General features: G+C 29.8%; 3 protein-coding genes across 9 annotated transcripts; all 3 read left to right on the forward strand.

The window, feature by feature from the left end:
* Positions 1-1,693: 1,693 nt before the first annotated feature.
* Positions 1,694-68,590, forward strand: LOC142327275 (uncharacterized). 7 transcript variants are annotated; one of them, XM_075370172.1, is made up of 6 exons: positions 1,694-1,853; positions 48,423-48,689; positions 51,806-51,898; positions 54,471-54,534; positions 59,420-59,575; positions 68,544-68,590. In XM_075370172.1, the coding sequence occupies exons 2-6, from the start codon at positions 48,486-48,488 to the stop codon at positions 68,573-68,575; spliced, it is 549 nt and encodes a 182-aa protein (XP_075226287.1). In that variant the 5' UTR covers positions 1,694-1,853; positions 48,423-48,485; the 3' UTR covers positions 68,576-68,590. The 7 variants fall into 7 exon arrangements, with proteins under 7 accessions (XP_075226287.1, XP_075226288.1, XP_075226286.1 ...); XM_075370173.1 differs by lacking the exon at positions 68,544-68,590 and adding an exon at positions 63,674-63,699; XM_075370171.1 differs by lacking the exon at positions 68,544-68,590 and adding an exon at positions 61,672-63,659.
* Positions 26,812-191,729, forward strand: LOC142327273 (uncharacterized). The gene is made up of 24 exons (XM_075370165.1): positions 26,812-27,215; positions 107,481-107,600; positions 121,614-121,757; positions 124,329-124,497; positions 127,790-127,903; positions 129,045-129,293; positions 135,396-135,515; positions 136,089-136,228; positions 137,855-138,074; positions 141,178-141,255; positions 143,176-143,280; positions 147,035-147,164; positions 152,972-153,105; positions 153,306-153,391; positions 153,802-153,958; positions 156,678-156,848; positions 159,599-159,725; positions 161,106-161,188; positions 163,002-163,127; positions 169,160-169,247; positions 174,711-174,886; positions 177,999-178,349; positions 185,780-185,932; positions 191,209-191,729. Exons 1-24 carry the CDS (start codon positions 27,049-27,051, stop codon positions 191,563-191,565), a joined length of 3,765 nt encoding a protein of 1,254 aa, XP_075226280.1. The 5' UTR covers positions 26,812-27,048; the 3' UTR covers positions 191,566-191,729.
* Positions 69,652-87,507, forward strand: LOC142328084 (uncharacterized). Its single transcript, XM_075371569.1, has 4 exons — positions 69,652-70,053; positions 73,486-73,572; positions 75,557-75,617; positions 87,147-87,507. The coding sequence occupies exons 1-4, from the start codon at positions 69,853-69,855 to the stop codon at positions 87,386-87,388; spliced, it is 591 nt and encodes a 196-aa protein (XP_075227684.1). The 5' UTR covers positions 69,652-69,852; the 3' UTR covers positions 87,389-87,507.
* Positions 191,730-214,669: the final 22,940 nt, after the last annotated feature.

The following is a 214,669-nucleotide window of genomic DNA, read 5'->3' on the forward strand; positions in this document are numbered from 1 at the left end:
TCTCTCGTGAAGCTGATGTGGGTTTCTTTCTGCCCAATACCGGCAATTCTGTTTGTTGACGAAGCCATTCAGATGAAAATGGGCTTCGTCACTCATTAACGATAACAAAATTTCATTTTCTTCAAAAATGGTAAGCATTTGTCGACAAAATTGTAATCGCTGCGTGAAATCTCGCTCGTTTAACTGCTGCACGACGGCTATCTAGTAAGGATGGAAATGCAGGTCTGTATGCAGAATTCTTCTTACAGTACTTGTGCTCATTTGAAGCGCTGCTGAATGCCTCTGAATAGAGCGGCGTGGGCTTCTGACAACGGCTTCCCTTACTCGTTCGATGTTCTCCGGAGTGCTAGCAGTTCGTCGGGGACCCGGTGGTTTTTTCTTCAATATTGAACCACTTGTTCGAAGGTTGTTTACCCATCGCAATATTGTGTTACGAGAAGGGACACTTGCATTACGATGGATATTAAACTGACGGCGGAAATCTCGCTGAACAGCAGCTACGCATTCGTCATTTCGCACAAAACTGTAATACGCGTACAGCCGTTGGTCTAGCGTCCACGGCTCCATCTCAATGACTAAAATGTAAATGCTATGAGCAAAGGAAACGTCAGACACCAGCCACGTTTCCCTCCCACCACGAACGTCCGAGTACAACCCACTTCAAGAACATCCGGTTCTCGTGAATGACCCCGATAATTGAGAATTATTAGTAATTGCTGAGTTATCGGTGGTATTATTCTGTGATATCATCGATGCTTTGATACAGCTCAAACCGTTTCGCAGAATTTTTAAATACATCCCCTGGATTTTGGGAAGCTATTATATAAATGGGATTTTATATACGTTTTCGTTACCAAAGACTGTAGATCTGTATATATATATAAGACTCTAGATATATATGTATACACACACATATATATATATATATATATATATTTTTTTTTTTTTTTTGATTTATTCCAAACAAGTGATCTAAATTGTTTCGATTAGGTGATCTAATGTCCATGGTCTGTATTTTCATTTTCAATATGATGTAAAAATGATTCACTAACATATTACTAGAATTTTCTTTCAATTTAATTTTAGATTTCATTGTAATCCTTTTTTTGAATTTGACAAATAATTATTATTACTACATGTTTTTGTGTATTTATCTGTAAGACAGAAAATAAATAAACAAGTTTGATTAAATTAGTACTTTAAATCTTTCCATGAGGTAAAACCCGTATGATTAGTCCATTAGTAATCGATTTCATCGGCTTTAACTTTACTCTCCTGTGCTTTTATCAATTTCATCCAATTCTGCTTAAAAACAGAATGCTTTTCTATATTTATTTGTGAAGAAAACTTCACTCAGCCAATCTGAACGGATGTCTTTGCCCAATTGCAGTGTTTTTTTTTTATTTATTTTTGTGAGCTCACTCTATATTTCTACTTTACCAATGTGTTTTTTTGATAGTTTTATTCTTTTCTAGGATAGTAATAGTTTATATAGGATAGTTCTAGTTTAGTAATAGTTTAGATATTAAATAATTTAAAAGGAACATTAAAAAATCTTACAGATTAAGATTTAAGAGTATTGAGAAAATTTTCCGTTTGTAGTTTTTAATTATGACTAATAAATATTTACCCAGCAGTCTCTGAATGTGGTTTTATGTATACAACATATGTTGTAAGTATAAATTATTTGATATTGTATTAAATATCATTAACGTATGTTAGCTGGTTGATCCAGTTACTGAGTAAGACTATTTATTCTATTTTCAAAAAATATATATATATATTTATACATATCAGACAGTAAAGAAGACCTGCAAAAACTATTAGTAAATCTTCAGATACGTAAGAATTGTGTAAGTTTCATTTTATTTTTATTTCTAGTCTATTATTTGGAGTAATTAGAATTTATTAAAATTAGGAATTTTTTTAACTCTATTACAGAAAAGCCAAGTGCACTATTCACTGTTTACAAAATGCAGTGAGCCGATTTGAACGGTTCTGATTTTATTCGTTTTATCAGTTTTCATTAAATATTTATTTTCACATTATTTCACTATGCCTTCACGAAATTATTTAAATTTATTTGTAATCTATTAAATTTTTATAGGTATTTCTAAAATGGTGTGCTGGCTATACTTTTTCGGATTCTACTTGTAAAACTAAACAAATATCTTTAGGAAAAATGGTAATTTCTCCTTTGTTCTCCCCCTATCCGCCATTTTGTTATTTTTATAAAAAAATGTATATCTCAAGTTTGAATAGAGGGGAATCACATTATTTGGTAAACGTCATTGTAATAAAGTTTTAAAATAAGCGAAAGATCACAATTTTAATTGTCCAGAATTATTAATTGTTTTTATTTATTGTTAATTTTAGTATTTTAAATTAGTATCAAATTAAGTAATAATTTTCTCACAATAAAATTTAATATTATATAACAATAAAACGGTTAATATATAATTTTTCACTTTTGAATAATTTTACACAGCGACTACTATTGTAGATCATGTTAACAATGAAAAATGAAGCTTCTTTCAACAGGAATGGTGTTCAAAATTATCATAACCAGCGTATCTGGAGCGACTAGAATCCTCATAGTATCTTCCAAAGTAGCCATCAACAAAGATTTTCCCTGAACATATGGGCAGGTATTTTTAATGACTATCTTTTGGGTCCTGTCATTCTACCAAATCACTTAAATGGAGAAAATTATCTTCCTCATTTGACTGAAAATCTTCCACATTTTTTGGAAGACCTATCTCTACAATTAAGAGGAAATATGTGGTTTCACCACGTGGAGCTCCGGCACATTTCAGTCAGTTGGCATCAGATTTCCTGCATAAAAACTTTCCATGAAAAATGGATAGGCTGCGGAGGACCAGTGTCCTGGTCTGCCCGATCACTTGACTAAAACCTCTTGAGTTCTACCTGTGGCGCCATTTGAAACATATTATCTATTAACTACAATACTCAACATTGAGGATCTTCAACAAAGGTTCTAAAATGGATTTCAAGAAATTAGGAATACTCCCAAAATCTTGAACGTTTAAGACAATCTCTCAGAAAAAGACTGATTGCATGTATAATTTGTAATGGTGGACAATTTGAACATCTTTTATAACTTTTAACAACAGTTAACTGTTTATTAAAAAAAAAGTATACCTAATGTTCTACAACAATTAACGTAAGATTATCACACTGTAGTTTTTTTTTTATTATTAGGTCTATTACAGTGAGAAGATTATTACTTAATGATACTAATTTACAAAACTAGAATTAACAGTAAATAAAAAGAATATTTTATCGAATTGAACGTAAAGTGGAGGACATGAAAACTGACCCAAAATTAACATTATCAATTCTCTACCATTAGTCGGCTGTTTGCTAACCGATTTAAAAGAATAAAAATAAAATTTCATTTTGTTTGAAATAAAAGGCTTAATATTTTATCAAATAACATATAGTTTAATAAAACTTATATTTATCGAAATATAACGGATTAAAAAATAAACATGGCCGCGATTTTGTAATTTGTGAAGTTATTTAAGTCCTGATTTTTTGCTAATTTTAAAACTTTATTACCAAGACGCTTATCACATATTAACGTGATTCCTCTATCCGCACTTGAGATATAAATTTTTATATAAAAATAACAAAATGACTGACAAACATTTGTGAATTATTCAAAATTGATCCTATGCAGCATAATAATAATTATAAAACATTGAAATTTTATAATCAGACACGATACCCAATAATATACACAAGAATTTTGGTTAATAAATAAGCATAAACTGATGACACACATAAGGTTACACTTTAAACATCTTTTCAGCTTAAGTAATTGAAAAATCTGTTTGCTGATTTCCATACCACCCTCGAGGTACAGCAAGTGGCGCGTTTTTTTAATAGTGCTATCACCTGTAGGCCTAGTGCACTGTTTTTTGTTTGTACAAAAATTAATAATATAACAATTACATCAATAATTCTTATGTATAGTATACAACTTATCTATAACACAAAAAATACATCAGTATTTTCTAACTTAATAAAAGTTCATGTTTTGATAACCAATTTTCTGTTTTTAAGAAAAAAAGTAAAAATAAAAAATATTAAATGACACATATTATTAAAAAAATACCACTCATTGTCCAATTAAAATATCTGTTTTCCTTGATCACTAAATTCATTCTTGAAAAATAAGTTTATCAAAGTATTTTTATTCTTGCATTTTTCACTTATGACTCTGATGATCATTTAATGAAAATTTTTATACCTCGACATATGCAGTTTCTAACACAAATTTCATGGCTTCGCATATTATTGATAACAAAATTGTACTTTTACCATCCATATTTAAATAATTTCTTTTAAAGAAAGAATTAAATACTTTGTTTTCTCTTTTCATTAGATAAAATGAAAAAATCATGATTATTTTGTGTCAAAAATGCTGTTTTGTATGACGTTGAACTACCATGATGCAACGGTAGTATCTTTTTAAGTTACGGCTCTTTCCTTTACCTTCCTCCTCTTTCCTTATAGCGATAACTTTCCCAAACTTGGAGAGCAGAATAACCAAACTTGCGACCTATCAGGAAACCTGAACTTCCTGATACACTGAAAATTAAATAGTATAAATGTCAATGTAAAAAAATTGTAATTAATTTGTGTTCTAATAGTTCTAATTGCTTATTTCAAGGAAATTCACATATATAATATAATATTTTTAAAATATTATAGTATAATATTGTATTATATAAAATATAATTTTTTTTTAAATAAATTAAAAAATATTATATTTAAATAAAATGAAATTTTTTAAATTTAGTTAATTTAAAATTAAACAAAACAAATTAAACAGCTAAATTTTAGTAAATTTAGCTATGCTCAGAAATATCCGTATTGACAGATTTTATAAAATTCTTATTACTTTGGATGATATTCAAAGAGAAACATAAAAGGGATTTTAAGCTCAAAATGTTTATAGCTTGCTATTAGTATTAGCAAACCTGGAATCAAAGACTTGATTGTGTTTCTAAAATAGTGAGTTGGCTATACTTTTTCATATTCTACTTGTAAACCTAAACAAAAAATATCGTTAGGATAATGGCAATTTCTCCTTCGTTTTCCCGCTGTCCGCCATTTTGTTATTTTTATATAAAAATTTACATCTCAAGTTCGGTTAGAGGAATAACATTTATAAGCGTCTTGGTAATAAAATTTTAAAATTAGCAAAAAATCAAGACTTATATACCTTCGCAAATTACAAAATGGCAGCCAAGTTTATTTTTTTATCTGTTATATCTTCATAAGTATTAGTTTTATCAAAATGTATCTATTACTAAAATATTAAGCAGTTCATTTTAAACAAAATTACAATTTACTTTTTAAAATCGGTTAAGCCGACTTTTGGCAGAAAGTTTATGTAATTTTATGTCTGTTTTCATGTCCATCACTTTGTGTAGGAGTATTCCTAATTTCTTGAAATCCATTTGGTATCCTTTGTTGAAGATTCTCAGTGTTGGGTATTGGAGTTGAATAAACAATTTGTTTCAAATGGCCCCACAGGTAGAAGTCAAGTTGATTTATGTCAGGTGATCGGACAAGTCTGGGCACGGCGTCTGGGCGCGGCGTATCCATTTTTCATTGAAAGTTTCATGCACGAAATTTGATACGAACTGACTGAAATGTGCTGGAGCTTCATCGTGGTGAAACCACATATTTTCTCTTAATTGTAGAGGTAGGTCTTCCAACAAATGTGGAAGATTTTCAGTCAAATGAGCATGATAGTTTTCTCCATTTAAACGATTTGGTAGAATGACAGGACCCAAAAGATAGTTATTAAAAATATCTGCACGTATATTCGGGGAAAATCTTTTTTAATGACTACTTTGGAAGATACAATGAGGATTCTCGTCGCTCCAGATATGCTGGTTTGATAGTTTTGAACACCATTCCTGTGAAAGAAGCTTCATCTGTGAACAGAATCCATGCCGAAAATAAATAAAATAGGTTTTCAATTAATGTTCTTTGAAACCAGTTACAGAATGCCATTCTACGCGGAAAATCATCGGAAAACTAATTTACAATACTATAATTAACAATAAATATTTAATCGAATTGAACGTAAAGTGGAGGATAAGACACAAAATTACAGCATTAATTTTCTGCTATAACTCGGCTATTTGATAACTGATTTTTAAAAATAAAATTTCACTTTCTTCAAAATAAAAGGCTTAATATTTTAGCTATTACAACTTTGATAAAACTAATATTTATGGAGATATAACGGATTGAAAAATAAACATGGCCGCCATTTTGTAATTTGCGAAGGTATTAAAGTCCCGATTTTTTGCTAATTTTAAAATTTTATTACCAAGACGCTTACCAAATATAAATGTGATTCCTCTATCCAAACTTGAGATATAAATTTTTACATAAAAATAAAAAATATGGCGGACAGGGGGAGAACGAAAGAGAAATTGCCATTTTTTTCCTAAGGATGCATTTTGTTTAGTTTTACAAGTAGAATACGAAAAAGCCAGCCACCATTTCAGAAACATTCTGTATATATATATATATATATATATATTTATTTATAGATACTACAGAACAGTATATTTGTCGAATAATTTGCCGCCTTGGTCTAATACTTGAGTTGGATTTAAGTTATTCTAAATATTTTTTGTTTGCTGTTTCGTACAAATAAATAAAAGTCTTAAGTTGGTTTATTATGTAAATCGTTTTTATTATAATCTTGAATTTGTAAGTTACATTTATTTAACATTATTATATTAATTACTTATACATACATAACAAACACAAGTTAAGTCTCTGGATGAAGCAACTAAACTTAAATATTCTAGTGTGGAGCCAACTTTTATAGAATGGATGGAGCCGAGTGAACTGTCAAGAGCTGTGTGAGCCGTACGGAGCCGAGTGAGTGGCCAGGAGCTGGGCGAGTAGTACGGAACCGAGTGCAGCGGTCCGAAGGACGTTTTTAAAAAATTAAAAGTCCTTTAAATAAAATTTAAAGTTCCTCATTTAAAAAATGAGTCACAAAAAGTGAACGTTTGAGAGGGATGCCAACCTGAGTTAACGAGTAACAAAAAAAGTGAGAATTTAGCAGAGATGACCTTCATTTAAAAATTAAATAACTCAGTTAAATAATCTTGCATCTTAACATTAGTTAATACTTTATATTAAAGAATTGTATTAGAATAAGTGAAATTTTTTTTAAATATGCAGTTTTTTAATGATGATTTAATTTTTTTAAATAGAATTCATTGGTTTTTATGAAATTAAAGTAAGACATTCATGAATAAAAAACAATTACTGTTTACGTTATTCAACAAGAAATATTAAAAAATATCACGTAATGTATCACAGTATGAACTTCAAGTCTGTAACAGCCGTGTTAAACTTTTTATGAAGAATCATATCAAAATCATGATTATAAGGGGTTCATATCCTTTCTTGACAAACTCATTAAATATAAACAAGATATTCTAGAGAATTAATTCAGTGCTACATCAAACAAAAATGGAACAATGTATTATTATACATTGAAAGAATGTATAATAAAAGAATGCTTTATTAAGCATTCTTTTCAGGTATTGAGGAGCAACCCCAAAAACCACTGGGCCAAGGTCATGAGCCTGTTTCAGAGGGATATCAAAACCCCTTAAAATATAATTGGTTTTTTTTAATTTCATGTAATCCTAAATTCTAAATAATCCATGAAGTAAAGAATTAATTAAAAAAAATGAATATTCCATTTATTTATGTTCTTGGCAAATATACGAGTAGCTAGAATAGGAGAAAGTATCGTCACCACGTCAAAAATGGAGTATCGGTTTTTTAAAATCTTTACGTTTTGGGATCCAGCTAGTTCATCTAGATTAAAAATACATATGAGTGTACATACGTAATTGTATTGCATTGCTTTTGCCTTAAATATTAGGTTGACCTAACCGTTTGTTTTCAAATATCTGTATATATGGACATTGATCACATTATTTTTTTTGCATAATTCATTTACAGGATGAGAGGATGTCCCGAAAAAATCAATTCCGATTTTCAGAGGCATTTTAGAGAAAACATTATCAAAACAAATTTGTTACCAACAATGCATGTATAAATAAGCCAAAAAGTCAACTTCTTAAAATTGATATAATGTTTTTTTTTTTAATTTTCTTTAGCTCTACTTCAATTCGGTTTAAATATTTTTCAAAAATGTTTGAATGTAAATATATATATTTCTTCTGTGCGTGTGTATGTCATTGAATTCCTCCTAAACGGCTGGACTGATTTTGATGAAATTTTGTGTGTGTGATTAAGTTGATTCGAGAATGGTTTAAATTTACAATTTGATCCGATAGAAAATGATTTTTTAATTTATTTATTTATTTATGTGTTGTTGTTGATCTTGCGATGGTTAAGGTTCACAATTAAATCCGGTAGGCAGCGCTGCGATCGCGTTTTAGAATTTTTTTTTAATTTTTGGTATATCAGTCAGAACCGGTAGTTGGTGGTGCGATCGGATTATAGGAATTTTTTTTATTTTGTTCCTTTTTCGCATATCGGTTACTTGCGTCGTAGCTTAATGTTGTTATTACATTAAAATTCGTATTTTTAACAGTCTACTGTGTTTAGAGAGTAATTTGAATTAAATCCGATAGGTAGTGCTGTTCTGACAATTGGATTTATTTACGTTCTGACTTTTATAAAGTGAAAGGTTACATTTTATGAAGTTCCGTAATGTTTTGTAAGTTTCTTAATGTTGAGTATTAATTGTAATTAATACTCAATGGTTGCAGCCACAACCCTTTTCGTTAAAAAATTATTTTCTACCGAATACAGTGATTAGAGAGTGGTGTGAATTAAATCCGATAGAGAGTGCTGTTGTTTTGCCATTTGGATTTATTTACCTTCTGACTTTTATAAAGTGAAAGGTTAAATTTTGTGAAGTTCCTAATGATCATTGTTTTTAAGGTTTTATGAAACTTTCAACTGTGTTCATTTAATTTGTATGTATACTCAAATCTAGTAATAGCGAAGCATTGCCGAGTCTGCTAGAATTGCGCGCTTATTGAGAATATTATTTATTTAAATAACGTTTTAAATGGTATTTAAAGAATATACATTGTGCAAATTTGTAAGATGCAGTATTGACGTGACTATTTTACATGATTTTTCATGAATTCTAATGATGTATACACCTGCATTCAGTAACAATCAACTTAGCCTACAAATTTAAATTGTCACTGCTCATTTGATTCTATGCAAGTTATGAAGTATTGAACGGTTCTTGAAAATAAAAATGTCATTTTGTAAAATAAATTACAACATTTATAAAATAAAAATATAATTTACGTATAATAATTATAGTTTAAAATATATTTAAAAAATTTAAATTATAATTTTTGTAGCTGATTAATTTTATAAAAAAATTTCTAAATTGTTTTTAATTTACAATTATCTAAAATTTTGTAAAATAGATGTTAAAATAAAGAATGAGAAAAATGATAAAAATTTCTACAAACATTTTAACAACGTTGCTTTTTTTACAGTGCTTTAATTTTTTATTAATTGATTAATTAAGCTATCGCATGGTTATGAAACTTCAAAATTATTAAATTAAAAAAAAATGCAGGAGGTACTTTTTTAAAATGATCTTAAGTGAAAATTAGAAGTAACGTGGATGAAAATTTAGGCACTTACGTATTAACGCCACCGCAGCTACAGCTTTATTTAAAAACAAAGTAGTCAATCGGATTTCGGTGGAAAATGAACAGTCTCTTTATTAATTTTAATAAATGGTTATTTATATTTATTTATTTTATAAATATAATTTAACCAAACTTAACCTACGCTCGCTAACCTTGACTAATTAATACCGTAATTTTTTGAGTATTTATTTAATAAATTCAGTAATTATTGCAATATTTATTATTTAAATAATCAAAACACTCCTGTTAATTAGTCAAGGTTAGCGAGCGTAGGTTAAGTTGGGTTAAATTATATTTATAAAATAAATAAATATAAATAACCATTATTAAAATTAATAAAGAGACTGTTTTGAATTTATGTTAAACTCTTTATCGGCCCATTTTCCACCGAAATCTGGTCGACTTTGTTTTTAAAGCTGTAGCTGCGGTGGCTTTAATACGTAAGTACCAAATTTATTAATTACACAAATTATTAATTTTACGACGTTTCGATTTTTGTCAGATATCTCAGTATTTAGTGAAAATAAATATTAACCATACTACACATAATTAATCAATAAACCCATTACAATAATATAACAATCACAAACTGATAATAGTCATACTAATAGTCATATTAATGAAATTTCGTCCATATTCCTGCTAATTTTAACTTAAATAAGTTACTTATATTTATGTGTTGTGCATTTATTACAGAACAATGCCACGTCAGGACAACGTCTGTCGGGTTCGCTAGTATATATATATATATATATATATATAGACATATTTAGACTGTAGACATATTTCTTGATAGCAGTATATATATACTGCTATCAAGAAATATGTCTACAGTCTTTTTAAATTACAGACCCCGGACCTAAAAAGTAGAAAAAAATTTGGAAAATTTTATTTCTCTTACTTTAACTTCTATTAATCGTGTTAAATATAGAGAAAACTTTACTTAAGCAAATTTATTAGCTTAATCTACATATGTATATTTTCAGAAAAGTTCTTTATCAAATTCATTACCGCCTCTAAAAAATATATATTCTTTTTTTATGTTTTGGGTCTAACTATGTTAACTTTTATTATTCATTTTTTATCTATTTTTCTTCATCTCTTAAAAATTATTAATATTATAGTAGATTTGACACGTAAATTATATTCTGGTCCCAAAATGAGAATCATTGAAATTGTAATTAAAATGTTTTTTTTCTGCTAAGATCGTCATAATTTTTGTATTGAGTACATTTATCTACCTTTCTTAGCTTCGTCATTATAAAATCATCTGTTGATAAGTTTCGGATACATTCCATTTTCAAAACTCTCTGTAATGTGCTACTACTAATGTAAGTGATTACAGCGAGTTTTGAAAATGGAATGTATCCGAAACTTATCAACAGATGATTTAATGACGAAGCTAAGAAAGGTGATAATTGTCAAGAAGTTCGTTAGAACTTCACCGTTAAGAGTCCACAGAACTGGACGGCACGGCGAAGTCAATGAACTAAGTTTACATTTCTAAAAATGACCTAACCTAAAAGTGAAATGAAAACGGGAGGAAAAAATTCAAAAATCAGCATGAAAACTGTTACTCAGAGACGTCCGACGGCTGAAACGAACCAATGTACTCGACTTAGGGTCTGCGTAACAGTTTGGAATCTAATACCGTCAAGTTTAGTGGTGTCGTATCTAATTTCTTATTACTTCTCTTTCTTTTTTATTTGTTATTAAAGTTTGTTTTGTGGACTATATGGTGCTGAAATTGTTGGTTTGTGATTTATAACTGAGCTTGAAATTTCATATTTGACTTTAAGTTTGCTTGCAACTGTTTATTGTGTTTTATTTATTATGGGGATTCCTTAAGGACCTTCTTATCATGTGCTTTTGTCATGAATCTTACTTATGGCTCCGCAGAAGAGCCGATTGTAATTATAATTGTTATTGAGCAAAAAAAAAATTATATTTGAAATAAAGAATACTTTCAAAAAGTACCTCGAATTTTGTTAGCCAACGTTTTGTTTTCCATTTGATGAGCCGCGGGACTCGAATATGTCACTTTTCTTCAAAAAGGTGGGTTTACAAATCGCCCCGCTAGGTAGCAGTACTTGATAGTACTAGATAGCGTATAAAACCTTGATAATGTACTTGAAATAATAAAATTTAAAAGAAAATATACTACAGCTTGTTTTAATAGTAAATGCTATTATGTAAATGAAAGTACTAAAGATGAACCTTTTTTAATTCCCTTACCTTCATTAAAAAAAAAATAAATGTATTAGTTTACAAGAGATTATAGCTGCTAATAAAACACAAAAAATACGAACAGCAGAAAAGTGTTGTATATGTGGCAACAAAGATTTGTAACATAAAACAGAAATAAATTCGATTCGTAAAATTTTTATCATACAATTAGAACTATTTGAACTAATTTGATGGTGAAATAAAAAAAGTTAATTTAATAGTAATATAAAAAGTGTGTCCACGGATAAAAATGGAGGGTTACACTTATAAATTAATAATACATACAATATTACATCACGGATCTTCGTTTCGTGAAGGTCATTATAATAGTTTTATTTTAAAAAATCTGATGTGGGACCACGTGACTTTGTTGTACGCCTATTAAATGATATATACGCATTTTCTTTTAAATGCAAAGTACTTAAAATTTTATTTCATTAATAACTACTGATATTTTTTCATAATTTTTTTTTTTTATTGTTATTATTGAATTATTATATATCATAAAAGTTTTTTTTTTCAATTAGAGATTAATAATTATTAAGAAATCAATATATTTAAATTAAAAATAAAGTTAAAAAAATGAGATGAAGTCTGATTCGAACCAATGTGCCTTCACTAAGATCCAAATATTTCATTAATTAAAAATTTTTATTTGGCTATAACTGGAACCAATGAAAATAAGTACCACTTATGATACATCGTTAAAAATCTCTCAATGAGGGCTTATTACCGCAGTTAATAAAAAATCAAAAATCTAATTTTTTTGGATTTTGGGCTTTTTTGGACACTTTTGGTTCAGTCTATTGCAATCAAAAAGGAAGGTACACAACTAAACGTTAAATCCAAATCCAAAATTTCAACATGCTGCGGTTAATCGGTTTTGAATTATGTGAGATACATACGTACGTACAAACGTCACGTCGAAACTGATGTATTGCTACATCTTCATTTTTTATTTTGTTCTACTTAATTTCCCGGATGTTATATTTAATCCACTTATAACGAGCGGGAGGTAATAGTATTTGTCTTAAATAATATCTCAGTGCATTTTTTGTTTTATTTTTTTATATTTCTTTCTTTTTTTAAGTTTTAAATCCTCTAGACTATAAAAAGCATACAAAATAATTTCTCATAAATCCGTGTAAAATTTTGAATTAATAAGAATGTTTTATATGTAAGTGAAGTATGTTACGTTAGTACGTAGTATGATGCTTTAGCTAATGTATTAGAATGATTCATTTCAATAATGTTATTTTTATTTTTTTGGAAAAGACTGGAAGAATATTAATATAAAAGAAGTATTATACCTCAAAAGGGGTTGGATTTATGGGCTTAAATTAATATTACCAGTGTGTGTTTGTGTGTGTGTGTGTGTGTGTGTGTGTGTGTGTGTGTGGGGGGTGGGTGGGTGTGTGCGTGCGCGCGCGCGCGCGCGTGTGTGTGTGTTATACAAATTAGCACAATTGAAACTAAAATATTTTTAATGAACCAAAAAATCTGATTTATACTTTTTTTTATAAATTTCAATTAACGTAGAATATTTTTGCAAATTAAATTTATTTACACCTAAGTAGATGCGTTTAAATGGTAGCGATTCATTACGCAAAACAACATTCCTGATTGCCTCTCTCATATTTTTTATTTACGGTAAAATATACCTTTTATATTTTTAATTATTTTATGTTTCAACCTATCAATTTGAAACTTTATTTTTGTTGTTTTTTTTTATTTAGATGTTTCCTGGGTGAAAATATTTTATTCATTTTTTTCAGCTTTTATTATAAGAGTATGATTAAATTGATGTTTTCTCCAAATTGTTCCGAAAATTATAATATGAAGTGTCTTTAAATTAATTTTTTATTTATATTAGAGTAGGTTTGAATACATTCTCATTTTCATAATTTTTTACTGATTTAACTAACCAAGAGAGAACATTTTTAATTTTAAATAGTTGCTTTACACTCCTTCAAGTTAAAATAAAAAATATTTTTCTCAATTTTCTTTTGAATAGTGTTTGTATACTGCTTATACAAAAATTCAAAATCAGTTTTATTATTTATTTATGAGTCTATGAAGTCAACTTAACCAATCTACAGATTCATCATGGTTCATACGTTCATAGAGAATTGTATTTGATTATAAAAATGCAGTACGCTATTGCTATTTTTATCAAGTAATTTCATATCAACGTGATACGAATACCCAATATCATTTTATCAACGTATACGTAGAAAATGATTAATTAATAATATTCTCTCTTTTATTGTATAATCAAAACCTTATTTTTTACTCTAATTGAATGACATAAATCTGTAATAGAATATTTCAGTCTACCCTATCATAGAATACAACAAAAATATAAAAATATTAATTTAAATTTAGAATTATAAGCAATTAATTCTGATTAAGAATTCTTTTATTTAAGATTTTAGCGGGACTGTTTTGTTTCTGTACTGTTTTAAATTTTTAAAAGGTCTTTTATATTATATTTTGCATTTTATATTATAAATAATTGTAAGATCTGTTTAACCTAAAGCTTTTTATTCTTAACTATCAAATATTACTAAACATTTCCAAAATTGTATATTTTGTATGAATAATGTTGAGAACTACACGAAATATTTTTATTTACATTAACTGTAAAATTTAACGGACAATTTTTGTATACATCAACACTTTCTTCCATTATTTTAATTTAGAGAATAATTTCGTTAACTATATTATAAAACAGTCAAAAACACTTCAGTATTAAAAAATTATTTTAATTTTAATTTTATTAACCTTATACTTACTGAGATAGAAAATATTTGAAAATGACTAATTATTAAAATTTTAACCAATTAGCATTTATCAAACAGTATTACTGATGCTTACTATAAATGTCTTCTGTCATATGATCTCTTCCTTCTGCTTCTACAGACAAGACCTGTAGTTCACGCTGCGTTCCACATCGATGGAGTGAATTCATATTGCACGATGGATCGCCTGGAATAGGGAATAGGATGACTACATCGGGGAAGGGTTTGGGCTTGTGCGTAGCTAACAGTGAGCTTCAAATCAGGTACGCCTATTAAACAGTCCGTCCCTTTACACATCGATCCCCTCCTGAAGCAGTCGAAGTTGATTAATCCCTTTCTCAGGTGAGTATGCCTTGTGCACTGTTCTTAGACTGGCAGTTGGGAATGTCAGCGTTTGAAATAAGGCTATATCTTGTTATCCCCATCCACGGAATCGTTTGATTTAGTAGGAAGATAATTGATAATCTGCCAATACGACAGTTGATTCTGCATACTTTCATATTGTCGTAGTGTACGAGTTATTGCAGTTAAAATCAGGCAGATGATTACGATATAAAAATTAAGATACCAGTTAACACGATAAAACCCTTTACAGCTAGGTGCGAAATTTTTGTAGTTCGTTTCTGATATTGTCATTTCATGAAAGCTTGTAATTGTGTACATTATTTTCAATTACACCGGCCGTTATTGCAGAGTTATTCCGCTCAAACTGTCCTTCACGGCTTTCATACCTAGTTAGGCTCCTCGATCAATTTTTGGTGAGCTTTCTAATAATACGGATTTAAACGACTAAGGACAAGAAATATGGAATGATGTGTTTTATTAAAAGATTAATGATCTTTATCAAAACAAGAATAACAATGGTTACTTCATTACGCTGAAACCAAAGCTTTTTAAGAGTGATAGAAATGTTTAGGAGGATCCATATCGCGTACCTCATTAGTGACGTGTTTTTCCGGATGATATTTCATGTATCCTGTAATTTATTTTTAACGAAATACTGATAGAAAACTTTCTATCACAAATTTAATTAGTGTGGAATAATGTATTATTAACAAGCAATGAAATTAGCTAAGGAAATTAAATAATAAATTTTATTTAGTGCTGCAGTTCCTGAGCAGATTTTTTTTATCAACTGTAGGATATTTTTTACAAGATTTTGAAAAAATTACTAACGATTCTTCAAATTTGTCTTGAAATTTGTTTACGAAAATTGACGTTCAACGTACGCAGTATTTAAGCAAACTGTGTGTTCAGTCCTCAAGGAATAATCAAAGCTTACGCTGTTAACCTTGTATGTTAAACGAAAAATAGATACCCTGTTTTCATTTATTTATTAGAATATGATTGCATCTACCATTATTTCGGGAAAAGATGGGTTATCCAGAGAGAACTTTTTTTTTTTAAATTTATATTTATAATTCCATTGCTGTTAAATTAGTATTATTTGTTTTACTTTGATTTCAATATTGGTAATATTTTACTAATAAACAACTCGCAAATTTGTAGTTTGTTATTTATATTATAACGGGTTATCAGGGTTGGTCGTCATTCTTTACCTTTTACAGACGTTATCTGTTGAATTGAGCTATGCCTTTATACAAACTGTACATTGTGTAGTTGTATTTGAACGACGACATCGGTCGTGTAATGTAGAGAAACCGTTTCTATGGTAACGCAGTTAGCTACCGCTTTTTGTTGAGAGCTGTTTTTGTCCCGATGACCATACCAAAACGGCCATTAACGGACCAGAATCGGTAGCTGATTGAGACCGATCCGGGTGTGGTTATACTAGTGTGTTACTTGTAACGGAACTGTTCCTTTGCCTCCAGATAAGATGAAAGAATGATGAAGTTTATAAAGTAGAGGGGGCAACTTGTATTTTCTTTTACGGAAGAAAATTCTAAGCCTTGTTGTTTTGTTATTATAATCTATTGTACTTTACTTTCAAAGTATTACTTATACTGTCTTCATACTTAAAACAGGTATATTAGTGTTAATTCTGCTGTTTTGATAAAAAAATATATATATATATATATATATATATATATATATATATATATATATTATAGGATTCATTTTTTTTACCGGGTAATAAATAACATTTTATGTTCCTAAAATTTTGTTTTATTAGGAAATATTAGAATAAAACAATTAGGTATCAATTCCTTCATATTTATCTTTATTAAGATCATTTTCTGTAAATTAATATATTTTGAGAATTTTAAGTAATTAAGCAATTACACATTGCATGGATTATTAGAAGAATACTTGTGTGTTTCTTTTCCAAGGATAATTTTAAAAAAAAACTATCGCAGAATATGCTTGGAGTATCATTTTAAGGTATAAAAAAGAGATGATAAACTATTTTACAATCATAATAAAATGCAAAATTAATAAATAAAAGACAGAAAATGATTATAGTCTGAGTATTATCATGAAGATAATACCAAATTATGACTATTCAAATAATGATAATGAATTAATAAAATCAGTATAAAACAAAATTATTCTACGGCATTAATTTATCGATATTTGAGTACTTCAGTTACTCGTGAAATGATGAAGTTACAGAACTGCAGACTGACAATATTCCGGATGAAATAAGAAATCTAATCTTCTTAATAAATTATTGAAAAACAAATTTACATCTCTAAAAAATAATTTGCTTTAAAGAAAAAATTCTATCACTCTGTTAAGCAAATTTATATATGATGCAAATGAAACACTGGATTAACGCTGTTTTTTATCCTATAAGTAATTATTTTGCTGTTATCTTTCTTTTATAATTAGTACTTTCTTCGCATCATTTTCTTACAACTTAAAAAGAAAACTAATGTTGACAAAAAAATTGCATCAAATTTCCTTGACTAGAATTTAGCGTTAATTGTGCGTTATTAGACATATTTTTTTTACATGTAACTTATTACATTACATAACCCAGAGAACAGTAAGGAAGCTTCATTTAAATATCTTTATTTCTTGAGTATATATAAGTGGTGAAAGGAGATTAGTTGAATGGCATAACGACAACAGTTTTATATATTTCAAAGCTTTTACTGTAAAGCTTTACCATATTCTACTTTTTTGGTTTGTTCTTTCGGAGCACAGACAAATAAATTAATTGGCGTGCCGATTATTGACCAAGCTAAGTATAATTGGCCGTGCGAAAAATATGGATTTTCCGAGTTGATGCCTGCCATATAAAGTGATTACCCTTATGCCTTGTTGTTACTCATAGAAAACGGCAAGCCAGATGGGAAACTGCAATAGTTTGAATTCAAAAGGCATATTTTTATCACTGGGTATCAACGGAATCCGAGGAATAAATACATCTCTTGCGGCATTCCGCAATGATAATTGTGGCCTCTTTTACGTTGGGCAACAGATTATATACTATGAGTCTTGTTTCGTTGCACACTTTTGGTGGGTTCGACGTTAAGTAATAGAATGATAGGGATCCTCTTTTTAAAGTCAACCTGTGTGGTTAGATTCCCGGGATCAGGCTTCTGCTGTAGATGAAGCTCCTGTTGCCTTTAGGTGTTTGCGATGCACGGATGGCTTTTTTATTTTGGCTGCAGACGTTTTCTGGCCAATACGTTTTCTTTTTTTCGGTTGAAATTCAATAGATTTGAAGGGTACGGAGTCAAAAGTTCAAATCTAAAAGTTCCAGTACAATATTTTCAAGATAATTATTTCCCCAATATTTTATTTTTTCACTTTTAATTGTCCTACTATTCGAAATAATTTTTTTTTTCAGTAATCATCAATTTCCATAGTAATGACTTCATTTACTTACTATATTTTTGTAAACTTAATTGCAAAATTTGAGGTTGGTTACAGGCTATAGTGAGCGAGTGAAAAGGGGTGTAGGTAGTTTTTTCAAAATTAAATAAATGATGATAATAATTTTTCTCTTGTTAGCAACTGTTCTATGCAAAATTTCATCACGATCGGAATAAAACTGTAGATATGTATAAAAGACAAACAGACACACGAACATTCTTCTTTATGTATATAGAAAAGATAATTTATTTTAACATGAATATTTGAAACTAAAAATAAAACTCATAAAATTTAAACTATTGTTATTTAAGATTTGTTCATTTTTAACTTTAGGAGATATCTCTGTTTCTTCTTTTTCTTAATGAAAAACAGAATTTCGATATTTTTTTTTGTTTAGAATTCCTTTTAATAAAATCTCTTTGACATTGACATAACTGCTACGATGTTTGATTTGATACTACATAGAAATTAGTAATACAAATTTTATCACTTCAAGAAACATATATATGCTAGGCTTTAAGGAGGAAAGAGAAATTTTGAAATCAACTAGCATCAATATGTTTCGTTGTTTATTTCATTACACTGTAGCATATTAACTGCCAAGTCCTTTCGAATGTTGATGTTATTAAGCCATGAAATTGCAGTGCCACTATTTTCACCAAAGGTGCTAGCTGTATAGTAAATATCACCCTCGTATTTTACGTATTATGTTATTTTATACTGAGTGATATTAAAGTTTGGAAACGGCTTCATAATTCAAAACTGAGGGGTAACAGGAGGTATTTCAAAACTGCGGATCTACAGAGTTACAAAATTACTACGTTATGATGTGTTTGAAATTTTTTTCCGCCATCTTTGATTCATCCAACATGGCAGATCCATTATTTTAACTTAATCCATCAAGTTACTTTTTGCAGCCAACTTCAATGATTTGTTTGATTCAAAATCCTTGAAGCAGAAATAACTGAAAGCATTTATAATGTTAAAATGTAAATTTTGAAAAAGTTACATTAAATAAATTTGGTTTGGTTTTGTCATTATTTAAAAAAATAAATAACTACAAAATTTTCATTGCCGATTGACATGGCTACTAAATTCGTTAATATACAACAATATATTGTACTCCTATTATATTTATATTTTCTTGAAAAATAATTATATATATACACACACACAGAGAGAGAGAGAGAGAGAGAGAGAGAGAGAGAGAGAGAGTGAGAGAGAGAGAGAAATTTTTAAGGAGGTAAAATGCCCCTTAGTAACTTTTTTATATCGTATTATGTTCAGTATTACATTCAGTACCAAATTTTAAACGTTAATATTCAAATTAATATCATAAACTCTAATAATAACTGTCTTCACAATAGTAAATAATAATAATACACAATAACTAATAACTTGCTACGCTACTACAAATTAAATACGCTAGGTCAGTTGATATTATTGATCTATAGCACATATACATTTAAAATGTATTATCACATTTCCATAGAAGCAATATTTAATTATTAATACTGTAATTTTCTGTTTTTGCAACTGTGATTGCTTATAACTTAAAATGCCTTTAGTTTATCGAGAAACTATTTTCCAGTGGCGGCTCGCGTATAGACACTGTGGAACTGCAGCAGCCCTATTTCCACTTGATATTATCGATAACATTTAATATAATGAATCCTTTTATCTTCAATTTTTTCCTTAAGGAACCTAACGAAACTAAGGAACTTAAACCTTATTCCTTATAGTATAAGGAATTCTTTCCTTATAGAGTATTATACTAGGTACAAAATATAATCTCAAATTTAATGTTAGCATCCTCCAGTTTATGAAAAAGATACAAAAATCTTTGTGTGGAACTGTGCGCTTTAAGTTCCAGCGGCGTGGTGTTTGGCTGTTGTGCGCATGCGCACATAGGAAGCTGCAAGGGAGAAAGAGCACTGACGCTTCTGCAGTGCCGACCCAGGTGTGCTTGTCCAAGGTAGTTTTTTTTACTTCACGTGTGTATGGAATGTTCCTTGTTCGTTCCCTTTTTTAGTTTAGTCGATGGAAGGAATATGAAAGTGGTTTAGTTGGGTTTTCAGAAGTGACGAGAAGATGGCGGAAAAGAAGGACTTTTTGATTGCCAAATTTGTCCAAAAACACGCTGGTAGGGCGAAAGAGGAGATAATTCGTAAAAACTAATTGTGTATTTGTTTCTGTGTACATAGAAATTTAAATAAGTACCATTGAACAATAGTGTTTTTAAGCGGACATTTTATTAAGTTATCTAATATTACTAAAAAAAATATTCTGTGTAATGGCATTTTATTATTTATTCGGTTAAACCGAATACGGTTTTTAAGCACATTGTGCTTAAAAACCATATTCTTGAATGTGATAAGTGTAGAATTAGATTATTATCCTGCTTCCAGCTATTCTATTTGATTCTTTTTTTTTCGGTCCTTTTATTTTACAGAAAACTTTAACCATGGGTTTGAAAAAATCCAGAAAACATTTTCTAGAGCATCGTCCCCACTAATTTTAGCTACGAGCCGCCACTGCTGTTTTCATCATCGTTTTCTCGTAAAAATTTACTTTAAAATCTTGTATCGTATGTCCACCTTCCTATTTAAAAAAAACACTGTTGTGGCTGATCCAAAATGGCAGACAAAAATTTCAAACACACCATAAAGTAGTAATTTTGTAATTATGTAAATTGTCGCATCTTTCTCCCTGCTAATATTCCTCAATTTTGAAATATGAAGCCGTTTCTATACTTTATATCACCCTGTACATTATTTTATTCATTATTTAAACATTATTTGTATTATTTATTATATATATATATATATTATTGTATCTGTATTTATTACATATATTATTTATTATTTTATTTATTTTACTTAAGGGTGTGTATTTATGGTTAGTATAAACAATTTAAAAAACTATTCTTAAAATTTTAAATTTATGTTTCGTTTTGTATTTGTTTTACAACTTTAAGTAAAGTCTATTTTCTCCAATAAATCCGACGTTATTTCTATGAAATATGTCTCCGTATTTTCTGTTGTCTGTACAACATTGCTTATTACATAATTTCATCCACAATCATTGCTTATCCTCGCAAATTTACTGTAACCTTGATTATGTTTTCACTCATTTTTCTTTCTTAAAGCTCTGCTTGCATCATCTGTGTCCACAAGTATTCTTTCTTAATACTCTGCAGTACCAAGGAAATATTTCTATTTTTTTCGGTTTAGAAAAGTAATAATACATATAGAAAAGTATTATTTTACCTCAGTATTTATTTCTCAACAGTAATATTATCACTAATTCATTTTATTGTTTATCAAGTATTAAATTTAATTAAAATTATTACAAATAGAATTTGAAAAATCAAATAATTGTAAATAGTATGTAATTATTTTAATTTGTTATGACTGAAGGGAAGTTTTATAGATTTAATAATTTTTATTTCTGTCAAAAACATTTTATTGAATGATAATAGGAGTGCAGAATTTTCATATATAAATAAAAATGTGTGAATGTTAATGTATATATGTGTGTGTGTGTGTGTGTGTGTGTGTGTGTGTGTGTGTGTGTGTGTGTGTGTGTGTGTGTGTGTGTGTGTGTGTGTGTGTGTGTGTGTGTGTGTGTGTGTGTGTGTGTGTGTGTGTGAGTGAGTGTGTGCGTGTGTGTGTACTTGCACGTGCGTTAATTTGCGCAGAAGAGACCTGTTCGTGGTTGGTAGGTGTGTAACCTATTGAATCTTTTTTCCAATATTATCATTAATGAAAAAAAATTGATGTACGACAGCTTTTTAGGTTAGAGTTTTTTTTACTGAATCGTACATCGTTAGTCAATTTCATCATATTTCATCAGGGAAAACAATTCATTGAATTGGCAGCATCTACCTACCTACCATTCTACCTTGTTCAGTCAAAAGAATTAGTTTCAACCTAGTCCTCCCTCTTCAATAGATTTCAGTGTGAATTCAATGTCCTTTTTAATGTCCTTTTTTCTCTCATGTAGTTTAAAACCAAAATAAAGATAATAATAGTAATAAAATTGTTAATTAATTAAATCATTGTGTTTTTTAATGATACAAACATTATCTTTCCTTACTCCTCTTCGTCACTCCAATAATTTACAACTCTCTTTGCCCCTTTCTCTTGGATTTCTTAAAATAGTAAAATTTTATACTAAAATCATTTCTTAAATTAGAAGACATAACATTTTTTAAAGTCAACTTTAAATATATCAAAAAGTTAATTCCTCATTCGCTATGATTGTTGATGTACGTGCCCAAGTGCAATCTTTCCTCATGTTTATAGAAGTAAGGACCAAGCCCCGACCGCACGGGCGGTGCTGCTGGGAACCGTATAGCCTGGTGTAGCCGCCTGGGTAGTTAAGAGGCAATGGCACCCTCCCCAGGGCTGTATAATGCTTAAATTCGGGTCCAGCCTTGGGTGGCAGGGTGAAAAAAAATATATATATGTGTTCATAGAGTACAATTGAACTTTCATTTTGTACCCCTTTTTTATTTATTGAATTAATGAAAAATCGAATCAAATTTATTTAATTATGAAAAACCCACTTTATAACCTTTCAAGTTACTTTTTGCAGCCATCTTCAATGAAATTTCTGATTCAGAATTCCTGCAGCAAAAATGATTGACAACGTTATGATATTTCTAATGTAAAATTTGAAAAAGTAAATTTAAATAAATTTGCTTTGGGTTTGTCATTAAAAAAATAAATAACTGTACAAAATTTTCATTGCCGATTGACAAGACTAAACAATTTATTAATATAAAAATATATGTTGTATACATTTATATTTTCTTGCAAATAATAATAAGTGTTCTGCCCAAAGGTAGGTTTTCACATGGCCTCCCTCCATTCTGCTCGATTCTGTGCCATCTGTTTTATAGTAACTTTCTTCCTTTTTTATACTATCTACCAGCTTCATTCGTTTCCGACCTTTGGTTTTCCTCCCCATTACAAATCAATCCAACGCCGTTACCATCTGGCAGTCACGTCTCAGCCAGTGTCCCAACCAACTGCATTTTCTTTTTATTATTTCGATAATCACACTCTCTTCTCCCCCCTCTACGAAGCACCTCCTCAATCCGAACTCTCTCCATCCAGCTGATCTTTTCCATCCTCCTCCAAACCCACACTTCAAAGGCCTCCAATCTTCTCTTCTCACCCTTCCTAACAGTCCATGTCTCTGCCTCATAAAGGGCCACACAATACATTTAACAAGTTTTTCTTTAGTCGTATTTCTAGTTTGCTAGATAGCACTCTCCTCATTTCGCTGAATGCTTCCTTTGCCCTAGCAATTGGTACTTTAACTTCCTGATCACACTTCATATCTTAATGATGCACCCCAGGTACTTGAAGGATACCCACCGGGTTGGTCTAGTGGTGAACGCGTCTTCCCAAATCAGCTGATTTGGAAGTCGAGAGTTCCAGCGTTCAACTCCTAGTAAAGCCAGCTATTTTTACACGGACTTCAATACTAGATCGTTGATACCGGTGTTCTTTGGTGGTTGAGTTTCGATTAACCACACATCGCAGGTATGGTCAAACTGAGAATGTACAAGACTACACTTCATTCACACTCATACATATCATCCTCATTCATCCTCCGAAGTATTATCTAAACCTTAGTTACCGGAGGCTAAACAGGAAAAAGAAAGAAAGAAAGGTACTTGAAGGAAGTGAAGTGAAGTTTGAGTTGAAGCAAGTTGAAGTTGAGTTTTCTGAATCAGAATTGATGTCCTTTTGGTTGATTTGCTAATTATCTTGCTTCTTCTCTTCTTTATGTTTATCTTCATCTCATACTTCTCGCAGGTTTGATTTATTCTTCTCAACATTTGATTCATCATGTACTCACTCTCTGCCAACACTGCCATGTTATCAGCGAACCTAATTCACTCTATCCTCCCTCCTCCAGTAGTTACACCCTTATTACCACTTGGACTCTTTTCAATTATCAATTCCAGGTAACAGTTGAATAGAGTCGGTGACATGCAACATCCCTGCCGCACCTCTCTCCCAAATCTGCTTTCCTCTGATAACTCATTCCCAATCTTTATTTTTACCTTCCGTGACAAGATTTCTTATTAATCTCCTTTCCTTCCAAGTGATTCCTTTTTCCTTTAAGATTCTCAGCAATTTATCCCATTCCACCTTGTCAAATTCCTTCTCCAGATTTATGAAGATTTATGTCTTTGCTTTCCAAAATATCTTTCTCCGATCACTCCTATTTCATCCCTTCTTGCAAAAAAATTGTATGTACATATATATCATACTTGTGTTTCGTTTCTAGGTTTGCTTACTTTTTAATATGTTACTATTTTTTTAATTTACTTTTTGAATTATTTAAACTTTCAGTATACACTGAATCGTTTATTCTTAGATAGCCAGTCTTAACCATTATCAACTAAAGGTCAGTAATATTAATTGACTACTTTCTATACGGTTATATTTATTAAATTACAAAAATGTAATTTGATATCTTTACACAATTACTCTACAATTTTTTTTTTCATCAAAAAGGCAAATTCCTGACTTTATGCAAATGTTTAATTTAACAGGCCCTTAGTTATAATGGGTGAAAAAAGAAATAATAATTAAGATCTCTTTTTAGTTAAGCTTTTCTAAAATTTTATTTCAAAATTATATATATATATATATATATGTTAAGAAAAATATATTCTACGTTATGTACCATATCGTTAGTAAGTTTCACAACGTAAATCAAAAGTCATTTTCTAAAACAGCATTATTCCAAACAATAATCAGCATCCGATTCCAGGCTTAGTGGGGAGACTAAAAATAATTTTCCAGTGCATTCTTCATTGAGCTAATATGTATACTGCATATTAGCATATTGTTCACTCTAAGAACTAGTTATATATTGGATATTATATCATTCCTGTCAAGAAAAAACTGACTGGTGCCTCTTGTTTCCATGGCGTTGCAAACGTTGCAATTTTAAAACCATGAAATAGGTGCAGGGAATAACATTACATAGAGAGAAAGAGAAAGAGAGAGATATTTCAAGATTTACTGGTAGAGGATAATCTCTAATAAGAATCTAGCTGAAATTTTTATTTATGAAGCAAATAATTACATCTGCCGTACAGTTAGATATATGGGAAATTCATTTAAAATATAATTCCATTTTCAAATGATTACTTCAGAGGAAAAGCAATTTTTGTTGAAAGATTATATTAGTTGGTTAACGCAAAAATCGTATATTACTAACGTGTTGTTCCATCTGTGTAAAAATTTCCAATCTCCCGAGGGATTATTGCCAATATTGGTGCATATTACCTTGAGTTATCATCAGGATAAATTTTTTAGTCTTGCTCTGTTGTTATTTAGTGGGTAGATCTTCCTTTCTTAACTCATCACTTTACCGTGATCAATTATTCTCCATTTTAGGTCCTGTGGGTATAGATTGGACCAGTTAAATCCAGAATGAGGATGCCAGGTCTATATAGATCCTGACCGCGGACTATTTGGTGAACTACCTGTACTCTTAGATCTACCTGAAAGGTAGATTACAATATTCGTAATAGCTGAAATGTCTATTTATTAAAGTTAGGCCTTCTAATTCATGATAAAATACCAGGTAAGGAAACAGTATAGTAAAAAGGTCATGTATTTTTAATTTTAAATATACGTATTTTTGTAACAATAAGAACTTTTAAAAGTATTTTTTAGCGAAGCTTCGTTTCCCATTAATGGAAAGATTTTTTCTCATTTATCACTGGAGGTCATACGTTAAAAACAAGAACAAATTTCGTGTTTCTTAAAAGAAATCTTCTTTCAAAATTTTGATCAGTAAAAGCTTTCTTTCGAGAGATTCATCTAATTTTATAATACAATATACACGTATTATTTGTAGGTTTTTAATCGGAATTTTACGCTAGTTGTACTTAATGTTCTGCACATATATAATATTGCATCAGTAGTGAATGTAGGTTGTCTTTATGGTCAGTAAACCATGTACCGACTGCATGTTACATACAAAATACACAAACACATTTACACACGTGCGCTTGCACTTACTCGCACATGCGTGCAATATTGTGTGGGAAAGAATCGGTTTGTTTAAAACATCATGATGAAACACGTCACTAGTGGCTTTCTTGAAAGAATCGACTGTGCGAGTGAGATGGTTAATCTGTTTGTACGCACGTGTGTTTGTGTGTGTAAAAGACAGGTATTCAACGACAATCCATTTGTAGTATTCTTGATACTTGTGACATCGGGCATTGCGCTGTATTCTAGTCGACTGTTGTTCTTTGTGTCCAGTCGGTTTAGATTTGTGGACACATACTATCATGCATTTAACTAAACGTACTTGTATTAGTAGATTGACAATATAAACTTTCTTTTATGTATTTACATAAACCTTTTTTGTGGAACATGTGTTTGTGTTAATGTTCGGTAATTTGTTTTTATATTGATTTTTTCTTAACTAAATTTTAAATGTGATGGTGGTGCTACGAAATGAACCACGTGCCCCAACTTGATAGCATTTCTTCTTCTTCTTCGTCTTCATCAACATCCTCTGATTCTTCTGATACTAGTGTTTCTACTGTTTACACTAACACTAACGTATCAAATTCTGGTTCTTACCTGTTTAATAGATTTGGTGTCGATTCTTCTTCAAAAAGGTAAAAATTTCTGTTATTTGATATATAAAAAATATGTATATACCTAACATTTTAGTTGTTTCATACTCATATTGTATCGTGATAAATTTTTCAACAAAACTTATTTATTTTTCTTTTAAAATTATACAAATTTATACCATAAGGTAACGAACTATTCCAATTATATTCTATTAGTCGGTATTCTCCTGTTTATAGCCGATAAAACCGATGTAGTACCGTTAATTTAGTCCCTAACAAATTCATTAGTGAGAAGATTAGAAATCCTAAACTGGATTTGGTTCAAAGTTCTGCGACATCACAAAATAAGTAACAGCTGACTGGCAAAGGTTCTAAGTACTTTCAATCGAAGTATGCAAAAATTTCTTTAATAATAATTTTGAAATCATTTACCAGTTGATTTAGTTGAATGTTAGGTAATTTATAAGTAATTTTTCGAGCTATTGCTTATTAATTTAAAAAAAAGCTAGAACAAAATTATTTTAAATACATATTAAATCTTCTATAACTTTGGAGTCCGTAAATAGGAAAATACAAATAAATATTCCGTCACAGAATAGTGATCTCTAGCGCACAAATTCGCACCATTTCAACGATTGTGTGTTGATGTTTTCGCCAACTGTTTTAATTAATAAGCAGCTAGTTAATATATTCTTTGCTTCCATTTAATTGATCATCATGTTATAAAGCTGGCAATAATGTTGTTGAAAAAATCTAGGTTTATTATTGCCCTTCATTTTTAAACAGCTTCTTAAACTTTTTCGGGAAGCATTACCGGTTGGGTTCCCATTTTTCTACTCAGAAGATTGATTGTCTATTAATAATATATATTAGTTATATTAATTAAATTATACATTATATAGATAGTATAATTAAAAGTAAATTGACTGTTTATATTTAAATATCCAGTATAATCAATATTACCATACAATTGGTGTACGGGTCAGCATTTTAGCCATAAAAAATCAGGTAATTTTAAAAAAATTGTTTTAAAACTACCTTTTTTTAATTTAACTACTTGATTTAATTTGAAAAATGAATCTTCATTAGAGTAAGCAAATTTTGCAGAGTGATTCAAGAGGAAGGGGAAATAATTTAACAACTGATTCTAGAACTTAAAATTAGGAAAACTTTCACATAGACAATTGTCTGAAAAATCTTTGTCATCCAGTTACGGCTAGCGAAATATTTCGCCCGGATTTCAGTTCCCCTGGTGAAATGAAGACATACTGAAATTTTTAAGGCGTTACATAAGGGATAAACTTATCATTTCTTTTGGTTTTTGACCTGAAGAATCGAACAAAACTAATCCTAGAACTGTATCTCATGTAGTTTTTGTGATATCCAACGTAGAACAGAAACATTTGATGACGAAAAACCTGTTTATTTTTTTAGGTTTGAAGTACTTCAGTAACTTTGTTAAATGATTAATAAATTCGTAAATGTTATTATAAAAACTTGCCGAGAATTTAATTATGAGGAAATTGATATAATAAAGTCTATGAAAAATAATAATCAGTTTTTTTTTATTATTACAAACAAAACTTAACAGTGTTATGAAAAGTGTTAAGAATTTCTAAAAACCAAAAACAATACAATAAATTAGTTTTACAATAACAGTTTTTAACACAATAAATTTACACTTTTGAAAAATTAGGTTGGCAACACTAACCGTATGCTTCGAAATTCATTTGAATACTATTCATTGTTGTCATAAAATTATACTTAAATGTTAACAATAAACGTTAGGCGGTTTATTTGATTTTGATTGTGTTTAATTATGTTTAAAAATCAAGTTATACAATGTTTTTGTGTTTTTTTTTTACTTTAAATTATACCTGCGATTTTCCAATCAGTTTGAATTTAAAAAAATGAAACCCCGTTCTGAAGTCTTTATTTTGAAAAATGTAGCGTCTCTTCACTCGTGCAGAATATGTTGATATGATTTTTATGTACGACTTTTGCGATATAAGTGCTCCAGCTGCGGAGGAAGAATATCTACGTAGGTATCCCAGACGAGCAGTTCCTTAAAGTATTTTGTAAAATTTTTAATAATTTTTGTGAAAATGATACACTTCCTAGCGCTCATGTTTCATTTGAACGTCAACCGGTACGTATTGATGAAAGAGAAAACATTCTTCAGATGTTACAGATTATTCCTGCAATGAACACGTGAAGAATTTCTACACAGCTCAACATTCCACAAAGTACAGTATGGAGGACATTATATGCTCACAAACTGCGTCCTTATATTCAGAAAATTCAACACTTCAACTTGGTTCCCAAGCCAGACGACTACAGTTTTGACAATGAGTTAACACTAATTCCCACTTTATACCGTTCATGCTATATTCGGATGAAGCTACTTTTACCTTTAATGACATAAACAACACACGGAATACACAACGATGGTCGGAAGAAAACCCACACGCTGTAGTTGAATCAAATTTGATACAGATCTTCAATGCCTGAAAATTTCTCATTGGCGAAACGAATTGAAATGTATTATCAGCTTAATGGAGCACCAACACATTTCACGAATAAGGTCAGATAATTCTTAGATACGTAGAAAATTGGCCACCTAAAACACAGGACATTACTCCCTTAGATCTCTGTTTATGGGAATGGATGAAATGCGAGGTATATAAACAAAATGTAGATATACGTGGTGAATTGATCGCTCACATTTTCAATGCTGCTGCCCTCATCAAGGAACGCGAAGATATTAGGTTGGCGATAGAAAATATAAGGAAAGAAGTTTCAGTGTGCATCGAGTCAGTGGTGGAATTTTCGAACATTATTGTAAATTAATACAGTACCCCACATTGAGTAATTATTTAAGTAAATTAAAATCATTTTAATTTTTCAAAATCTAAATTACTAAAATCAGCTGCTTTTAATTTTTACTAATTCATAATAGTGATGTTAAATTTTGTTTTTAATAATAAAAGTTGATTAAATTTTTGGTTTTTCATATACTACTATATAAATTTTCTCATAATTAAATCCTCTAAAAGTTTTTATATTAAAAATTACGCATTTATTAGTAATTTCACAAAGTTATTGTACTTCAAACCTAAAAAACGTGTTTTTTGTTAACGAATCTTTCTGTTTTACGTTGGATATCATGAAATCTACGAAACATGCAGTTATAGGACATATTTTATTCGATTTTTCAAATAAAAAACCATAAGAAATTATCAAGTTTGCCCTTATATATTACCTTAAAAATTTCAGTGTGACCTCGTTTCACCAGAACTAAAATCCGGACAGAATGTTTTGCAAGCCTTAACAGATAACAAAACCTTTTTGTACATACGTTTGTATGAATTTTTTTCTTATTTCAAGCACTAGAATCAGTTTCCAAATTATTTTTCCTTCTTGATTAATTAATTTTAACAGGATAGAAGTTATAAAATAAAAATTTTGATTAAATCATAAAATTAAACATTTAAAAACAATGATTATTTTCAATAATTTATAAATGTATATTTAAGCATTTCTAAATTTTTATACATAACCCACCGGGTTGGTCTAGTGGTGAACGCGTCTTCGCAAATCAGCTGATTTCGAAGTCGAGAGTTGCAACGTTCAAATCCTAGTAAAAGCAGTTACTTTTATACGGATTTGAATACTAGATCGCAGATACCGGTGTTCTTTGCTGGTTGAGTTTAAATTAACCACATATCTCAGACCTGGGACTGTTTAAGATTACAACTACACTCATACATATCATCCTAAACAGGAAAAAAAATTATTTTAAATAATAATATAAATTATTTCCAAAACATGGTAGACTTCCTTTTAATAAGTTTGAAAATTTGGGAAAAATCTTGAACCTGCATTGATAATAGTTTATTTCATAAACTGTTTTTTTCTATAAATCCGATTAAACAACAAAAGTCCACTCTAGATGACATTATCATCTAGTATAATTCTTGCCAAGGGTCATACAAATTAATATAAATAAAATATTACAGTTATTAAAATTATCTTGTGAAGGTTGTTTTATTATTTTAAATTATTATTATTATTATTTATTCAATTTTTTAACAGAAATTCAATTTGCTAGTTTTTATACATTAAGAATGATTTTTTTTTTATGTTGCCATTCTAAAGCGTGCTTATGTTCTGCTTTTTTATGATAACTTATAATTTATGTCATTGACAACAACAGCTTTTATTTACTAATCTGCTCGTACTGCGCAGTTATACACAGTTGAAGAATGTTTTCTTATTTCAGTTTTATTAATATTTAATGAGAAAAAACTTAAAAATTGATAATTAACCTATTGTATTTTATATATAATATTTCTTAATATCTACTTATTATTATTATTATTATTATTATTATTATTATTATTACCTTCGCATAACACCTATAAATAGTTAAATGGTTTTTAATTTTATTAACATAATTATAATTTACATAGTATTTTAAATGGTTTTTAATTTTATTAACATAATTATAATTTACATAGTATTTTACACAAGAATATCATATGTATATATATATTTATAATTAATTGACTCTTGTTACGTAATATATAAAGGACAAAAAAAATTAAGTAAAATATTACTACATTAGTTATAATATTATTATCCAGTTAAACTAGAATTTTTTATATCTTCGTATTTATGCAACAAAGGATTTTTATACTTTCGTGCTAAATGCTGAGAGTAAACAGAGTATGTTAAAACTTTCCGAGATTCAATAAATACTAGTCAGAGTTACTTTCTGAAATAATAATTAATGATTTTCACTTTACAGCCTTGTGGTAAACATAGTGAATTTGTCATTTCTAACAATGAGAAACAATTTCACAGCTTACTTTCCTTACAAATCTGGTTAAAAATGGTTATTACTTAATAATGGTTATGCCACCGAATGATTTTTTTCTTGTAAAGTCACCTATAATTGTTAACGAGTGTAGAGATTAAAGAGATTTTTCAGCATTTTTTATCGGATCGAAAAGAGCTTACACAAAAACAACTAGCTGTAAGTTAATGTACATAAATAAGTAATTATTTAATAATATTTATCTTTAAAACAACGTAAATGGAGAAACCTATGTGATATAAATAAGAATTCTAAAGCGGATAAATTAAGTAACGAGAAGAAACATAATAAAAATAAAAAAATCAAACGAACAATCAAAATGATTTTTGTAGACAAAAACCGTAGGATTGTAGTCTAAATTTTTTCGATCATGTGGAGCATAGGATGTTGATCACAACATTTGGAAGTAGCGGGAAAAAGAAAGAAAGAGGAAAAGTCAAGAAGCTAAAAAGGAAAGATAAGTTAGCAAAAGACCTACTGAAAAGGTTTGAACAAGTAATAAAACTATTAGGAAAGAATTTTGTAAAAGGAATTAACGATGATTAACACCGAATTCATATAACTTGGGATGAGAAAAAGACATTTATAAAAAAGTTTCCTCTGATATAAAATATATTTCATCTTAGGAGACTGATATATGAAACTCTCTTTGTTTGATTCTATTATTACAACAATAATAGAACCTAAAACTCATAAATAGATTTTGCGTTGATAAATGAAAACTAACTTTCCTTTGGCAATCAAAATTAAATAATTTTTCACGCAGTATCCAGTTTGAAAGTTAGAAGTAAACAATTGAAGGTGCATAAACAAGCGTAAATTGATTTATATCAATAAAGAAAAATGTTTCAGTCTCCCCCTTGTAATGTATACGAGTTTTACAAATACATATACATATACGTTTATATAGTTTATACATAAGTTTATATAGTTATACATATACGTTTACATTACTTTTTGTACATATATATCAATGTTAGGAAAATTCAAATTTTCATGATAATAATTTTATCAAACATGGCCCGTTGGTATGATTATACAATAATTAATTAAAATATAAAACAGACTTACCAACAAATCTTTTTATGTGTTCAAGCGCTTTCGGGAACGAATTCTATCTTCAGGAACGTAACGTTTTTTATATTATTCTTAAAAAAACTAAAACTTTGTCGTGATAAATAGAATTATTATATAAAGTGTGTAAAATTTATATTAGTGGTCGTCATTTGTTTAAAATTGTGTCGACTTAACGTCCTGTCATGAGGAATGTCTCCACCGTTATACATAACGGTGGATTTTATTGTTTTAAAGTCAATTAATCTAAAATAATTATTAATCTAGATTAATAATCTAAAACTATTAAGTAAAATAGACAGACGTCATCACGTATACAGTGGTTACATACCACTCGTATCTGTAGGAACAATTTCTTTTTCTTTTTTTTTTTGAAAGTGAGATACGATCCTCCAATTCTTTAATAAAGTGGCCAGTTACGCAATTGCTTAAATATTAGTTTTTATTAACACCAAATACATATACAATTATTAATTCAACAATCTTACATGAAATATTAGGATAGAGTAAAAGGCCCTTTATTACTCGTATTACAAAATCAGTATTATTCATATCTTCGTGAGTTGCTGATTAACGAACGTTTTAGATTTCTTGTGTGTCGTATAAATAAAGGTTAGTAGTACTTAAACTATTCTGTTTAGTAAACTCATGTACACTGATTACAAATGTTAATTTCGACCTTATGGTGTAAAATATTCAGTTTTTATTACTGGGATTATTCGGTGAATAATGAAAAATGAAAAAGAAACAATCATACAGGAAGAAGAAAGATAACGTGAAGAAATATATCTCAAAAAACGACAAGAAGATGAATATGAAGGGGAAGAAAATGTTAAGAACAAGGGAAGAATAAAAAATAAAAAGATATGATGATAAATATAAAGAGAAAGAAAATGTTAAAATCAAAGAAAGAATAAAAAGATTATGAGAAGATAATAAATATAAAGAGGAAGAAAAAATATTTTTAAACAAAATTTTAGTAGATACTTTTATTATCTCTCAGGACGCAAAATCATATATATATAAAAATTTGGAGGTAATTTCAAGTATGCAACAAATTTTTAGGAAAATTTTCCTAGCTCCCTTTTAACATGATTATTAACATAATTTTTTCTTTAGGAAGAATTTTCCGTAACAATTTTTTTCTCCGATTTCTCTTAATTCTTTTACCTTTAATTTTTTTTCTTTATCAATTTATGTAATATGTGAAAAAGTTTGATACTTTATTAAAATTATTGTTTGGATACTTAAAACCGCATATATTTTATACGTAACTTTTATGCTAAGAAATCATTTTGGATGAATGGGATTACATCTATACCCTTAATGATCATTACGTACTAAAATTTTCAATTACCTTTATTAAATGGCCTAAAAATCATAATTGAAATTTAAGTAAATGAAAAATAAAGACTAAATGAATGTAATGTAATTATAAATTTTTATTTTTTCTCTAATTAATTATAAAGTTCAATGATTTTCTAACAACTATTTCAATATTAGAATTAATATTTTTGTTTTTTTTTTCTTCATTTGAGAGAAGAAAAATTGTTTAGGAAGATAAATAGAAAATGAACGGTATAGTTGTACTGTACGACCGTAAAAGTCATGACTGTAGAAGACCTGTCAGGTAGACGCGGACGAACTACTTTTATATTCTTCTTCGTAGTCCAATCCTTTTTGGTAACTTGTACCTCGGCTCGGCCTCTAGACACTCCGTGACCAGGAACTTCCTCAAGAACGGGAATCTTATTATATGATTATCACTGGGAAATAACCGCATTCTTTTAGTACCGGCCTTCCATACGGAATTTTAGCGTGTTACTGACCAGTTAAATATTGTATTGTAGTATCTGCTGATAATTATTTTTATTATAACATTTATACTTATCAAAGTAGAACAGTTTTTATTTAATAATTAAAAATTTGAAACCGTTATTAATTTTAAGAAACTGTTAATCGCTTTTTTGAACGTTATCATCATCTGAAACAGACTGCTTGCAAATTACTTTTTCATAAAATTTATAAACATCTTAATTTTATCTGGTATGTTAGGCTTTTTTTCTAATATAAAATTAATTTTTTCGTGAATAAGTTCTTATCATCATATGTAAGTGTAAAAAAGAGCTAATAAATAAATTACGTTAGAGAACATTGATGAAGGGAGTATATGCATTTTTTTGTTTGTTTTATGCGTATCTTCGTTACTACCCTCCAGTATAACGAGTAGTGGACTCATATTTGTGATAGAAGTTTGTTCCTAAAATAAGCAGTTACAGACTGACAACTTGAACCCCGTTAAAAATGAAAAATCACACTTATCAGTTACCCAATTACAGGCCGACGAATCCTAGAAATAATATCGGTAATCAAAATCAATCGATTAAATAAAACCAACAAATAATTAAGCTTTACAATCCATCCTAAGGTAAGATTTTTACGAATGCTAGACTGTGGATACCGGGTTTCTTTGGTGGTTGGGCTTCAATTAACCATACGTCTCTAGAGTGGTCGGCTTGAGTCTGTTCAAAAATACACTTTTACCGGTACATTTACAATTACACGCCAGACTGCGCACAGATACCTTGGTATCCCTGCATAGTACAGTTGACATCATATCGCTGTACTGTTACTGTGTAACCTGGTATACATTAATAAGATATATGGGTTTTTTTAAATCCATATATGTATATTGACTTAATATTTTTGGAGGGAATTCTTAAATGTTGAAATATCTTTGTACTTTATTTAATATTTATCAAGTAACGGAATCACCCCCAAATTTTATTCCTTAAGGTTGGGTAAGTTTATTGCTGAATTTTAATTTGGTTTTCTGTTTATTTTGAAGTATTTTTTTTTTTGCAAATACTGTATTTGCAAATAAAAATAGTTACAAAATGTTGTAGATATAAATAACCTATTGTAAAATTTAGACGTGTTTTTCCATTCAGTGAGATTTTATTAGACATTTTTTATATTTTCAAATTTGTGAAAATTTTTAAATATAAAATTATTTTATATTTAATTTTGTTGATTAAAATTTAGGTCGGCCAAAAACCTCCGTTGCTTTGGTAAAAATATTTAATTTAAGGATATCTTATGTAGTAAAAGATAAGAATTTTAAAATCTTATATAATCTTACACGGATAAAGCGTAATAATATGTGAAATTTTATCTTACTGAACGACTTTTTGAACTTTCTTTTCTTAATTACTTAAAAATTGATTTTAAAATAAAATAAATTTAATGAAGAAAATGTTTCATTTATTTTAGATTTTTAATTACTTTTAATTTACCACGACTGCTTATTTAGCGGTAAGCATTCCCACAGTATATAAGGAATGCTTGAGCGAGTTAAATTTTAGCTAAGCTTTTATCTCTTTTATTTTTATATTTACAAGAATTTTAGCTGTCTGATTATTCTTATTGATAGCGATTGAAACATTGCTGATATACAAATTTTAATGATCTCTGATGCACAAATTACAAAAACCAAACCGAAAATTGCAATACACTCAATGTTTTATTTGATGCGAGAAAAATTGTTTGAGCTTCTGTGATTTCCTTTTAAAATATATTCAACAAATTTACGCGATTCAGTCAACTACCTGAGATTAATGAAAAAGTATATTTAAAAGACAATAGATTAAATATTTTTTTCGAAAAAATATAAGCTTTTAACATAAGATAACAGGAGAAAATATCAAAATAGTGCCAGAATCTTGAAAAGAGACGAACTGGGCTAGTGGCCATATAACACAAAGTTAGCATACAAAGATTTATAGAGAGTAAAAATGCTAAAAACAAAACAAAAATTGGAATCTATAAAACAATTATTAAGGATTTAGCATTCAGTAAACATTTTCACAAAAGAGTAAGGAATGGAGAATTGCATCTCAGTCAAAAAAAATTATTCAAATGCCAGTAAAAAGAACAATAAAAAAAAAAAAAAAAAAAAAAATAGTGCGTGAAGTATTTTTTCAAATTTCAAATATAACCCTGATTCATTCATCTCAAAAAATGTTATTTGCTCTAGCAGCATTATTTTACGTAACTTTTGTAGGAAACCTTGATTACATCACGAAAAATTTCGGTTTTCAAATTTCAACGGAAATATTCATTTTGCCTATCCCTGAATCCATTTTTACTAGTTTCCGCGTGACGTCTGTACGTGCGTACGTATGTATCTCGCATAACTCACAAACGATTAGCCGTAGAATGTTGAAATTTTGGATTTAGGACTCTTGTAACATCTAGTTGTGCACCACCCTATTTGATTGCAATCTACTGGACCAAAAGCGTCCAAAAGAGCCCAAAATCCAAAAAATTTGGCTTTTCAACTTTTTCTTAACTGCAGTAACAAGTCCTCATTGGGAGCTTTTCAATGATATATCATAAGTGGTAAATACTTTCATTGATTTCAGAGTTATAGCCGAATAAATACAAGGGGAAGGTACATCGGTTCGAATCCGACTTCATTTCCTTTCTTTTTTTAACCTTTTTTTAATTTAAATATATTAATTAATAATTATGAACCTCCGATTGAAAAAAATTTACAATAAATAATAATTCAATAATAACAAAAAAATGAAAATAAAAAATAAATATATAAAAAAATATATGTAATTTAATAGGCGTACAAGGAAGTCATGTAGTGTCCACATCAGATTTTTTGGGGAAAGTTTCCCGGGAATTCTGGTCACGGTAACATAAGGAAATATTAATTTACGGTTATTTAAATATTTTTTTTTGTAATTTCAATTTTTTTCTTTTTCCTTTTTATAACAGTTTTTATTATCTACGAATTTTTCATTAATCTAATTAAAAATAAGTCCATATATTTCAGAGTTAAAGAAATATACCTTAGTTAAATGTTTTCCGTATTTCAGTTTAATGTGTAAAATGTAATTTTCTAAAACTGCAGTTCACTAATCATCTACCATAAAATATATTTTGACTTGAAATAAAAAAAAAATAAAGATCAGAGAAATAAAATCCAATTTAAAACCTTGTACTACTATTAGTGGATGTCTTATATATAAGGAATAAGAATGTTGCGAATGATTTATTTCAATCGGATCACTTTCTAATTCAGTATCGAAACTTTTGCAGAAACAATGCTGCTATATTTGCTGTGTCCATTTGACCAAGATATCGTATCCTGGATAAGATGTCCTTCATTTGATCTGTGTTCTAGTTACAGAATTTTAAACGTGTCTTCATTATCGTTTTATCCGATTATTTTACGATTTTAATCAGAATTGTATGTTTTTTTTCTTACGTACAGTTTCTATATAATTGATGTAAACGTAAAAAATTGGTGTTTAAAAAATTATTCAGGCAAAATTATGCATGATTTTTATTTATATTGCATAATCTGTTTGTAAAAGAATATCTGATAAATACTTCGTACTACTCTAATTGCTTTAAACGTTTATTCAATTTTAATTGTATTAAACGTTTTTACTTCCAATGCATAGAAAAAAATATATTTATATTTTATAAAATATACAGATTTTGGTCATTTAACATTAAGATTTTATCACAACACAAAATGAAAAGTAATTTTCAAGAACAACAAGAAACTATGACCGATGTAATAGTGAGATTGAGGGTTGAAATTGCTTTTTGTTTTCTCCTTCCACTGAAGGAGGCTCGCTGGATTTGGAGGCAGTTATCAGTATACCAAACCTACCGAAATGCAAACGGTATTCAGCCCTACTTTCTTTTCTTTTTCCTGTTTATTCTCCGGTAATAACCTTTCAGATAATACTTCAGAGGATGATATGTATGAGTGTAAATGAAGTGTAGTTCTTGAACAGTCTCAGTTCGACCATTCCTGAGATGTGTCGTTAATTGAAACCCAACCACCAAAGAACACCGGTATTCACGATAAAGTAGTCAAATCCATGTAAAAATAACTGACCTTAGTAAGACTTGAACGCTGGAACTCTCGACTACCAAATTAGCTGATTTGGGAAGATGCGTTCACCACTAGACCAAGCCGGTGGGTATTTAGCCCTACTAATAATACCTAACCTTGTTTACCACCGGTACTAGCTGCGTGTGTTATAAGAAAGCATATTAGCTGTGTCATTATCAATAGCAGTTCACGGGGTAAGTAGCAGCGAAAATACCTGCTTAATCGCCAAAATAAAATCGAATAAAAAGTTGCGCTTAGTTACACTATGTTATTTTTACTGTTGTATCTATTACTTTGAGTTTTTATTCACTTAAAAATATCAGTAATAATTTTATAATTACTTGATACATGATAATTATCTGAACGGATATTGGAATGATTTCTCGCTCCGTCCAGGGAAGAAAGAAGATGATTTTTACTGATATTTACAGGGCAAATGCTACAAACAAACTTCATTTACGGTTAAAGACTGAAGGTACCAATCGAAAGAAAAATGAAGAATTTCTGGACGGAATCGTAAATCCTCGAAACAGATGGTAGAACAGAGAAGAGACATGCTCGCGTAATCCTAACGTTAACTCACTACTGCTGTGTTACGTAATATACATGTTCGGTCTGCATCCATCCGATAACCAACATCCACAATCCATTTAATTCTAATTACATTAACAGTTTTCATATATTTTAATTGCAACTCCTTAATTTGCGCTATTACGCCCATTATTCTCATAAAAAAATTCCTTTAAAAGGGAGCAGTAGTATTTCTTCATACAGAGAGTAGCTCAATGGTGGTAAACAATCCTTTTAGGACACGCATTTTTTTATATTAAAGAGAAACCTGCTTTCTGACTCCAGCCCACCAACCTTAATCCATTTTTAGTTGATATTCGGTCAAATTTGTGCTATTACAGATACCGTTTGTATCTCCTTATCGGGAGATCAGGGGGTCGAAACAACGTCTGAGATTCAGGAAGAATGTTATGACTTCAGTTCATCTACCTTAATCCATTCTGGAAGGATGGACAAGCTATATGACAATATAACAGTCAGAATATTGATAAGTTTGTCACCAGGGTTTTGACGGGTATTTTATACATGAAATAATATCTTTGGGATAGACTAAAGGGAATTCTGCCAAGGTATTAACTCAGTAACTTCTTATGCCACCTTTCTTCAGAAATCTCTATCAACAGACCTCTGTTACAGAGCTAGCAAATGTTTTTTTCAGTGAGTCACAATTGCATTCCTTTAAATAAACTTTATAATGTCAATTCCCAAAGGAGTCCGAAGATGTAAAAGATATAAATTGGTCAGTAGTTTCTTATTTGGCATGTCTTTTTGTATAAATATTATTTCGGCAACTTTTATGACAATTATATCCCCTACATCATCGCGTGGCCAAACAGAACGACGTCGTTTTAAATATTCATAAAAGGAATCCTTTTTTTATTACTTGGCATATCAGTTGGTTTATTCGAATTAATTTTTTTCTCCACTGGGAACCAGACTTGAAAATTATTGGGTTTTTAACATTCTAAATGCTTATAACTTATAAAAAGTAGAACATCTTGAAATTTGAATAGATCATAATTGTTTTGCTCATGTTGGTTGACCTCAAGCTTAGTTTAATCAACTCAAAGAAAGTTTAATTCAACATTCACTGCTGAAATATATCGTTGCGTACAAATTGTATTAATTTATTTTAATTTTTCAAAATGAGTATACGCGACCATCAATGGCAACGTAATTATTCTCCTATATTATAGATGTCAAAGTCACAAAAACTGCAAGATAACTGCTGTGAAGGTGTTGATGATCTGGGTTTATAAAATTTATATAAAATAATGACGACGACCTTTGGTGACGAAAAATTCATAACATTTCTATTGCCACCGTGACAGAAATATAATAATAAAGTAAAAGGATTAATCTTTTTTTTTCTTTAATGTACGTATATCTTTAATTCACAACTTTAGCAGAATTGATGTTAACGCTATAAAATCAATAAAATATTTGACCCTTTTTTTATCTGAAATATTTATTTCATTTCGGCTGAGCAGAAATATTATTTAAAAATTGTGAATAGTTTAAATGAGGCAATTTTACACCGGTTTAGCAGTATTGCGAATTAACCCACCGGGCTGGTCTAGTGGTGAACGCGTCTTCCCAAATCAGCTGATTTGGAAATCGAGAGTTCCAGCGTTCAAGACCTAGTAAAGGCGTTCCAGCGTTCAAGTCCTAGTTACTTTTATACGGATTTGAATACTAGATCGTGGATACCGGTGTTCTTTGGTGGTTGAGTTTCAATTAACCACACATCTCAGGAATGGTCGAACTGGGTCTGTACAAGACTACATTTCATTTAAACTCATACATATCATCCTCATTATGAAGGCTAAACAGGAAAAAGAAGAAGTATTGTGAATTAGTGAGGTACAGCACTGTCTTGCCGAGAGTGGTCTTTGAATGTGATAAAGTGAATGTCTCGCGGGACTTTGTGATGGAGCCGAGTGGGAGCAGGAGTGGGTGTGGGAGCAGGGGTGGGATCTGTCCTTGACTCTCTGGTGGACCAGACCTGAGTCCGTAGTAGTTGCAATAAATTTATAGGATTTAAACTTGATCATTTGCAATCAACTAAGGGAATTAGGTAAAAATTACTGTTGCTGCGATGAACACATTCTGTGATATGCTTTAGTGCTGATTTAAACTCATTCAATTCCGAAGTGAGTCATTTACAGTCACTTATAGTCAGATAAAATGTGAACTAGGCGCGGAATTCGTGCTTCCGCGAACTATTAGCTAGTTCTCTGTCTGATTATTCTTATTGATAGCGATTGAAACATTGCTGATATACAAATTTTAATGATCTCTGATGCACAAATTACAAAAACCAAACCGAAAATTGCAATACACTCAATGTTTTATTTGATGCGAGAAAAATTGTTTGAGCTTCTGTGATTTCCTTTTAAAATATATTCAACAAATTTACGCGATTCAGTCAACTACCTGAGATTAATGAAAAAGTATATTTAAAAGACAATAGATTAAATATTTTTTTCGAAAAAATATAAGCTTTTAACATAAGATAACAGGAGAAAATATCAAAATAGTGCCAGAATCTTGAAAAGAGACGAACTGGGCTAGTGGCCATATAACACAAAGTTAGCATACAAAGATTTATAGAGAGTAAAAATGCTAAAAACAAAACAAAAATTGGAATCTATAAAACAATTATTAAGGATTTAGCATTCAGTAAACATTTTCACAAAAGAGTAAGGAATGGAGAATTGCATCTCAGTCAAAAAAAATTATTCAAATGCCAGTAAAAAGAACAATAAAAAAAAAAAAAAAAAAAAAAATAGTGCGTGAAGTATTTTTTCAAATTTCAAATATAACCCTGATTCATTCATCTCAAAAAATGTTATTTGCTCTAGCAGCATTATTTTACGTAACTTTTGTAGGAAACCTTGATTACATCACGAAAAATTTCGGTTTTCAAATTTCAACGGAAATATTCATTTTGCCTATCCCTGAATCCATTTTTACTAGTTTCCGCGTGACGTCTGTACGTGCGTACGTATGTATCTCGCATAACTCACAAACGATTAGCCGTAGAATGTTGAAATTTTGGATTTAGGACTCTTGTAACATCTAGTTGTGCACCACCCTATTTGATTGCAATCTACTGGACCAAAAGCGTCCAAAAGAGCCCAAAATCCAAAAAATTTGGCTTTTCAACTTTTTCTTAACTGCAGTAACAAGTCCTCATTGGGAGCTTTTCAATGATATATCATAAGTGGTAAATACTTTCATTGATTTCAGAGTTATAGCCGAATAAATACAAGGGGAAGGTACATCGGTTCGAATCCGACTTCATTTCCTTTCTTTTTTTAACCTTTTTTTAATTTAAATATATTAATTAATAATTATGAACCTCCGATTGAAAAAAATTTACAATAAATAATAATTCAATAATAACAAAAAAATGAAAATAAAAAATAAATATATAAAAAAATATATGTAATTTAATAGGCGTACAAGGAAGTCATGTAGTGTCCACATCAGATTTTTTGGGGAAAGTTTCCCGGGAATTCTGGTCACGGTAACATAAGGAAATATTAATTTACGGTTATTTAAATATTTTTTTTTGTAATTTCAATTTTTTTCTTTTTCCTTTTTATAACAGTTTTTATTATCTACGAATTTTTCATTAATCTAATTAAAAATAAGTCCATATATTTCAGAGTTAAAGAAATATACCTTAGTTAAATGTTTTCCGTATTTCAGTTTAATGTGTAAAATGTAATTTTCTAAAACTGCAGTTCACTAATCATCTACCATAAAATATATTTTGACTTGAAATAAAAAAAAAATAAAGATCAGAGAAATAAAATCCAATTTAAAACCTTGTACTACTATTAGTGGATGTCTTATATATAAGGAATAAGAATGTTGCGAATGATTTATTTCAATCGGATCACTTTCTAATTCAGTATCGAAACTTTTGCAGAAACAATGCTGCTATATTTGCTGTGTCCATTTGACCAAGATATCGTATCCTGGATAAGATGTCCTTCATTTGATCTGTGTTCTAGTTACAGAATTTTAAACGTGTCTTCATTATCGTTTTATCCGATTATTTTACGATTTTAATCAGAATTGTATGTTTTTTTTCTTACGTACAGTTTCTATATAATTGATGTAAACGTAAAAAATTGGTGTTTAAAAAATTATTCAGGCAAAATTATGCATGATTTTTATTTATATTGCATAATCTGTTTGTAAAAGAATATCTGATAAATACTTCGTACTACTCTAATTGCTTTAAACGTTTATTCAATTTTAATTGTATTAAACGTTTTTACTTCCAATGCATAGAAAAAAATATATTTATATTTTATAAAATATACAGATTTTGGTCATTTAACATTAAGATTTTATCACAACACAAAATGAAAAGTAATTTTCAAGAACAACAAGAAACTATGACCGATGTAATAGTGAGATTGAGGGTTGAAATTGCTTTTTGTTTTCTCCTTCCACTGAAGGAGGCTCGCTGGATTTGGAGGCAGTTATCAGTATACCAAACCTACCGAAATGCAAACGGTATTCAGCCCTACTTTCTTTTCTTTTTCCTGTTTATTCTCCGGTAATAACCTTTCAGATAATACTTCAGAGGATGATATGTATGAGTGTAAATGAAGTGTAGTTCTTGAACAGTCTCAGTTCGACCATTCCTGAGATGTGTCGTTAATTGAAACCCAACCACCAAAGAACACCGGTATTCACGATAAAGTAGTCAAATCCATGTAAAAATAACTGACCTTAGTAAGACTTGAACGCTGGAACTCTCGACTACCAAATTAGCTGATTTGGGAAGATGCGTTCACCACTAGACCAAGCCGGTGGGTATTTAGCCCTACTAATAATACCTAACCTTGTTTACCACCGGTACTAGCTGCGTGTGTTATAAGAAAGCATATTAGCTGTGTCATTATCAATAGCAGTTCACGGGGTAAGTAGCAGCGAAAATACCTGCTTAATCGCCAAAATAAAATCGAATAAAAAGTTGCGCTTAGTTACACTATGTTATTTTTACTGTTGTATCTATTACTTTGAGTTTTTATTCACTTAAAAATATCAGTAATAATTTTATAATTACTTGATACATGATAATTATCTGAACGGATATTGGAATGATTTCTCGCTCCGTCCAGGGAAGAAAGAAGATGATTTTTACTGATATTTACAGGGCAAATGCTACAAACAAACTTCATTTACGGTTAAAGACTGAAGGTACCAATCGAAAGAAAAATGAAGAATTTCTGGACGGAATCGTAAATCCTCGAAACAGATGGTAGAACAGAGAAGAGACATGCTCGCGTAATCCTAACGTTAACTCACTACTGCTGTGTTACGTAATATACATGTTCGGTCTGCATCCATCCGATAACCAACATCCACAATCCATTTAATTCTAATTACATTAACAGTTTTCATATATTTTAATTGCAACTCCTTAATTTGCGCTATTACGCCCATTATTCTCATAAAAAAATTCCTTTAAAAGGGAGCAGTAGTATTTCTTCATACAGAGAGTAGCTCAATGGTGGTAAACAATCCTTTTAGGACACGCATTTTTTTATATTAAAGAGAAACCTGCTTTCTGACTCCAGCCCACCAACCTTAATCCATTTTTAGTTGATATTCGGTCAAATTTGTGCTATTACAGATACCGTTTGTATCTCCTTATCGGGAGATCAGGGGGTCGAAACAACGTCTGAGATTCAGGAAGAATGTTATGACTTCAGTTCATCTACCTTAATCCATTCTGGAAGGATGGACAAGCTATATGACAATATAACAGTCAGAATATTGATAAGTTTGTCACCAGGGTTTTGACGGGTATTTTATACATGAAATAATATCTTTGGGATAGACTAAAGGGAATTCTGCCAAGGTATTAACTCAGTAACTTCTTATGCCACCTTTCTTCAGAAATCTCTATCAACAGACCTCTGTTACAGAGCTAGCAAATGTTTTTTTCAGTGAGTCACAATTGCATTCCTTTAAATAAACTTTATAATGTCAATTCCCAAAGGAGTCCGAAGATGTAAAAGATATAAATTGGTCAGTAGTTTCTTATTTGGCATGTCTTTTTGTATAAATATTATTTCGGCAACTTTTATGACAATTATATCCCCTACATCATCGCGTGGCCAAACAGAACGACGTCGTTTTAAATATTCATAAAAGGAATCCTTTTTTTATTACTTGGCATATCAGTTGGTTTATTCGAATTAATTTTTTTCTCCACTGGGAACCAGACTTGAAAATTATTGGGTTTTTAACATTCTAAATGCTTATAACTTATAAAAAGTAGAACATCTTGAAATTTGAATAGATCATAATTGTTTTGCTCATGTTGGTTGACCTCAAGCTTAGTTTAATCAACTCAAAGAAAGTTTAATTCAACATTCACTGCTGAAATATATCGTTGCGTACAAATTGTATTAATTTATTTTAATTTTTCAAAATGAGTATACGCGACCATCAATGGCAACGTAATTATTCTCCTATATTATAGATGTCAAAGTCACAAAAACTGCAAGATAACTGCTGTGAAGGTGTTGATGATCTGGGTTTATAAAATTTATATAAAATAATGACGACGACCTTTGGTGACGAAAAATTCATAACATTTCTATTGCCACCGTGACAGAAATATAATAATAAAGTAAAAGGATTAATCTTTTTTTTTCTTTAATGTACGTATATCTTTAATTCACAACTTTAGCAGAATTGATGTTAACGCTATAAAATCAATAAAATATTTGACCCTTTTTTTATCTGAAATATTTATTTCATTTCGGCTGAGCAGAAATATTATTTAAAAATTGTGAATAGTTTAAATGAGGCAATTTTACACCGGTTTAGCAGTATTGCGAATTAACCCACCGGGCTGGTCTAGTGGTGAACGCGTCTTCCCAAATCAGCTGATTTGGAAATCGAGAGTTCCAGCGTTCAAGACCTAGTAAAGGCGTTCCAGCGTTCAAGTCCTAGTTACTTTTATACGGATTTGAATACTAGATCGTGGATACCGGTGTTCTTTGGTGGTTGAGTTTCAATTAACCACACATCTCAGGAATGGTCGAACTGGGTCTGTACAAGACTACATTTCATTTAAACTCATACATATCATCCTCATTATGAAGGCTAAACAGGAAAAAGAAGAAGTATTGTGAATTAGTGAGGTACAGCACTGTCTTGCCGAGAGTGGTCTTTGAATGTGATAAAGTGAATGTCTCGCGGGACTTTGTGATGGAGCCGAGTGGGAGCAGGAGTGGGTGTGGGAGCAGGGGTGGGATCTGTCCTTGACTCTCTGGTGGACCAGACCTGAGTCCGTAGTAGTTGCAATAAATTTATAGGATTTAAACTTGATCATTTGCAATCAACTAAGGGAATTAGGTAAAAATTACTGTTGCTGCGATGAACACATTCTGTGATATGCTTTAGTGCTGATTTAAACTCATTCAATTCCGAAGTGAGTCATTTACAGTCACTTATAGTCAGATAAAATGTGAACTAGGCGCGGAATTCGTGCTTCCGCGAACTATTAGCTAGTTCAGAGGGAAACCATATTGAACAGAAGAGAGAAGACATCCAAAAGAAGCCTACAGTGAAGGCAAAGGCAGAGTTAAAAATTCACTGATGTAAATGTCTACCGAGGCATTTACATCGGTGGCATCCCAACTGAGGTCTGACTGATGACTGTAAGATGTAATCAGTTAGAGGGTCAAAACGACAACCTCTGTTAAAGTCCATCAGGGCTATGAACGGTGCGGAGTGGTGTGGCGACCGGAATCGTCACAAGGTGGGTGTCTTCTCCTTCGGACGTTGGGAGTATTGCGAACTGACACAGAACAATGGTACTGGTTAGGACACATTAATCCTCCAAAATCTTTGATATCAAATACTTCTGCTATTAGAATAATATTTCTTTTATATAAGATTTTATATGAATGTATTTATAAAATTTTGATCAGTATGGACTAAAATTCCGCAGTATCTCTGTACCAAATTTACAGTTTATTTCCCCGCTGTCTTTGTCGTTAAAGGCTACTTAAGGAAGAACGGATGATCTGTAATGGACTTTAATTACATATCGTGTACATCAATATGGTTCTGCACGCCATTCTTTTTGATATGTTCAAGAGTATTTCTGATGAAATACTCAGTACTGATAACTGTACAATATACCTCTTTTTTCACTGTATATCTATGAACTTGGGTAAACTGGATTCCCAAGTGGTATTCACTTTCTGAGTCCTCTCTTTTCGAGTCCTTGAATACCTGAGTGATAAACAGTCTTACCAATCTTTGATTTATCTATTTCTTCCGTTTCCGGTATAAGAGTTACAAAGTAATTAATTATTAGCAGCTGTTGGCAAAGCTTCTCCATTTCTAACGTGCAATAAATAAACTCCAAATTTTATTGGTATTGAGTGACCACGGACATAGTATATTCCTGCAGTTTATGGCATGCGCTAAACAAAACTAAACTTACGTTTATGTAGGTAAGTTTAGGTTTTATTAAATTTATTGAATCAGATAAGGATGCATAAAAAATGTATTATTCGTAAAGTGTGAATATCAGAAATTTCGTCTACCATACAATAATTACATCCCTTGTAAATTTGGACTTTATAATTAAAGACTTAATAAACATAAATTTGGATTGTAATTAATTAACTGGGTATGAAATTATAATTCAGTAAGAGGTTGTTCATTACATTTATAATTTGGTAACTCTTATAAATTAAAATATGCATATTTAAACGGATTGATATTTAAAATATCTTCTTTTTTTTAGATGTCTTGATAAAAACTATTTAATTAAAAACAATACGGAGTTGTCGCCAAAATATTAAGAGACATGTTAAAATTTTCAATAGTTATTTTTATTTGTTGCCTTACTACTACCTTATCGCTGAGTACAACGACGTTCATTCGTAAAAAAACTGGAATTACTCTTACTTTTAAATCAAAGACGTATGGTAAAGGTACAGAAACTATTTCTTATACAACTGCAGTTGAACATTTTGAAACTTTAATTGTCTCTGACGAAAAGATACGCCAGGTAATGTATGTTTTACCTTATTATTATTCTTTCGATCAGATCGTTTTAGATTTTGCATTTTCTTACTTCTTTTCCTTTTCTTTCCGTTTTGTTTTCAATATTTTTTTTTCTCATTTTTATTGAGAGTGCATGATTTTTTCTCTTCTGTAAATTTTCTGGAGCTGTGTTTCGGTTTTTCCATTTCATCTGGTTTCTCTGATCTAGAAAATATATTATTTAATCAATAGATTATGTAACATCGTAAATTTTATCATTCTCAATCGATAAAATTGTATAAATTCAATTTATTAGTTAATATGTATAACCATTAACAAAACAATGGTATATCTGGTAAACAGATCACCGACTTTATATCTTAATCGAATTTTGTAATGTTCACTATTCACTACGCAGAAAATCGAAGTCTTTCGGAATCACATTTAACCCATAACAATTAATCCCAAAATCTCATTTTAAATCATTTTTGCCCAAAATCTTCTTATTAACTGTCTTCTATTGCTATAGGTTTACGTTTACACATTGACTGAATACAATTTCTTTCATCCTACACCACTGATGATTAACAATTTAGATACAGTGATGTTGACGATATAGAATATCCTCTTCCAGTCCGTCTACCAGAAAAATACTACTCTCATGTTTCACGAGCTTGAAGAGTGCACTACACTGAACATATATTTAGTATGTTTCCCGCATTTTCAATTCAGATATTTTCAATTTTATATTTCCCATATTCTGCACAATTAACGTTCATGTTTTTAGAAGATATGATCTATGATTATTTCTTAAAATTCGCTACGTCTTTAAAATAATTTGGGTCAATTATTCGGTTTCCATTCGTCCATACCATGTATTAATTTCCAGAAATTTTGGCGAAATTATTCTAGAAAACGGAATATCATACAAGTGTCCTAAGGAAGTGCCCTGTTATGTGTTCGTTATTTGTAGCTAATTTTATCAATTTAGGTTCCTTGTACAACTATAACTACTGTCGGAAGGCCGCTCCCAAACATAACCCGTTTAGAATCGTAGTGTAAAACGACTGGGTTCACGTTTTTCTGGAGAAAACGAAATGCATTTACTTTTCACGCTTGAAGAAACATGTTGACTCTCAACTGTTTTTACACGGTCAACCAGTTGAACCGTGTACGCTGGTTAGATTTTTGAAATTGTGGTTTGACCATCGACTAACGAAGATAACACGTTTAAAGGAGCTGAAAGTAAAATGTCTAAAACTGCTAGACGTGTTGAGAGTTCTATCTAATACTCGTTGGGTAGCTGATCGAGTGAGTATGTTGCACTTCTACCTATCTCTGGTCCGTTCCCGCTTAGACCATGGCTCCGTAGCTTATTCGTCCGCACAGGCTAGCGCTCTAAAGATGCTCAATACAGTCCATCATTCGTTTATCTGTCTGGTTACAGGTACGTTTCGCTTAAGACCCATGGTAAGTCTACTGTGGACAGTGGTGAGCCATCTCTTTGGAATAGACGAAACCAAATAATTTTCTTCCTATGCCGCTCGCATTAAAGTGCAACTGAATCATCCTATCTTTGATTCGTTGTTCTCTAACCCATACGTTAATCGATATCAGGAACAGCCAATATCTGCTACTCCGCTAGACATCAGAGCTTAGCACCTTTCTTAGCGCTGAATATTCAGTTATCTCCGGTTCTTACTGTTATTCAGTGTCATTAACCACCTTGACGGCCTTCTCCCAAATGCATGAATCCAGACTTGCAAGAAAAATGTTATAATATCATAAATTGCATAATACTGATGCAGTAGTTTACACTGACGGCTCTAAACATTTTACTTTTCTTAGTTGTGCTTTAATGGTTGGCAGTAGAATATACATGTTTGGCCTTCCCAGCATCGTCAGTAATTTTGTCGCTGAGCCGTATGTTGTTAATAAGGCCTTAAATATAATTAGCCTAACATATCGACATGTACTTGTCTGATCACATTCCATGAGTGCCTTGCAGGCGATTAACATGTACTCCTGCCGTTTGTGAAATTCACTCTACCATTTCTGATATGACACAGCGTAACACAAGTGTGAGCTTCTGCTGGATCCCCAGCCATATTGGAACTTCGGGCAATGAGTGCTCTTATCGTAAGATAAAAAAGCCTTTTTTGCTTCCTCCTTTCACTAATCGCGTTGTTTCTGGTGATCTTATCTGTTTTCTTAACAGACTGGTCCGTGACGAGTGGCAAAGTGAATCGAATGCTACCATCGTCAACAAAATTCGTCCAGTTAAGAACATTATGTTACCGTGGAGCTTCTCATGCAGGACTAACCGTCGACAGATATTATTCGCTGCTTGCGAATAGGACACTTACTCCTGGAAAATTCATTAATCAGACCAATGCAACCTGTCTGTGTTCGCTGCGACTCCCAACTAATAGTACACCGCATTCTTGTGGACTTACTCTGTTACGCGGCATTGCGTCGGAAGTTTAAACTAGAGGCTAACATACAAAATAACTTGGGTAACAGTGTATCGATGTTATCGAATGTCTTACTACTTCTTAAGGCCGTTCATCCGGATTCAAAAATTTAATTATTCATTTTTTTCATCTATTTAGACATTTGGCGAATTTTTAATTGTTGTTTTTAATATTTATTTGTTTAATATATAAATATCGTGTCAGGGCGCTGATGATGACATTTCGTTGTGGGCCTAGGTAAAAGGGAAAAAATATTTAAAAAAACGACCTAATTTCAAATTTAACAAATTTTATTCCATTATAAATGTAGAAAAGAATTTAATAGTTATTAAGTGCTTTCTTCAAATCTACAGACGTCAGTTAGATACCTTTATTCGTTTTTGGCTAAAAGATAGTCTTATCTTCAAAAATTAATCTGAGGGCCTGAACGGTCTCCCTTATAACCGTGATTTTTCTAAAAACCAAACTACTCTTCAACTTATTGATTGACTGGCCACTAGAATAAAAAGTGTAGACTATTTTTTTTGATGCTCATGAAAATATTTGTTCAAATCATCTGTTCATCAAATAGAACTAAACATTAAAAAATTGTAAAGTTCAAAAAAATGTAATACAAGAAATAATTACAAATTAATTAGATAATGATTTTTTTTTCATTAACTTGTAGGATGATGCTGATTTCTTTTTAGTCCATATATGGATAAACACAAAGTCGTCATCTTTAAGAACTTATTTAATTTGTTCTTTAATAAACCTGACTGTAAGTATTTCAGTTTAAATTGTACATATATAAAAGTATTTTCTCTGTATTATTAAGTAAAATTATATTTTGTTATTTTTAATAATTCGATTTTAAATTTGACCATTTACGTTTTCAATCCGATAACTTTTTGAGAAAGTGCAAGTTAATACCATTTTTCTCAGTTTTCAACATTAATATGTACGTATGAACGTATTCTACCTCCTTTGAAATATAATTTAGAGATATTTAGTATAAACACGTACTTGAAAACCAATTATTAAAACAAATGTGTATACCTGCTTTTAAATGAATATTAATTATATATTCCCGATATAACAAGTTTTACATGTTTTTTTTTGTTTTTTAACAATATTCATTTCCTTAAAATAAAGATTACGTTTTATAAAGTGAACCGCATAAAGTCTGTGAAGTGTCATAAAAAAAAACCAAGTTTTTGGGCATAATTAATTAATAAATTAATTTAAATGTCAGGAAAAGATTTTTGAAAGTATATGTTTGGAGTGTCACTTTATATGGAAGTGAAACTTGGACAATCGGAGTATCTGAGAAGAAAAGATTAGAAACTTTTGAAATGCGGTGCTATAGGAGAATGTTAAACATCAGATGGGTGGATAAAGTGACAAATGAAGAGGTATTGCGGCAAATAGATGAAGAAAGAAGCATTTGGAAAAATATAGTTAAAAGAAGAGACAGACTTATAGGCCACATACTAAGGCATCCTGGAATAGTCGCTTTAATATTGGAAGGACAGGTAGAAGGGAAAATTGTGTAGGCAGCCACGTTAGGAATATGTAAAACAAATTGTTAGGGATGTAGGATGTAGAGGGTATATTGAAATGAAACGACTAGCACTAGATAGGGAATCTTGGAGAGCTGCATCAAACCAGTCAAATGACTGAAGACAAAAAAAAAATTGGGCATAAAACGTAAAAAAACCAGGTTAGTAATTTATTTTTTCGTTTAGATTTAACAAAATATTTTTTTTAAAAAAAACTTCGTACATAGATGTGGAAAAATTGATCTCTGGAACTAAACTTTAATTTTACCAATTTTTTTAAGAAAGGTACGGTAATCATTTCGGTCACATGGAGGGAGTGGAGGGTGAAAATGAATTTTCTTTACGTTTTGAGATATGAGGAATACGAAAATACCATTCACTTAAATTGGGGTTTCCTTATATATTTATAAGCCTATGTATAAAATTTTGTGCCTCAAAAATCGTCAAAACTACTAAACCAATTTCATTGAAATTTAAATATGTTGTAGTACTTTATTTGAGGCTGTGCATGTACAAATTTGATGAAAATTGATTGAGTCGTTGTTGAGTTACACTCAATTTAAGGTCGAAAAAATTTGAGCGGGGTAAGTTGGAAGCGTGGTTCGTTATGATGTTGCAAATTAGAATGTTGACTATTTTTATCTGCGGTATCTGTTAGCAATATTTTTATTTTATTTATTTATTTTTTATTATAGTGCGTTACTTTTTTAACGTATAACTATTTTTTTAGAATGAGAACAGTCATTAGAATGAGTTCATACTTTTTCAAAAGGAAACAAAATAAAATAATTAATATTCAGTTAATATGACCTAAATAATAAACCTTTTATTTTAGTTTTATTTTTAAAATTTTATTTTTTTTATTATTTAATGAATGAGATATCCAGAAGATGATTTAGTAACAAACACTAAGACTCGATATATAAAGAATAAAAAATAAAAAATTCATACACAGTTCTGCGTAAGAACTGTGTATGAATTGATTTTATGTATCTAATTTTTTGCCTCTAATTAGAGAATTATTATTATTATCTTTAATCTTTCTAAAAAAGAATTCTTTTATCATAAGATTTAGATAAATTTTGGCTTGCTTGTTGAAGTGAATATGTAAATTTAGTCACAGAAACCTTGAAAATATTATTCCTTTTTGCCACGTCTTACCTCTGTGAAAAGGGTTTTACGTCTACAGTTGTGCAAAAAACTAAATTTGGGGATAGTCTTTTGTCTTTTATCATTTGAAAACAATTTGCTTTTGTGTGTTTCTAAAATAGATCCACGAATGGAGAAACTGTTAAATAAAGAATAAGCCAACCATCTCATTATCTTCTTTACATGTGCACATATGGATATAAGTAAAGTGTTTACAATAAGTAATTTTTTTCTCATAAAATGATTTCATTATTGTTTACGTATAAAGTTGTAGGAAAATTTCGCAACCCCGTTTTATATTACTGTGACCCCCAGCTTGAGAAATGCTGGGTTAGTGGTGAATCACAAATGTTTTTCACTTGTTTCTTCCCTCATTGGCTTTGATGTCGCTTTAAACGATTTTCTGGACTAAATAAATTTATTTAAAATTTCTTCTGGACATTTTTTCTTATTTTGGCCGTGGCTAATTTAACCTAGAAATCTATAACATTTGTTATGTTTTTAACATTTTTACTTCCCTATTTTTTTGTATCAAAAAAAAACGCTATAACTTTTGACATAATTTTTCATTTTATTAAATTGTATTTTTTAATATTTCATAACGTTATTATTAGTTTTTTACTTGAGTTATTTATTTTTCAGGCAAAAACATTGAAAGCAGGATTTTCTTATGATGATCCTAAAATGAAAGACAATATATTTATAAGTAAGTTTGTTGCCAACAATTATTTTTTCCCATTAATATTTCATCCCAATGCACATCGTTATGGTTTTAATTATTGATATTAAGATTAGATTTAACACACTTATATCAGAAAAATTATGTAATCAGCTGATGTATATCACAAAATAAATTCTCTATCAATTAACAGATTTGAAATAACACGTATTCATTATACTAAATGTCTTAGTAAAAAATCGAGTGAAAAGATTCATAATATTACAAAGTACAGAAATTCTGAAATTTCCAATATTTTAGAATTATTTTCAAACCTTAACCCTTCAGTTTAGAAAGTAATAAATTACGAAAGAGATCGCTAATTCACGAAGGTTCAGGGAAATAACGATTGTCAAAAGTTACAAGGTATTGCTAAAATAATGATGAAAAGAAATTACAAAAACTTTAGAAAGTATATTTTCAGGCTACAACAGTTAACATCAGCAAAATAAGGATTTAATGTACAAACAATGTAAACTATTAGAAAGTTATTTTTCCACAATATTTTGGAATAATAATAATACAAAAAATCGAAAATGTAATCGTAGATAAACAAAAAAAAAAACAGATAAAGAAATCTTGTATTATGTCAAAATAAATTATGCTACCTTAAGCTAATGAATATAAACCTCATTTAGACAATTTAGTAACTTGAATTATGAAGAACTACCTAAATTCGAAAAGGTAAAATCTACAAAAATGCTAACGCTTTAGAGGATGAGAACCAGGAACCGGCACGTTGAAGAACTACTTGTGTTTATAAACATGAAATCTAATTACTGTGAAATTAATACTTTTTGTATAATAGTTGATAAATTCAGTCTAAGAAAAAATCTAAATAAATCGCATCTGAGCTAAGTAAAACTTATTTTGTGACTGTTTAATTTCTTCTACAAAATTGGAAAAATCTATGGTATAACTAACTAATAAATATATAATATATATATATATATATATATATATATATATATAAAACCTACTGAAGGAAAAAAAAGTGTGGCTACAGTCAAAGCTAGAGATGTAATTACACTGACATGTAAAATGTTATTAAAAAAAGTTAACTAAAATAAAAAAAAAGAAGAAAACTGCCATCGTAACAATATTTTTTTCTTATTGAAATATGTTATCATTGTCCCCATTCATTTATATAAATTAAAAACAATCTTCGTTTTATGTGCCCTAAATAGAGTTCAATAGTGCCCTAAATGTGCCTCATGAGCCCTAATATCTGAAAAACTACTTAACCAATTTCGTTGAAAATGTCACAGTTTATTATTATTATTTAAAAATTAGACGTCGCAAACATGTTTTTTTTTACTCAATAATTGAACATCGAATCTTCAGATGTAAGCTCGACTGAATTAGTATTCAATATAAACATTAATGAACACGTATTATTCAGTCACTGTACTTTGTTTTAAAAAATTACTCGGCAAAATATCCGTAGTAATGGCGTTTACTTCACCGTACCGCGGGACGTTAACTTGACACTTTCCTCCAATTGCGTTTTATATTTTGGGTGTGTGCTCCAGTGAACAGACCCAGGAAGCTGTATTAGTGGTTAACAATCAGATGGTGGTAACTTTCGTAATGGCAGCAGTAAGAAATCTTCTTGCAATCCCTTTGTTTCGTAGTATCAGGAAGAATGTACTTCCTTACAACGGAAAGAAACGTTTCATATCCTCTGGTCAGAACAGGGACAATAAACACTTATTTTATACCTGTCTGGATAGCACAAAATAGCCAGTAGTTACTTCAATTATATGGCCCCCGTTGTATTTCTTTAGTTACTTACTTAAACAAATCCTCTTTTACTTAGTGGGTGTCGAGGAGCGGTGTAGTTCTCCATTTCCATCTATCATTCGCCTGTTTTTTATCTTATTAAAATTTCTACCTCTTACCTGAACCAATGTGCGCAATCTATCCGTCCACGAACTTCTCGGTCTTACTGTGGGCCTTCGTCCATCAATCCTGGCCTTCCATACCAGCTTAGGAAATTTATCTTCATCCATTCTTATTAAATATTCCAACCACCTAAAGTGTCGCGATTTCACGTTCTCGATAGCGGACTCCACCTTCAGCAGCACATTCCTTGTATGAAGTTCTTCCTAAAAATCTCATTTTCTGTGCTTGTATCCTGACTTTGTGCTTCTCCAGTTGTATTTTTAAAGCCCAATTTTAGTCTTGTCGATATCTACAACTTTACATATTCCTCGATAGGCTGAGAATATTTGAAAAAAATTCTTTTTGCAGATATATCTCTTAAATAATTGCTCCAATCGACTACAATATTAGGAGGCAGACTTAATTCAGTTTCCAGAATACTTTTCCCGTTGTTGTTGCAATTGAGACCCTAAAACTACTAACTGAAGCACCATCAGCATCTGTCATTTGGTTTTGCCAAATCATATACCACGAAATTGTCTACGCTGCAAACTTACTTTTTTCTTATGTATCGATTTACATGAGATAAAAACGTAATGTAACACTCTTTTCTTTTACCGCGATAGGTGTTTTTTTTTTAATATATATATATATATATATATATATATATATATATATATATATATATCAACCTCACATTTTAGAATTATTCTATTTTTTGATAGAACATTGTGTTCATTTTGTAAATTTCCCTCAGATTACGAAAAATTTGGTAAAAGATGTATAGTAAATTTACAACTGATATGTACCCACCAGGAATTGTTGCATGCATCGTTACACTCGGCTATTACAGAAACATTTAAAGGGCAGATAACGCGCGGTTTCTTACCATTCTCCACATTGCTTAGTAATATTATATATTGCCTAATATATATATATATATATATATATATTTTGCTTAATATTATATATTATATCTTGCTTAGTAATACTCGCTTACTTTCAACTCCCAGGAGGTAGATTGGACTTTGAGGCTTATAACTGGTGGTTAACTTCATCAATTTTGACGTCAACAATAAATATATTTGAATAGAAAAAATGCAGTGGTGAGGCAGTTGTACTGTAGTTAAAAGAAATTTTAATTTAGTAAAAACAATAATAGGGCCTTACTTTGAAAGCCGATACTTTCCTTAATTTTCATTTTCAGAATTACTAATATCTTTATATAAATCATTTATCGATTAAGTAATAATATACATTAAATTTCTGTTTATTTTATCTGTCGTAGCAGTTATATTTTAACCTGTCCTATCATAATTATATCACTGATTGTGTACTAGTCTGTCCATTCAATTATTTTAATCGTGCCCGCTGTGCTTGTCAATAATCGTTATTTTCATGCGATATGAATTTGATTGACTTCATTCATGAGGTGCAAGATACAAAATGCTGTTCGTTTTTAATATGCCAAAGAGATTTTATATGATCCTAAGTTATAAAATATCTCTTTCGTTAAGCGACAGGGAAGATAAATGGTGTTGGGCAAAAGTGAATTATCCCAATTCTACTCGTTTAAGAAGCAGTACGTGGCGTAATCCAAAAAACTGAAATTGGAAGTTGTAGTATTTATTAAACGCATGGAGATGGGAATATACCAGTTATAAATTCTGTAATGAAGAATTTTGTATGGGTAGTGCCGCTCCAATTGATTGGAACAATTTTTTAACGGATGCATTAATCCATAACTTAATAATAAAAAATAGGCGGGAATGAGCGTGAACTTGAAAATAGACGAATTTATTTCTTTCAAGATGAAACTACAGTGTGGGGACGGTTTACTCTCAGCGGTGAGTGTTTTCAGAAAAACAAAGGAATGTTTAATATACGCGATTCCCGACCGATCGACACCGTTACTAAACGTTATAAAAGAGCATTTTAGACCTGGGAAGAACATAATTCCTGATTGTTGGCGAAGTTCCTATGATATACCTTTTATACAAGATTAAAATTTTACATATAGCACTGTTAGTTATGCGGTTATCTTTCAAGATAGGAGCGCCAAAAATCACAGTAGAGAGTTTATGGGCTGCAGAGAAAGACGGAATAATGAGTGTAATACAACGAGATCTACACTGGATTTCCTATTTATCTGAATCATGTGACGCCAACGTAACATCGAAAGTAACCTGTTTGATCAAATTTTGCGCTTGTTTTCGCTTTCACAACAGTGAATGTAAGACTTATATTTTACTATTACAATAATAATAATTTTAAAAATGTGTCCGCTTTCGAAATAAGACCCCAATAATATACACAGAAAGTAAAAAATAAAACACAAAAACGTAAACATTTTCCCGAGTCATATAATTGTACTTTGATAATAAATTTAACCGATATTTTAATCTACTAATTATTGAAATCATTTTGCAAAATTTTTCAATCAAAACATAAGAATGTTAACTTTTATATCCTTTCTTAAATTTTATTCATGAGCAGGGATATTTCTTTAGTTAAAGGTGGTATTTATTTAGTATAAGGTTCTACCTATCCTATAAACGAAGCTAGATTAATTTGTATCAAGATTGTCTGAACTGGAGGTATTTAAACCATTTATGGTTTAGATGTTTTTATGTTGAAGTTAATCTAAAATTACAAATTCTAATTTTAGAGTTATATTTAGTTATTTTTTCTTCTTTTTAATTTTATCCCTCTATTCTTACTTTAATATCCTGGTTAAATTTACTTGTTTTAACATTTTTCAATACTACTTATTTGTCACTTAAAACTATTATTCATAAGTTTCTAAGGAAGTTAAAAAAAATCATTTTATTTTGGTACTTTCATTAATTTTTTACATATACAATTTTGTTTGTCTAAAATTAGGTAAAGAATACTAATATTTATCTATTAATGTACTTAATTATTGTTATTATTTTTATATATAAGTATATAAATAAAATATTACATAATTTTCCATCTTAATTTTCAGATTATAAAATGATAGATTTTGAAGAAATTCGAGTTATTAAACCAAACATTTATATAACAATCTATCGTCAGAAGAATGAAATTACATTAAGTTCTAAAACTGATTGTGAAATTTACAGAAAAATAACAGATTTGAATTCGATAAAAAAATTTCCAGGTATAGAAAATGAAATTAATCAAGAAAAGGAGTTAGAAAATTCTATTGAATTACATATTCAAAACTCAGATAGTGATAATTGTTAATTAGACTAATGTTTGATTATAGATTTATTTTAACAAATTTTTACTGTCTTTTTCTTTAAAGATTTACTAAAACATAATTAGAAGATATATTTTTAAAGAATAAATAATATAAATGTACTTATATATACTTTTTAATAACTTTTAAAAGATTAATAATCTTTTAGAAGTCGTTCAGCGCAGCACGAAGCATTTTATTTGAATGAAATTTTATTTTTCTTTAATAAAACAGCATTTGTTTTAATAAAACATAAGAACAGCAAAGAAGGCCACAGACTAAGATCAAATAAAGAGATATACGATAAAATTGGAGACCTGGAAGTAACAATAAGAAAACGACGTCTAAAATTCTTTGGACACATGGTCCGAATAAAACAAAGTTAAACAAACATATTTTCAATAAACTCTGGAAGTATGAAGGTCAAGATGGGTATGATAAACAGATTAAAGAAGAGTTCAAAATGTTCAACATTACAGAAAATGACTGTCTAGATCGAAAAGAACGCAGAAAGAGAATTTTTGAATTAAAGGTTCTTGCAGGTGAAAAGAAAAAATCAACAGAGGAGAATGGACTGAAGAAAGGAGAGATAAACAGTCCAAATTAATAGAGAACTTCTAAAAGAAAAAGAAAGAAACTACATGAAATGTGATTTGCGTGGTCCTCGAAAGCCTATCCGCAGAGAAACAAAAAATAGAATTGTGTTTATTTTTTACTTGTTTTTCATTCATTTGGATAATTCATGAATACTTATTATTTTTTAGCATAGTTGTGAATCTACCTACGGTTCGCTTTCTTTGTTAATTGTCTTCTAGAATACTATATGATTCCTATTCACACGATTCATGTGTATCAAGTTTTTTTTTTCTTTTCGAATAGCCCATTTAGAGGGCACGCTTAATCAACTCTTTAGCCCATGCTTCTTTCATTTTTCTAGAGTGGTGTTCTTTGTCTTCTTGAGTCCATTTTCTCTCTCTTTTGCAAGTAAGTTTATTCCTCTCCTGAAATTCTAATTCCTGTATTGTTTTTCTGAATGTTGTTCTGTCTTTTATTTATTTTAATTACACTGAAAATCAAACGAAGACAGTATATCATTGAATATGTTACAATCCACCCTGTTAGAAACCTTAGATCCGTGAAGATATACTGTTGATCTAAACCCTGGATACGATACTAACAAATTTCATTAACCTTCCCGTTGCCAAGCTTTTCGACACCTTTATTTTACCAAGCGGAATATCTCGACTACCTCAGTACAATTTTGTGATATACTGTAATATTTATTTTTAGATTCTGTAATTTTCAATGAATATCTTTATTTAATATTGAAATACAGTTTTTCAGATTACTAAAATTATTTAAACTTAATATAGATGCAAAGTGTACAATAAATTTTATATCATTCACAAGAATGATATAAATATTGAACACCTGTAAAATTAAAAATGTATACATTTTGGCTATCATTGTAGTAAACTAGTACTTGACCTCAAAATAACAAATAAGATTTTTTAACTGTTCATTCAGGTACATTTTTGCACAACATGCACTTCACAATAACAGTGTCTTCTCTCTGTATATTACAAACAGGTTTCTTGCACATTACACAACAGAATCTTGTTTTACAATCATCGTTTTTCTTGCAATCTTGACATCGCTCTGGTTTGGGTAAGTTGAAACACTGAGGTTGGATCATTGCTGTCGGAATTTCACATGCTTTCAGTGAATTCTGTTTGCAACAAAATCATTCTAAAGTAACTGCTGGAGATAGAAGTGCGTTGGAGTAATATTTTAACATAATTTTTGCAATGCAGCTCGTAGCTAAAATTCGATTTAAACGAATAAATAATAAAATGTAAATACAGATAATATTTTTAGTATTATTATATAATAACTTAATAACATGTCCGCTGAAAAACACTATAATCCAGTGGTGCTTAATTTAGATTTCTATGTACACAGAAAAAAAATGCATAATTAGTTTTTACTAATTACCTTCTCTTTCGCCCTTCCAGCGTGTTTTTGGACAGATTTGGCAATGAAAGAGCCCTTGCTTTTCGCCATCTTCTGATCACTACTGAAAAAACCAGTTTCATATTCCTTCCATCGAATAAACTAGAAAAGGGTACGAACAAGGAAAGTTCCATACACACGTGGAATAAAGAAAATCTACCTTGCACCAGCACGCCAAGGTCAGCACTGCGAGAGCAACAGTCCTCTCTCTCCTTCGCAGCCTCGCATGCAGCTTCCTATGTGCGCATGCGCACAACAGCCAAACACCACACCGCTGGAACTGTGAAACGCACAGTTCCATACAAAGATTTAAGTATCTTTTTTCATAGAGTGGGGGATGGCTACTGATATTAAGTTTAAGGATTATATATTGTACAAGTATAAAGAAAGAATTAAGGAAAAAATAACTCTTTAATGTTATCGATAATATCAAGTGGAAATAGGAAATGTTACACTTCCACAGTGCCTATACGCGAGCCGCTACTGAATTTTTGTAACACTTTTTTTTCACTGCTGTTAGTAATACAAGGTGCCAGTTAATAATTCACTCGACAATTACTGTATATTTCCCGCTCTGGTGAGAAAAATTTAATCACATTTTTATTAAAAAAATTCTTTATTCCGCCATACATACATTACTATTTATTGTTTTCTTACACAACTCAACAAAACAAGACATTAAATAAAAACTAAAAACTTTTTTAAATAAAAACTAAAATTCCTAATTGAAATAGCTATTCCTAGAAAATTTGCCGATAAATGAAAAACGGTGGTTCAAAAACAGATTGCTTACTTTATTTTTAACAGAATTACTTCAGTTTCTTCGGTTTATTGAACCAACATGATTGAGAAGTAAAAAAAAAGAATCTCCTTTTGAATTATTACCAAAAGTAAATTATTGAGATATCTCATTAGTAAAGATATAGCACCCAAAATATAGATTACACTCCATTGTGATTATCATTCTGTAGTTGTTGCACAGCTGAAAATCAGTTTTAAAGTGTTCAATCTTGCAACAAGTTTTAGCAAACTCTGTCTCGGTTTGCTAAAACTACGATGACTCTGTAGACAGAGTTCATCGAGGGTTTTCCAAATGTGCTAATTACTGCAAAATGATCTTGAAACATTAGTTTAAAGAACAAATTTTTTTTTATTTGTATGATATTCTGGAAGGTGTTTGGAGATGTAGTGTAACAATGTCGATTCATCTCAGTGTTCTTACAGGTAACTGAGGACATATATTTAGTATATTTAAAATAATAACATCTGTAGATCGCCAGGCTAGAATTTATAGTTAATCAAATCACAATGTGGTGACAAAAAAAAACAAATATATCATCTATTTTCCGTTTTAATAATATGGAAAACTGAAACAGTAAAACTCACTTATTAATTTTACCCGCATATACATTAATATACTCTTGACAATTTTATATGCTGTTATAAATAAATAACAAATATTTGTATGCTTAATTCACCAGCGAACCGATCGATCACCGTTTTGAGAGATAAATTTTGAAAAATGTGTGTAAGAGTACGGTATCAAAAGTTTGTTGCATATGATAGAGATTCGAACCCAAGGTCTTTCAAACTTAAAATTGAAACGCTATCACTCTGCTACGAATAATAATAAATTATATTGTTAAGTCTTTAGAGCTAGGATGGACTGCATTAATTATTGATGAAAGAATGAGACAATGTTCTTCTAGGTAACTGAATTTAATTCGTAAAAATATTAAATAATATAAGTTACATAAGACGACGAAATACATAACCGCGCCAGACGGGATTCTTAACTCGAATGAATGTATGAACTGGATTGCAGGCTAGCGCTAATAGATACTAGAGAGCAGCAATAGCTGGCTCAAACTAGGAACGGAACATATATCATTGTAACAGTAATCGCAATGGAAAATTGTTTTAAATAAACACATAAAAAGTTAATTTAAAAATGTATTTACGAAGAAACATTAATAATATTATCTCTACTGTTTTTTCTTATAGTTCGTCACTGAAGTAATGTTATCCTTTGTACGAACGTTGTCTAAGAAAAACTATGACATTTTTGGTGTTAAAACAATAAAAAATAATATTTAAAACATAATTATCCTTAATCAGTACACTTAGGTATTGTATTTTGTAATATAAAATACTATACTTAGCTTTAAACTCTTTTGTTATTAAAGTAGCTTTGAAATAAATTTTAATATGCAAACAGAATAATGGTAAATAATTTATTTTTTATAAAGTTTGTTAATATTTCCTTCACAATAATTTAAATAAAACAATAGAGCGTTACTTAAAAAAAGCCGACTATTGGAAATCGAATAATCGTAATAAATATTTGCTTAAAAGAATAAAAAATAAAATAAATAATTTTTCACGTTAATATCATATATATATGTTCATGTTACCCTACAAAATTTTTTAAGCTGAATTCAAATACGTAATTAGACTTTGTTCATCACACTCCGTTTTTATTTTTTTTAAACGTAGATAAACTTTAAAAAAAAATGTAAGAATATTTATCCGTTGCCTTAACAAAGTTTTTTGAAAAACCTCATTTTATATGGAGCGAATGTAGAGTTATGGTCATGATTACGTACATTCATGACAGAATAAATATTGTTACAGTACCGTAAACTAATTCTTTCAGAATATAAACTTTGAAACTCTTCCTGATAATTACCAAATAAACACACTTTAGTATAAGTATGGAGAATATTTCTTCTTTTCAGCCTAGATCTCAAAAGCTCCGCTTGTTCTTCAACAACTTAAAATCTCAAAGCCGTTTAATTCAGCTGAGTTATCAGATAAGATTTACAGGTAAATGATGGAGGATGCGGTACAGGTAAATCCTTACTTTGGAGACTGACTTTATAGAAAAATTCGAGAACTGTATAATTATGTACTCTTTTTGTCTTAGCAATACAGAAATAACAGTCTGACAAATGGGTTCACGCCATACTATCGATACGGCAAAACTCATCTTCCGATTACTCCTACCACAGTCAGTAGACCTTTAACAGGTCGAACAGCAGATGGGCGGGGCCCATTTCTTATCTTTATCCCCAGCTTTAAAGCCAAAATATAGTTCATTACATTTTTTGTTATGAATAATTTTCAAACGTGACAATAATCAATTAACTCTTAAATACACAGTCTGGGTCTAACACCCGGATTGTTTTTTAACCTAATTTATTTTCAATTTTTGCTGTGGGAAAAAAGTTTTGAATCCCAACTGAACGTTTTTCATTAAATACAGTCATTTTGTTCGTTCAAACCATTCTAAAACTTCAGCAAAGATATAGAAAACCTAAAAAATATAACTAAAAATTCTGTTTTTTAAAATATAGCCTTCCAGTTTTCTGATTATCGTAAAATTCGTCTTTCCTTTTACAAAACACCATGTTTCATTTTTCACCCGCAGTGCACTGAAATTCCGAAATTGGGAAGAGCGTTTTTCAATTCATACTTTTGAGTGATTTCATTACAGAATTGTCAACTTTTATCAACAGTCTATGGTAAATGTCAATAATTACCAAAACTATTTGGTAAAAGTCCGAAATAAATGTATTTTCTTTACGTTTTTAGATGTGACTCATCAGTCACATCTGTACGTCATTTTAAACGATAAAATGTTGCATTGCAGTAGGAGAAATAAGTCATAGTAATCGACATGTCACTACAATCGATGTCATTATAAACAATGTACACAACAACATGTACAAACAATGTGCTTGTCTCTTACATACTTAATATGTAAGAGAATTCTGTATGATGTGTAAATGAATGTCAATTGTCACCTGAGGAAGCTTAGAGAATTCTAAGTGAAACGTAGTGAATTTAATTTATAAGTTTATATAGTTGATTGGTTAACGCAAGAGATTAGTTAAGATAATACGTTTAAGTAAAATATGCCTTGTTATTATATTTAATTTCATCCAATCAAGAGGAAAATAAACTTAAATAAATTATTTTTTTAAGTTAATATTCATATGTATTAATATTCCATGTAAACGAATTATATATATATATATATATATATATATATATATAATAAAATCCATAAAATCCGTTTATATGATTAGTTTTAACCTGATTGTTTTTACATATAGTCGCGTGTTGGGGGCTCGATCAGGATATTGAGAGATTGATAATTGAGAATATTTATATAATTACAACTTATTGGTTTAAAAACATAAGTAAAACCAGACAAATCAATAATAATCACAATAGTAATAATAATAGTACGACAATCATAAAACAAATAATAAAAAAAAGTATAGTAATCACAACCACAATAATAATCAGTATAACAATAATAACAGACAATAAAAGAAACATCCCACAATAATAATTAGAATGATGACAATAATGGCAACCGTAAACATTAATAATATTAAATGTCAATAAAATCAAATAATCATAAATCTCAATAATAATAATAAACAGTGATTATATACAAAACAGAATTTAAAGCAATTGTTAGAATTTATTCATAGGTAAATAAATAACGAAAACCAGATTTCAGTCCCATTAACAAAAGACTTAGCATGACCACTAGTGTTAACACTTTTAACCACTTGTATTAACAATAGTGCAATAGATAAGACAATTATAAAGTTCTTTAACTGCAAATACCTTTTCTGTTCACAAATAAAACTACCCTACAGTTTATAAACGAAATTTAGTACATTATCTCTTTCACTCGTAGTTTTACAGTAACTGACCGACCCACTTCTTGTTTTCGTGTACTGAAGTAACTCGTGGCGTCACCTTAGTTGCATCGAACCTGTACTCGAAATTCGCTCCTTCACTACCCCCTCGCTGAATACTCTTGCTGCTGACTGACGTCTCGCGGACTGATTCGCAAAACTCACATAGCAGACCTTATCTCGCAGACTCACATCGCAGACTTTCCTCGCGGAACAGATTTTTAAATGGTCTTCCCCGTAGTATTTATATTCCTATCTTCCTTACCTGCCGGACCAGATCCCAGTTGAGCGTAAGAACGATCGACCGAGCCCTTTCATTCCCATGCATTCCTAACCTGGGTCCGGTAACTCTTCTCACGGAGCAATATTTGTTTAGGTATGTCTCTGTGGGCAGTATTACAAAAGACGATGATTGTTTAATCGGAACTGTTATCTGCACTAAAAGGGTTTCTTATAGCCCCTTTCTGGATTCCTCCCATTATTATATTTTCTACTACTTCTTCTTAACTGGCAGGAATCCGTTAGTCAGGTCCGCTATACTGATCTTATTACAATATTTATAATACACGGTAAGCTATATGTTTTCTGATAAAATTTAAGGTTAATAACCTGCTTCGTGGTAAAAAAAAAAGTTGATTTTTTTTTTTAGTTCCCAATTACTTGACAGTTAACTTATGCAATGTCATTTCACTATTGAATTTTTCATCAATAAAATAAAGAAAAATACCACTTCTGTCTAACTTCTAACTCGACTTCACGTCACTATGAGAAGCACAAAAGAAAATTATAGTCCTAAAAACAGCTAAATTACTAATCTTTTTTTTAAATATCCTAACCCGATTTAGGCGTATTTGGTTTACGATTACCAAATAAGCATATTTTAAGGATAGTATGGAGAATACTCCTTTTCAGCCTAGATGTCAAAAGCTCGGCTTGTTTCTTCAACAAGTTCAAATTCAAAACAAGGTCGTTTAATTCACCTGGGTTATCAGATAATGTTCACGGGAATAGGATACTACTTCAAAAGTAGGTTCATCTTGCACCTCATTTCGAAGTTCATTGGCTACCTACCTCATATTCCGATTCATCTTCTGAAGTTGTTATGTTGGAGGAAACGGGACAAGTAAGCCGTTACCGTAAGGCAATGACCTTATAGACAAATAGAGTTGCTGTAATGTATGTTAGAAATTACTATTATTCCTTTTATATTAATAAAACTGAAATAAAAATCAAACAATTGGGTTCACGCTATACCATCTATACGTCAAAATTCCTTTCCGTAGGAGTAGACCTTCCCACTCAGGTCGAGCAGCAGATAGGCGAGATCCAGTTCTCATCATTATCTCCAACTTTACAGCCAAAATATAGTTGTTCATAACATTTTTTAACTAGTGGAGTCAAATTTCGTCGTTTTTCAATAAACGTCAAATTCAAATACACTTACAGAAGTTACACTTACTTGTCATATAAGTATATATCACAAAAATTTATGAAAACGCAGTATGATTCGATTTTTGAATTCAAAGTAAATAGTTACATTAGGAATACAATAAAACGTTCATGTGCTAAAAACTGTGTTTAAACGATTTCTTAAACTACTTAACGTATCAAATAAAAACTAATGAAATCAATATGAGGAATGATAAAATATGAATCATTCGAGAGTATTGTTTCTCTTCAATATTTCGTTTTTAATTTTTTTTTAACACGGAAAACCATTTAAATTCTCACGGAATAATTTTCTAGAACGGAATTTATCACTGAGCTTCACAAAAATTGAAAGTATTTATTACATCGTGATATAATACGCAGTGAGTCTCTTTGTAAGAAGTAAGTAATTTCAAATAAATAAATAATATTAAAAATATAAATAAATATTGGTATAACCATAAAAAAATTTGTATAACCAATTTGAATTCCTTCAATAAAAATTAGAGAAAATAGGTGTTGTACCTAGGAACAAAGGTGTATAACCATAACTGGTAAGGTGAAAATTATAGGAAGGGACATTATGTAGAAATAAAGCGAGCGACGGAAGGAATAATTAAAATTAATAATCATAAAATAGTTTCTAATGATAAATTTTGATTACTTCATTATTATAGAATTATAATTTTTCTTTAATTTGTTAATTATTGTATTTTTTCTAATTTCAGGTAAGTCATTTCTGGTTCCTGTCATAGAATGAGGTAACTTTTCTTTTTTATTTATCTATCTATGCATTTATTCCACAAATATTTTTAATGAACACCTAATTCAGAATACAGTAAATTTTATTTGATTGTGTAAATTGGATTTCCTTTGTAAAAATTATGCAGTTTGTTATGTTTTAACGCTTCATTTATAATTTATAAAAGTAACTTCATAACTAAATATTGTAAAAATTATTTCCAAAACTAGGCCGTTAACTGTTAAGATGAAAAGTCCGAACCGATCTACTTATCTATGGAATTCTTTGGCAGTTTTCGTTTTACAATGCAGTGATAAAAACATACAGCTGAAAAGAGGATTGCTGCGAATCCGGAAAAAAAGCTGGAGAAAAATTATTTTCACCGGCAAACGTACCACTCTAACACTCCATAGCATATGGTAATACTAGTGATATGCATATTGTAACAGTGAATTACTGACGTAAATTTATCCAAGGAATAAATATAGCAATCTTTAATAAAAAATACAGTACTCTATGAAGAAAACAGTCGATCGTATTTACGATTACAGGTGTAAATATTCTATTTTTTGGATCTAACTAAAGGTTTTAACCGTATGAGTTTTGAATTCCTTCGATAAAAATTAGAGAAAATAGGTAGAATAACGGTAGTTTATAACTTGTTAAGGTAAAAATTATAGGTAGGGAACATTATTTAGAAATAAAACGAGCGACGGAAGAAATAATTAAAATTATTATCCACAACTTGTCAGAGTATTAACTGGAGTACCTCAGAGTTCGACGTTAGGTCCGGCTGTATTTCTAATATATATCGATCGACTATCACCAGCGATTAAGAATACTCAGTTAATACTTTACATAGATTATACAAGACAGATGTAATTCAATGTTAATATTAATACATTAGATGGATAATTTCGTAGGTATATATTCAAATATTTAAAATAAAAAAAAAAATACTTTTGTTGAAAAGACGTGTTCTATTTAATATCTCATACAGTGAATGTAAATAAAATTTACATAAATTATAAGATATATATACATATATATATATATATATGTGTGTGTGTGAATATATACAGAGTATGTTTGTCGTAAAAACAGCATTAACATCTGGTTTGCCTAAGTAATCAAATCTGACGTCAAAGATACTTATTAAAAAACAAGTAAACATACGTGTACATATACATATTTACTCCCTGTTGATATCTTTTACTGAAAAATTTTTCCACACACTGTGTTAATATCAGTAAAGTGGGCAGATAAATAAAAGAGAAAAAATAAATAAATAGGAAATGTTTAAAGTATATATTTTTATTTGTTTTTTAACTTATATTTCATCTGCATTCGGCAAAGATAATCTTAGAATCCATAATGATGCTATATCTCTTTATTATAAAAATGGGAAATATAATGAGTATTACGGTACTTGTTACGCAACTGTGAATAAAACTCCATTCTGGAAAATGATTGTTCTTAGTGGTAAATTAATAGAGGTAAAGTATTCGATATTTCTCATAATTTTTACTTTAGTTTACCATTATTATTATTATTATTATTATTATTATTACTTCCGACGCGTTATCATGTTGTCTTGCGGAACCAGGCCAGGTCAGTGAGGTCTTTTAGGCAATTTGTGACGCCGGTTGGTTCCACCGTGTCTCCGATTGAGCGGTGTACCAGTGTTGCAGTGGAGTTCCAGGATAAGCTAAGCTTTTGGGAAGATGAGGCAACCTTCGTTAAAAATTTGAGAGGGTTACGTGGCGATAGATCATTGTCCTTGGTGTGATGCTCACTTTCATGATTTTAAAATTATTGTTGTTTTTTTAAGGATTATTGCTTATAACTTGGTTTATTTGGAGTGTATTAGTAATGTTGTCTTTTTGTTTTTGGATGTTTTCATCTATGTGTTTTTTTATCACTCGGTAGCTACCGTTTTTAGAGTTCTAATTATTTTTTGTATTTGACTGCATAATTGTTATTATTATTATTATTGTGTTTTGAATATTGTATTTTTAATTTATATGTGGGTGTTCTTTTGTGACTTTATGTGATATTGTGTGGTATACAAAGGTTTTGAAACTGTTCTGTTGCACAATTATTATTATTATTATTATTATTATTATTATTATTATTATTATTATTATTATTATTATTATTATATTTTTATTTAGTTCAACAAAGTTATGATAAATTACGAGTTGAAAATTTTGCTTTCCTGGCGAATATTAAACGGGAAAGTGACGTTATCATGTCAGAAACGTGGTATCTGGTTGAAATCTTTATGTTTTAAGGTCCAACTAATTCACCTAAACAAAAAAATATACGTATATGCGTACGTATGTACGAGTACTTCTGTATGTCGCACTACTTATATCTCAGGATTGACGGAACAGATTTTCTTCAAATTTCACTGAAATATTTTTACATATGAGCATTAATCATATTAATCTTTCTCCAAAATTCATTACAGGAGTGCGGGATTTCGTGAAAAACTAATTTCAATTCTATTCAGAGGCATTTTAGAGAAAACTTAAAGCAAATACATACCTACAATGCATTATATAAATAATCAAAAAAAGTTTTTCAAAAAATCAACACCCCCATCTCTTAAAATTAAATTATATATTATTTGTTCTTTTGCACTATCTTCCTTCGGTTTAAATATTTTTTTCAAAACTTTTTTAAAAGTTTACACTAATATATAGAGCTATAAAGAAATATAACAAAAATTTTAAATTATAGATCCCGAACCTAAATACAGAACAGTTTTCATATAATTTTTTTTTTGTATTTTAGTCTTTATTGAAGGGTGTTAAATTTAGAGAAAACTTTATTTAACCAAATTTATTGAACTTAACGAAAATATGAATATTTTTAGAAAATGTTCCCTTAAAATGTATTCCAAATCTCAAAAAAAAGATATTCTTGTTGTTTTTTTTTTTGGTTCTAATTCTTTTAATTTTTATTATTAATAACCAGGAAAGTCGTGAAAATACTTTGATTTGATTGTTTTTTTTTTTTTTTTTTTTTTATTCTTGAGCTTTAATAATTTCTAATTTACGTGTTTCTTTGATCATAATTTTGTACCCATTTATGATACTTCCAAAAAAAATATATAATTACACGCATTAATCTGACTGCACACATTAATTTGACTGATTTTAATTTACGATATTTATAAAATAATTATCTTAGAGTTTAACGATTTCTATTAACATCGTTATGATAATATTATCTCTTAAAACAAGAGTATAACCTTTTTTTTGTAGTTTATTTCATCTTCTGATGGACGGTTATATCAATTATGTTACTTTTAAATGTTCAGTCACAAGTATTAGATTACGTTTTACGCACCATCAAAATAGTTATTGAAATTTTTGGAAAAATTATTTTCAGAGAATCTAAAAATGATATCAGATATACGTCTATATGTTAAAAAGAAAATCTTGAAAATATTTATATGAAATGTAATGAAACATTGGCAACAGAAAAATAGAAATACAATAATACAGTCCTTTAAAAAGTAGTATTAGTATAAGGATTTGGAAATTAGGTGTGCCAATAAAATTCAAAATTAAGAAATTTTAAAATGATTAGGAATGAATTTTTATGAAGAATTTTTAAAGAGATGGACTAGGTTTGTATGTCAATGGTTAATACATTCAGATAGTTAATTTAGTCATTGAGAGACGTATATTTGATAGAAATATACAAGAAAAAGAAATATACAGAAGAGAAAGGAATGGAGATCAATGGCATCAAACCGTTCAACTGGCTAATTTTTTTCTGTTTTAAAAAAAATAACATATAAATCTTTCTATTTTTTTTTTTTACTAATACTTATTTCTGTAAAAGAGAGGGCTATGTATTCACTAACCCATAATTATATATATATAAATAATACATTAAAAAATTCAAATACACACACAAAATCAGAAATATTTCATTATTTGTTTACTTACGAAATACGTTTTTAAACAAACAAATGCTGAAACACAGATTAATCAACAATATGCATTACTATTCAAAAGTAATATTTATCAATCCTACTTCAAACAGGTGCTTGAGTATGGCATTAACCGAATGCATTAAAATTGCTACATTATTCTCATAGTGTTTCTAGAATGATCCTAAAACATTTCAATAAAATAATGCCTGTGAAAGATACCTGGAATCTTCCTAGAATGGTTTCTACATTAATTAAACAATTCATATTATTGGAGTATACATTAAAAATATACAGAAAAATACTGTATAAACATTTCTGTTAATAAAAATGATAAAATTATAGTTACATTTCTTTAAAAATAATAAATAAATTTTAAAATTCTTGAACGGTATGAAATGGTAACATATATCGTATTTTTTTTAACAAAGCATTTTCTTTTGAAATATATTTCTATGTAATATATTTATGTCAAAGTTTAAAATAAAATAATGAATCATTTGTAAAAATAGTTAACTATTAAATTATAGTTAATAAAGAAGTAATTATTTCCAAATTAATTATAAAATGCAATATTATAGTTTCGTAATTTATCATAAACCCATTGTTGCTTTTTTTTTGGTAAAAGACATGTGCATGATAAACATGAAAGTGATAAAAAGATTAACCTTAATAAAGATAAGATATTTTTGTAGTGACAGCATTTCCACCATTAATTCACAAAGTTCAGGAATGAAATACCGATGTCATATACCCACATACAACTCAGAATAGTAAGTTAATTAAATGCTTATAAATCGGGGAAATAGCAGTGACATAATTGAATGATTATAGTGTAATCTACTAATTATGATGTTTTTTTATTTATATTTATACTGATATTATGTTATGATTCAATATATTATTTGGTGTATGTAGATTAATTTTCTAATATATAATTGTATTAATAATATATAGCTTCCTTTTAATTATCTTTCAGCATGATACTACTTTATTTATGGTAAATCTTTGGGTGAGAATAAAGCATTCGAAAATTTATGTATTTTGTTCCTTAATCAATATTGAAGTAAGTAATTCAATGTTTAATATAAATTTATAAAATAATTATTCTTCTTTTATACTGTAGGCTAATTAGTTTAGAATTTTTTCAATATGTTTACGCTAATTTTTAATGATGAAGGTTAATTATGATTCTTTTAATTTTCCCTGTGGTGTCTTTTTATAAACTGAAAATGTTTTTTTTGAAGAAATTAAACTTCATCAATTAAATTCTTTGGATGATTGTTTGTGTTCATGTAATTAACCAAATGGTGTATGTTATTGCGTTTAATTTTTATAATAAAAGAATTAGCCTATATCAGTGAATAATAAATTATGGCACACGTTCAATTTCCTGCATCCATTCCATTAACATTGAAACGAAGGCTTTTTATGAGTCGGAGTATATTTTATTATATTTCAATATTAAATTGATGAAATATAATACGTGATCCATTGAAACAGTCGATTATAATTCTATTATTATATTTCTATATTATATTATATATAAATTATCTTATTATTATATTCTTTTCATATAACAATCATTTAAATCTGATGTGATTTGTGTTCCTTGTACGCCTATTAAATTACATATACACATTTTCTTTTAAATGAAAAGTACATAAAATTTTATTTCATTAATAACTTCTGATATTTTTCATATTTTTATTTTTTTTTTATTTTTATTATTGAATTATTATTTCTTGTAAATATTTTTTTACAATCAGAGGTTAATATTATTAATAAATCAATATATTTAAATTAAAAAAAAAGATATTAAGTCTCATTCGACCGATGTGCCTTCCCCTGCAAGATCTAAATATTTCATTAATTAAACTTTTATTTGGCTATAACTCTGGAACCAGTGAAAATAAGTACCACTTGATATATCGTTTAAAAGCACTCAATGATGACTTATCACTGCAGTTAAGAAAAAGGCCAAAATCAATTTTTTTTGGTTTTGGCCTTTTTTGGACACTTTTGGTTCAGTCGATAGCAATCGAAAGGCGACATGCGCAACTAGATGTTACAACAGTCCTAAATCCAAAAATTTCAACATCCTGCGGTTAATCGTTTTTGAGTTATGCGAGACACATACAGACGTCACGCCAAAACTAGTCAAAATGGATTCAGGGATGGTCAAAATGAATATTTCCGTTGAAATCTGAAAACCGAAATTTTTCGCGATCACAATACTTATTTTACTTCGTAAAAGAAGTATTTACCAGTTACATGATGGAACGTTGAATGGATGAACATCTTGCCTTTGCGATTGAAGCATTCTATAAAAATTGTGATAATTTTACAATTGCAAAACACCTGTTTCTTAGCTACTTCAGTAATTATTGGTTTGATCCACTGTCTTCAGCTCATGCCATTAAAGGCTGGGTGCAGAATTTTCAAGAAACTGGTTCAGAGTTAAATATGAAACCACATGGTAAATAAAGGAATGGTTACATACTTGAAAACATAGACTCCATAAGAGCTCCAATCCTGCGAAGCGCCAAATGGTTTGCCTGCCATTATACAGTTTCATTGCAACTTTTCTTGTGATGCTATTTGAACAAAAAGGTTCTAACTGAGCCTCACCATAAAATGTTGAAGAACTCAATCTAATATTCAGAACTCAAGATATTGTTGTGCACTTAAATTATATTAACTGCAAGTTAGTATTTTTTTTTTTTTTTAAACATATAAATTATAAGATTTTTAAAATGAAATATTTCATTGGCCTATCCAGTATTACATTGCTTTTAATTTAATATTAAAGTGGGATACATTAAAGATTAACTTCACTAACTTGTACAAAATTGGATCAATTTGGGTTTGAAAAACTTTTTTCTTGCTTTTGGCCATTTATTATGTTAAATGAGTAATTTTTAAGCAGTCTCAGGTCACATTTATCTGTATTCATACTTAATAGTTTGGTAATTAACAATATTGCGAAATACTCGTATATCATACACAAATAATATTAGTTTTACTTTATTAATAAATTTATTTTGCAGTCTGACTTGTTAAGAAATGGATTTGAATTAGATACAATACCAAAAGAAAACATATATTTACGTAAGTTTGTAACAGCTACATATTTTATCCAGTTGTAATTATTTTAATATTATTTTACCATTTCATTATTATTATATGCTTAGATCTTTATTTTATGGATAAAGAAAATCATAATGATAAACAATTAGTAACATTAACTAAAATTAATATATATATATATATATTTCAAGGAGATTTGCTTTGCTGTTATGAAGCTACAATTATAATATTGTCGCGTGGTTCGCGGCTTGATAAGGATATTGAGAGATTGACAATCTATAATGTTTATATAATTAGTTTATTGATTTAAAATGTCCATAATTACAAGCAGACAAATTAATAATAATTATAATGGTGATAAATAATAATAATAATAATAATAATAATAATAATAATAATAATAAAAATAATAATAACTGACAATTAATGAAAACAAATATTAATATATAGTATTGCAACCACAATAATAATCAGGATAATAAAAATAAACGATAATAATGTTACCTGTCAATAACAAACAAATCAATTAATTAAAACATAACATATTACAGAACATAATACATGCAAAACAATAAAACATGATGTAAAATCAGAGCATAATACAGAGTGATTCAAAGAAACGGGAAATTTAAAAAATTAAATAACGTTAATGAAAAATTTTTTTTCAGAAAATGAATTTTATTTCATGTAATTGTACAAATGTTGCCATTTTAGGATACATACATTTTAGTTTATTTTTTAAAGATGACATCTTGCAGGTGACCTCCTCTTCTACGTAAACACTCACGAAGTCTCTTCGTTAAATTGTTCATGATTTGACGTAACATCTCGACTGGAATTTCCGCAATTGCTTCTGGGATCTTTACCATCAGTTCTTCCGTTGTAGCAGGTCTACTGTGGAACACTTTGCTTTTAAGGTGACCCCGCAAAAAGTAATCGCAAGCTGAGAGATCAGGTGATCTCGGAGGCCATCTAATGTTACCATTTCGTGAAATGACACGTTGTCCAAACAATCGGCGTACAGCTGCCATCGATATTCGTGCAGTATGTGACGTTGCTCCGTCTTGTTGAAACCAGGCTGTGTTAAGAATTGGTGGAAATCTCTTTTGTTGTTCCACAACAAAGGTTTCAAGCATGGCTAGGTAACGAGCCGGCGTCACTGTAATCGCAAGACCGTTGCCATCCTCAAAAGAAATAAGGGCCTATAACACCGTAAGATGACATAGCACACCACACGGTCACTTTCTGGCTGTGCAACGGGCGCTGGTGTAGCTGCGTAGGATTTTCTTGTGCCCAGTATCTGAAATTTTGCTTGTTAACAAATCCACTGAGGTGGAAATGCGCTTCGTCTGACATCCACAGTTCGTGAACAAACTCTTCGTTATCATTTATCTTCTGAAGCATTATATTACAGAATTGTGCTCGCACAACTGCATCGTTCGGTTTCAGTTCCTGGACGATCTGCAACTTGTATGGATGGAATTGCAAGTCCTTCACTAACATTCTTCGAACACTTGAACTATGCAATTGTAAAGATGCTGAGAGACGACGGATTGACCGATGTGGACTTTGTGTGACAGCATCTTGTAAAGCTTGAACATTCCGTGGTGTACGGACGGTTCGCTCACGGCCTGGAGGTTTCTTTTTCATTGCCGAACCAGTTTCATCAAAATTAGATATCCATGTTTTAATTGCATGTGCTGATGGAACACAGTCGTGCCGTCCCAGATTAAAATGACGGCGAAATTCTCTACGCGCTCCCTCCACACTGTCATTGTTTTTGTAAAACGCTTTGATAGCAAATGCACGTTGCGCACCACTCCAAGGACCCATGACAACTAAATGGCAGGTTAGGTTAGAGAGGCTGGCGCCACTTATCAAGTGGTACCAATCGCCCAGGCTACCAACACAACTTTCAAAATTTCCCGTTTCTTTGAATCATTCTGTACATAACATCATTAACTAAGAATAACAACCATAATATTGATAAATAACATCAAATAGTGATAAATGGCAATAGTAAATAATAAATACAGATTACACACAAGACTGTTCAAAATAAATAATCGTTCAGAATTTATTCCACATAAATAAATAGACATGAATTCTGACCCATAACATATGAAACCACTAGTTTTAACCCTTTTTTACCACTAGTCTTAAATTAACAAACAGTCATATAAAGTTCACTTGCAAATATTATTGTTGTCAGCTGTTGATGCTGTGGTAATTTTTTAAAACAGAAATGGATGGCATTTTCCAAGGATACACAAAAGATCAGATCTATAATGCAGACAAAACTGGATTAAACTCTAAAATGTTACCTAAAATTTCACTTCCTTCAAGGGATAAAGAGTGCTCCTGGACACAAAATGAAACAAACAAATACTAACAATTTTGTTTTATAGTAATACTGTGGAACTCATCGACTATGGCTATGTGCAAAGGCAAATCTCAAAAAACCCAGGGCTTTGAAAGATTTTTGCAGAAAATGCTCTTCCTGTCTACGGCTGAAACCATAAAAACTCCTGGATGTCTACTAGCTTATTCGCAGAGTGGTTCAACAATGAATTTGTCCTCAGTGTTGGTTCTTTTTTAAAGTCAAAAACTCTTTCTAGAAAGATTGTTTTATTCATTGATAATGCACCAATGCAACCTCAGAATCTGTGTAACAAAGACATAATCATCAAGTTTTTACCGTCAAATGCAACAAAGTTTGATCGAGCCTTTAGATCAAGGGATGATAGAGTGCTTCAAAAGCCATCACTGGGCATTCTTTCTGACATCTCTATTGCAAGAGACAAATGACTCAAAAAGTTTACTCGAAGTCTTGAAGACAATTAACATGAATGAAGTTGTTTACTGGTGTGCTCAGTCCTGAGAGAAAATAACATCATCCACTTTGCGAAATTGTTGAAACAAACTTTTTAATGAAATATTAATTTAAATTTATGAGTTTAAAAAAGGCCAAAATCTTCAGGACTTAATTGAAAAAATACTTATGAAGAAATCAACCAAGCTGAAATAAATTAATGGCTCATTGGGAGGAATCAGAACTGTATTTCAATGATCAGACATTATTGATATGGCAACTGCTTCACAGATCAACAAAAATGACAAATACATAGCAGAGACCAGCAGCGATGACACTGCTGATGAGATCTTCAATGTCTTAGAGGTAAAAGTTTCTATTTAGTTACATTATTAAATAAGACTGCATTTTTCACACAGTATTTTATTCATATTATTCAGAGGCATTATGTTTTGTTGAAGAATCTGAAGAATCAAAGGGTTCTGATGTTCTCTTAATGAAGGGATGGCGAGATATTGCTACAAGAAAATGATGTGATAGAAAAACAACAAAAAATGATGAGTTTATCGAGAAAAAAAAAATTAGGATTAAAAAATGTTAGTAAACATTCTAGGTCTTATAAAAATAGTTTTATAATATTGTGCTTGCCCTCAGTTCTTTCACCTCCAACTTTAAAAAATTAATTCTTAGTTTTTATCTGAAATTTTGATTATCCAAAATCCCCTTTCTTTCAATTGGTCCATTATGGCCAATCCAATGTTGAGGAAGTTGTTCATGTAAGTAGTCCTAACATATAAAACCCAGTGTGGTTTGGCATCTTGTTGGAAGTAAACTTGGGTTTTCGATGTTCAATTAATAGCACTGCATACTCCTGTAACATATCTAGATAACTAGTACTAGAAACCTTTGGCTCGGCAGAGAAGAATAGTCCGAACACTTCATAAACAGTCAAAACACACACCAAATTTTTATTTTCATGCTATCACATTGTATTTGTTGAATGGCATGAGGGTTCTCACTACTCCATATCTGACAATTATTACAATTAACATGACCAGAAACTTGGAAGGTAGCCATAGAAGATTACGTTTTCTAAATACAGATTATCTTTTTTCACTTATTCAAAAATGTCCATTGCAAAATTATAATGGCAGTTTACCATCATCTTCAACTGGATGCACCAAATAAATTTTATATGCATGAAATCTCTAGGTGCTTTTATAAAACCTTCAGAATTGTCGATTGTAGTATTCCCAGTTCTAAACTTGCATGAAGAGGTGATTTACCAAGGCTTGTCTGAAAAATTTGAGGTCTGCCAGCATCTGTTTGTGTTCTACACTTCTTGTATCCTTAAACCACTGATACAAATGTTTAATAGAGCCTTGTTTAATAACAAACAAATGTTTGGCTCTATTAAACAAATGAAGGTGAGGATAATCTCACCTTCATGCATGGTAGCATGGATGGCTGCACAGCACACCCTGTTTTCACAGACAAGAATATGGTGACCCCGAGGGATTATTGCTATAAATAATCACCCTTCCATCAAATGCCAACAGCCTCTGAGAAGGGTGGATGAACGAGTAAAAGAGCTCTACCCACTCATCTGCCCTAAATACCACCTTTGCATAGAACTCTATTGTCCTGGGAGTGAGAAATTGTTCCCAGAGGAACCATACGGTAAACGGCATTGGATGCAGAAAGCAACAGGAAACTACTACATTAAAGTTCCATTGGGAATCCTTAGTAGTTCATGGCATGGTATGGAACTTACTGTAAAACTATCCATAGGTAAAGCCCTTTTAATCGAATCTCCAGGAGGGGAGGTACAATAGGGTTTCATACATATGAAGAAGTTCTGGGAAGGAAGGATAGATAAATAAAATTTGTAGAGGAAAGATAGAAAACATCAAGAAGAAAAATAAAAAACCATTAAGAATCGGAACGTGAAATGTCTTGACACTACTACAAAATGGAAAACCTGAGAATGCAAAGAAGGAGATGGCCAAAAATAAATTAATTACTAAGTATGAGTGAAATGAGATGGAAAGGAAATGGAGAGATATCAAGCAGGAATTTCCAGTTTTACTTTTCTAGCACAGAAAGGTGTGCTAGTGGAGTAGGGAGTAGAAATAAGAAATAAGAGTAGAAATAAGAAACTGGTAGGAAAAGTATTAAAGGTTGAGTATGTTGATGAAAGGTTGATGGTGATGAGTATAAAGAGAAATGATAAAGATACTGTAATAATTCAAGTGTACATGCTAACTACTCAGCACACAGATATGAAAGGATATAGGAGTTAATTGGGAGAGAAAAAGGGGACAAGTGTAGTGATACTAGGTGATTGGAATACTGCGGTTGGAAAGGGAAAGTAAAACAAGGTAGTGGAAAAATATGGTCTAGGAATTAGAAATGAAAAAGGAGAAGGACTGGTTAGATTCTGCATATAGAAAGAATTAGTTTGGAAAACACTTTGTTTGAAAATCATAAAAGAAGAATATTTACATGGGTGTCACAAATGAATAGAAAAAAATATCAAATTGATTATTTTATGACACAACGAAGATTTAGAAATTCTTTAAAGAACCCTAAGGTTTATCCAGTTGCAGATGTAAAGTCAGATCACAATCTAAGAAGTTAAGGGAACAGAAAACAATTCAGGGAACAGAAAAATTGATGCTGGAAAAATTAGAATGGGAAATAAACCAAGTAATGCAGATAAGTGGATGAAAATTAACAAGAGTTTAAAGGAAACAGCAAAAGAGACGATAGGGTTTAAAAACAGGAAAAGAATATGAAAAGAGTGCGTTACAAGTAAAATGTTAGACAAGATGAATGAAAGGAGAAAGTGGATAAATGTACAAACAGAAAAAGGTAGAAGGAAATATAGAAGAGTGAATAAATTAATGAACTAAGTAGGGAAACTACAAAAGCTAAGGAAGTGACTCGAGGAAAAGTGTATAGTGATAGAAAATTTGGAAAAAGTAGGTAGATAAGAGCTAATATTTAAAGAAGCATCACAAATAGTTTATAAAGAGAAATGGGAGAAGAGGATGTACCAGATAAAGACAAAGGATGGGGAAACACTTAATGATAAGGGGGAAATAAAAAGAAGATGGGAAGAGTACATTGCGGATTTATAAGCAATAGGAGAAAAGCCAAGAGAATTAGATATGGCAGTGGAAGAAGAGTACAAAGTTTATGAAGATCAAAACAAGTACAGTACTAAAAAATTAAATGAATTAGGCAATTAAAATGATGAGAAAAGGAAAAGATGAGGGATCTAATGAAATACCAATTGAACTGTTCAAAGCACTAATAGAAACATGAGAGTTGCTATTACGAGATCCATGCAATGGAATACATGAACGAAAGTGGCCAGAGGACTTCTGGGTTACAATAATAGTACCAATAGAAAAGAAAAGAAATGCAAAGTGTGAAGAATATAGAATGATAATAATGATACCAACAGAAAAATAAGAAACACAAAGAAGTGTGAAAAATGTAGAATGATTTGCCTAATACACACACAGCTAAGGTACTATTAAGGGTTCTGTATAAGAGGATATTCAATAAATTGGATGGCAGTATTGAAGACGAATAGTGTGGGTTTAGAAGAGATTGCCACGAGGGATGCTATAGGGCTGCTAAAAGTAATAGGTGAGATACATGGAAAGGAAAGTGGTCTCTTTCCCCTTTCCATGTATCCCCCACCTTTACTCTTGCATCAGACACTCTGTAGGTTGCATTTTTCAGCCTAGAAAAGATCTTTGACACAGTCAGATGGAATAAATTACTGCTAATTTTGGAAAAGAAGGGACTTGACTGGAAAGAGAGGCACCTAATAAAATAGCTGTACTACAACCAGAGAATAAAAGTGAGGATAGGAGACAAAATGACAGGAATAATAGGGATTGGAAGAGGTGTGAGACAGAGATGCTACATGCTGCATGTCACCAACACTGTTTAGTATATATCTGGAAGAAATAATTAAATGCTGACTGAAAGGGAAAAGAGGAATATAGATTGGAGGAAGAATAATGGAATGTATACGTTTTGCTGACAGAGAGTTCAAATAAAATAAATGCTTGATGACTTAAATGAAGCTTACAAAAATCAGAGTGTAGGGATAAACAAAAAGAAGACAAAATGTATGTTATTAGGTTGTTAAGATTCAGATAGGAAATGAAGTTTTAGAGCAGGTGAAGAAATTTCAGTACTTAGGTAGCTGGTGAACTGACTTGCGCAGTAGAAATTAAAACAAGGCAGTCATTTAATAAGAAGGGAAGACTGCTATGTGGAAAGTTAAACTTGCCTTTATGGAATAGATTAATGAAATGTTTTATCTGGAGTGTGATGTTTTATGGAGCTGGAACATGGACGATGAGAAAGGCAGACAGAAAATGAATTGAGGCTTTTCAGATATAGGTATGGTGCAGAATGATAAATGTCAGATGACAACACCATGTAACAAATGAAGAAGTATTAAGAAGAATTGATCTTCTTCTTCTTCTTCTTCTTTGGTTAATAGCCTTAGGCTGGTTGGTAGCAGCTCTCTCCACTGTTCTCGCTTATCGGTCTTCTCTTTAGCTTCCAGTAAGGATCACAGTTCATATCATCCATTATCTGTCTTATGAACCCCAACTGAGGCCTACCCCTACAATTTCTCACTTCCATCTGCCCTTCTATCACCCTCTTTTTTCTTTTTTTTTTTTTCTTTGCAATTGTACCAGGTGGAGGAGACCAAACCCACTTTTTAAGTTTAACTCAGTCCCCACCCTGCAAAAGGTCACCACCTCTGAAACAAACATGAGCAAACATGCAGGGGGATGAACAGGGATCAGTCAACCTCTACTCATCCTCGTCCACCAACCTACCATGAACAATGACCTCCACCATGGCAGCTACGGCTTTCCACGCATCCTCCGACTCAGAAGATCATCTTGGTAACCACGCTTCAACCACCAACTCTCCGAACTCCTCGACTACTGGGCGCCGTACATCACACCAGCGCCTACACAAGAACACCACGTGTTCCGGGAAGTCGATGACTGCACAATACCTACATAGGGGGAGAAGCTCTTTTCCCAATTCTATGCAGGTAAGCGCCAAAGCAACCGTGGCCACTCAGAAACTGAGTGAGTTCATACAACAGGTTTCCGGACTTCCTCCCTATCCAGGTCTTGATGTCTGGGATGAGGGATCTCGTCCATCCACCTGTCTGCGATGCCTGCCACCTCTGTTGCCACTGCCCGATAAGCCAATCACGAGCGACACTTGGCAAAGCACTCCGTTGTCTCTTCGCCCTCTTCTCCGTCATGAGACTCAGGGGCGGCACCCGGCGATGACAAACACGGCCTAGCTGGAAACCGTCCTATAGGCACATGCAATCCGCAAAGCCAGTACCCACTGCAAGCCGTGCAGCAGCTCCCTGGCTGGCCTAGTACTAAGAGCCCTAGTCCAAACCGGTACCACGTACAGGCAGACCGACCATGCCACCGAAGCAAGAAGTCTCCTTCTTCCGGCGGATGGGCCACCCCGATTCCGCATAAGCTTGGCTAGTGCATCAGCCGTTCTCCTAGCCTTGCTTACTGCTTCTCGTACATGCTCCTAAACGACTTTCGTGTCCAAGGTATATTATCTTACGTGAGGTCAGAACTTCGGTCGGACCGGTACGTAACGTGACGGGGTCAAGTTTACGTTTCCCGGCCAACAACCGTTACGTTTCATGACCACAACCTCTGTCTTCCATTCTGCGAGCTTCAGTCCTCTCGTAGAGAGCCAGTCACCCACCATACGGATCGCCGTAGTGCCCTTCTCCGCGACTTCCAGCTCTGTTTTGCCAACAACAACCAGTGCCAGATCATTAGCAAAACAGACTGCAGCGACCCCTTCCGGGTACTCGATCCTCAATACACCATCATAAGCAATATTCCAGAACAAAGGACCAAGTACCGACCCCTGTGGGACACCACACACCACCTTCTATCACCCTCTTAACCAGACCCTAGTGCATAAGAATGTGTCCCATTAGCTGAGCTCTTCTTTTTTATTATTTCAAAAAGTTTCTCTCTTCATTAACTTTCTTAAATACCTTCTTGTTTAATACTTTTTCCATCCAACTTATCTTCATCATCCTTCTGCGACACCATTCTTCAAAACGCCAAAAATCTTCTCCAATTATCCATGACTCGCTACCATACAATGCAACATTCCACACAAATTTTCTCAGTAATTGTTTTCTCAACTCAAGGCTTATATTATTTGCTATAAAAAGGTTTTTCTTTTTGTTAAAGGCGTTCTTTGCCTGGTGTATTCCAGTCACTATTTCTTTGTTGCTTCTTCCATCATCTGTTATTTTACTTCCTAAATATTTAAACTCTTCTACTTCCTGAACAATCTCACAACTCAGTTTTATTGTTGTTTTATTCATCCTGTATATAGTGCTGCATATCAATATTTTGGTTTTATGACTGTTAATACATATGTGAAATTCTTCTTTCAGTACCTTATCCATGACGTAACATAAAAATTCATTGTAATCCCTCTTCACTTTCTGCTTTCTGTAATTACAGCTATATCATCTGAAAATCTTATATATCAACTCTTTCTCCCTGAATCTTTACACCTACTTTCATTTCCTCTCTAACTCTATCGATGGCCTCTTATATATATATATATATTATATATATATATATATATATATATATATATATATATATATATATATATATTATATATATATATATATATATATATTATATTATATATATATATATATATATATATATATATATATATATATATATATATATGTATATATATATATGTAAATGCAATGTACATAGAGAATCAATGAGAACAAGAAAATGCTAAATGTAATTGAATATAGGAAAAGGATCTGGCTAGGACATTGTATGAAAAGAAGGTGCTTATTTGTGGTTGCGATAAAAGGCTTGGTGAATGAAAAGAAAGGAAGAGGGAGGAAGAGATTCCAAATGATGGATGGGATTATGGCAAAGGGAAAATATGTGGAAACAAAGAGGTTAGCAAAGGATAGATCAAGGTGGAGAGCAGCAGTCATGACAGGGCAGAACCTGACCCATGACAGGGTAGGCTTTAATGGCAGAACACTATGAATGAATTAGGAGAATCACAGCTGTACTATAAACGAAAGCTCTGCGAACAGTAATAACAGATCCATTTTCATAGAACCATAGTAAGCACAATGCTTTTTTTTATACGGTATCCATTGCTCAACTGACGATTCTCACTGTCGTTACATTGCGCCGGCGAGTTCATTCATCAGTAATTCTAGGTCTTACATAATTTCTGGTCCTATGTAATTTAATAGGTGTACAAAGAAGTTAAGTGGTGCCCTCATCAAATTTTTTATTAACCCCTAAAGTGCGCTGAAATTTTCTCTTCAGTATCAGTTCAGTGCATAATGCCATATGTGATAGGTCTTCATTTTTCCTAAGAAATATTTTTGAGTTAATGACATTCTTTTGACCAGTGATTCTCTTTTAACAATCTAAATACTTCTAAATTCTTCTTTTTTCCATTTATAAATAATTTCTCTTGTTGAAGTTTCTAGAATATTGGTAAGATTAAATGAATCCTTTTGACATAAACTATATTCAATAAAAATATCATTCTTTACTTATTACAATTACACTGTTATAATACCACCGATTATAATTTTATATGAATTAGATTTAAAACCTTAAAAATATATATGGCAGATTATATTATCTAAAAAAAAATTATTATTGTTATTATTTTATAACAGTGCAGAGATAATATTAAGATCATTAAAATCTATATGTAGTATTTAAATCAGAAGTAGGTATTGAATATGTACTATCGGTTTGATAAGAGAACACAATGCAGTTCTATCATTTATAAGTTCTGAATAGTAACTGATGAATGAAGTAATCCAGAGCACTTGGGAAAGGAAAGGAGAGCTTTCATGCAAAAATAAGTTTTCCAGTATCAGTTTACATATATGAAATAAAAAACAAGCGCTTTATGGTAGTGAACATGGGCTAACATCAGTCGTTTTTCCAGGTTTTAAAACTACCTTAATGTAAAATTTCAGCTCAATCGGTTGGATCATTTTTGCGTAAAAGGAAAGTAAAACACATCTTTGAAATACTTCTTTCTTTTTCCTGTTTAGCCTCCGGTAACTACCGTTTAGATAATACTTCAGAGGATGAATGAGGATGATATGTATGAGTGTAAATGATGTGTAGTCTTGTACATTCTCAGTTCACACCTGAGATGTGTGGTTAATTGAAACCCAACCACCAAAGAACACCGGTATCCACGATCTAGTATTCAAGTCAGTGTAAAAATAGCTGGCTTTACTAGGACTTGAACGCTGGAACTCTCGACTTCCAAATCAGCTGATTTGGGAAGACGCGTTCACCACTAGACCAACCCGGTGGGTTTAATTACGTCACTGCTGCTACAAACCATTCAATAAGTATAAGCTTTCAAGACGTACTCAACGGTATCTCACGTATCTTTGAAATACTACTGTGATGTTATAGGACGATATTAAATTTAGGTGGGGTAATAATTTACGAAATGAAGACGTCGTCCTATCTTCTTAAAACAAACTGGTAAATTGAGAAATTTGTGTCAGAATATTATAGACTGGTTAAATTAATGAAAAAGGAAATTGTAGAAAGTAAATCGAAATTTGTACGCTAATTTTTTGTTTTAATTTACAGATTATAATTTTCCAAATGTGAATGATATTGCATGGGGTCGATTTTCAAAAAAAGTGAGTATTCATATCACAATTTATCGACAGTGGCAAAAAGTTGTTGTAGATGAGCTGTCTCATGAAGATATTAATAGGGTGTTTGGATCTATAAGTTCGATTAGAACTACACGAGAAACAAACCAAAAAGTTAACTTGAAAGACATATTCCTTGAATATGCGATTCCATTATTTAAAAGTGCATCTTAAATAATAATGAATTGTAGTGAATAAATCAGTCTGTTAGATCTATTTTTAATGACAAAATGTCTTCTAACATTATTTCTGATATATTATTGAAAAATTTATTAAAATATACTTTAAAAGTAGATATTTTATTTTTTATATGAGTATATACCTGTTTTTAGACACCTTTAATGGAACTCGAATCTTTATATTCATATATAAATTTACGTTAATATTGCTATATTATTTTTTATAATAAAAAACATAAAATTAAAAAATTAGAAACTAAGTACGGTCATCTCCATGCGGTATTTGTCGCATAACGTTAAAAACCTTGCAAAATACTTCTTTACCCATACTATAGTGGGTACTACTATTTTTTAAGAACTACTGTTCTTAAAAAATTACTTAAAATTTACTGACTATTCTGAAACCCGCATAATTCAGAAACTTTCAGTCCTGTGCTGGCCAAGCTATTCCTCTGAGGAAATTACAATACAGTGATAGTTTTTATAAATTGAACAGGTTGTAATTGTTATTTATCAGTATTATTCTCAAAAGCATGAGGATAATGAACGCATGGCGGTCCAGGAAGCGGATTTCCATGGCTAGACGGAAAGGGCGAGTGAAATGAGCCTTAAGCGGCTGGTCAGTTATTATTTATCAGTAACAGAGAACGATGGACCGCAAGGCATATCCCTCTGGTCAGACCGTGGACAGAGCGGCGACATGAGTAGGTCGAATACTACGTGACCCAGTTTTTAACGGGTCACGGGTACTTCGGCACATACCATAGGGAAAGCGCCGTCCCTCGACTGCCTCTATTGCCCCGTTGTAGGGGACGACACCAAGCATACCTTTTTCAAATGTGATCGGTGGGCGGCAGATCGAGGGACACTAGAGGCAGATCTCGAAGCACTGAACCCCCACAACTTGGGGGCTCAGATGGCAGTTGGATATGACCCCCAGTCGGAGCCCGACACTCCGTGAGTAAATGCATTTCCACCTCCCTCCCACAAAAAAAATATATATATATTTTTTTTTTTAGTTATTTTAGCGATCTAACAAGAGGATCCTTCGTTAGGTTAAGTTGTGCGTACCTGAACAATTAATTCAGCCGCTTCATCGTTTTTTCTCAATAAATGGTGGTTTAACATTATTGCGTCTAATTTAGATTGCAAACAGATCTACCTTTGTAAGTAGCTAAGGAATTTCGTGTAAACGATAATGGTGAAATATCTCAGCCTAATCGATAAGTTTCCGACAGAACCCAAATCCTTGCCGCTAATGGATAGTCTAATTTTTCCCTAATCCCTAAATTTCCGACGAGATTGGCTTATAGACCATTTTTCCAAGAACGAGGCTATGAAACGTATCATTACAGTTTGATTTCATTACGTATTTTACTTAAATTTCTGCTGTTTTAAAATAATAATAATAATTTTTTTTTTTAATATTAGCAATCAATAAATAAATTTATAACTTACAGTATAATAGATGATATATTTTATAGTTTATAAGACTTAATTCCAAACAACATTAGCTGAGCATCGACCCTTAGGTTTCATTTTCACTTTCAGATTTTTAAAAGATTTTGCGCGTGACAGGGCAACGTACAATTGTTCTTGACTAAAGATGGTTCAGGAAGGTAGATTACTTCTCGGTCAGAGTTTTTCCTTTCGCCTTATTCGTAGTTGTGCAAAATCCTTACCGTAGAATGAGGAAGTGTGTATATGTTTCCTCCAAACGTTTATCTGAATTGAGTGATCGAAGTTGGTAAGGGTGCTTGACTCATTTGATGGCTTCAGTATTTCAAGACCCGGACGAACTTTATATCTTAATTGCTTAGATATCTCGATGTTAATGCCATTGAGGAAAGGCTTTGAGTATGCTAAAAGCTATGTTTCCTTAAAACTCCTCTCATAATTGAGTGAGCGTAGTTGTGCGTGCTGATTATTTATGGTCTGATGTAATTATTGTTTTAAAAACCCCTCCCTCCGCAACGAATTCTGTAACTAATTTAGTTACAGAGTAATTGCAAAAAAATAATAAATTCTTCTGTTAATCAAACTTTTTTTAATATATAAAATTTGAAATTTTACGTTACAATTACTTAAATTATTAATATTATTAAATTATTAGAATTATTAAATCATTAATATGATAATAAGGTAATAAAAATTTGATTTTTCTGTTAGCTCATTTCTAATATGACAGTTTCCATTCAAAACAAATTGTCGAAATCAGAAATTAAAAAAAAATCTATAAACAAAATGTTTTTTGTACGTTATGAAAATTGAATGCCCATAATTTAGTAACATTATAAAATATCTCTAACTGATTGCTCCGTTATAATAAAAACAAAGAAGTGTTGAATTTTAATGAAAACTTTTCGCTGGGGATGGCAAACTTTTTTTATTCTGTTTATTAAAAATATATTTTTAATCGTAAGTAAACTTTTATTATAGCTGTCATTGTAGTAAGAGCTACTAACCCGGAACGGAACAGAGTGCAAGTGTATCGGAGGATATTTTATCCTGCTATTTATTGCAGAACTTGTTCCTTACTCTTGGATCCTTCTAGTTTATTATAATTAGTGGGTATTTATTTTTATTGGCGGTTATATATTTTATTTAAGTTGTTTTTAAGGCAGACGAAGTTAGGGATTGCGTTCCAATCCTTTGTAGAACATTAGTTTGGTAAAATATTAATGGGATTATTCCTTGGGGGATTAGTAACAATTTTGCGTTCTCCCGACGCGATTCCACTTTAGTCCACCCACCTTTCTAGCTCCTCTCAATCTAGCAAGATGCGCCTTACAGGGCCCTAGTTGTTGGGGTTGGGTTAATTCATTCCCTTTGCGGAAGGAGTCGCGGATGGAGGCGGTTGCCTGCCTGTTTATATTTAACGTAAAGGAAGGAAAAGAAATCTGAATTGGTAGATATTCTTCTTCTGGAGGTTTAGAGTGTGCTATTTCTGCTTTCTTGAGACAGTCTTCTTGCTTCTTATGCCTTCCTTTCTTCTCTTTTCCTGATTCTCCTATTTATTGGTTGTAATTATTTACAATTGATAGCTTCAAAAATCCTATTAGTCCTGAGAAGGGATCACATTAGACTTCTTTTTTCTCCCCGTCGCACGGCTGCTGAATTTTTTCGATTCTTCGTTGTTATCTTCCCCGGCGGATTTCTTCTTCTTTTTGGAATAAGGAATACAGGAAAGTTTAATAATTTAATATTGAATTATGTTCTGGGCGTTCTTGGTTGATAGCGATCGCTTAATGATGTTTTTCGACCAAAAGCTAAATATTTTTTCAACATTTTCTTCTACATCTCGGTTGAAGTTTACTGCTTAATACACGTCGCTAATCAAATTTTGACTAATTTTTGTGATATAAATAATAATATTATTGCTATTCATACTCAGGTAATTAGATACTTTACCCGTCACCATCATACCGCAGATTTACTGAGCTTCAATTTTGATAATACATATATTTCTATCCAGTATCGTATCGTGTGCATCCATGTAAATTCCCATTACTTTGTCGTTCACTTGTAGTACAAAACCAATAACATGTTTTTGAAAAAGGAAAGCGATGTTTTGTACTAAGGGCACAAGTTATGTTATTAAGTATGTTTTACTTTATAAATTATGTTTAATGATATTTAATAGTTATTAAATACGAGTAAGTCAATAATATTTAACATTTTTAGAAGCATTATCTAGTGGATATTTGAATTCCAGATCTTTAATTTGACACTTTCGATTAAAATCTAACACATTTGACACATTTGATTAAAATCTAATAATGTTTTAAACAAAGATGGTACACCAATATGTAATACGAAAGGTAAAGTCGATAGATGGGTGGAATATATTGAAGAGTTATACGGAGGAAATGAATTAGAAAATGGTGTTATAGAGGAAGAAGAGGAAGTTGAGGAGGATGAAATGGGAGAAACAATACTGAGATCTGAATTTAAGAGAGCATTAAAAGATTTAAATGGCAGAAAGGCTCCTGGAATAGACGGAATACCTGTAGAATTACTGCACACTGCAGGTGAGGAAGCGATTGATAGATTATACAAGCTGGTGTGTAATATTTATGAAAAAGGGGAAGTTCCGTCAGACTTCAAAAAAAGTGTTATAGTCATGATACCAAAGAAAGCAGGGGCAGATAAATGTGAAGAATACAGAACAATTAGTTGTTCTAGTCATGCATCAAAAGTCTTAACTAGAATTCTATACAGAAGAATTGAGAAAGAGTGGAAGAAGTGTTAGGAGAAGACCAATTTGGTTTCAGGAAAAGTATTGGGACAAGGGTAGCAATTTTAGGCCTCAGATTAATAGTAGAAGAAAGATTAAAGAAAAACAAACCAACATACTTGGCGTTTATAGACCTAGAAAAGGCATTCGATAACGTAGACTGGAATAAAATGATCAGCATTTTAAAAAAATTAGGATTCAAATACAGAGATAGAAGAGCAATTGCTAACATGTACCGGAACCAAACAGCAACAGTAATAATCGAAGAACATAAGAAAGAAGCCGTAATAAGAAAGGGAGTCCGACAAGGATGTTCCCAATCCCCGTTACTTTTTAATTTTTACATGGAACTAGCAGTTAATGATGTTAAAGAACAATTTAGATTCGGAGTAACAGTACAAGGTGAAAAGATAAAGATGCTACGATTTGCTGATGATATAGTAATTCTAGCCGAGAGTAAAAAGGATTTAGAAGAAACAATGAATGGCATTGAATGGCAATGAATGGCATAGATGAAGTCCTACGCAAGAACTATCGCATGAAAATAAACAAGTACAAAACAAAAGTAATGAAATGTAGTAGAAATAATAAAGATGGACCACTGAATGTGAAAATAGGAGGAGAAAAGATTATGGAGGTAGAAGAATTTTGTTATTTGGGAAGTAGAATTACTAAAGATGGACGAAAGCAGGAGCGATATAAAATGCCCAAGAGCACAAGCGAAACGAGCCTTCAGTAAGAAATATAATTTGTTTACATCTAAAATTAATTTAAATGTCAGGAAAAAATTTTTGAAAGTATATGTTTGGAGTGTCGCTTTATATGGAAGTGAAGCTTGGACAATCGGAGTATCTGAGAAGAAAAGATTAGAAGCTTTTGAAATGTGGTGCTACAGGAGAATGTTAAACATCAGATGGGTGGATAAAGTGGCAAATGAAGAGGTATTGCGGCAAATAGATGAAGAAAGAAGCATTTTGAAAAATATAGTTAAAAGAAGAGACAGACTTATAGGCCACATACTAAGGCATCCTGGAATAGTTGCTTTAATATTGGAAGGACAGGTAGAAGGAAAACATTGTGTAGGCAGGCCACTTTGGAATATGTAAAACAAATAGTTAGGGATGTAGGATGTAGGGGGTATACTGAAATGAAACGACTAGCACTAGATAGGGAATCTTGGAGAGCTGCATCAAACCAGTCAAATGACTGAAGACAAAAAAAAATTTGACACATTGTTGAAGTGCAAGTAACTCAAACTGACTACTTGTACATTCATTTTAATAGAAAATACTAGCATTTTATATTTTTTTATTGTTTTGCAAAGCTATACAGTGTACACGACGTTCTCCCTGGACTTTCATAACTTATTCTAATCTTGAAAACAATGGAAAAAGTTTATATATACTTATGTTTTAAAATGGTATGTTTGCAAACTATGGCTAGTGAAAACTTTCACTCGGATTTCAGCTACCCCGGTGAAATGAGGTCGTACTGAAATTTTTAGGATGTTAATTAAGAGGCAAATTAGTGATTTCTTATGGTTTTGATCTAAAAAAAACTGAAATAAAAAAGGTCTCAGAACCGTATCTGCAGTAACTCTTGAGGAATCTGGGGTGAAAACCAATAAATTGCGGTAAAAATCTCAGTTTTTTACGTTTGACCTACAGTAACTTTGTTAAATGAGTAATAAACATATATAACTTTTTAACAAAACTTGAATTTTATTTAGAAACAATACATTTGCCAGAAAATTACGTATTTAATGTAAACGAAAACCAAATTTTTGTTTAGATGGTGCGAAAAATGTATAAAACAAAATTTACTCTTGAAAAATTGTTGTTAAAAAACAAAAAAACTAGAAATTACACTGGAATTTTTTGTAGAATAAAAATTACTTAGATAAATAATTATTTCATAGATGACAGAAATACAATAAATTATTTGAAAAATTATTATTTCAAAGTTGGCAATAAAGTAACTACAGCTGATCAAAAATGCTTAGTATCGTATTAGTGGTTAAATCATTCTGTAAGGTATATTAAGTATATCGGGTACTTTGAATTGTGCTGTCGTTAGCGAAGGTTTTCTGTGGATTTTAGTTTGAACGTGATCGGTTTGCCATTGAGTGACTTGCGATTATGGATAATGTAAATTTCATATTTGTATTCTTTTTTGCCGCGCTCAGGTTTTTTATTAGTATTATCTAGATTTTTATTTCCAAAATTTTTTCCCATGCCCTGACAAATAACCAACTGTAACTCAGCTTGTAACCAGCGAATTGGCATTGAGAACAAAATACCCTAAATATTTCAGTTGGAATTTATTTTCTTTATTTTTATTTCATTGTTAAAATTGCTTGAAAGTATTATTTTCGCTTTCACGAAAAGTAGAAGAAAGAGTTTCGAATTGTTTCTTATTTAAATTTAAGTAAAATGTCAAAAACGTTTCATGCTACTCAAAGTTCTGACGAGATACTATCAGTGCCAACCGTTGTATTCTAATCAGCTAAAAGTCAATCGAACACCAAATTTATAAGTATTCTCACTACTGCATAAAGTCTTTTTCGTTTGTTCACGATATCGGCAAAAACTACTGAACTAATCATTACGAAATTTTTATTGTAGCTTTCTTATGATCCCCGGAATGTTTACCGTAGTTCAAACTTCACCAATCTCACTATTGTATAAATAATAAATTAAAAAAACGAATTAAAAAATAACATATAACTTCATTTACTAAATTTAATGTCATTGTCTAAAACGGCGGGTCCGCGGGAATTCATCCTCACCCGACTTAAAGTAGCATTCTATAAAGTTTCATATCCTGAAGTAAGAAGTTGCATCAGATAAGCCATACCCATAATCGGTATAGATTCGACTTTCAATTCGCTATTAATATTTTCATAAGACCTAGGTCGGCGAAGTGACTGATAAAAAGAAACTTCTAGAGCAATTAGAATTTATGATCGTAGACAGTGGCGGCTCGTAGTTAAAATTAGTGGGGGTGCTGCTCCAGAAAATTTTGTTTCTGGTCCTTTTCAAGGCCATGGTTAAAGTTTTCTATAAAATAAAAGAACCGAAAAAGTGAATCAAATAGAATAGCTGGAAGCAGGATAATAATCTAATTCTACACTTTATCACATTCAAGAATATGGTAAAAACCATATTCGATTTAAACGAATAAATAATAAAATGTTAATACAGATAATATTTTTAGTATTATTATATAATAACTTAATAACATGTTCGCTTAAAAACTTTATAGTCCAGTGGTGCTTAATTTAGATTTCTATGTATACAGAAACAAATACATAATTAGTTTTTACGAATTAGCTTCTCTTTCGCCCTTCCACCGTGTTTTTGGGCAGATTTGTTCTCTAACAAATTTTTTATTGAAAGCATTTTTATGAAAGTACAGAATTCTTTTATGTTACAGTATGTGTTCAGTTTCAATACATAAAAAACTAATTTTTTTGAATTGACATAATCTTTCATGCTTTTTAAAAAGTAATTAAACTTCTGAAAAATGAGATTTGGTACTTACGTATTAACGCCACCGCAGCTACAGTTTTATTTAAAAACAAAGTAGTCAATCGGATTTCGGTGGAAAATGGACCGATATAGAGTTTAACATAGATTCAAAACAGTCTCTTTATTAATTTTAATAAATGGTTATTTATATTTATTTATTTTATAAATATAATTTAACCAAACTTAACCTACGCTCGCTAACCTTGACTAATTAACAGGAGTGTTTTGTTTATTTAAATAATAAATAATTGCAATAATTACTAAATTTATTAAATAAATACTCAAAAAATTACGGTGTTAATTAGTCTAGGTTAGCGAGCGTAGGTTAAGTTTGGTTAAATTAAATTTATAAAATAAATAAATATAAATAACCATTTATTAAAATTAATAAAGAGACTGTTCATTTTCCACCGAAATCCGATTGACTACTTTGTTTTTAAATAAAACTGTAGCTGCGGTGGCGTTAATACGTAAGTACCTGAGATTTTTATGTAGTGAAAATGAAATTTTTGGTAGTGATACTTGAGTGATTTATAAATATTTGTGAAAATATGATTGCGTCTTACAATCCAATGATTGGAGGTTTGATCTCTTGATGTTCACACAGCGAAAACATTTTATTTTATTTGTTCATCAGTTAGTATTTTACATGCAGTTAGTTTTTATTTTACATTTAAGTTTTTTCTTTTACAACTATAAAATGAAACCTCCGAGATTAGTAAAAATGTTTAAAAACATTTAACAAGCCATACCTACTGAGATTTTTTAATCATGTATAGATAATATATTAAACAGTTTCTAATTTTAGAGGTATGCCTAAAAAATATCGGAAGTTGCCACAAACCCTTTATAAGTTACAAATCTTGAAACTGTTATTAGCTTTTGTTAGATAAAATATTGATCACAGAGATATAGTGATTGCATTCAATACAATATGTAATTTTAAATGTTTATTAAAATATTGATTTTATAATCGGTTAATTACATTAATCTTTTTTTTTTTCTTATAATCTGAAATTACATTAGCAAATTTCTTTTTGGAGGGATATCATGCTTTTTACAATTGATAAAAATTATCAAAAATATTATTTTTTGTGAATTCATAAACCAGTTAATAAAATGTTTCGCTAAACGGCAATGATTCAATCCATTTACTCTTTTTCATGAGGAAATCATATTCATTAAAATATGATCTTTATAATAATATTATTATAGTAGTACTTAAATAACTTTATAAATCCTATCTTACTAAACGGCATTTGTATGTGTGTCTATGTGTGCGTTCCCCTAAGCTTAGCACCGGAATGTACCCATGACTCGCTAGTGATTGGTAGACATGTATTAACGAATCGGGATTTTCCGCTGAAAATCCCAATTCGTTAATATGTCAGGTGTATACTTGTTATATTATTATATATCGATATATCGTGTATATATATCGATATATATATTGAAGTTTTGGGAAAATTTAGTACTTTTTAACCGGATCCGAATTTTCGGAAGAAAATCGCAAATATCTCGAAAACGATCGGTCCTAGCGCTCTGAAAAATTTTTTCACCGAAGTTATAACACTTCCGCTTCTATTGGTACCCGTCGGATAATAATATTTTCAAATGGGCACCATTAAAAAATTAGGGAGGGGTACGATGGGGTGCCACCGTAATATCCCGGCAACCGCTCGTCCGATGTTCACTATTCAAACGGCGTATGTATCAGCAGGTAACTGTTTTAATGCATCAGGTTGATTGACCGGATCTTGGTTATCCGGAAATTAAATCGTTTAGCCCTAAGTTTTGATTGCAATCACCCACCGTAAAACATACTGATCCGATCTTTCGCTAAATACTTGTGCACTAGCAAAACTGTAAATTATAAACTTATTAAAGCTAAAAAGGAGAAAATAAAAAATATATAAAAGAAAATTTTTAAAACACTACTCTTAAATTAAACGCACTAAAAGGTAAAAAATAATTTTAGAACGTTGTCTGAGAATGGATTTGACAACAAGCTTTAATGGTAATGTGTAAGATTATATGAAAACCATAGCTTCAAATTAAAAATTTGATGTGTTTACCAATTTTTTCTTATGCGTGATGAATGGCTTAAAGAGTGGAGTGCAAACACGCAAAAGAAAAAATTGATAAAAACATCAAATTTTTGAGAACTTTCACATAATATTACATATCACCATCAAAGCTTGTTGCCAAATCCATTCTGAGATACCGTTTTAAAATTATTTTTTAACATTTAGTGCTTTTAATTTAAGAGTGATGTTTTACAGTTCTTTTTACTTATTTTTTATTTATTTATGTGATTGTTTTTCTTCATAAAATAATGAACTATAACCAAAATGTAGGCACCGGAATGTACCGTTCACTAACGGAAAAGCAGATGATGTTAAGGTCCTCGGACTAATATGTCAAAAATATAAAATGAAACATTTTTAAACCGACGATGGTAGGGAGTGGTTTAATTGGAAATTGAAATCTTTACTACTGAAACTTAATATCAATCATAGTTCAACTTATTCCGATAAAAAAGCGTCAATAGTTGAGCCGGTTGAGCGGCGCAAGCGGATAAACCTCTTTACATAACCGTAGGATTTCAAACCTCAAGAAGAGAAGAAGCGCTTTCAATTTTGATTACGTTTCGATTCAGAACATCCACATGCATCTGAATTCGATATATTATCCGTACGAAAACTTCCAAGGAGATTCACTAGTATTGTATGAAATGTTAAAGAATTTTTATCGATCTTACTATAACAGAAAGTCTGAAGCAACATTAATCGTTCTGAGCAAATACGCTTCTAAACCTCTGATCTTTATAGACTGTTTGAAACAAAACGATACTTTGAAAACCGACTTGATTTGAAAAATCGAGATCGAAACTTCCATTGTCATCCCCGCCAACACGAAAGTATATTGTTTAATGATAAGCGAATGTGTTATGCAATATATGCCTTTAACAGGAATAGTAAGAAACGTTTCCTAATCAGTCTAGTTCGATATCTATCAGCCGCAACATGGGTTCCTTTGTAGCCGAGTTTAGTTGTTTTCGCATATCCGATACCGATGAGTACGTCAAAGAATTGGCCTTCGTTTCTCTGGACGGGCGTCAATTCGAGCATCATCAATTTAAACCACCTTTCGACTACTACGATATATTGTCTCAAGCTACTAGATATAAAATACAGAACTTGCAAAAAGAAATAAGTCATAGTTGGAATTCAGGATTCCTTTCGTATTCGAGGTTGTCATTCGTCCTCCATTTCCTGAAGACTGCCAAAGACTGGATCAAAATTAAACATTTTTTGTTTTATTTATGTATTATGTATTTTGAACTTAACGTCAATCTGTTTGTATTCAGCATTAATTTCGTTGCAAGAGCAAATATGTACGTAAACTGTAACGCCGTTCCTGTTGTATTTAGTTTTAGTTTGTGAAAGTCAATCAATAAATCGTTTCTAAAAAGGAAAATAATTTTCATATTTTAAATTAAAATTCCCTTCCCCTTCCCCTTTCCTTCCCTCTAAAAAATAAGATCTTGAATTAGTTTTTAAATTAAGCGGATTAATTGAAATAATCAGTCTACAAACGAAAACAATAAAGCGATGATGGTGCTGATCGTAACGCGGCTACTGCCGTCACTGCTGTAGACATATTCGAACCCAATCAATTTCTATTCGACTATGAGTTTCTGAAAGGATAACGCGAGCCTGACCGATGAAAAAGCGATTGTAGACCCGTGAGTTTGTTTCAAGAATATTTCAAGCTTCCTGTAGACGGAAAGTTGAACAACGAGACTGAGACCTTCATGCGCGCATATAGGTGTGGTGTGGCAGATGTGATACAGTACTTGTAAAAACGAGATCTGAAATGGTACTACCAGTTGGCAACGACTACAAAAATGGAAGTGGCAAGAATGGCGTTCGCGGAATGGGCAAATTACACACCAAAGTTTACACAAGATGACTACGGGTACGACATCCTCATTTCGGACAAGTACGGCATCCACACTTGCGCCAAAAACGAAAGAATTCTGTGTTCGAGCAAACTCGACGGACCAGGCAGTATCTTGGGTCATGCATTTTTTCCCAACACATCCATAGAGATCCACATAGACGACGAAGAGGACTGCAGTTATGAAGTCGAAGGTAAAACAGAGAATGGCATTACCAATCTACTTGCTACGTTGATGCATGAGATCGGACACGCCTTAGGTATTCGCCACTCTTACAGTAAAAATGCACTCATGTACCCCTACCTAAACGGACGCGCAAACCTAAGCGAGGACGACATACTAGGGGTGCAGTCCCTTCACGACAACGGCAAAACAAGTACGACAACCTTCAGACCTGTCCGGACAACACCATTTTCGCCTCTCACTAACCTTACCTTAACTGACGTATGCACGATAAAAGAAGAAAATGGCGATAAAATCCACTATCTGCTAGTCAACAGAAAACTCTACGTCACCTACAACAAACAATTGTGGATAATAAACATTTTTGAAAACGACAAACATGAAACTAAAAGTTACCGCTGACGATGGACCGTTGACGATCACCGATCGATTGAAATATCTCTCCGGCACATGCAAGGGTGTGGACGCTATGTACAAACGACGGAATGGAGATATGGTGGTAATTGCGGATCAAAGGCTGTACGTGTTCAACCTTCATACACAACAGCTGGTCAGAGGATACCCGAAGAGTGTATTCTCATTTTAACATCACTCAGCCCTGTAAGATTAACAAGATCGTGTATACAGGAAAAACGTATCTCATCTACAACGAAGACTACGTGTCAGTGGTAGATGAATGTACTTTTAGCACAGTTAGAACAGATCTCGTTTCTAATCTGTTTCCTGGAATACCGGCAGACATAAATGGTATGTTTCAACAACGGCTGTATTTTTTCAAGAACGGAAACTACTAAGAGTAGTAGTAGGTTCTTCAAAAAAGTGACCAAATTCGAAAAAAAGACCACGAGCTTTTCAGACTATTGTATTATAACATCATACTAAAACAGTTCATCGAGTTTATCACCTAGTACTATGTATATCCTAAAAATAAAATTTAATTTTAAATCTGCTAAAGTTATTTTTTATTAATTAATTAATTATTAATTTTGTATTCTTACCAGTGTGTTTATTTATTCGCCTTCATCTTTTATACTTTTTTTTTCTTTTTCCTGTTTAGCCTCCGGTAACTACCGTTTAGATAATTCTTCAGAGGATGAATGAGGATGATATGTATGAGTGTAAATGAAGTGTAGTAGTCTTGTACATTCTCAGTTCGACTATTCCTGAGATGTATGGTTAATTGAAACCCAACCACCAAAGAACACCGGTATCCACGATCTAGTATTCAAATCCGTGTAAAAATAACTGGCTTTACTAGGACTTGAACGCTGTAACTCTCGACTCCCAAATCAGCTGATTTGGGAAGACGCGTTAACCACTAGACCAACCCGGTGGGTTATCTTTTAACTTAAAGCGAATAACCCATTCATAGTTTATTTTTTTTAGGAAAACAGTTGGAATAGGAAAAGAAAAAAAAAGTCGTTTTAACATAACTTGTATTTAATGTTACAACATTAATAATAAAAGCATATACATATTTTCAAATAATATATTATATATATATATAGTTTCAAACAATACAATATATAGCTTAAAATTTTATTCTAAAAATACATACATAATTTGCTGAAATAAGCACAAGGGGTAGGTATGCAACCCGTAACACAGGAGCAGCCCATACTTTTATTTATAAAATATAAATTTTTAATATTATCATAAGTGTTGTACAAATAGTTTTAATTATTAAAAATTAAATATATTTTCATCTTATTGACACAAGATAATTCTTTCTAAAATATATCTCTAAGTATATCTAAAAAATACCTGTATGTTTTTTCCTTAAAATAAGATTTCTTGAAATCCAAAATATAAATTTAAACGGCGGACGAATCGCCTGAGTGTAAAACCATACAAACTCATGGTATTCGTTCAGAAAAGCAGGTTCAGACCGCATTATGCTCATTTTGAGCTCTCGCAACACCATGAAAACCTTTGTAATAAAGGTATTGTTTTCTCTTCTGATTCATAACTATTACAAAATTAACATTTATGTTTATGTTTATTTAAAATACTATTAATTACCAAGAAATAGATTAAAAAGTTCTACAAAATTAGGAATCCATGAGAGAATAGGTGGCGAGTTGATGTGCTAACGTCACATTTAAAATTATTTGTAAACTACAGTATTCTTTATAAAATATTTTTTTATGCGTTTCACTTGCTAAATATTCAAATCACTCGTTTGAATTAATACTAATGAAAAATATTTTAACCGAATTTACATGTCTTCGGCTAATTAAAATGGTTATAATATTAGCAAGTATCTCAGTCGAGGACAGTTTAAATAAATAAAGTACTGTCTTCTTCATCGAATAGATGTTTTTTCATTGGATCAATGCAGATATAACCATCTGATACTATATCATTAACAGTAAAACTATTAAAATTGAAAAATGCCTTAGAAAGGAAATAGAAGCAAATACAAGGATCAGGATCCTCTCTAAATTCATACTATGTATACGCGTTCACTCTGAAACGCAATTTCCTGTGATCTATTATCGACAACAGATGTTTTATTTCATCGTCTAACAGTAATTGTCCATTTAAAATGTTCTTTACTACTGCAAAACATGAATATGCTGATAGTGATAAAGGTTTCTTGTAGCCGATAAAACGATAGTTTGATTTAAAATAAACCATAGTAAACTGAAAAGAAAAAGAAAAGAAAAGAATTCTAAGACGCTGTTCAAATTTACGTTTAATAACTTTTGTAGCATGGCACTATCAAATAGATTGCCTAATTCCAAAGACGTATCTTTATGCCCGTACGCGATCGTATTAATTTCATCGATTGCTATTCTTTTATCATCATAAATACATATCGCCAACTTATTAACCGTAACGGTATGAATAATATGTTTTCTAGACCGAAAAAGTTTCATCTTGCGATATAAAGTTGACATGGGTTCTTCTAAACAGGTTTTATAATCGGCTAAAGTAATTCGTTTTTTACAAAATTTTTCTTAACACTTTTTGCTTTTTTCTACTTTTCCATTTTCTGTCCTGAATGTGTAGAGTTTAGCCCTTAAACCGATAAATTCTACAATCTGCACGCTTTTACATTCATCCTTGAATTTACCAAGAACCTTTTTATTTGTGAGCGAATGACAAGGGCGATTTATCGGATAATCTAATGTGTCAAAATATTGAATAAAATTTTCGTTTTGCAGATCGCAATAAAAATCAAAAGTTTCTAATTTTATAAAAAAAACTGTTTGAATCCATATATAATAATTTTATGTGCAAGCTAAATTTAGTTTTCATGACGTCGTAGTGAAATTGATACTTTAGTGTTTTGCTTAAATCGAAAACGGCTAGAGCTACACAAATTGGTTTATCAAAATATATTTTCTCTAGAGCACTGAACAGCGCATAAAGTTTCATCACAAATTATCCTGTCTACGAACGTAGATTTACATATAAGTTTGGAAAGACGGCGGGGGCATGAAACCAATTCTAAATTGGTTCGTTTTCTCGTGTTTTTCATAAATTTTCCAAATATCGCATTATTCATTAATTTAAAAAAAATATTTTTCAAACTCGTTCGAAGCAGCTTGTCTGTTAGCCGTACTTAGATCGATGTAGGGTTTCAGCCATCTTGCTTGTTCGAATTGGAGAATTCTGTGAACTTTAATGGCTTTTAGAACGTTGCATATGGCTTGCTTCAGAACTTAATAATGACAGATATTTTTCTTCTTCTCTAGGTGGCTAGTAACTTACATTGCTTAGAAAAAGGAGGCGGTTTAGTTTCTGGAAGAAACGGCAACTCGTTGCAGTCTAGATGTAGACTCTCCTCTCTCTGTCTCTCTGTCTCTCTCTCTCTCCCTCTCTCTCTCTCTCTCACTCTCTCTCTCTCTCTCTCTCTCTCTCTCTCTCTCTCTCTCTCTCTCTCTCTCTCTCTCTCTCTCTCTCTCTCTCTCAGCGTCAATATAGGTAAGGTACTTCCGAGGGAAGTGAAAATCAAAGCCGTCTTTCACATAAGGATTATTTACAGAAGCATATTTTGTGACACACATCGAAATCCCGCCTCGAATACCTTTCTCTAAGAAGAGAACCATATCATGATCTGACAGCAGTTCGAGATTTATTTTCGTTTTGTACACCATAGCTTCAAACGAAAAACCTGGTGCAGTAAGGTAATGTGCATAATCCAACCCTATTCTGTAGGATACAATGACCTAAAGTTTTCAAATATGTCGGCTAGCAACAAAATACCACATTTAAGATATAGATCGCCGTTTGAAGGCGTGTGAAGACGCCGTTATGTTGAAATTTAAAACAATCCCACACAGTTTTTGCATGAGCATAATCCTTATCATCTACATTCAAACCGGTTAGACTATAAAACTGTTCTTTAGATGGCAGCTCTGTACGTGTAACAGGCCACGAGCTGGTGTATTCATAAGGATACACGCCTTTACGCGCTACTAATGGGAGTTCGTTTTCAGAAGTGTATTTCCTGAAATGATTCAATTTACATACAGGAAGGTTTGAAACTAGATCCTCAAGACTGTCCGGCATAAACCTAAACGAATCCACGAATTGAACAGACACTTTTTTTTATATTATTTAGAAAACGAGATAAATTTTTCTACTGAATTCGGTATAGCATAAATACTTTTCGTATCTTAACCTAACTGTCCTGTAATAAAATGCGAATCATAATTGGACGAATTATGGATAAATACAGGAATTTTAACGCGGTTTTGCCTTAGCAGATTACATTTGCGGCATAATGCGATACGATATTTTCCAGTAAGGTAGCAGTGGTCGCACTACGGTTGCAAGTCGTGTATAATTTCCTTTTCGCACATTTGACAATACCTAGCTGACTGAAAAGCATTCATCAAATCATCGTCCGTCATAATAAGAGGAATATTTTTATCGATCTCGTGGTCTATTTTCTCAGCCGTTTCAGTAAGACATTTCATAAAACTCTCGGCCGCATAAAGACCTCTATAAAGAATAAGCGGAACAGGGACTAAATCTAACTGCGGGCGGTACAGTTTCATCATACACAAAATACAAACAGCACTCATCGGAATGTGTAATTCGGATTGAACAGTGAACGAACATTTGGGTGACGGTAAACAAGTATGAATCGGTTTTAAAATAGATTCAAAGTCTGCATAAGCCACAATCGGAGTTGGAAATTTACGGTGATAGTTTTTAAATTATAAAATCGTCGCTAATCCATTTTCCGCCGCAGGAACTACAGTTTTAATAGGATCTGTTTTTTTACGCAATTCTAAATGAGTTGCCGTCTTACGTTCACTTTCAGAATCGTGTTTTTAATGCATAAAACACTGTTTAAAAATTACTATTTTGTGACCGTGTTTACTCAGTTGGCAAGAAACTAAACGGGAAAAATCTGATATATAACAATAGTGGCTAATGTCATTCTGCTTTAAGAAAAGCAAATCGAAATGATCTGCCGACTCGCTGTCACACGCCTTGACAGAAAAGACTTGTTTCTCATCGTCTACCGCTTATACGTTTACAAAAACATTGTTTTTATTTTTGAAACGGGTTATTTCGCGTAATAATGTAGGAAAACTCAGCTACTGAAGTCATACCGGTCTATGATTCTCCTATATCTTTCATCTACGCGTTCACGGTGCGGTCCTTCCACGTATTTACAAAGGATAGCCCATTTAAAGTAGTAGTTATCATTTTTAATATTTATAACCACCTTTCGCTTATATATTTATTTTGGTAAAGGGAGATACGAAGTGCTGAGCAACGGTTAATATTTATTAATCTTTATCAGAATACCGTCTACAATCACCAATGTCCACCCGCTCCTTTACCTTCAAAAGCGAATTCTCATAAAGAATCCGCCAAACAGCGTCATCAACAAGTTCGGCTACGCTATCTATATTGAACGCTCTACATTTTTTTTGTTTTAAAACAGATATCTTTGGTCTCATTCAGTAACTCCTTACTGTACGTACACTCTACTACCACATTAAATTTAATAAGACCTATCGCTGTTATCGCTTCCGTTAGTAATTCGATCACCTCACTTTTTAAATTTACAAAAAATTTCCAAATATCTTTCGCATTACTATTACTGTTTTTATAATAATAGGTTTGCAGATTGCATGCGAAAGCATTTTCTATCAATTGAAATCGGTCTGATCTTCTTATTTGAGCCAATCAGATACGTTTGCATCTATTTGAATTTGCCATGCCTAAAACTGAAAAGAAATTTAAATTTAACATATTATTATTATTACTATTGCTATTACTAAGTCTGCTGAAGGGAACCAGAAGCGGATCACTCTGATAACGGCTTTACTCTTACTATTTTGCGTACGACTCTTCTGGAGCCTTCATCATTTTTTTACTTTTTCGATGGCCTTTAACATCAGGCCATCGAATGTACCAAGACCCCCACTTCCTTTGTTAACGTTAACGACAAAGACGGCGTGGTTGAAAGCCTTTCCAAACCGTTCTTTCCAATCTTGGCCTCGATATCTTCAGTTTTAAATAACTTAATATTTATTAAATAATCACCAACGGTATGGGGCGTTGTTAGTTCAACCTGAGTATCTTCTAACAAAACGCGTATGTACTGTTCATACGACAGATGAACTCTTTTTCCGTTACCGTCCTCAAATAGAACTTCTTTCAACGTCCGTTTGGTTCCTCTCTGTGGTTGCATCATTGAACACAGTTTTTCTACGTCATCTTCGTCGAATTTTTTATCAGTCGCTAACGGGACATGTTTTACATTGTCCATAAGGAAGGATATTGGCAGCGTCCGGTAGCTATCATTCATAACCCCCATGTGGTTGTCTTCTAGCGTAGTCGAAATAAGCCATTTCGACTTAATTGTTTTGAAAGCCCACGTTAGCACATTAAGAAGCGATTTCATATTAATAGATAAATTTCTTTTGTCTACTCTTGAAAATGCTTCTTCTCACTCTTTTATGCAGAGCAGCCCCTTAGTGTAGAAGAACTTTATTAAAATGTCTAATAAGTTAAATTTGTTGCTTTCGTCAACAACCATCGGCCTGACCGTTAACGGAGCCTCTTAAAAAAATCTACTACGTGGAACCGCTACTGCAGGCAGAAGGCCACGACCGCCCTCGAGGTTGATGGAGCCTATCCATCATCGACGAATACTGGTCGGTGTGGTGCCTGTGCCGGCGAATTAGTGGCGGTCGCCGCAACCTCCTTATAAATGACATCATTCTTGTCAGCAAGCAATTCAAAAAGCTGTTACTGGGCCATCTGCAACAGACAGGGTTTTATTATTTCAATAATTTTTTTTTAAATTATTTTTTAGAAATAGGAATAATAAATACGTCCATAAAAATTTGTCTTGTCGTCAATTCAATATTGCAGGACTTTATTCCCGTCACTAAACACGCCGCAGCAATTGCAGTAACAGCAAACCGGTTTCTAGTTGCAACGGCATAACTACAATTTATTAATTCGTGAGCTCTATACACGATTTCCTCGAGCCTGTGAGTTATAATCTGCATCTTAGACGCAATGCGATAAACAAACTCATGCGGCTTAACGGACGCTACTCGTCAGTGTAGCGCATCGACAACTCGCACCTCATATTTGCGAATTTCTTCGAGGTAATATGCGTCCACCTAGGTCTTTTATCGTTCGTTATAGGATCAACTTCAAAATATTTAGAGGAGATCAACAAATAACTACATGCTAACAGCTGTAGCTGATCGTCTCTAACATTTTCTGTAAATCTAACACGATCAAAGCGCAATAAAATACCGAATGGTGTTGCCGTTCAAGAATACAAACTTGAAGCGTCCACCGCGCTATTAATTTACGTTTCTCGTCGTAAATCATTTCTGGTAGAACTTTGAACCCTAACTGAGCAGTCGCTAATAAAACTAACAATACCCTATCATTAGTTAAATTTCTATCCACTAGCGCCTTGGTACGTTCCATCTGTAAAAACAATATTTTTTTAATTATATACTGTTTAAACATATCTACGCAATCTTTAATAAAACTTTTTTTAATTAAATTTTAATAAGGAAAAATCTGAAAAAGTGACTTTAATTAAGCCTGAAATATATCAAAAATGTTTAATTGTTTATTTTTTATCTATTTATAAAATGTAAATCATATAATTAATTATCTTAAATTTCTTTTCCTCTTTTTTTTAATTCTTATTGTTTTATTTTTACAGCCACTTAACACAAACCAGTTCTTGGGTACCTCCTGTTGAAGCTTGGTCAAAAAATTCTGGTGGATTGCCTTACGGCTGGGAACTTGCAACAGATAGCGATGGCAAACCGTATTTTATCAAGTAAGTTAAAATTATAATTTTAATTAACGCCTTTCCGTTTATTATATTTACCTTTAACGTAAACTTTGTTTCTTTTGTTCATTTGGCGCTAGTAAACTATCACAATAACTAGGAGTATAAAATTTTATTTCTAAATAGACAGTGTTTTGTTTTTTTGTGAACAGAAATCATCAATTAATTCAGATGAACCAATAAAATTAGCTCAATTATTATCTCAAAAATAACTCATTATTTTAGTAAAACAAAACTTTTCACCTAAAAAAGTTTTCACTTTAAAGTGAAAATAAGAGAGAATATCTTCTAGTCTGTTAAAATATATTTTTCGACGGATAACTTTAAAGGAAATATGTGTATTAAAAACAGGGTGTCCCGCAAAGAAACGGAAAATTTTTCGGAACATGTTCTACTGGTGAAAATAATAAAAATATTTCACATAAATATACGTTTGGAAACGCTTGGTTTTCGAGTTACGGCTAGCGAAAGATTCTGATTGAATTTCAGCTCTTCTAATAAAAAGAAGCCCTACTATAATTTTTGGGATCCAAATTAAGGAGTAAAATTGGTGTTTTCTCTTATAATTTAAGCTGAAAAATAGGATAAAACAGGTCCCAGAACTGTAACTCCTGTAGTTTTTAAAATAACCCACGTAAAACACAATATTTGGTATCGAAAAACAAGTTTTATTTTTAGGTTTGTAGTACAGTAGCTTTGTTAATGACTAATAAATGCGGAAGATTTAGTAAAAACTTGTAGATAATTTAATTCTGAGGAAAATTAATGTAAATACAGCCAATAAAAAGTAAATAAAAACATCAAAATTTTTTTTTTATTGAAGCAAAACAGACAGAAAATCGTACCTAATATTCTGTACCTAATAATCATAATGATAATCATAATCATATTGATACAATATAATAAAAAAATAAAATACATGAAATGATAAAATAGCAACAGATTAATTAACTATAGTAATTGTTCGAAATTTCTTCCTTCTCAATGTACACAGCACTCTGCTCGACGTAGAATATTTCTGGTGGCGCGGAAGGGATAAATATTTTCTTTCCGTAGGATGCGCCACACTTTGTTTTTTGACAAACCAGTGTGACATGAAATTCGCCTTGTATTAGTGCCTGGGCCACGCTGAATTGTTGAATCGCACGATGTTCATTAACAAAATGATTTCCTTGGAGTTCAACAGAAAACGAACACGTTGGAAATGAGCTAAAATATTGTTTTTATAAATTTTATATTTCTTTTAAAATTATTTTCAGTAATTAGCGTTTTTGTTTTTAAAAAGAATGTATATTAACTACAGAAAGATTAATATGATTTTGTTTATTTTCGTCTGTTTTGCTTCAATAAAAACCAACTTTTAAGTTTTTACTTTTTATTGGCTGAATTTATAATAATTTTCTCACAATGAAATTATCTACAAGTTTTGTTACTAAATCTTCTCCCGCATTTATTAAACAAACCAAAAAAAAACTTGTTTTTAGGCAACCAATTTTGTGTTTTACGTCAAATATCTAAAAACCTACAGGAGTTACAGTTCTGAGGCCTGTTTTTCCTATTTCCCAGTTTAAATTACATAAGAAACCACCAACTTTACTCCTTATTTTGAGTGAATAATACTGGGTAATTTGGTTCCTTAATTACTGTAGGGCTTCTTTTTATTAGAAGTACTTAAATCTGAGCGAAATATTTCGCTAGCCATAACTTAGAAACAAAGCGTTCCCAAACCTATGTTGATATGAACTTCTTTCGTTACTTCATCAATAGAACATTTCCTGAAAGTTTCTCCGTTTCTTAGTGGGACATTCTGTATATATATATATATATATATATATATATATATATATATACATTTTTTATTCTTTTAATATTTGAAATTGAACGTGCCAGATGGACTTAAAAGACCTATTTCAAAAGTGATAAAATAACAGAAACATGTTTATTTTTTTACAGCTGCCAGATTTCCAAATAATTTTTAAAATGTGTTTTGTTAAATAATAAATTCAAAAAGAAGAAGCTTCAGTATAAGTTTCTGTTCACTTATTTACTCAACTTTCTTTAAAGTAATTCATAAATCGAAACCTGTTTCTCGATTTTATCTTAAATTCACTAATTGTTGGGTTTCAGTGAAGTATATATCTTTCTGTGGTATACCTAGATTATAACACGGTTTTGTGTACAATATCATTTGGATAAAGCGTACAGCTTATGAGTAAATTAAGATTTACTAGATATCCTGAAAACTTCTGGATTTTCACAAAACTGATTACATAAAATATCCTTTTTTTAATTATTATTTTAGATTTTATATTGTTATTATTTCATTTATTCTGTATTTACAATTTTATAGGGTCTAAGGATGATACAGGAAAAAATAAGAAAGATTCTAATAAATTCATTCAGCATCTTTTTTCCAGGTATAATTTATATAATATGTACATGCAGTATAAATGTTATTTAATGCTGTGTGTTGCTCTAAAATCGTTATGCCTGTTAATTTTTTGTTTAATTTTTATATCTGATTTTTATATACAACTAACCTTAATCTTTTTATTTCATTGTTTCTAAAAATTTGCTTTCTATTTATTTTTTCATAATTTTTATCTGTTAACATAATTATAACCATAATTATATACTGAATTTTGAATACGTGAATTTACATAATTATTACATATGCTGTCCAAAAAAAAACATTGAATTGTTAATTATTGGCTTTTGTGTGTGTGATTTTTTTTTGAAAGAGGGGATATCAACATATATATTAGCCCATTCGAAATAGAGTTTGAAAAGGTGCCATGCCTAACCAGGATTCAAACCTTCACACGAAATGCCGAGCGCTACCTAATCAGCCACGACATCGGCAAACGGCATGTGTGATTTTTAAATGTTAATTTTCTGGATTATTTATTTAATTTTAGCTAATCTCCTTATGAGATTTTATTAAATTTGATTTTTTTTTAAACAAATTTAATAAAATCTAAAATAAATATTTTATAAATACCTGTATATAGTTTTTTAACTTTAATAATTGTAGCATTTAAACCAAATTCCTTTCATCCTACTTACTGATAAGAAATGTTTTTTCTCTTTCTTCTTAACTGCTCATTCTCATTTTTTACAGATTGCTTTTGACATTTTTTTGTTTACTTTCTTGTTTTAAATATTAGTAAATTCCCTACTAAAGGAATTTTTTCTTATAGTAAAAAAAATCACCTTGTCTACTAGAAGAATTCGCACAAAATTTTCCCTTAAAAATTGAAGGCACATATTAAATAAATTTAATGTTATTAAATGTCATTTTAGTATTTTAACGGCTGTATGTTTGTAATTACCATTTGTAACGGTCTTAATAAAAGACCATTTGTAACGGTCTGGAATAAAAAGAGTTCAAACTCGTATTGGATGTGAAAGGGAAGAGGTTATTTTTATCGTTGATACTACTGGCTAGTGTATTTATGAATTAACTGAAATAATGTTGTACAGAAAATTTCAGAGAAATCAGATAAATCCTTCAGGAATTATCTGAAAAACTTCCTGATGATCGGGTATATATATATGCTTATTAGTTTTATATTTTTCTCGCTTTGAGTACACAAAATTAAATTAATTGTTTTCCTGTTATTACTAATGAACAATGAAATTAATAAGTTATTATAATTAAAATTTAACTAACAGAAATTCTAAAAAAGTTTTTTAAAATAATCTGTAATTACTTTAAACCTTTTAAACATGTAGCGTCATCGCTAAAAAATAAAAATATTAACAACACACGTCACTATAAAGAATACATTTACTACTTACGATGTCTAGTAGAACTAAAATCAGTTCACAGCCTCTTTCAATATTTGCTTCCAGTTCATCCTATCAACCAGACCTTTTTTCTTTCTTTTTTCTTATTTGTCCTTTCTCATTTCAACAAATTGTTTTCCACATTTTTTCTTTGCTTTCCTGTGTTATTGCTTTTACTACTATAACTACTGCTAGTTGATTCTTTCCTTATCCCTGCTTCAACCACTAAATTTATTTAATCATCCCTTCTTTCATTCTGTTTGCTAATCTATCTTATTAAAAATTTTGTTATTCTATCTTAATAAAAAGAGATTGTATTTTTTTAAATACTCCAGATTTTACAAGTATTTTATCGGAATGTTACTTACAATTACTGAACTCGACAGATAGATTAACGACATAATTCTGTCTAGAAAATTTCATCAGATTAATCGTCTGAAATTATTATTTAAACGACTGATCAGACATACATAAATTCTATAATTACTCACTTTAAAAATTCAAAAATACGAAGTGCACTTAAAAAAAACAAATGACACAGAATAATCAGTGATTACGTGAATTAAACTCGGAAAACCGTAAACCAAAAGAACATCCACAATAATGTTTGAAATACATTACTACTTGTGAAGAGAAACGGAAAATTAATTTGAAATGAAAGAAATGGTTACAAATAGAAAAGTATAGAACTGGACTGATGTCCCACATCTAACTTCAAAAATAAGTAAGTTCAATCAGAAAAAAGTAGAAGAGAAAAAGTTAATAGTTTGGTGTTTTACACGTTGCTCCGTCTTATTGGAAGAAGCCGTACTCTTTACCACAATAAATTCTTTAAATATCGGGTATGGCTTTTACAGTCCTAATGGAAGTCGAATATTTCGTTATGCGTTTGAAACCGACCCCCTTGTAGGCATTTTTTTTAACAAATTGCGTATGCTACTCTTTGTTGGAATAATGGCATTCGAAAAGTTTTCAGCTAACGTTTGACGATTTTCTTGAAAGGATCAAGAACGCACATAAGCTTCTTCTGTAATAACCCTTTACTAAATAAAACAAGGCATTTAAAAAAAAATAGAACTGCAAAGAACGAAGCTATACTGCACTGAAGTGTGAACAGTTTATAATTGATTACAATAAATGAGAGCAATAACACACACAACCAATATTGGCGCTAGTAGTAGCAGCGACAGTAATAGTGTTAAAGGTGACACTCGAATAACTGTTGTACATGCCGGTGTCGATTTTTTTTTCTTCCTGTTTAGCCTCCGAGAATCACTGTCAGGTATTACTTCAGAGGATGAATGAGGATGATATATATGAGTGTAAGTGAAGTGTAGTCTTGTACAGTCTCAGGTCGATCATTTCTGAAATGTGTGGTTAATTGAAACCCAACCACCAAAGAACACCGGTATGCACGATCTAGTATTCAAATCCGTATAAAAGTAACTGCCTTTACTAGGATTTGAACGTTGGAACTCTCGACTTCGAAATCAGCTGATTTGCGAAAACGCATTCATCATTAGACCAACCCGGTGAGTTGCCGGTGTCGATTTGGTTTTAAGTTTTCTCACCCTGTAATAGTAATAGATAAGATTACTATTATATTATTATTATACATATTATAACATTATTATACATAGAGACAGCATTTCCTTCCTTGTGTTAAGAGTGCTGTCCTCTATGAGTTGGAACGCTGCGATGTTCCCGTAGCCCTGCAGGCCATGGTACGTGACTGTCTAACCGTGCGGCTCTGTTTAAGGATGCGCACCTAGTTGTGGAAAAATCAGTTACCAGGGGAAGCCCGCAGGGTCCCGTTCTCGGTCCCCTGCTGTGGAACCTGGTATTCGACGGATTTCTGGGATTGACATTTCCAGAAGGGGTCACGGCCCAGGCTTTCGCGATGATGTCTTCTTTTAGTTCGTGGTAATTTACGACCACAGATAGAAAACCGGGCGCAGCAGACCTTGTCAACCGCAGAGGGCACGATGGACATTCAAAATTTAAAGATTTTTGTGCCCAAGACGAAGTTTATGCTTCTCAAGGGTGCAGACAAATTATCGTACAGTCGTAACCCCCATATTAAATATAAAGGCTGTGTAATCAACCGAGTTAGAGTTCATAAGTGCCTAGGTGTTTTGTTTGATGAAAAGTTGCTGTTTAGCAACCACATTAGGCAAGTAGCGGCGGACAACTTCTCAGTGATGCACAAACTTAGGAGGATTGTTTGGAAAGACTATGGGTTGTCGGGCCGTCAAATGTACATGGTGTACTGAGGTGTCTTGGAAAGCATGACTTCTTACGCGGCGGTCGTTTGGGCGCATAGGTTGGATATAAATTTTTAAAAATATCACTTTTTAAAAATATCACTTTTTAAAAATTTAAGGAGTGCCCAGCGCAGAGCCTTAATTATGCACTGGTTTTTTTAAAAGAACCTCCTACGAGGCTACCACCGTATTGGGAAAGGCTCTCCCAATCGATTTAGTGGTGAAAGTTCGGCCAGCCATGTGGAGATTGCCGGGAGGTCGAGGTATTTGGGATGCGGTTTCGAGCCAGGCCAGTAACGGAGAGGAACGGTGATCACAATGCACCGGATCTAAATTTTGTTCAGTTGCCCATCTCCCGCCTGCGGAAGAGTCTGCAGAGACTCACGATTGAAGTATGACAGTTGTAATGGGACACCACGACTGAGGGAAGATCCTTATATAAGTTTATACAAGATCTGGGGGGATGGTATGGTATGCCTTGTTATCTTTTTTAAGGGCAACAGGTGCCCAGGTACTCACCAATCACGCTAACTTGAACCAATATCTGTTTCGGTTCCTCCTGGCAGCTGATGAGCTGTGCGTCTGCGGGGAGGTTCAGTGAAATGAACACCTGATGTTTGACTACCCTGCTCTTGGGGGACCAGGGACCGGGCCACTGGAATTTAGAGGTCAAGGGGAAAATTGGCCACTCACAAGCGACGAATCAATGTGGCGAGAGCCGCATTGTCGGACCGTATGGGAGTTCCTAGATGCGCTTGCTTTGTTCAACCGGTATCCGTAGCTTGCTTAAGGGAAAAACTCTTACCGCATTGCCGCGAGAAAATAACCCTAGTATGGCTGACCACCAGCCTATTATTATGGCTCCAAGCGCTATAAAATGGTGGACAGGTACTTGCTGGCATTCAGCAACCGAAGGGTTGGCAGCGAATTGCTGCCTAGACGAAATAAATTTTATTATGGATATCATATACATTTTTAGTAGCTGACGGGGTGCGGCTTCCCATTTTAGTAAATGTATGAAAAGTGAGCAGTTGGGACACGTAAGCCGATGGTGTATGGCACCACGCTTAGTCCGTTCACGCTGTTAGGTAAGCTCTAGGAGCTATGTTAGGATACTGGTCGCTAAACTGTTAGAGGCTCAGTTGCCATTTGTGGTACAGGTCTTATGCTTTAGGGCGATCGAATGGGGTGGTGGTGGGAAAAATGCCAAGCAAACCAATTATGTTAAAAAAAAAAAATTACTATTATATTTAGCTTAACTATTAATATTTGGTGCCTTTATTTATACACAAATATATATATATATATATATATATAAATAACACCTATATACTTTTTATATGTATAAAATAGAGATTTTTCCAATGAAACATATTATTTTAGTGTGACAATTAATTTACTTCAGTTTAAAATTTTTTGCTGACGAATCTTAATAAATTGAACTTCTACCGTATAGTTTTAGATTTGAGAGAAGTAGGATGAATTTATGTTGTATGGGACTTTAAAGGTGGTTGAGAAGATGAATGAGCAAGGGATGGTGTCAATAAATTGGTCTTTGTAACAGATTGCTACAAAGTTCAGCTAAGTTACTACTTTTTATTGATTCAACGTGTTACAAAAGTTTTATTAATTTATTTTGAGAACCTTTGTTTTTAACTTTTATTTGATATTAAGTTTCTCGCAGAAATTGTAATTTTGTTTTATTTTAAAACTATCAGTAAAAGTTTTTCGTAAGTAATTGTTAATATAATTACCATTTATTAATATTTTTCAACATAGACTTTTTTAAAAGCATTAATTTTTTTTTTAAATAGAAGTTTTTTTAAACAAATTAACCGAATTTGAACATCATTCAAAATTATTGTGTCTTATTCAATTTTGTTTAATCAGTTTTTTCATTAAAAATATTCTGATTTATTTTTATGTTTGATATTTTAAAAGACCTCAACTTACAACTAAACGATATCTATAAATGAATGGTCACATTTATCTGCTGATCAATCATGACATAACTTAATTTTTTGTGCATTGACTCAGCTGAAACGGCTGATTAATATCAATAAAATTCAATTGTCTTTACATTGCAGAATTTTTTTTTCTTGATATCTTTGCAATTATTTTAAAACGGAAGCAAATTTAACTATTATCGACGACTGTATTTTTTCTGAGCATCATGCGTGAATAATTGAATTTTTGGAATGAACCTTATCTTGAAGCTATGAAATTGTAATTATTGGCGAAGTGGTAGCGTCTCAGCCTTTCATCCGGAAGTCCCGCGTTCGAATTCCGGTTGCTATAGCATTTTTCATACGCTACAAAATTCCATTTCCTTATTCCACGTACAAGCTTCAAAGCTTCTGGGTAATTTTATCAACCAAAATAGAAAAATAAAATAAAATAGAATATGTTTAAGTGAAAATACTTTCAGGGTTCAGGGATTCCTTAAATAATTTTATTAAAGGTTTATAAACCTTTATTTTTATTAAAAGTAGGTTTTTTAAACATCTTATTTAAATTTTCTGCTCCTTACCAAATTTATGAATTTAAACCAATATCAAATCAAGAACCATAATATCAAGACGGAAATGAAGTAAAATAATTTTAAAGCAGACTAACCCTAGAAAATGTATTCTTTTAGTTTCCTCTTTCGTAGGAGACTTTTGACTAAAGTCTTTCTATATATACGAGGGATATCTGTAAAGTAAAGACCGGTGGAAAATTTCTCTCCTTAAGGTTAGCGAACCTGTGTCGTTCATGGCTACGCTAGTAATGTACACACTGCATTGGTGTTTGTAAGTTGTCGCGTTGTAGTACCTTTGAATACGTGTGAGTTATTACATTATAAATTGAATAGGAAAATCGATGTTGCCGCCGACTGTGAAATACGTGGTCATATGTTTTTTAAATCATCAAAACGTTAAGCCGGCTGAAATTCATAGGCAGTTGTTTGCTGTGTACGGTGATAATGTAATGAATGAAAGAAACGTCCGAAAATTCTGTGAAAGGTTGAGAATAACAGAATTAATGTGCATGATGATGAACGTTCGGGGAGGCCCTCGATAATCACCGAGGATTTGTTGAATTGCGTCAATGATGAAATCAGAAAAGATCGTCACTCAACGTTTTCCGGCCTGGCCCTTCTTTTAACTGATGTTTTAAGAGCTGTTATCGATCGTATTCTTCATGACCATTTAGGCTTCAGAAAGGTGTGTGCACGTTGAATGCCGCACGTCCACGTGATGCTCTGTTACGAGCCCAAGTTTTTAGGTGGTTTAAAGTATTCAGTTGCAGACGATCCATGCTCTGAAAGACCGTTATCTTCAAAAACCGACGACAATGTTGAGCGAATCAAAGATTTGATACGGTACCACCGGCGATTAACTGTCAGAATGAATTCAGAACAATTGAATTTGAACTATACCACAGCCATTCAAATTTTGACAAACGAATTGGAAATGAAAAACGTTTATGCAAAATTGGTGCTAAAAAACCTCACTGTTGAACAGAAAAACAACAGGGTGGAAGTGCGCCGCGATATTTTAGGGCGAATTAAAACTGATCCTGATTTTTTAAAAAATGTTATTACTGGTGATGAATCTTGGATATTTGAGTACGACTCAGGAACAAAATGCCAGAGCAAGGAATGGCACACTTCAAACTCACCACGTCCCAAAAAGCAAAAATGAACAGATCAAAAATCAAAACCACGCTAAATTATATCTTCGATAGTAATGGCATTGTTCATAAGAAGGTTTTGCCTACAGGACAGACTGTAAATCAATATTTTTACCGAGAAATTCTTGATAAACTGCGAAAAATAGTTGCCCGCGTGAGAGCAACCATCAAACACAATCTGGATGCTTCATCATGACAATGCACCTTATCACACTGCACTTTTAATTAATGAGTTTTTGGCAAAGAAAAACATTTCTGTAGTTCCTTAACCACCTTATTCACCTGACTTGAATCCCTACGAATTTTTCCTGTTCCCGACTTTAAAAAAAACACCTCAAAGGACGCCATTTTGGAACAGTAGAAAACATTTTTCAAAATGTAACTAACCATCTGAAGGATATTCCGGTTTTTGAGTTCCAACACTGCTATGAAGAAAAAACCATTTAATGCGTTGCGTGGCTTCCCAAGGAAACTATTTCGAAGGTGATAGAGTTCATGTATAATTGGATCGTAAATAAAATGTTTTTTTCTGAACCATCCTCATTACTTTATTTGCAGAGCTCGATAAACGTTTGTTATGTTTAAAATTTCTCTCAAAAAATTATCAAATGTTTTATTCACCTTTTTCACAATTTTTCGAATTAGAATAAACTGCATTAATCATTCTTTATTGATCAGCCTCCTAAAATTTAAACACATAATTCTTACACATACTCAAAGGATTAACACTGAGTAAAACCTTGTCAAAATCAGTTTATTAACAAATTATTTACAATATTTAAAATTTTTTAATCTGCCTGATTAACAGAACCATATAAATTTTTTAATTTTAAGATGAAAAATCGTTAAAAAATTATTAGGAATAAACTTTATTTATTATGAAAAAATGTTGTTAAAAACTGAAATCATATTACGTTAACTTGTTATTTCGGTTTCGTATTTTTAATTAACTAAATATTAGTATTTTACTTCACCTACAGTAATATTGGACCAGTTGGTAATTTCAGTTTGAAGCGTGTATTTTGTTGCATTAAAATAATGGGAACGCGTTACTCTTAAGAAGCTACAAAAGATTAATAGCTTGCCAACTGACTATATATCAAGGTGAGAACGAGACGTTTCGACCTACCGCTGTAATTTAACTCATCCTTGATTAGTAATGAAGTGCTATTTCTAAATTTTGTTTCTTGATTAGTAAAAGAACTGAACAGGTATTTCCTTTCTAGAAAAATTAATATTTAATTTTGCTTTATTTTTTAATCTAATAATAACTATTATTAATATATATATATATATATATATATATATATATATATATATATATATATGACAAATACAACATTCTCCTGTAGCACCACATTTCAAAAGCTTCTAATCTTTTCTTCTCAGATACTCCGATTGTCCAAGCTTCACTTCCATATAAAGCGACACTCCAAACATATACTTTCAAAAATGTTTTCCTGACATTTAAATTAATTTTTGATGTAAACAAATTATATTTCTGACTGAAGGCTCGTTTCGCTTGTGCTCTTGGGCATTTTATATCGCTCCTGCTTCGTCCATCTTTGGTAATTTTACTTCCCAAATAACAAAATTCTTCTACCTCCATAAGCTTTTCTCCTCCTATTTTCACATTCAGTGGTCCATCTTTGTTATTTCTACTAAATTTCATTACTTTTGTTTTGTACTTGTTTATTTTCATGCGATAGTTCTTGCGTAGGACTTCATCTATGCCATTCATTGTTTCTTCTAAATCCTTTTTACTCTCGGCTAGAATTACTATATCATCAGCAAATCGTAGCATCTTTATCTTTTCACCTTGTACTGTTACTCCGAATCTAAATTGTTCTTTAACATCATTAACTGCTAGTTCCATGTAAAGATTAAAAAGTAATGGGGATGGGGAACATCCTTGTCGGACTCCCTTTCTTATTACGGCTTCTTTCTTATGTTCTTCGATTATTACTGTTACTGTTTGGTTCCTGTTCATGTTAGCAATTGTTCTTCTATCTCTGTATTTGAATCCTAATTTTTTTAAAATGCTGAACATTTTATTCCAGTCTACGTTATCGAATGCCTTTTCTAGGTCTATAAATGCCAAGTATGTTGGCGTTTTGTAGAAAACATACAAAATGAAAATGAGAGGTATTTTTAAGAAGAATTTTTTATGATATGTATCTAAAATCATGTAACTGGAGAAATATTTGTCATAAAAAGAGAATTCTATTAAACATATTATAATCTAAATAAGTAAGGATCTAATAATTTTGCATTTGATAGTAGGAATCATACTCCATTTTTATACACATATATTTATGTGTACGAGCAAGGAAGTATTTAAATGTCATAATGTTTTTGCTGAGAGATCCGGCTGTAAGTTGAACAATAGCTAATCTTTTAATATTGATAGGTAGATAATCATAACCTGAAATATTAGTTTATACGTTGTTACAGAAAACTTCAGATTGGTTACTGACTAGTTTAGCAACAGATTAATAATTCTTTCATTTTAAATTTCTGTAATTCAAGGACTGCATTTATTTAGTTTTAATTAAAACTAAGTATGTTAATGTACTAATACATTTCCTTAAGTTTAATGTGGAATGAATTAGCAAAGTTCTTTCAGAAGAGGGATTCATCGTTTGAATGGAAGTATTAGAGAGTAACATACATTATTTTTAACTACAAAATGAAACTTTTGGTAGTGTAACATGATATATGTTAAATGGATTGATGAGAGAGATGGCAGTTACAGAACAGATTGTAGAAGAACATATACTTCAATATTGATATTTTTATCTTTCACTTTGAATATGACTTATTTATGTATCTCTTTTATTATATAATTGATTCATGAAAAATGTAACAAACTTCCAGGACATGTTTTACTGCATAAAATAAAGTACATTTAAATATGGGTGGGTTTGGAAATGCTTAGAAAGATTTTACCCTAATTTCTGCACCTTCACTGATGAACAAATTTAAATATGGGATCAATCTTTGCTAAATAAATGACTAGTCTTTTGTAGTCTAACTTTTTGTAGAGAACCGTACATGGAACATAACATATGGTAAAGTAATAAGACACGATTATGTAAGGTAATTTACCTGATTAACCCTTATTATATCTATGTTTTTTATCTAAGAAAAAAAATCCCTTTCTGCACGCCGGAAAGCGGCGGTTGATTTCACCAGTAAAACTAAGTAGAGATTTACCGTATTATTATTTAACTAAGTTAAATTTCACTAAGTAGGGGATAAAAAAGATTTCCACCCTAAAGTTGAGAAAAACATCAAATTTACTAAATACAACAATGGTTGCATGTGAAAAAGAGTTTCACATTTTAGCATACAACAAGCCCCATTTTTTTTCAGTTCCAGCAACATTTTGTCATCCCTTGCCGTAAGGGTTGGTCATATCAAAAATAGTTTTATACAAACGTTTTAGGTAATGTATGGAGGACTAACAACCACTTTAAACCAATTTGATACTGTGCCTATTAAGGGAGGTGTGATTCTGTTTTGTCTTCAAAACCCTATTTTTTCAACCCCCTAGGCCAGTGGTTGGTGTTATCAAAACATTTACTTAGATAACTTTTAAAATTACGACAGTTATCATGTCCACAAGAAAGTGAAATATATATAAATGTATATATAAACTTTTGAGCTGATGGTTTTGGAGTCTGGGGGATGTGAAATGCAAAGATATGTCAAAATTTTCCAGAAGTGGTACCCATTACAATAGCTTTCTTATGAAATCTACCTAAAAAGAATTAATAATAATAAAATAGAATAATTTTTCTGAATGAAGAGAGTATCATAAAACGTTTTACAGAAATTAAATGGTTAGAAATAAAACAGTGTATCTAATTATGTGTCAGTTCATTTATTACAATTATTGTTTGTATATTTGCAAAGCTCTACTCTCAGATTTTAATTTTTTTTTCAATTTTTTAAAGTATTTTACATTCTTTACTGGTGTACGAAAATATATTATGGTAATTTCTTATGGTAAGAAAATATATTAGCAAAACCTATCCATTTAATGTTAATTAAATAGTTAGTTTCTATTATTTATTTGTTATTGAAGCTTTTGTGATAATATCTAGGAAAGTTTTCAATTTATATATTATGATTATGATGTAAGTCTTGACAGACTGTAAATCCAATTCTCATACTAACAATTTTTTGTTTGCATTTATATAAAATATTGTTTCAGACTTTATGAATTATTACTTACATTTTGTTTTCACCTACATAAATTTGTTTTCAGTCACATCAACAAAACTACAACATATGAAGATCCTCGTACAGATTGGCCTGAGGAACCACCTCAGCCGAGGCTTGTTCAACTTATCAGAGATCCTGAATTGGGATTTGGATTTGTTGCAGGCAGTGAAAAACCTGTCATTGTCCGGTAATTACTTTTTTTAATTATATTTAATATGTGTATTTTTAAGTTTTTTTCAGTGGTATATACTATTTGAATATGGATTATTAATTCAGGAAATAATTTTCAGTTCTTAAATGTTTTTTATGCGAAAAAGCCAACTTAGGACTATGCAAATATCACTTCTTTCTAGTTTCTTTTATCTTCTTCGTTTCTCTTTTTTTTCAGGATGCTTCGTTTTTATTGCTCTGCCCATAATATTCCTGTCCTTTTTTCTTCCACAAGAGCTTTTATATTGCAAATTATTCCTTGGAAGTTTTCTCTATCATAACAGTCCTCTTACTTCAAGCATATCTTTTGGAGGTCCTCTTCCATCTGTTCCAAGTAAATTGATTTGTTTTTCATGTTACGTAGCTTATTAGAAATTTTTTATTTAATCTGTTAGGGTCCATCCTGATCATATACTCCAAGAAATGTTTTACCCTTGGACCATGGGTTTTCCTTATTAGCTTCTTTCGATTTTGAGCAATTTTTAAAGTCAGTTAGATATAATGTTTCAGTGCCGTACAAGATTACTGGTCTTAATAAAGTAGCATATTGTCTTAATTTTGCAATCTTGTGGAGATCTTTATTATTATAGATGCCTCTTGATAAATCAATCATCACCAGTTTTAATATTCTGTTTTTAAATTGACTGTCTATTCTTGTTCTACTTATAATCTCTCCTAGTACTTAAAGTAGTTGGTGACATGTACCTCTCCTTATTATTTTGTCTTATTTATTTATCTTTATTATATTTTTTCATATGGTAGTAGTTTTTTTTTTAAATTGTCACTTTTTGATTGTCAGTTCTTTTAAAATTTCATTTCTTTATTATTTTTAAGTTGAATATAATTTTGTGTTGTATTGTTACTTTCTTGTTTTTATCTTCTACTCTAAGGTATAACTTTATTTAGAATAATGTTCATTTTAAAAGTTAATTTATCATTTTCAATGCCACATGTAAACCTTATAAATTTATGTAAGGTTATGAGTTAAATAGTTTTCTTTTTAGGCAATTCAATTTTTTATTGTATTTTTCATCACTAAATGGTATATATTCAAATGTTTACTTAAATTATTTGCTATATATATTAAATGAATTAATATTATTAATTTTTATTTAGTTTACTATTTTAAATTTTTAAATTAGGATTTTAATCTTTTGTTGACATATTTTATTGGATTTCTAGAGTTTTGGGATGTTTTTTCTGTAACTATAAAATTTCAATCTATTTAAAATTAAATATTGAATGAACAATAGGACATATTAATAAAAATTATACATTTATCAATTATTAACTTGCTAAATACTAATTGAAAAAAAAAAAATAGTATTTACCAGGTTATGTTTTAACTTTTAATACATTCACAAATAAACACACATATACACATATGAAACTTAAAAACAGTAACAAAGATTCACATTAAAAAAAAACAACAACAAGAAAACATGAAATCTATACATTTACATAAAATGTAAATTTTAGTATGTTAAAACTAGTTTCTTTCTTGTCTAACAAGTTGAGTTCCAAATAATTTGAAAACTGATAGCACCTATACTGGAATTTCTTACTGAATCTTGATTTTTCTTTTTTTACTCTTGAAATATTGAAATCTATATAAAGTATTGGTCGCTGATGATTCACAGGACTTTGAAGATAGCTCTAATGACCTTGGCTTAGAATTGTTCAAGAATTTGATGTTAGAACCACTGGACAATTCTCAGAGGTGAATTCAACGAAGATTAAGTTGTCTTTAACATCCATTTACAGATAATAATCTTTGAAGTAATGGATAAATCGGATTTATGACCGATCAACCAATACCTACATCTAGTTTTAATGTAATTGTAACTTCTTGTGCTTGGATTAAACATGATTTTTCCATGTAAGGAAACAATCTAGATGTAGTCCAAAATACTGAACACCTGCTCATGAGATAACTCTTGCATCAAAAAATATTTAAGGACAGCTTTATCAATGAAACATAAATGTAGCATGTGCTGACTTTCATTCTTTGATTTCTACTTTCCATATTGTCAACTATGTTATAAATGTCAACTATGTCAAAAAAAATTCTTGATGATTCTGTGAAGCATCAGTATGATCCATCCTTTATAGGTAGCAAGAATGGCAATATCATCATTATAAATATGTTCATTGAGAAAAAGTATTTTATTAACATAAACATCAGTTTTATTAACTCATTTGTATGAATATTAGACTAAACTGTAATCTGTTTTTAGAACTATTTTTAATAATTACAAAATATCTGAATAAAAAGAGATAGACTTGAGATGTTTGTAAAGATAGATGAAATTAGATTAAACAGAGTTAATAATTGAACATTTAGGCTGTAACAGATGCATTCATATTAAATGAGTCACATAGATTAGAAAGTTTTGGAAAAGCTCATCAAACCAGTTCACTGATGATACAAATATTCTTTTATGAATAATAAATAATGTAATCTTCCACTCATCATACTAAATTATACAGAAAATATAGTTTACATCTTTTATAAAAATTCACTTCATTCTTAATTATATGCATACAGGTTTGTTACTGAGGGTGGACCAAGTGAAGGGAAATTGCAGCCTGGTGATCAGATCTTGAGAATTAATGAAGAGGATGTGAGCACTGCACCGAGAGATCATGTTATACAGTTGGTGAGAGCGTGCTCTGAATCCGTCCAACTTCTTGTAACACAACCTCCTCTTGATAATGTAAGTGTTTGAAGTGATCATTAAGATTTAAAAAAAAAAAAAATCATTGAAATTATTATATTATTATTTTTTCCAAAATAGTTTTTTTTAAATTTGCATTAATGATATAGTGTTAATTATTTTGATCAATATCAATGATGTTATACTCCAATATAATGTAATAATTTTGTTATAACACAGGGTTTTTAATATTAATACTTAAATAAAAATAGCCAGACGAAGAGTAAATGATATACTGTCAGAATTATCTTGTTTAGGTAAAAGTTAGATTGAATAGATTAGGTAGATAAGTTATAGAATTTACAAATGTAGAGAAATGTCTTTAGATTTTAAATAAATGTAATTGTTGCTATAACAAAGAAACAACAACAGATAAATTTAAAAATCCCTTTCAGCCCACCGGAAGGCGAAGATAGATTTCACCAGTGATAAGTAGGGGATGAAAATGATTTCCACCTTAAAGTTAAGAAAAACTTCAAATTTACTCAATGCGACAATGGTTGCATGTGAAAAAAGATTCACATGTTTAGCATATGACAAGCCCCATCTTCTTACAATTCCAGCAACATTTTGGTCATCCCTTGCTCTAAGGGTTGGTCGTATCAAAAATTGTTACAGATAAATGTTTTTAGCTAATATTTAGAAGACTAACAACCACTTTAAACCAAGTCGATGCTGTGCCTATTAGGGAAGTATGATTTTTCTTGTCTTCAAAACCCCATTTTTTCCACCCCCCTGGGCCAATGGTTGGTGATATCAAAAGAAGTTACTTAGATAAGTTTTAGGCCCTTATCCAAAGAATAGTAGGAACCTAAAACGACTTCGATATTTTACTTAATAAAAAAGTTATAGCAATATTTTGTTTTTTTTAAAAAGCCCCCCCCCCCCCATTAATACCCCCATGGTCCAGTTATGCCCATTAATGAACTCGACTGAGATTTTGGGACGAGTTATTTTTAAGGAACAATTTGAAAGTGATTGGCGTAAAATTACGTTAGTTATTGTGTCCACAAGAAAGTGAAATATATATAAATGTATATATAAACTTTTGAACTGACGGTGGTTTTGGGGTCTGAGGAATGTGAACGAGAAGATATGTCGAAATTTTCTGGAAGTCAAATCTTGGTACCCATTAACAATAGGTAGCTTTGTTATGAAATCTACCTAAAACTACTGCATTATAGTTCTAACTTCATATTTGTACAAATATCTACTTGGAACCAATTGGTTTAGGTGTATTACATGTAGATTAGTTTTGTTTTGGAAACTGTATGGATACTTGAGATTAATCTTCACTCTTTAACTCTCTGATTAAACTTAGAATGCAAAAAGAATAAAACTGTCTACACAGCATTTGAGCTGAAGAAGGCATTTGATTATTACGTTTCGGGCATACTACAATGCCAAAATACAGCAGCGGTTCGGCTTTGTCCACATCAGAAGTGCAATTTCCAACCATTAAAAAGAAATTTTTACGAATTTCCAAATTGTTTTAAAATAAACTTTTCTGAAACTTAGGTCATACAGATTAAAGTGTATAATCAAAGTCTGAATCCGACTTTAATTTTGAACAATGGAGCCGTTTTGGACTTTTTTTTATAATTAATTTCAAGCCAACCACTGCACCGAAAAATGGCCATTAAAAAGTGACTATTTAATACTTTTACATACTTCTAAATTTTGTAAATCGAACCATTAGTATGAACAAATTACAATGCCGAAAACTAACAATGATTTGGATTTGTTCCAAAAACATGATAACTAGGTTCTTTCACTCTGGAGATTTGCGTGTGAGGTTTGTCATGGTTTATCTATTACCGCGCCGCAACTCCACGTGATAGTATGATTAAATCTCCCCTTTAGCATGAGGATCGCTTCTTTCTTTCTGTCTAGATGATTTTAAAATTATAATTTTTTTCTTTAAAGAAGTCTTCCTTTGAGCGTCTTACTTCATGAAATAAATAAAATAAGATTATCGCCGCTCCCCCCACAACACTCGCAAACGTGAAATTTTGATACAAGATTATAAGATCCAAACTTCCTTTCCCACCTCAAATAAGCGAATAGATCAAAGATGGACAGTGACGAATGAAAAAGGAAAGCCCAGCAGAGTGAAAAAGGAAACCCAACAGAAGAGTGAAGAGGCCTTCACTTTCCCCCTTGATGCTGTTTTCAGGGCCACAGGACAATTCAAGGTTTACAGTTTGTAAATTATTTACATCCGGTTAATGGAAAGGCAGGCTAAAGAAGAAAGAAAAATGAAGATCGGCCTGCTACTAAGGACCGAGATCCAACATGACCGAATTCAGCCGAGATGCAATAGTGAAGGCAGCCCGACAGAAGAAAGTTTCCTAATTTTACCTCATCAAACACCCATCATCATTTCCAAATTCTTACAATTATGTCCCAGCCAGCACATGCAACTCCCTCCGGAAAGGAGAGTGCATTGCATTCTCCAAACATTAGGGCTTTCAATAGGCGTATTCCTGCTAGGCCAGAAGGTGTTAGCACTGAAAGGACTTCAGGGGACAGACTACAGAGGAATCATGCCAGGAGAATGAAGCTCATATACACCTAGTCTCCCACAGTCAGCCCTGGTCAACAAATTATCCCCGGTCTAAAGGATTGGAACACAGCTAATAATTCCATCCATAAATAAAATGAAATAATAATAACCTGCCCAATAAATGAAAAACACAGCAGCAAGGGAAATTTGTTCAGGTTCTGCGATTGGTAGGGAGAAACAAATTCTCCTGCTACCCTTACGTTTTGTTCTGTTCCATTATTATATTTAAACATGTGAAAATAAAATGTTTAAAATTTTGAGAAAAAATGATTATACAAAATACAGAAGTAAAAGAATTTACAATTCATGAAACGAGCAGGTAGTTTTGATAAGAATAGATGGCAAATCCTTATTGAAAAAAGAATGAGGATGTTGTCTAACCATGTTGCAATCCAGCTTGAACATTCATAAAAGAATTAATACAGGAACTAAAAGAAAAAATTTAGAATGGATTAATAATCTAAGGGCAAAAAATAAGTATGTTAAAATATGTTGATGGCATCATTCTTGTAGTCAAATCTAAAAAAAATTATGAGTTTCAGGTGTAATACTAAAAATAAATTAGAAGAAATTACATTAACTGAAATTACATTAACTGACAAAAATGAAAAAAGATATCTTTATGAAAATTAGAATAGTCCTTTTCTTGTTTTTGATCCAACTCTTATAATTAGGATTTTAGTTCACTAATTATCTACAGTAGCATTTAAATGTATCTTGTTTCAGTCTACTAGAAAATCTGCTCTCCTCAGTTCTGCAAAGAAAGCAAAATTAAAATCAAATCCTTCTAGAGTACGTTTTGCTGAAGGTGTTGTTGTAAATGGGTCACCACTTTTTCCGGTACGTATTTAAGCTATGTAAAACTTATTTGTTTGTTATATATGGATTATATATTAATATATTATAATTTTTTACTAGAATTAGAAACACTAAAATGCATCTGTCTCCTCTACCAAAAACAAACTGTCTTTTACCTTTCTGTCATTATTTTCCCCACTGTTTAATTGTGTTATTATGTAAAAGGAAATAACTTTATGTTGATTAAGTAAAAGTTAGGAACAGACCTTGGCAAGTATAACTTAACACTATACCAATAGAAAGAAATTATTTTACTACTAGACAGCTTCATGAAAACTGTCAGTATTTCATATATCTGAATACATTGAGTTCTAAAGTAAATGAACATAAATGGATCAAACTAGACAAATAGGAAAGTAGAGCTAAAGTTTAATATGGTTGAATCAATTACTGATGTCAGTAGCATAACAGTTTTTACATCAAAGTATTCACTGACTGTTTCATTTAAAATATCAAATATGTTAATATTTTTCAAAATCCCATTTATTTTTAAACAAGCTAGAATTTTCATCTCTGCTTATAGTATTCAATAAAATCTCTTTGAAGTTTTTATACACTTTTCTCATGTAAGTGGAATCTATAGTTAGTTTTGAGATGTTGGTTTTTTTATTGTATAATCTCACAGTTTATATTGTATATACCACATTAAAATTTGAAAAAATTCACTCGCAAATCAAAATGAATACCACAGCAGTAAATAAATATATGTTTATTTACTTACTATAACAGTTGTTATTTATATAAAGCAGATGTTAAAAACTAATCTTGTAAATTTTACTGTAGTTTTCTCTGCTAGAAGATAAATTCTAATGTAAATTTTTGCTTCTTTCATATATGTGTTATTTTTCAGTGACATAAAATTGCAAAGAGTGATATAAACTGCCCACTAACACATATATTAACAAAGGATACATGTATTACTATTAGGAACTAGTTTCATCAGCTAGTAAATGTTACTAGTTCTCTTGCTACTACAATCTAATTTCAGGATCTAAAATGGCAACTTTTAATTTAGTCATAGATAAATAAATATTCAAGAATTCTTCCTTAATCAAAATATAAAACTTTATTTATAAATTTATAACTTGATAAAAGCATCTTTTGTTTATTTGTATTGTTTTAGGTGTCTGCATTTAGTGGAGGTGATCCTAATGTACCATTAATGCCTAATGTTTTAAAAGTTTTCTTAGAAAACGGTCAAACTAAGTCATTTAAATATGATAGCACAACACGTGTTAGAGATGTTGTACAATCTTTACAAAATAAATTATGTATAAAAGCTATTAACCATTTTTCACTTGTATTAGAACAAGTTAAAAGTTTACGAAGAAATAAATTAACGTTACTAAATCCTGATCATTCATTAGCAAGGGTATGTATTATATTATATTATTAACTTTTAGAGTACAGAGTAATAATTATTTAGAAAATCCCTTTTTTCTTTCTGATACTATAAGTGTAATTAACTTTTTAAGTAGTTATTTATTTTATAACCAAAAGTAGTTTTTAGATTAGTGTAACAGGATAAAAATTTACAAATTTTTATAGGTTATATTATTACTATTTTTTAAATACATATTTTTTTTACTGATTATATAGCTACATGGGATTTCGTCATGATAACTTAAATTGATAACTCTGGATTTCTAACATTAACTATTTCAGAGATTTTTGTGTTAATCTTACTCATGCTATAATTGTGAAATAGATCTGTGTTTTCTGATGGAAAAAAATTGTTCAATTGAATTACTTTAGTAAAGTTGGTTTTATGTATTAAAGTTTCAGAAAGTATTTATTTTATTCCCAGATCTTTATCTATATTATATTTATTATTTAAAATTAGTATAAATGATGATTACTAGTTATACAGTGAACAAGTATCTGTACTTTTAAGAAATAATCTAAAGATTTCAACAATGACTACTACATATATCTTTGATTTAAATAATGATTTAATTGTTTGTATATTAACCTACTGCAGCCTTTTTTCTTCTTTTATTTATGTAAGGATAAATTCTGAATAATCATAAAAAAATTATAGTTCTTTTCAAAGTTATGTAGAAATATGATGTCTGTATTTCTTCTCCAAAAAAAATAAAAATTATTTTCATTCCCATAAATAAATTATTTACTTTCCTTTATTATTATTATTGCAATTACTTTCATCATTTAATAATTAAATATTCCTCAGACTGTCACCATATTATTATTATTATTACAATACTCACATAGAAATACAAATACCCTTCTTAACATGGTAATTTACCAAAATTGTGATATTTTATATAACTAATGATAAATTTTATTAATTCAGAAAACAGAATTTTAATATGGTAAGATTATATCTGCAATAGTGGTAATTTAATTTAATCATTCATCTATTTGGCTCTTCTCAGCAGAACTTGTGAGGCGTGCAGTGTAAAGTAGTAGGTTGAGTAACCACTTACTCATAGATTGCCCAATGTTTGGGTCTATTCGACAACAATTAAACCTTAGTTCAGATGTGAAGTGTTTACTCAACCAGAAGAAATGCATCAAAAGACTATTGTGGTTTCTCTCTGATAGTGGGATGAAGAACCTAATTTAGTGGTTTTGCTTACGTGAGGTCCCTTACAGTATACTGTATGCGCATCCCACTATCAGAGAGTGGGATGATGAGAGTTGGATGATGGTGAGAGTTGGATTGATATTCCCATATTTATTACCCATTTATTATTCTTGTTTTAGTTTGTGTTTATTGTGTTTGGTTAATGCTAATTTATGATCATGTAGTTATATCTAAGTTACTAATGACTATTATCGTTGATGCGACTATAAATAAATGATGGAAAAAAAATTTAATCATTTCAGAAATGCATTGTAAAAATATTTAAAATTGTAAATATGTAACAGACAAACTGAATTACCAGATAGGTGCTCCTCTGAATAAAAGTTCTTATCTGTTTATAAGAACTCAATTTTTAAAAATGTTTACTTAATTTTTTCAAATTTTATTTGTTGTAATTATGTACCTTCCAAACATTTTTCAAAAGTAAATACATCCACCAGCAATTTCTTTTAAATTTCAAAAAAATTTAGTTTGCATTAAAGAAATTTAGAATTTTATTCCAGTTCTCTTCATTAATTGAACATATTCACCAAAATGCATCCACTGTTAGTAAATCATAAAAAATCCAGTAGCAAGTGAATAAGAATAGTTGTTTTAGATATATATTTTAATTGTTGAAAGTTTTTGTTATTATTCATTCTTTCCTTGCAAATTAAAAAAGAAATTTTTACAAAATGAATTTTTATTTAATTCATTTTACAATTTTTTTATTGAATAACATGTTTCTAAAGGTACTCCATCATCAGACTTCTTTTTTTTAAATAATAATGAGATTTAGGTGACTCTGATGTAGACAGACATTCGTTTAAATAAAATACCATATTGGCCTGAATATAAGATGGCCTCATATATAAGACGACCCTGAGTTTTTGAGGGGCGTTTACTAGAAAAAATTAAATAGTCATATTTAAGACTGCTTTCACATATATTTAATCAAAACACATTGAAATTTCATCTTAAATAAGTAATAAACATACCTTAAAGTAAAATTAAAAATCAACACTTCTATTTTAACATAGAATGTAATTAGGTATCATTCCCAGTCATCAACCTCCTCCTTCTCCACCTCCTCCTCCTCTTCCAGTTCACCTTAACTACTGGAACTTGATTCAGAGCTAGAGTCTTTCCACAGTTCGTCATCTTCAGTACCATCCATCTTATTAGAAACACAACACTTCTTAAACCTCTTGATGATTATTTCACATTTGATCGCACTCCAAGCTTTGGTTATTCATTTGGCCAATAGCTTAGGCTTGGTTTTTTCAACTTGCCTGTTGGAGTCAATGTATGGTCCCCGTTAAACAACCTGGCATTGTATTCCTTCCAAAGACGATTCTTAAAAGGCTTATTGACAACAACAATGTCAAGGACCTGAAATTGGGAAGTCATTCCCCCAGGGATCACAACAAGATCAGTGTTCATTTCAGCAACCTGCTTCTTTATCTTCTCTGTTGTGTGCTAACGAAATGGATCCAGAACTAGCATGCCCATCTGCCGTAGTAAAGCACCTGGTCGATATCCCCAAATCACCTTCAGCCAATCTGCCATCAGTTGTTCAGTCATCCATCCCTTCTCCTGTATTTTGAAAACAATTGCAGCTGGCAACTGTTCCCTTGGCAGTATCTTTCTCTTTAATGTGGCATAAGGTGGAAGCTTTCTTCCATCTGCAGTAACTGCTAACATGAGTATAATGCATGACTTCTCATTGCCCATATGACTAAGCAATACTGTTTTCGCAGCCTTCTTGTCTACAGTAACATTTGATGGCATATAAAAAAAACTGGGGTTTGGTTAGCATTTGCAATCTGGCCAAGAAGATAATTATGTTCTTTCCTCGGCTTAATTATATAAAGCTGATATGCAATCAACTTATCTGCGTAATATGCCGGTAAACACTAAGCAAGAATTGTACAGCCTCACAAGCACATCATATTGATGCACCATCATGATACATCATTACAGTGCAGTACGGCGCATCATTCGTTTGCACCAGCCCAAGCTTGCCTTAAATTGAGCTACTGGAATACTTAATTCACATGCCACCTCCAACACTTTCATTCGAATCACTTCGCAATTTATTGACAAGCCTTTGTTTCATCTCTCCTGCATATATAAAAAAACACACTTATCAATTACATCAAATTTCTCGTTTTTGGGAACTCTGAATGCGTTTCGTGTTGCACCAGCATTTTGAAGATTTGCTTCTTCTTTCTGACAACGTTAAATATTGCATTCAGAAACACCAAACTTTTTTGAATCTTGTACGTTATTAGTACATTATACCTCACATAAAACAGACAATTTGAAGTTCATATCCTAAGTTTTCCTCTCTCCTTTATTTATCTGTGATAGCGAAGACGCTCTCCTTTCAGTACTTTCCACCATGATAGATAACCTATAACTACCACTGTCTACCGATGCGGTAATAAACAGAGTACGAGTGCACTCTGAGTTATGAACAAATTGTGTACATCACGTGATGATGACGTTATAATAAATTAAAAAGTCACAAATCTGATAAATCCACTGCTGCAAAATTCACAGATGGTGATATGCGCATTAAAAAAGAAGAAATAATGCATGGAACTAATTCATGCTTATCTGAACGAAACTGTTAATGACGACGTTAGAAAAATGTTGGTTTAGTTTTGACCTTGAGCTCTACTGTAACTAACTAATAATAATTAGTTAATTGGTTATTAGTAAATAACTAATAATAGTCTATACAAGTTTAATTTTCAGTGACTTTAAACAACTAGCAAATCAATAAATCTAAATCATATACTTGTGTAAATGTTATTATTTTTATATTGAAATTATTTGAGTAATTTTATCTTTTCATGAAATTATTTTTAATTAAACTTATAATTAATTAATTTTTAGTAACTAAAAATATATTACCTCTTAAGGTGGTTTTCTCAGAGAATAAATTAAACAGCATTAATTTAAAATTATTATTATCATTATTATTATAATTATCAGTTTATTTTATAACTTCTACATATTTGATTGTTTAATCTACACAATATTATTATGAAATTCATTAACTTCCCTATCAGTATTAATCATAGTAGTAAATTATAAATGATTCTATCATTCCATCCAGAATATGATCTATTTTTCTCATATCTTGATCTGCTTTGTTAATAATTTTCCTGATATAATATTTCCAGTTCTGTTTGCAAACTGGCATTACTCTCTTCATTTTTAAACTGCCCACATCTGTTTTATATGACTCATTATTTCTGGCACTGAAACCTTTTATCCATTTATTTAAAGCTTTATTAGATTTATTTTACAATGGTATGATGGAATTTTTACAACTGTGACATTCTACTCCACACTTACCTCAACATAATAAATCTGTTGTAGGTATATACAATTACTGTGACTAAAAGTGGTAACTTTTCTTTTTTTCTTTGCCTTTTCTGGATATCAGCTTTTTCTTAACTGGTAATGGGAATTCAACTAATTTTCATGAATGGTAAGAGGTATTATCTGAGTAAAGAACAATGTTATTTTCCAAATTCAGCAGAATTTTTCAAACTATTTTTAAAAAATCTGCTCTTGAATATATTTTACTTTTTTTTTACAAAAAATAAAAAAATATTAGAATGTCTTCTATAAACCCATTCATTCGCAATATGAATTTGACAAAAGGTAACTCTCTATATTTACCTTTCAGATTATTCAAACCAAGAGAAAACATTTTAGAAAAAAATTTTATTTCATTTTATTAAGTATTTGCTCAAACTTTACAACACCTTTGCCAAGAATTTCTCAACAAGGCTATATAAACTTCTTTCCTTCTCTGACAATACTGCTTTAGTTGCTTAAATATCTTAAATACTGTCAAACTAAGCCATTTCTCTTATTTAAAATACTCTTAAAATTTCTTCTTAAAAAAATGTTTAAACTTGAACACTAAATTTAATGGCAACAGTCTGTATAATATTATCTGAGATAAATCTGGCAGTCGGTAGATCTTGGTTTTTTTTTTAGTTGTTCCAAAAATTTTATTCGATGTAGGAATTTCATTTGAAAGAAAAATTAGTGTTATGGTAGCTTTGGCTGTTTTGTTGATGGTCAAATTAGTTGTGTTGAATCTTTCTCGTTCATTCACTACAATATTTGATTTCTCATGGTTTTCTTTTCTTTAATTTTTTATAAACTTATCTGTCAGGTATGGTCATTGTTTCAGCAACTTTTTCCAGCAATCATTAAATTAGAAAGTTCATTTTTATAATTTTTTGAATAATTTTAGCAGGTTTATAACCATTAATTTGTCTTTAGAATTAATGAGTTGATCTTATATATTTTTTTAACTGGAAAATTCATTTGAGAAAATGGCTAAACTAAATAATGATTCTCAAAAATAACTTACAGTATAACTAATCACTTAAACATATTTTTTTTAAATCAAAGAACCAATAATTGGAAAAATTAGAACCAAATCACATAATTTATTATGTGATTTTTAATGGTCCAATCACAGTTATCCTACTTCTTTTTTGCACTAAACATGCAGTTACATGTGTTGTCTGTAAACTCAAATCTGTGTCACACAACTTGAATTGTTTCAAGTATACATACCAATGGAAGTTAAAATACAATTAAAAAGGACTCAAGTGCTGGACTGGTTATAAGTTAAACAGGAATTATAATATCTGTAAATAAGCAATAAGTATAGACCTGTTGCAAAACATGGCTATGACATCACTGAAAATTAAATTGAAATGTACATAAATATGCAAAATATCACAGTAAAATTATCTTAATTAAAGGGGGAAAAATGAGATTATTTCATTATTACAATAATTGTATAATTTTAAAAAATTGTTAATTGGTAATAATTTCTTAATATAGATAGCGTCAAGGCCTGGTTCTCACAATTTACGTTGTCTTTTTCGTGTTGCATTTGTACCAAGAGATGCTTGCGAATTAGCCCAACAAGATCTGGCAGCATTTGAATATCTTTATTTACAGGTAATAGCGTATATTTTATTATAGAATTATTATCATTACAGAAAACTTATTCTTTTAAATTAATTAACATTATTATTACCTAAATACGAAAATTAGTTTGTTACTTTTTAAATTTTGGTAAGAATCAACTAAAATGTCTAGCAGCTTAAGTATTACTTCCAGTTGCCTGCATCATGGAGAGTTTATCATTTATAGTTGTTGAAAAAGGTGATCAATTCAGAAAAAGTTGATTTTTTTACTTTTTCCAGAAACTATTTTAAAAAATCCATATTCCATGTTAAAATTTTTACTTTAGACTAATGAATGCCAGTGACATCAATAGTTTGGCACCAGTTTCAGGTAACTGAAGCAGGTGCCATGGAACTTACATTCTACTGGCAATAACAATATAATGTTAGTCGTTATTCATAACAAATTCAGAATTAATTGTATAATTAATTCAGAATATAAAATCTACAATTCTAAAAAAATGATTATCTATGCATCATTACCATCATATTATGTGTTTACATAGTATTAGTTTTAACATGTTGTATTAATTAGTGACAGCTTTTATTTTGTTTTTTTTTTCAGTGCTGTAATGATGTGGTTCAAGAAAGATATGCTCCAGAATTAAAGTATGATATAGCTTTAAGGTTGGCAGCATTACATATTCATCAACATGCAATTTCAAATAATATCCCACCCAGTAAAATTACGGTCAAGGCCATTGAGTAAGTTATGTAAAACTTAATTTATAATATGAAATTTTTATGAAAATGTTGAATTCATGTCTTCATGCAAGATAAATAGCACTAACTCATTAGTAATCATACCTCTCACACATTCAAAGCATCTGTTGATACCAGCACTGCATGTGCTATAACAATTAACAGAGTTAATTGTTATTAGTTACTAATACTAATAATAACAGTTTAAAGTAATAATTTTGACAAAGAGACTAGAAAAAAATGGATGACAGATTCTATTTAAAACATTAATTAAGGCTTATTCATATAGCCTACTGCAGTGTAGAATCATATTGCTACAGAATTCATAAAAATCTTTGAACAGCACACCATTTATTTAACTTTTCATCCCCCCATATTATTTTTGTTTTATAAACATTACTTTATATATAAAATACTCAAAACAGAAACGACAAATATGTTTAATAATTTGTAATTATACTATTTGTCAGTAGTTATATGATAATTAATATTAAGAATTTGTTTTGTTTATTAAATACCGTGAAAATGCATGAAAGTCTACCATTCAACTCAGTATAATTTAAATCATTTAACTGTGAGAAAGGATTTATGGATAATCTTTGATATTGTGTGGACGAAAGTTTGTTTATGAGTTTGTTTAATTTTAGCCATTTGCTTAACAGTAATATAACTGAAATACAAATGCAGTTATTTATAAAATTATTTCTTTATTTATTCTTGTATGAATATTCAGAAGAGTTCAGTTATCTCATACAACTTTCTGGATTTGGGGCTCTTAAACAGATCCCTTGTTTGTGACATATGAGTGAGGTTTAGTCTTGTATAGACTAACCATACAGGCTGACCATACCTGAGTCATGTGGTTAAGTGAAATCCAACCACCAAAGATCACTGGTATCCACAATCTAGTATTTAAACCTGAATAAAAGCAACTATCTTTATTAGGATTTGAATCTGAAACCTCTTGACTTAAAAATCAGATTTACAAGTCTTACCACTAGAGCAACCCAGTGAATATATAATAATGAATAATTACAAAAGTTATTGATAAAAAAAATAAATAAACATATTTCTTAAAAATATGCTATACATTATTTAGTTTTTTATTAAAATTATTTTATTAATAAAGTAATTTATTAGATTGTTTATACAGGTTTTTGTTTTACTTTCAAGATCACAACTTAAGAATTACTGAACTTAAAAATGTAGGGCATAAACAAATCTCATCCAGAATAATTAGAATTAAGTTAAACTAATTATTATCTGAGATGTTTTTTTTTTTTAGAAAACTAATTGCTGGAGTGTAAGTCACAAAAAATATAAATACTAGTTAATAAGTGAACTTTAATCAGTAAAAGATAGGTCTGCCCAACTTGAACATCTCTTAAACAACCTGTAAGGTTAAGTGTATTCTTCAGCACACAGTGTATAGCTCTAACATTAGAACTAATATATATTTTTGAGTTATTATATATATTTTGAAGTGGGATTTATTTCAAACTAAAATAAACTGTATTTCAAACTAAATTTTACTTTTCTGAGAATGATGACTGAAGATTTTATTTAATCTGTTTGTATCTGTAAATTATACAATATCATAAATTAACAAGTTTGAAAATGTTTTAACAGAAGAGAATTTGGCCTGGAGAGGTTTGTGCCAGTGTCACTGATGGAATCAATGAAGAGAAAAGAGCTAAGAAAATTGCTTAGTCATCTTTTAAAGCTCAATCAATCAATGACAGGTACAAGTCATAAGTGCCTCACCAGTCTTCAAGCGAAGCTGTATTATTTAAGCATCATATCAGAATTACCCAGCTATGGTGCCAAATGTTTTTCAACAAACATCAGGGTAAACGTTTATATTTTTTCTATTTATTTTTTGTAAGTTTAAAGATATTTGATGAACCAAAGTATTTATTAGTTAATTGATATCAAAATACTGTAATTGATTTTTCTTGCATTACATAAGAATTTTGTTACATTGCTATGGCCTCTTGTATTTTAGCACTTTCACTTAACAGTATGACTAATTTCGTAAAATTTAATAAACATATCTCCATAGATTAACAGTTTGAATATTAAACTGTATTGTCATGTTAGGGTTCTACCATGCATTATATGATAATGATGGTTGTGTTTTCATCTGCTTCTTGTTATATTAGTAATAAAACATTATTCAGTATTAACATACAATTTCAATTTCATTTAACAGTTTGAAAATTTTGAAATATATTCAAAGACATTATGATCTGCATATTGTTGAAAAGTTTTTATTTTTAAATAACTAGAAATATAACATAACTGTTGAAGTTGATTTTTAATAATTGATTATTTTGTAAATTTTTTACTATATTTGTTTATCACGATAAGTTTTTCAGCATATAAAATCAGTTTTATTTTTATAACATGGAGAGATAAAACCTCTGAGCACTTTATTTCATTTTATTTCATTTTCTTGATGGTTCATACAAAGTTTTAATAGTATTCTTTTTCATATTCCTCTTCTACTTAGATTTTTTCTCATCTGCTTGATTTATACTTAGATTAATGAATCTTCCCCAGTTTTATCAAAACATAAACTTCTCTCTTTTATTTTTTCCAAGTCATATTATTTCTTTTGGTTCCCTTTTCTCATTGGCTTATCTAGAGAAGTTACTTTATAATTTTTCTTCATTCTTTTCTTTATTACCCACGGAAGGGCAGTCTCCCTTCCGTGATTAGATCACCTTTCTTTCCATCCACCCTTTTCCTTATCGCTGTTCCCTTTTTCCCTGGTTTAGATCAGATGGGTTATGGTCAGACATTACTTAATCTGTGTTTTAGATTCACAGATCTCTGGAGCTGGTATATCCGATGGGGTTTTGCCTATCTACACAACACTTTAGAAAATGTTTTTCTTGTAGTTCTGTACAATAAACCTAATGATTGAAATGCTTATCAGATAAAGTCAGGCCTTCTATTATAACTTAATATAGGGCAATAATAAACAATAAGGAAAAGATTATTACCTGTTTTAGACCTCTTTTTGATATTGAACTTCCCTCAGCTCCTGAATCAATCTTCATGCAGCTCTCCCCTGTCTGCTCTAACCATTTTTGAATTGCATCATCATAAAATTAGTTTTATACTAATATTTTCCTCAAAATTTCTTATAGGAATGCTGTAAAATCTTTAGAAGTAATGGATTTATACCTATTCTTAAAATTAATGAAAGAAATTTAATTATTGACCAGCCTGTTGTTTATATGACAGCTAACAGAAATGTCTTATTACTTTAAGAAGTCTTATTAGGAGATAAAAAAGCAATGGCTTGATTCAGAAACTGAAGTGATTATCAGTAATTTTATTTTATATATGTTGCCATAAATTAAATAAAGACCTGTTTTGTGCCATGAGCAAAACCGAAATAATGCTAATATCAGTGTGTATAACAATAAATCTGTTTAATCAGTAACAAGGTTAAGTACGAGAGGTTAACAATAAAGTAAAGATCGTTTCATTGTAAAATAATTTATTCCGAAAACTTTATATTTTTTTTTTTATTTCTCTTAAATTACATACCTTATACTACTTCTCTATATAATTGCCACATGAATTAAGACATTTATCGCAGCAATACACCGGCTACAATATACCCTTGTTGTATTCTTCTGCCACCAGTCCATTTAGCCACTTATTAACAGGATTTTTAAGTTCATCGTCCCCTGCAAATTGCTTACCACTCAAAAATTCTTTCTATTTCGCAAATAAAGGGATATCAGAAGGAGCTAAGTCCAGACTGTGTGGTGTGTGATTGTAAATTTCCCATCCAAATATTCTAAGTAAATGAGGTGTCGGAGCCGCAACATGTGAACGTGCATTATCGTACAGCAGGATGCGCCGTCGGTCAGCCACCCACATTACTGATTTTGAATGGCGCGCCGTAACTTACGTAGATTTTTTTAGTAGGCTTCTGCATTTATAGTCGTTCCACATGGCATGAAATCAATCAGCAGTATGCCAAACCGATCCCAAAAAACTGTGGCCATCAGTTTGCATCTAAATGGCTGTGATTTGACCTTTGTCAGTCTGTTGGTCTGGATTGAGGATGAAACCATTCACTTCACTGCCATTTTCTCTCTGGCGTGCAATATGATATCCATGTTTGATTGACGGTAACGATTGAATTAAGGAACTCACCTATTTCTGTGTAGCGCATCAAAAATTCCAAAGCGGATCCCATTCAGATTTTTTTGTCACTTTCCGTTAAGACGTACAGCACCCAACATGCACAAACTTTTCTGAAGCCTAAATGGTCGTGAACAATGCGAACAATGTGAACTGATAACAGCTCTTAAAACATCAGGAAAAAGGAGGACCAGGTTGGAAATCATTGAGTGACGCTCTTTTCTGATTTCATCATCGACGCATTTCAACAAGTCCTCAGTGATTATCGAGGACCTCCTCGAATGTTCTTCATTGTACACATTAATTCTGTTATTTCTAAATCTTTCACACCATTTTCGGACATTTCTTTCATTCATTATCATTATCATCGTACACAGCAACCAACTGACTATGAATTTCAATCGGCTTAATGTTTTGATGGTTTAAAAAAAGGACAGCTCCATGTATTTCACAGTAACATCAATTCTCCTATTCATTTAATAACGTAATAACTCACAGATAATCAAAGATACTACAACACAACAACTTACAGTAGCAGTGTATACAATACTAGTGTGGCCATAAACGACACAGGTTCGCCAACCTTAAGAAGAAAAATTTCCCTGCGGTCTTTAATTTAGAGATATCCCTCATAATAAAATGTATTTTTTAATAATTAATTATATTTTTATTACAATAGGTAAACGATAAATAATTAACTTTATTTTTAATTAACTTTATTTTTACTGTTTCTTATAAAAAAAACTCTTGTAAAATTCTGGTTTGTTTTTTGTTGTGTTTTGCAGGATTGCAATATGGAGACTGTGATTTTGGTTAGTCCTAAATTGGGTATTAGTCAGATTATTGGACTGAGGAATAGTATGGTAATTTTTTCTTTAATTTTACTTTATATTTGCTGATCTTAAATAAACAATATGACTTTACAGTCTGTTAAATATATGCATACATAACACATATTGCACGATGTGTATTATCTTAAAGTAAGTCTGGGAATTAATGAAAAATATATCAAATTTATTTCAAGATGTATAAACAAAAATTATTAAAATTTATAATATATGTATATTATTTATTTTATTTTTATAAATTCTTTATAATCATCTTTTTTGAAAAGATATTTATTGAATGATTTAATTAGATAAAATATCTTAATGTTTATATAAATAAATAAAATAAATAAGCTTGATTGAATACCTTCTTTACTTTAACAAAATTGCAGTCGCTAAAATAATTAGATCAGTGTAAAAAGTGCAAATAAAATAACTGACACTCTGACTTAATCAAGATTTTTAACTACCTCAATCTGAATTTATTTATTAAAATTTTATTTTGAGATTATGCTTTAATAGTTTACACCATAATTTACTACTTATACCAAGTTTTTTTTTTTTTTTATATTTTGTGGTGTTTGATAAAAACACTGGTGAAATTCTGCAACTATGATACCTCAAAATCACCATGCTTGTCTGTGACTGCTTATTATTGTTAGTAGTATTTGTAAATAACAACCATATTTGTGGGCCATTCCACAATTTGTTGACAAATCCCTGTGTAGCTTCCAGATCAAAGAGCAAGCTGTGTACCTAAAACATACTGTTTGTTAAAATAGAAGGTAAAGAAAGTAGTTGAACCACAGATGGAAGAGATGACGTTGTTAATGTTAACAGATTTAACAGGGATTATTAACAATAGTATTGTAAGCAAGGAACTCAGCATAGCTGATGTGCTGGAACAACTGACATATTGAGAGTTCTTGGGTGATAGGCATAAAAAAGAGAACAGATAAATATTTGAACAGAAATAATGAGATCCCAGGAAGAGATAGATGGAATAGATGAGTAAGGATGGAGGATGAAAAAGGTAAATAATGACACAGGAGGGAAATGTAAAAATATAAACAAAATGGGGACTACATGCAAGACATTGACTCATCAACTGACAGATACAATGATGAAGAAGAAAACTCCTATTACACTTAGTTGTTTTAGGTAAAATACCAAGAAAATAGAAAAAGAAATCTGTATTTTTATGATTTCTCTTGCTGTTACAGTCATGACTGTATCATGACTATTTTATATTCTTTATCAGGTACAGCATTATTTTTTATAGCTCAGCTATAATCAACTTTTCTTTAAAATATAATTTTTATAAGTCTATAGTACTTATTTATGACATTTTTTGAATTTTTGTAAAAATTAAGTCTCATTAAAAATCCTTGCTTTCAGTGCGTAATTATGATTCCCATATGAGAGTTTTTTCTCTTTAAAGACAGACTGATCTTTTACATGGGAATAAAATTTCTCATTTCCTTAATTTATTCTCAATAAGATGACCATTAACAATATTAAATGAAAGTCTTTGGTAAAGAATTATCTGTAACTATTTTATTCATATAATATTAATGAACTTTTGGATGTTCAGTAGTTATATCTTTTTGATTAATTTTCTCATTGCTCAGTCTATGGTTTTTGAATAGTATACACAGTCCATAATCAAATTCTTTTTTTATTTAATGTAATTGTTTTAAAATGTAATAGTATTCAACATTAAAAGATTGTTCTCTGATGGTTTATTATTAATTATTCTTAATTAATATTATTTTCCATTAATTATATTTTGATGACTTTAATACATAATTATCACACTAAGTGATAGTATAGAGAAATCATACATAATATTAATAATAATAATAATAATAATAATAATAATAATAATAATAATAATAATAATAATAGCTTATAACATTAGTTTAATGCAAATTTTAATTTTTTTTTTTTTTGTAGCCAGTGCCTCTTGCAGATATAGAACAGTTGTCAATGGTTCAGGTACAGAGGGAAGATCAAATATCCAGTACTGTTATTCTTTATTTACCAACAGCTCTTCAAAAGGTAAGATTTTCTGTAATGTTATAAGAAGCTGTAAATATTAACATCACTTTTTAAACTATTATTTTTGACACAGAAAGTTTTCATTTTATTCATTCACAATGCATACTTCAGTTTTATACACCTATAGTTTCATCAGGCTCACAATCTAATATATAGTAAGATGCCTTTTCAATAATAATAAATTTAGTTTATGATATATATAAAACAATATTTTAGTTGTCAAACTTTTTTTGTGTATGTTAATATTTTTTACACATTTTCATTTATAAAATATAATTCTTTTATTAGTAAACTGGTGAAAATAAAAATTACACCTACATAATTAGTACAATAAAATTATATATTTTATTTATCAAAAATGTGCGCATGTGTGTGTGTGTGTGTGTGTGTGTGTGTGTGTACCTATACTAGAATTGGCTTTACCAGCTCTATATGGTTACATGCATTTCCCATTGCAGTCAGGAGATATTTATCCAGTCATGGCTTACTTTGCTCATCCTTCCCGTCTAGTCAGAGGGCTCCTTGGACCCCACTGTGTCCATTTAACTCATGTTTGTGAGAATAATAATGTGTGGTGATATCATCAAGCAAAATAAAAATTAAAGCCTGATCAAATTATAAAAACTATCAGTGTATTATAATTTATTTAGAGCAAATTTTGTCAGTACAGAACGTGAAATTTTAAGTGATCTAAGAATGTGGGGTTTCAAAGCAGTTGGCCTACATCTTAAAAATATTAGTTATAACTGGTTACATGTACTTCGCACAAGTAAAAATGTATTGTTCAGTTCTTAGCATTACCTGATAAACACCACTAACAGTACTTTGTTTTTCTTTTTTTTTTTTTCAATTTTTTAATTACTTATATTTTATGTTTTCACTCAAGTAATTGGGGACAGGTGCAGCCAGTTGCATTGCACATACAGTAACAGTGGTTGTGTTAGTTCAGCCACCGTGCCATACATTTTTGCATCCCTTAGAAAATCAAAATTCAAAAAATCTGAAAATGGTTTGCAATTACTCTGAAGACTATTTGCAAAGAAATACTCAGCACAAAAAAAGTACCTGTAAAATACAACTTACTTTATGGATACAGATTTATATATATATATATGTTATAAAATGTATATATTATACTGCAAAAGTACTTTTCATGAAAAATTTAGGTAAGATATGTCTTGCCTCAATATTTTGTAGTACAAAATATTCTCACTACTTAATACAGAATTTTGAGATAAGACATATTTTATCTTAATTTTTCATGAAAATACTTTCGCAGGATCCTGCATCTTCAGTCATGATTCATATGGTTTCCAATAACGGAAATAATTCCGTTAATGCTTAATAAAGATTTAAAAATAAAAATACTAAAATAATAATAATTGCATATTAATTTATAAAAGTGCATCTGTTGCAGTTTTTTATAAGACTGTCAACCTCAAACACTGTCTGATTGAAATTTTGTTTCTATTTATATATGTAATATTTTTCTTATATACTTAATTGTAACTCATCTTTTGTGTTAATATCAGAAATAGAATGTTTATTGTTTATTAAATGATGTGTCATATTAGATAAATCTAATTTATTATTTTTGTAATTTCTATAATGTTCAAGAAATCTACTTTTAAAGGATTTATTCGTTTTTCCTGTATAAATAGCATCCATGATTACATTTAATTGTATAAAATCCAATAAATGTTTTTAGTTTGTTATTATTTTTTTTAATATTTTATTATGTGGTTATTAAGTTAGGTGTAAGTCTAATAAAAAAAAAAAAAAATTTAAATTTAAATTTAAATTTGTAATATTTTTGTAAATAGCACAAAAATGCATTAATTTTCAAGAGAATTTAAAAATGTGTAAACATGAAGGAGGTGTAGGAGCTGTAAGTTTTCCAATCTATGAAGAAAATATTATAAAAGATAGAATTTAATAAAATATAAAAGTAGTTAAAATTCAAAATATTCAATAATGTCTGAAATACAATTAAAAGTAAATTCAAATATTTATTTTTTACTTTGATAACTCTATATAACTGATATATATTGTTTTTACTCTGATAACTGTAAGAAGATTTTAAATATAAATAATAACCACAAAGTTCAAGGAACATTTTGTAAGTAAAAAAATAATAAAAAAATAAATTATTTAGATGTTAATATTAATAATGAAAATAATCAATGTATAACTTCAGTATATAGGAAACCACATATAGGAATCACCCGTGGTCACACAAAATTAGTACTTACACAAACATGGTAAATAGAGCTATTAATTATGCAGAGTATAATGAAAATAAAAGTAACTTAAACAAAGAAATAGGTATTATAAAACAAATAGCCATATATAATGGTTATGATAATTCTTTAGTAGATGATTTATATAATAAACAAATGTCAAAAATTAAAAATAATACACATTTAATAAGATTAAACAGCATAAAAAAAGTTGACAATGTATATTTAAAATATGTGTATACTACAAAATAGTTGAACATATTACAAAGGTTTATGATAATAATAAATTTAAACCTGCATTCCAGACAAATAACCACATAATAAAATGCCTAATAAGTAATAAACATAATGATTCATCTGATCTATATAATTTCAGTGGTATTTATAAAATTGAATGTAATGTTTGTGACCATATTTGCATAGGAAAGGCTACTAGATCATTTAAGGCTAGATCCTTGAAACATTTTAGAAATTATAAAAAAGGTAAACTGGGTTTCTCTAATATATCTGATCATCTGATTAAGAATAAACTTACAGTATCTGATATTAGGACAAATTTAAAAATACTGGAATTTAAAAAATATAATATGAATACAAATAGTAAGAAATTAGACATTTTAGAAAGATACTCTAAAAATATATATTATATAAATATAAAAATAAATTTAATATGATCAATCTTCACACAGATATGAGGATGACAGTATTTTGATAGTGATGTATAATTTAATATATTTCAATCAGTACAGTAAAGTAAGTTGTTAAACGGACAACATGCATAATTACTTTACTTAAAATTATTTTGATTTGATTTTAATATGAATTTTTAATTTTAATTTTATTTTATGCCTTGATGTCATATTTTTACATATGTAGAAATTTTTACAATTTAATTTTAATTTAATTTTTAATATTAATTTAAATAATTAATTTTTCATATTTTAAATGTTGTTTTAATTTTTAATTTAACTAAATAAAAGTTTAAAATAAAAAGATTAAAGGTTTTAAATTTTTAATAAAATAAATAAATGTATGATACGTTATTATATTTTACAAAGTTTGTAATGTAATTTGAGATGAATATATGAGTATATAATACAGCTGATGATGCAAGTAAATTGTGAAAGCGCTCCTGCATATATAGGGGAATAAGATAAGTCATCCTACTTTATTTATTCTATACTTTAGTTGAGCTAATAAAATAAATATATATTTGTATATAGTACAGAGGAGTATGATTCTTAAAAGAATTGATTTAAAAAAAAAATATATATATATATATATATATTAATATATTATATTTATGTTTTCTCATAAAACTGATTTAGAACAAATTTTTTTTTTAAATATCGTAAAGGTACTTGTATTATTATAAAAACATTTTGTGTATGTTGTACTGTATATATTGACATAAATATATTATTTAAAAATACAAAACTATTGTAACAACACATTAAGCGTAAGAGATGAATGTAAGAGATCTTCGTCTTACTAGGATTTTTTTTTTTATTCAGGAAGTAACTGTTAGTATGGAAGATCGTGATGCAGAAGAATTAGTTCTTGTGTTGCAAGGATATTATAAATTATTGACTGGCCAAAATCTTCATATTCAACAGGATGTTGATATTTGGACACAGGATGCTGGTAATATATTAAAATATGTTATACTATAAAGTTATAGATGTAAGCCTAAATCTGGTTTGCTGAAGCTATAAGTATGTGCAGTGAATGTTTCTCTTCTACTTGTCCTTATTTACATTTAAAGTATAGCACAAACGTTATATTTGCTTTATAACTGTATATTTATTTATAGTAGTGAAAAAATGTTATTTAAAGTAGTATTTGTAGTATTATGAATATAACTTGTCCTTCTGGGACAAATGCAACTGCTCAAGTCCAAAGTGCAATCAACTAGCCCACAGTGAAACAAATAAAATTCATCCCCAAAGAACTGTATGAGGCTTCTGGAACAAGCACAACTGACAAGTTCAGTGCAACTAACAAAGGAACTGGAACTGCAGCACAACTAACAAAGATACAAAAAACTAAATGATTAAATTAAACTAGATTTCCAGGTAACCAAGATACGTTGATCAAGAGTGACCTGACCTGATTCATGTAACAGTTAGTCTTAACCTACTACCACATACCCTGTTTGTACGATGAAACTCTTACAAATGCATGCGGGTATTATAAGAGCACCCCATTGCATCCCCTGAAAAACAGCACCCTCGCAGCAGCCTAGTGTTACCAATTGATGTGTGGTAAGGAGACTACTGAAGATGTAACTGTGGCTCTAGCTATCATACTGAAATGACATAAAATGAAACACTGTCAGACCGACAACGATACTAAGTGGTTCAATTCAAAAGAAGCGCTGCTGAAACAATGCAGAATCAATCACCATTCCATGCACTTTGATAAAAAAAGTTTCCATTGTCAAGGTCTTTAACCAAACTGTAAAAACTAAAATGTGGAAAAACTCCAATGCCTATGCATTAAAGAAGAAGGCTGAACTTCATGGAATCTGTATTTTTAATTGAATTCACCAACAAGCTTTTGATCTCTTCCATACTTTATTAAGAAAGGTGATAAACAGATCTTTATTATCAATACAATTCTTACACTGGTATGTTTCAACATTAGATGTTTGCAAGACATCGACTGAAGAGCTGAACACTGGAGCATTGCATAGCTAATCTGTCCTGTTTCAGTGAGTTTGAATCTGAAATTCGAACATGTTTGAAATTCATAATTTTCATATCACTACAGTATCAAACCACTGCTACTTTAATAATGTTTTAAGAATTTTAAAAGCTCTAATATTGTGTGACAATAACAATGCAGATGCCAAGGTTCAATCATCATTGCTTGTGGCTGCATATTATTAAAAACTAAGAGATTTGTTGTTCATCAGATACAATCTAGATCAACCACATCTCAGTTTATCTGAAAATGTAATTTTAATTTGATTGTTTAGCTTTTTGTATCTTTGTTAGCTGCGCTGCATTTCTAGGACAAGTTTGGAGTTTGACCCCTTATTAGTTGCACCAAACTTGTCAGATGCACTTATCCCAGAGAAACATATTCATACTACCTTTAGTCACTTTACTATTTTAAATAATTCAGTGCAAAAATAATTTATAACTTAAGCAAGCCAACATAATTATATGAACATCAATCACACTAGAAGGAATTATCTGATATGACTTTTGCCATGTAGATAATAGGACCACATAGTGCCCATTTTTGAGCTTCAAAAGCAAAGTGTTAACTTACATGGAGAAATCGTGACTAATAAGAAATGACACTTAAAAAAGAGTTCTAACTTTTGCAAATGAGAGAGTAAATTTATCAGAACCAAGGTAAATTTGAGAAATAAAGAGATAACTCAAAATGTACAAATGCAATCAGCTTATATAAAATAAAGATTTATTATTAATAAATGGTACAAAAATATGCCAAAATAAAAAAAAAATGTTAACATCTTTCATTAAATTTTCTGCGTAATTAAAATGTTGGCAAAGTATTACATCACTTTCTCAGCTACCAATCAAATCATGATTAGTAAATTAAGATTTAAGCTTCAAAATTCCCAAATTTTATATAAAAAGATTTTTAATTTTAGGGGCTTCCTTACTATATGGGAAAAATTTAGGAAATAAATCTATAAAAAAGTTATTCCTATTAAAAAAATAATAATTTAAAAAAGAATTGTTTAAAAATATAACTTTTGTAAAAGTAATGAAAAAAATTGCTTTTCATTTTAGGTTCTTTTCTAAATAGGTGTCAAAGCTACTTTAATTCTAATTGCCCAAAATATTATTTTTAAAAAAATAATAATAATAATAAAAATAAAAAGAGTTAATTAAAAGAAAAAAAATACAAACAACAGGAATATGTTTTTAGAGATGGGGAATAAATTTTAATAATTTTTTTTCTAAAAATGTTTATAGTTAATGGGTTTAAGCTTAACAAATCTGCTTGAGTAAAAATCTCTTTAACTCTAACACACCTTCAATAAAGGCTAAAATAAGAAAAAGAAAATTTCAAAAAAAAATTTCTATATTTAGGTCCAGAGTTTATAATTTTTAAAAATTGTAGTCATTTTTTTGATAGCTCTATATATGTATCAATTTCAAAAAAATGTTGAAATATATTTAAACCGAAGGGAGATAGAGCAAAAGAACAAAAAATGTATATATGCACTGTAGATAAAAAAATTTGCTTTAATAAACTTTTTTCTAAATGCCACTGAAGAAAATCAAAATCGGTTTTTTTATGATATCCCATCTCCTTAATGAATTTTAGAGAAAAGTTAGTATGATCATTGCCCCATATATAGAAATATTTTATATAAATTTGAAGAAAATTGGTTTGGTCAGCCCAGAGATATAAGGCCAAGTGCAACACACATAAATACGTTTTTTTGCTACATGACTTACTCCAAAACAAGATTTGCAAAAACCCCAATACTCCTCCATCTTTGACGTGATCACTGTACTTTCCTCTTTAATATAGCTATTCTACCTATATTCGCCAGGAAATTAAAAGATTAAAAGTACAATAATATATCAAATCCAAAAATAAATGAATGGATACATTTATTGAATATTTGGTGAAGATATTTATTATTATAATGATAATGACAATAATAATTTTTTTTTTTTTTTTAGTTTGAATATTACCTTCTGCCATTCCTAGCATTGTCACTGTAACACCTACAGTTGACGCATTTCAGATACCTTCAGTTTTAAAACTACTAGGATCATCCACAAATGTTAGAATGAAAATGCTAGGAATGCCAGAAAATATCATTCAAATCAATCAGGATAATCCTAACAGAAATATAAGAAATGAAAATGTTAATTATTTATTTACTTTTTATAACAATAATAGGCTGTAACAGCTGTTAATAGATGATAACGATTTGTAGTGTAAAAAAATCTATGCTTAACCATTACTTGAACCTGGAACCTCAGTTTAAAGGCATAGTTGCAACCATTCCACCACATAGATTGACATATAATGATAATTATTTATTTATACAACAAGCTGACATCCAATAACAGTTACTGGTAGATAATAATGAATTTTGTAGTTTTTTGAAAAATGCCATGCTGACCAGGGATCAAATGCAGGGCTACCAAATTACAAGGTCTGCTCAGAAAATAACCAAACATTTTTAATTACATGCCAATGGAGATATTTAGTGATAAGCAGTTGGCAGCATTGTGTTCTGCTTAACCTACTCTGTAACCAAATGTTCTTGTATTGTTTATATCTCATTTAGTTTTTGTGTTATTGTTACTTGAGTGCAAAGTGTTTAAGTGTTAGTAGCAATGTTTGTAATATGTGATTTTTTGGAGCAATGATACAACATAAAATTGCGCATGAAACTTAAGAAATCTTTCACAGAGATGTTTCAACTTTTTTGAAACAAGCTTACACAGATGATTTTCGGGTTGTACGCAATGTTACGAATGGTTTTCACAATTTAAAAGTGGTCGTCAGTCAATTGAAGATGACCCTCGACCAGGAAGACCTTCAACTTTAACTGATGACAGTCATGTTCAGAAATCAACAATCTGGTGTGTGCAAATCATTGATTGACTGTTTGAGAACTGTTAGAGACTACAGAAGAGGTTAGCATCTCAGGTGGATCATGCCATGACATTTTGGCTGAAAAACTGAACATGCATTGAGTTGCAGTAAAGTTTGTTCCTCATTTGATGACTGAACAGCAGAAAGAACATCAAGTAGATGTTTGTCAGCAACTTCTTGAGCAAACTGATGACGATGAAACATTCATGGAAAGAATCATAATGGGAAACAAAAGCAAGGTTTAGATCTATAACATTCAGATGAAAGTTCAATCATCACCAATCATTCAGAAGTTCAATCATCATGGACTGGCAAAGGATCTCTATGCCCCAAGAAAGCACATCAGTCTTGAAACGATGCCAAAGTATGCTCTCTGTTTTTTCAATTTTAATGGAATTGTGCATTTTGAATTCTTGCCTCAAGGTGAAACAGTGAACCATGCGTACTATTAAGACATTTGACAACTGTTACATGAAAAAATCTGCAAAAAAAGACCAAAGTTTTGGTGAGACAACTTAGGTTCCTTCATCACGTGGTGTATAATGCCCCACAAAAAATAAAGTTCGGTTATTTTCTGTACAGACCTCATATATAATTAATAAATATAAACATAGAAGTTAAATATGTTTCCTTATTAGTCTACCTTGTACAATGGAGTTATGTTTATTGGATAATTTGAGCATTTGGTAATCAAAACTTGTGCATACAAGATAAATAACATAAAAATAGGTAAAATTATTTTAATAATGATATATAAAAAAACTAAATAAATATAAGTTTTAAAAAGAGATTTATTATTATCACAGCACTTTATACAAAAAAAATTATTTTTATAGTTTTTCTGTAGTCTTAATATGTGAGAAAAAGTAATAACTTGTTTGATGGTGTTTAACAGTATTTATCTTTATACTGTATTGTGGAAATAACAAACTTTATTTTATGAAAGATGAGATTTATTAATATAATATTCATTGAGAAAATAATAATATTCATAGGAAAATTTATTTATGGCAAAACATGGAAAGATTTGTTTATAAATAAATTAATTTCTTGTAAACTTTTTGTACTGTTGTAAAATTGAGTAATGTGTACTTGTCAAAAATTATCATACCTCATTACCTAAATTTAATTCAGTAACAAACTTCAGAACAAAAAAAAAATACTTTGTCGCTTAATATAGTGATCATGAAACACATTTCTGCAATAATTTGAAAGTAATCTGAATTAGAGCTGCTATTCACTCTAAAAGTCATTACTGAACAACATATTTTTTAACATTAATAACGAACATATTTTTTTTATAATCATTTATATTTTTGATGCAGTAACTGCTTTTTTGATGCACTGTAAAGTGCTTAACATGCTTAAGCACTTTAACATTAAGTGCTTTAATGTAAAGTGCTTAACATTTATCTTGATTTATTTGAATACACAAAACTTTCAATTATTTTTAAATATTTTATTTGAATAAAAAAAATGTCTGGAACATTTTTCAAAACTGTTAAAATTTAGAGTACATTGTTAGCTATAGTGAGAGGTTGTTGGTTAAAAGAATGATTTTACATAAAAATGTTTAAATTACTAGTAAAAACAATAGCTAAATAGAGATAAATCCTTAAAGGGGTTTTACTGCATTAAAATAACTAAGATAGGATGATATGCATGGGGTTTTTAAGCAGAGCTTTGTAATTTTTAAACATGAATTATATGCTACCTACAAACATTGTAGTTATGGACCTTTACAGACACCAAACAAAAACAATATATATTAAAACTAGGTACAGTAACTAATAATTACCTGCAAATTTTAATTATCATGTACTGAAAAATAATAAATTGTTTTTCAGCACCATTATATCATTCCCAGCATGCTGTCAGACCAGCACCATGGAGTTATTGTGATGTAGATGAACTAAATGATGACAGAATAGTTAATTTTACTTCTTCACCTGTGTATCATCCTTATTCCACCGTTAAAAATGTAAGTTTTCATTTATATAAATAAATAAATATACGTATATATACGGATATGTATATGTGTGTGCATGTACTAAATTATTTTTATGTTAATATTTATTGTTATACATACATACACATCCCAAAATTACTTTGTTAAAAATAAAAAAGTATTAAGTGGCTTTTTTAGCTATAATTAAGTTAAGCGTAACTATTATTTTACAGGAGCGATCTAATGGAACCCTAAGTTTGCCTCGAAGCCACGGACATGTAATACCAAGAAATTGTGTCGACAATAATATGAATAATACGTATGTATATATTTTTGATCTTTTAATTGTTTTTAAAAGATTTATTAAGAATACATTAATTAATTAATTTCTATTTTGTAATTTTATTTTTAATATGTTAAGTTTATTAAATTTCTGCATTTACTAGGCTAAGTTGTGAATACAGATTTCTGACAACACATTGCAGGCGGTATCAGCTGACCTCTTAATAAATAGTAATTTTGATTCTTTGGTTTATGTTTTATAGTGTTGTAGTGAATTCAAGTTACTTATAATTTTTTTTTTTTAAATAAAAGGCTGCAAAACCTAAATTTGCATGATTTATAATTTAATTCTAGTTATAGTTACATGTTTGGTGTTGTGTTGTTAGTATAAAAATTAATTTCTACTTCTGCTACATTTGTTTTTGTATTATTTGTTTTTATTTTCAGGATGGTAAGATTAAAAGATCAGAATGGTTTTTGTGGTAATGGATACAAAAGAAATGATACTACTGGTGAAGATAAAATCGGTATTGATATGCAGAGTGTTGTATCTATGGAAATACTGGAAAGTGACAATGCTTTTGTTGAAGCACAAAACGAAGAGGTATGCATATTCTTTATGTTTGTAAACATTTTATATTAAATAATAAAATGTAGATCTCACTTGCTTTGCAATGTACATTTCCAGTTTAACACTTTAAATTATTGAAATCTCTAAATTTGATTAACATGGTTACATCTACATTTTTTTTATACTTACCACTCAAAATAAATAAACAACTATTAAAAAGATTTTACAGTTATTTATCAGTAATAGGAGATATAGGGCACATATTAATGCAATATCATTGTGTCTTTGTATCAACCTTTGCATATTATCCAAAGAAAATATTTTAAAACATGGTTACAGCAGTGCATTCTCTTATCCTATGCAACTTTTGATAAATTTATGAGGTAAAAATGATGAAAATGTGATGGAAAGTGTATGCACAAAGTGTAATGTAAAGTGCATTATCAACTTAGTCTACCACCAAAAATTGACTAAGTTGGTGATAGATTAAGTTGATAAGATTGCTAAAAATTGAAGTATAAAAGGAAAGATCAGATTTAATGAATTTGGGGAAAGTGACTTCTTTGATTGATAATATAATTGTTAGGTTTGCAAATGAATTTTTTTTAATTCACTAATTACAATCAAGAAAGTTGCAGTTCAATCCGTCATCATCAAATAAGTCAAGATTAATGGTATTATAAGTGAAAGGAACATCTGAACAAAGTATATGACTATCTTCAAACATATGATCCTGATGAATAACAACAAAGTATATTACATAATTACAGAATAATTCTCACTATAAAGCCAAAAAAACCTGATGTAAATACATTATGACATTAATCATTTTTACTTCCTTGTATGAAGTAAAGGAAGTATTGTGAATGTGAAAAATTTCGGTTTTCAGATTTCAATGGAAATATCCATTTTGTCCATCCCTAAATCCATTTTGACTAGTTTTGGCATGATGTCTGTATCTCACTTAACTAAAAAACGATTAGCCATAGGATGTTGACATTTTGGATTTGTTGTAGCATCTAGTTGTGTACCTCCCCTTTTTAATTGCAATTGACTTAACCAAACGTTTTCAAAAAAGAAGATCAAAATCTAAAAAAAAATTGAATTTTGGACTTATTCTTAACTGCAGTAATAAGCCCTCATTGAGAGCTTTTCAATGATATCATAAGTGGTACTTATTTTCATTGGTTCCAGAGTTACAGCAAGATAAAATTTTAATTAATGAAATATTTGGATTATTATTCCTCTCTAACCTAACCTGCCATTTAGTTGTCATGGATCCTTGGAGTGGTGCACAACGTGCATTTGCTATCAAAGCATTTTACAAAAACAATGACAGTGTGGAGGGAACATGTAGAGAATTTTAATCTGGGACGGCACGACCGTGTTCCATCAGCACATGCAATTAAAACATGGATATCTAATTTTGAGGAAACTGGTTCGGCAATGAAAAAGAAACCTCCAGGTCGTGAGCGAACCGTCCGTACACCACGGAATGTTCAAGCTTTAAAAGATGCTGTCACACAAAGTCCACATCGGTCAATCCGTCGTCTCTCAGCATCTTTACAATTGCATAGTTCAAGTGTTCGAAGAATGTTAGTGAAGGACTTGCAATTCCATCCATACAAATTGCAGATCGTCCAGGAACTGAAACCAAACGATGCAGTTGTGCGAGCACAATTCTGTAATGTAATGCTTCAGAAGATAAATGATAACAAAGAGTTTGTTCACGAACTGTGGATGTCAGACGAAGCGCATTTCCACCTCAGTGGATTTGTTAACAAGCAAAATTTCAGATACTGGGCACAAGAAAATCCTACGCAGCTACACCAGCGCCCGTTGCACAGCCAGAAAGTGACCGTGTGGTGTGCTATGTCATCTTACGGTGTTATAGGCCCTTATTTTTTTGAGGATGACAACGGTCTTGCGATTACAGTGACGTTGGCTCGTTACTTAGCCATGCATGAAACCTTTGTTGTGGAACAACAAAATTGATTTCCACCAATTCTTAACAAAGTCTGGTTTCAACAAGACGGAGCAACGTCACATACTGCACGAATATCGATGGCAGCTGTACGCCGATTGTTTGGACAACGTGTCATTTCACGAAATGGTAACATTAGATGGCCTCCCAGATCACCTGATCTCTCAGCTTGCGATTGCTTTTTGTGGGTTCACCTTAAAAGCAAAGTGTTCCACAGTAGACCTGCTACAACGGAAGAACTGAAGGTAAAGACCCGAGTAGCAATTGCGGAAATTCCAGTTGAGATGTTACGTCAAACCATGAACAATTTAACGATTTAAGAGACATCGTGAGTGTTTACGTAGAAGAGGAGGTCATCTTTAAAAAATAAACAAAAATGTATGTATCCTAAAATGGCAACATTTGTACAATTACATGAAATAAAATTCATTTTCTAAAAAAAGCTTTTCATTAACGTTATTTAATTTTTTTAATTTCCCGTTTCTTTGAATCATGCTGTATATTCATTTATTAATAATTATTAACATCTGATTGTAAAATAATTTTTACAGTGAATAATAAATCAATGACAAAAAAAATATGAAAAAATGTCACAAGTTATTAATGAAATAAAATTTTATGTACTTTTCATTTTAAAAAAATGCGTATATGTAATTTAATAGGCGTACAAGGAAGTCATGTGGTGTCCACATCAGATTTTCTTAAATGCAAGTTAGTTAATTTTGTAGATTAGAAATAATATATACTATATATTTTTTTATCATTTAGGTGATGAGGAGAGTAGCAGAAATGCAAGAACTGGTGGAAAATTCAGAACAGTATTTAACTAGGCAACATCAAAGAGAATCAAGTGATTCTGAAGGATCCCACATATCATCACAAGATTCAGATGCACCTGGACAACTTAAACACAGTGATTCATTATTACTACTTACACAGGTGGCTAAATCTTTTTGATTTAACTAGATTGACTGATTAGAGAATATAATAAAAACTAGATTTAATTTTAATTACACATTCTGATAGTGAAATACAGATGTCGGTTTTTTGTAATTGTGTTGGTGTTTCAGCTGATTTTTTGTATTTACAAATATATCAGGCTGCCTATCTGCTGCATTGGACTCTTACAGTATTTGCTAATATTATTAATAGAAAGTTGATAATACTTGGGTAAGGATATTCTGATGTAGAAAAATTCCAGCTTAGCTCTTTTTTACCCTGCCATAGTATACTAATCAATAGAGCATGAACTTTCATAATGGATGTTAACCTTCAGGGTCCTTTTGTTGTCACTAAAGTCTCCAGAAGGACATCTAACAAGTTTGTTGGTGCCTTTTAGAGAACTATATCTTCTCCAATTTGAAGGCTAGAATCTTTGTAGAAGCTAGACTTAATTAAATACTAAAAAAGATTTTATATATTTTTTCAATAAATAAGAATGTTGGTTTCATTCCAGAAATGAATGGTTTTCTAGAATGAAAGGTAGAATGGCTTCTAAATTTCTAGAATGGTTTTTCTAGAAACTAGCACCATTATGCTAGTTTTAATGGAAAGAACCTTGGTAACAGGGAAATAAATTTTTAGAGCTACATTGTTCTGTTTCTATCCAGAAGTTAAATCCCAAACATTGAGTTATTGAGATTTTTGTAATGCAAACTGAATGACTATCACACCAGTTATGAGATTGTGCAGATTTAAACGTGAATCAGCCAAATCAAAGAAACATTTGCTGACTGTATTACAGAAGTGTTACAAAGTTGATATAGTAAAGGATTGCCTTTTTTATTGAAATGATTGATTCCATTGTTATAGATTTTAATATCTTTCATAATTGACACAATGGTCTAGCTTATACACACTTTGCTGATTTTTAAGTCGGTTGTATTTATTGATTTTAATTTTACATTGCTAGTTTAATATTCAAATTTGTGAAATGTTACGATATGGTGGAAATGAATTAATCTAACTTTATTATGGTTTTGGCTCATTTTTAACTACTCTGAATACTGTGAGATAACCTTAAATAGTACCAGACAGAACTCTGTGTGGCTTCAGAAAGTAACATATTTTATAACATAACACAAATTGATAAATATAATTTTTTTAGTTTTGTTAAATCTGAGTTTACTTTACAAATACTCATTTTTTAATACAAGTGTATAAGTGTTGAAAAAGCGTTTTTATTTAAATATTATGTAAATCTCAAATCACATGTAATCTATCCCAGCATCCCAAGAGGCTTTTACATAGACTATTCTGCAGTGGATTTGATAGGTTCTTTCTTCATCTTTTTTCCTTTCCAGTTTGAACAAACAGTCCATGCTGCTTACTATTTTAATCAACATGACTTACTTACCAGACTATATCATTTATTTTTAATTCACTTGTTTTAAAGATTACATTTAATTTAAAAATGTCATACTTAAATGAATAAAATATTCAGCATCAGTTCAATAATAAAATAACTGGGATCATCTTAATTAATTCATCTTGAATAAATGTAACAATGTTCAAAATTTTACATAGACTATTCTGCAGTGGATTTGATAGGTTCTTTCTTCGTCTTTTTTCCTTTCCAGTTTGAACAAAGAGTCCATGCTGCTTACTATTTTAATCAACATGACTTACTTACCAGACTATATCATTTATTTTTAATTCACTTGTTTTAAAGATTACATTTAATTTAAAAATGTCATACTTAAATGAATAAAATATTCAGCATCAGTTCAATAATAAAATAACTGGGATCATCTTAATTAATTCATCTTGAATAAATGTAACAATGTTCAAAATTCAGAAGGGAGATGTTCAAAAACTTAACTATATACATTAGACAAATAAGCTTAGAAGGAATATGATTTATCAGTTACAGTACGGTTGTGGCATAATTGGATGAAAAAAATAGGAATTGATTGATGTGTACACAGATCAAACATTCTCTAGAATCAAACTCTTGCAGCTTTATAATTTTGTTTGAAGGACTTTAGTAACAGACGAGAGTTGAACGTAACATGTAGCAGCTTATAACAATGTGTTACAATACAGTTACATTGGTGATTTACTCAATAACCATACTTGAATAATATTTTCCTTTAATCTTAATTATTAATCTTAGCTGCCTAAGATAATATTTATGTTTAAATTTTTAATTCTGGAGCTTTAAACATTTCCAACTAGGTTACATTACTCTTTATAGAATGTTTATTTGTTTTGTCATTTTTTCACTCTCTTCTTCATTCAGCTGTCATATATCTGAAAATTATTAAAACAAGAGAATTATTTCATTTTATTATAAACCTTATTTTATTTTTTATAAACTTTTCTTTTGTGTACAGATATATTTTCTAAAGATATATTTTAATATATATAGTTTTCAATGTTACTTAAAAATTCAACTTTGCAGTATATATAACGATGTAGTGATTTTTGTTTCCTGTTGAATAAATGCAGAACAAGTCTTATTAGGAAAGCATAACGTACTAAAACCAAATACATTAAACAAATACAAATATTAAAAAACAAATACAAATATTTTTCTGATTAAATATGTAACTTTTTATCAGCAATATTATATCTCAACATTCTTAGATACATATATGACTGCTAATTCTGTTTTAAATTTGAACTAATCTATTACAAGTAATAATATTAATCATCTCAGGTGTGACAAATGTGTTATACTTTTTCAGGGTCAGAAACAGGTTCCTGATGAACTGACTGAAGCAGTGCAAGCATTAGATTTATCAGTTGAAACAGAAAGTGATACTGATTCTGTTAGTACACCGTCAAATAGTCCATCACACAGAAATCATCATGGTTGGTTCAGATATAAACATATGTATTTTTAATTATTATATTATTACAGTTTTCTATAAAAAGAGTTAATATTGTAAAATACCGTCCATTTTCTGTTGGGTGTAATAGTCCTAGGGTAGTTTTGTAGGCAGGAAAAAATGTTTCTACTAAAAACCAATTATTTTTATTGTTTTTTATTTCTTAAAATCAAAACTGAACTAACCAGTTTTTAAATTTGTTTAATTTTATAGTGCTAGGCATTCTGACCCTTGTAGGGTAAGACACCCACCTTGTGGCAATCCAGGTTGCCATACTACCCCTTCCATTCCTAACCCTGATGGGCTTTACTGGAGGTTGGGTTTTAGATCCTCTAAACTTGATAACACAACACAGACATCAGTTTGGTTTCTGTCAGAATGTCATAGGTGCAAATGACTCAGCAGACATTTCCATTAGCATATTTACACAACCTACGATTGCCTTCGTATGGCCTCTTCCAACCATGACTACCTGCACTTACAACCCTCAATCCTCAACCCTTAACTGATTTGCAGAAGCGTGATCCCCATGCCTTCCTCTAACACCAAAGGTTTCACACAAAAACTCTTCTATATCTAACTTCGGTTAGACTATGCACTCAAATCATTACTTGATTAAGCCTTTAAACACCAAAAATATTATCCTTATACCAACAAAACAAAGTGTTGATCACGACAAGTCCTACAATTCAATTTACTCAAAGTACTCTTGATTTACTTAAAAATCAAGAAACAGATTCACAGATTTAATTAGCCTCTAATGAAAACATACTCTTTCTCTCTCTGCTCTGGTCCACTTAAAGGACCAGGATTATAGCTTTTAATGTGTTTTTAGTGAGGTCAATGCCTACACCCTCAAACACTGCAGCTCCATTACAGAATTCTCCACACATCCATCTCATCCTAACAGCAAATTTCTAAGCTAATCAAAGCTCAATGCCAAAACGCTTATCTTGGCGAAATAAGCACCCAGACAGGTCCCTAGCCACCCAGGTTGCTATTCTGTCTATTATCTATAACAGCATCAGATCTCAGCCATTTTCCACAGGGCTAAGAATCTAAGGAAGCCAAAAACTATGTTCCATTCCCTTTTGGTTTTCCAATTAACTTGCAGATCAAAACCACAATTAATCCTCGCAAGCTCTAGCTACTTTGGTACATTCAGCTTCATACCTGGGACAAACATATAAGACATGGCGCACATCACCAGTGACCCTAAACTCTGAACACAAGCCTGAATTAATTAAATTAACTCACTACGGATTTACTATAACTTTACTAGTAATTAACAAGTTATTAAAAATAATTTAAAAATTATAACAGGAACTGAATTTAAGTAAAAATCATTTTTATTTGCTTTCAGGTAAAAATCGTGATTCTGATTCCAGTTTTGGTCTTCATAGTCCTGATAATTTAGTCCCTGGTGCTGGCCAAGAGGCTTTGCAGGTATAGTTTTAAAATTGAAGAGTGTAAAAATCTAACTATTTTAAAAATTGGCTAATTTTCCCTCTGATTTCTAGAAAATATGTGTAAGTAAGTATTAAACACTTTTTCCTTGGCCTGGCTGTAAGGAGTAGCCCTTTTTTTGGCTAACTGGATACTATTGAAAAATAAGTGAAATTTTGGAATACATATAACGTAAAAAATATTTCACTTAAATATTTAATTACTAATGTAATGTGATTCATTAAAAGAAAAAAAATTATTATCCATACAAACATTATTACGTATCTAAAACAAAAAATATCACTAAGAAACTTTGTATATTTGATAACAGAATGTAAAATTAGAAGTCTATAATTAAGTACAGTTATAATTAGACTTTATTGCCAAAATAAAAAATAGGAAAACTATGATAAACTTCAGAAGTAAATAAGTAGCCTATTAACTAAAATTATTTATTTCTAAATACATTTTCTTAATATTGTATAGGTTAATGCATGAAAGATACTCAAAACATATACACTGACAACTATTATAATTTTTGGTGTATTTCAAAACTGTGCAGTTTGTACTTTAATGTTATATAGTGTAGTTAATTTTTTGACCTAGCACTCTTACTATAATCTTTGGTTATTTTTACATATTTCACTCTGTGTGTTTAGAACTGGATATCTTTCTTTTTATTTTAAATAAATTAACATAACACTCATAATGATGATTTTAAATGCTTGAAAGTAATATAACTCACAGAATAAAGGCAACACAAAAACTGGAAGAATGTTGCACAGGAGAATATGTAGAATGGTAGACAGAACAATTATTTTGTTCAGGTAGAAACACTCATTTGTAAAGAATTTCCTGAAAAGAAAATGTGATGAAAATGTAAGAGAAATGATGAGGTGACAAAGTAGATTGAACAAAAATTAGATTTTCAATCTAATTTATTAGATTGAAAAATGGTTAGATAAAGTACTGGTAAAGTATTGGTATTAGTGTTACTTTATAAGATAAAGTATTGCTTAAACCAAGTTGATAGCAGTTGCCTATCTAGTCTAGAAGGGTTGACCACTTGTCGAATTTGTCAATCTGCATTAGTTACACCTCATTGCTTGCTCCAATTAATGTATAAAAACCTTTTAGTTAAATATACTTTTAAAAATAATACAAACCATCATAAAACAGCAAATTAGAACTTAGGATGCAACAGTGCTTGTTCCTTGTTAATCACTAATTTTTAATCGTTCAGCAATCATTTAATTTTATAACCAAAATTTAACTAAGGAGAAAATGTTGACCAAAGGAATGTTAAAGAGTTGTCTAAAAAATTATTTACAAAGAAGAGGACTATGACTGAAGAAGCAATGACCCACAAGAATAGCGACAACCTTGTAGTATAATAATCCTGTATAAAAAGATAAATTCTACAATCAGAGGAAGGAGAATTTATAACCATTTTATGAATATCATTTTTAATCATACCATCACTTATTTTTGAGTACTTCTCTACACTTTTAATACTACTACATAATTTGATCTCTAGTAAATAATAATCTAATGACTATTTTGTGGTTGATAATTTGGTAATCCATTTGTTGGAAATGTGATGTACCATATGATTGTCTCTAAGCTGTTCACCATTAAAATATTAACATAGTAGTGGGTTTTTTGCACTCAGGAGATTAATACTGAAAAGACTATTATTGAATAACTGCTTTTATTCAAAATTATATGTTTATTACATATTTTTAAATATTAATATTTGAATTACATTGTTTATTCTAAATGTTAATAATTTTATTATATTATATTATATTAGGAATTATGGAAAAGACTTCAAGAAGAAACTGCAAGTTTAGGATTTGAAGTTGGGGGAGGAAGCTTGTATCTGGATCCAGATATTATAGACTTAACACTTTTACCACCACCTATTACTCCAGAAAAGGTTATCATTTTATCTATTTTAACATTTGATTTAATTTTAAAAACTTTAAATATTAAGGTTCTCTTCTGGTATAAAAATTTAAAAAAATTTCATTAAAGAGTCAATTTGATTGAATCTACAATTTTGAAACTAAAAAGTACACCATATCTCTTTCATAATATAAATTATTTACTGAAAAATAACAAATATTCATAGTGAAAAGACACTGATGTACCAAGTACAAATCATTGATGATATCCACAGCCTATTTCCAGTGTTATAATAAGAAGCCCACTGAAAGAATAGTTAGTTACATGAGCTTTGTCTTTTTTGGTAGGTTTTACCAATTTTTTTATTACATTTTAGATGAAAATATTACATTTGTTAATATATCAGTTTATTAAATTGTAATGAATATCAGTGCCTGTGATTAGACAGCTGAAGTAAAGACCTACCAGTTTTCATCATGTATATGTAATTGTAGATTTACCTGTATGACAAATGGTCTACCATTAGAGTGATGGTTACTTTAAGTTCCCTTTTCTCACAAAAATTAGATTCTTGGAGCACATTTACTCAGGATAACTTTGAAAAGTTCTTAAGAAATCAATTTGCATTGATGATTATAAATACTTTACAAAGGGATTCTGACTCCATTGGAGAAAAGTTGTTTTTGTTGTTTTATGAAATAGCGGTATAAATATTAGGGAACAGAAATCAAAACAAACAAAAGTTTTAAACAAATCTCTATGAAACTTTTTCAGAATTTAAACTGACAATTCTGTTTTGGTTAGTTTATAATGTGGAGGAACATCATACAATACTGCTGGTGGCTTTTAAAGATACACAAGAAAATTTCAAATGATTCCTAGAATTTATTTGCACTGAATGAATCAAACAAAACTTTCATTAATAATAATTTATTAACACAAGAATAAAATTATTTGTACTGTATACAGTAAGAAATATTTATAAGTATGCTAAAATGATAATAAATTCTAAATGTGGAAAGAATTTTTGCTATTTATGAAAATAGTTAAAACAGACAGTATTGCAGTATTGAATGAGCCTAATGATATAAAAAAAGAGTAGTATAATGGCCTGTACAGCGACTCTCTGTCTCATGCAAGCAACCTTTTATTTTCTTCATATGCTCTGTACATGATTGAAATGTATAATGCTACTTTTGTTACTGCTCTAATGGATTGGGCTGAGAAATTTGAAATTATTTTTGATTCATAACTTAGTGTTGCATTTTGTTTAATCACTGCGGCTTCGCAGAATTATCTCATTAATATACTGTTTAAATTTTTTGATAAGTCAGGTTTTTCACATTAGTTATGTAAAATTTTTGTATTTTGTTGTAATATAAAATACATCCAATATACAATACATTTGGAAAGTTGCTGTGCAGTATGCTTTAGAATTGTGTGGTGCATTCTGTGTTTTCAACATTAGGTTGATTGCCCTGTGGGTTTGTTGAGCGTTGCTCAGTAATGAACTAAGACATCAGTTGTTAAATTGTGATTGAATGTGCTTTGTTTTTTGGAATCAATAGCTGCGAGAAGCGTAATGGTTCTTTTGATAGAGGAATGCATTTTTCTTGTTGAACATGTCTTTCATGAACGTGACAAATATATGGACTTATTGAAGCATAAGTTTTCTGAAAAGTTTCAAAATACTCCTGTTTCTAATCACAATGTAGTTTGAACTCTTATCAAAACATTTCGGGCAACAGGCTCTATTGAAGATGCTGATTGATGTAGAAGACCACCTAAACTAAACAAACAGAAGCTGCTTGATATTTTGGATGTTACGGCTGAATGCCCATAAAAATCAATGTGTATGTTAGCATAGCAGCAAGATATCGGACTTGTTACTACACATAAAGCTGTAAGAAAGAAACTGAAACTTTTGCCGTACAAGGCAAAATGTTTGTACAAGTATTGAAACCTACAAATCATGCTAAAAGACTAAATTATTGTCAATGGTTTAAAAGTTTTATTGACCAAAATTCTGTTGGTATCCTCAACAGTACGTTTTTTACACAAGAAGTGCGGTTTCATCTGGAAGGGTTTATTAATTCATAAAAGACATGACTGTGGTCAAACTAACCCCAATGAATTACATGACAGAAAATTGGAGTCTGGATCGGTGTGAGTAGAACGTGTAGTGTGGGTCCAATCTTTTTTGAAAATACAGTTAACAGTGGTCGTTATTGTGTTGATTTAACAAACTTTTATAGTTAGTTAACAGAAGTCTAAATCTATCACGATTGTCCAACAACAAGATGCTGCAACGCACACAGCTAACAACAGGTCAATGACGTTTTTACAAAATTTTGAGGGGTTTGTGGCCTGCAGTGTATCACAACAAACCATGCACGATTGACGAACTAAACACTGCAACATCGGCATATGTACAAGACATTTCAGTTATTCTAACATCCATTCCTATAAAATAAAGAAATAAAAATGCAAAGTAATAATTAAGAAGGTTTCATCTTTACACTTCTGTAATTCCAGTGCACAGCAACTTTCTGAATGCTTTTTATTAGCTATTTCAGATCTACCTCAATTTTTATGCTTTCAAATTCAACTAGAGCAAAAAGTTACTAATTTCTGTTTTGTAATCTATATAAATTGATAATTCAGTCGACTGTACACTAATACAATAATTTTTCACAGATAGTTTGTTAGACCACCAATATTTTTTCATATGTACACTATTCTTTTCTTAATTTATCAGATTTATATTCAAACCTCTTTTTTTATTAAATGAAATATATGAAATAATTGTCTTATGGACATATTAGTATGATAGATTTATTTCTAAAAATAAATTGGCGAAGTAGCTCCTGGTGTATGATGTAAGCATTAGATTAGTTTTTTTTTATAAATGTTTATGTTAATTCAGGCGGATGAATCACCAGATTAATGGCATAGGATGCAGAAGGCAATGGGAAACCATTGCATTAAAGATCCTTAAGGATATCCTTAGTCAATCATGGCATGGGATGGACCTTTTTGTGAAAGTTTTCGGAGGTGTAGCTTCCCATTATTCAGATCTCTGAATAATGGTCGCTTGAAAACACAAAATGGGAAATGATTAGAAATAAATTTAACGTACTTGGAATGAGATAAGTGACATGGGGATGAAATGGAGAGATGTCGAGTGGGGACTTCCACTTGTACTAATCAGGTGGTAAAAGAAGTGGTGGTAGGAATGGAGTTGGTGTATTATTAAAAAAGAAACTAGTAGGAAAAGTACTTAAGGTTGAATATGTTGATGCTCGCCTGATGATGATAAGGATAGAAGGTAGAGATAAAGATCTTGTAATAATTCAAGAATATATGCCAACACCACAATGTTCTGAAGAATCAGTTGAGAAGTATTATGGAATGCTGGAAAATATACTAGAGACTGAAAGGAAAAAGGCATGTGTATTGATGATGGGAGACTGGAATGCTGTGGTGGTGAAGGACAAGAAGGCAAGCTAATAGAAAAATATGGTTTAGGTAATAGAAACAAAAGAGGAGAGAGATTAGTTGAGTTCTGTATGGAAAATGATATGGTAGTGGGAAACACAATGTTTGCAAATCATAAAAGAAAGAGATATACATGTGTGTTGAGATGGATGGGGAGAAGTATCAAACTGATTACATGCACATACAAAAAGATATAAGAACTGTATAAAAATGCAAAAGCTTGCCCAGGTGCAGATATAAACTCTGGTCACAACTTAGTGGTAGCAGAAATCAACTTGAAGCTCAAGAAAATAAGGGTTGGTCAGAAATGAAGTTCCTATGATTTGGAAAACTAAGAAACAAAGAGATGAAAAATAGCATACTGGAAAAGATGAGAACAAGAGGAACAAGATAGTGTGAATGATCATTGGTTAAACATGAAAAACAGTATAAGCAGCTATAAACGATAGAAATTAAGAACAGAGAAAGAATACAGAGGAAGTGGGTCAGTGAAGAAGTGATACAGAAAATGAATGAAAGGAGAAAATGGAAAAATGTTCGGTCAGAGGAAGGAACTATAGAAAGCTTCATAATGAAGAAGAAAACCTGCGGTGGCAAGAAAAGAGTGGTTACAGGAAAAGTGTACTGCAATAGAAAAAGAAGGGAGGTACTATCTAATCTGAAAAGAAGCTGCAGAAATGGTATTCAAGAAAAATGGAAAAAGTTGTACAGTGTATCAGATCGAGTCAAAAAACAAGGACATAGTAACTGAGATGAATGAAATGAAAAAGATAGGGAAGAGTACATCATGGATTTATACGTACTGAATGGTAGATCTAGGAATAGAAGAAGATATCAAAATTCATGAAGATCATAAAGGTTATGATATATTAAAATGTGAAGTAAGTATGCCATGAAAGCAATGGTTAATGGAAATTCTAGAGGATGTGATGAATTGCTGATTGAGTTGTTTAAAGCTCTTGGGGAGATTGGAGAAATTCTATTATTGGATCTGTGCAATAAAATATGTGATGAGAAGAGATGGCCTAAAGGCTTTCTGGATACAATAATGGTGCCATTACCAAAGAAATTCACTGCTAGAAAGTGTGAAAATACTGGACTATTTCACATGCAGCAAAAGTCTTACTAAGAATTTTGAGCAGGAGGTTGTACAATAAATTTGATGAAAATATTACAGAAGAACAATATGGCTTTAGAATGGGAGTTGCAACTAGGGATGCCATAGGACTGCTTTGAATTATTGGTGAAAGATATATATAAAAGAGAAGAAGAGTATATGTTGTGTTTGTAGACCTTGAGAAAGCTTTTGATAGAGTAAGATGGGATAAATTAATGATAATTTTTAAAAAGGAAGGAATTGATTGGAAAGGAGTCTTATGAAGGAATTGTATATAAACCAGAAAATAAAACTAAGAAAAGGAAGTGAGATAACGTAAAAGACAAAAATAGGAAGAGGAGTGCAACAAGGATGCTGCATGTCACTTTCACTATTCAATATTTATCTAGAAGAAATCAACAATGGTTTGAAAGGTAATAGAGGGGTGGCAATAGGTGGTAGAAGAATAGAATGTATACGATTTGCTGATGACAAGATGGTGGTGGCGGGCTAGCAGAAAGTGTAACAAAGTTAAATAAAATGCTTAACGATCTAAATAAGGCTGAACAAGAGTTGGAACATATATGTGGAGCCCATGACTTATCCTGGTCCCCTACCTTCATACCTTCAAAATAATGCTGACAGGCAGTATTATAAAAGGTGTCGGAATGTGTTTCTGTGACGAAAATGTTATTTCACCACAAATTTAACTAAAATTATTAACTGAATTTACACATTTTGTGGCATTTTGATTTAACAAATTTTTCAGTTCAAAATCACCCAAAAACCAGAAATTCTGCACTAATTACAACACAAACAATATTAAACTCACAGGCACATCTGGAGAACATTGTGTTTTGTCATTTAACAGGTGTGATAACTCCAAAAACAAAATTACCTCCAAACTAAAAATGTAGATTTGGTAAAAAATAACATGTCATTGTATCTCCAAACCAAGAGCTAATTGGTCATTTTTATGGTGATTTTTGGATTCAGCAGATAGAAATACATTGGAATAAGCTATTTTTGAGCCCAAAACATTTTCATTGTTGGAAAAAGTGTAATTACTGATTTTAAGATTTGTGTCAGCTTTCATTCCAATAATCTTTCATTATGTTTTACTATAAGTGTTACTATGTTTTACTACTGTGCAGAAAATTTGTATTTTTTAAGCCTGATTGTAACAGTTTTATTTTAACATTAATAGTTCCTCAATTCTGCTCCCAACCACTACTCTCTTATTGAATTCAACAACTCATCCTGTCCTGTTTGCTGTATTTGTAACATGCTAAAGATAAACTCCTTAAACAAGCAAGGGACATAGCTGCCTACAAGCCCTGAATCAAGAAATCTGTCCTAGTTATCTGGAGAACTCCAAATACTCTATAATTTAATAAATCAAAATGCATTTTTAAAAATTTACCATTCTTTGATATTTTCCAATATTTATCTATACTTTCTGTGTACAGGAAACTGTTGGTTATGCACTTCCTCCAGAAATAAGCCTACCTCCAACTCCATTCGCTGATTCTGCATCTGAAGCTTCAGAACCGCTCAGTAAGTATAGTTTTTTATAAGTTTTTTGTAATTTGTCATACTTTAATTAAAGTTGACTCACTGATGGAGTGATTTAACTGAAATTATTCCAGGCTTTTGAGATTAATTCCTAGTACAGATGGAAATATTCACTTTAAGGCTACGGCCACATGAGCATTTTTTTTTGCTGTAAATTCTTTTTTTCATGCAGCTTGTAAACAGGGGATAGAGTTGGTATGAAAGTACTCTTGTACATATTAGAATTCACATTGCTATACTTCCGGATAAGTTGCATGAAGTGGATTTGAAACTGAAGCCTGTCACTTGGTTTTATCTTTTTGATATATGGCAATGTAACATCAGAAACATTTCATCTGGATCCTGCATTACTTTTGTGAGCTGTTGTTCTAAATTTTCCTTCAGGACATTGAGAATTTATCTTTCAAAAGGATTTGGCTTTCACTTGTTTGGGATGTGTGAACATGGCTCAGCACAATAGCTATTTCTTCGGTTCTTACTACTGGTGCTTCACTTGCTTCAGTATCCATCATTTCATCATTCATACCTGATAAAAAAAACACATTTAAATAACCTCCAAATGATTAAAGTACATCCAAAAGCTTAAGAAAGAAGTTTTTTAGAGACTCATTCTGTATAAAATGAGACAAAACCTTACAATCAGTTTTGGAACTCTTAGGAATTATTCAGGATGCTGTGACAGGGGTATTTTATTGTAGAGTAAGAGTTAAAATAAGTTAAAGTAAGAGGTTTAATGTGTTAATTATAATTACTTTGCTCATAAACTACTTGAAGAAAGGTCATTTACTTATGGTGTGCATAAGGTTTCTTTGTTTTTCTTGACCTTCATTTTTAATTAACATCATTTTTTTTTCTTACTTCATTTTTAATTCTTTTCAAAAACCTGCCCTTCATACTCTTCTATCTCTTCTTTTGTAACATTGTACTTCTTTCCCTGTAACATCTGAGGTATTAATTACGAGATACTCACTACTCCTAAACATTCTTTTAAGAAACTGATATCACTTACTACACCTGAATATTAACAACATTGACTATAACATTGAAATTGATCTGGCACTTTCTTTCAGTCGATGTTATTATCGTCGATATGGCCAACAACATTATTCAAGCATGCTGTATGTTTATAGATTCGTTTGACACTAAGATGATTACAGTTTTGAAGACACCCAGTCATGCCCACTAGAAAGTATTCCTGCAATTGGAACAAGAGGAAACATTGGAATTGACAGTAGAGACAGTTTTAAAAATTACTTCTGTTCTCCTGAATGTTCAGTGTCCTGGCAAAATCATTCTTGTAACATTGCAGCATAGGAAGTTTATTGATATGAGTACGCATTACAAGCTACGAACTACTAAAAGTAATAATTTTGTATCAAATTCTTTAAAATTGTTTACTAGTAAGTTTTGTATAATGTCCTCTTTTAGGTTATAACTATCACCTTCTTATTCCTTCGGTTATAACTTTTAACTTAAAAATAAAATTTAATTTGTATTATTGCTTACCAACATTAGATCTTGTTTTCATCCATCTGGTCCCATTTTTCACCAATAACATTCTTATTTACAGCCCTCCAAGCATCTTTTTTCAGTTCACAGTTTTTGAATTCATTATGCCTTGTATTACAAAGATTGGACATATATTTTTCAATTTCAAGAATGAAAAACTGATTATCCAAGTACTATTCCACAGTATAATTATTTTAAATATCAAAAATTAAAGAAGAGAACATGAATATAGCAACAACAGAAACAGTAGTCTGCATCAAAGAGTTTTCATGCACGTATGGTCAGTTACTGAGCTTGAAAACCAGCTTGAAAGATTGGTCTGGTTGTATTCACCAACTGGGGACCTTGAGAATGTGACAGACAAGCCCTACACCAGCAGGAAAACAAGCTGCATCTGACCATGCCTATGTTACAGCAACGTGTCTATATTTTGTTGCTTGTTTTCATGCTGCATATTGGTTTGAAAGACACTCATGTGGCTGTAGCCTAAAAATAATTCCAGCCTCAATAGGTTTGAAGATCTGTATACTCTTCAAAAAATGAAATTCCAGATGTCATCCAAACATGTGTTACACAAATGGCAAGTATTGTAAAATTAATACCTTTACAAAAAAGTGTATTTGATGATTTACATTTTACAAATGAGATATGCTGAAAAGTATCCGGCCATTACAAATACAGTGAGAACTGATTATATGGCCTGCATGAAACTTTACAATCTTGGAGGAGACTTTACAACACTTGCAAGAAGTGTGTGAAGTTGACTAGACCATAACTTTCTATGGTGCTAGACAGTAGTTGTAAATCATTGTTTAACGAGTTTTATGTCCGCATCATTTTGTGACTACCACATTTATAATGGCTGAGCAATTACATCAGTTTAATATTGCTCATATACATTTCAAAATTTGAAAATTCATCTACAAAAACTATGTAAATGATGAAGAAAGTGAAATAATGACTCGTGATAAACTATGATAAAGTTATATGAAACAAGTTTTCAAAAATTGTGGGAATCCATTAAAGTTATTTCCATTCTGCCAGATCTTTAGTAACAGAACAACCAAAAAAGCAGACTACAATCAATCAAAATTAGCAGTTAATGGAATTAGAAGGAAATTTATAGGCCATCGTTAGAGAGATTTTGATGGAAAACATTAGCACATAATGCAATGCAGAAAAATTCATTCCATTTCTTTTTTCATAAGATCAGAAGGAATTATTTGTTGACATTTTCAAATTTCCTCAAGAAACTAAGTTAGTATAAGTTATGAAGTAAATTATAGATATATGGCTATGATATTGACACTACATCTTAGACTTTCACTTTCTCAGTGAAAGTCATCTTGATTTCCATATTCAAAGAAGATGGGATGATTCTTGATATTACTCTGAAGTGAAGTTAGAATTATTTACATCAAGGCTCTTTTCTGCATGAGGTATTCAATCAAAAAAAATCTTGCATTGTTCTACATAAGAGACTGTCTTTTCGTTATTTTTATTTTAATAATCTTTTGCGCTTGAAATACATTAAACATAAATTAAATAAGAAAACTAAAAGAGGTATATTTTTTTATTTAATATAAAATGTATTTTATATTTTTATTAAAATATATTGGAGTTATTTATTGAAACATATTGAGGTTATGTTGAAAAAGTCAACATAAATGTTGGCTTCATGTATTATTTATTAATTATGCTGACTTTGCTGTTTCTTGTCAACCTTAAATTGAGCTTAACTCCAGGTATACTATTACAGCATATCTAAATCTCAGTGACATTGATGTTGCAGTTTTGGAGATTTTTGAGTTACAAAATTTTCTCATTTTTTGAGCAGTTGAGCATAATTTATGAACAATTCACCCAGTCTTCATCAAATTCTCAAATGCACAACTTCATATACAGTTTATTACAGCATATCTAAATTTCAGTGAAATTTATTTAGTAATTTTGGAGATTTTTAAGCCATAAAACTTTATACATGATTGGTACTTTCATAATCATCATACCTCAAAATGTAAAGAAAGTTCAGTTTCACTTGCCTTTCCCAAATCATCATGCAACCAAAAAAATATCTCGAATTGATATATTTTGTCTGTATTCAACATTAAATTGAGCTTAATTCAGAAACAACTCAACCAATCTTCATCAGATTTTACATGCACAAGTTCAGATACACTATTTCACAATTTTTTCTAAATTTAAATGAGATTGATTGAATTGTTTTGGAGATTTTCAAGCCACAAATTTTACAAGTAAGCCTATATATATACTCACATAAGAAAATTACATTTTAAGTGAAACGTATTTTCATATTCCTCAAAGTTCAAAACGTAAAGAAAATTCAGTTTTACCTCTCAATCCCATTGAGCGAAAGATACAGTACTTTTCTTCGAAAAGTCAGTAAAAACATTTACAACTGTGGGAAAATGGTGTGTGGCAGCTTCATTATGATGTGCAGTTGTTAGTTCTTTAATTCTTATACAGACATTTAAGGGAAATCATTTTATCACCAAATAAAAAGTCTGCTAAAGCTAAGATTTTGCTGCCTGTTACTCAAAAGCTTTTCTAAAACAGAATACTGTTTAAAGGGAGGAAACTTCAGACCATACATAAAATTTTAAAAATATCTACAAAGCTGAATGATTTCTGAAATCCTGAGAGGAGTCTATTTAAAGGGAATTAGTGCCCTTTTTTTAATATTTTTAAATATTTAACAGTTGGGTATTTCTGAATTAGCCTCATATGTTATTAATAAATCACTTTAAATTTATTTGATCAGTATTAAATTAAAATATATTCTTTAAACAATAGTGGATAGTTCTGAACTCATGTTGAGAATTTTATTACTATTCAACATCACATATTATTAGTGTGTAATTGTTTTTTTATTGCAGTACATATTATTAAATTATGTACCAACATTAAAGATGACTGATAAAAAAAATTACCCATTAACTACATAACATTACCACTCTGTAAAGATTTTCACTTCAACCCAGAATCTCCTAAATAAGCTATAAATTTATTTTAATGTTTCATAAAATTAAAGTTACTTTTCAACCATGCTTACAAATATATTTACTATACAGGTAAATAAATAAAAATTTTGTATAGTGTACACTACTACTTCAGAAACTTCAATGAAGTACATAATTTATTTTTATTACGAAAATTAAATGTAGTAAGTTAAAAACATAGAGAACATAACAGTAAGATAACTTTTGTGGTGTTTTTAATCTGTGACTGGTAATTCATTACACTATTTAAGCAATAATTAAAATAAGCAATAATTGAAAATTTTGTGGCTCAAAAATCAAATAAAATAATATGTATTGTTACATTTAAAATGAATTTATGTATATTTTTCAATTATAAAAAATAAAAATAATCTTTTATTTTAATTATAACATTGATGTATTATTAATCGTCTGATTAAGTACCAAAAATCTTACTTCAAAAAATTCTTCATGTTGTTAAGGATTGTGTATTCTTTTACTATACAATAATTTTCATATATGTATTATGCTGAAACACAACTTAATATTTTACCTAGGAAGTAATATTCAATTTGTATCTATCTCAATATGAGAGCACTGCCATTATTTTTAGCTGATGCTAGAATGCAAACTGTGATGGGAGACTGAAGTCAGTGTTATAACTATTTCCTCAAATTATCCTCTTGTTAAAGGTAGTCTTCATTCCATATTTTCATTACTATTCTAGAATGCTGAATGACTAGTTAAAGATATCATTATAGTTTAGATATTTAATAACACTAGATAGGAAAATATTTATATAAGACTATCATTGATGTATTACAAACATTTTACAGTAAGAAGTATGATCTTGTTACATATTACATTATGTGTATTATTTTATGAAATGTAAACATTGATTATCAAACAAGTATAAAATTACTGTATTTGTTAATAGGTAAAGAAGAGTTACCATTAAATTCTGCAAAGGATGTTCTTAGTTTAGATTTAGATGCTTTTTTGGCTACAATGACAGTGCCTCCTCCACTTCGCACTGCTTCAACACTGGAATTAACATCGGAACAGATCAACTCATTTATTATACCACCTCCTCCACCTCCTACTGATATACCCGTAAGACCTCTTTATTTTTTAATACAGATTAATGATATGATTAGCTTATCTGATCCTGATTTTTTTTTTTTTAACTGGCATTTATAACATTATCCACAAAAATGTCAACAAAATTCAGTGAACTGCTCCCTGCATGTTTAAATTTGGTGATTTACAGAACTTAATTAATAGGCCATTCAATTTTTAGAATTATATTTCTTAAGACGTTCCAGGTTCTGTGGAACCATCTGCTTGTAAGATTCTGCTTGATAACTCTGATCTCAATTCAGATCATATAAATTTTTTTCTTTCTTTAATTTAAATATAATATTTTAAATTGTTATAATATAACAAATATTTTTATAAGTTATCTTAAAGAATTTCAAATTTTCCAATCTATTCATAACTTTATAAAAAATGACTACTCTTTAAGGTGAATGAATCAGATTTTAAATGTAGAAGTGGTTCTAATGTTTTCAGCTATGCACAACCAACTTTTATCAGTGACTGGTTTATTATTGTATAAGTGACTGCAGAATAATTGCCAGCAATCTTTTTATTTTGAAAGCCATTATTTAAAATATGGGCAAAAAAATTAAAACTGAAGAATTCTTTAAATTAATATGATAATATAACAAAAGTTTAGTAACTAAAGGAAACTATCTTGGCTAAGCTAAAAACATTTTTTTTAAATGAAAAAAATGTACTAGTAATTTTTTAGACAATTGCAGTACAGTTTATTTTTAGTAGCCTAAACTCCTTTCAGATGCAGATAAAGAACAGCATTTTATCTTCTGCGACAGGTTTTATTTTATGAATATTATAATATAATAACTGAAACTGTTTTCTAAAAAAATTACAAAACCAGGAAATGAAAAACTTAATTACCAAATACACGAAAACAAGTATAGCTGTAGGTTAGAATACCCAAGTTGAGGTCACCTTTATTGTGTTGCTGCCGAAAAAATTTGTATTTACAAAGAGAAATTGCTTTATTCATTCAGAAATTACTTCAAAATGTTTTTTAAAAAAATATATTACAAAATATATATATATAAAAACCCAATGTGTTCCCTTAATTGGAAGATTACAAATATATATATATGTATGTAAATAAAGTAACGAGACTGGTTCAGAAAAATCTTTTATTTACACTCCAATTATACATGGACTCTATCACCTTCAAAATACCATAGTTCCCTTGGGAAGCCACGCAACATTACAAACAGTTTTCCCACTCTTCATAGCTAGGCTTACCATACGTCTGAGATTAGTCTGCACAGTCCTAGGTTTTTATCTATATGTTTGACATATATTTTTATCTATATATTTTTTATCTATATGTTTGACATCGTGTTTTTAAATACTCTCTTACGGTCGTGCAACTCTCAGCCAACCTTGGAGCAAGCGCTGACATTGATTTTGACCAAGGCTACCGGTCTCCATTTCCCTAAATGTTAGATAAATGCTAAATGTTAAAATTAATTCAGAACTTTCCTGTTGTGAATTTTATGATGTAATTAAAACAAACAAACCATTTTTGGAAAAAGTCACATCTAGTGAAAAATACAATTGAATAGATAAACTTTATGTTTCAGTAAAACTATTTCTATATTTAACAGTTTCTGTTTAACAGAAACAGAAACAGATTAACTTTAACAGATGTTCTGAGAAAGAAGAAGGTGTACAGGCGACCTTGAAACAAGAGTAGAAAAAGCTTTCTTCTTCCATCGATCTTCCCACAATCTTAACCTTGTTGTGAACGACTTAGACGTTATCCCAGAAATTCAAGACTGAGTTGGAACTATCAAAGAGATAATATTTTTTTGTGAGTTTGTTTTATGATGCAAGCTTATTGCTAGCATTCCTAAATTGTGGGAGACTAGGTAGTTAGATACAAAAGTATCCGTGTTTTTAAGCATGACTTCGTTGATATTGTTAATACAATACCGCCACTCACATTCCTGTTCAACAAAAGCATAGAAGCAATCATCCAGTCAAAAGTTCATCCAAATTTTGGAGAAGGTCTCTAATAATTCCTTGCTTGGATACCATCCTGTCATCTTTAACAGTCAGATTTAATGTAGACAAAATGCCTGTATTTTCAGTGATAGATTTCCATCCGAGTAACATGGGAGGAGTTTTATTGGAGGAATGGGGTGAAAGTACTTCATCTTGGGCAACTTTTTACAGTTTAGAAGGCATTGAAGGAGAAAGGGAATTGTGGGTCAAAATGGGAAAGAGGTACAGGAAGCACCAGACATAATTGAAGTTTTAGAAAAGGGCGAATAGTTTTCCTGACTATTAGGAAGGCAGTGCTGATATTGCCTTTACAGTCCTGTACAAGTACTAACGAGCTTTTATTTAACTCTCTTCATTGAACTAAAACATGGATAAGAAGCACCATTGGTGAAAATAGGTTAATGTTAAGCATTCACCAACAATGGTTTTTTGCTAACAAGGAGCAATTAACTGAAGCTTTAGTAAGACAGTTTGCATCTAATCCTTGCAAACTATTGGCAAAAAATAATTTTTTTTAAATAAATATTTTATTCTTCCTTTTGTTATAGTGGTATTATTGCATAGCACCCCCCCCCCCCTTCCAACATGGACTACCCTTCTGCCATGAAATAAGTTAAATTGTTTATGAATTCATTCTTCATTCTTTAGGCTAAAGAGGTTAGTAATAATAATAAAAATGTTTAGAAAAACTTGTGAAATGGTCTTTAATTATTTTTATTTCAAAATAGATATTATTTAAAAAACAGTTCTTGTAAATCTGAATGAGCTACCAAAAAATATTTATTTATCAGTTCTCTCAAACAGAAAAATTAATGAAATCAATTATGGTTAGTAGTTGATTGAAGAATCATTTATTTAAATCATATGCCACTGACATCCCTAATTGATTGTTAATAGGAGGAATGGCCAAATGTAAAAGTCTGCCTAAACTCACAATAAACCTTGAAAATTGGTAATTATAGGAATAAAAAATCATGGAGTAGTTTTTTTAGTTTATTATACTATGAATTAATATAAGTTAATTCAAAAATCTGTTTACAGTTTGCTACTAAATTTTTATTTAACAGAAAATAACAGTTCAATTTCTTATTTACATATTTGATTGTTTTAGGAAAATGAGGAAACAAAACTAAACGGTCATGTCATCAGTGGGAATGTTACAAATGATAGTTCATTAAATGGAATAGAATCAGTTCAGTCATCGAAACAAGTTGAAAGAAGAGGAAGTAGTGCAAGTGCTAAAAGTAAAGCAACTTTTTCATGTTGCACAAAACCTAGACAACAAAGTCCAGACAGTTCACCTTTAGATTTACCTCCTAGAAATGATTCACCTAGTCCTCCATCTCGTCCTCCTAAAGCAATAGTTCAGTCATCTACTGATTCTCCTCCATTACCTCCTAGATCTGACTCTTATACTGGAACACTCACTAAAAAGCCTCCACTACCTCCTGTACCATCACAAGTAAGTAAACCAATACAAAATGTATATTTAATTAAGTTATATTAATCCGATCAACCCAAGTATAGAATTTTGGGTTGATCGGATTAATATAATTTGTGTAGCACAGAGGAATATGATTCCTGAAAGGATCGATTTAAAAAAAAATAATTAGTTAAGTATATTGTTGCATTTTCCATGGCTCGATCAGGATATTGAGAGGTTGTTGACAATTTAGAATGTTTATATGATTACAGTTTATTGGTTTAAAATGCTCAAATTACAACCAGGCAGATTAATAATAATAACAATAGTGATAAATACAATAATGATAATAATAATAAGTGACAATAATAAAATAAAACAATTAATGAACACAAATATTAATGTAGTAATTACAACCACAATAATAGTCAGGATAAAAATAGTAAATAATAATTACATTACATAAAACATAACATAATTAAAACAGTAAGCATGACCAAAAAAACAGAGAAAAATACATAACGTAATCAATAAAAAATAACAATCATAATATTACACTTCAAATAGTGGTAAATGTCAATAGTAAATAATAAATATAGATTACACATAAGAAAGTGTTCAAAATAAATAATCATTTGCAATTAATTCCAGGTATATAAACAGAAAACTAGTATTCAGACCCATTAAAAAAGAAATCGCTAGTCTTAACCCTTTCTAACCACTAATCTTATTAACAAATTACCATATAATATGGACTAATATGCAACTTCCTTTGCTATCTACCCTAACAGTTTATGAATTAAGTCTTCTGCATTATTTCTTTCACTTATACACTTATAGTTTTACTGTAATTCACCAATAGTATTTCTGGTCTACTGGAATTACTCGTGGCGTCATCTTACTCGTATCAAACTGTATACTCTCCTCGCTGGACTGACGTCTAATACACTCATCTCGCAGACTCACACCTGTGACTTTCCACGCTGGACCGTCGTCATACGTCTTGCTAGACTGGTTCACAGAACTCTGTCGAACTCACACGATTCCACACAACTTGCAGCTTCTCCTCACTGAATTTTTCACAGAACTGCTCTTGTAGGACTGTAATGCCTTGCAGATTGGTTCTAATAGAACTTTCTCTTAGCTGGTCTTATTGGGCTAATTATTCTGCTAGTCTATTTACCTGCCAGGCTGGACCCAAGTCGAAGTGTAAATCAGTCAACCAAGGCTTTTGTTCCCAAGAATTCCAAACTGTTTCTTCTCATTGTATAACAGATGTTCATTGTGTGTTAGCAGGCAGTATAACAAAGGACGATTGTTAAACAGACTACTTTACAAAAAGGGTTCTTTTGTGTTTTTCTGGATTTTGCAATTATTATACTTTATGTTACTTTCATAATAATTGGTAGGAATCTGTTACTCAGGCCCGCTATACCAGTCTTGTTACAATATATTTATTTTTTTTTTTGTACTTTTTTATCTTATTAAACTGCTTGTTTAGGTTCAAATTTTTAAAAGATTAGATCTTTTCAATTATTGGTGTAAGAAATTTCTTTAACATGTTTGATACTAACCAGATTTTAGTACATATATCCTCTAATAACATATTCTTCATGTTTTTTTTTTTTTTTTGTTTTTAGTTCAGATAGCCCTAAAACATATAAACATAGTACACAGATAAGTTAAAACTACCATATTAATTCCATCAATCAATTTTCATGGGATCCCACAACTTCAGTTGGTATTTAATTTTATAATTACATTAAATAAATTGTTTTTGCAATTTGTGAATTTTGAAAGTGTATGTTTGCTGCAGAGTAACCATGCTCATAGTGTGAGTCGACTGCACTATACACTAATTCTATATATATATGTGTGTGTGTGTGTGTGTGTGTGTGTGTGTGTGTGTGTGTGTGTGTGTGTGTGTGTGTGTGTGTGTCTAAATTAGATTATAAATATTATACATATTATTATATATAAAATAAATTCTATTCTATTAATATAAACCACCAAAAAACAGAAATTAGATAAGTCAAAATTATCATATTAATTTCCAATAATTGTTTTTTGCAGGCTTTTGCATCTTTAGCTGTAATAAATTGTATAACTACATTAAAATGAACTCATTTTATAATTTGTCAAGTTGTCAAAATTCCAGTACTGAGCAGCAAAATTTGAATATATGTTAATAGTAAATTTCAAAATTTATAAAATAGTAACAATTTTGACATATTCAAAATTCACAAATTATAAAAACAATTTATTTAATATAATTATAAAATTAAATACCAACTGAGGATAACACGAAAATCGATTCTTGGAAATGACCGTAATTATCCATAAAAATATACCAGTTTGCTGTTATTATGAACATTGTTCATTCTTTCTTTTTTTAAATATTGATTTTCTATTAATAGTATAATATTTAAATATATTTCTGACTGAAAATGCACGATCCCACAAAAGTGCTTTATGTTAATAGAATTAAAAATATAATTTAACAGTGCAGTAACTACAATTTTTACAACTTTTTTTATATGCAGGAGAAATAATTTGAAAATAGTTTGACAAGTTAGTTAACTTACATTAGATGAGTAGTTAATTTGAAAAGGTTAACTGATAGAAACAATACAAAATGGGATATTAATGAGCTGTTTGCATCAGGATTTATTTAACTAGTAAGATGTGGAAAGACCATGTTCATGACAATATGAACAAAAAAATCTAATTTTGTAGAAGTAGATTTCAATAATTATATTTTTTTCTAGATAGTAATTTTATAGTAATTGCCTTGCTGAAAAGACTTTCATAATTGAAAGGATTCTCTGAGAGTGGTCAGTCAGGGAGAGCAGAGACATTATAAACTCAACTGAGTATTTTACGCATTCACTTTGGCAAAGATTGAGTTAATTATCAAAATATTTTTATTTTTTTCATAAAGTGAAGATGAGAATTATTATTTCACTTTTAATTAAATAAAGACGTGAGTTGTCAAGAGTCTCTTGATTTTTTCAAAAGCAGAAGTTTAAAAAAGAAGCTTTAAAAAATTATGACGTTTGACAATAAACTTCATGTACTGTAAGACTTCTATTTTTGTTGATGAAGGGCTTTTTAATCCAGGACTTAAGAGCATCTGGGTGGCTAACACACCTCAAACTTACAATGTCAAAGCTTTCACTGGCTCTAAGGAGTATGATTATTTAAAAAAGAAGGGATTGCGTATCCCAAGCTTACAATTTTAAATTAAATGGAGCTAAAGCCTTAGAAATGTCTGATGTTTACTGGATTCCCAGTATTTTAATTGCAACTTGTTTTAGATCACCTTTTTTTTAAATACTGCTGCCGTTATGCAGTATTAAATGTTTTTTTTAATTGAGAGGTACTGAGGGGCATAAGCCCTTTGGAAGACAGGTGGGTATGGATCCTTCTTCTATTATGATTCTTAATTATTTGTCAGGTGTAACACATTTAGAAAAATAATGATTATAACAATAGTTAAATTTGGGAATTTAAAGCCCATAATGGTAACTAAGCAAAATTTCTTGGTCATCATTACATATTTTAATTTTACTGTTGGGAATCAAATTTTGGGGAAAAATCATTTGAATATTGCAATATTTGGATTTTTTAATAGAAAAGGATAGAGCCCATTGGAGGCAAGAAGGCCAGATCATCTTGGACAGCTATATGTTGCATTCTTTTTCTTAATTTTTTTTCTGAAAATAAAAATCATTTAGAAAAATAAACAAACAGTTTTTAAACCACAGTTTTTCTCTTTTTGTTGGGCTCAAGAGATGAACATTTTAGGTGGCAGTAAGGTCTGAACTTTTTGTTTTCCTATTTATTTTTTTAAGTGTTTTTGATGGCAAAACACATTTTTAAACAGAATGGTTAGAATATCACCAATTTCAATTTTCATTCATTAAGAGGCTAATAGGCTCAGAAGTAGAAGGTACTTCAGGGAGGGTAACGGAATCACATCTACTTGGACACCACTATTTTTAAATTTTTTCTCTTAAGGTAAAGCATATCTAGGAAAAAACAAAATAATTTTGATATCGCTGTATTTTTGTTTTTGTTAACTGATGAATGGGTTGAAGAATAAGGGCTTGAAACATTTGGGATTCAAGGTCAGAACCTTTCCTTCAGCTATGATATTTAATTTTTTCTCAAGATAAAACACACTTTGAAAAGTTAAATTTGAAAATGCAGCATTTATTCAAATAAACAATAAACACTTTTTTTTTATTTTTACAGACAATGGAAGCAAGGGGGCTTCCATTGTCCTAACCTCCTTCTGTAATATGTTTTTTTTCTGAAGGTAGAACACATTTTGAAAAAAAAATCTGAATTTGGGGGATCCACAAGGAGTTATAAGAGTTTAAAATCATTTTAAAATTAATGATAATATGCTATTCCTGTAAAATCAGATTACAATGCTTAGTAGATAAATTATTTTATCATAATAGGAATTTTTTTTTCAATTGATTATTAATATTAATAATCAATCAATTTACCCTGAAGATTATCAAAAGGATGAAATTGAGGAGTATTTAGGGGTTATATAATTATTCTTATGATACTTGAGAAGGTAAAGTTTTATAACAGTCTATCACATTGTGACAATTTCTCACACCAGTAGTTTAGTAGTTTCTGAGACTATCCCAAACACCTAAACTATATAATATATATATATAATACAATATATATATATATTAACTATATTTTCTAATATTTAAATATATTTCTGACTGAGAATGCACGATCCCACAAAAGTGCTATCATGATAAAATTAAGGTAAGATGTGTCTTATCTGTACTAGGTCAATATCTGTACTGTGTGTATGTGTACTGTACTTATCTGTACTGTGTCAATATACTGTACTAGGTGATTTATGTTAATAGAATTAAAAATATAATTTAACAGTGCAGAGGAATAATATGAATCTTAAAAAGATTAATTTCAATTAAAAAAAATGTATATATATTTAATATTATATGAAATATAAATCACCAAAACACAGTAATAAGTTAAACTTACCATTAATAATAATTTATACCGTATTAATTTCCAACTTATCTAATTACTGTGTTTTGGTGGTTTATACTTCATATAATATTGAAATTTATCAACACAGAGGTCAAAATGTTGATGAATTATTAAAATTTTCAACATATATATATATATATATATGTGTGTTACATATTGTTATATTGTTCAAGTTTTGGCTCTGCCCAGTCCATCTCTTGAGTCAGAAAAAACTGATGAAAGATCATGGTAGTGTGGAGAGGTTTATGAGTTATAACCACGATGAAAAACAAGGCTTATTAAATCATTGATTTTATTAATCTTAAGTAATTGATATCAGCTGATTCGTTTTTAGAGAAATGTAAATGAATGATTCTCTTAGTCTCGTTATAAATGCGTTTGATTTACTAATTTGACAATAAATAATTTATTTTTTCTTGAAATATCATATCAGTCAATGAATTATTTTTTTGGACAAATCTGGCGTGTAAACTTTTGTTGGCTAAACCGGCTGGATGTGTTCTACTTTTTTTACCTTGTTACCATAGTTATTTTTATGTACTTAAAAAGAAAATTGTGTGACTAATCATAACAGTCTTCTGTGTAAATTAAATAATCATTTTTTGACAGTTGTAAATTCTACTTGATACTGTTGTGAAATCTTTATGTATATCATGCTTGTTAATTGTTATTTATCATAATATTTTCTGAAATTGATATACTCTATGTATTAATATTTTTTTGTGGCTGTTCTGCTATTTTGGGTCAAGATTATATAAATAAAAGACAATTTATGAAATGTTTTGGAAACTTTGTTTGGTTGCTAAGACTATTTATTTATTTGTTTTCCATTTTTTATCACAGTCACTTTCAAATCCCAGACCCTGAGATCCTCTCAAAATATATTAATATAAGATCTATATTAAGATAATATATAGAGTTATTATGTTCATATAGTTATGATTTTCTTTACACTAACAAAAAAAAACTTTTTCATTTATTTCACACTGTGAAAACCTTGCTATCTTTTTGGGAATAGATTTCTGTTGCAAGAAATTTAAAAGTCAAGATCTCACTGTCACCCACCAATAATTAGCTTAGCCAAAAAAAAGAATATTTACCTAGATATTGGCATAATAATTTGTCACTAATAAATAACAACTGCATGCAAGGAAACTGCATCCATTGTTGTTAACTTTGGTAACATAGATCTCCAAGATCATAAAATATATTTATGCAAGGATAAATACACATGCTTATAACCTTACTTAACCAGCTCCTCTTTTACCAGTTGGTATCAAAGTTATAACTCTATTTCATCCCACTTATTTTATTTTATTTCTGTTTTGTTCACCTTCTAAGGTCGTCAGGAAGTGATGATCTATCCCCTAATCATCCCTCAACACTTCCTTTAACTCCTTCTTCCCATTTTCTTCTCAAACAATTGGTTGGAAACTGTTGGTTTCTTTCCTTCTTATCCTGCTTTTTAGCACAATCTACATCATCTCTGCATGTCTATCCTTTGTGAACAAATCATCAGAATTATGTTTTTCCTAATATTTTTATAGTTGCACTACTTACAAAGACTTTGTTTCATAACTTGGTTTCTTATTCGGTTGTGTCTCGTTTTTTTTTCTGTTTGTTGAAAATACCACATTTTCATAGCCTAGATTTTACTATAATGCCTCTTGTTAAGATTGCAGGATTCACAGCCATACATAAGAGTGTATATAAAACATAATACACGAGATAATCAGCTTTCCCTTTTTTATAATTTCACTTTTCCGGTTGGCTCTCTCTCTCACTCTCTCTGTATATATATATATATGTGTGCGTGTGTGTGTGTGCGCGCGCGTGTGTGTGTGTGTGGATGAGATGGGCTATATTACACAGTATTAGATACTTTGAAATGTTAAGTACCTCTAGGTAGTACAAATAAGTCGGGAAATTTTGTTTGCCAATGGTAACACTGAATTTTACACTTAACATGGCATATGTTCTTTTGGTTGAACAGGCAACCAAACTTGTTTTATGAAGTTTTTACGGTAAAGAGAAGTCAAATGAATGAGTTTTTATTATACCAATAAAATTTTTATCTTAACACATTATTTGTGAACAGATTCTTGTATGAAAGCATAATAATGATTCCAGAAGATGTTTATACATTTAATGTATATTTTTATATAAAAATATAGTAAAAGGAGGCATAACAATCTTCAAATTTGACTAATTTAACTACTTGTTACTAACGGTGTCAAAATATTCTGTGAAAATTATGCCTAGCCTTCAAGTATTGCATTGGCTGTAAATACCTGCATATATGTAATAAAATTTATAACAGTTATACTTAAATACAATAAAACAGAAAATAGTATTTTTAATAAAAAAATATAAATACATATGTATATGTTTTTCTTCAACATATTTTCTTTCCATTTCAGGATATTTCATTAAAGAATGGTTATTTATCACTAAGCCGTGAAGGCATTGCTGTTTGTACAGGACTTTGTGAAAGATTAGGTCAGATAGCTGCACAGTGTAATGCTGATCAGGCCCATGGTGGTGGGGCAAATATAGATGAATCAAGATTTCAGGTAATAAATTTATTACTTATAATATATGAATTTTTTTTTTGTTAAAAAATATTTCATTTAAAAATTGTAAATGATCTAAGGACTGAAAGACATTTATCCAATGATGAATTCTGTTTTATTAATCTATTTAAAAATAAATTTACTAATTAATGTTGTTCTAAATAAATGTATGTATTATAAAATTCATTTTTTACGCTTCCAGTTTTTGTTTTTCTTTGATTTTTGTTATTGACCTAGAGATCTCTTCTTCATCAGAATATATTTTTTTTTTATAATTTACATGAAATAACAAAGTGTGCAGTATTATTTTCTTTTAAATTATAGAGAAAAATAATATTTTTAATAAAAAGTATAAATTCATATGTTTATACGTATTACTTCAACACATTCTCTTTCATTACAGGATGTTTCATTAACTCCTTATTTTGTTATGAGAATAACTAGCACAAGTTTTAGTTTGTTAAAATGTGCTACATACATAAAATAAAAGTATGTTATAAATAAAAATAAAAAAAACATATATCACTGATACGTTCTCTTTCTTCTTATTTTCTTGTTTATATAATATCATAAGATATGTTTACTTTTTAAAAGAATAAACCAGTAAATGAATTTTTTGAACATATATTAGTCAAAAATTTTGACTATTTAACATAAACTTAATAATCTTTTTTCTTTATATATTTAAAAGAAGTAGAACTGTTTGACCTTATTATATCCAACTGTCCAATAGACTTTGCTATGGAATTTAAAATGATAGCACAATTTAGCTCAGTGTACTTACTGTAAAATTACTATTTTATTTGGTACTAGCAGGGATACTCAGTTTGACCTAAGCATTGGTCATGTACTAGCATCAGTCTTAATGGTAAATATTGTTCCCAGAATTTATGAGACCAAATTAGTTATTAACTACAATTTTTACAACTTTTTTTATATGCAGGAGAAATAATTTGAAAATAGTTTGACAAGTTAGTTAACTTACATTAGATGAGTAGTTAATTTGAAAAGGTTAACTGATAGAAACAATACAAAATGGGATATTAATGAGCTGTTTGCATCAGGATTTATTTAACTAGTAAGATGTGGAAAGACCATGTTCATGACAATATGAACAAAAAAATCTAATTTTGTAGAAGTAGATTTCAATAATTATATTTTTTTCTAGATAGTAATTTTATAGTAATTGCCTTGCTGAAAAGACTTTCATAATTGAAAGGATTCTCTGAGAGTGGTCAGTCAGGGAGAGCAGAGACATTATAAACTCAACTGAGTATTTTACGCATTCACTTTGGCAAAGATTGAGTTAATTATCAAAATATTTTTATTTTTTTCATAAAGTGAAGATGAGAATTATTATTTCACTTTTAATTAAATAAAGACGTGAGTTGTCAAGAGTCTCTTGATTTTTTCAAAAGCAGAAGTTTAAAAAAGAAGCTTTAAAAAATTATGACGTTTGACAATAAACTTCATGTACTGTAAGACTTCTATTTTTGTTGATGAAGGGCTTTTTAATCCAGGACTTAAGAGCATCTGGGTGGCTAACACACCTCAAACTTACAATGTCAAAGCTTTCACTGGCTCTAAGGAGTATGATTATTTAAAAAAGAAGGGATTGCGTATCCCAAGCTTACAATTTTAAATTAAATGGAGCTAAAGCCTTAGAAATGTCTGATGTTTACTGGATTCCCAGTATTTTAATTGCAACTTGTTTTAGATCACCTTTTTTTTAAATACTGCTGCCGTTATGCAGTATTAAATGTTTTTTTTAATTGAGAGGTACTGAGGGGCATAAGCCCTTTGGAAGACAGGTGGGTATGGATCCTTCTTCTATTATGATTCTTAATTATTTGTCAGGTGTAACACATTTAGAAAAATAATGATTATAACAATAGTTAAATTTGGGAATTTAAAGCCCATAATGGTAACTAAGCAAAATTTCTTGGTCATCATTACATATTTTAATTTTACTGTTGGGAATCAAATTTTGGGGAAAAATCATTTGAATATTGCAATATTTGGATTTTTTAATAGAAAAGGATAGAGCCCATTGGAGGCAAGAAGGCCAGATCATCTTGGACAGCTATATGTTGCATTCTTTTTCTTAATTTTTTTTCTGAAAATAAAAATCATTTAGAAAAATAAACAAACAGTTTTTAAACCACAGTTTTTCTCTTTTTGTTGGGCTCAAGAGATGAACATTTTAGGTGGCAGTAAGGTCTGAACTTTTTGTTTTCCTATTTATTTTTTTAAGTGTTTTTGATGGCAAAACACATTTTTAAACAGAATGGTTAGAATATCACCAATTTCAATTTTCATTCATTAAGAGGCTAATAGGCTCAGAAGTAGAAGGTACTTCAGGGAGGGTAACGGAATCACATCTACTTGGACACCACTATTTTTAAATTTTTTCTCTTAAGGTAAAGCATATCTAGGAAAAAACAAAATAATTTTGATATCGCTGTATTTTTGTTTTTGTTAACTGATGAATGGGTTGAAGAATAAGGGCTTGAAACATTTGGGATTCAAGGTCAGAACCTTTCCTTCAGCTATGATATTTAATTTTTTCTCAAGATAAAACACACTTTGAAAAGTTAAATTTGAAAATGCAGCATTTATTCAAATAAACAATAAACACTTTTTTTTTATTTTTACAGACAATGGAAGCAAGGGGGCTTCCATTGTCCTAACCTCCTTCTGTAATATGTTTTTTTTCTGAAGGTAGAACACATTTTGAAAAAAAAATCTGAATTTGGGGGATCCACAAGGAGTTATAAGAGTTTAAAATCATTTTAAAATTAATGATAATATGCTATTCCTGTAAAATCAGATTACAATGCTTAGTAGATAAATTATTTTATCATAATAGGAATTTTTTTTTCAATTGATTATTAATATTAATAATCAATCAATTTACCCTGAAGATTATCAAAAGGATGAAATTGAGGAGTATTTAGGGGTTATATAATTATTCTTATGATACTTGAGAAGGTAAAGTTTTATAACAGTCTTATCACATTGTGACAATTTCTCACACAAGTAGTTTAGTAGTTTCTGAGACTATCCCAAACACCTAAACTATATAATATATATATATAATACAATATATATATATTAACTACATTTTCTAATATTTAAATATATTTCTGACTGAGAATGCACGATCCCACAAAAGTGCTATCATGATAAAATTAAGGTAAGATGTGTCTTATCTGTACTAGGTCAATATCTGTACTGTGTGTATGTGTACTGTACTTATCTGTACTGTGTCAATATACTGTACTAGGTGATTTATGTTAATAGAATTAAAAATATAATTTAACAGTGCAGAGGAATAATATGAATCTTAAAAAGATTAATTTCAATTAAAAAAAATGTATATATATTTAATATTATATGAAATATAAATCACCAAAACACAGTAATAAGTTAAACTTACCATTAATAATAATTTATACCGTATTAATTTCCAACTTATCTAATTACTGTGTTTTGGTGGTTTATACTTCATATAATATTGAAATTTATCAACACAGAGGTCAAAATGTTGATGAATTATTAAAATTTTCAACATATATATATATATATATATGTGTGTTACATATTGTTATATTGTTCAAGTTTTGGCTCTGCCCAGTCCATCTCTTGAGTCAGAAAAAACTGATGAAAGATCATGGTAGTGTGGAGAGGTTTATGAGTTATAACCACGATGAAAAACAAGGCTTATTAAATCATTGATTTTATTAATCTTAAGTAATTGATATCAGCTGATTCGTTTTTAGAGAAATGTAAATGAATGATTCTCTTAGTCTCGTTATAAATGCGTTTGATTTACTAATTTGACAATAAATAATTTATTTTTTCTTGAAATATCATATCAGTCAATGAATTATTTTTTTGGACAAATCTGGCGTGTAAACTTTTGTTGGCTAAACCGGCTGGATGTGTTCTACTTTTTTTACCTTGTTACCATAGTTATTTTTATGTACTTAAAAAGAAAATTGTGTGACTAATCATAACAGTCTTCTGTGTAAATTAAATAATCATTTTTTGACAGTTGTAAATTCTACTTGATACTGTTGTGAAATCTTTATGTATATCATGCTTGTTAATTGTTATTTATCATAATATTTTCTGAAATTGATATACTCTATGTATTAATATTTTTTTGTGGCTGTTCTGCTATTTTGGGTCAAGATTATATAAATAAAAGACAATTTATGAAATGTTTTGGAAACTTTGTTTGGTTGCTAAGACTATTTATTTATTTGTTTTCCATTTTTTATCACAGTCACTTTCAAATCCCAGACCCTGAGATCCTCTCAAAATATATTAATATAAGATCTATATTAAGATAATATATAGAGTTATTATGTTCATATAGTTATGATTTTCTTTACACTAACAAAAAAAAACTTTTTCATTTATTTCACACTGTGAAAACCTTGCTATCTTTTTGGGAATAGATTTCTGTTGCAAGAAATTTAAAAGTCAAGATCTCACTGTCACCCACCAATAATTAGCTTAGCCAAAAAAAAGAATATTTACCTAGATATTGGCATAATAATTTGTCACTAATAAATAACAACTGCATGCAAGGAAACTGCATCCATTGTTGTTAACTTTGGTAACATAGATCTCCAAGATCATAAAATATATTTATGCAAGGATAAATACACATGCTTATAACCTTACTTAACCAGCTCCTCTTTTGCCAGTTGGTATCAAAGTTATAACTCTATTTCATCCCACTTATTTTACTTTATTTCTGTTTTGTTCACCTTCTAAGGTCGTCAGGAAGTGATGATCTATCCCCTAATCATCCCTCAACACTTCCTTTAACTCCTTCTTCCCATTTTCTTCTCAAACAATTGGTTGGAAACTGTTGGTTTCTTTCCTTCTTATCCTGCTTTTTAGCACAATCTACATCATCTCTGCATGTCTATCCTTTGTGAACAAATCATCAGAATTATGTTTTTCCTAATATTTTTATAGTTGCACTACTTACAAAGACTTTGTTTCATAACTTGGTTTCTTATTCGGTTGTGTCTCGTTTTTTTTTCTGTTTGTTGAAAATACCACATTTTCATAGCCTAGATTTTACTATAATGCCTCTTGTTAAGATTGCAGGATTCACAGCCATACATAAGAGTGTATATAAAACATAATACACGAGATAATCAGCTTTCCCTTTTTTATAATTTCACTTTTCCGGTTGACTAATATATTTTAACCAGTAAAATTAACAATATTTTTTATTTTTTTGTAATTTGCAGGATGCCAAAGAAATTCTTACACTTGAAGTTCGTAAACTTGTAACTGCATCAAAATTATTAGTACGTAGTAGCAGTGCTGTAAATAGTATGAACTCATCATCAGCTGAATTTCAGATACATTTAGCTAATTGTATTACACTGCTTAGACGGTTAACTGAGCTTAGTAATAAAATGGCTGAACACACATCATTCCCGCTTCATACATGTAATTTAGTTGTTAAAGTGCAAGACGTAGTCGCTGTATTTAAAGATCTTCTTGCTACTGAAGGCCAAGAAGCTCTTCTTACCAGGCAAGCAGAAATTTTAGCCAGCGTTTTGGCAACATTGCTCAGAAGTCTTAGAGTATTTACACCTTAGTTTTAAGTACGAGTATTTGTAATATAATTTTTATCTACATTCTATAAAATTATATATATATTATAATAATTATTATTATTATTATTATCATCATTATTATTGTTACTAATAATTTGTTACTTTTTCATGAATAATTAAAATTAAATTCATGCCTATTGAGAGAACATTAGCCTGTTATTTGTAATGAATGATTTTTTTTTCATTATTTAACTAGAATGTAATTTTATTTGAGAACTTCAGTTTCATATTTCAGAAACTATCATTTGGTTAATTATATAATTTCGATAGATAAGTAAAATGAATTTTGTTTTTATAATTTCAATACTAAATTTCAAGCCTAGAATTTTCATAATATTTTATGTTATGTTGGGAAAATTGGTGAGTATTTATTTCATGTATTTATCTATTATAGTTATAATGTTACCATTATTTTGTTATGGTTTGTTGAATTTATTTAAATTTTTACATATGAAAAAAATTTATATATATATATATATATATATAATGCTTGTGTGTGCTTATTAGTGTAAATACATGGGTACTATAATTTTGTTCAGCACCTATATTTATTATTTTTCTGACTTATTATTTTATTAAGACTGCTAAAGTAATCAAAGATATATATTTTTAAATTGTGTATCTGAACTAGATTTAAAAATTTTGTTTTAATAAAACCATTTTAACGCTTTAAGGACCAGCCACTTTTTTAATTCTCCTAGAACTATTGGTCATTTATTTAAATCTCCTTTTAGAAATTCAAGTCACTTTTAATAAAAATTACATTTCTTAGAAAAAATTTACTTTATACCTAGTTTTTCATAAAAAATTTTTATTTACAAATATATTGTAAAAACTTCTTTTAAAAATATGAAAAAAATTCACATTAAAAGTCTAAAAATTGCTTATATTTTTTTATGTAGATTGTTTTTTTAGCATGGAATAACTGGAAACATGGACTGTAAGCTACAAAATTAGACATGTTGGCTTAGAATATAAATTCAATATAAATACTATTAGAACAATATGTTTTCCTTTTTATCACAAATTCTAATAATCTTTACTTATGCACCCTACTGATTAAACATCATACACTTGTTTTATTTGACTACCAATCTCATGTAATTATCAAAAACAGTAAAGATCCAATTAAACAATGTTAGGTATTATTAGTATGTATGGACTTGGCATTTTTTATTTATTTCAACATAATACACAGTGTTAATAATTACAATTTTTATTTGTTTGTTAAAATTTGTAATTTTACCTACCACCAACTGGAAAAAAAAAATATTTTTTTTAAAAATCCAATTGTAATGTTATTTCTCAGTATCCTAAGAAGGAGAGGAAAGTTACATAATGAATGAGATGAAAAATAAAGTGTAATCTCCTGTATTTTTCATCTAATATGATTTTATTGGTATTTCAACAAAAGTATATTTGATATACTTTTACCTCACTAATTCAGTGACAAATTATACCAAATGGTCTATAAATCTTAGTGTACCAGTTAAGTGGTAACCTAAGCACTCTTAGAACTGATATTCAGTTAGTTACTGAATTAAATCATAGTATAATTAGAATACTTTATTAAAAGTTTTTTAATCTAACTGGTTAGGTATCAGTTACATTAAGATAAATAATATTAATTTTTTAAAAAATTACTCTAATAATTTAATATAATTTAGAGAAAAATTACTGTAAAATAATAAAAATTAAAAATTTTGAATACAACTTAACATTTAAATTACCCATCTTTTGGTTTTGTGTAAAAAAACTTTTTAGAAAATCATCGTTAATTTTTTCGTCAGTCTATTCCCCGGTTGAATTGTATTGGTTGTTGTTGTCATTAATTTTGAGGTTAAAGCATTGTTGAAATTGTGCTCAAAGAGGGAAAGCATTTTAAAATTGATTACTGTATTTCATCTCAAATATTACTCAAAAAAAAAAAATATTTGCTCTTGAAGGTAACCAATAGAAAAGTACATTGTTTTAAATCTTAATTTTAATAAGTGATATTGTTTTAACAGAAATTGTATACAATTACAGTAAAGTTCCAACTATCTGTAATACAAACCATCAATGAAAGTCAGTAGTATAAAACATTTTAAAACTAATTTTTTATCATCATCATCTTTCTCTATAAAAAAGGGCAGTGCATGGTTTTAATCTATCTGATAATTTGGACTCTATTATACTGTTTTATTAAAAATTAAAGTCAAAACTCATAACGTTTAACAACTTACTCTTACATCATAAATATAATAAAAAATTAACAGCAGTCATTTACTGGATAAATTATATTTATAAACTAGATAAAAAATGTCATTATTTTAAAGCAAAAGTTAACAGCAGTCATTTACTGGATAAATTATATTTATAAACTAGATAAAAAATGTCATTATTTTAAAGCAAAAGTTAACAGCAGTCATTTACTGGATAAATTATATTTATAAACTAGATAAAAAATGTCATTATTTTAAAGCAAAAGTTAACTGAAATATTATTGAATAATATTTAAATTTCTACAGGTGAGTTCATGGTTCCCATTATCCAAGTTCCATGATAATGCTCTGGGCAGAACAGTACTTAATTAAAAGAAAATTCAATTTGAGTTTGTTTCTTTCTTCTTTCTGTTTAAAGTAAGTCAGGCAAGTTAACTAGATACGAGTTAATGATTTGAGTCTTGTAATTTAATTTGAATTTTTATTGTTATTTATAATTTTAATTTATGAAGTTTTATATGATACATGTTTGTAAAGGCAAAGACAGTGACTCATATTTATGTAACTTATAATATATATCTGAAACCAATAACTGAAAATAATTTATTACTGTATGCAAATAATTTAAATGTTGTTTTCTGTAATCCTAATATCTATCAGATAATGTAACTGTTTATCAGATAAATTATGTGCAAATCTTCATTTTTAATTGCTCAACTTATATGCATTGTATTGTTTGATGTATTAACCAGATTGATAATTTTAGCCATTAATTGCAGTCATATTCGTCCTGAACAAACTAGCTGGATAGTATTGTATTTAAAACACAATTTCTCATTTAACTATTCCTGGGAATTATTTCTTAGCCAAAGCTGTTTCTTTATCCTTATTTATCTTTGAAGGATGGGGGAGGGGCATCCTTCCAAAATAGGATGGGGGATGCCCCTCTCATCCTTCCTATCTTTGATGGAGGGGCATCAGTCTGTTGTTAATAATCATATTAATAAATAATTTTGGTTCAAAATAGTTTATACTTAACCTTTCATTTTAATAGCTTAGAGAAACAACAATTTTATTAAATTAAATGAAGCAGATTATAAATAAAATTTAAAAACATTTCTTATTGTTGAATATTTATGTTTATTACATAAAATTAAGGAAATGAAGCTTATGATAATATGCAATGATTCATAGCACATCAAGTTAATTAACAAGAATACTTGAATATAAGTTGAAATTTTAAGAACTTTTGATCAATATCTAGTGGTTTTTTTTGCAGCACATAACCTACAATATTATGGTTTTTTTTATACTAATACCAATAACAAAATTATTTAACATTAAGTATTTTAATTACTTACAAACCATAATTACTAAAAATGGGATCACAAGAAGATGCTATTTATTTAAGTTAGTGAGTTCATGAATAAATTCCTTATAAAATATTGTTTTTTTTTTCATTGCTAATTTTTTGAAATGAATATGTTTTTTAATGAAATTATGTTAAAGTAAATTTATAAATAAACTGTGGTATTAATTATTAAATAATTATTTACTGAATTCAACTGCTCATAACATTTTTATATATTAATTAATTTACCAAACATTAGTATATATTTATAGGCTATTTGTATTGTATAGTTTATTTAGTTTTTTTATAACTTAATATTTTTAAGTAAATATATTTCAGTAGATTATGTACTTCTATTAGGAGTACATAGATTTTGTTTTTTTTTTAATCTTTACTTGTATCTGTTAATATTTTACTTTTCATGATATTTTTATTGTTTTGTAAATGCATAAAGGCTCAATAACCAGGACAAAAATGCCACTTAGTTGAGAATGGTACATTTAGTGGTTCAAATAAACTTGCAGGACTAGAATCACTCTTAACCTATTTTTAAGGAAACTAGTTTGTTTTTTAAACTTGATGTTTGTGTGTTTTTAGGTAGAACTCAAAAAAAAAGAAAAATAATCTGGTTTTCTGCAAAGTAGTTTTTACTTAAAACCATATCTTCTTCCTTTATTATATTTAATTATTCTATGTATATATATATATATATCTGTGTGTGTGTGTGTGTGTGTGTGTGTGTGTGTGTGTGTGTGTGTGTGTGTGTGTTCCTATAGTTAAACACAATATCTATGTTGTGAGCATTCTTTAAGAGATAATTATTTAAACTTAAATGATTATATTAAAAAATATATATATATATTATATATTATAATAACAATAATATTTATTTATTCATACATGTACATTGTACATTAAGTAAAATTTGGATTAACAGGGTCTGGATCTATGAGGTTTTACTACATTCATATATATTTATTCTACTTTAGTTTATTAATACTTTGTTATATCTGATATAATATAAATAATATCCATCATATTAAAAATTACAAATAAGTCACTCAAAAGATTTACTGTCTCATTTTATGTGATATGTCTATTGTAACAGCTTTATTGTAGAATTTACATATTTAAGGTATTCAAAAAATGAATTCATTATAAACAACATTTGTATTGATAAAATGTTAAGCTATGACAGTGCAGTGCAAATGGCCAATTAATTTTTATTACTTATTGGTTCATTATGACTTTGAATACATTGTTTTTTGTTTTTTTTATTACTTCAGAATATGAACATTATTAGGTTGGAATAGAATAAATAATTCTTTATAATATTAGAATTTAAAACAACAAAAATATCTTAAGAATGTTTACTTTTAAAAAAGATCCTTTTTTTAGAAATAAATTTTAAAAGTAATATTTTTTTATAGTGAGATATAGTTACCTGACATGTTTGTAGTTTTGTGGAATAAACAGATTGTAAAATATTCAGTTCAGCATTTTGTCCAAAACCAACATCATTACAGCATAAAATTGACTTATTATCTATCTGTATTTTTTATGAGTTATAATTTTTTTAACTTTGTGAAAGATGAAGCTAATTAGATATTTCAATTTTGTATACATTAATTTTATAAATTTTTAATTGAATTTTCTAATTCTAGGTTTTTACATTCTAAACATATATAAAAACATTCAACTTTATAAAATAAATATGAAATTTTTTCTGCTAAAAAATTATTGTTTCAGTTTTTATTATTTTAAACAGTGATCAGCTATAATTGCAGTAAAAGTTACATTTCAGAGAAATACAATTTTAATTAAGCCATACTTATTTTTATGTAGTCACAGTACTCAATTAGGACGAACGCGTATGGCAACAGCACTGACCACTTGTTTTTTTGAAGTAAATGACTAAATATTGAATTTTGCATAGTCAAATCATTGTAGTCAGCTCCAGTCAGAGAAAATTTCCAAATACTTGTTACTGTAAAGATCCAAACAGTAAATTATTGAGATGTAAGCAGTGAGAATGATTTGAAAGTATGTTCAATAAATCATCATGGAATACTTCTGATACTGATCTCCAAATCCTGAAATATTCTGTCAGTAGCAACAATTACCAGATTAGAACTAATGAGCACTTAAGAAAGACCTCGGACACAAACAATCATTTCCTGCTGCTAAGTTGCATGTTTTCTTCCCCACTATGAAGGTTTAATTTCTTTTATGTGGATACTGATTGTAGATTGCTTATTTATTCTTCTCTGCTAGATGAAGGGTTGGCCAATTGTACTACCTGTGGTTCTGACTTCATCATTTGTTCACTGCATAACATTGTGTCAACTCCTGATTTAAATTATCTGGGTAAACAATAGAATTTGGGATAGTGAAATATTTTTATCTTTATGGTTAATATCAAGTATTTGTGAGTCATTGAAGAAATTATCTTATGTCAACTTGTACATACTTCATTTAGATGAATTTGAGCAAATTGCACTACTTTTTGTAAGCAGTTTTTAAACTGTTGATTCAATTAAATCTTTAATGTAGACAAAGTTGAAATTTTACACTGTTGAAAGCTATTGAGAGCAGTGACATAAATTAAAGCTGATTTTCTGTAAATGAAAGGTTAATATTAAATATGCTTATATAAATAACATTACTAAACAATTTATGTAATAAATACTTGATCCTGTATAAAAAAAAATTATTCCCAGTATAAATTGAAAAATAAAATATCATACATGTCACCACTTTTGCTCTGGTTATTTGTTAATGGACAAAAACTGTAGGCTTTTCCTCTACCACATTAGCATAAGGCAATATGCATGAGAAGAAAGTATGTTTTCTTTTAGAATGGTGCTTATGATTTGAAAAATTATTCCTCTACTGTAAAGATTTAATTTATAAACAACTATAACTTATACCCATACATTACAATATGCATACGCACGTGCTCACACACACACACACACACATACACATGCATGCATGGATGCACATTTACCCCACATACATACACACACAAAGAGAGAAGACCCTTACTGCTTATGATATCATAAAAAATCCTGTGAATTTTAGTTTGCGTAGATAATATGTAAATACATATTAAAATGTGAATAGAGAACAGTGAACAAATAAAATCAAGGAAAAATAAATAGACTAGAGAAGCTAAATTAAGACATTAAAGAAAGCTAAACGTTATGACATTAAAAATATGTGTATTATTCAATTAAGTATATTCATTGATATGCAGCTATTTTTTTTTCCGACAGAAAGTTTTAATAGTTCATTCCAACTAGTCTGATTAATCTCTCAGAAAGTACTGCATACTGAATGAAATTTATTAAAATTTAATTGAAACTAAATCCTGATTATATTTGTTTTTCATTCATTCTTCACATAGAAAAATTCAGAAAATACATGATGTTTACAAGGGTTTAATAAACATGTAAGCAAAGAACCAGAATGACTGATTTTTTTCACTTATTTTATAAAATAAATTTCTTGTTTCTAAGTATTCTTGTAGTTTCTTGTACCACTACAGAAAATAACATTTTAATATATAATTTTGTATTCTGAAGTTTTATATATATATATAAAGTAATTGATTATTGAAGTCAATGAAGAAGATTTCTGTCATTTCTAAAATGACATAATATTCTTTTACACAACATATCTGAGATAAAATAATCAGAAAACATAAAATAAAAAGATTTATACAATCAGAAATACTGTCTCATTTTAAAAAAAATTGTTTTCTTTCTGAAGTTACTAATGCAAAAAATAAATAAGCTACAGCTTTAATAGATACATTTTTACTGTAAGATGCTAATTTGTTAACTGAGTCATTTACAAGGGAAAGAAAATGTTGAGGTATTGAAAATGGATAGATGAGTTCATAAATGGTAGACAAATTGAGATTAAAATAATTAATTTATCTATAATTCAATAACATACAGAATTTTTTTGACTAAATTACAGTATTTTTATTTAGATTAAAATATGGTAATCTATGTTTTCATCTGTTATATTTAGATTTGTATTCAAATCTTTAAATATATATATATATATATATATATATATATATATATATACGCAAAAGCTGTAAAAAAACAAAAGGTTTTTATGAACTTTTATGATTAAATTGGGCCTAAAAGCTAAAAACTTTAATGGTAACAATAAACTAGTTCTATAATCAAAAGTAGTATAGAAAAATCCATTATTGTAGTGATAATAATTTTTAATTTATACTAAAGCCAAATATGTTTTATTAGCTATTGTATTATAACAGTTTATTATGTAATACATAATTATATAATCATTAATCTATAATTTCAATTTTGCAAATACTTATTTTTTAATATTATAATCTAATACAGGAATTATATGTATAATGTTATTGTATATAAATGTAATAATATATAACATGTATGCTTTTTCTGCGATATGTTTATTTTTTAAATATAATTTAAATTTATATTATTTTATTTTTATTAATACATTATTTGTATTTTGTTTCATTAACAATTATTATTATTATTATTATTATTTCATTTTTTTATTTAGTATTAAATACAAATATCATTTTCTTCTGTAGGACATGTGGTGTGTCATTTTTATTTAATTTAATATGCTCTTATATGCATGTATTTTCACTTTAATCTATTATCAGTAAACTAAAAAAAAAAGGTTTTTTCAAGATTAACAGAATTTCTGGATTATTGCCCAGCATTTATCAATGCAATTTGTTTTGTTCTGTGGAAATTACATTTAACATGATGTAGTAATAAACATGCAGATAATGGGTAACAGATTCTGTTTCATTAAATATAGCTTATTGTTATAGTCTTAAACTCAAAAAAAAAATATGCTAGAAAAAATTAAATACAGCCTTATTTAACCTATAAAATCTTATCTGAACTACTGAATTACATGTGCAGCATTGTGTAATTTAGTTTAACTATTATTAGATACAACAAAACAGAATTCTTACCAAGTGAAGGATGCTTTCTACACAATCATAGTTACGTAAATATTACATTACACCTGAAATTATTAACTAAAACTGAACTTTAAAATGTGTTAAATTAATAACATATATTTTGTTAATGAATGTTTTCTTTCTTAATTTTTTTATTCAAGTTTTCTTCTTTATATCCCTCCTTCTATCAATGGTTGGCTATCATCTTGGCAATCACAAATCTATTAAATGTGGCCTTATATAAACCTATAGTTTAACATTAGAACCTACAGTTTAACTAATTCCTGAGCCATGACATTTTCCCCCAATACTTCTTTTGCTATTTAATTTTCCCTATATCATTAAATACAGTACTATTTCTTCCAATTCAAAATATATCCTAAATTTCCTTCTTTTTTTTTATTGTGTTGATAACTTCTATTTTCTTATACAAGTCCAACAATGTTATCATTCTTTTTTCCAGTGATTCTTTTTTTTTATTTTGAAAAAGTTCCTATGATAATCCTGTTCTAAGTTGCTTCCAAATAACAATACTGGAATATTTTTTAAATGAAATATTTCATGGTCACACATGATTTTTATTTATTAAGATAATTATTTATGATTATGCTTAATAAAGTTGAATCATAAGTTAAATCATAATGATGCATAGTCTTATGTTATTTGGATATTCAAACTTCTTTCATGTAAAACTTCAAGAAAATTTGCTGGAAAAGTTGTTTTAAAAAATTATATTCATGTACATTCCAAACAACTCTATTTCACGCTCAGCAATAGCACTTAACATCATTTCTCTGCAATTTTTTAATCTTTTCTATTTCTTCTAAAAGAAATATTTTCATGTGGATGAACATATGGGATGGTGTTTTTTATTTAGAAGTATGTTTAATAACTTAGAGAACAGGTATATGGATTTAAAAAAAAAAATTAAAATTAAAAACTATTCAGTGTTCTGTTAATGTTGATTTTTTAAAATTGATGGCAAATTAAAGATAAGATGTGAATTTTTCTTTTAAGTAATAATTTTAAGTGGAATCCATTTTGTAACTTGTTTTTCTTTCTTTAAAGAATGTTATGGATCACTGGAGAATTCATAATAAAAGAATTCAGATTGTAGGGATTTGACTGTAATTAATTCATGTTAAACTCATCTTTAAAAAATAATTCATGAAAAAATACTTATAAAAATGAGGGTTTTTTTAAATACATATAAATTTAACTTAAATTCCATTAATTTGTTGTTTTTTTTTTTTATTAATTTGTTATAATAAATTGAAAATTATACAGATGTTATATATTCTGATATATCATTATTTATCAAAATTTAACTTTAATAAATTTAAAGATCATTAAAGCTTTTAATACAAAATAAATAAGATTAAGGTGTAGAGAAGTTCAGTTACTATTCTAAGAGTAAAATATACAATTAAAATTTCAAGTTAAATAACTTTTCTGTAAGAGATTCATAAGTTTTTTTTTCCAAAAAGATCAAATTTATTTTTTAACATTTTAATTTGTATGTTGTTTTAGTATTTACAGCCTATTAAAATTAAAATAATAATTGATCTTCTTTAATTTATTTTTTAATATGTTCCATAATGTAAATGCAATGTAAGTTTAATTAACATAAAAATTAATACTATATGAATCCATTTTAGTATAATTATATTAAACTCATGTTTCAGTTTGAATTCCACTAATTTTACTGCAAGTGTGAACAAAGTTTGATTTTTTTAAATGTTCCACCCAATAGTAATCTTTTTATCTCAGTAGATAATCTAAAAATTTCTCTATTCTAGATAAATCAAAATGTTTGATTTCGTAATTTGACAGACTACCACATGACCAGATTAGCAAAATAGTTCTTTATTATATATACAATTTTTATAATATAATTTATGTAGTTATGTAATATAGATGTTATTATAGGTTATTGTACTGTCGTACTTTTCAATTTGTAAATTTTCTAAATATATTTAATAGTGCTCATATATGTACAATCAATAAATAAATATTATATTTATTTTAAGGTTTATTTAAACTCATAAAATATTTTTCCCTTAATTATTATTGAAATTCTGTAAAGAATATTTCATTACAGTTTTAAATTTCTGTAACTGTACACGTGTGAATCAGTAATTAAGTGACATCCATTACTCATCTTCAGTGAGATTTAGCTAAATGATTCATGATTTGTAGTGTGGATACTTACACCTGCCACACACCAGAGATGGTAGGATTGTTTCTCTGGAAACAATTTTATCCATCTTTAATTTGTTCTTGGATGCCTCTTTACTTTCTCAATGAAAGAATTTTTATTATGGCATGTATTTAAACCAATTATAAAATTTATTATCAGTAAAGCAATCAGATGACCACCCACTACGGACCACCTTGGCATTCCTCTTGGTGGGTTATTTATCTCTTAGTACACTTCCTTCATCGGTAAATCATCTTTCTTGTTAATTGCTCCTTTTCCTTATCCTTGATTTTTTCTTCCTTACTTTCAGTTCTGTAAGTGTAGGTGAAGGCCATATTAGGTTCATGTAAAGGACACAGGGATCTTTTGTGTTTCTCCATCCTTGGTTTAATTTGGTCACTTCAAGATGCTCTTTATGAGTACCTTATCACAAAATTAAAATTATATCATTAAAGTATTTTATTATAAAATCAATAATCTCTTTTCATTTTTTCAGTAGATAAGAAACTAACACAACACCATAAAAGTAAACATAATTTTCAACATTATCATTATTGGGAGAAAAAATAGATTTTAAACTCTGGAGAAATATTAAGTTAGTTCAGTTACATCAAGAACAACTGTCCATTAATCTTTTTGTTTAATTAATTTTTACAGTTGTTTGAAGCTTCTGAAATAGATTGTTGAATTTATATGCCTATATTTTTATTACACATTCCTACCAGCCTAAATTTCATGACAACTATCAATCAAATTCAAATTGATTTTATTTTTACTGTTAATATTAACTTCAATAACTATAGTAAGGATCTGAAATGTCTTATAGAAATCATAAAGGCACATCAAAAGCTTTAGTACATACTGTTCTACTTGACTACACACAATAGTTTTCATCTTTACACAAGCTACCTCGTATATTCAGCTATTGTTTCCGATTTATTCACAACCTTAAATTAAATTGGACCGAACAAATCACTGGTTATTTAACTACAAGAGAATTAAATCAATATAATCAATTTTACTGGAATTATTAATTTTTGTACCAAAATACAGCAATATCAATGAATAATCTGTCTTGAATAAACTTCTCACTCATTTATATAACTTGTAAACTTCCTATTCACTTCAGTTGATGACAAGGAAAGATTCTTTTTCATTTAAAAAATTGGAAATTTCCATTTCTTTATTACTTACATTAAAGAAAACCCAGAACTATAATAAAATTAGACACAATTACTAAATTTGCAACATGACTAAATTGTTAACTTATGCATCATAATAATATAGAAGAAATAAAACAAGAGGTGAATTTTGTGTTGAGAAAAGTAAAAGTTGACAAAAATGATAATTTTAACCAAAAATAAAATTGTCATAACCAAATATAGTTTTAAATATGACTATCATCCTTTAATCGTAATATCTTACCATTTTCAGCCAGATAGCAGTAGCTATCTATCCAATATGATGAATTCATATATAAATTGAAAATCTCTTAAATATTAATTTTTCTTCTTGTAAAGAAAGTATCTTGTTCAGTATCTTGAGTTCACTCTGAAGCACTTTTATAGATGATTTATGATTTCTTTCAACCTTTTTGCCAGTCTGAAGAATGAAAGTTTCATTGTGACAAATAAGAGTAAGACATATGTAGAAAATACCTTTCTCCCTACAAATAATCAGAAAATTATTTTACATTTGCAAAAAACACGAATATAAATGAAAAAAAGAACATGTGTATTGATATAGATTTTTTTAAATTATATTTTATACATTTTGTTTGGTTTGTTATCAAATAATATGATTATTTTGAATAGTTTTCAAAACCAACCGTCATGGACAAAAAGAACAAATGTTTTTTGGCAGTTCTGGAAAAATGATTGTATATTTTCATAGAGTAAATTATCTTTTTACAGAATTTTGTTTTTTTTATTTAATGATAGATTTAAAGAGATAAAAAAAAATTACGAGTTTAACAAATGATGATTGTGTTTGGTTTATAATTCTCTAAAATTTGACAATAATTTTGATCCAGCCAGTATTACTCATTAATAAAAATGCATTACTGTGTGGAGTTCATTTTATACAAAATATTTCATATTAATTACATGTATTAGAAGAAATTTTGTATGGATATTAAAATATGTGCACTATTAAGTTTTCAGTATGCTTGATTAGTAATAAAAGAAAAGAAAACATGTTGTTATTTGTAATAAAACTTAATTTCAGTTATAACATTTATTAGGCTTTGACATCATTTTATACAGACAACTTTGACATGTTCTACACTGTAAATTACCCATATATCACTTCTGTTGTAAAAAAAAAAAATAGTCCTTTAACTATACCAAATATAACCTTACCTCATTATAATTGTTATAATTAAATGTATATATTTGTTTTATGTACAGTAAAAATCGCTTCATATTGCATAATTAAATTAGTGCTTGCATTTGTTTCAGTTTGATATATATATATATATATTTTTCTTGTTAAAGTAATTTATAAATCAATTCAACTTTGTAATAAAATATTTAATTATATTAAATAAATAATAATGTATTATATTTGTTTTTAATACTGAATCGTTTTTGTTTACCATACCTTTTATTTTTATTTATTGGGATCATATAATGTTTTGTTTAAAAGGAATGTTAGACTAATTTAGTATTTTGCAAACTTCAATTACTGTATCAGTATATTCAGTTGTTTATTAGGTCAGCTTCATATGGAACAAACCATTTCAAATTTTATTTATTTTTATTTTCACGATTATTCTACTTTTTTTAGATTCTATATATAAAAATTATTATGCGATTGCTGTTAATCATGTCACTAAAATAATTATTGAAATAATTTGCACTGAAATAAGTTGTTTAATTTAATTATCTGGATTGCATTTCCTGCTAAGGATATATTGTGCAGTTAAGATTTAATAACTTGAGAACAGTTTTGCTACTATTTTTTCTGCAGGTATATTCTAATATAAAATAATTTGAGTAGATATAACAGATTTTAGCAAGACAATAAAAATAGGTGTTTTTTTTCTATTTTTATCGATTTGTACTGAATTTATTTTGATTTTTTAAGTTTTTTCTAATTAAAAATTATCATATCTGAGAATCTATTTTATATTTATTTCTATATACCCAATTTACATTTACATATTTTGTTACTGAAGATTGACTCTGGCTCTAAAAGTTAAATTATAGTTAAATTGGTTTATTGTCATAACTTTCCTTATAGTTTTACAGTTTTATTTATATATTACAGCTGTATTTATGTTACATTATACTGTAAATATAAGAGAAAAAATTTTTTATCTTATGAATAATAATTTAAATCATTAATCATTCTAAAACTAATAATGGCTTATTCTTTAAAACACTCAGTTTTATATGTTTGGGCTGAAAGTAATATTTTATCCTGATTTTGAATGTTACTCAAAATTGTAAAACATCAGAACAAGATAAAAAACAAATAGTCAGAGTGAGAATTCTACTTCCATTTTCTTTAGATTATCCTGCTTTATGCCCAAAGCTTGTTTAGATTTTTTTTTTTAATTGTGGTAGGATCAATTGTATCCCGGAAGCCAGAGTACTTTGGTTATGTAGGAATTTATTTCATATGTTAAATTTTTAGCTGTAACTAAGTGCTCATGATATGTATATACTTTGTCACTGGTATGCAATTAACAGTGCAGTTTCAGTCTATTCCTCATTTTAGAACTTAAATAAAATTAATTAAGAGTAACTGTTCTTTTTAACTGGACTTTAACTTAAGTTATGCGGCATCACAAAATCAGTAAGTAAAAATCAAGATAATTCCAGTCACTCAACCAACTGAGTGGGTCACTGTTTTCCAGATAATGCTAATTTTCAGGGTATAAAATATTTTTAAAATGTACATAGTCCTTTAGTGTCTCATTGATAATATGAAACTATATTCAATAGCTATTATTTCAATAATGCTAGAAGTTATAAAATATTAAAAGAAAAAAAATAACATTGCAAAAATTATATTATTTAAAAAATATGTGTTATAATGTAAATATCTAACAACATTTAATATATTTATTATCTCTATAATCATTCATCATTTGTGTATATTTGTGCCATTAATAACATCACATGCATATTTCTCTTTATAATTTCTTAAATATTAAAAAAATAGCTCTTTATTAATTTGTAATATATATGTAAACAAAACGTAAATATACAATACAGATGTTTATCGTACATTTATAAATAAACAAAATAAAACCTAGTCATTTGTTTATTAATTGTATTTTTTATGGATATAAAATGTTGTTTTGATTTAAAATGTTGTTTGATTAAAATAAATATTGAAAATTTAAAAAAATATGTATAATTTAATTACTTCAATTAAATTATTTTATTTTTTATTACAATTACTATTATTATCATTAATGTCAGACAATATATGTAATTATTAATTACAAAATACATAATATTAGAAGTTTTCATCTTATCAGTTTCTTATATGGGATGTAATCACAAATTGTCACTCATGTATGGCTACTGGCTACTTGAATATTTTATTTAGGTAATGTTTTAAAAATAATTCTTTTAAAATTAATTATAATCAAAATTGAATAATTATCAATTTAATTGTTGTAGGTTTGTACAAATTAAGGTAATTTATGTTGATTCATTCTAATCTGATTAATGTTATAAAATACTTAGATTTTTCATTTAATTTAATTTGTAATTCTTTTATATTTGAACTAATGTAGGGAAAATTTACTATGTTAAATTTGCCATTAATATTTCTTTTTTATTATTATTATTAAGCTAAAAGATCATTTCAGAATTTGTTTACTAAAGTTGTAAAAATAATGCAGATTTATATAAAAATAGCTAGTAGAACACTTAATAGTTAACAATGAATAATTTTAAAAGTTTAAATTTTAGTTCTGTGATAAATACAAAGTAAAAAATATTTTTTAAAAATGTTTTTAAGTGCAATAAATTTTAATTTCAGTCTGCACTAGATTTAGGTAAATTATATATAACTTTCACCTTAAAGTCTACTATTGATTTAAAAAGTATTTATATTATTGAATGAATAATTTTTTTCTGAAGTATATGAAATTTGTAATGATTCACCAACTACCCTACTTTGTATTTTAGTGATTTGGTCAAAAATTGTTTACATGGCTCCTACAGCAAGTGTTTACGACATTTTAATTTAAAAATAATATATCATAATTAATGCAAAAAGTAAAATCTTTAATTTTGCCTCATCAAAATAAATCGAAAGTTTTGATTGAATTTTTTTGTTAAGTTATTAAACTTACCACTTAAGTTCAATGCTTGTATATGGGAATATGATATGAAATACTTGTAGTCTATATAAAATGCCTTCTGATCAAAGACAAAGGCATAACTATCCTGTGACAAAGGCTGGCAGTTATTATATTAACCACTAATAGATAGTGTTTGCAAAAAGACAGTAGTATTATTTGTGATTACCTCCCTTGTTATTGTGTACAGTTATGAAAAATATTTTTAAAAAACCCATAATAAACCAATTTAATTAATATAATTATTATTATATCTATATAATTATTTCTTAGATAATATTGTGTTGATTATTGTTTATTAGATTATGAATTAATATAATTTTTTTTATGTGTAATACAACTGAATCCTGTTAATGTTGATGGGACCATATGTGTTCTAAAAAATGAAAATAAGATTGAAAATACATTTACAGTACATCAGTGAAAAAAATTTTACTAAAGTTTAATAAAGAAAAGATTATAAACAATTGATTTTTTAATTTAATTTAAGAAATTACATTCAAGAAAAATCATGTATTTTAGAAAATCTAGATATTCTATATAAAGAACAAACTAGTTTCACGAAGAAGATACAAGGCAAATAAATCATATGCAGTGAAATTTCATTACAAAAAACATCTAGTAACAACTATATATGTTATAAGCAAAAACACTACTCTATTTTACTTTGTTTTGTTATGAATGACTGAAGTATTGCAGAACTAAAAATTGCAATGTGAAATATTTAAATAAAAACATTAAAAAGTTGTAAATGCTCTTAGTTGTTTAATTTTATTTTAACTTTTTCTGTTTTGATGAGAATATTTGTAAGTTGTTGGATGAGTGATACTAAAATAACTTAAGTACTATTTACTTAATTTTTATTAGGAATATAAAATATATTTATGTTATGAATGAATGTGTGTATGTATATTTATTGTCTACATCCTTAAACCCTGTTTGTTTTGGTGCCAAGTTTTTGTCATATTTTTTATCTAATTTTACCCTTTAAAATTATAGAAAGAATTGAATTGCAATATTAAAATCCTTCCCCAACATGTACAATTTTTCTTTTTTTTTTAACAAAGGTAGCACATATTTTTCACTCACTTTTTTACGTAGAAAAACTAAAATTGGATAGATTAAACGAAAAATTGTAAAAATGTAAAAAAATATATATTTAGTATTCTGTTGCTCAAATGTGTTTTATATAAGTTAAAAAATTTTACGTACAAGTATGTAGTTTTATGTACAAATTTTTTTGTATGCATACATAGAATTCAATTCAAGTATTCAGTTTACTTTAATATAAACAGTAAATAGTCTATCAAACTACAAAATAATTAAGAGAGCATCATGACAAAACATGACAATTGAAAATTATTAAATATAAAACCTACTCATTTTCAAAATACTTCCTCAGACATAATTAAGTGCATCATCTTCAGTTAAGTAGTGATATCCTTTTCCAATATCCTTCTATTAAGGTTGTTAATAACACTATTAGTTGTGGTTTGTTAACAACAGTGCTGATAGTAGATGATCTGTTGAAAACGATGCTACTAATTAGCTCAAAAAGATCCTATAGAAGAAAATGTTCAAATGTCTTGAAAGTAGATAATCTATGTCTAATAGTTGCAAAATAATATTGAATAAATCAATTTTCTTTTTTAGAAGTTACATTACAGCTGTATAAATAGTGTATGCAGAAGCACTGTAATAACAACCCAACCCTTTAAAAAAATGACTTGCAACACCAAAAGGTACCTTGAAAACAGATAGGAACTCTTGAAAGAATAAACTGGATATAAATACTGAAATAAGAGAAAATCAGAAAGCAGATAAATGCTGACACAGGAATAGGGATTTATGGTTGGGTACGTGGAATGTGACTAATATGAACAGGCCTGGCATCACTGTTGATAAGGGAGCTGGGGAAATACAGAAACAGGGATATGCACTGCAGGAGATAAAACAGAGAGGAAATGGAATTATGGACCTGACAGAGTACAATGTCATCTATAGTGGACATGAGCACTGCACTTTTGGGACGGGTATTATGGTTGAAAATGCATATAAAGATTAGGTATTAGGATTGAGATCAGTGAATGAAAAATTGTGTATGTTGAGATTTAAGGCACAATCTTTTAACATAAATATGATATGTATACACACTCTTTTAAAGGATGTTGATGGTTCTAACAAGGACAAGTTTTATGGAAGTTGGAAGACTTTTACAACAAGGCCCCTAAACATGATATGAAAATCATTCTGGAATACTTTAATGCTAAGTTGGAAAGGAAGCAGTGTTATAGACCAGTTATTGGATCTCAGAATTTGCATGAAGAGTGCAATGAAAATGGGTGGAAATTAGTTGACTTTGCTGGTGGGAAGACATGATTATTAGTAGCACCTGTTTTGATCATAAAGGCATTCATAAAATGACTTGGGTTGCACCAGATGGACTGACAAGGAATCAGATTGATCATGTTTTAATTATTAGACATCATGGATCAGATATAATGGATGTTCACAGTTGCTGAAATGTCAATTTTGATACTGACCATTACTTGGTTAGAGTAATAAAGTATTAAATAAAGTTGATGCAGACAGGAGTAATGTGGGTAAATTTAGGAGAGTGCAGCAAAAGAAATTTGATAGTGAAAGGTTAATTTCAGATGATAAGGTCAAGAAGGAGTATCTGTAAGGGTGGAAAAAGGATTGGAAAGAGGCAGGAACAGTGTAGAGAGGATAATAGTTAAGGAGAAATCGACTTAATTCAGGGAGATTGTTATCAAGGAAGCAGAGGAAATTGTTGGATATAAAAGAACAGATACTGGAGATAGATAGGTGGATGAGGACTGTTTAAGGGCATTGGAGGAATGAGATCTACCCAGGGCCAGGATGTTGAACCGTGAAACAAGTGTTGGTGCTTACAGGGAGAAGAGGTCACATGTCAGTAAACTGTGTTGCAGAAAGAAAAGAGCATTTGAAAGGCAGTTGGTGTAGGAGATTTTGGTATTGGCTGGGGCAGGAAACGCACAGAAATTGAGTATGGAAAGGGAAAGCTGGATTTCAACTACAAATTACTTTTTTTGTAATGATAGTAAAAGGAAATTTGATAGGAGAGATGGAGCAGATTGTCAGAAGATGGAGGGAGTATTTTTGCAAGAGTAGGATGCTGAATGGGGATGGTAAGGGAATCGAAGAAGAGGAGGAAATAAATTTTATTGGCCTGCAACCCTTTAAGGAAAACTCTCATCTTAATGAGGTGGATGCAGCTATTGTACATTTAAATAACTATAAAGTTCCTCGGGAAGGTAAAATTAATGCTGAACTGATTAAGGCTGGTGATCTCAAACTAGCTAAGTTTTTGCATCAGTTGATGGTGCGATATGGAAGAAAAATGCCAAATGATTGGAGCTCTGCAGTTATGTGAATAGAAAGGAAAGAAAACTGCTCAAATTATAGGAACACAATTTTGTTAAGTATATAGTATAAAGTGCCTGCTAAGATTATTGCTTGTAGAATGAAACCCTACATTGAAGAGATTTTGGGGGATTTCAATTTTGAATTTAGGCAGAATAGATCATGTAAAGACCATACATCATGTACAGAATACATACCATACATACATTAGGCAGAATAGATCATGTACAATCCGTACAATACTGGAAAAGTGTTATGAATTTAATGTAAACCTGCACAATCTGTATGTTGATTATAAGCAGGCTTTTGATATTCTTAAAAGGGAGAGTTTGTTGAACATAACGATTAAATTCAGAATATCACCAAGCTTGTTAGATGGGTTAGGATGACGGTACAAACTACTGATTACAAAATAAAAATACAAGGAATGCTGTCTGTCAGTTAACAGGCTACCAGGATTAAGGTAAAGGTATGTTTTAATACTGCCTTGGAGAGGGTGATTACATAGTAGTAATTAACCCAGGTGGCAACATCATGAGTAGGATGCTGTAATATTTGGCATATGCTGACGATATTGTCTTAGTTGCCAGATATAGAAGAATTTTGAACGAAGGTTTTTAACAACTGCAGGAGGAATGGAGACACATTGGGCTCATTGGGAATGTTAACAAAACTAAATACATGCACTACAGCAAGAAAGAAAATCAAGGAAATCAGTATTTTCTAGAACTGGGAAATGATAAGTTTGAAAAGGTGCAGAAATTCAAGTACCTGGGTGCTGTCTAAAGTGGCAAAAATGATACACACATTGATATAAAGGCGAAGATAACAGCTGTAAATCGTTATTATGGATTGAGAAAATCGCTGTCATCAACAGTGGTATCAAGGAAACTTAAGATAGAAGATAACAGTAATTAAGTCAGTAGTTTTATATGGTTCTGAGACATGAGTTCTGACAAAAAGATGAGGATATGCTGCATATCTGGGAGAGAAAAATATTATGTTAAATGTATGGGCCGGTATGTAAAAATGGGGTTTGGGAAATAGTACTAACCAGGAGGTTAGTACGTAGTCCTCCTTTCAAGGAGGTGATGAATCGAGGATGTGGAGGATGAATGTTAGAGGATGGAAATGAAAAGCAGCAAATAGGGAGAAGTCCTAAAATATAATGATGATGTCCTAAAATGCAAATTTTGAATCTTTGTTTACTCGTAAACAAAGGAAGAATGTTATTAATATTAACATTTCATTCTACAGATAATAAATGCCAAAATCACATAGAAGTAATAAAATCTTTGTAATACTGAATTTTTCTTTAAAAACTATATTTTATAACAATTTTTTTAAAAGTTGCTCACAATCAATCAGATACAAAATTAAAAATTGAATTTCATTGTAGAGAAGATGTTGCTACCATAATAATGAAATTTCACTGTTTTATAAAAAAAAATTGTAGATTATTCTTACTTGAGGTAATGGTTTATATTGCATTACTTAAAGCTGACATTTTGTTGTAGGTTATCTTCATGGGTTCAAGATCAAATATCCACCTGATAATATATCAATCATTTGCTATTTATAGAGCAAATTTTAGTTTTCCAAAACATTTCTTTAAATTATCTAGAGTTCTGAATAACCAGAATATTGATTAACAGGATTCTGTTAAATAACAATTGTGTAACACATTGCAAAATAATATTTATTTACAAATTAATTTATTGTTTATATATATATATATATATATATATATATATATATGTGTGTGTGTGTGTGTGTGTGTGTGTGTGTATGTGAGTGTGTGCATGCGCACATGTAATATATGTAAAAAATACATGCTAACACACATAAAAATATACTTAATGGATAATGAAAAGTTATAAGCAATTACACATGGTCTATTATTCTGTAATGTGTATATTTAAATATTGTTTAAAATTATTATATTAAAAGAATATGGTTTTTTTATATCATTTGATTTTGTAAAAAATGTCAGAAAATTAATATTTTAACAAATTAAAGGGAATATATTATAACAACTGTATAACTGTATTTTAATGTTTGATATTGCAATTTATTACCATTAATGTTCTTTATAAGGGAATTATTTTGTTTTTATTATTATCATTAATAACTTAATTGTGTATTATTACTTATCTACTTTAGAGACATGTTTTCATTTCTATATTATAATAAAATGTATGAGTAATATATTTATAAACCTATTAAAGTATAATAAAAAAGAAATATATACATATATATATACATACACACATATGGTAATAAAAGTATTAATTATGGTAATAAAATACATGTAACAAAACAAGATTTATTATTACATTAGAAAATAATTTTTACAAAAATAAAATGTATTAAATTTTGTGATAATTTTTGATTTTAATAAACTGTAAAATTGTTTAAGTTGTTTTTCTTTTCCCATTTTATATTTGAAATAAATCATATTTTACATAATAACAAAATTTACTTAGTGTAGTAGTCACACAAGAAAATGACTAGCATGCTGAACTGGTATGAAATTTTTTCAACAATATGATGTTTATCTAATTACAAATTCAAAGGCTAATAAATACAGAGGGTACAGACAATTGCCAAACCCACAGTCAAACAAAAAAAATCAGGATTGATAATCAATTTGATATTTTTTTTTTATTTTACCCCATTACTATTTCAGTATTTAAAAATGTTATCTTAATATATTATTATAATTGCATGATTTTATACATAAAAATCAATTTTTAAAATATCTTCTGTTACAACACAAATTGAAAAATATCTTCTTTTTTTTGCAGTTTAAGGGACATTGACTGCTGTGGTCATTATCCTCTTTCCATGACAAAAAAAAGACAATGTTTCTTTTCCCCCTCTGCAATCTACTGTTCTTCTCGCTATATGGTCACAGATGAGGTGTTCTCTGAGTACTTCTGTTGCTTAGGTCGCCGATTCATTTCAGGGGATGACTGGAATTCAAAGGATGTCCATTGGTACTCTAGACTAATAACTATTATCCGTGATAAAGTACTAAAGGAATGTGAAACCAGTTACAACTGTGGAAGTATTGTGAAAAATTGGTAGATTGAAGTACTCTAGGAAGGCTCCATGATTTGATTTGGTGACTGGTAAAATGTTGTGTACGTTACCATCTTCAGAATTGCTTTATATAACTCACCTGTTCAATGCGATAATTCAGACCACACAGCTTCCCTCAGAATAAAGGGTATTGCAGATTGCCATGGTTTTGAAGCCAAATAAATCCATAAATGACATGTCTTTGTACAGACCTTTCAAAGGTCTTTGAGAGGATGTTCCTTCAAAGATTATGGCCAGTTTTTAGAGAAGTGTAACATTATCCCTAATCACTAGCTTGACTTCAGAGATGGCCATCGACCATTGAGCAGATCTTCAGAATTGTTAGTGTGGTCAGTAGATACATACAAAGGACTGTTGGGCAGTCCTAGATGTTCAACAAGCATTTGACAAAGTTTTGCTTCTCGCTCTTCTTTTCAAATTGAAGTCAAGTCTTTATGTTGTGTTATGTAGTCACTTAGATGGGCGGTTTTCTCAAGTCTAATGTAATCAATCGTCTGTCTGCGTAGAC

The sequence above is a fragment of the Lycorma delicatula genome, chromosome 7 (assembly GCF_047948215.1).
Source record: "Lycorma delicatula isolate Av1 chromosome 7, ASM4794821v1, whole genome shotgun sequence".
NCBI classification, from domain to species: Eukaryota; Metazoa; Arthropoda; class Insecta; order Hemiptera; family Fulgoridae; genus Lycorma; species Lycorma delicatula.

What these genes read in the sequence shown, in the direction of transcription:
- LOC142327273 (XM_075370165.1), top strand. Translation starts at nt 27,049, where the DNA reads ATGAACCACGTGCCCCAACTTGATAGCATTTCTTCTTCTTCTTCGTCT. An exon ending in CTTATTCCACCGTTAAAAAT is followed by an intron (nt 153,106 to 153,305) that starts GTAAGTTTTCAT and finishes ATTATTTTACAG; the next exon opens with GAGCGATCTAATGGAACCCT. An exon ending in TGAAGCTTCAGAACCGCTCA is followed by an intron (nt 169,248 to 174,710) that starts GTAAGTATAGTT and finishes ATTTGTTAATAG; the next exon opens with GTAAAGAAGAGTTACCATTA.
- LOC142327275 (XM_075370166.1), top strand. Translation starts at nt 48,486, where the DNA reads ATGTTAAAATTTTCAATAGTTATTTTTATTTGTTGCCTTACTACTACC. An exon ending in CTGACGAAAAGATACGCCAG is followed by an intron (nt 48,690 to 51,805) that starts GTAATGTATGTT and finishes ATTAACTTGTAG; the next exon opens with GATGATGCTGATTTCTTTTT. An exon ending in GTTCTTTAATAAACCTGACT is followed by an intron (nt 51,899 to 54,470) that starts GTAAGTATTTCA and finishes TTTATTTTTCAG; the next exon opens with GCAAAAACATTGAAAGCAGG.
- LOC142328084 (XM_075371569.1), top strand. Translation starts at nt 69,853, where the DNA reads ATGTTTAAAGTATATATTTTTATTTGTTTTTTAACTTATATTTCATCT. An exon ending in GTTCCTTAATCAATATTGAA is followed by an intron (nt 73,573 to 75,556) that starts GTAAGTAATTCA and finishes TTTATTTTGCAG; the next exon opens with TCTGACTTGTTAAGAAATGG. An exon ending in AAAAGAAAACATATATTTAC is followed by an intron (nt 75,618 to 87,146) that starts GTAAGTTTGTAA and finishes TTTAATTTACAG; the next exon opens with ATTATAATTTTCCAAATGTG.